We start from the raw sequence: 255,937 nt of genomic DNA on the forward strand, positions 1-255,937 counted from the left end.
TGTTCGGGGATGCGGAAGGGGTAATTACGGTGATTTAATTGTAAAAGAGCGTAACTATCAGTGCATCATACTATTGCACCCTCCTGCTCTGTTTGAGAGAAGAGGTAAAAAAAAAAAAGGTGCAGAAGATTGGTGCGTGGATTTCTTTTGCCTCAGGACAACACACCAGCACACAAAGCCCTCACAACACTGGAAACTCTGCAAAAATTGAAAAATAAATTGGTATAAAGAAATTTCTGTCATTCTGTATATGTTAGACTAGAAACTTTTTGACCCCCTCGTAAAGAGGCAGCAACTGCTGATGGTCTGGTGGTTACCGGTGCCTAAGGGTGACAATGTTGTACTGGCCTGCAAGACTCGCACTCCCCCTTGGCTGTCGAACTTATTTGGAGTTGCTTCGCTGATCATCTTTCAGGATAACCGGCTGCGGTATTCTGTTCAGCTTCTTCTCCGAAGAATAGATGCTACTTTGGAGGAATTTTCTATACTTTAAAATAACTCGGTACACTCGAGATTACTTTGAACACTGTATTTTCATAACACTCAGCAGTTTTCGTACACGAAACATTTCTCATAATATCAACACCTTCCGGACTGACCGACTCTATTACAATCGTTTTTCTATACATACTGTTTATAAATCTCTCCAAGTTTAACAAGACAACTGTCCAGACTTTGACAGTAAGTGAGAAAATGAATAAAAGTCTTTTCATTCAACACCCTTCAAATGTTTTATACCAACAATGTTTTATATTTCACAGTGTACGATGCGTTTACTCCATGGGCGGTATGTGTAACTTCTTAGGCAGGCCCGTTGACTACCTTGTCGCACCGAACATCCGTCCGATACACATCCTTCCTGTAGACACAATATTGTGGGGCAGTAGACATAGTTCTACTTCACCACCCTTATCTCTAAAATAATGTGTGTTCGAGCCGGTGAAAATACGAGTGTCTCTAGAATTTACTCCCAAATTCTCGAGGCACTACATATCCCCCTCCTTAGCTCGAACACACGATATTTTATACACATTCATTATGTACAATATTATGGACCTTTGGGTTAATTTAAACTATGTAAGGACAAGGATCTCTCTGTTCCCGTTCCAATCATAAATTCCGAATGTTCATTACCAATCATATGCTGCTATTTGCTGTTACTTCGCATACTACTTTCTCTGAGTATGGATTTACTCACTATTTATTACAATCTGGAGGAACCCTGAGTAAATAAAGGTGTTCTTCTCAACACATGTAACTTCACACGAACGTTACACTGCGAGTGGGAACAAGAATTCAAACTTATCAGAATAATCTCTACAAAATATGACTTTTGTCATGATACTGCCCTTTTCCTTTAGGCACAGTACTTATATCTTACCCAATGGTGAACACTATGAATGCACTACCTCCTTCCATTTTGGTAGGTACGCCATTTTAAACAAATTCCTAATATACTATGATACTGGTCAATCCCCTTCTTGGAGCCCCTGCCTGCACAGTATAGGTCAGACTTCCTTGGGTCTGCCTACCTGCCCTTTTCCATCCAGTCAACTCTGGGTATGCCCTCCTTGTCCTTCATGAGTAGGCTTCATTGTCCATGGCCTGACTTTATGTACACTATGATTCGAAACTACCTGGAAAAATTAATATCCTGCTTTATCCATCACACTCACTTCACAATACTTCCTTTACCCTTTTTGAGTCCTCCATTTCTCTTCCAGTACTAAGTTTCCAATAGACACCATACTTGGGAATATTATTTAAAGGCCTCTGTATATGTCTGCTTGTGTCTGTATGTGTGTGGATGGATATGTGTGTGTGTGCGAGTGTATACCCGTCCTTTTTTCCCCCTAAGGTAAGACTTTCCGCTCCCGGGATTGGGATGACTCCTTACCCTCTCCCTTAAAACCCAAATCCTTTCGTCTTTCCCTCTCCTTCCCTCTTTCCTGACGAGGCAACCGTTGGTTGCGAAAGCTAGAATTTTGTGTGTATGTTTGTGTTTGTTTGTGTGTCTATCGACGTACCAGCGCTTTCGTTTGATAAGTCAAATCATCTTTGTTTTTAGATATATATTTTTCCCATGTGGAATGTTTCCTTCTATTACATATATATATATATAAGCAGAGTATAAGTAGGAATATATATATATATATATATATATATATATATATATATATATATATATATATATATATATATATATATTCCTACTTATACTCTGCTTGTCCCATTATCCTACAATTCGTCAGAAGTGTCCATTTAAGTATATGCTGTAGCATAATGAACCACAAGACGTTTCTCCTTAGACTATGTACTCATATTAGTGTAATACCATCGTCATAACCATAAATACTGTTCTTACCTATATAAATATCCCTGTCCATGACCATGAATACTCTTCCGTACATACCTCTAAGTAACGTGGAACCATCAACTCACACAATCATGTGTGCATACCTATCACTACGTACACAATTTTCCCCCTCCAACACATGACAGTTCTTACATTAACTTAAACTGTATCCTTCCTGTTTGCGTCTTTGTATTCCACTGAGTGTATGTGTATGTGTAGTTGTGTAGCCTGATTCTTCGGCCAGCTTATGTAAAATAAGTTGAAGGTTATAGAAAACCATGGAAATTGAGGGGGACTTCAGCAACAGAGGTGTATGCATATGGACAGAGGGAAAGATATACTGGTACTCAAAAGAGAAGTAAGAAAGGAAAAAGTAGAAATGGTTGCTAAGATCGAAGAAGAGAAAGAAGATAACCTCAAAGACAGGAAACCCTTCCCACCCCTCTTCCCCAGGATCCCCACTTTGCCAGTACCTGAGTGAGGAGCCGGAGCCGGAGAAGGTATGATGTTAAACGTCTCCTGCAAACGAACATTCTCATCTTCACCTTTGAAGTCCCAGAAGAAACATCTTAGCAACTCCTATGGAACGGCAAATGGTGAAGAATCAGTGACACTTGTCTGTGAGGGTTCTGTGAAAGGTGTGGTGTGCATGTAGTGTTAACCTTATATACCTACACTACCCACCCCCCTTTCAAAATCGATACAAACCCTCCCCATTTATATCACATTTTGCAAAAGGTATAACTGTCATATTATCGAAAATAGGAATTATGTATATCATATCATGTTATATATCATATTATGTATCACATCATCACACCCTGTATCGTATCATCCACATCACTTTTACATCGAGACTAGAGCGGAGCATGGTGCTAATTCACTTTTACATTGATATGAAATTGGAGCATGCTGCCAATTCATATATTAGAATACATTACCTAGTGCTTCAGTCTTGACTCGGTATAAAACCTAATTCATCATGGTGAATATACAACGGGGAACTATAGTACCCGTAAACCAAGTAAAACTGAGTATAATGATAAGATCACTTATGGCTACCTCCAAAAGAAGGCATATGACCTTGATATCGGTGATTTGCTGCAACTCTTATTTGTTCGCCTCATTAAGACAAGTACTAAGGTCCATGACAGTATAATAGGACGAGAATAGAATAGAGGATAGTATAAGATTTGAAGAGAATTCGGTGTGGGAAAACGAATAAGGAAGTAACACCGAACCCAACTCGAGATCCGACAGTTGTCACTCCGTCCGTTAACACATAATGTTAACGTCCTTGGGGAACAGATGTGACTCCATCCAGATCCCATGGATCTGATATTAACCTCACTTGATTATTCACGGACCAATATTTCTCGTTAACTTTCGTGTGAAATTCTCCCCACAATGAAATACTTACCATTTTATTACATAACCCAACATTAGATAAAGTTATTCTGTTTTTCACTCTGCCATGGACAAGTTTGAATTCTATGTCCATAACCTTGCTAGATATCAATTAAGTTTGTAAAAATCAATAGTCGAAATGTTTCCGGAGATTACACTCTCGGAAATTTCTCGATCCATAATTATCTCAAAAGGTTCCACCACACTACTTACATTTGTAACGTCGAAGTCGACTATCTTTTCTTTAAAATTTTGTTCTACTGCATCTGCACGAGTGTTGACCCCTGCAATTTGCGATTCGACAATAGTGATCAGTTTGTCCTGTCTATCAATGGAATCATTTAAAGTATGTAATCTTTGCTTTACTGTGTCGAGTGTAACGTTATACACATTTTGAAATGATCCTAATTATTCATTAAACTCCGTAACTCTACACTACTACACTTGTCTTCAATGTCAAATTCTAGTTTCTTGGTAAAATTGCGTAATTGCTCCTCCTGTCTTTGGTTAAATTCAGTACATAATTAACATGAGAATTTAAAGAACTGGATAGTTTACTCTTTAAACCTACTTTCAGATTCTCGACTTTATTTTTCAGAGTATTAAATACAGTCTTTAGCAGACTTAAACTTGTTGCTTGATTGTTTAAGATTTACCTTTGGCTACTTAAAACCTCACTCTGAGCATCGAATTTACTATTTAATTGAATACTCTGAGCTTTAATTAAGTTTATTACTTTAGACAAATCTGGCGCTTCCCTAGTCACCCTGATGGCTGTGACCGGTTCTGCTAGTTGTTGCTCTTGATCCCGACTCATCTCGCTCTTAGCTCTCGTTAGCATTAAAAAATAAATCCCCTCTATAAATAATAACCACCTCAGCTCACATTCAAATAGTTATTATCTTGAGCTCACTCGGCATAAGATTTTAGGCTGCATTGGTGAGGTGTAAGAGCGGCACCAGTGAACTGTACGGGCGCCGGCAGCGTCACACGTTGGTCGCGTCAGCGTTGACGTCGGCGGACGCGAAGTCAGCAACTCAAACAGCAACCAGCAACGATGGAATTTTACTGTGGCTGTGTCGGTGTCGGCAGGTTACTGCGTTGGCTGGTTACTGCATGTGTGAGGATTTTTTCCTCCCCACAACCAAATATTCTTGATCGGATCTTGGAGACCATTTTCTTCTTTGCGTTATTAAGGGTTGCTGTCGCAACTCTCAACTTCTTCTTACCTCAATCCTCTTAAAAAAAAAACCTCCTTTTCGTGTCCTGCTCACTCTGGTCGCCACTTTCTGGCGGTTACGACTAAGGGTGGCAATGTGGTACTAGTGTGCAAGGCTCACAGTCCCCCTTGGCTGTCGAACTTACTTGCATTGGCGATCTTCTTTCAGGATAACCGGCTGCAGTACTCTGTTCCGCTTCTTCTCTGAAGAATAGATGCTATTCTGGAGGAATTTTCTATACCCTCCACACACTTTTCGATACACTCGAGATTACTTTGAACATACACTCGAAATTACTTTGACCACTGTATTTTCATACCATGCAGCAGTTTTCATACATTAAACATTTCTTGTAAGATCAACACCTTCTGGAGCGACAGACTCTATTACAACCATCTTTCTATACATACAGTTTATAAATCTCTCCAAGCTTAATAAGACAACTGTCCAGTCTTTATGACAGTAAGTGAGAGAATGAATAAAAGTCTTTTCTTTCAACACCCATCAAATGTTTTATAACAACAATGTTTTATATTTCACAGTGTACGATGCGTTTACTCCATGGGCGGTACGTGTGACTTCTTAGGCGAGCTCGTTGACTACCTGCTCGCGCCGATCGTCTGTCCGATATACGTCCATCCTGTACACACATAATTTTGGGGCAGTAGACATACACTCCTGGAAATGGAAAAAAGACCACATTGACACCGGTGTGTCAGACCCACCATACTTGCTCCGGACACTGCGAGAGGGCTGTACAAGCAATGATCACACGCACGGCACAGCGGACACACCAGGAACCGCGGTGTTGGCCGTCGAATGGCGCTAGCTGCGCAGCATTTGTGCACCGCCGCCGTCAGTGTCAGCCAGTTTGCCGTGGCATACGGAGCTCCATCGCAGTCTTTAACACTGGTAGCATGCCGCGACAGCGTGGACGTGAACCGTATGTCAGTTGACGGACTTTGAGCGAGGGCGTATAGTGGGCATGCGGGAGGCCGGGTGGACGTACCGCCGAATTGCTCAACACGTGGGGCGTGAGGTCTCCACAGTACATCGATGTTGTCGCCAGTGGTCAGCGGAAGGTGCACGTGCCCGTCGACCTGGGACCGGACCGCAGCGACGCACGGATGCACGCCAAGACCGTAGGATCCTACGCAGTGCCGTAGGGGACCGCACCGCCACTTCCCAGCAAATTAGGGACACTGTTGCTCCTGGGGTATCGGCGAGGACCATTCGCAACCGTCTCCATGAAGCTGGGCTACGGTCCCGCACACCGTTAGGCCGTCTTCCGCTCACGCCCCAACATCGTGCATCCCGCCTCCAGTGGTGTCGCGACAGGCGTGAATGGAGGGACGAATGGAGACGTGTCGTCTTCAGCGGTGAGAGTCGCTTCTGCCTTGGTGCCAATGATGGTCGTATGCGTGTTTGGCGCCGTGCAGGTGAGCGCCACAATCAGGACTGCATACGACCGAGGCACACAGGGCCAACACCCGGCATCATGGTGTGGGCAGCGATCTCCTACACTGGCCGTACACCACTGGTGATCGTCGAGGGGACACTGAATAGTGCACAGTACATCCAAACCGTCATCGAACCCATCGTTCTACCATTCCTAGACCGGCAAGGGAACTTGCTGTTCCAACAGGACAATGCACGTCCGCATGTATCCCGTGCCACCCAACGTGCTCTAGAAGGTGTAAGTCAACTACCCTGGCCAGCAAGATCTCTGGATCTGTCCCCCATTGAGCATGTTTTGGACTGGATGAAGCGTCGTCTCACGCGGTCTGCATGTCCAGCACGAACGCTGGTCCAACTGAGGCGCCAGGTGGAAATGTTCCACAGGACTACATCCAGCATCTCTACGATCGTCTCCATGGGAGAATAGCAGCCTGCATTGCTGCGAAAGGTGGATATACACTGTACTAGTGCCGACATTGTGCATGCTCTGTTGCCTGTGTCTATGTGCCTGTGGTTCTGTCAGTGTGATCATGTGATGTATCTGACCCCAGGAATGTGTCAATAAAGTTTCCCCTTCCTGGGACAATGAATTCACGGTGTTCTTATTTCAATTTCCAGGAGTGTAGTTCTACTTCACTTACCTTATGTCTAAAATAACGTGTGTTTGAGACGGTGAAAATACGAGTGTCTCTAGAATTTACCCTGAAATTCTTGAGGCACTACAATGGTCAGTGCTGTTTGCTACCAGAGAAGTATTGTCTTACTACTATATTTCACTGTCCGCCTTTTTGTGTTTTGTTGTATGCTGTTTATGGTCTCCCAGTTTCTTCTATTTTTTTTATGACAGCGACTGTGGCAGAAAAAGGTAGTTTAGTGGGCCATAGATGATTATGTCACACCCATGTTGCAAGCATGAAATAGATGAGAAAATCCCAGCATTGGCGATGTTTTAACAGAATTAAGTTAAATGCGTATTGTGATGGAAGAATACATTTCAGTATTTGCATCCACAGTGATATTATTAATAAACTACTGATACAGGAGTTTCTAACATACAGGTGTGGAGAAGGTAGCAGATACTATTCTGGACGTACCAGTACACCAAAGAGGTTAGAGAATGCAATATATTTCTGACACTAAGACCTCATAAATTCCATCACGTTTCTATTGTTGATCTACTTGCATTCGTGAAAATGTTTTTAGAATGTTGCAGTGCAACCCGTCCTGCACAGTTATTCTCAGAAGTGCAGAGTACTTAATGATTTGGTATGATCAATAAAGAGTGTGACACACTAAGACAGTAAACTGAAGGTGGTGCTAGACAGTCGCACTGAATTTTGCTGGATATCCAAACTCATAAAGCCATCACTTCTAACTTTGGTGTATTTTGGATGGTATATTGCTTGTTGAAAGTGTAATTATTACTTCCCTGACAATATGGCACCATCTATATGGTCATAGTTTTGTTGTTAAAAGAGAAGGGACAAAATAGCCACCGTAGTACGCCCAGTGTCTTTTGTTTCCACTGTTGTTTAGTTTATCTGGAAGTAAGGTTACTTATATTCAGCTTGCTGGTGTTGCTCTAGTATTCACTGTCACACCATGATGGTACTGTCTGTCCAGCAAAGGCTGAAGGTATCATTAAAAACAAAACTTTGTCATTAGTTGTGTCTTACCTTCTTGACGGTAACATGTGATTATTAAGAACAAGAGAGTAAAATTATGTCACATAGTCTACGTACATCAAAGTGAGAGTATCTGTAGCATGTACTGATGCTTTGTATGTTTATGTAGTATTATTTTTTTTACTTATTTATAGCAAAATCTGTGATCATCACTTGTTACATATTGCCTATTGCCCAAGTGTCAAAGTGTTCAGACTACAAATTGTTATGCTGTATGGTCTGTTGATTCTAACATGTGAGGTTCGCCTTATTGTTGTAACTGAAGCTCGATATTGGCTGTGGTTATAATCTTAAAGTGTTATGTTTGCCTTCTGTTTCATCAAAAGCTTTAGCCAGATCACAGAATTTTCCAAGTGGTAAAAGTGGTAATAACTTTTGATTTATTGATTCTAATATATCATCTGTGAAAATGAATATAGCTTGATCAGTTGACAATCCTTTCCGAAATCCAAACTGATTGCGAATAATAATATTTTTCTGTAGTAAGTGTTTATAAAGTCTATTGTATGTAATCCTTTCAAACACTTTTGAAAATATTGCCAATATTGAAATGGGACAGAAGTTTTCCACTGACGATTTGTGTCCTTTTTTGTGTAATGGTTTGACAACAGCATATTTAAGCCTATCTGGAAAAGTACCACTGTGGATGGTTTCATTACATAAGTAATTCAGTACATCACTAAGGAGCAACATTTAGTTATGGCAGTGCTGATTTCATCATAACCACTGAAACATTTGGTTTTAAGAGAGCTAATAATATTATAAATCTCTTTCGGTGAGGTAGGATATAGTTGAATTTTGTCAAAATTCTGTGGAAATGCATTTTTTAAATATTTTAAGCTGTCTTCTGAAGAAAGTATGCAAACCTAAGTTGTCTTCTACTGAAAGGAAAAAGTTATTGAAAGTGTCTGCAATTTTGGAGGTATCTCTAATCAACCCATTATTTACATTTAACATAACTTTCTCATTTGCCTGATTAGTTTCTCCTGTTCCACTTTTTACTATGTTCCATATAGTTTTTATATTGTTACTAGAGGCATTTATTTTCTCTTGAAAATAAATACATTATGAGGTTCTGATTACTTTGTTTAGAATTTTACAATATAATTTGTTATGTGATTTAGCTCTGTAGTAATCATTTTCCCTTGACATTAAGTACAGTCTTCTTTTTGTTTTGCAAGATACTTTAATTCCATTTGTAATCCAAGGTTTTGAAACATTTAATCCATTTACTTTGATTACTTTCTTAGGGCAGCAGTTTTCAAGGTGACCTTGGCCATATTGGAGAAACAGTTATATTTTTCATTTATCCCAGGTGAATTGTATGGATCTTTCCAGTCTGTATTCCTCAAACAGTTTTTTATACCTTCATTTCATGTTTCATTTGTTATTCGTATAGTTTCCCACTTCCTGTTATTAGTTGAATCAGACCCCACTATATTAAATGCAAGCAACTGGGCATATTGATCTGAAAGTCCATTAAATATTGGATTTATACTATCTCTTATAAGAGATCAGTGTGTTGGATGCTACTGCATGGTCCTGTTAGCAAGATAAGTATGCTGTGTTAATTAAAGGCACTAAGTAGATGGGAAAATTTGCTTGTAGACTCGTTTCAGCTACTACAAGGTCCTACCTTTAATTTGTAGTACTGAATCATATTCTGTGCCCTTATTTAGTGTCTGTGTCTTGAAGTTAAAATGAGGAAATACTGTAGATCATGTGAACCCATCATCTAGTGTAGATTAAGCAGTGTTTATTTCTAAAGTTTTATGGTCAGACGCAGAAGAAATGCCTCTATCTAGTTGTGTGCATCACACTTATGTATGTAGATGTAACCTGTATTAACTATTATACAGAACAGTTACAACACTAAATGCTAGCAGTGATGGTTACACATTGGGAAAGCAGTTCCAAGAACACCATACAATGGCTGTTCTACCAAGTGCGTAACATCATCTTTTCTGGATGCACATAGGTCTCCATATGGGGAGTTGCTGCTTTATTTGGGCTCTTTCATTCCTTTCTTTTCCCGATGTTAGTGTAAAGTCGCTATTTCTCCTCGCCTGTAACAATACGGTATAGGAATGGTCACTGTCATTCATGAGCCAATTAATGATGAGCTTTCTTGCAAGGTATTTTATGATGGACACAATGTGCGTTCACCACTTTGATCATGAGACAAAAGAACAGTCATGGCAATGGAAATATTATTCACCCCAAAAAAATTCTGGGTACAAAAATCGGCCGGTAAGATGATGGCATAGGTGTTCGGGGATGCGGAAGGGGTAATTACGGTGATTTAATTGTAAAAGAGCGTAACTATCAGTGCATCATACTATTGCACCCTCCTACTCTGTTTGAGAGAAGAGGTAAAAAAAAAAAAAGGTGCAGAAGATTGGTGCGTGGATTTCTTTTGCCTCAGGACAACACACCAGCACACAAAGCCCTCACAACACTGGAAACTCTGCAAAAATTGAAAAATAAATTGGTATAAAGAAATTTCTGTCATTCTGTATATGTTAGACTAGAAACTTTTTGACCCCCTCGTAAAGAGGCAGCAACTGCTGATGGTCTGGTGGTTACCGGTGCCTAAGGGTGACAATGTTGTACTGGCCTGCAAGACTCGCACTCCCCCTTGGCTGTCGAACTTATTTGGAGTTGCTTCGCTGATCATCTTTCAGGATAACCGGCTGCGGTATTCTGTTCAGCTTCTTCTCCGAAGAATAGATGCTACTTTGGAGGAATTTTCTATACTTTAAAATAACTCGGTACACTCGAGATTACTTTGAACACTGTATTTTCATAACACTCAGCAGTTTTCGTACACGAAACATTTCTCATAATATCAACACCTTCCGGACTGACCGACTCTATTACAATCGTTTTTCTATACATACTGTTTATAAATCTCTCCAAGTTTAACAAGACAACTGTCCAGACTTTGACAGTAAGTGAGAAAATGAATAAAAGTCTTTTCATTCAACACCCTTCAAATGTTTTATACCAACAATGTTTTATATTTCACAGTGTACGATGCGTTTACTCCATGGGCGGTATGTGTAACTTCTTAGGCAGGCCCGTTGACTACCTTGTCGCACCGAACATCCGTCCGATACACATCCTTCCTGTAGACACAATATTGTGGGGCAGTAGACATAGTTCTACTTCACCACCCTTATCTCTAAAATAATGTGTGTTCGAGCCGGTGAAAATACGAGTGTCTCTAGAATTTACTCCCAAATTCTCGAGGCACTACATATCCCCCTCCTTAGCTCGAACACACGATATTTTATACACATTCATTATGTACAATATTATGGACCTTTGGGTTAATTTAAACTATGTAAGGACAAGGATCTCTCTGTTCCCGTTCCAATCATAAATTCCGAATGTTCATTACCAATCATATGCTGCTATTTGCTGTTACTTCGCATACTACTTTCTCTGAGTATGGATTTACTCACTATTTATTACAATCTGGAGGAACCCTGAGTAAATAAAGGTGTTCTTCTCAACACATGTAACTTCACACGAACGTTACACTGCGAGTGGGAACAAGAATTCAAACTTATCAGAATAATCTCTACAAAATATGACTTTTGTCATGATACTGCCCTTTTCCTTTAGGCACAGTACTTATATCTTACCCAATGGTGAACACTATGAATGCACTACCTCCTTCCATTTTGGTAGGTACGCCATTTTAAACAAATTCCTAATATACTATGATACTGGTCAATCCCCTTCTTGGAGCCCCTGCCTGCACAGTATAGGTCAGACTTCCTTGGGTCTGCCTACCTGCCCTTTTCCATCCAGTCAACTCTGGGTATGCCCTCCTTGTCCTTCATGAGTAGGCTTCATTGTCCATGGCCTGACTTTATGTACACTATGATTCGAAACTACCTGGAAAAATTAATATCCTGCTTTATCCATCACACTCACTTCACAATACTTCCTTTACCCTTTTTGAGTCCTCCATTTCTCTTCCAGTACTAAGTTTCCAATAGACACCATACTTGGGAATATTATTTAAAGGCCTCTGTATATGTCTGCTTGTGTCTGTATGTGTGTGGATGGATATGTGTGTGTGTGCGAGTGTATACCCGTCCTTTTTTCCCCCTAAGGTAAGACTTTCCGCTCCCGGGATTGGGATGACTCCTTACCCTCTCCCTTAAAACCCAAATCCTTTCGTCTTTCCCTCTCCTTCCCTCTTTCCTGACGAGGCAACCGTTGGTTGCGAAAGCTAGAATTTTGTGTGTATGTTTGTGTTTGTTTGTGTGTCTATCGACGTACCAGCGCTTTCGTTTGATAAGTCAAATCATCTTTGTTTTTAGATATATATTTTTCCCATGTGGAATGTTTCCTTCTATTACATATATATATATATAAGCAGAGTATAAGTAGGAATATATATATATATATATATATATATATATATATATATATATATATATATATATATTCCTACTTATACTCTGCTTGTCCCATTATCCTACAATTCGTCAGAAGTGTCCATTTAAGTATATGCTGTAGCATAATGAACCACAAGACGTTTCTCCTTAGACTATGTACTCATATTAGTGTAATACCATCGTCATAACCATAAATACTGTTCTTACCTATATAAATATCCCTGTCCATGACCATGAATACTCTTCCGTACATACCTCTAAGTAACGTGGAACCATCAACTCACACAATCATGTGTGCATACCTATCACTACGTACACAATTTTCCCCCTCCAACACATGACAGTTCTTACATTAACTTAAACTGTATCCTTCCTGTTTGCGTCTTTGTATTCCACTGAGTGTATGTGTATGTGTAGTTGTGTAGCCTGATTCTTCGGCCAGCTTATGTAAAATAAGTTGAAGGTTATAGAAAACCATGGAAATTGAGGGGGACTTCAGCAACAGAGGTGTATGCATATGGACAGAGGGAAAGATATACTGGTACTCAAAAGAGAAGTAAGAAAGGAAAAAGTAGAAATGGTTGCTAAGATCGAAGAAGAGAAAGAAGATAACCTCAAAGACAGGAAACCCTTCCCACCCCTCTTCCCCAGGATCCCCACTTTGCCAGTACCTGAGTGAGGAGCCGGAGCCGGAGAAGGTATGATGTTAAACGTCTCCTGCAAACGAACATTCTCATCTTCACCTTTGAAGTCCCAGAAGAAACATCTTAGCAACTCCTATGGAACGGCAAATGGTGAAGAATCAGTGACACTTGTCTGTGAGGGTTCTGTGAAAGGTGTGGTGTGCATGTAGTGTTAACCTTATATACCTACACTACCCACCCCCCTTTCAAAATCGATACAAACCCTCCCCATTTATATCACATTTTGCAAAAGGTATAACTGTCATATTATCGAAAATAGGAATTATGTATATCATATCATGTTATATATCATATTATGTATCACATCATCACACCCTGTATCGTATCATCCACATCACTTTTACATCGAGCGGAGCATGGTGCTAATTCACTTTTACATTGATATGAAATTGGAGCATGCTGCCAATTCATATATTAGAATACATTACCTAGTGCTTCAGTCTTGACTCGGTATAAAACCTAATTCATCATGGTGAATATACAACGGGGAACTATAGTACCCGTAAACCAAGTAAAACTGAGTATAATGATAAAATCACTTAAGGCTACCTCCAAAAGAAGGCATATGACCTTGATATCAGTGATTTGCTGCAACTCTTGATTGTTCGCCTCGTTAAGACAAGTACTAAGGTCCATGACAGTATAATAGGACGAGAATAGAATACAGGATAGTATAAGATTTGAAGAGAATTCGGTGTGGGAAAATGAATAAGGAAGTAACACCGAACCCAACTCGAGATCCGACAGTCGTCACTCCGTCCGTTAACACAGAATGTTAACGTCCTTTGGGAACAGATGTGACTCCATCCAGATCCCATGGACCTGATATTAACCTCACTTGATTATTCACGGACCAATATTTCTCGTTAACTTTCGTGTGAAAGTCTCCCCACAATGAAATACTTACCATTTTATTACGTAACACAACATTAGGTAAAGTTATTCTGTTTTTCACTCTGCCATGGACAAGTTTGACTTCTATGTCCATAACCATGCTAGATATCAATTAAGTTTGTAAAAATCAATAGTCGAAATGTTTCCGGAGATTACACTCTCGGAAATTTCTCGATCCGTAATTATCTCAAAAGGTTCCACGACACTACTTACATTTGTAATGTCGAAGTCGACTATCTTTTCTTTAAAATTTTGTTCTACTGCATCTGCACGAGTGTTGACCCCTGCAATTTGCGATTCGACAATAGGGATCAGTTTGTCCTGTCTATCAATGGAATCATTTAAAGTATGTAATCTTTGTTTTACTGTGTCGAATGTAACGTTATACACATTTTGAAATGATCCTAATTATTCATTAAACTCCGTAACTCTACACTACTACACTTGTCTTCAATGTCAAATTCTAGTTTCTTGGTAAAATTGCGTAATTGCTCCTCCTGTCTTTGGTTAAATTCAGTACATAATTAACATGAGAATTTAAAGAACTGGATAGTTTACTCTTTAAACCTACTTTCAGATTCTCAACTTTATTTTTCAGAGTATTAAATACAGTCTTTAGCAGACTTAAACTTGTTGCTTGATTGTTTAAGATTTCCCTGAGCATCGAATTTACTATTTAATTGAATACTCTGAGCTTTAATTAAGTTTATTACTTTAGACAAATCTGGCGCTTCCCTAGTCACCCTGATGGCTGTGACCGGTTCTGCTAGTTGTTGCTCTTGATCCCGACTCATCTCGCTCTTAGCTCTCTTTAGCATTTAAAAAAAAATCCCCTCTATAAATAATAACCACCTCAGCTCACATTCAAATAGTTATTATCTTGAGCTCACCCGGCATAAGATTTTAGGCTGCGTTGGTGAGGTGTAAGAACGGCACCAGTGAACTGCACGGGCGCCGGCAGCATCACACATTGGTCGCGTCAGCGTTGGCGTCGGCGGACGCGAAGTCAGCAACTCAAACAGCAACCAGCAACGATGGAATGTTACTGTGACTGTGTCAGTGTTGGCAGGTTACTGCGTGTGTGAGGATTTTTTCCTCCCCACAACCAAATATTCTTCATCGGATCTTGGAGACCATTTTCTTCTTTGCGTTATTAAGGGTTACTGTCGCAACTGTCAACTTCTTCTTACCTCAATCTTCTTCTTCTTCTTCTTCTTAAAAAAAAAAAAAACTCCTTTTCATGTCCTGCTCACTCTGGTCGCCACTTTCTGGCGGTTACGACTAAGGGTGGCAATGTGGTACTAGTGTGCAAGGCTCATAGTCCCCCTTGGCTGTCGAACTTACTTGCTTTGGCGATCTTCTTTCAGGATAACCGGCTGCGGTTCTCTGTTCCGCTTCTTCTCTGAAGAATAGATGCTATTCTGGAGGAATTTTCTATTCCCTCCACACACTTTTCGATACACTCGAGATTACTTTGAACATACACTCGAAATTACTTTGACCACTGTATTTTCATACCATGCAGCAGTTTTCATACACTAAACATTTCTTGTAAGATCAACACCTTCTGGAGCGACAGACTCTATTACAACTATCTTTCTATACATACAGTTTATAAATCTCTCCAAGTTTAATAAGACAACTGTCCAGTCTTTATGCAGTAAGTGAGAGAATGAATAAAAGTCTTTTCTTTCAACACCCATCAAATGTTTTATAACAACAATGTTTCATATTTCACAGTGTACGATGCGTTTACTCCATGGGCGGTACGTGTGACTTCTTAGGCGAGCTCGTTGACTACCTGCTCGCGCCGATTGTCTGTCCGATATACGTCCATCCTGTACACACATAATTGTGGGGCAGTAGTCATACACTCCTGGAAATGGAAAAAAGAACACATTGACACCGGTGTGTCAGACCCACCATACTTGCTCCGGACACTGCGAGAGGGCTGTACAAGCAATGATCACACGCACGGCACAGCGGATACACCAGGAACCGCGGTGTTGGCCGTCGAATGGCGCTAGCTGCGCAGCATTTGTGCACCGCCGCCGTCAGTGTCAGCCAGTTTCCAGTGGCATACGGAGCTCCATCGCAGTCTTTAACACTGGTAGCATGCCGCGACAGTGTGGACGTGAACCGTATGTGCAGTTGACGGACTTTGAGCGAGGGCGTATAGTGGGCATGCGGGAGGCCGGGTGGACGTACCGCCGAATTGCTCAACACGTGGGGCGTGAGGTCTCCACAGTACATCGATGTTGTCGCCAGTGGTCGGCGGAAGGTGCACGTGCCCGTCGACCTGGGACCGGACCGCAGCGACGCACGGATGCACGCCAAGACCGTAGGATCCTACGCAGTGCCGTAGGGGACCGCACCGCCACTTCCCAGCAAATTAGGGACACTGTTGCTCCTGGGGTATCGGCAAGGACCATTCGCAACCGTCTCCATGAAGCTGGGCTACGGTCCCGCACACCGTTAGGCCGTCTTCCGCTCACGCCCCAACATCGTGCATCCCGCCTCCAGTGGTGTTGCGACAGGCGTGAATGGAGGGACGAATGGAGACGTATCGTCTTCAGCGGTGAGAGTCGCTTCTGCCTTGGTGCCAATGATGGTCGTATGCGTGTTTGGCGCCGTGCAGGTGAGCGCCACAATCAGGACTGCATACGACCGAGGCACACAGGGCCAACACCCGGCATCATGGTGTGGGCAGCGATCTCCTACACTGGCCGTACACCACTGGTGATCGTCGAGGGGACACTGAATAGTGCACAGTACATCCAAACCGTCATCGAACCCATCGTTCTACCATTCCTAGACCGGCAAGGGAACTTGCTGTTCCAACAGGACAATGCACGTCCGCATGTATCCCGTGCCACCCAACGTGCTCTAGAAGGTGTAAGTCAACTACCCTGGCCAGCAAGATCTCTGGATCTGTCCCCCATTGAGCATGTTTGGGACTGGATGAAGCGTCGTCTCACGCGGTCTGCACGTCCAGCACGAACGCTGGTCCAACTGAGGCGCCAGGTGGAAATGTTCCACAGGACTACATCCAGCATCTCTACGATCGTCTCCATGGGAGAATAGCAGCCTGCATTGCTGCGAAAGGTGGATATACACTGTACTAGTGCCGACATTGTGCATGCTCTGTTGCCTGTGTCTATGTGCCTGTGGTTCTGTCAGTGTGATCATGTGATGTATCTGACCCCAGGAATGTGTCAATAAAGTTTCCCCTTCCTGGGACAATGAATTCACGGTGTTCTTATTTCAATTTCCAGGAGTGTAGTTCTACTTCACTTACCTTATGTCTAAAATAACGTGTGTTTGAGACGGTGAAAATACGAGTGTCTCTAGAATTTACCCTGAAATTCTTGAGGCACTACAATGGTCAGTGCTGTTTGCTACCAGAGAAGTATTGTCTTACTACTATATTTCACTGTCCGCCTTTTTGTGTTTTGTTGTATGCTGTTTATGGTCTCCCAGTTTCTTCTATTTTTTTTATGACAGCGACTGTGGCAGAAAAAGGTAGTTTAGTGGGCCATAGATGATTATGTCACACCCATGTTGCAAGCATGAAATAGATGAGAAAATCCCAGCATTGGCGATGTTTTAACAGAATTAAGTTAAATGCGTATTGTGATGGAAGAATACATTTCAGTATTTGCATCCACAGTGATATTATTAATAAACTACTGATACAGGAGTTTCTAACATACAGGTGTGGAGAAGGTAGCAGATACTATTCTGGACGTACCAGTACACCAAAGAGGTTAGAGAATGCAATATATTTCTGACACTAAGACCTCATAAATTCCATCACGTTTCTATTGTTGATCTACTTGCATTCGTGAAAATGTTTTTAGAATGTTGCAGTGCAACCCGTCCTGCACAGTTATTCTCAGAAGTGCAGAGTACTTAATGATTTGGTATGATCAATAAAGAGTGTGACACACTAAGACAGTAAACTGAAGGTGGTGCTAGACAGTCGCACTGAATTTTGCTGGATATCCAAACTCATAAAGCCATCACTTCTAACTTTGGTGTATTTTGGATGGTATATTGCTTGTTGAAAGTGTAATTATTACTTCCCTGACAATATGGCACCATCTATATGGTCATAGTTTTGTTGTTAAAAGAGAAGGGACAAAATAGCCACCGTAGTAAGCCCAGTGTCTTTTGTTTCCACTGTTGTTTAGTTTATCTGGAAGTAAGGTTACTTATATTCAGCTTGCTGGTGTTGCTCTAGTATTCACTGTCACACCATGATGGTACTGTCTGTCCAGCAAAGGCTGAAGGTATCATTAAAAACAAAACTTTGTCATTAGTTGTGTCTTACCTTCTTGACAGTAACATGTGATTATTAAGAACAAGAGAGTAAAATTATGTCACATAGTCTACGTACATCAAAGTGAGAGTATCTGTAGCATGTACTGATGCTTTGTATGTTTATGTAGTATTATTTTTTTTACTTATTTATTGCAAAATCTGTGATCATCACTTGTTACATATTGCCTATTGCCCAAGTGTCAAAGTGTTCAGACTACAAATTGTTATGCTGTATGGTCTGTTGATTCTAACATGTGAGGTTCGCCTTATTGTTGTAACTGAAGCTCGATATTGGCTGTGGTTATAATCTTAAAGTGTTATGTTTGCCTTCTGTTTCATCAAAAGCTTTAGCCAGATCACAGAATTTTCCAAGTGGTAAAAGTGGTAATAACTTTTGATTTATTGATTCTAATATATCATCTGTGAAAATGAATATAGCTTGATCAGTTGACAATCCTTTCCGAAATCCAAACTGATTGCGAATAATAATATTTTTCTGTAGTAAGTGTTTATAAAGTCTATTGTATGTAATCCTTTCAAACACTTTTGAAAATATTGCCAATATTGAAATGGGACAGAAGTTTTCCACTGACGATTTGTGTCCTTTTTTGTGTAATGGTTTGACAACAGCATATTTAAGCCTATCTGGAAAAGTACCACTGTGGATGGTTTCATTACATAAGTAATTCAGTACATCACTAAGGAGCAACATTTAGTTATGGCAGTGCTGATTTCATCATAACCACTGAAACATTTGGTTTTAAGAGAGCTAATAATATTATAAATCTCTTTCGGTGAGGTAGGATATAGTTGAATTTTGTCAAAATTCTGTGGAAATGCATTTTTTAAATATTTTAAGCTGTCTTCTGAAGAAAGTATGCGAACCTAAGTTGTCTTCTACTGAAAGGAAAAAGTTATTGAAAGTGTCTGCAATTTTGGAGGTATCTCTAATCAACCCATTATTTACATTTAACATAACTTTCTCATTTGCCTGATTAGTTTCTCCTGTTCCACTTTTTACTATGTTCCATATAGTTTTTATATTGTTACTAGAGGCATTTATTTTCTCTTGAAAATAAATACATTATGAGGTTCTGATTACTTTGTTTAGAATTTTACAATATAATTTGTTATGTGATTTAGCTCTGTAGTAATCATTTTCCCTTGACATTAAGTACAGTCTTCTTTTTGTTTTGCAAGATACTTTAATTCCATTTGTAATCCAAGGTTTTGAAACATTTAATCCATTTACTTTGATTACTTTCTTAGGGCAGCAGTTTTCAAGGTGACCTTGGCCATATTAGAGAAACAGTTATATTTTTCATTTATCCCAGGTGAATTGTATGGATCTTTCCAGTCTGTATTCCTCAAACAGTTTTTTATACCTTCATTTCATGTTTCATTTGTTATTCGTATAGTTTCCCACTTCCTGTTATTAGTTGAATCAGACCCCACTATATTAAATGCAAGCAACTGGGCATCATGATCTGAAAGTCCATTAAATATTGGATTTATACTATCTCTTACAAGAGATCAGTGTGTTGGATGCTACTGCATGGTCCTGTTAGCAAGATAAGTATGCTGTGTTAATTAAAGGCACTAAGTAGATGGGAAAATTTGCTTGTAGACTCGTTTCAGCTACTACAAGGTCCTACCTTTAATTTGTAGTACTGAATCATATTCTGTGCCCTTATTTAGTGTCTGTGTCTTGAAGTTAAAATGAGGAAATACTGTAGATCATGTGAACCCATCATCTAGTGTAGATTAAGCAGTGTTTATTTCTAAAGTTTTATGGTCAGACGCAGAAGAAATTCCTCTATCTAGTTGTGTGCATCACACTTATGTATGTAGATGTAACCTGTATTAACTATTATACAGCCTGTTAATTCAGTACGGTCCAAGCTGAAACATCAATTTGATGCACCAGTAAGAACAGAATTTGCCTTACTATGGTATCCTGAGGATCTCATATTAAGATATTTTGCTTCTGACAAGTGTTTTGCTAAAAGTTTAGGCTTACTCGAGGTATGTGTCATCTCTCCTCTTCATACACTATATCTATGGAGGCAATGAAAACCTCGTAACTCCATTTTATTAAATTTTGCAGGTGAAGCAAAAATGGTTCCTTAAAAAATAATATAAAGTGATAGAGAAAGTTACTGAATATGTAACTATATAATAGAAACCTAGATATTGATAGATTGGAGAAATCCACGCACTTTCAAATCTCTCTTTGATTATGGAGTTACTGGTTACTGAAATTAAGAGTTTTCACAGATAGATGGAGTTTTGAGTGTTTCATTGCATACTAACGGTATGCTTGGTATGATCAGAACCACTCATATGCTACGCCACTTATTCCTAAAGCTTCTTGTTTATTTATTAGACTACTATAGTCAAAAGTATCAAAAGCCTTAGAAAGTTCTAGAAAGGTACCTGTGACACACTCATCTTCGTCAAGAGCGCAGAGTACTGCACAACTGAAGATATGTAGATGTAAAAAAACCACACATTAATTACATAACTTTATTTTTACGATGTTTTAGTGAAAACTTTATCACTATCCATCATGACTGTTCAGGAAAGACAGACATACGACCCTCACTAGATGTGAGATCTCACGTACACTATTGAGCCTTTTCTGCTCTTCATCTTATAACGGCACAGTCATATCAGTAGCAGTATTCACCAATGTGCACTTGCAAATGTATTTTCAGACAGTTTTGATGGGTACGGTGAGCAAAAATGACAATGATGAATGGTTTGTGGGGCACTCAACTGCATGTGCTCGTACACAGTCCAATTCTTTTTACACAGTCCACTCTAACTACTGTCACAAATGAATGTGATGAAAACAAAACAAACACTCAGTCCCTGGGCAGAGAAAATCCCCAACCTGGCCGGGAATAGAACCTGGGACTCCATGATTCAGAGGCAGCAACACTAGCCACTAGACCATGAGCTGCAGATGTGAGCAAAAATGAATGCTTCTACAGTCTGTGGCTCATCGCGAATCTTTATGAAAATACATAAGATGGGCATTACCTCATGAGAGAAACTATTCTCAGGTTGCTGCAATAACAGAAATCCTATTGACAAATGTTGCAACTTTGTGGTTTTCCACCAGTGTGCAGCAGCTGTGAGTGTTCCTTCAACTTGCTGATGCTCTTGAATCTCTTATGACACGCTTCACAGATTTAGCAGTTTTGTTACTGTGCAACCGTGAATGCCTCTTCAGCTGACTATTTCGCATGAATGTCTTGTTGCATACGCCACAGCTGTATGTGCATTCATCAATGTGTACCCGCAAATGCTCCTTCAGTTCAGTATTTTGGTTGAATGTCTTCTTGCAAACGACACAAATGTATGGGCGTTCACCAGTGTGCAACTGCAAATGCTGTGTCAGTTCACTATTTTGTATGAATGACTTGTGACAAACATCACACTTGTATGGGTATATGTCAGTATGCAACAGCAAATGCCGCTTCATGTCACTATTTTGTATGAATGACTTGCTGCAAACACTACAGACGTAGGGACGTTCACCAGAGTGTAGCCTCGAATGCAGTTTGAGATGATAACTTTGTGTAAATGTCTTGCTGCAAATCCCACAGACGTAAGGGCGTTCACCAGTGTGTAAGAGGAAGTGTCTCTTCAAACTGCTACTCATTGTGAATGTTTTGTGACAAACACCGCACAGATGTAGAAGTTCACGCCTCTCCACGTGAGCGTGCTTCTTCATTTCCTGCAACTGTGCGAACTTTTTGCAGATGCCACTTCTGTGGCCCACATGCACTGTATCACTCTTATTCCCAAAGGGTGTATCCTCCTTGGTGGTGCATTGTATCCTGTTGCCTGTTCCTGCACCCAGAGAAACGTTGGAAACCAAACTACTGCTGTCATCATTATGCTTGATGTTCTCCACGCCAACAGGGATAGCACTGTAGAAAATTGGAGAAAACTGTATTAGAAATTATTGTCGTAACACTGCAACTACAGAGTTAATTATACGGTGTGTTCAAAAAGTCTCTCTGCAGTGCCGTATGATTGAGAGCCGCGCGTGCGGTATGATTGTTCGCCTGCCTGGGTTACTTCCCTTCAAGTGGACTCTCCCAACATTCCACTGTTTCGTTTATCTCAGCCACCGTCAGTAGTATCGTTGGTATGTATTGTTACATGTTGACGTGACCGTTTAACTTTAGTTCCTTTGTTTCGTTTTTGTCATTGTTAAAATGCTAACCGTTGAAGAACGTGTGTTTTTAGTCGAACAGGTGGTCAAAGCTGGCGGTAAATACACAGTTTCAGTTCGTCAAACATTTAATTCAGTTTTCCCGGAGACAACACTCCCACACCGCAATACTGTGCAAGATTTGATTAACAAATTTCGAAGTACGGGTTCAGTGACAGATGCACCTAGAAGTGGTCGTCCTAGCGTTTTGTCTGAGGATAAACGATGCGATATTTCCGATAAAATGTTCACGAGTCCGAACAAGTCAGTAAGAAAACTCGTCCAGGAAATCGATGTTAGTGTCGGAACGGCCCACACAGCTGTAAGGAAAAAATTAGAACTTTTCCCATACAGAGTGACAGTCGTGCAAGAACTGAAAAATACTGATTGTGGCAAGAGACTGCATTATGGTCAATGGTTCAAAAATTTCGTTCAACAAAATGGAAGGGATAGTCTTAATGAAATGTATTTCACGGATGAGGCGTGGTTTCATTTATCCGGGTACATGAACTAGCAAAATTCTCGTATGTGGAGTACTGCAAATCCATTGTGTATTCATGAGAAATCACTTCATTCTGTGAAAATACGAGTTTGGATTGCAATTTCTAGACATCGGATTGTGGGTCCCATATTTTTCAACGAAACAATAAACGCACAACGATACTGCAGTGATATTCCGTACCCATTCATAGGAGAACTTGTGTTAAATGAAATACTGAACGGTTATTTTCAACACGATGGTGCAACCGCGCATACAGCTTGCGTTTCAATGTCACTGCTTGATGTTTTTGGTGATCGCATAATTTCACAGGGACTTGGGCCTGCACAATCGCTTTGACCTACCACCACCTGACTTTTTCTTCTGGGGTGCAGCGAAAGCAACTGTCCATAAAAACGGTCCAAAATCGGAAATTTCCAAGAACGATTGTCAATCGAAGTCGCGGGGTCCAAATGATACATATCGAACGTGCGATCGCAAATCGATCATCAGACTTAGGTGGTGAGTGTTATCAATTATTTGTGATCGTCATTTTTATCTGTTTTCCGTCGTTCCCTTAGTTGTTCTAAATTACATATCTCCGCGAATTGTTTATGAGTTGCTAAGGAAACCCAGACGATGTATGCCGTAAGTGAGTGGGGTGTCTGGTGTTCTTGACGTTTCTTCGGCGGATTCTCACACATAGAAAAATCTAATTCCATGTTTATCCAGCGTAGAAAATTGTTCGGCTTTTTGTCGCAAATATGGAGTACTACCGGACGAGGAAAGAAGGGACTGTGTAGATTGTGGTGGTGCGAAGTGTGTAAAACCTCGTATGAACAGTTTCGATGCTGAAATACCGTTACAATTTCATTGCGGACTGTGTGGAAAACGAACGTGTATCAGGAAGAATACATAATTCGACTCTTCCAAATTATCCATCCAAACCACCGTAATGGTCTTTCACATGACGAAAACACCGACGACGGGTAAGGTAAGTCGTCTCCTTTACAACTACAAGTATTTTTGTAACGCTCTTCTTTTGTCGTTGCTGTACTGACCAACGGTAACATACTCATAACGGCCGCCACCTCAGTCGCATGATCGATTTCCGATCGCACGTTCGATATGTATCCTTTGGACCCCACGACTTCGACAGGCAATCATTCTTGGATATTACCCGAAAATCCATCGATGAATTGAAAACTGCAATATCCACTTTCACTGCTTCTGTTACAGAAGAAATGTTATGGCTTGGATTTGGAAAAATGATTAGACGAATTGAATTGTGTATTCAACAACAGGGGGGACACTTTCAACACTTAATGTGAAAATTTGCGAGTAAAAATGAATATTCAATAAATTAAAAATTTGTATTTCACTGAGTTTCATATCAGTATTTTAACTTCGGCAAATGGCTGCGGAGAGACTTTTTGAACACCCCGTATTAATGAATACATGGTCACAAGAGGTCCTCTAAACTATGCTATAAATTAGTAGCACACTGCCTTGAATTAAAATAATCCTTAGGTTTTATTTAAGAGCAACAGAAAGGGAGAGTGGATGGGGCGTAGGGGGAGGGGATAGAGATAGAGATAGAGAGAGAGAGAGAGAGAGACGGAGGGGGGGGGGGGGGAGGGAGGGAGAGGGAGAGAAAGAGAAAGAGAGAGAGAGAGAGAGAGAGAGAGAATTTGGACTATCTAGTGGTAGTTGGATTACTGCAAAGTGAAACATCAGAATAACAGGAAAAAAAATTATTAGCCTACTCTTGTACTTGAAAAAAGTTAACTGATATGGAGTGCAAAATTCTTATCATACTGTGTGAACTACATCAGCATCAATACTCCCAAGGCCACTTATTTGTAAGCCTTGCAGATGCCTGGAAAAATGTATTTAAATGACAATGGGTGGTTAGAAAAAGTTCAATCTAGAAATTAGTCGAAAATTCGTGCTAGTACTCAACTTGAAGAAAATCAACAACTACAATGGCCTTACATGAAATTTATTCGCAAGTGCAAATACGGACAACCATCAGCTATATAATGGAATAACGACAATGAAAATTTGTGCCGGACCAGGGCTTGAACCCAGATTTCCTGGTTATCGCAAGCAGCCACCTTACCATTAGGCTATCCGTGCATGAGTCACGGCCAGACCCAAACTTCCTTATGTCATCAACCATGACTCTACAACCTGTACTCGTACATCCATCATATATATTCCAGTAAAGGCGAGACATAGGCCTATTACTTGAAAGTCACTAGACTGGCAACGGCGGATAAATACGGTATTGCAGTGGCTGTATTATTATGAATTACAGGCATTGCGGCGACTACAGCTGTTATGAAACACATGAAATTTATTTGCAATTGCCAATACGGGCAACCATCAGCGTGCAACACAAAAGGAACACATGGTACATGGTCAGAAGAACTTTCAATCGTCAGCACTAGGCCTATCTGTCATGTCAATCGTGCATTTCTGGAGACACATCTGTAGGAACTTTTTTCCTCCACTTTCAGTCAGGAACCCATCCTTGCAGTATCAGTTTTATTAATGTTCACCTTGTATAAGCACAGAGATGTAGGCGAGGGTTTGGTGTGGCACCCAAAGTCTTTCCACCGTGCGTGTGGTAAACATGGAAACAGGAACAGTGGCGATGTTATTAGCAAATGTGTCCAGACATGACCAACAAACTGTTATTCTTTTCTTGACAGCTGAAGGGCAATCACTGGTAGACATCTATCGGAGAATGAAGAATGAGAATGGGCCAGTATGTTTGGCGAAAACCACAGTTGTGGAATGGTGGGCCAAAGGGCGCTGTTGCTTCACGATACTGCATGTCCCCGATCGTAAGTGTCGTACTGCAGAAGTTATGCCAGTCCAAGTGGGAGACACTTGAGCGCACACCCTACAGTCCTGATCTTTTCCCATGCTATTATTAAGCCTTTAGTTTTCTAAAAATAGCCTTTTAAGGTTCGGCGATTCCTATGAGACGTGGATGTGCAGAGGCAGTTACGAATTTCTTCATGCAGCATGACATAGTGTTTTACCGAACGAGTATTTTAAACATGGTGTGTCAGCACGATAATTGTGTCACTCCTCAAGGCAAATTTGCCTGATTGGCATGCCGATTCTCGACCGTACGGCGTTAGAACAGAAACTTTTTGATCGCCCCTTACTGTAACTGATTCAGTAGCTGGAGAGGTCTCTCTCATAACCCATACATCAATGATCCCAGGGGGTTTATATCCAGTTTAGGCTATGTTAGCTAAAACTGACTGCAAAAAATAAAACAAAACCGCACCTTTTCATAGCACAGCACAACTATTACTGTCTCACAGTTGATTTTAACAGAAAACTTCTACATTATTGTTTACAAAATCTAATATATTACACGGTATGTTCATCTGCATGTTTATTAGAGTCTATTGTGTAAAAATTTTAAGTACACTGGTCAAGAGCTTTTTGACATTTCTGCTAACAATGTTCCCCATTATACATTAGTACTCATCTTAAAAAGTATATAGCCTATGTCTATCCGAATGTTTATTGGAGCATCACGTAAAAATTTGAGGTAAATTGAACAAGAGCATTTATAAATTTTTGAAACAACAATTGTCCTTTATCGTTTTTAATTTTCTGACCTAGTTCCAATCTCATTTATTCAAAATCTCTCCATATTTAACAATAATTTGAGGATTGATTTGTAATTCTTAGGCTCAAAGCACAATGCCCCAACCTTGGCAAATTTGGAACCAGAGGAAACCCAAACATTTTGTACCATGCTAAGTTCCTTCTGCTATGCACATCACAGTGGTTTCCAGAGTATCTATCTACATGTAAAAATGACGTTTCTCTGTAATTCTGATGGCCAAGAGGTCTCATGAAGTTGAGTCTGAGTCAACATGCTAGAACTATAGCTGACTACTGAGTGAAGCAGGTTTGTCTTGGTAATAGATGTAAATGTGTCTCTCCAATACTTAATCATTAATTAAATATTAATGTAGATCTTCTACTTGCTTTCTGAACATGGGTCATATGAAAAACTTGGTGAAGACATAATATTCAGCATTAGCGAAGGAGTTCATATCTGCTTCTCTATTATGATGAAATTGACTGCCTGTTATAAATACATGGGGTACCAGCTGCTGTGAATTTCTACATTTACATCTACGTCTATACTCTGCAAATCACTGTGAACTGCATGGCAGAGGGTAAGCCCCATTGTACCAGTTATTAGGATTTCTCCCCATTCCATTAACGTGTGGAGCAAGTGAAGAATGATTTTGTAAATGTCTCCATACTTGCTGTAATTAATGTAATCTTGCCCTCATGATCCCTACAGGAGCAGTACACAGGGGGTTGTAGTGTTTCTCCTTGCTATCAGCCATTTGCAGTACCGGCACAGCAATGTAGTTCTGATTGATGGCCAGATCACTCCATCATCCAGACTGTTGCCCTGAACTACTGAAAATGCTGCTACCCCTGTTCAGGAATCACAGGTTTGTCTACTTCTCAATAATCCCCATCTGTTGTGGTTGCATCAAACAGACACAAATTTATTTGCATCTAGATAGTGGGATGCATCTACAATACGAAGTATCCCACATTGCGGAGGCATGCACCATAGACTTTAATTATATATTGTGTCATACTGCATGACGTGACAAATGCCATGTTGGATAACACGATGCTATATATGACATGACGTCATGTATCATGGTACCTTACTTGACACAATGCACTATATTACGTCGTGTGTACTAATACTGACAAGTAAAAAAGCATGAATATGTCAAGATGTTTTGATTTAAATCTCCCTTCTTTCACATTGCTAAATCTGTCCAGGACATACAGACCTTTTTTTGTGCTACGATAGGAGCACTTTTCATTCTGGTTTAATATCTGTTCAGAGAATGTCTATCAATTATGTTGACGTATACACTCTTTCGAGGCATTACCGAGTATGTAGTGGCAGTACCAGAAAACATGACAGGCCGATGAAGTGCAAGCTCTAGATGGTGATTAATTCTTACAATAAATTACAGAAGTGAGCGATAAGCTACACAATTACATGGTGACGATGCCTACTGAAACAGTCGTCGCCCTATGTTGCAGGGGTGGGTCTGAAGATGGTGGATTTTATCCCATAAACTGGTTGCAATTAAACAAAACTAATAGAAACATCAACTAGTGTTATTGTTTTTGTTGCTGCTGCATGAGCTATAGCACGAAACTTATTCCACATATATACTCCTTCTTTAATGGAACACATTTGCAATTGTGTACTTTGCATAAATTAATTTTCGTCTGTTGTCCTGTTATCCATTACAAGATGGGCATAATGAAATTAGCTATAGTATGGCCATGATAAGTTCGCATCAGCCCATAAGTACTAATCATTAAAAGTTGGCACTATTCAGAGCTCATCATGTAGACTGTGGTCTTGTTTGGGATTGCTGTGAGCCTCAGTGATCTGACAGTTGTGACACTATAGTTGCAAGGTGAAATGTTGTCGGTCTCACTGTGTATGTGAATGATTTTGATTTATTATAGGACTTCTTTGTACTTTTATTTAAATGCGACATCTTCACAAAAGCTTGATAATGTTTTAAATGTCAGTTGCATTGCATTACAACAGCTTTAACTAATTCAATATTCCTTGCTACAAACAAGTACCGCATTTGAAGAAGACAACTGTAATGTGCATTCACAAATCCATATTATTTCCATGTCAAAATTCATACCGTTCCACACATACCACCTCTCACATCCTCTAACCTGGCAGTGGACAAGCTACTTATTCCTTTGACCCTGATGTAATAGGCCAAATTTATTTACCTCATGGTTGAATCCATCACCGTCAACTGAAATACAGCACATTTTAAATTATTACTCTCTCTGAAGATATTTTTGCTTGTTACTGAGCACGAAAACTACACTCTTAAGAAGCCTTTAGCAATAACTGATGTTTCTGGATTTGGGTGGTTCCTGCTACGTACAGTTATAAAATACGGCTGACAACAGTACACCACACATATATTTGATTAGGTCTGCACGCGGTCTGAGGGCTGCAGTTTTGACAACCACTCAATTAAGTCCAACCCAGGAAGGGGGGGGGGGGGAATTTGCTTTTGCTGTAAGTGTGTTCTGGAGCTCTTGAATCTGCGTAAAACTATATTGAGCTAATTTTTAATTACAATGTCAAACAAATGCAATTTTGAAACTTCCTGGCAGATTAAAACTTTGTGCCCGACCGAGACTCGAACTCGGGACCTTTGATTTCGCGGGCAAGTGCTCTACCAACTGAGCTACCGAAGCACGACTCACGCCCGGTACACACAGCATTACTTCTGCCAGTACCTCGTCTCCTACCTTCCAAACTTTACAGAAGCTCTCCTGCGAACCTTGCAGAACTAGCACTCCTGAAAGAAAGGATATTGCGGAGACATGGCTTAGCCACAGACTGGGGGATGTTTCCAGAATGAGATTTTCACTCTGCAGCGGAGTGTGCACTGATATGAAACTTCCTGGCAGATTAAAACTGTGTGCCCGACCGAGACTCGAACTCGGGACCTTTGCCTTTCGCGGGCAAGTGCTCTACCAACTGAGCTACCGAAGCACGACTCACGCCCGGTACACACAGCTTTACTTCTGCCAGTACCTCATGCTAGAGCACTTGCCCGCGAAAGGCAAAGGTCCCGAGTTCGAGTCTCGGTCGGGCACACAGTTTTAATCTGCCAGGAAGTTTCATATCAGCGCACACTCCACTGCAGAGTGAAAATCTCATTCTGGAAACATCCCCCAGGCTGTGGCTAAGCCATGTCTCCGCAATATCCTTTCTTTCAGGAGTGCTAGTTCTGCAAGGTTCGCAGGAGAGCTTCTGTATAGTTTGGAAGGTAGGAGACGAGGTACTGGCAGAAGTAAAGCTGTGTGTACCGGGCGTGAGTCGTGCTTCGGTAGCTCAGTTGGTAGAGCACTTGCCCGCGAAAGGCAAAGGTCCCGAGTTCGAGTCTCGGTCGGGCACACAGTTTTAATCTGCCAGGAAGTTTCATATCAGCGCACACTCCGCTGCAGAGTGAAAATCTCATTCTGGAAACATCCCCCAGGCTGTGGCTAAGCCATGTCTCCGCAATATCCTTTCTTTCAGGAGTGCTAGTTCTGCAAGGTTCGCAGGAGAGCTTCTGTAAAGTTTGGAAGGTAGGAGACGAGGTACTGGCAGAAGTAAAGCTGTGTGTACCGGGCGTGAGTCGTGCTTCGGTAGCTCAGTTGGTAGAGCACTTGCCCGCGAAAGGCAAAGGTCCCGAGTTCGAGTCTCGGTCGGGCACACAGTTTTAATCTGCCAGGAAGTTTCATATCAGCGCACACTCCGCTGCAGAGTGAAAATCTCATTCTGGAAACATCCCCCAGGCTGTGGCTAAGCCATGTCTCCGCAATATCCTTTCTTTCAGGAGTGCTAGTTCTGCAAGGTTCGCAGGAGAGCTTCTGTAAAGTTTGGAAGGTAGGAGACGAGGTACTGGCAGAAGTAAAGCTGTGTGTACCGGGCGTGAGTCGTGCTTCGGTAGCTCAGTTGGTAGAGCACTTGCCCGCGAAAGGCAAAGGTCCCGAGTTCGAGTCTCGGTCGGGCACACAGTTTTAATCTGCCAGGAAGTTTCATATCAGCGCACACTCCGCTGCAGAGTGAAAATCTCATTCTGGAAATGCAATTTTATTTTAATACAAATGTATTTTTATACATTTTTGTAGTAATAATTATACTACTACCAACCAGAAACATAAAAAAATTCACCATCCCTATTACAGGATTATTACTACCTGACACTTTGGTGCACTACATGCAAATGATACCAAAAATAAGGCGAGTGTGAGTCTAATGTTCTGGCTGTTACATCAATGCTGAAGGGATTCCTTCGTCCCCACAGTAGTTCCGCAAGTTTGACGACTGGGAACACTGTAGTGCCGCAGTCACTTCATAATGGATGACTCACTCTATCTTACTGAAGTATGATGGAGTGCAAGGCTACTCATGATTTAGTGTTATTCTAGTACGGGAGACGGGGACACATATTGCTGCTGTAAAGTAGCAGTGACAAGGTGAAATGTCCGATTGTCGGGACATGATGGCCTTTAAACAAAGTTGCATTTTGTAAGACTGTGAAAGGTGTTAGACGAAAATTAATTTTTGCAAAGTACACAATTGCAAATGTGTTCCATTAAAGAAGGAGTATGTATATGGAATAAGTTTCATGTTATAGCTCATGATTCAGACAAAAACCATACAAATATCATGTAACATAAAAATTAAAAAAAAAAGTATCGTTGTTCATTCAATCTCCACCACGAGAAAACATGTGCTGTGTCAAACAAAACTGGGCACAGAGTAAGATCACTTTTATATCTGTATGACAAAAATGTGTGCTGTACGGTGGGTTGTGTAACTCGTCACTCACATCTGTAATTTAGTTTAACAACTATTTGCCATTTAGAGATTGTTGCACTTCATTCTCCTGCCAAGTTTTTTGGTACTGTCGTTACATAATTGGTAATGTCTTGAAAGAGTATGTCAGTAGTGGCATGATGGCGCCTGAGGACACACTTGGCATCGAAATGAATTGCAAATTAATTAAACTGATTAATCAGTTGCCACCCCCTCATGACTTCATGTGTTTTCCACAGTTGGCACGTGCATCATCATCTGCTCCCCCCCCCCCCCCCCCCCCTCGCCCAACCACCCCACTGGTGGAAATTACAAATTTTATTGGGAATTTCGAATTTTGGCGGTAATTTTATTGTCCTGGGGCTGTACTGACGTCCCACCCCATCCACCCCTCCCCACCGCCCCCCCCCCCCCCCAACCCAGGAACTGACAGGAAATTAAAAATGGCTGTACTTCTGGATGGAAAGCCCATGTACATCCTGCAACACGGGGAAACTGTCCAGATGCAGGAGAGAAAGGTTAGGTTGGTGTACTTTATTTATTTTGGTTGGGTAAAGATCAGTCTTAACTACATAATTTATCATAAAGATCAGTCCTAATTACACAACTATATGCACAGCGCTAATAAAGGAGTGCCAAAATCGCAATACAGCTCAAAAATTGATGACTTACAACTGGCGTTATCCTGCTAGGAAAAAAAAATTTCACAATAGCACTCGAAACTAGTGGCAGACGTGCTAAAACTATACCCTTCACCTACAAGCTGGTGGGAAAAATGCTGCAGTGGAAAGTACTACCTTTATTTTTTGCCAAGAAATACATTCAACTCACTTACCTGTAAGCATACGGTTGAGGACTTTATCTATAGCAGTTTGATGTCAGAGTTCGCTACAGGTGCCTCCAATTGCATTGCTCGACAGTCATGCTACAACTGATGGAAAATGCTTCACTACTCTAATCAAAAATTCAAATAGTCGTGAAAAAACCAACACTCGTAGACGACTGCACATATGTTCTCCTCGATGTGCGGTCATGAACTATCGAACTTAAAGCCACTAATCCCTCCCTCTCCTCAATGTAGGTGGGTATACAGGCTTTTTCAAATGGCCAGTGCTACTACTTCTGTGCGGCGCATATGTTATCTGGTGGCATCCCTGAAGTTCAATCCAGTGGCTGTAAGTAAATTTTCATGCATGTGTGAATTACAAGGATTTTAGATATGTGAAATAACATTGCAGAATGCAGCCTTTTCACACCATTTGCTCACATCTCGGAAAAAATACAATCTTTTTTACATTCGACAGCAAGCTATAATTCAAGAGGACAATGTTTTGTACACTATGACAGGCCCTGTTTTACCAATGTGATGCTATATCGCACTGTTTATGAAACAAATCATGAGATTCTGTCTTGTACTAGAACCTCCTAAAGTTACCTAGCAGAGAACTGTACAAGATTCCTCCGATACATCATAAACAAATACTGTATGTGTGATGAAGTCTGACGCTTTTTGGTCCATAACTCGCATCTGCGAGCTGTGTATAAAGTTTCTGTCATCAGGCAGAAAATCATTAGCAATAGCAGCAGATTCCTGTGTTGTAGTTTTGTAAGCAATTTGGTCATTTCAGAACAGCCTATTTCATGTAATTTACTAACATGTCAGGAATAATACTATCATTTCTAGGTTCCATAATGAGCTATAATTCAAGTGGTGTCTACTTTATCATTAGAGGTAATGAAGTATGAAATAACACCTATTTTAAACACACAATCATGATGATGATGATGATGATGATAAAAACTTTCGTTATTCCATGAGAATAGATACAGATGATTAGTTTTACAAGCAAAATCGATGCAGTTTGAGAGCATTACATTAATTTCAGACATATGAGATACGGATACAGATTAGCATCTATACAGTCATTTATTACATTCGAGAGCAGTCCTCACCATTATTTGTAACATCGAGAATAGGTAAAGAACTATGAACTATCTGCATCCAAACTTAAACCACTCATAACTCTCCTTGTAATGGAACCTACTATAAGACTTTACCAGGTTTCTCTATTCCGATATGTCCAAAATAAATACCATATGCGTGTTGACATTGAGCATGTTACATATACACATATTGCTCCATTGGAGCAGGTGACCAGTGGTCGAGTTTGTTTGCACAGACCTGAGTAAAGTTTTGTTGCCTGCGATGGAGGAAGACCATATCCAACAGACTATCAAACATAACATAGAGTTCCTGTGTTGTTCTTTCATGAGCAGTTTAATACCATTGTTTTCGGCTGTAACACCTCCAAGCAGTGTATGACTACAGCTTTGTACCATGCCATAAATTCTGTTTTTCTACCATGACTTAAGAGACCTCTGTCAGGTGCTACACTGAAATTAACATGTTTCAATCCATTGGCTCAAGCTGAACCTTGCATGGTGCCAGCTATGCTGGTCCCACAACACGCAGGACGGTAGAAACAAAACACAGAGGTGATTTTTCTTACTGACAAAATTATGGAGGACGACATTGCAACAAATGGAAACCGGATCAGTTTGCTGCATTGTGGACCATTTCCAAACAGCTGTCTGAAGGTGGTGACCTGTACAACTAACCTCATCTTTTACAGTGCCAGGGTAATGGATGTCTAGTATTCCACCAAGACCTTTCTAGTGTTGTAAAACACAACTGTCTGGCACAGACACCAAACGAAACATGTACTGTACTCCTAGTCAAGTGCCTTACTACACCACAAAAACTAACTCCTAACCAGAGCAACATAACTGGCATTCAGATCACATGAATTTGATGATCGGGGAGCATTCATCAAACAATTGTGAGTTACATGATCAATGAGCAATGTGTGTGTGTGGGGGGGTTGATGGATATCTGAAATGCATTGAAAAGTGCTAAAGCACTGTTTACTAACTTCGACTGAAACAAGCATGGGCATTTACTGTACTGGTCTGACTGTCTCATTACAACACATGGCACTGCACTCCTAGTGAAAGTGGAGGAGTGAACTATTCAGAGTAAGGATGGTGCTATAACCTACGCTGAAGAGCCACTGAACGTCTTCAAACTGAATGAAGGACGGACGAGTCTTTCGAAATGGGATCTGATGGTTGCAATACTTTGGCATAATTTGTGATGGCAAAATGTGATTATATTCTCTCTCTGATTACAATTCAGGTCCGTTGTGAAGTGAACTAGCTATCTGTAAAAAAAACTCTATTACAATCCAAATACAGAGTATGCATGTTAATGTTGGTATAGCAGCTGAGAATGGCATCAAAGTTATAGTGCAAATTGAGAACGTATAGTAAGGTATGAAGGTGGGAATCGTTCAAATAGATTGGGAGAAGCCGCGCGGCAAAGTGACACAAATATCGAAGGCACTTGGCGGCTAAGTAAGACACATTCTGTCTCGGCATTCCCGTCGTCGGCACGCAGCAGTGTTAGTGAAGCATTTACTTACTGTGCTTGCTGTTGCCATGATGAAATTAACAGCTCATGATCCATTACATGATGTATTTCTAAAGGATCAAACACACACAGTTCGCAGTGGTGTACTTTGTTGTATGAGACTAGTGTTGTAGAGGATGCTAGGTATTTGAGAGAGAGGTCACAAAAAAATAAAAAAAAGCTTTTTCTATAAAAAATATAGTCCTTTTAATCTATTTTTACAACTTCATACAAACATTGTACTTCATTATCCTCCTCATCCTCAGGCACTAAGTACCACCTTGGTGGTTCCTGCGGCGGTGGTGGTGGTGGCGGCGACAACGACAGTGACAGTGACACCGGACTATCGGGTAACGCTTCTGTAAATAATAAAAATGAAATTAGCGCTCTCTCTCTCTCTCTCTCTCTCTCTCTCTCTCTCTCTCTCTCACACACACACACACACACACACACACACACACACACACACACACAAAGCATCAGCTATGTACTGAAATCCACCATGGATTTTCTGCGTATTAGCAAATACCACCATAGATACCTGGTCACAGGGAGTTAGACAATATAACTTTTTATGATAAATCTCACATATAGTGATTGGTACTCATAACAACAAAGAGCACTAACAAATACTGCATGTAAGTGCTATAAAAAAAAGGGGCATGCAGAAACAGGGGACACTGCTTGAGTGAAATACGGCATCGATGTTAACAAGAAGCAAGAGGGATTTATACATATCTAAAAGGCATTAAGTACATTACCAAGCCAGGAACTTGATGCAGGACATCGAATTTTCAACCAAAGGCTAAGGCCCCGAGTTCGAGTCTCGGTCCGGCACACAGTTTTAATCTGCCAGGAAGTTTCATATGAGCACACTCTGCTGTAGAGTGAAAATTCCATTCTAAAATGAAAGTAACTTGGGTATGTCATTAGTAAGCATAACACTGCAGGTAAGGTTATCTATCTCCATAAAAAATTTATATGATAGATCCAGCAGTAATGTAATTTTTTTTTCCTTAATTGACAATGTTGGTTTCAACTGGAAATGACAACGTATAACTTGATTGAATTTACTGCCAATAAGATGTATAGGGAATAGATACAGAACATTTTTTATTTAGGTAAAATAATGATAGTATCAGTTTAACTATCCAAACATGTTTAAAAGATCAAATCAAGGTTTTGTAAGGCATTAGATGGCTATCATAAAATTAATAAATGAAACTGATCACTTTAGTGCAGATTTTTAATATTAATTACACAAGGGAGCCAATGTTCTTATAGAATTTTAAACATACTTTGCCATAGATGTGCACGAAGAAAAAAATTGTGTGGGTATGTAGCTGTTAAAGAGTCGTAAGGAAGTATATGCATTCATATTCATAACTCTGATAATATCTTCTCTATGATGCATTAAAATCACCAGTACGTGAAAATTGGAAATTCCTCATATCTCACTTCGCTAATACTGGTACCAACACTGATCGGGTACTGTGGTTGAAATGACACGTGAACGTAACAACATTTCGTGAAATTGAAACCTTGGGACGTACATGTTTACTTGTTTCATGTGCAGTAGCATGTACATACAGGGCAGTTACAGTGTAAGATCTGTTAGGCAGATGAAGTTTCAGCACTGCAAATCAAAATATCATCGTAAAGAAGTCTGTAAGTAATGTTTTATGCTGCCGTCATGATTTCTATTACTTTTCTGTAGGAGTAACCTTGAGCCCATTTACTTCCATTACAAGAAAATTTAAAGTAAGTTCCTAATTTTGATTTCTTCATTTTGAATTTCTGTGACTTCCATCTTCCCTTATTATATGGAAAACATGGTTGTTTTAGACTATGCTTAGAAGGAGAACACTGACGGGCTGGAGCAAGAGACACAATTTTTTTGAGCAAAAAAAGTAGTACGAATGAGGACACTCACAGTTCTAATGCAGCTGTTTTAGTGGACAACCATAATATTAATAAGTGAAAATGAAAAATTCCTCTGTCTCTCACATTGCTGATATTGGGGCCAACACTGATCAGGTGCTGTGGTTGAAATGACACACAAAAGTAACAGCAGTCTGTGACAGTATGTAAGGACATTCATGTTTACTTGATTTATGTTCAGTAACACATGTGTATTGGGCAGTTACAATAAATGCACTGTTCATTAGAGTAATTTACACTTACTTTTCTTGTAGGAGTATGCTGCGCTAGCATTAGTCATAGGAAAGGGGAATTTTGTTAAAATTCAGTAAAGGCGCAGTTGGGCGATGAAGTCTGGGCCGCTGGCAATGTGTGGCAATAGCCGGCAGCCAGTAGGCCAGACAGAGTAAATATGGCTTGGAGCTGCAGTGTTGCTTTAAGTTATTGCGATGTATGAGGCGAGGCAGTGGGATAGAGCCAGGAGTGGCGATGTGTAAGTGGCTGACGTATGGGAATTTACCCCTGCCATAGTTTATGTCTCTCTCTGACACTACATCAGAAGCGAGGGGAAAAGCAGTATAAATGGTCAGGCACTTTTAGTTTGAGAGGTGTGTGCCAGGTCAGTCGAGAGTCGGGTCGGACCTGTGCTGGTCTACACTTATAGGGGCCAGTCTGGCAGCGATGTTGTAAATATAATGTGTATACCTGTACTTTATTTCTATGTACTTGTTCGGGCTGTATTCTGCCTCCGAGGACACAACACCAGGGCAGGACGGAACGGCTGCCGGGTACTTGGAGATTGCACGGTCTGCCTGAAGGAGGGCAATGACAGCGGTCTGCAGCAGGTCCAGGATGGGCCATGTTTGCTTCCCACCTGTCGTACCAGGGTCTGGGCGAGGTGTACGCTGCGGGAGGTGTGGCAGCCCAGCGGCAGCAGGTGTTGCCATCCGGCAAGCACCACTAGCGGCAAGTTGCAACATGGCGTCCAGGAGGGCACGGGTTTGAGTCCAGTCCTGTCCTGGGAGCAGCGGCGGCCCGAGGGCCACGGGTGACCAGTACATCCACCTTCATACCACGGTCGGACAGAGCAGGGCAGAGGGCGGTGGGGACCAGGGACTGTAACAGTCTCCGGAATCGCAGGCACCTACGCGGTACAAGATGCGACGTCTTGGCGGGCGGCGACCGGGGAGAGCGTGGTCAACTCCCAGCTGAGCGGCTTTGATGACGAAGCAGCGGCGTCAGCATACCAGTAGTTGCTGAGCCGGCTGGACTCCGGGGCAACGCTGTGGGCGGCATGCCGACACTACACTGCTCCCGTCGAAGTACTGTAAATAAAGCAATGCTACCGAATACTGCTGTATCACTCTGCACTGCCCCTCGACACTACTGAACTTGCTCAGCCTCCTGATGAGCAACAGTATGGTGGATGCCAGTTTCAGCTCGGCCATCTGGAGTCCTGGGTTCAACCATCGACAGGTAACTGTGCTCATTTACCTCCTTTACCATGAAATTTGAAGTAATTTCCCAATTTTCAATTCGTTTACTTTGAATAGCCATGACTTCCCTTGTTATACAGAAACTGTATTTGTTTTAGGTTATGCCTTGAAGAAGAACACTAACAAGGTGGACTGAAAGACAAGGACCTAAAGATGCACAACTTTTGTGTAGACAAAGTAACAGCAATAATGTGGATGTTGATAATAATAATGCTATTGTTGCAATGAAAGATAAATTTAAATGATCACCTCAACTAATTACAAATAATTTGTGGGCTATAACTGCTGTTTGATGAATTTACAGTTCAGGTCATGTAATGCATATAATTTTGCATCCGATGTTATTTTAAAGATTAAATGGCATTCACACTGCACTGTCATATGGGAAAGTTAAATTTGTCGAAATCAGATCCACTGAATCATTTGATCGAATGTCAACCGCAAGTGATACTACTCCCTGTTAATATGTGAAGCTTGGTGTTTCGTCCTAGAAATTTCTTTTGGACCTTTCATTACAGTCTGATAAACAAATCAATAGAGAGCTGGCAGCAGCTGCGTAACATTTTGTGCTGTGTATGCTGATAATGCCACTGGACAGGGAATGGTAAGAAAACGGAGTCTCATTTTCAGCATTACTGGCTCGTCAAGTTTTGATGAAGAATGTTTTAACCTATTAATCTATGGTCATATGTGTCAGGTTACTCGAGAACTAGCACATGTAATGAACTGTGGTCATTCCACTATCATAGAACATTCCCTAAGCACCTTGTGAAGTGGTCAAGAGCACAGGGACTGGGATCACTTCACAGATAGAGCTGAGTGCTGATGGTGATAGTTGTCAATTGTGCTGGTGGAGGACAGGGAAGATTTTACACATGAATTTCAAACTAACACCGTGGACAGTCGATTATATGGGTGATGGTTGGTGTGTGTGTGTGTGTGTGTGTGTGTGTGTGTGTGTATCTGCAACTCAAACATCTCTGCTTATGAACACTGTAGTGCACTTACCACCTCCATCTCCTCCTCCTCTTCCATCTCAAGCTCTTCAATTATGCTGTCAATCTCTGCTCCTCATCTGTGGATAACATCAAAACAATGTATAAATTGTTAAATTTATTGAAAAACTTGCACAATTCGAAATGCCTAGAAATATTTTCAACTACATGAAAAGCATGCAAGATCAAATTCTTTGGTATCAAACACTGTATTGGTAAGGTTAAGAGTGCAACGGGGATTCCACTGTCAAATACAGAGGAGAGAGCAGATAGGTGGAAAGAGTATACTGAAGCCCTCTATGAAGGGGAAGATCAGTCTGATGTGATATAAGAATAAACAGGAATTGATTTAGAAGAGATAGGGGATCCAGTATTAGAATCAGATTTTAAGAGAGCTTTGGAGGACTTAATGGCAACAAATCGACTATTCACTTTAGTGTGTACAATGTACGAGTCTGATGACATACCATCTGACTTTCGGAAAAATACCATCCACACACTTCTGAACACTGGAAGAGCTGACAAGTGCAAGAATAGGATATTTGACTGTTTTAGGAAATCATCTTAAATGGTTAATTATGTTGTTTTATGGTTGGAACATGTTTTTTTCCCTTCTGGAATATCAGTATTCTTTTATAAAAACGGAAATGAAATTCAAATAATTTGAAAGCCCACTAAAGTGTTCCATTCGAGTCATGTGATATTTGTGACATCACCGGCTAGCTCGCTGCTTCTACCATCATAAAGGTAATTCACAGTGATGTCTTGTTTTGGAATTTACATTTCAGAAAATGGATTACAAATGGCATGTTGTACCACACTGTACAAATACACCCATAAAAACTCTTGAAAAATTGTTTCCAATTGTTTCAGAGAATGAGAAGGTGCATAAAAATTGGTTGAACTGTACTGGCAAAATGCCACCACGTTGATGCTCTAGTTCTCTTACTTAATTAAAAATGTCTTGTGCTCTAAAGTTAACATTAATTACACAGATGGATAGTGTCAGTAAATGAAATTAAACTCTTATTAAAAATTATCACGATACCCATTTCTTTAATACGAGGGCAGTTCAATAAGTAATGCAACACATTTTTTTTTCTGAAACAGTGGTTGCTTTATTCAGCATTGAAATACACCAGGTTATTCCCCAATTTTTTAGCTACACAACACTATTTTTCCACGTAATCTCCATTCAATGCTACGGCCTTACGCCACCTTGAAATGAGGGCCTGTATGCCTTCACGGTACCATTCCACTGGTCGATGTCGGAGCCAACATCGTACTGCATCAATAACTTCTTCATCATCCGCGTAGTGCCTCCCACGGATTGTGTCCTTCATTGGGCCAAACATATGGAAATCTGACGGTGCGAGATCGGGGCTGTAGGGTGCATGAGGAAGAACAGTCCACTGAAGTTTTGTGAGCTCCTCTCGGGTGCGAAGACTTGTGTGAGGTCTTGCGTTGTCATGAAGGAGAAGTTCGTTCAGATTTTTGTGCCTACAAACACGCTGAAGTCTTTCTTCAGTTTCATCGCCTGTAACAATCTTTGACAAGAAATTGTCACCCTCAGCCACATGACGAGCAAGCAATTCCGCACAGATGGTTCTCCTTTGCTCTCTATGGTGTTCGGTTAGACAACGAGGGACCCAGCAGGAACAAACCTTTGAATATCCCAACTGGTGAACAATTGTGACAGCACTACCAACAGAGATGTCAAGTTGAGCACTGAGTTGTTTGATGGTGATCCGTCGATCATCTCGAACGAGTGTGTTCGCACGCTCCGCCATTGCAGGAGTCATAGCTGTGCACGGCCGGCCCGCACGCGGGAGATCAGACAGTCTTGCTTGACCTTGCGGCGATGATGACACACGCTTTGCCCAATGACTCACCGTGCTTTTGTCCACTGCCAGATCACCGTAGACATTCTGCAAGCGCCTATGAATATCTGAGATGCCCTGGTTTTCCGCCAAAAGAAACTCGATCACTGCCCGTTGTTTGCAACGCACATCCGTTACAGATGCCATTTTAACAGCTCCGTACAGCGCTGCCACCTGTCAGAAGTCAATGAAACTATACGAGACGAAGCGGGAATGTTTGAAAATATTCCACAAGAAATTTCTGGTTTTTTCAACCAAAATTGGCCGAGAAAAAAAATGTGTTGCATTACTTATTGAACTGCCCTCGTACTATTGGTAGCTCAGTTGGTAGTGTGGTGGACTGTTGAATATTGAAAGATGATATACGGAAGTCCCCGGCTCAAAACTACATAGCAACAATATTTTAATTTATTTATAAAATAAAGTGACAGTACTTTATATGAAAACTAAACCACAATTAGAAACCTTCACCGCACCGATTAAAAACAGAGTATTATTGTGTTTTCCTTAGCGTTTACATGCGCTTAAATTTGCTACAGTTGTTTTACACACGTCATGTTTAAAAAGATATTTTCTAGTTAATGTGACCACACACTTTTTACTTTATTAGAAGCAATTTTTTATCTTTGTACTGTCGAGCTAGGATCCTTATTACATAAGATGGAGTTAAGTCTACTTCAGACACTAACATGAGTTTACACTCACGAACAGCACAGCCCTTTCCTTTGTGTTACCTGCATGTTGCACAGGCTTTACATTGCTCCGTATGCATTTATCCCCATCTGTCCATTTCATAGACTAAGATTAATGTAAAGCTATATAGCTATATACAATACATCCCACTACAGAAACAACTGCTACAATGAGTTCTTGCTAATGCTCTTTTCATATTTCATGTAAACTTTCAAAAATTTAAGACCCTTGCAGGATTTGAACCTATGTTCCCCTTATCTGTAGTTACATGCACTATCTGTTGCACCAAAGTGCCAATGCTCCATTTCTGTCTCTGCTGAGTATCTTTTATAGCGGAAATCAGCACTACGATTTGCCAAGAAAAATTTTATTGTGTTTTGGGTCGTATTTCATGACTGATAGTCGACAATTTAGATATAAGATACAGATCCATTTGCAAATATTCTTCAATTCCTTGGTTTTGAGCGGTTGTAATGATGTTGCAAGGTGCATGGAAAACAATATCCATACTTGTACATATTTCTGCTATTAGTGGAGCATAAACACATCAATTTTTGTAAGGTTTCCACTATCAGCATTCACAAAATTTCTTTGCATTGTTACTTAAAAGTTGTAAAGCCATTTTCCATCACTAAATAGCTAAATTATTTGCAGAAAAAGTATGTAAAAACCTAGTAACTATGGCTAACACTCCTGTAACACACCATACCTTCAGCTTACTGCTAGTTTGTGATGTCACCAGAGCATCAGCTAATAAAAGAGCGTTTTCTATCATGTGGCATAATCTTTATATTTAATGATTGTTAAGCTTCGATTACAAAAAAAAAAAAAAAGATATATTTTGTAAGAATATAGACTGTAAAAGCAACTTGAATCTTATAATCATTCTGAATAACAACAATCCGAATCATATTTTTAACACAGGAAAATAGCCTATTATCAGACAATCAGCTTAACAGTTCATGCATCCAAGTTGCTAACAAGAATAATATACAGAAGAATGGAAAAGAAATTTGAAGATGTGTTAGATGACGATCAGCTCAGCTTTAGGAAAAGTAAATGAACCACAGAGGCACTTGTGACCTTGTGGCTGATAATGGAAGCATCATTAAAGTAAAATCAAGACACATTCATAGGATTTGTTGACCTGGAAAAAGTGTTCGGCAATATAAAATGGTGAAAGATGTCCGAAATTCTGAGAAAAATAGGGGTAAGCTATAGTGAGAGATGGGTAACATACAATATGTAGAAGCGCCAAGAGGGAACAATAAGAGTGGACAACCAAAAACGAAGGGCTCATATTAAAAAGGTTGTAAGATAGGGCTGTAGCCTTTTGCCCCAACTGTTCAGTATATACATCGAAGAAGCAATTAGGGAAATAAAAGTTCAGGGGCGGAATTAAAATTCTAGGTGAAAGTATATCACTGACACGATTCACTAGTGATATTGCTATCCTCAGTGAAAGTAAAGAAGAATTACATGATCTGCTGAATGGAATGGACAGTATAATGAGTACAGAATATGGACTGAAAGTAAATTGAAGAAAGATGAAAGTAATGAGAAGTAGCAGAAATGAGAACAGTGAGAAACCTAACAGCAGGATCGATGGTTACGAAATGGACGAAGTTGAGGAATCCTACTACCTAGGCAGCAAAACAGCCAACGACAGATGGAACAAGGAGGACATGAAAAACAGACTAGCATTGGCAGAGGTCTACTAGTATCAAACATAGGCCTTAATTTGAGGAAGAAATTTTGGAGAATGTGTGTTTGGAGCACAGTATTGTATAGTGGTGAGACTACAGGAAAACCTGAACAGAAGAGAATTGAAACATATGAGATATGGTGCTACAGATGAACGTTGAAAATTAGGTGGACTGATAAAATAAGGAATGAGGAGGTTCTGTGCAAAATCGGAGAGGAAAGGAATATGTGGAGAACACTGACAATATGAAGGGATAGGATGATAGGACACCTATTAAGACATAAGTGAATAACTTCCATAGTACTAGAGGGAGTTGTAGAGGACAAAAACTGTAGAGGAAGACAGAGAATGCAATACATGCAGCAAATAATTGAGGACATTGGTTGCAAATGCTACTTTGAGATGAAGAGGTTGGCACAGGAGACAAATTCATGGCAGGCTGCACAAACCTGTCAGAAGACTGACGACAAAAAAAAAAAAAAAAAAAAAAAGAATAATAATAATAATAATAATAATAAAAACGAGCTCACCATCAATCATGTCTCCCTCCATTTCGACTTCTTCCCCCTCTGCCTGATATAGGAGCTACCCCGCAGATAGCAACAAAAACACACGAAGTTACACTGCTGCATGTTATTTATTTGTAATTATCTATCAGCTGACTGAAGATACCACAACTAGGTTACTTACCTCCATTGAACTCCACAATGTCTGCTGTGGAGATTACATCCCCATCCTCCTTCTCCTCCTCCTCAGCTACACCCATCTCACCTCTTCTTCAGATTGGGCTGGAACAAGATGAAAAAATCACAACCGCTGTCTTTCGGACTACATACGTATGTAGATGAGTAAACACATGGAACTGATAATAATTAAGGAGAAAGAGGGACTTACAGCAAATCCTGGAGCTCACGATAAGCTCAATGATAACGCTGAGCACTGACTGAACCATGGTGATTGTTGATGAAAGAGAGCCACGGATGGCCGATTGGTGGGGTAGGTCGAATACATCCCTATTGGATGAGCTGCCTTGGGATTACACGACTAGCTGCATGTGGGCGTGTTTCATCTACCAGAATACATCAGAATGGTTAACTTATATCCTGTTGCAGTACAACAGATTTTATTCACCAAACCTTAAGTGATAATACTAAAAGACAATACATGGTGCAAATTCGATGTAATGAGAAGCGTGCAATCGGGATGCCAACATGTAGAACGAGAATCTGCAGTTAGGGGCTGCTGCAATTGCTCCTACTTAACTCAACATTAGAGCTACTTGTAATTGACAAGCACTCCATAACCACTTAATTCACTCAATCAGAATTCCTGTAATTTACAGAATCATTAAGAATAGTGTTGTGAACAGTGGAAATTGTATAATTCACTAGTTATGTAGTCTGATTACTTATATACTATCTAAAATGTTGCTGCGATGAATTTCCTTTAGTGTTAAAAATATGTATATAAGTGGAGGGTTTGGGTGGCTTACAGCCCCCCCCCCCTCCATCTCCCCCCCAAAACACACACACACACACACACACACACACACACACACACACACACACAGGGTCCTGCCAACTATTGACCACAGTAAGAAGCATCACTTTTACACATGTAGTTGCCAAATAAGAAACAATCAACACATAGCTGTTCTAGTCCACCAACAATGAGCCCAATGCTTTGCTCAAGGAAAACATTGTTTTGGGTCAGGTCATGGTAGAGAAGTCCACCTGTGATTCCTCACAGCTGACCAGAACAAATAGTCGTCATTCTGCTGCTCCCCCACAGAGCCATGTGTAGGGTGTAATGCAGGTACCTGTGGTGATAATTAACTCAGACAGGGAAATGCATTCGCTTCTCTCTGCGTCTACTGCCTGCCCATCATTTAATGCACAGTCCTCGGCAATCAAATTTCTGATTTGAATCCCAGTTATGCTGCTCTGATTGAGAGATAGTTTCTGTGGTATGGTAGTTACAGCACATGACTGGAAAGGCAGTGCACGTTTCGTTCAGTTCCGTATCATGTAGTGCCCAGACACTTGTGTTTCAGAACACTAGTTTGAGAAAGTCTTGGTGGAACACTAGACATGTGCTACCCTGTCACTGTGAAAGATGAGGTTAACTGTATGGTCACTGCTGTCAGAAAGCTCTTTGGAAACACTGCAAATTCTTCCAGTTTCCATAAGTTACAATGTCTTCTAAATTTTTGTGAATAAGAAACATAGCCTCTGTGTCTTACCATCCTGTGTGTTGTGGGAGCAGTACAGTTTACACCACGTGATGTTCAGCTTTCTGTGAGACCAATGGATCAAAATGTGATCACCTGACACAGACGTTGAAGTTATAGTAGAAAAACAAAATGTACGGTGGAGTATAAAGCTGTAGTCCTACACTGCTTGGAGGTGTTACAGCTGAAAAACAATGTATTAAACTGCTCATGAAAGAACAACACAGGAACTCTGTCGCGATTGGTAGTCTGTTGGATATGGCCTTCCTCCAGTACAGGCGACAAAACTTTACTCAAGTCTGTGCAGACAACTTTGACCACTGGTCACCTTCTCCAATGGAGCAATACGTGTATATGTAATAAGCTCTGCATCAACACGCACACGGTACTTGTTTTTCAATATATCAGAAGAGAGCAACCTTATAGTAGCTTTTATTACAAGGAGAGGTATGAGAGGTTGAAGTTTGGATGCAGATAGTTCATAGGGTTTTACCTATTCTTGATGTTATAAATACTGGTGAAGAGTGCTCTAAAATGTAATAAATGACTGTATAGGTACTGATCTGTATCAATATTTTATACGTCTGAAATGAATGTAATGACCTAATGCATAACAATTTGTAATCTGAACATGAAGAATGCCCTCAAACTACAACGATTTTGCTAAGTAATAGAAATCGATTGTTTCTGTTCTCGTGGAATCATTACCGCTTTTATTATTATCATCACGATTGCCTTTTTAAAAATAAGTGTTATTGCAAGTCTCATGTTATTTCATACTTCATAACCTCTAATTATAAAGAAGACACCACTTGAATTATAGCTTGTTGTGGAACCTAGAAATTATAGTGTTAGTCATGACATGTTAGTAAATTACGTGAAATAGGCTGTTCTGAAATGATCAAATTGCTTACAAAACTACAACACAAGAATCTGCTGCTATTGCTAATGATTTTCTGCCTGATGACAGAAACTTTACACACAGCTCGGCAGATACGAGTTATGGAGCAAAAAGTGTCAGATTTCATTACGCATATGGTATTTGTTTATGATGTATCGGAGGAATCTTGTAGGGTTCTATGCTAGGTGACTTTAGCAGGTTGCAGTACAAGGCAGAATCTCATGATTTGTTTCGTAAACACCAGTGCGATATAGCATCGCTTTGGTCAAACGGGACCTGTCATATTGTACAAAACAACACTGTCCTCTTGAATTACAGTTTTTTGTTGTTGCTGAACATAAAATGATTGTGTTTTTGCAGAGCTGCAAGCAAATGGCGTGAAAGGTTGCATTCTGCAATATTAGTTTACGTGTCTGAAATGTTTGTAATACACACACGCATAACAGTTTACTTACAGACACTGATTTGAATGAGAGGGATGATTTCAAGCTATGTAATTTGTCCGTTAACCTGAAATAAATTCCTTAACACAGACTTTTTCTTCAGAGTTTAAATTCTATATTTTTCTTTACTCTGATGATGATTTCAAAATAATGAGGACATTCTGCAGTGATTGGTAGCTTTTGCAGCTAAATAGTGGTAGTATCTTTCCTTTTTTTGTGATTTTATGCAGGGTGGAGATGTACTGCAGATGTGTAGCCCGACCTCTGCAGTTCGTAATCTGTAATTGGCGACATTTCTGTAGTTTTTTTTCCCCCACTTCATTGGATGTTGCAAAATAATAGGATGCAGGGGGAGAGGGAGATGCAAATTGTATCCTTCAGTTGAGCGTAGAAACTATACAGTTTTTGTTAATAAAAGTAAAACAAAATGGACTGCACCTATTTTGTTGAAAGATGGCATTTATTATTGTTGGGATTGTGTTGATGTTAAATAAAAGTGTTCTCTGTTGCAGAATGCCATGCAATTGTGGGTGGGAGACAGGTTGAGTCTGTGGTCACCCAAGGCAGCTGGGGGCTGTGCAGCTTGGCTGCATTTTATGCAAACAATTTGCTCTCAGAGTGGCCGTCATTTATCTCACTTTGTTCAGTGGTCATTATGGCCTTTTGTGTATGCTGGTATCGTTAAAACAGAGTGGCTGGTAGGACCATGCAGCCATGTGCACACCAAGGACAGATGAGAATGGGGAGGTCAACATAGGTGCCACGCAGAAGTGGTGATTTGAAAAAGGCTGTAGCCCCACCTATGGTGAGGAGAGGGAGGGAGGAGGGATGAGTGGCTTTTAAGTTCAGTAGTTTGTGACTGCACATCGCCAAGAACATACGGGTAGTTGCCACCTCTCTCTCCTGGTGCAATCTTTGGGACAACGATTTTCCTTAGGCCCCAGTACATGTGTTTCATTATGACTCCCCCCTCCCGGCACGACTATTTCAGTGTGTAATTTGAACAATGAAGCATTTTCTATCAGTTGCAGTAGAGTGTTGACTTTACTGAATTCCAATTACCTGAGCTGCAGGGTGATTGTCAAGCAATGCAGCGCAAGGCATCTGTAAGGAACTCTTGACATCAAACAGCAATACATACAGTCCTCAGCTGCATGTTTACAGGTAATACCCAAGACAATCATCTCGTCAGTTGAAGATATTTCCCGCCAAAAAATAAAGGTAGTATCTTCCACTCCAGCCTTTTCCCCACCAACTTCTAGGTGAAGGACAGAGTCTGAGTATGTCTGCCACTAGTTTTGAGTGCTATTGCAAAATTTTTCCCAGCAGGATAACACCAGTTGTATGGTATCTTCAATTTTTGAACTGTATTGCAATTTTAGGCACTCCTTGTGTAACAGTACGCATATAGTTGTGTAATTAGGAGTGTTCTTATGATTCATTACATAGTTAAGACCGATCTTTACCCAACCGAAGTAAATAAAGTACACTAACCTAACCTTCGTCTCCTACATCTGGACAGTTTCCACGTGTTTGGGGATTCACTTCGGCATTCCATCCAGAAGTATCAGAGTTCAAGTCCTTGAAAGCTCACTGCCATTGTTAATTTTCTGACAGTCCCTGAGTGGGAGTTGGAGTGGGACATCAGACTGTCCTGGGATAATGAAATACCTGCCAAAATTCTAAATTCCCACCAAAATTCGAAATTCTCACTGATAGGGTACGTGGGGGAGGAGAAGGTGGAGAGAGAGGTGGAGGGGGATGGGAAGGAGGGAGGGTTGGGAGCGGCTGGGGCCCCATGTGCCGGTTGGAGAAAACACAACATGTCATCTGGGGAAGGGGTGGTAATTAATTGGTCAATTTAATTAATTTGCATATGAATTTGATATCAATAGTTTCCTCATGCTGCCATCATCCCACTATTTATATCAACAGAATTGTTAGATGTACAATGCACAGATATTAAACCAAAATGAAAAATGCTCTTATTGCAGCACTAAAACATGTCCTGGGCACGTTTAGCAATGTGAAAGAATAACATACAGAAAAATGGAAAAGAATATTGAGGATATGTTAGACGAGGATCATTTTGGCTTTAGGAAAGGTAAAGGCACAAGAAAGGTGGTTCACAATGCAAGCAAGACTAAAGAAAAATCAAGACACATTCATAGGCTCTGTTGACCTGAAGAAAGTGTTTCACACTGTAAAATGGTGCAAGATGTTCGAAATTCTGAGAAATATAGGGGTAAGCTACAGGGAAAGATGAGGAATATACAATGTATATGAGAACCAAGAGGAACAATAAGAGTGGAAGACCAAATACGAAGTGCTCGGATTAAAAAGAGTGTAAGACAAGGATGTAGTCTCTCACCCCCTACTGTTCAATCTATACATCGAGGAAGCAATCACAGAAATAAAAGAAAAGTTCAGGAGTGGAATTAAAATTCAGGTGAAAGGATATCAATAAGATTCGCTGAACATTGCTACCCTCAGTGAAAGTGAACAATAATTACAGGATTTGCTTAATAGAAAGAACAGGCTAATGAGTACAGAATATGGATTGAGAGCAAATCAAAGAAAGACAAAAGTAATGACAAGTATCAGAAATGAGAACAATGAGAAACTAAACATGAGGGCTGGTGATCACAAAGTAGATGAAGTTAAGGAATCCTACTACCTAGGCAGCAAAATAATCCATGATAGATAGAGCAAGGAGAACATAAAAAGCTGACTAGCACTGTCAAAAAGGGCATTCCTGGGCAAGAGAAGTCTACTTGTAGCAAAGAAAGGCCTCAATCTGAGGAAGAAATTCCCGAGAAGGTACATTTGGCATACATCATTGTATGGTAGTGAGACATGGACTACAGGAAACCGGAAAAGAAGAGAATCGAAGAATTTGAGATGTGGTGCTACAGAAAAATGTTGAAAATCAGGTGGACTGATAAGGTAAGGAGTGAGGTGGTTCTCCACAGAATCGATGAGGAATGGAATATGTGGGAAACAGTGACGAGAAGAAGGGACAGGATGGCAGGACATCAGTTAAGACATCAGAGGATAACTTCCATGGTACTAGATGGAGCTGTAGAAGGTAAAAATTATAGAGGAAGACATAGACTGGAATAAACATAAAAAAGGCTAATGAAAGAGTAAGGGATATGTTTCAAAGAAAAGCAGGTATTACTTACCCCTGCCCCTAGCTTGCCGACCTTTCACTTTATGGTACTCAATGCAAGTAAAACCAAAACCAAAGGAGGTATAATGGGGCACTTCTCCTAACAGGATTGCAGCCATATGGAAGTTAATCTGGTGAAGAGTGTGAGAGATGTGGTGTGTGTTAGCAGTGCTTATCAAATATTGTTTGGCTCGTAAGCACATTTGCCCTAACAGTCTACAGTCAAATGAAATCTTAAATTTTTGTGTGAAATATATAATTTGTGTCTATCTAATTACTGAGTAGTAATATTACAGATTTTTTAGGATTAAAAATTGTACTCAAGTATATAATAAGTGACTAAATGTTGCAGAAAATATATCCAGGATATTACAATAAAAAAACTGTATATTGATCTCTCTTATTTGTGAAGAAAAGAATTTTATTTACGGGTAATGAGTTTTATTTATATGTAATGTACCCTCATGTTAATTTCTAATTCACAAAATGAAGATACATTCTTGCTATCAGTTTTTCAGCTGCTGCACCATCATAGGCCTATTATCAATTTCAAAATATCACAATGACTGTCAATTACAGTTTTCCAAATCATTGCGATAAGGTTATAAATTTCTTTGGTAAGGAGTAAGCAAAGTAATGAAGTTGTGTATAAACACTAGTGTATGTGTTTTTCCTCTTTGAAATCTGGTCAGACTACCCCTCTACATCTGTCGATGACTCCCCATCTGAGATAACCTGCTGTATCCTCCCTATCAAAAAACCATCAATTCACACAAATTTCATTCCTTACCCCATATGATCCCTCCATGAACCATGGACCTTGCCGTTGGTGGGGAGGCTTGCTTGCCTCAACGATACAGATGGCTGTACCGTAGGTGTAACCACAATGGAGGGGTATCTGTTGAGAGGCCAGAGAAATGTGTGGTTCCTGAAGAGGGGCAGCAGCCTTTTTAGTAGTTGCATGGGCAACAGTCTGGATGATTGACTGATCTGGTCCTGTAACACTAACCAAAATGGTCTTGCTGTGGTGGTACTGTGAATGGCTGAAAGCAAGGGGAAACTACAGCCGTAATTTTTCCTGAGGGCATGCAGCTTTACTGTATGATTAAATGATGATGGCGTCCTCTTGGGTAAAATATTCCAGAGGTAAAATAGTCCCCCATTCGGATCTCCGGGCGGGAACTACTCAAGAGGACGTTGGTATCAGGAGAAAGAAAACTGGCGCTCTACAGATGGGAGTGTGGAATGTCAGATCCCTTAATCGGGCAGGTAGGTTAGAGAATTTAAAAAGGGAAATGAATAGGTTAAAGTTCGATATAGTGGGAATTAGTGACGTTCGGTGGCAGGAGGAACAAAACTTTTGATCAGGTGAATACAGGGTTATAAATACAAAATCAAATAGGGGTAATGCAGGAGTAGGTTTAATAATGAATAAAAAATAGGAGTGCAGGTAAGCTACTACAAACAGCATAGTGAACGCATTATTGTGGCCAAGATAGACACGAAGCCCATGCCTACTACAGTGGTACAAGTTTATATGCCAACTAGCTCTGCTGATGATGAAGAAATTGATGAAATGTATGATGAGATAAAACAAATTATTCAGGTAGTGAAGGGAGATGAAAATTTAATAGTCATGGGTGACTGGAATTCAAGAGTAGGAAAAGGGAGAGAAGGAAACATAGTAGGTGAATATGGATTGGGATTAAGAAATTAAAGAGGTAGCCGCCTCGTAGCATTTTGCACAGAGCATAACTTAATCATAGCTAACACTTGGTTTAAGAATCATGAAAGAAGGTTGTATACATGGAAGAATCCTGGAGATATTAGAAGGTATTAGATAGATTATATAATGGTAAGACAGAGATTTAGGACCAGGTTTTAAATTGTAAGACATTTCCAGGGGCAGATGTGGACTCTGACCACAATCTATTGGTTATGAACTGTAGATTAAAACTGAAGAAACTGCAAAAAGGTGAGAATTTAAGGAGATGGGACCTGGATAAACTGACTAAACCAGAGGTTGTACAGAGTTTCAGAGAGAGCATAAGGGAACAATTGACAGGAATGGGGGAAAGAAATACAGTAGAAGAAGAATGGGTAGCTTTGAGGGATGAAATAGTGAAGGCAGCAGAGGATCAAATAGGTAAAAAGACGAGGGCTAGTAGAAACCCTTGGGTAACAGAAGAAATATTGAATTTAATTGATGAAAGGAGAAAATATAAAAATGCAGTAAATGAAGCAGGCAAAAAGGAATACAAACGTCTCAAAGATGATATTGACAGGCAGTGCAAAAGGGCTAAGCAGGGATGGCTAGAGGACAAGTGTAAGGATGTAGAGGCTTATCTCACTAGGGGAAAATTAAAGAGACCTCTGGAGAAAGGAGAACCACTTGCATGAATATCAAGAGCTTTGATGGAAACCCAGTTCTAAGCAAAGAATGGAAAGCAGAAATGTGGAAGGAGTATATAGAGGGTCTATACAAGGGTGATGTACTTGAGGACAATATTATGGAAATGGAAGATGATGTAGATGAAGATGAAATGGGAGATACGATACTGCGTGTAGAGTTTGACAGAGCACTGAAAGACCTGAGTCAAAACAAGGCCCCCGGAGTAGACAGCATTCCATTAGAACTACTGACAGCCTTAGGAGAGCCAGTCCTAACAAAACTCTACCATCTGGTGAGCAAGACGTATGAGACAGACAAAATACCCTCAGACTTCAAGAAGAATATAATAACTCCAATCCCAAAGGAAGCAGGTGTCGACAGATGTGAAAATTACCAAACTATCAGTTTAATAAGTCGCAGCTGCAAAATACTAACGCAAATTCTTTACAGACTAATGGAAAAACTGGTAGAAGCCGACCTCGGGGAAGATCAGTTTGGATTCCATAGAAATGTTGGAACACGTGAGGCAATACTGACCTTACGACTTATCTTAGAAGCTAGATTAAGGAATGGCAAACCTACGTTTCTAGCATTTGTAGACTTAGAGAAAGCTTTTGACAATGTTGACTGGAATACTCTTTCAAATTCTGAAGGTGGCCGGGGTAAAATACAGGGAGCGAAAGGCTATTTACAATCTGCACAGAAATCAGATGGCAGTTATAAGAGTCGAGGGGTATGAAAGGGACGCAGTGGTTGGGAAGGGAGTAAGACAGGGTTGTAGCCTATCCCCGATGTTATTCAATCTGTATATTGACCAAGCAATAAAGGAAACAAAAGAAAAGTTTGGAGTAGGTATTAAAATACATGGAGAAGAAATAAAAACTTTGAGGTTCGCCGATGACATTGTAATTCTGTCAGAGACAGCAAGGGACTTGGAAGAGCAGTTGAACGGAATGGACAGTGTCTTGAAAGGAGGGTATAAGATGAACATCAACAAAAGCAAAATGAGGATAATGGAATGTAGTCGAATTAAGTCTGGTGATGCTGAGAGAATTAGATTAGGAAATGAGACACTTAAAGTAGTAAAGGAGTTTTGCTATTTGGGGAGCAAAATAACTGATGGTGGTCGAAGTGGAGAGGATATAAGATGTAGACTGGCAATGGCAAGGACAGCGTTTCTGAAGAAGAGAAATTTGTTAACATCGAGTATAGATTTAAGTGTCAGGAAGTCGTTTCTGAAAGTATTTGTATGGAGTGTAGCCATGTATGGAAGTGAAACATGGACGATAAATAGTTTGGACAAGAAGAGAATAGAAGCTTTCGAAATGTGGTGCTACAGAAGAATGCTGAAGATTAGAGGGGTAGATCACATAACTAATGAGGAGGTATTGAATAGAATTGGGGAGGAGAGGAGCTTGTGGCACAACTTGACTAGAAGAAGGGATCGGTTGGTAGGACATGTTCTGAGACATCAAGGGATCACTAATTTAGTATTGGAGGGCAGCGTGGAGGGTAAAAATCGTAGAGGGATACCAAGAGATGAATACACTAAGCAGATTCAGAAGGGATGTAGGCTGCAGTAGGTACTGGGAGATGATGAAGCTTGCATAGGATAGAGTAGCATGGAGAGCTGCATCAAACCAGTCTCAGGACTGAAGACCACAACAACAACTCCATATGATAATACTTTCATGATGTACGTAGATGTGGTACCAAGTCAAATGCTTTTTGGAAATCTAGAACTATCTCACGTAGCTGACTGCCTCGATCGAAAGCTTTCAGTATACCATATGGGAAATATACAAGTTAGATTTCACACAATTAATGTTTTCGGAATCTATGTTATATGGCATGGAGGATGACATTCTGTTCAAGATACTCAATTATGTTTAACATCAGAACATGTGATAAGAGTCTATATCAAACTGATGTCAAGGATATTGAACGGTAGTTTTGTGGATCACTTCTACTATCCTTCTTATAAATGGATGCGGCTTGTGTACTGGACGAGTTCTTCCTGTAGACAGCCCTCACCAGTAATCAAATCAAATGTGCACTGTGTTCAAGTGTAATGGAGTCTGCACTAGAAGATGGAAACTTTCTGCTATATGGTACAGATCTGTATTAGTAAATGCAGGAGCACTGTGTCCCAGGGTGCTGCTAGTTTTACAGAGAACCAAGACACCCAAGAAAAAGAAGCATTCATCCTTTTCCAGCCACATAATGGATCTAAATCCTCCCATGAATGTAATTCGGATAGTCAAAAAGAACTGACGATGTTTCTCCTCACAGTGAGGCCACTCTACAACAGTGTCAACTGTGTGCCTTCAACAGATGCAGAGTCCAATATCTGCTCCTCACAAGGGAACCTCCCCATCGCACCCCCCTCAGATTTAGTTACAAGTTGGCACAGTGGATAGGCCTTGAAAAACTGAACACAGATCAACTGAGAAAACAGGAAGAAGTCGTGTGGAATTATGAAAAAATAAGCAAAATATACAAACTGAGTAGTCCATGCGCAAGATAATTAACATCAAGTACACTGTGAGCTCAGGAGCACCGTGGTTCCTGGGTTAGCGTGAGAAGCTGCGGAACGAGAGGTCACTGGTTTAAATCTCCCCTCGAGTGAAAAGTTTAATTTTTTATTTTCAGTTTATGAGACAAACTCTTTATGTTTTCATCACTTTTTTGGGAGTGATTATCACATCTGCAAGAAAACCTAAGTCAGGCAAGGTCGAAGAATCTTTTTACCCATTTGCCAAGTGTACAAGTTAGGTGGGTTGACGACATATTCCTGTCATTTGACGCACATGCCATTACCAGTGTTGTATAGAATATATTAGACGTGTTTTCCTGTGGAGGAATTGGTTGACCTATGACCTTGCGATCAAATGTTTTCGGTTTCCATTGGAGAGGCACGTCCTTTCGTCTACTAATCGCACGGTTTTGCGGTGCGCCCGCAAAACACAGACGCTAAACTTATTACAGTGAACAGAGACGTCAATGAACAGACAGACAGATCATAACTTTGTGAAAATAAAGAAAGTAAAATTTTCACTCGAAGAAAGACTTGAACCAATAACCTCTCATTCCGCAGCTGCTCACGCTAACCACGGGACCACAGTGCTCTTGAGCTCACATTATCCTTGATGTTGCATATCTTGCGCATGGACAACTCAGTTTGTATATTTTGCTTATTATTTCATAGTTCCACACTTCTTCCTGTTTTCTCGATCGATCTGTGTTCAGTTTTTCAAGGCCTATCCAACTTATAACTAAATCTGAGGGGGGTGCGATGGGGAGGTTCCCTTGTCAGAATCTTCATGAAGATTCAAAGCTTTAGCAGAAGTTTGTGTGACTAATTTTGAAATGGACATGCTACATGCTTCCGATGGTACAGGATTACACGGCTGAGCAGGTTACAGCAGATCACGAGTGTGAACATTATTGGAACTGGTCTCTAGCATTCAGTATTCCACGAGCCAAAACATTATGACCACCTGTTTAATAGCGTGTTGTTCCACCTTTGAAACACAGTACAACAGAGATTCTGCACTGCATGGATTCTACAAGTCCTTGACATGATTCCAGAAGTATGTGGCACCAGATGTCTATGCACAGGTCAAGCAATTCCCACAGTATTACAGGATGGCGATTTATGGACAAGAAGGTGACACCCCATACGTGTTTCAGTGTGTACAGATCAGGAACTTTTGCTGGCCAAGACATCAATGTGAATTCACTACAATGCCCCTCAAACAACTATAGCATGCTGCTGATCTTGCAACACGGACAGTTACCCTGCTGAAAGATGTCATGACCATAGGGGCAGATTTCAAGCATGAAGTGAGACATGTGGTCTGCAATAATGTTCACATTGTTCACTGCTGTCATGATACCTTCAATTAGCACTACAGATCTCGTGGAAGCCCAGCTTAGTTGTTGTTGTTGTTGTTGTTTGGGGTTTAAGGGACCAAACAGCAAGGTCATCAGTCCCTTGTTTCAAATGTGGTCCATTCCGCTAATGTGACATCTCAGGAAAGTCAGAACAATAAAAGGGAAAAGGCTAAAAATGTAAACGGGCAGTCATGTTGTCAATGGTAAAAACAAAGTGAGGGAAGTCAGCAAGAGAACGAACCCAACGCTATGCTGAAGCAGTATAGGCAATACCACCTGTGACTTAAAAGGTGCAACTGCTAGAATGTAGAAGTACATATGGGAAAGGAGACTAACCAATCCTTAAAAAAAAGGGGTAAAAACAGAGTAAAAGGGGAGGCAAAGAGGATCTCGGTCAGGGAGGTGAGTCGGGAATCTCCAAACACGGCTTACAGTGGGAGACACCCAAACACTCACCGCCCTGCCCCAACACCAGAGAGAGATTAAAAACCTTAAAACTGAGAATAAAAACCACTTTCCCGGAGGAAACCGAGAACCAGAGAGACCATCCGAGAATTGTCAGCCAACATCAAAGGTAAAGTGTGGGGGAGTCTGTATTTAGCACGCAGAGCCAAAAGAAGGGGGCAGTCAACCAAAATGTGGGCAACTGACTGAAAGGCTCCACAACCACAAAGTGAGGGTGGCTCATCACGCAAAAGAAAACCATGGGTCAGCCTGGTATGGCCAATGCCAGTGTGGTCGAGTCCTTTCAGGAGAGGCGAAACGAAGAACGCCACGGGCCTGGTGTCACCTTAATCGCACGAAGTTTATTAGACAGGGGAGTAGCCTCCCAAGAATTGGCCCATGACTGTGCAAAGTGGGATTTGATGTGAAGCCATAAATCTGCTGCAGGAGGGGTTACAGAAAACGGGGTAAGTGACTGCTCCCCCAGCCAAACGATCAGCGAGCTCATTACCCGGGATACCCACTGGCCAGGGACCCAAAGGAAGTCAATGGAACAATCAGCACTGTGAATATCAGCGAGATGGTCATGGAAGGCAGAGACCAAGGGATGGCGCCAAAAACACCGGTCAATAGCAAGAAGGCCACTCATCGAGTCCGTACATAACAAAACGTGGTTGTGTTGGGACTGCTGAATAAAGGTAAGGCCCTGGGAAATTGTCATCAATTCCGCAGTAAACACCCCACAAGTAGGTGGCAGCAGATGATTTTCCATTCCAACAGAGGACGTGAAGGCATACCCCACATGATCAGCAGATTTAGAGCCATCAGTGTAAAAAACAACAGCATCCCGAAACTTCCATAAAATTTGGCGGAAAAAGGAATGGAACACCATCAGGGGGATGGAATCTTTCGGACCTTGGCGGAGATCCATCCGAATTCGAGGCCGAGGAACTAACCAAGGGGGGGTGGAGGGGAGGCAGCAAGGAAGACAGGACAAAGAAGGAAGCTGAAAATCACGGCAAAGAGACGCAAGGCGGAGCCCAACCGGTAAACCTGCCCGAGGGCGGGAGTCGGGTAGGCGACGTCCATGGCCTGGGAACAGGATAGAATAGGAAGGATGAGTGGGAGAGGAACGGATAGCGAGTGCATAAGACACCAGAAGCTGGGACCGCCGAACAGAAAGGGGGGGGGGATCCCAGCTTCAACCAGGAGACTATCAACAGGGCTAGTAAGGAAGGCACCGGTGGCCAAACGGATACCACGATGGTGGACTGGATCCAGCACATGCAGTGTGGAAGGAGCAGCCGAACCATAAACTTGACAACCATAGTCCAAGCGAGACAGAACTAGAGCATGATAAAGACGGAGAAGGAGCGAACGCACCCCAAGAGGAGTGGGCAAGGAAGCGAAGGACATTGAGTTTATGGAAACATCCTACCTTCAGGAGTCTGATATGGGGCAGCCAAGTGAGCTTGTTGTCGAAAAGAAGACCCAGGAAACCAAACTGTGGGACCACAGGCAATCGTTGTGCATCGAGATAGAGCTCTGGATCAGGGTGGATTGTAGTACGGTGACAGAAGTGGACCACCCGCGATTTTGAAGGAGAGAATTGAAACCCGTGTGAGAGGGTCCACGCAGAGGCACGCCGTATAGCTCCCTGGAGCTGCTGTTCTGCAGATGCCATCGAGGAGGAACTAACCCAAATGCAGAAATCATCCACATACCGGGCAGGGGTGACCAAAGGACCGACAGAAGCCTCAAGTTCATCGATAGCAATGAGGAAAAGAAGGACACTCAAGACAGAACACTGTGGGATGCCCGTCTCCTGGGTCCGTGGAGAACTAAAAACAGTACCAACTCGAACTCTGAATGACCGATGGAACAGGAACTGGCAGATAAAAATCGGGATCGGGCCCCAAAGACCCCACTGATGAAGGGTAAGTAAGATGTGATGGCGCCAGGCCGTGTCATAGGCCTTGCGAAGGTCAAAAAATACTCAACCAAATGGCGGTGCTGGGAAAAAGCCTGCCGAACTGTGGATTCCAAGTGAAGTAAATGATCGATTGGAGACCGTCCCTCTCGGAAGCCACACTGGTAAGGGGACAATAGATCCCGAGATTCGAGGACCCAATTGAGCCGACAGGCTACCATCCGTTCAAGTAACTTACAAACAACATTGGTCAAACTAATTGGCCGATAGCTGTCAACAGATAGGGGTTCTTGCCAGGCTTAAGGACAGGAACCATGATGCTATCCCTCCACTGAGAAGAGAAGTCACCCTGGAGCCAGATACCGTTAAACACCCAAAGATGATGTTGCCATTGCGGAGCACTGAGATGTTGAAGCAGTTGGTTATGAATGGAATCTGAGCCAGGGGCCGTATCATGAGAAGAAGATAGAGCAGAAAGAAATTCCCATTCAGTAAAAGGTTCGTTGTAAGATTCTGACTCACAAGGGGTAAAACATAAGGTGGAAGCTTCAGCCCGCTGTTTCTGGCGAAGGAAAGCAGCTGGATAGGAGGCTGACGCTGATGCCACTGCAAAATGGGTCGCAAGATGTTCTGCAAGAACTAATGGGTCCGTACAGAGGCCATCTGGGAGGTGAAGGCCTGGGAGGGTGGACTGCCGATGGCAACCTTGGAGAGAGCGAAGTGTAGCCCATACCCGTGACAGAGGGACAGTAGAACCAAGGGAAGAAACGAATCGTTCCCAACATATCCGCTTGCTCTGTTTGATTAAATAACGGGCTTTAGTGCGGAGGCGTTTAAAGGTAGTAAGGCTGGCTACGGATGGGTGCCTCTTAAAGTGTTGCAAAGCTCTACGGTGATCACGGATGGCAATGGCCGTACTCCACCATGGGACTTGCCGGCGACAAAATGGTCCAGATGAGCGCGGGACAGCAAGGCTAGCAGCGCGAACAATCGCATCAGACACATCACGTAGGACGTCATCAATACAATCCGACAAAGAGGGAGAAAACACGACCTGTGCAGTGTATAGAGGCCAATCGGCACGTTGGAAAGACCAACGAGGTAACCTGTCCATCGGGGAGCGAGAAGGGAGTGAGATAATCAACGGGAAATGGTCACTATGACAAAGGTCGTCGTGTGGCGACCAGTGTAATGAAGGGAGGAGAGAGGGAGAAGAAAGAGAAAGATCAATGGCAGAAAAGGTACCATGACCGGCACTGAAATGAGCAAGGGAGCCATCATTAAGAAGGCACAAGTCATGGTCTGCAATAAACTGGTCTATGAGAAGACCTCGTCTAGATGGAAAGGCACTGCCCCATAAGGGATGATGAGCATTAAAATCCCCAAGGAGGAGGAAGGGAGGAGGAAGTTGCTGAAGAAGGGCAGTTAAGGCAGCAGGTGTAAGAGCCCTGTCAGGAGGGAGATAAAGATTGCAAACTGTGACCGCAGAGTCTAGGTGGACCCTAACAGCAACCGCTTCCAATGTAGTTTGAAGAGGAATCCACATGCTAGCAATGTCTGTACGGACCAACGTACAAACGCCACCAGAAGCCCGCAGGGGTCTGACCCGATTTCGATAGAAAACATGGGAACCCACGGAGGGTCGGTGAGTGAGCATCAGTAAAATGAGATTCCTGGAGAACCACACAAGCTGCAGAGTAAGATGAAAGAAGGGATTTCAATTCCGGAAGGTGACGATAGTATCCATTACAATTCCATTGGCAAACCACAGAAAGATGATTTAAATGGGGGCTGAACACGCTAAAGCCAGTCATACCACGGGGTCCCCACCCGTCACCGACAAGGAGGGGGCGCCATCCATGAACGACAGGTCAGAATCCGGTTGTGAAGTCGGGGATGGGACCTCTGGTGACACCAGAGGCTCTTTGTCCAGGGACTTATGTTTCTTCTTCTTTTCAGGCTGAGATCGAGGAGGGCTGTGAGGCATAAAGGAGCCAGCTGCAGCAAGATCAGGAACAGAAAGAGACCGGGCGACCTGGGTGCCGACAGACCGCGGCACTCGCGGTCGTCGTGCGGCAGCAGACCTTTGGCCTGGAAGGTGCCGGGAAGGGGCATCCCGGGAGAGGCGCCCTTGACCGGCAGACGCCAAAGGAGTGGGACACTTCTCTGGCTGGGGAGAAGGAGCAGCGCCCAGAGGAGAAGGTGTGGGAGCCACAGGGGAGGGAGGGAGGAGAGGGGTCCAGGATGGGGGTAAGGAAGGGGGAGAAAGGGGTGAAGATGTAACCAAGGCGTAACTAGATGTCATGGACACAGGGTGAAGATGTGTATACTTCTTACGGATCTCTGTGTAGGTTAAACGATCGAGGGACTTATACTCCTGTATCGTCTTTTCCTTCCTATATACTGGGCCATCTGGTGAATGTGGAGAATGACTACCATGACAATTTACACATGCAGGAGGGGGAACACAGGGACTCCCCTCATGGAGTGGACGTCCACAGAGAGGGGCCTGTGAACAGCGGGAAGACGTGTCCAAAACGCAAGCACTTAAAACACTTCATAGGAGGTGGGATGTACGGCTTCACATCACATCGATAAACCATAATCTTAACTTTCTCAGGGAGGGTATCCCCTTCAAAGACCACGATAAAGGCACCAGTATCAATGCGATTGTCTTTAGGACCCTTCTGAACACGCCGAACAAAGTGAACACCCTGCCGTCCGAGATTGTCTCGAAGTTCCTCATCAGTTTGAAGGATGAGGTCCCTGTGAAAAATCACACCTTGTACCATATTTAGAGACTAGTGGGGGGGGGGGGGGGGGGGGGGGTAATGGACACGGAAATTGTGCCAAGATGGGTACAGGCATGAAGGGCCGCAGATTGGGCAGCTGAAGCAGTTTTGATCAGCAACGAACCCGACCGCATCTTGCTCAGGGAGTCCACTTTGTCAAACTTGTCTTCAATGTGTTCCACAAAGAATAAAGGTTTGGTATTGGTGAAAGTATCTCCATCAGTCCTGGTGCAAACTAGATAACGGGGGAAAGGTTTCGCCCCTAGCCGACGGGCCTGACCCTCTTCCCACGGGGTAGCCATGGAAGGGAAGGCCGAAGGGGCAAGAGAAACAGCACTTGAAGAATCAGTTCCACGCAGAGAGACGGCCGCAGAAGAACGGCCAGAGTTCTGGACCCGTATGCGTTTCATTTGCATAGCGTCCGCCTTGATACCATCCACTCCGATCAGGGGCTCTCCTCACGGGCGCAACCCAGCCACAGCAAGGGCCGTCTGGCACGGCGGCCATTGCCGGGAGTTCCGATGCTCCAGGATGACGAGCAACCACTCCAAGGCATGCATGAGTAGGTCACAGCTCAGGTATCAGAAGTGTCATCCCTGTGTGTTCAGGGGGCTCAACCAAAAGGGTACATAGCGACCCCACCACACGGGCTGGCTACCGTGCTGGCTCTGCACCCTAGTATCAGACAACGACGTGAAAGGAAAGGTGGAATGGACCAGGAGGGCGCACGTCGGAGACACTAGGTAAGGTGCTCTTCCCCAAATGGCTCACACTACGGAGGAGAAATTTTGTAATGGAGATCAAACCCCAGAGGGGGACCAAGGAATGCCAAAAGGAGGAGATGATTACGCAACAAAGCTGAATTGTAAAACCAACAGAACCAGGAGGATAGCAGAGCCAACATAAGCAAGGACACCAAGAGAGGGAGAGGAGAGGGCGATGGGAAAGGAGCAAGGAGGGGCAAGGAGGGGAAAGGAGGGGAAGGGGAAGGAAATGCAGCCCTGGAGAGAAAGAAGGCTGCAATAGCTCGGGGCCCCGTGCTCGCCACGCACGTATCCACAAAAGAGTTGTGGATCCCCTGGAGGGGCCCAGCTTAGTCTACCCCATACCATAATTCTGCCCTCACCAGCCTGTATCTGTGGTGTGGTGCATGTTTTGTGCAGCCATTCGCCTGGATGACGGCGTTTAAGGACCAAACTATCGACCTGGTGTAACAAGAAATGTGATTCATTTGGCAGGTGACATATTTCTATTGATCTGTGGTGGAAACTCAGTGATACTGTGCCCACTGCAATCATAAATGACAATGTTGTTGGGTCAACATGCAAACACATAGGGGTCATGTGATATGAAGCTCCTCAACTTGCGCCATAGGGTGGTGGGGTTTCGGGTTCCGCTGGATAGGTCAGGAGTCCACTACATGCAGCAAGCGGCTACACAGGTAGCAGGGGTTGTGTGGCGTGGACTGGGCGGTTTTTTAGGTTAGATGGCCTCGGGCAAGTACAGAAAGAGCAACAGCCTCAAAGGGTGCGGGGCAAAGTCAGGACATGCGGGGACCAAGCAGCAATCGGTATTGTAATTGTAAACTGTCGAAGCTGCATTGGTAAAGTATCAGAACTTCAAGCGCTGATAGAAAGCACCGAAGCTGAAATCGTTATAGGTACAGAAAGCTGGCTGAAGCCAGAGATAAATTCTGCCGAAATTTTTACAAAGGCACAGACGGTGTTTAGAAAGGATAGATTGCATGCAACCGGTGGTGGCGTGTTTGTCGCTGTTAGTAGTAGTTTATCCTGTAGTGAAGTAGAAGTGGATAGTTCCTGTGAATTATTATGGGTGGAGGTTACACTCAACAACCGAGCTAGGTTAATAGTTGGCTCTTTTTACCAACCTCCCGACTCAGCAGCATTAGTGGCAAAACAACTGAGAGAAAATTTGGAATACATTTCACACAAATTTTTTCAGCATGTTATAGTCTTCGGTGGAGATTTCAATTTACCAGATATAGACTGGGACACTCAGATGTTTAGGATGAGTGGTAGGGACAGAGCATGGAGTGACATTATACTGAGTGCACTATCCGAAAATTACCTCGAGCAATTAAACAGAGAACCGACTCGTGGAGATAACATCTTGGACCTACTGATAACAAACAGACCCGAACTTTTCGACTCTTGTAAGTGCAGAACAGGGAATCAGTGATCATAAGGCCGTTGCAGCATCCCTGAATATGGAAGTTAATAGGAATATAAAAAAAGGGAGGAAGGTTTATCTGTTTAGCGAGAATAATAGAAGGCAGATTTCAGACTACCTGACAGATCAAAACAAAAATTTCTGTTCCGACACTGACAATGTTGAGTGTTTATGGAAAAAGTTCAAGGCAATCGTAAAATGCATTTTATAGACAGGTACGTGCTGAATAAAACTGTGAGGGACGGGAAAAACCCACTGTGGTTCAACAAGAAAGTTAGGAAACTACTGCGAAAGCAAAGAGAGCTTGACTCCAAGTTTAAACGCAGCCAAAACCTCTCAGACAAACAGAAGCTAAACGATGTCAAAGTTAGCGTAAGGAGGGCTACGCTCCCTGAAGCGTTCAGTGAATCGAAAGTAAAATTCTATGTACCGACTTGACAGAAAATCCTAGGAAGTTCTGGTCTTCATTAAATCAGTAAGTGGCTCGAAACAGCATATCCAGACACTCCGGGATGATGATCGCATTGAAACAGAGGATGACACGTGTAAAGCTGAAATACTAAACACCTTTTTCCAAAGCTGTTTCACAAAGGAAGACCGCACTGCAGTTCCTTCTCTAAATCCTCACACAAACGAAAAAATGGCCGACATCGAAATAAGTGTCCAAGAAATAGAAAAGCAACTGAAATCACTCAACAGAGGAAAGTCCACTGGACCTGACAGGATACCAATTCGATTCTACATAGAGTACGCGAAAGAACTTGCCCCCTTCTAACAGCCGTGTACCGCAAGTCTCTAGAGGAACGGAAGGTTCCAAATGATTGGAAAAGAGCACAGGTAGTCCCAGTCTTCAAGAAGGGTCGTTGAGCAGATGCAAAACTATAGACCTATATCTCTGACGTCGATCTGTTGTAGAATATTAGAACATATTTTTTGCTCACTTATCATGTGGTTTTTGAAAACCTAGAATCTACTCTGTAGGAATCAACATGGATTCCGGAAACAGCAATTGTGTGTGACCCAACTCGCTTTATTTGTTCATGAGACCCAGAAAATATTAGATACAGGCTCCCAGGTAGATGTTATTTTCGTTGACTTCCGGAAGGCGTTCGATACAGTTCTGCACTGTCGCCTGATAAACAAAGTAAGAGCCTACGGAATATCAGACCAGCTGTGTGGCTGGATTGAAGAGTTTTTAGCAAACAGAACACAGCATGTTGTTATCAAGGGAGAGACGTCTACAGACGTTAAGGTAACCTCTGGCGTGCCACAGGGGAGTGTTATGGGACCATTGCTTTTCACACTATATATAAATGACCTAGTAGATAGTGTCGGAAGTTCCATGCAGCTTTTCGCGGATAATGCTGTAGTATACAGAGAAGTTGCAGCATTAGAAAACTGTAGCGAAATGCAGGAAGATCTGCAGCGGATAGGCACTTGGTGCAGGGAGTGGCAACTGACCCTTAACATAGATAAATGTAATGTATTGCGAATACATAGAAAGAAGGATCCTTTATTGTATGATTATATGATAGCAGAACTGGTAGCAGTTACTTCTGTAAAATATCTGGGAGTATGCGTGCGGAACGATTTGAAGTGGAATGATCACATGAAATTAATTGTTGGTAAGACGGGTACCAGGTTGAGATTCATTGGGAGAGTCCTTAGAAAATGTAGTCCATCAACAAAGGAGGTGGATTACAAAACACTCGTTCGACCTATACTTGAGTATTGCTCATCAGTGTGGGATCCGTACCAGATCGGGTTGATGGAGGAGATAGAGAGGATCCAAAGCAAAGTGGCGCGTTTCGTCACAGGGTTATTTGGTAACTGTGATAGCGTTACGGAAATGTTTAGCAAACTCAAGTGGCAGACTCAGTAAGAGAGGCGCTCTGCATCGCGGTGTAGCTTGCTCGCCAGGTTTCGAGAGGGTGCGTTTCTGGATGAGGTATCGAATATATTGCTTCCCCCTACTTAAACCTCCCGAGGAGATCACGAATGTAAAATTAGAGAGATTCGAGCGCGCACGGAGGCTTTCAGACAGTCGTTCTTCCCGCGAACCATACGCGAGTGGAACAGAAAAGGGAGTTAATGGCAGTGGCATGTGAAGTGCTCTCCGCCACACACCGCTGGATGGCTTGCAGAGTATAAATGTAGATGTATATGTAGACATGTCCAACAATGACCTTTGAACAGTGTGCTCCAAAACACTTGCGCCTACAACAGACTTGCGCCTGCAACAAAATTGTGCTCTGTTGTCAGATCTGCCACAGATCGCTGCCTATCCTGGATTACACAGTGGGGGAACGTCCGACCTCTATGTTTTGTGATGAGATGTGGTTGTCCAATATCACTGGGCCTACTTGTTATTTCACATCCTTCAACCACTTTTCATAGTGCTCACAGCAGCCAACAGATGATCAATTATGCCATTTCAAAGATTCTTGTTTCCAGCCGCAACACCACAACAATGTCCCCTTTGTCAAAACTGCTTATACTTGTGGATTTCCACATTTGCGGCCAGTATCTTTGCTGTAATGACTGCCCATTCATCTCTCTTCTGCTTACATTCTTTCCTTACTGCATCATGCAAACAAGACCATCCGGAGGCATTCAACCTCCCGGTGGGCAATGGCCATAATGTTTTGACTCATCAGTATATGTCTAGCCTTACATTCTGGTGGACCACTTCATCAAACATGAAGCTCTGAAACAACCCACGCACAAATTGAAAAAGAAAAGAAACAAAAAACTGCACATTACCTTTCTTGTTCACTGTCACTACCAACTGACTCCACTTCATGTTTGACCACCTGAAACAAGGATTAAGAGCATCTATAATAATAATAATAATAATAATAATAATAATAGTAACTACACAGACCTAGAAGCACTCAATACACTTACATGATCACAATGCCACAAATATAGAATACATCACATACATTCAGCAACAGAAAGATTCACATTAAGCAGAAAGGAAGGAGGAAGGGGATTTATCGACATAAAAAACCTACATTATGGACAGGTTGACAATTTAAGAAAATTCTTTCTAGAACGAGCAGAAACTAGCAAACTACACAAAGCAATCACTCATATAAATACATTGGCTGCACCATTGCAATTTCATAACCACTTCTACAACCCTTTAGATCACATAACATCAACAGATACGAAGAAAGTAAATTGGAAAAAGAAAACACTACATGGCAAGCACCCGTATCATCTAATACAGCCACACATCGATCAAGACGCATCCAACACATGGCTAAGAAAAGGCAATACATTCAGTGAGACGGAAGGATTCATGATTGCAATACAGGATCAAACAATAAACACCAGATATTACAGCAAGCTTATTATTAAAGATCCCAATACCGCAACAGTAGAGCGCATCACAAGCGGATGTACAATACTAGCAAATACAGAATACCCCAGAAGACATGACAATGTAGCAAAAATAATACATCAACAACTTGCCATAAAACATAAACTAATAAAACAACACGTTCCCACATACAAGTATGCACCACAAAATGTACTGGAGAATTATGAATACAAATTATACTGGAACAGAACCATTATAACAGATTGGTTCAAATGGCTCTGAGCACTATGGGACTTAACATCTATGGTCATCAGTCCCCTAGAACTTAGAACTACTTAAACCTAACTAACCTAAGGACAGCACACAACACCCAGCCATCACGAGGCTTTCTGCTTAATGTGAATCTTTCTGTTGCTGAATGTATGTGATGTATTCTATATTTGTGGCATTGTGATCATGTAAGTGTATTGAGTGCACGACCACGAGATGCGGGCCATTATAACAGATAAAACAACACCACATAACAAACCTGACATCATACTCACCAATAAAAAGAAGAAATTAACACAACTAATCGAAATATCCATACCCAATACAACAAATATACAGAAGAAAATAGGAGAAAAAATTGAAAAATACACCCAACTGACTGAGGAAGTCAAGGACATGTGGCATCAGGATAAAGTTGACATCATACCAATTATACTATCAACTACAGGAGTCATACCACACAATATCCACCAGTACATCAACGCAATACAGCTACATCCAAACGTATATATACAACTACAGAAATCTGTAATTATTGATACATGTTCAATTACCCGAAAGTTCTTAAATGCGATGTAACATATACCGTACAGTTAAAAGGAAGTCATGCTCAATCAAGGTCCGCGTCACTTTCCATTTTTGACAAGACATAACATCTGAGAAGAGAAAGAAGAAATAATAATAATAATAATAATAATAATAATAATAATAATAATAATAATAATAATAATAATATCATCATCATCATCATCATCATCATCAACAACAACAACTATACGATGCCTTGTAAGAGCAGAGGGGAACTGAACTAGTCTACAGCCAGAAGAGGCATACTCCGAAAACACTCCTGAGCAACTTCCAGCAAGTGGCAAAGTGGTCAGTGTCTGATCATCAGAGGTATGGCTGGATTTCTTATTCTGGAAGTAACAATCCAGTCCTAAAAACTGGACTTCGATCCAATGCTTGAGATATCAAGCATCATGAGGCGTGGCAGCAAACAAACTTTTACACCAGGTGGTGACGTATCCACTACTGTCAAGAACACTACAATCAGAGCATTGGATCCTGGAGCACATGGACTGACACGCAAACAGAGTCAGTCCACAGTCCACTAGCCAACTTCAAACAAAAACCAAAATCTTTTTCAGCACACTAAATACAAATAGACTGTTATGAGCAGGACTATTGCATGAACTAGAACAAACCATAAATGGAAAAAAAAATACAAATACTGGCACTCTAAGAAACAAGACTGACTGGCCAATGGATTTTGGGAACCACAGACTTTTCAAAAGTAAAGCAGATAAATGAATACTGAAAAACACACCACTTTTAGGGGCCACTTTGGCAGTTGAGAAAGACACACTCACCTACACAACAAACTTAATGCCTGTAACATAGACTAATGAAAATAACTCTGAAGTATGGAAATAAAACACGTTAACCAATGCATACATTCCAATCAATGTTGAAAATAGAACCAATAGTGAAAAGGTAGACAAAGCATGGGAAATGTTACCAGAAACAATATCTAAAATTCCACAAAATCATGTCAGAATCTTACCAAGTGATATCAAAGCACAGCTAGCAAAAGAAGAAAGCACAGGAAAACAACCGGAAAATTCCCAGCACATAAATGGATCAACCAAAATGCACAAAGATTAGTTGAACTATGCACGATATTCACCCTTAAAATTGTATCAACACCCTTCAAAAGAAACCATCAAAACAGGTGACATGGAGATCACTGAACACACTCATCGCTAAATTCAAATTGACCATGTAACAGTCGTTTTTTGAAACCATAGAGAAATTATGAATGTCCACATCAGAAACAGTGCAAACATATACTATTAACTGACAAGAATAAAACTATATTTAAAACCTCGGAGGTTCACAAAAAAAAAAAAAAAAAGACATAGATCCCCAAATTTGAAATTAGCAGAATCTATCCACCTCTTACGGAAGAAATAGAGAAAAAGCAGTCAAACAATTGGCAATAACTCATAAGAAAACTGATAAAAAGCACCCAAACTTCAATTTCTCTGCGGAAAAGGAAAATGCACCCTTCATGGATTGAAGAATGTGAATGTGCACTTCAATCTCAACAGTATTCTTACAACAACTGGATTGGCAGTAAGACAGGAAACCACTACAAAACATTATTAATAGTGATGAAAGATACTGTGAAATTAATCAGAAAGGTGAAAGAAAATACGAAAACAGTCAGATAGTTGAAATGAAGAGAAACTTTGAAAAAAGCAGCACATGAAATTTTTGTAAGAACTTTATAGGATATCAACCACAAAGTCTCTGCTTCAAGAAAGAAAATGGGTAATTGGCTCTAAAGAATCAAGAAAAGTCTAAGGAACTTGCCAGGTATGCCAAAGAATTAGTTAACTGCCAAGAATCCACACAAATATATACTTGTGTACTCAGTGCAGGCTGCTTCATCTCTGAATAACTACTGCAACCTACATCCTTCTCAATCTGCTTTCTGTATAAATCCTTTGGTCTCCTCCTACAATTCTTACCCCCCCCCCCCCTCCCCAAACACACTTCCCTTCATTAACCAAAGTGATGATTCCTTGATGCCTCTCTGTTCTTAGTCAAGTTGAGCCATAAATTTCTTTTACCCACAGTTTTGAGTCAGTAGCTCTTCATCAATTACTCAATCTACCTAGCTAATCTTCAGATTTTTCTGTAGCACTCCATTTAGCTTCTATTCTGTTCTTACTTGAACTGCTTATAATCCACATTTCATGTTCAAACAAGACTGCACTCCAGACCAATAACTCCAGATAACACTTAAATTTTATATGAGATGTTAACAAATTCCACTTTTTCAGAAAATTTTGTCTGGGTATGGCCAGTCTCCCTTTTATACCTTCTCCTCTTTACTTTTGCCATTGTCAGTTTCTGTGCTGCCCAAACAGCAAAACTCATCAATGTCTAATTTCTTAATCTGATTCCCTCATCCTCACCTGATTTAATTCAACTACATTCCAGTGTCTCGGTTTTACTTTTGTTGATGTTCATCAGACAACCTCTTCTCAACAATACTATCCGTTCTGTTCAACTCTACTTCCAGGTCCTTTTGTGTATGTGAAAGAATTACAGTGTGAATGTGGCAAATCTCATAGTTTTTGATTCTTCTCCCTTAACTCTAATTCCCTTTCCAAATTTCTCCTCAGTTTTCTTTACTGGGGTTAGGTAGCAACCCTATCTCACTCCCTCTCCACTACTTCTTCCCTTCCCATGTCCTTCGACACTTATACTGTTGTTTGGTTTCAATATAAATTGTAAATAACCTTTCATATCCTGTGTTTTATGCATGCCAGCTTCTGAATTTTCAAAAGATGTATTCCACACAACAATGTTCAAAGTTTTCTGTAAAATCTACAAATGCTATAAATGTATAAGGGGTAGTCAAATGAAAACAAGACAGATGGAAAAAAGTAAATAAACTGTTTATTATTTCTAAAGTAACCACCTTAACTGTAAATACATTTATCCCACTGTGAGACCAGATGGAATTCATGGAAAAATGTTTTTTGTTGCCTAGGACACCATGATTGTACCCAGGTGTGCACCTCTTTGTCCAAAGCAAATCAGTGGCCACAAATGTCTTACTTCAGGGCTCCAAAAATATGGGAATGTATACGGAGATATCAATACTGTGTGGAGGACGTGTAAAGGCTTCTTGGCATGTCCACATGTTTCACAGCTTGTTTTGATGACAATGCATAAGTTTCGCTGGAAAGGTGTAACACACGACATCCTCTACGCAGTCCTAATCTCTCCACATGTGATTTCCATATTTCTGAAGTCCTGAAGAAAGACATTTGTTGCCCTCAATTTTCTTCAGATGACGAGATGCGTGCCTTGGTGCACTCATTGTTCTGTAGGCAAATGCAAACATTTTTTCACGAAGGCACTGACCACCTTGTCTCACAATACGATAAATGTAAAAGGGTTATTTTTAAAGTAAGAACCGATTTGTAATGAAGTAAGAGAAACTTTATTTACAAACATAAATTGTTTAACAAACTATGATATGCAAATTTTTCACTTTTTAATCTCCTCATCAAAACATTTGCTCCTCCAAATCTGGTGTGGAAACTGAGAGGAGACTACAGCAATTTCTTATCATTGTTGAAAATTATCACATGTCTGGAAGTCACTCAAAGAACCTGCCACACATTTTTTCAGATACAATGCAGTGTAGAAAATGTCACTCAACGTACACAAAATGCACCAGTTGGTTAACACAATTAGATAAACCATTGCAGAATACCATGTCCGCCATTTCCCACATCGAATAATAGGGTTCTATTTCACTTTTTACACTGTTCACATTCCACAGGTTCATTAATCTTATGCTGATGTCAATGGACTCTAATTTTGAAGGCAAGTGTAAGTGCTTCTGTCTGACAACAGTATTACGATCAGAGCACTGACAAGTGGACCTTATGGTCGGAACTTCTTTGATTGTGTTCATACCTATAGGCTTTATAGCTCAGTGCCAGTGCCTTAATTTCCTGTAGTAGTATGCCACAATTCTCAAATAAACTAAAAAAAATCTTTCAAAATTAGAAGGTTTCTGAATTTAAGTACAAAACACTTGTGATGTGTTAATTCAGTCATCAACAGTCAAGCACATAATGCAAATTATCATAACTGTACAGTTGGTGGTTCAAATCTCATTATTTTTAATTTTTTTACTCTTATTTAAATCTCATATTTATTAACAAGCACAAATATTTATGAACAAACACTGAATCATAATTTTTTAATAAAACTTTTTTTATTTTAAATTACTAATTGTAAGAAAATGCTAGTATTAATAAGCAATTGCAATTTTGTTCGAAAAATGAAAACATCAGGTGGAAAATAAAAAGCTTTTGTATTTATGGAGGCTGAAAAGTATTGTTGAAGTATAGAATAGTTTTTTCCATTTAAGAATATGGCATTTTGCATGTCTGTATCAAATTTAACTTATTTTCCGATGACCAGTAGTTAAATGTAATTACATGCTAGTTTTTCTTTAAAATGTTATTTAATACTTCATAATTAACATTTCTATTTGGTAACAAGTGAAGAATTTATTTAAAAATTAAAAAGTATTTGCTAGCAAGATTTGATCCAGCAACTCCACAATTTCTAGACTTGTACAGTATGCACTGAGCTACTGCTGATTATGTTAATCAATTATAGGTGTTTTATGCTTAACAGCACTCACAAATTTTCTAGTCTTTAAAGATGATTTTATTGGGTTATTTCAGTACTGCTTTGGGAAACATTTCTGGGCAATGAGCTTCAAATCTTACAAAAGTATGAAGCAAATTGAAAAGAGCCAATCTGCAAGGTGCCCTTTAAGTAAACAGACAGGCTAAACCAATAAGAAATGAGGAATGAACATCAAAAGGGGGAGCGCCTGCACCACCGAGTACTGACTGCTCCATGAGCAATGAACATCAAAAGGGGAGTGCTTGCACCACCGAGTACTGACTGCTCCAGGAACAAGTAAAACGGCTCATACTACAACAAGCATTTGTTTCCAGGCATAGCTTTATAGGACCTTTCCTTTCTAGTATAGATAGTATTATCTACTGTAAGAATATGGAAAATTATTTTTTTAAACAGTGTATACTTCTATATAAAGAGTATACGGCACTGGGTGGTGCACCTATTTGTTATTAAAAGTTCCTTCCAACTAGACTTTCTTCGCCTAAAGGTTCACAACAAGCGAATCTAACATTCTACATGGCATTAGTTGACCTTCATATGTTTTACATGGCAGTCAACAACACATCAGTGATCGACAGGCCACAGGCCAGACAACTCACCACAAAGTCATCCTCACTCATTGCCTCCTCATCTTCGTCATCCTCTGTCTTTCCAGTATCGAGTGGTCTAGGCCCGAGACAATCATCTGAAGGTGAACACGCCTGGAACAGTTTTGAAAAATGCCTCATAAGAAAAGATAGTAAAGCAAAAGTAATACAATGCAATATAATTATATCAGGTGACCCTGAGGGAATTAGATCAGGAAATAATGCAGGTTGTAGTAGAGAGAATGTAAAATGTAGGCTGGCTACAGCAAGAAAAACATTTCTGATTTCTTTCCTTCTCATCCCATCTGGTAATCCTCCCCTGATCTGGAGTTCTGAGTGACTTTTTCATAAGTCTTCCCATTTTCTAAACCTTGCCAGTCCTGTTCCTTCGTTCCCGTTCCTTCCCCTTCAACCCTTCTGCCATAAAAGGAGCCAATGACATTGAGAGCTTGCACATTTCTTTAAATGTGATGTGTGCTTTCTCCTGTCACCACTTGATGATTGGATTATTTATCAATTCAGTCTCTATATATAAAAGTTAATGTGCTGACACATCATTGCCCAGCCTAAACTGCTAAGGACAGTAACTTGACACTTGGAGAAGGTGTGGACTTGTACTGTAGGCGTTGTTTATGAAATTTTTCAAAATTCCAACCCTAAGAGGGTGCAATAGGGGATGAAGTGCTTTTTTGACAAATATCACTATTAAGGCAATTCTGATGCTAGACTAATGGAAATTGGTATTTGGTTTCTCAGTCGGAAATAAAGAAATAATTGAATTTTATCCATAGTGGATGCTGTTGAAGTCTGTGACTTTTCCTTTATAGGGTGTAGAAAAATTTCCGCTACCAGTCACAATAAAAGATTATTTCTTCGTCACACGACCGGTTTCAGGCTTGTGCCCATTCTCAGGTGTTTATACATTCCTTACATGTTTATATTGCAGGAGATCGATAAAGATGAAGCATCATTATTATAATTACGCTGTGGTGACAGTTTTTCCACTTGGTTGCACTTCTGTTATCATTTTCACATCCCTGTTTCAGTTTTATAAAGTTTAGCTGCATATTTCACTAGAACGACTTGCACTTGTGAAATACACTATTACGTACATGTATGTTTAAACACCTGAGGATGGGCATAAGCCCCGAACTGGTCGTGTGACGAATAAATAATCTTTTATTGTGACTGGTAGTGGAAATTTTTCTACACTCTATAAAGAAATAATTGTTTCAGCATTTTTGGAAATTTAACCCTATGGGGGTGAAATAGCAGGTAAAAGTTTTTTTTTCTTTTGGAAATATATAATTATTAAAGAGCTACTAAAACATTTTTAAAGCTGCATCTATGAACAGTGGTATCTATCTTATCAGTTACAAATAAAGAAAATGTGTGTTTCAATGTTTTTGGCAATTCAAACCCTATGGGGGTGAAACGGGTATGAAAGTTTTTATGGAAATACAGGGTGTTTGAAAAAGAACTCCCTAGTTTTAAGTATAAATTTAATGGGGAAATTCTCATGAAAGAGAATTCCTTCAAGTTTTATTTAATGTTAGTAGATGTCAACATGGGATCCATTTGTTGCCCTGCACACATTGAGATGATATTCCACTTCTCGCCACATACTAACAAACATTTCAGGTCTGACTGTCCGAATCGCCGCGACAAATCTTTCCCGTAAATGATTGATGTCTCTGATCTTTTCACTGCACACAACATTTTCTTATGTAGCCCCAAAAGAAAAAGTCCAGTGAGGTTAAGTCTGGGCTTTGTAGTGGCCAAGGTATTAGGCCAGCCCTGCCTACCCATCTTCTTGAAAAGCGTCAAGAGCTGCATGCACACTTCTACTGTAATGAGGTGGTGTGTGTGTGTGTGTGTGTGGCGGGGATGGGGGGACCTGTGCACGCATAGAGCCTACACAAGCAAAGCTGCTTGCGCTAAGCTAGTTCCATTATACTTCTAAACAAGAGGAATTTGTTGACACCTAATATAAAAGTAATTGTTACGACAATATTGTGAAAGAAAAGATTGCTACTCACCATACAGAGCAGATGACGAGTTGCACAGACGGGCTCAACAAAAAGACTGCTACACATTTAAGCTTTCTGCTAAATGACTTTCTTCTAAAGTAGAGACCACACACACGTTCTCACAAGCACTACTCATACACACATGACCGTTTTCTCTTGTCACTGAAGCCGGACTCCAAAGAAGGCCATTTGGCTGAAAGATTAAATGTATAGCAGTCTTTTTGTTGTGCCTGTCTGTGACTTAGCATCAGCTCTGTATGGCGAGTAGCAATCTATATTTTCACTATATTATTGTTGTTCCACCTTGGATTTTTCGAAAGTAATTGTTAGCAAGTCATTTCCAAGGGTATTTGTTGAAGTGTAGCCTGGTATGGAACTGGGACATGAACAATAAGCAGTTTATACAGGAAGAAGGCTGAAGCTTTTGAAATGTGGTGCTACAGAAGGATGTAGAAGATTAGGTGGATAGACCAAATAACTAATTAGGATGTTCTGAAATTATTTGGGGGAAAAAGTAATTTATGGTACAACTTGACTAGAAGAAGGGATCAGTAGATAGAATGTGTCCTGAGGCACCAAGGAATGGTCAACCTACTAATGAAGGGAATTGAAGGAAGGAACGAAGATTAGAATTTAACACTTGTTTACAGCATGATGGACGAGTGTTTACACATCAGAGATGGAGCAAAAGCTCAGATTATAAAATGATGGGGAATGAATTCAGCCCTGTTCTTATCAAAGGAACCATACCTGCATCCACATGGAGTGATTTAAAGAACTCACTGAAAATACAGTTTGAGTTTTAGGTTCTTTTCATTTTCCAATGCTTAAACCATGACCAGTTTCAGGTTCTTACATGCTCATCATCAGATGTGATACTGAAAATAAATAAGAGACTGAAGCTAATAATAATTGTTACATGCAGTAGTACATAAAAAAAGAGTTCCATGTAACATTTTCGAAAACTCCAGTCGAGCTATGTGCAGTAAAACATAAGTCAGTGGGAAAGCAACACCAGACAATACAACAAATGAATACTTGGGTAAAGAAATATTAAATACCAGGACACTTAAACTTTGTACTGTGACCCCAAGTGCCATGATGGACAAGTATAGGACACAGTGTACCACCAGCAAGAGCAGAGCATGGAGTAGCGTACACGAAGAAAGAAGAAAACTGGTTACCTGGACTGGCAAAGGTACTGCCATTTATTGGCGGGAAAAACAATGCGGGGCAAACTAGGACCGCTGTTCACAATTTGAATTAGTGACTTACATGAGAAAGGGAAGAAACATTACAAAAAAGTGTTAAAAAGTACATATGACAAGTAAAGGAACATATGGCACAGAAGCAGTACAGAACTGTAATAAAACTCTAACTAAAAGCCAGCAACTTAAAACTTATCTATAAAACCTAAAAAACAATTAAATATATTTTCTCCCCTTTTTGTGAGTGGCATGCAATTTTTTAATTTAGTGGAGATGCATATGGCAACCTGGAATAACGTGCCACTGTCATTAGTTAAAAGAGCACACAATTGTGCCAGTACTATTAAAACACATTTCGCTACAAAACAAAATGGAAGGTAGCTAAAACAGGAAAGTCGGTACTGTCAAAAAATCCTATACCAATAAATAGCTAACAGCAATAGCACAAAAGGGACACATTAAAAATAGGCGCAATTCAAAAACTGCTCACTAAAAGACGGCGACTCAAAAAGGCTTATATAAGATAAGATGTGACAGGCAAATTTTAATTTAGTGAGGACACAGATAATGACACACAATAATGCACCGTGGTCATAGGATAAAAACTTAAAAATATGTAAACTTCTAATAAAACATGACATTTTACAGCTATGTAAAACAGAAACTGGGTGGACCACGAAGTCCTCACTAAAAGATCACCAGTCATGATTGAAGCACTGGGGCATAAAAAGAACCTTACAACTGAGCAGTATTTTCAACCTCTGCTAAATCTTGCTGGGCTTACAGGGATCTAAGCTGTTGTTGCCCCAAATGTGAGTCCTATGTGCCAACCAGTGAGTCACCTCATTTGGTTATGGAGGGAAGTGGTAGGGGTAAAAATTGCACAAGAAACCTGAGACACGACTGCAGTAAGCAAGTCCAAATGGATGTGTGTTCCAGTAGCTGTGCAGAGATAAAGAGGCTCACACAGGATAGACTAGCATTCAGTCTTTGGACTCAAAACCACAACACACGACAAGGCTATAACAAACTTTCAGGTAAAGTCACAAATACTCTGCATGCTTCCTTCAATTTGCATCTGTATAACAAATTCCTTTCAGAAAGAGATTACAGCTGCCAATGTGGTGCTGTACAATCATGATAATGAACATTTTAATGAATATTAGGAAAATGGTCCTTCAGTTCGGATGTGCTAGAGTGCTGTACACTTGGAGAAAAGGTGGGCTTTGAACTAAGCAATCAATCACTGAAAGCAATTAGAAAAATTGGAAAGGTTGTTTTGGGAAAAGAACACATACCAAACATGGTTATAAACTAAATCACCTGAAGATAGAAAAAACTGCCAGACAATAAATGAGGATTTAAGAAAAAGAATTAAATCGGACATGAAAAAGATGTGGGAACTTAAATACATTCAAAAATACATTCAAACTGAAAGTTTAATATGTGGATCACAAACTACAGAAGTATGGAAGACAATTACAGGTAAGAAGAAAACACCATTGTACGAAGCAGAAAGTAGATATGACTGAAGAAAGTGTTTGAAATACAGCAATTATGTAGAGGAGGTGAACAGCATATTATCTAAAATGAAGAATGGTTGATCATCTGGTCTTGGAAACATTCCTGTGGAATTGCTGAAAGCTAGAGGATACCATTTGAAGCAAAGATAATACACCTTATGAAAAACTGTTGTCAACAGAGTGAAACATCATCAGAGTGGAACAGATCACATACGGTTTCCATTTTCAAGAAAAGGGATGGAAGACACACTAACTGCTACCCAGGCATTAGTGTGAACTGCACAATCAGTTGCTAATTTGGCAAAATTATGTATGAGAAAGTAAGGCATAAAGTTGGTCACCATACTGGGAAAGATCAGAGTGAGTGTAGACAGACTAGATCCCTTACAGATAACCTCTTTATTCTACAACAGCTAATGGATAAATTTGCAGCAGCAAGGAAGAAGTACACATGGCCTTTGTAAATTTAGAAAATGTTTATGACATGGTTCTCAGAACAAAACTGTTGGAGGCTCTGAAAGGTATGGATTACCGTCTTTTACAGATCAGAGCTGCTATGTACAGAGATGATAAGGTACAGGCTAAAAGAGGGACAAAGTTATCAAAACATGTTACTATCACAAATATGCTGAGACAAGACTGCAGTACGGCACCCATCTTGTCAATTTACACATAGAAGTAGCTCTCCAAAAATGAAAGAACAGCTGAGAAGGAATAGGAATCATTGTTAATGAAGTACAGGTAATTTCATTAAATTCTGCTGATGATCAACCCATTTTAGCCCAATGCAAATATGATCTCGAATTTATGATATTGTGCTTACATCACTAATGTGACAAATGTGGACTACAGATAAATCTAACAAAAACCAAATATCTCGTAATGAATAACGTCACTAGATTTGAACTACACATTGATGTTGGAGTATTTAGGAGATGTGTAGAAAAATTTAAATACAGGGACATTCACACATATTATAAAAATGTGTGTATGTTTTGTGTTGTATGTACATATGTATGTACTTTTATGTGTGTATGTACCTGTATAGTTGTATGTATGCTCCACACCATCTCCTAAACTGCTGGACCAATTTTAACCAAACATCATAAATATAGCATTTACTGTCTGGAAAGAATCACTGTAGGGGTAAGAATTGCCCAACTACCTAAGGAGTGGATGTGGGAGTGAAAAATCAGTGTAGCCCACAATGTGAGAATATCTGCATTTAGTTATCCAGTATTTGGGAATGAGAACACTTAGAGACCAGCAACAAACTTTACATATAATTTCAAATCTTTACGAAACCTTTTCTTGCCGACAACCCATACAAACCGATGAAAGAAAAAGGTTTGTAACTTACTAAATTTTCGCTGTTCATCCAGTAAAATTGCCATATGAAGCATGACATTTTAATTTTACTGCTTTACTACTAATGGTATTTGTCACACATTTTGCAGAAAGGTTTGATACACAACACTGAATTTACCAAAAAAATTACATCATTGTACATTACTTAGTTCACAAGATACGATGTCATAAACATTGAATTCGTGAAAAACTATCACATCACGCAAGACGTTTACATTTATTACTTTATTTCTATTAACTCTTTTTGCAACACTTTTTGCAGACAACATCCACATGTCACCGAATGTACCTACAAAAATATAACATTGTACGAAACATAGTTCAGAAAATATGATGTCAAATGTGTGAGAAACTGCCACACCCTGCACGACATTTAAATTTATTACTGCTTTGCTACTAACTCTGTTCATGACACATTTCTCTGGTGGCATCCGTATAAGTCACTGAATGTACCTAGAAAAATATCTCTTTATGACATACAGTTCTGGAGATATGACATCATCATAAACACTGAGACATGTCAGAACTGCCACATCAAGCGTGACATTTAGTTTATTACTTCTTTACTGCGGACTCTACTCACAACACATTTTGCAGATAGTAGGCACACGTAACCAACATTAGGCTGCATAAAAATTGAACTGCATGGTGAAATTCACTAGATGTATGGGTGAAAAGTGTGTACAAATATGTGTGAAATTAGTTAAATATGTGTGAAATATATTTGATATGTGCATATGCAGCAATGCCAGGGGTAAAATGTTCATCCTAAACCCCTGGAATGTTTCCAATCAAATTTGGTGCATATATTAGTTGAAATCTGGATAGAAATACTGTAAGGGCAAGAACCATCAGCCTCTTATAGAGGTGAGCATGATAATGTGGACAGAGAACGGCAAAGGAGGAGATGGGCTGAGTTAGGAGAAGGAAAAATGATCAGGGAGATGGGACAGGAAGAGCTGGACGGGGAAAGGAAAGCGGAGGAGATGGAAAGAGATGGGAGGAGAAAGAGACAGGCAGAGGCATGGGGAACGAGGAGGAAATTGACAGAGAAAGGGGGGAGGAGGAAATGGACAGAGAAAGGGAAGAGGAGGAAATGGACAGAGAAAGGGAAGAGGAGGAAATGGACAGAGAAAGGGAAGAGGAGGAAATGGACAGAGAAAGGGAAGAGGAGGAAATGGACAGAGAAAGGGAAGAGGAGGAAATGGACAGAGAAAGGGATAAGGAGGAAATGGACAGAGAAAGGGAAGAGGAGGAAATGGATAGAAAGATAGGAGAGGAGGAGACTGACAAAGAGAGGGGGTGAAGAGATGGAATTTAAGGGGGTGGAGATGGACAGAGAGGGGAGGAGGAGATGGACAGAGTGGGAAGGAGAAGATTGACAGAGAAGGGAGATGGACAGAGTGGGAAGGAGAAGATTGACAGAGGGGGCGGGAGGGAGATGGTCAGAGAGAGGGGCAGGAGCAGATTGATAAAGAGGGAGGGGTGGAGGTTATGGACAGGGACAGGGAGATGGATACAGAGAGGAAGGAGGAGAGGTGCATAAAGATAGAGATGGATAAAGAGAGAGGGGATAGGTAGAGAGGAGGAAGAAAGAAATGGATAGAGAGAGAGGAGATGGGTAGAGGGGGGGAGGGGAGAAGTGGATAGAGAGAGATTAGTTGGGTCGAGAGGGGAGGGGGAGAGGAAGAGGATAAAGAGAAGAGGAAGGAGGAGAGGGACAGGGATTTGGCGGAGGGTTGGAGTGGGGGGTGGAAGGAGGACATGGACAGAGAGAGGAGGAGATGGATTAACCCTAGGACGCCTAAGGGGGGGGGGGGGGGGGGGATTCGTTGAACCCACAATTTTTTTATGTCCCCTGCTTTTGCCCAAGTAACTTTCATACTATATATTCCCTTTGAGTTATTGTTTGTTGGCTATTTTATGAAACGTTAGTGTCAATATAATTTATAGAAAATTCCTGCTTTGTAAGAAAAAATAGATAAACTTTTTATGGGTCCAACAACCCCCCCCCCCAGGCTTCCATGCTATAGAAAATTTCCCTTAGTAGGATTTCGTATTTCTCATCTCTACAACAATGCAAGTTAGTTTCTTGTTGGTTGGTGTTCTTGATATTCACAACAATCGGTTTACTTTCAGAGGAACACCAAGCCTTTCCTAAAACCAAGTCACAAATTTTGGTGGGGTTAACTTCCTGTTAATAATTTACATGCATTACTACTTGCAAACGATCTCACCCAATCCGATTTAACATCAACAAAAGTAAAATATAAAAATATAATTATAGAATAATGCAAAAGTAAAGATATACTCACCTCTTTAACGATATTTAGTGGATCCTGTGTGCTAACGTGGCCATCAGGCACCTCCCAATCCTGAAAAGGAGTAAACGGAGTCACACTTTCGTGAGCATAAATGCTTAAGCCATAGTCATAACAGCCACCCAACATTCTGCCTCCCTTTCAACAATGTGCAGCAAATGATGCATGTACAGCCAGCTGTAGGTAATCTGGTGCCCTTTGCTATTACTACTTTGCTTAGGTGAGGCTGGGGGTTATCGAATGTATGGTTTCATGTTACGTTCCTTATACAGATAATATACTCATCTCTACCTCAACTAGAAGAAGAACTGAAGCTGTCTGAGCATGATGGCAAAGATACTTGCATTTTGTGGGTACCCGGTGGTAGTTAGACAAAAAACAGCATGTCACTCAAACATAAAAGAAAACTGCTACAGTTTAAATTTATATTATTATAAAAACTTCCATTAACTGCTTTACATCTATGATCTATATGTGTAAACAAACAAAAAATCATGTAACATTTCACGGGCCCACTGGAGATCCCTTACTAGAGAGAAATGTGCCTAGGAGAACAAATAAATTATATATTTACAAAAAAGTGCAGCAAGCGAAAGACATTTGTCTTTTAAATTGCTGTAGTTTATATACACCTCCTGTGAAAAGGACCAGTACAAGGAATTTATTGTAAAAGAAAATACTTTCAGATTCTGCACCCACATGTGCCTATTACATCAGATGTTTCAGAGTTCTGGTGAAGAACAAAACTAAGTGTTTTCAAAAATAGTGCAAAAAATAGTGTCGGTTCAGCTTCATGATTTCAAAACTAGTGTGTGACCCAGTGACATGCTGAACATAAAAAGCATTATACTTTATCTTCTCTTATGCTTTGCTAATTAATTCTACTGTCATGCAAAAACAATGCCATAGAATGCGATAGAAATATAGAAATTATATACTATAGGTATGTGAGATGTGCAACACATCCTCAGACATCAATAAGAACATAATAATTCCAATTCCAAAGACAGCAGGTGCTGATGGGTGTGGATACTATCAAACTATAAGCTTGATAAGCCATGGTTGCAAAATACCAACATGAGTTATTTGCAGAAGAATGGAAACAAGCCAACCTTATGGAAAATCAGTTTGAATTCTGGAGAAATGTAGGAACACACGATGCCATTATTACTGACCTTGTGACTTAGAAGACAGACTGAACAAGGGAAAACCTTCATTCAACAACATTTGTAGTTTTGAAGGAAACTTTTGGCAATGCTGATTGGAATACATTGTGTGAAATTCTAAAGGTAGCAGGGATAAAATTCAGGAAGCAAAAGGATATTTACAACTTGTACAGAAACCAGGAGTAGGACGACTTGAAAAGGAAGCAGTAATTGAGAAAGAGTGAGACTGGGGTGTCACCTATACCCAATATTATTCAGTCTGTACAATGAGCAAGCAGCAAAGGAAACCAAGGAGAAATTTGTAATGGGAATTAAAGTTCAGGGAGAGGATATATACTCCTAGGATTTACAATGACATTTTAATTTTTTTCAGTGACAGCAAAGAACTTCGTAGTGAAGCTGAATGGAATGGATAGTGCTTAGAAAAAGGTAATAAGATGAACATCAATAAAAGTAAACAAGGGTAATGGAATGCATACTAACTAAACAAGGAGATACTAAGGGAATTAGAGTCGGAAATGAGACTTTAAAAATAGAACATACGGAAAGGTATACAGGATATAAAATACAGACTGGCTACAGCTAGAAAATTGTTTCTGAAAAAGAGGAATTTGTTGATGTCTAATATAAAACTTAATGTCACAAAGTCTTTTTTGAAGACATTTGTCTGGAGTGTAGCTTTGTATGGAAGTGAAAAAGAGAATGGAGCTTTTCAAATCTGGTGCTACAGAAGAAAGCTTAAGATTAGATGGATAGACTGGGTACTGTAACAAATGAGGAGGTACTAAATCACACTGTGGAAAAAAGAAAATTTATCGAGCAATGTGACTAAAGGAAACATGACTAGAGGAAGGAATCATCTTTTTGGTAATGTAGGAGAGGAGAGGAAGGGGACAGAACGGGAGAGAGAGGAGTGGGGGGAGAGAGGAGGGGGCAGAGGGCGATGGAGAGGGGGGAGAGAGGAGGGGGACAGAGGGGGAGAGAGAGGAGGGGGCAGAGGGGGGAGGGGAGAGAGGGGGAGGGAGAGAGGGGGGAGAGGGAGAGGAGGGGGAGTGTAGGAGAGAGAGTTTTGGGACGAGGAGGGTTTCTCATACAGGGAGAGCAAGGGATGAATATAGTAAGCAGGTTCACACAGATGTAGGTTACAATAGTTTTTCAGAGATGAAGGAGCAATATAGAGTACAGTGGAGAGCTGCATCAAATCGGTCTTCAGACTGAAAGCCACATCAACCCTAACCAAACCATTCAGTACATGTAATCCATAAAATTAAGTGTGCCAAACAATGCAGAGGCCTCTTGAACAAAGCTGACATCATTTGCTCACACTTGTCACTACTGACGAAGAAAATGAATGACAAGTGAACCACATCAAGTCCTCCTTAAATGAAACCTGGTACTGGTATGATCAAGGTGCTCAATTCTCAGTCACATTAAAATACAGTTTTACACAGTTGATATTTGTAGTGATGCACTGACTACCAGCATTTATGTTGCCACTCATTGCCGTAAACAGCGTCAGCATCTGTGGTGGCATCAATGTAGGTGCTCTCTCTGCCCTTATCACCAGATCATTGTGTTTGCTTAGCATCATCTTACATAGACTCAATGCTGATTCCCATACCTTGCTACAGTTACAACCACAGTTCTGACTGATGACATTATCCCTGGTGCAAATTTTGGTCGCTTATGTAATTACACCGTCTCAGTATTTGAAGTCTGTGCTAAAATCCTGGTACCTTTGTATTCCATCGCATGATTCTCTAACAAATAGTGCTCTGCAGCCACTGACTTGTCAGGGTAAATTAGTCGAGTGTGCTGCTGGTGTTCTTGGCATCAATCTTTGACTGCGTGCACTGTTTGTCCAATATACGTCTTGCTACACTGACACAGAATCTGATACACCGTGACCTTCCACAAACCAAAGTCATCTTTGACAGTCCCCAGTAACACCTGCATTTTATTGGGTGTGTAAAAGGCAACTCTTACACAGTGCTTTCTCAATATGCACCCAACTTTTCTTGATAGTGCACCAGTGTATGATATGAACGCTGTGGCTTCATCTTCCTCCATGGTTTCTCCCATCTCTACATACTGTACTGTAGTTGTGGAGCGAAGAGTGCACTTAATCTGTCATTCAGAGTATCTGTTTTCTCAGAACATTTTTGAAGTGTTCCAGTTCCTGGGGTAGACCTCTGTGTCCAAGATGGTGTGCACCCTGTGTACTAGTGTTTTTATCACCCCATTGTGCATGGTAGTGGCAGCTATCAGCTTGCAAACACTGGTCAGTGTGCATTTTTTCTGTGCCAGTGTGGCAAGATACATATTCAATGAACAGTACTCACTATCGAACATCAATGCCAAGAACACCAGTGGCACACTCGACTAAAGTACCCCTACAAGTCGGTGGTCACAGAGCATTGTTTGTCTGAGAATCGTGTTGGAATACAAAGGCACCAGGATTTTAGCATAAACTTTCTAATACTGGGACAGTGTCATTAGAGAAGCCACTGAAATTTGCATTGGAGATAATCTTATCACTAGGGACTGCAGCTACAATCTCAGTAATGCTTGGGATTGAGCAGTGGGTCTAATTAAGAAGATGCTCAGCAAACAACAATCTGGTGACTAGGCCAGACAGAGCAACTGTATCAACGCTACCACAGGCAACAATGCAAGCATCTCCATGACTGCCGACATGCACCATAGAGGGTGGACCGTGGAGGGCACGGCCCACAGTGAGAGGGGATACAAGTAGGTTGCGCACCCTCACGAGTGAAGTCTGTTGGACAATATGGATTGGCAGCACACCAGTGGACTGTTCAATCAATAGATATGCTGGGAGAAGCTGAAGAATCATGTCAAAAATGTTTGTTTAAACCTGTTGGTAAATAAGAGCACAGAATTATATTGAAATTATAGGTGAAATCTTGTCAGATTATGAAAACCTTGGCTGTAACGTGTCTCTGAAAATACAATTTGTCCATGGCTACATCAACTTCCTGCTCGAAAACTGCGGAGCAGTTTGACAGACTTGATGTTCGATTTCATCAGTATATTGCAATAATAGAGATGAGGTGTGCAAAAAGTGAACTCCTGTTCTGGCATAATACTGCTGGACTGTTGCTAGGGTACTCCAAGTGCAACCTAAAAGCGACGAGCCAAGTGGAAACACACACCTCATTTATAGTTTGTTCAAAAATTCAATATGTCATGTCAGAAACAGCCAAGGTAAAAAGTATTCATATTACTAAATAAAATAGTACCTACTGGTATTTTCTGTATTCATTATAAATCATTGGAGTGCTTGTGTATGTTTAACAATTTCTATAAGAAACTGAAAAAAATCCTGGAAAATTCTTACATTCCTTTTGGTTTAATTTAGTAATTTGGTGAGTTAATGTTTATCAGATCTTATCAGTATGAGTGATTTCACATTCATCACCACCTCCAGGGATTCATAACCCAGAATTTCTTAAAATTTCTTATATTAAAGGTTTTGGGTTTATTGCTAATCAAATAAGTATCCAGGCAATTCCATTCAGAAGCAGAAGAGTAACATCTTCAAGTCAATCACAACAGATCTGATGCTGATGACAATATTTATAGTAACACTCTGGAGCAATGCAATATACTTTTTCAAAAATCTTGAAGGTGGCGTGTTTTGAGATATTCAAGTTCAAGGTCAATGATCTTGCAAGTGAAAATTCTTAAAATCCCGCCACCTTGCACGCCACTGTAGAGCTCTACTCTTCAGTTTTACAATGGTATATGTTACATTACTGTCTCTAGTTTGGAACCATAGTTATAGTCATTTGTATTGAGACAGATGAGCATAAATTTCTCACAGTTTCCAAACTTATCTGGCCTGTAACTTTCTTCAACAGCTATTTTTCCATGATATTATATCTAAATAAATGCAGAAATCCTAAATTTAAGTAATTCACAAATTTTCAGGGAAAATTTGTTCCACAGTGTAATCCACACTCACATACAGACTGATCAAAGCATTTTGCCTAATTGCTATATGGTGGACACTGCAGGTGACAGGAGTCTGCAGATGTGTGTGATGGTTCTATCTGCACTCTGAAACCATTATTCTCCATCCAAGTCAATGCAGCATAGAAACAATTGAGCAGTTATAATAACTTGTAAGATCTGATAACAAAAACAAGGAGGAACAGAACAATAGCAAAACAACAGACACTCAATTGTGGCAAGTCTAATAATAATAATTAATAATAATAATAATAATAATAATCTCTGCTTAGTGATATTAGACACTCTAAATTAGCATACTTTGGCTGTTTGCATTTTCTAATGTGTTTAAGATTAAGTTTCCGGGGCAGCATACCAATTACAAAGGAAACTGGACAGCCCAACACTATGACCACAACTTCTAAGTTCATATATTCTCTATGCAGTGAAGACATTAGATTTGCTTGCTACAGAAATTAATGTGCCCAACCAACAGTATCAGCATTTCTCTCACTGCAAGCGACATAATGGAAAGTGGAAAACATTACAAATACCAATAATTCCATATCTTCCATTTGCACATCCAGGAGATTACTGGAATATTCTAAGATGGGCCACACAAATGTTTTACAACCAATTTCCTTTGTAGGGTAGTTGTGCTTCCCTAATATTCTGCCAATAAAATGAAGTCTGCCACATGCTTCACCTATGACTGAACCTGTGTTACACCCAGGCATTTGTATGAGTCAATCAGTTCCAACTGTGACTCAATGATATTGTAATCATCTTCATTCTTAAAGTGAAAATTTTTACATTTCTAAACATTTAAAGCAAGTCGCCACTCTTTGCACCACTTTAAAATCTTGTCTGCAAAGAGTCATGTAACATCAGCAGTAAGGATCCGAACATACTTAACTGGGTCACAGCTGAAGCTGTTTCTACATTTGTTGATAACTCTCCATCAAAGATAGTATGCAGTGTTCTCCCTACCAAGAAATTGTCAGTCACATATTTCGTTTGTTACCCCTTTACGGGCGTCACGCACATGCTCTGGCAGGCATGAGGGTGGGTGGGTGGGTCTGTTGCTTACTTTTGACACAGGCCTTGTTGGACGAAAGATTATGGTGTGAAAGCTCTTTTGTTATGCCTATCTGCAACACTCCGCATCTCTGCTATATGGTGAGTAGCAACTATCCTTTTCATAATATTGTTGCATTCCAATCTGAATTTTCCACTGTTTTATTTACGCGAGGGCTGTCCAACCACACTGAAGCACAAAATTCAGCCACAGAAAACACAAAACTGAGCACCAAAGTTCAAAACATATCTGCTAATGCTCTCCAGTTAGTACTGCAGACTTTCTGGGTTAGGTTGTTTCATTTCCTTAATTTCCAAGACATTTTTTCAAGATGCTTCCTGAATATAGTGTCCTATCAAACGTAATTCCAAGATAATTAAGGTGACTGGTAGGGAAGTACTGTGTCATTCATATAGATCTCCAGTTTATTTGTTGTTTAAATTGATACTGCTGAGGGATGAACTCTTTGCACTGAATCGCAAGTACTAGATTGTCAGCACATTCAAACCTCTTTGCACCAGTTTCAGGTATGTCAGAAATATAAAGGTTGAAATGTATATGGAACAATACTGACCCCTGAAATAGTTTTATTTAATTTCCTTTCTTTGCTTGTGAATTTAGCTCGGACATCTTTAAGTACATGTTTGAGAGCATGTTCCAGATAAGTTCCAACGCGATTTGACAAGGGACGACTTCGATATACTATATGCCGAATATCCCATGAAATCTGTATCAATAAATCTAAGAATCAGTTATCAGGACAGAATGCAGAAATACTTATCACATGCCATGTACATTTGCTGCAGAGGCAGTGGAAATAAAAAAGCTAATAGCAGTGAAAGGCATATCTGCAACCATTTTACCCAAATTTCATCTGTGAATAGAATGAGAAGGAAAGCTCATGCATCACTATAAAAAAAAGCTCTGGTAGACTGTAAATACCTTAGGAGTAAAGGAGATACAAACCGAAAAGCAGAAATATGAAGTTGTTGACTGGGACACACAAAAAAGAAAGGAAACTTTCTACCTTTCAGAGTAATCCTTTTTTTTCTTTTTTTGTTCCCTCAGCCAGAGTGCACTCACTTTTGTCTTTCGCTGTGTCATTCCTAAAGTATTTAGATGTAGATATACAGATATTGTCCTTTCACACTTCTGTGGGTCTTGTGACAACTCACTATGAGTACTGTATGTCTTTCATTTCACAGTTGTCTACAGAGTATATATATAGATGACTTTTCAGTAGGTTCACAGATAACATACATTTTGCTTACTCAGCCATGGTTATATGCTGACCATTTACATGACTATCTTTTTTTATCTTAATCCACCATGAAATTTGAGAACTGTAAGCCAACCACATACAGACAATATCCATTCAGTTACCCATCTGTGGAGTGGACGAATTTGTAGGCAGAAATGATTTCAATTTGTTTATAAAGCTTTCATGAAATGTCAGTACCATTGATTCATAAGGGAAATAGTCAAATATTTTGCAGCTTTTGGTGCAAGAGAAAGGCTAAGTTGTCAATAATGGAGTTTATTTTTGTTCTTAGTGTTATATTTATGAATGCTGCTGTTATATCCAAATGGTGCCTCAGTGAACTTTGTGACAGATTAAAAGTATTAAGGCCTAATCTTTTAAACAGTTGCCTACATGAAGTTTGAGGATGGACACCAGATGACATCCTTACAGCAAATCTAAGTGTAATGAATACTTTGTATCTGTGCATGGAATTGCCACAAAGAGCTATTCCATTAGGAATCAGTGAATGAAAGTCTACAACATAAGCTAATTTTTTATTGTTTTCATCAGCAAATCAGCAATTACACACGGAGCAAATGTTTCTAATGCAAGTATTTGAGAAATTCATTTCACATGATCTCAAATACAAGTTCTGATCAATATGCAAACTCAGGAATATTTAAAAATTAGTTTCACATACTTGCTTTCCCACTGCACTGTTGATTAGCAAAGTTGCTAAATTTCAGGCAAAATCTTTTATTAGCCATAACTCTGAAACTAAACATTTGCAGACCTATGTTACATGAACTTTCTTCTTTAGTTTTACTTGTAGAATAACACATTAAACTATTTACATATCTTCCTGAATCACCCTATATAAAACTTACATCGTATTCTTCTTCACATTTCCTCATGTAGTGAAGCCTCGGGAAGTTCTTATTGCTACCCTTAATATTTCTCGATGAATGGAAAATCCAGGATGGAATAATGACAATGTTAGGAAAAGGATAGAGGAGATGTTGAGTCTTAGACAGACACGCCTGTCTGCAACTGGACATCTCTGTTATATGGTGAGTAGCAGTCTATCTTTTTCATAATATTGAATATTTCTCAGGTATTCAGTCTGGTGCCTTTAAGCTGCAATATTTCGGCAAGCCACTTTCTCACCACCTTCAGGCATCCCTGACGACTGATGGATGCTGCACCAGCAGAGATATGCATTCACCACCAGCCACAGCACAACTGTGGACCGTAGACAGACTTCTTAATGTCGCAGTTCCCCAAACCGATGTACCAGTTTCGCACCCGGAGGTGGCCGGCTGGAGGCTGTGGCGAAGGGAAAAGGATATACAAGCAGAACCCAGCAGATATCAATCTATTATCAGGAATGCTTGAAGATGGCAAGAAATCAGTCAGCAGAAATATCTGTCTTCTGGATAATGCCACCCAGATGAATATCCGCATGAATACATACACACATAAAAAATAAAGAAAGAAATAAAAAATAAAAAAAAAGTAAAAATTTGCGTCACATCATTTCCAAAAGTTCAAGAACTATACAGAAGATTGGAATAGAGATCAGCATAAACATCATTTCTGCCCTTTTTATCGTTCATGAAAACTACACATTGCATGTTGTACCACCATACAGCGAGACCTCCAGAGGTGGTGATCGAGACTGCTGTACACACCGGTACCTCTAATACCCAGCAGCACATCCTTTTTCACTGATGCATGCCTGTATTTGTCGTGGTGTACTGTCCACAAGTACATCAAGGCACTGCTGGTCCAGATTGTTCCAGTCCTCAACAGCGATTCGGCATAGATCCCTCAGGGTAGTTGGTGGGTCACGTCATCCATAAACAGCTGTTTTCAATCTATCACAGGCTTGTTCAATAGGGTTCATGTCTGGAGAACATGCTGGCCACTCTAGTCGAATGATGTCGTTATCCTGAAGGAAGTCATTCACAAGATGTGCACGATGGGGACGCGAATTGGTCGAAGGATGGCATTCATGTATCGTACAGCCATTACGGCGCCTTCCATGACCACCAGCTATGTACGTCAGCCCCACATAAAGCCACCCCAAAACAGCAGGGAACCTCCACCATGCTGCACTCACTGGACAGTGTGTCTAAGGTTTTCAGCCTGACCGGGTTACCTCCAAACACGTCTCCGACGATCGCCTGGTTGGCATATGAGACACTCATTGGTGAAGAGAATGTGATACCAATCCTGAGCGGTCCATTCAGCATGTTGTTGTGCCCATCTGTACCGCGCTGCATGGTGTCGTGGTTGCAAAGATGGATCTCGCCATGGACGTCGGGAGTGAAGTTGCGCATCATGCAGTCTATTGCATACAGTCTGAGTCCTGTGGCTGCATGAAAAGCATTATTCAACATGGTGGCGTTTCCGTCAGGGTTCCTCAGAGCCATAATCCGTAAGTAGTGGTCATGTCATTGACAGTTCCTGTCTCTGCGTATCTCCTTCATGTCGGAATATCACTCTGGTTTACACCGAGATGCCTGGAAACTTCCCTTGTTGATAGCCCTTCCTGGCACAAAGTAACAATGTGGATGTGATCGAATCACATTATTGACCGTCTATGCATGCTTGAACTACAGACAACATGAGCTGTGTGCCTCCTTCCTGGTGGAATGACTGGAACTGATCGTCTGGCAGACTCCCTCCGTCTAAGAGTCACTGCTCATGCATGGTTGTTTGCATCTTTGGATGGGTTTAGTGACATGTATGAACAGTCAAATGGACTTTGTCTGTGCTACAATATTCACTGTCAATGTCTATCTTCAGAAGTCCTGGGAACCGGGGTGATGCAAAACTTTTTTTGATGTGTGTGTATATTCAAGATTTTCTTATGGAGGGAAGGAAAACCTAAAACCACAATTCTTATAGCTATGTTTTCCCCCCTCCTTCTTTATACTTTTATTTTGTGATTGGAATAGCTAGCTGTTCCTGCAGCCCTCTCAAGCACAGCTTTTAATGAGATGTTTGCCTCTCCTGTCAGAAATTTAGTGGCACTGTATACAGTCACACATGCACAATAATCAAGAAACTGCATTGCTTGTGAATTTTATGAAGACTGAGTTGCAATGTTATAGTGAATAGAGATCAGTGAGATTGTTCAAAGTGTGGAAGTTGGCATCCGGCAGTCGACCCAGGCGGCCAAGCCTTCGCAACATAGGAATGCAACTGCTCAGTGCTCAGGACAAGTATGTGTTTCTGCACAGGAGCCAAGTCGTTCTGTACAGGTGAACTTTCGTACTTACCAAAGGTTCTTCCTTAACAGATAGAAGCTCCATCTCTTGCTTCGGAAATGTGAGTGGGACAGCCACCTGAAGAAAAGGACACAGTGAAGTACAAGTGCAACACAGAGTACGAGAAGTGCAGATTAAACTGGTCTACAGAACACAAATAATTACGTTGTGACAGTGGAATATCTATACACGTACTTCCTGCTTATCACGAGCATCCACCTTAATGTTAGGTTATCTGAGCTCAATGTCAGCTATCCCCCCTCCCAATGTTTTCTGAACACTATTACGAATAGAGATGGTGATGGATCTTGGCTTACCCCGTCCATCCAGTTTCATCTTTACAAAGAATTCTCTCACAGGTGATTTTTCTTGTCAAGATAACTCAAATATACAACCACATCGCAGGAATGAAGCCAATATTGTTAGAAAAATAGTAAAATATGATCTATGTGACTTCGACATGGGGCCGACTGTTGCAAGGTGATTGCCTTAAATTTGTAACTTGACACATTTTTCTGACTTTCTCTCTTATTTTTACCAGGTGCAAAACATCACTACAAATATCTTCACAGTTAAAACCTTAAACATGGCTCTAACTCAACAGCTGCAAGACAATGAACACTGAGAGGTTGAAAAGATGAGCCAATCAGTTACAAATAAGGGTTTATTGAAGCCTCCGACCTGGGTTTTGATAATTATAAAATTATCTTCTTCAGAGTGAGTAATGGTCCCTAAAATGTTCTACAGCATGTACATTTGGGCAGTTGATTCTCCTTATTTATCTTATGCATCCTATGAAATCCAGATGCCATCATTGTGATTTACTATATTTAAGTCAACTTTTACTTCAACAAAAGTCTTACATTAATGGACAATTACACTTGCAATATAACCTTCACACCTAAAATGCTATGGTGCTACAGTCTTAAGCTATGGCTTGTTATTATTTGTTCTTAACACGAGTGTCTCATACGACAAACCATTTGGCTTTATTCAATGTACTTTATCAGCGTGTGATATAACAAGTGAGTGTGCTTATTTTACAATTTGTTGTTTACATTCGTTTCTTCTTTGTTGTTTTTAAAACCTTTTATAAGCCTAATGTAATTTTCAGGGCCCATTACTCCTGAAGAAAATGTTATAATTTAAAAACCCGGGTTGAATGTTAAAATAAACCTTTGTTTGCAACTGGTTGGCTGATTTACTCAATCTTTCAACGTTTTCTTCGCAGTTAGCTTCTTCCATTCACATATCAACTTATACTGCATCCAGTATAATGTTTACACAACACAGCATTCTGATTAACTCTGGCAATTCCATAATGCTTCTCTTTCTTCTTCCTTCCTGTTCCCCTCGTGTGTGGAATGAGTGTAGCCCAATTGCCTGCGTGCACTGTTATTCACATGAAAATGGGTGAAAGTTTTCTAACTCTCTGTGAATCTTGCAGCTGACGTGGGACTTGGGTACCAGCCCGGTATTCCCTTAGTGGGATGTGGGAAACTTCCTAAAAGCCGCTCTCATCACAGCCAGCACACTAATCCTCATTGATAATCCTCCAGGTAAGATTTGATCTGAGACTGGTACACCTCCCCAGCCCACAAGTGGCACTTTAAGAGACATTGCTATGCATGCAAGTCTGACAATATTCCACAAAGTATGTCAATTAAATACCGCCAAACAGTTACATGGGTACGAGCTGCTTATAAAATTTTACAATAAGATAAAACCATGCTTAAACACAACTGAAGCTCATAATTTACAAAGATTTATCAACTTTATGCGGTATGTTAGAGTGAGTAAATCCCAATCTTACTGTTTGAAAATCCAACTGTTTGCAAATATTGAATAATAACTAATGAAATGGATAAAGGCTTGTTAACTACAGTGTCACATTTTAAAGTGGTAATTTTACATACATATTCATTTCAAAAATAACTATAAATGTTTCACATGGATTTTATGTCAGTCTTTACAATACTGTATAAATGAATTTTTAAATAACATTTTTATTTTCCCTGAAAGTTAATTTGAAAGCTATTGAAACAATGAGTGCCTGTTGATTACAAGCAACTGTTAACAGAGTCCAGAATTCCATAATACTTGATATTACATGCGGAACTCATTTAATTATGACTGGATGTGGTAAAATGAAACTTCTTTTATTACTAAATTAATGTAGGTATGAAAAAATAATTCTATATCACTACTCACTGTAAAGATGATACGCTGAGTTGAAAACCTGCATAATGAAAAGACTGTTGCACACTAATCTTTCAGCCAAAGCCTTCTTCAGAAAAGAAAACACACAAACATTCCCACAAGCAAGCATACCTCAAGCGTACACGACCACTCTCTGAGGCCACTGTGGCCAGAATGGACTGGTGTACTGCTGTGTGGAAGGAGATGGTATAGCAGGGTATGGGGTGTCAGAAAAAGGAGTCAGAGCAGCCTGACAAATTGCAGAGACTAGATGCTGGCGAGACAAGGCTGCCTGGCACGGTGTCAGGGGGTCTGCGGGGGAAGAAGTGGGGGGCGGAGAAAGGGAGTGCAAAAGGACAGCAGCAGAGGAGGGGAAACGACCAGTGACAATGGCAGAGAGTGAAGCACAATGAATATGGAGGATGTAAATTTGGAGGAGTTGATAGTACTGAAGGGGCAGAAGCGTTTGGGCTGAGCGTGTGGGGACAGCACATTACCTTAGGTTGAGGCTGGGATGATTTTGGGAGCAGAGAATGTGTTCTACGGAAAACTCCCATCAGTACTCTTCAGATATAAGCTGGTGGTGGAGAGGTGGATCGGGCTAGCCCAGGTTATGAAGCAGCCATTGATATCAGGCACGTTATGTCCAGCTCCATGCTGTGCTACAGGATGGTCCTCTTTGCTCTTGGTCACAGTTTGGTGGGGTCATTCATCGTGGCAGACAGCTGGTTGTAGTATACCAATATAAAAAAGCTGTGCAGTGATTGCAGCAGAGCCAGTATGTGACTTGGCTGCTTTCACATGTGGCCCAGCCTGGTGACAGGACTGGAATAGGATGTGCTGGGTGGGTGGATTGGGCAAATCTTGCATCTCAGTCTTCCACAGGGATATGATGCCTGAGGAAGGGGTTTGGGATTGGGAGTCACATTGGGATGGTTTATGATGCTGTGGAGGTTTGGTGGGTAACAGAACACCGCTTAAGGAGAGGTGGGATGTATCTCAGGTACGATGTCCCTCATTTCAGGGCACAATGATTAATATTCAAACCCCTGATGAAGGATGTGGTTCAGTTGTTCCAGTCCAGGGTAGTAATGGGTAATGAAAGGGGTGCTCCTTTGTAGCTGGCTCTTGGTGGTGGTGCAAGGATTGGGGTGTGTAGGGATATGGCATGGGAAACCTGTTTGCAGACCAAGTCGGGAGATAGGGCCAGTCTGTGAAAGCCTGTGTGAAACTTTCAGCGTACTGTGCAAGGGAATTCTTGTCATCGCATATACGTCATCCCCAGGTGGTCAGATTTTGTGTGAGGGATTTTTTTTTTTTTTTTTTTTTTTTTTTTGTGGTAGGTATGGCAGCTGTCGAAATGCAGGTGCAAAGGAGCACCTCCCTTGTTATCCAATATCATCATGGAATGGAACGACTGAACCAAATCCTTCATCAGTGTTTCCATTATTTATCATCGTGTTCTGAAATGAGGGACATCCAAACCCAAGATCCTACCCACTTCTCGAAAAGTAGTGTCTCCATCATCCACTCAATCTCCAGCTAGTCCAATACAATGCAATACACAAACATCAATAAAAATTTTTCATCACTTTGGTTCTAAGAGTTTCATAACCAGTACAGAAAATTGGAGTAGAGATCAAAACAAACAACATTTCCGCAGTTTTTAGTGCTCATGAAAACCACACATTGCTTGCCGTACCACCATACAGCGAGACCACAGGATTGTTGTACACACCCGTACCTCTAATACCCAGTAGCATGTCCTCTTGCATTGATGCATGCCTGTATTCGTTGTGGCATACTATCCCCAAGTTCATCAAGGCACTGTTGGTCCGGATTGTCCCACTCCTCAATGGCAATTCAGCGTAGATCCCTCAGAGTGGTTGGTGGGTCAAGTCATCCATAAACAGCCCTTTTCAATCTATCCAAGGGATGTTCAATAGGTTTCATGTCTGGAGAACCTGCTGGCAACTCCAGTCGAGTGAAGTCATTATCCTGAAGGAAGTCATTCACAAGATGTGCATGATGGGGACGCGAATTGTAGTCAATGAAGACAAATGCCTTGCCAATATGCTGCCGATATGGTTGCACTATCGATCGGAGAATGGCATTCATGCATTGTACAGCTGTTATGGCACCTTCGTCAGCCCCACATAATGCCACCCCAAAACAGCAGGAAACCTCCACCTTGCTGCACTCACTGGACAGTGTGTCTAAGGTGTTCTGTCTGACCGGGATGCCTCCAAACACGTCTCCGACGATTGTCTGTCTGAAGGCATATGCGACACTCATCGGTGAAGAGAACGTCATGCCAATCCTGAGCGGTCCATTCATCATGTTGTTGGGCCCATTTGTACCGTGCTGCATCGTGTCATGGTTGCAAAGATGGACCTCATCATGGATGTCAAGAGTGTAGTTGCGCATCATGCAGCCTATTGCACATAGTTTGAGTCGTAACACGACATTCTGTGGCTGCATGAAAAGCATTATTCAACATGGTGGCGTTGCTGTCAGGGTTCCTCCAAGCCATAATCCATAGGTAGCAGTCATCCACTGCATTAGTAGTCCTTTGGCGGCCTGATCAACACATGTCATCGACAGTTCATGTCTCTGCATCTCCTGCATGTCTGAACAACATCGCTTTGGTTCACTCCGAGATGCCTGGAAACTTCCCTTGTTGAGAGCCCTTCCTGGCACAAAGTAAACATGCGGATGCGATCGAACAGTGGTATTGACTGTCTAGGCACGGTTGAACTACAGACATTCCAGTTGTGTACCCCCTTCCTGGCGGAATGACAAATTGATCAGCTGTCGAACCCCCTCCATCTAATAGATGCTGCTCATGCAAGGTTGTTTATATGTTTGGGCGGGTTTAGTGACATCTCTGAACAGTTAAAGGGACTTTGTCTGTGATACAATATCCACAGTCAATGTCTATCTTCAGGAGTTCTGGGAACTGGGGTGATGCAAAACTTTTTTTGATGTGTGTAGGGAGATGCATTACATGTGACAAGGAACAGACACGAAACAAATTAAATGCACTGAAATTAAGTACACTAATCAATGGGAAGGAATTAATGCATCACATTGTAGGTCTGGCATTTGTCAATGGTTTTCATTTCATGTCACTGCATATCCGTGTATTGAATTAATTCCACATGAAGAATATACAGACAACTCCTGAAACATGGAACATGTTCAGTAGATGACTTACTCAGTGTTTTGCTGGAGAGTCATTGAATGTCTGGACTTTGATTGTACACAGTCTGACAGGGGACAGGTGGATTACAGAGATACTGCACAGCTCTACAAAAACAGAGGTGTGTGGTGTTCACACAGGGACACTACTGGACTGTCTGCCTCCCATTCAATCATACCGTATTAAGACAATCTTTGTGTCTATCCCATTCATTTTTTTTCATGCAGTTCTTCAAATGCCATTATCCGCATCAACTTGACAGCTGCTTCTGATCTTTCAAAAAGTATAAATTTTTCTCCCCATTCTACTAAACTACCACTCCAAAGAGAAATGTTTTTAGGGCGAGAGAGATTAACTGAAGAGTGTGATATCACTTTGCCAACTCAAGACTTTACTCCGTTTCAATCTATACACAGACCTCAGGCTATGCCACAGATAAATGGGCCAATACATCAAAGATTTTGTATTCACAGTCATTGGCTTTGACAAAACATAACCAAATTGGCACCATTGCACTAACCGGGGCCACAGGCTACATTACAGATGTCACCAAAATATGTATTGCAAATACTGATAAAGACACAAAAGAAAGAATGACTTATGTTTTGTTTCTATTTGTGTGCAAATGACATCACACACGACATCTTCATTATGTTACAGGATGTAACAAACCCTGGAATCAGAAGGTTCATTTGACATGGGGAGAACAGCACATCACATACCGCTTTCCAACTGCTGGAAGAACTTTCCATTCTTGAGCAGGTCTATAGTGAAGTGTACATAAAGAGGCCAGATGGCTGGCTAATGCACATTGTAAGGAGCAATGTACCATTTGATGTTCACCCCACTAGCATTATTCTGCTGCGTTTGTCTGTCGCTTGCGCTTCAGGGTCCATGTAGAACATTTAGCACTGATTTTTCCTGTTAGTTTAGATATCATGAGGTACTCCATCACCGTAGTGATCATCATGGGTTGCATACAGCTAAAAGGAGAAGCACTGCATTAAAGCCCTGTACAGACGACGACATCTTGTTCCACTAATGGTGCAACAGAACAGGATGGCACAACTTCCTATTTCAAGAGCTGATGATGATGATGATGATGATGATGATGATGATGATAATGATGATGATGATTGGTTTGTGGGGCACTCAACTGCCTGGTTATCAGCGCCCGTACAATCACCCAATCTTTGCTCAGTCCAATTTCGCCACTTTCCTGGATGATGATGAAATGATGAGGACAACACAAACACCCAGTCATCTCGAGGCAGGGAAAATCCCTGACCCCGCCGGGAATCGAACCCGGGACCCCATGCTCAGGAAGCGAGAACGCTACCACGAGACCACGAGCGGCAGACATGTCAAGAGCTGGCATGCCATCTGGTAGCTATGTTTGTACACACAATGAGTAGCTATTTTTGTATACATAAGGACTGCGGATGGAGCAACATTATTTTAGAAAATGGCTGATGAACTGAGAGTGGTAGCTTCTGTTTATGCAGTCATTACTGCAGTAATACTTTCACAATGTCAACAAAGAAATTTACATCGGCATAAAAGAAGATGGTGGAGTAGACCTTGGATTTTAAGACGTGATGACGGCAGTTGGGCATTGCACTGTCTATTACACAATGAACTGAGGTTGGAGGACAGGGAATCATACAAAATTTTCTGAGGATGGGCAACACGGAATTCTTAAAATTGCTCCATTTAGTAGGTACGAAAATAATGAGGCAAAACATAGTTATGTGAGACTGTATTTCATCTTCAAATACGTGAGTAGGTACCTTGAAATAAGCCTAATATTACTAAGCTGCTGGACATACAGCACATACTTGTAAGCTTGTCATTATTTTCATAATTTTATTTAGGTTAGTTCTAACACTGAGGCTCCTAGATACTGGAGAAAGCTACAGGAGCCTAATGTTTTCATACAGAACATTTATAAGCATGATTTCCTCAATTATGTCTGAAACCTGTGACAGAGTTTACCAGTGCTTGAAGCATTCATACATGAAGGTATGTTGATTTCATTATATTTCTTGAGAAACACAATAAGTGAACCATTATTGTTGAGAAGTATTACTCTTTGCAAGAAAAGTATTTCAGGGTGGGGGTGTATTCTCTGTGCCTCTGCCACAACCTTTTGCTGCAGTTTTATTTGTTTCATTTAATTAATTGTCAATCCCCTAGCATTCCCTTTATTCTGCTAAGTTTGTTAAAAATAGCAATGAATTCTTAAAAATGACATTCTTAACAATTTCCAAAAAGTATGTGGGGAAGGCTGTATCTCCAATCCAACCTTCAGCTATGCCTATGTGCAGGCATTATCACATATTTTTATAGTTTGGAAATTATATTCACATGTAGCTCCACATTGTAAAAGTTTATGTTAAGATTTGAACCTTATATTCATATGTAGCTCCACATTGTAAAAGTTTATGTTAAGATTTGAACCTTACAATTTATAGGCCCAAACTGTCCCTCCCCTACCTCAGAAAGTTTCAGACAAAATCAGTGCACTTCATAACTTACCATTTTCAATTCTTAGGGGAAAATATGTCTGATACACAGTGATTCCAAAGTTTTAAGTTCAACTGTGTATGAAAGTCCCCTCGACATATTCACATCATATTTTCTGTCCTTCAGATGGCCTCAACAGAAAGTGAATGGAAACATATAACTGTTCCAAAACATGTGGAACTTTCCAAACTGCCTTGGTGCTTTAGATGGGAAGCATGTGGAACTACGACCAAAAAAAATCTACGAGTTCACACTGTCACAATGACAAAAGAAGTATTGGCATTGTGTTACTGACACTTGACGCATATTATAAATTTACACCTATGGAAGTGGGTTGTAATGGGAGGGTTAATGATGGAGGAGTGTTCCATACCCAGTTCACACTGAAATTCTTACTGATGCTGAAAATTTAGTGAATATTCCTCAATCAGAGATGTTATCAGGAACTCAAACTGCAGTGCCTTATGAGAGATTATAATGCAGCAGCAGAAAATATTTAATTACTGTTTGAACAGGGCAAGAAGAACTTCTGAAAATTCTTTTGGAATACTGAGCAACAGGTTCAGAATTTTCCTTAAGAAAATGGAGCTACCAGTTAGAACTGTAGAGAAAATCACATTGTCTATTTGTGTGCTACATAGTTTTTTACTGGATACATGTGTGAAGAGTTATGTCGGACAATTGGAAAAGAAAGACGACACCAATCAGTGTATCATCATCCTGGGACAATGGCAGAAAAATAATCTGAGAGGCATAGGAAAATTACGTCATCAAGTCAGTTAAAGAAGCTAGGAAAGTGAGACACACTTTTCATTAATATTTCAACACTACAGTGTCAGTGGGAATCTGTAAAAAAATCTCAGTAGTGATACAGAACCAAATCTTGAAAATAATTAATGTAAATTATGACTGAAAAGTTAATATGGTATGCAGGAGAGAGTATGATACTCAAAGTTAACTCAATTGGTATTAGCAATAAATTTTGTAATTTGAATTTGCTGTAATTACATTTCACATTCAAGGTAATTCACTGCATCAATTAGTATTTACACACTTTATGAAATTAAATTTTAATGAAAAAAAAAAAAAAAAAAGAAAAACAGACTTGTTACCCAAAACAAAAAAAAAATAAATGATCTTGTGACTCATTGTTGCCCAAGTCTTTCTCCTGTACATTACAAAGTATGTTAAATATCCCTCTCTTAGCTTTCATCACCAGATATTTATTCTTTATTTGCTATAGAGTAGCAGTTACATATGAGTCAAATACTTCAACATCAGTTGGAGCAGTTTGTGGTTTATTTACGCTGATCAGTATATTGTCAGCTCTTTTCAAAATTGCATTTCCTTCTTCGTTGTAAGCACCCTTCCTTTTTGTCCCCTTGATCATACCACTTCCACATGGACTGCTTCACAATGATGATAACGATGCTGTTTGAAATGACTGGTCGTTTTGTGCAATGTCACATTCCTCTATAATTAATCCTCACTAACATCAATGGGAGAGTTTGGGATCTCATTGACAAGACAGTCATCCAAGAATATAATGAACAAGTGTACACACACACACACACACACACACACACACACACACACACACACACACACACACACTCTGTATATGACTTCCTGTAATGTATTTTGTGAGGTCTGCCAAGACAAGTTATCAGCTCCCCCCCCCCCCCCCCCCCCACCTACTTTACTAACTAGAGGGGAAACTGAAGTGTAAAAAATTACTTACTGTGACATCCATGCTTTCTTGTGCCAATAATAATGTCCAAATGATAACAAACAACATAAACTGCTTATATTAATATTACTCACTGGCTCATGTTTGATGACAGTCACACCACATACAGGACTTCGATGTTCTCCTTGTGCAGTCTTCTGGAACAAGAAAATGTGTAAGTGAAGACACACTACAGACAATAATCTGAAACTGAATCATGCACATTAAAAAAATAAAAAAAGAAAGTGTGTTAAGTTCTAGATTTGTGTATTTGGGAATTCCAATGTGTATTTGAAGGAGTATTTGTACTTCACTTGTCTGATGTTTCAACCAATTTATTATTGTTGAATGGAATATGAAATTAAGCCAGTCTTTGGAACTTTAATTTTCCTAAACAGACACACATTCTGACAGTAGGCGCTAAGCTTGAATTACTATTTTCTGACTGCAACAATCTGGGAGGTTTTTTATAATTTGTCCTTAGATGTAGGACTAGAAAATGAAAATCTTTCAGAAATTCAAATCAAAATGGAAAGGATATCTTACTGGCCATTCAGTATATAAATTATTCATCACTATCAGTACAAACCTGCATAGTGATGTTAGCATTGTAGCAAACAAAGTTCATTGGATGTAGCCTTTCATGGTACAGCATTAAATACCATCTTTCAGTCAACACAAATCATAATGGATATAGTACATGTAGTGTAGCAATTGAATAATCTAAGCAGGAGTCTTCTGTTAATAATGTTAAATGGTAGGCTGCCGCTTCATAAATGTAAATAGAGTATACAGCAAATGCTTCTAGATAATAAGAAAAGTTGTCCACCTATAGTTGTAGTTATTACCCCAATCAGCGGAAGCAGTTCTTCATAGCACCGTATTATAGGAAAGTATATTTTACTTGTTTACATCCTTATAGATTCTACACAATGAATGAGTCTTTAAGCATGATGTCTAAATGAACAGTTTTCTAGCTCTTCTGGTGTTCAATCTCACTGTAATTTTTATAGTTTTCCATGTGAAATGTTTCACTCAGTCCCACCACTTCATTGTGGAGTGTGTTTAACTCATGAGTGGTTGTGCTGTTTTTTATAACACAAGTGGATGTGTGGCATACTTTGCACAGATGTAAAGAATAGATGTCTTTATGTTATCAAGGTAAACATGTATGATCAATAAAATAAAGTTCAATCTTATTTTAATTAAAAAACAATAAAATAATCTAAATTACATCAGCTAAATCATCATTTAATTAAATAATAACAAGTGTTATGCCACAGTAATGACTGACTCGAAGTATCAAACAGTACAGTTGCATCAGACCCCAGCCAGCCACTTGTTTGATTGCTAATTGTCTAATAGACAATAGCCTCAAACTGGAATTGTGCTGTCGCCTTAGAATATGGATCATCTTCTTGCAAATGATAGTAATATTTTTTTTCAACTACTTTGCTGTTTATTTTATATTACTGATGCTCACTTGGACGTATAACAGTACAACTTATCTCTGTGTTAGCTGAAGTAATAATGAAGGAATAGGTAGGGGCTCACAATTACAAAACGACAATGGAATGGCACAAGAGAATGTCATTTATGGTTGGCGCACTTTATACATAGGTGCGTACACTCAAGGATTAAGGTCAACAGCCCATCTTATGTGTTGGTTTACCAAGAGCAACATTACTCCCTTTCCCATGGAACACAGTTGAAAATCGATTACACAAAGAAGTGGCCAGTTCAGTGTCAATAACCAATAGTTATTTTAGAACGAATACTGATTCTATAGGGGAAGAGTTGACATAACAGTTCAGCACTAAGAATGGAATGTATTCAAGAGCAGATTCTCCAAATACTGGGAAGTTGATCTTCTGGCTGTCAGAAGTTTCAGTTGTGAACAGAAATCTTTCGCTCCTAAACACAAACCACATTACAGCAACAAGGTACACACCATGTGTGTCCACCACTCTGAAGAAAATTTGAAGAACACAAGTAGGGAGTAAACACAGAAATAAATTATAGAGTCTAAAAACTGGAAACAAACACACACAGGAACTGAAAGTCAGCTGCAGAAGAAACTGTAAACGTGGAGTTTTTTACTTCTTGTAACTAAATCAGCTGAGATCATATAAACATTTCAGAGTCTTTCACAACAGTAGTTCACAGATGTATTTTCCATCCAAAATAAACTGCAGCTAGAGAGAATATGGAAGCTTTGTCAAGGAACAGCAAGTATTAAATGGCTGTCATCATTACCACATAAAACCAACAACCTAACTTAAAATTTAAAATGTCATGCCACTTTTCCTGATACAGATGTAAAATATCTTGTCAACCACAAATAAAACTGCCAAGGTGAGCATAAAAGACATATTATTGGGGGTTAGATCGGAATGGGCCTAATAATGAAGAAGAAAATATGGATATTAGTGAACTACTATAAACAGCCTAGTGAACAAATTATCGAAGCCAGGATATCTACATATCTACACCTACACTCTGTGAACCACCGTGAAATTCATGGCAGAGGGTATGTCCCATTTTACCAGTTATTGGGATTTCTCTCCATAGCATTCACGTATGAAGCGTGGGAGGAATAACTGTCTGAATGTGTCAGTGTGTGCATCAATTATTCTAAACTCATCCTCACCATCCCTGTGTGGGCTATGTTGGGGGTTGTTGTAGTGTATTCCTAGATTCATCATTTAAATCTGGTTCTTGAAACTTTGTCAGCAGAATTTCTCGGTATAGTTTACATCTACCTTCAAGAGCTGCCAGTTTTTTCGGAATCTCTATGACACTTTCCATGGATCAAACAAACCTGTGACCATTCATGCTGCCCTTCTCCATATGTGTTCAATATTTCCTGTTAGATCTATCTGGAACAGGTCCCACACACTTGAGCAACATTCTAGAACAGGTCAGACAACCAATTTGTAAGCAATCTCCTGTGTAAACTGATTGCACTTCCCCAGTGTTCTACCAATAAATCACAGTCTACCACCTGCTTTACCCACAACTGAGCCTATGCATGCATTCCACTTCATATCCCTACAAAGTATTACATCCAGGTATTTGTACAAGCCGGCCAATCCAAACAATGATTCACTGATATTATAGTCATAGGATACTGTATTTTTTTCATATTGTGAAGTACACATTTCTACATTTTTGAATATTTACAGAAAATTGCCAATCTTTGCACAACTTTGAAATCTTATCAAGAATTGACTGAATATTTACACAGCTTCTTTCAGACAGTACTTCATTTTAGATAACTACATCATCTGCAAAAAAAACCTGAGATTACTATCAATATCATCTGCAAGTTCATTAATATACAACACTAACAGTAAGGCCCTCGACAAACTTCACTGGGGAACTGTACAAATAAAAGTATATAAATCCCTCCTAGGTCTGCAAGTTATAAGAACAATGAAAAATAAATACAATGTGATAAACACACATTAAGAAAGACGGCAACTGAAAATTAAGCACAAATGTAAGATAATGGTGCCAGATGGGAAAATAGCCGGAGAAACTTGAACTAGAAGAAACAAATTAAATAGGACGCTACTTGCTAGAATTCTGTACTGAGTTCAATTTAAACATTGCAGATAACTCATTTTAGAGTAATGAGAGAATGCTGCATAGATGGAGAAGACATGAGAACATTGGAAAGTTTCAGACTGTCACTCTGTTACGCAAGATGAGATTTAAATATCAGGTTTCAACTGCAAAACTTCTACAGGAGCATGTATCAATTATTAAAGACAGACTAAAACTTGGCAAATTGCAACCGGGTACAAAATTAATGAGATGGGATCTGCATAAGTTGAAAAACAGATACTAGAATACATGGCAGAGGTCACACACAGGTGTGCTGTGGGCTGTGATGTCACCCAAAGTCCTCTTGCCATTGTGCACTCCACTGAAGCTTATAGGTGCACATAAGTTTAACTCAAATGCAGATATTAATGTAATTGAGATTTTCCATGTTTTAGTGTATTATTATTATTATTATTATTATTAAGGTATACATTAGACTGTTTTTTTTCTATGTTCGGTGAAATGCTACTGTAAATCCTCTGAAGGATGTCAACCTCTTTCACCATCTCAGACGGCACTGGGGTAGAGGCTCACACAGACTTAGACCACACAGATCTGTAGTATGGAGAAACCCCCTATAATGTCATTTTAAACTCTTTAACGGTATTAACAGATTTTCTTTTTCTATTCTGGAAAGTTATGTTTGTTACAACTTTCTTTCATTTTTTTGTCTTTCTTCACACTCAGTTCACTTACTACCTTTGAATCCTGATGAAAGTGTGTTTCCTTACAAAACACATTACAGCAAAGTCCTCCATTCCTGGACACCTCTCAATTATAATGTCTTTTAACATTACAAAATCTGTTGAATTACAATCAATGAAACTGTCATGGAAGTTTGAAATTCTCTTTCCACTGTCAAAGCAAATTCCATAAAACTTCCTCTTAAAATTGTTTGAAGCCAGTTCTTTCCTTACATGTTTATATGAACAGTTCATTTGCAGGAACTACCTGATAGGATTTCGCTCACATTACACCTCAAAATCAAAGAGTTAATATTTTGGGAGATGGTGGTAGGCAAAGAGTGGTCATAGAGTCTCCCTAGTTCTCTTATGTTGGAAAAGGAAGCAAATTATCAGTAGGTTTCTCCTCCTCCCCCCCTCTCTTTTCATTTTTTTTGGGGGGGGGGGGGGGGGGGGGGAGGTGGTGGATGGAAAGGGGGAGGTTCATTCTTCTCTCATTTTTTCTTTTTTTCTTTTGCTATAAGATAAATATACTGGTCTATTTTTTTGTTCTTTTTTCCTATCCTCCTCTTTTCTTCTTATTACTTTCACTGTGACAGTGACATCATACAGCTCTCGTAACCCATATCTTGTGGTAATTAACTTACACTTGCACTGTTTAATCTGAATCCATCAACAAGAGTTCTTGAGTTCAGTGCAACAAAGCCATTACTTATGGCTTTTACAGACTCATCAACATAACTGAACTCAACAAGGTTGTGACAAAGGCAGAAACCAGCTCAGCTGTTTTCCTTACATTTTTTCTTTCCTTACCAGCAACAAGCAAATGGTTCATGGTTACTTTATGAGAATATTGTATATCTATACCAGTGTTCTGAAGCTCAACGAATTTATGAATGGTTCTTTTGTGAACAAAATACCAGGTTTTAGTCAATAAACAATGTCATGTGGGTGATTCCATAACATTTTCAAACCGACCACCTCAGATTTCTTTCTAATTTCGTGCATCCAATTAACCAGATAAGAGCTGGATAAATACCAAATTGCAAATGTATCCAACAATAATGAAGAAAATTACAGGTCTACAAAGTTTGGAAACTGTGTGAAATTTACATGCGTCTGTCTCAACATAAACAACTATAATTTTGATTCTAATCCAGAGACAGCAAGAAAACTTATATCACTGAAAATCTAATGAGTCGAGCTTCACATTGACATGCAAAATGATGGGTTTCTCAGAATTTTCACATTCAAGATCACTAATTGTGTCCTTTGACTTTGAATGTCTCAAAACACACGTTTTCTCTCTCTCTCTCTCTTTTTTTTTTTTTTTGAAAAAAAAAAATTACTCTATTGCTCCAATATGTTACTATAAACATAGTAAACATAGTAAATATCAAGACGGCACACCAAAGGTATCATGCCCAAAAATTTTAGTTCTAAGCATCAGTACATCAGCACATAGCAGGAAGGAGCACATATACAGGGGCTGTTCAGAAAGTGACTCTTCAAATTGCACAGGCAACATACATTCAACTATTGAATTTTTTTTTGTTATGTTGGTACACATGTCCCGAACATATGTTCACAGTTCAAGTATTGTCTCTGACAGATGGAAAGGTTAGACATGTTTTAGTGTGCTTGGCGATTTTCGATTATTATAAAAAATTGAGTAAAGAATTTGCATCAAATTTTAAGTGAAAATTGGAATCAAAGCTCTAAAACACTTGAAATGTTGACATGGCATATAGTGAGTCAGCTCTAAAAAAAAAAAAAAAAAAAAAAAAAAAAAAAAAAAAAAAAAAAAAAAAAAAAAAAAAAGTTTATACAAGTGGTACAAGCTCTTCCAAGATGGCCAAGAAGATGCCAATGACGAAGCTCACTCTGGACAGCCCAGCTCATCAACAACAGATGATAATGACAAAGCTGTGAAGAAAATTGTTTTGGAAAATCATCGAATTACTGTAAGAGAAGTTAGAGAAGTTGCTGAGGATTTTGACATATCGGTCGGCTTATGTCATGCAATTTTTTGGATGTTTTGGGAATGAGACAGTTGTCAGCGAAGTTCGTTCCAAAACTTCTCAATTCTGATCAGAAGAATCATTGGATGAGCGTCACTCAGGAGCTCTTTAATGACATCAATGATGATCCTGATTTGCTCAAAAGGATCATAACTGGTGACGAAACATGGGTTTATGGTTATGACATCAAAACCAAAATGTAATCATACCAATGGAAGTATCTGGAGAGGCAAGACAGAAAACAGAATGCCGAGTTCGATCAAATGTAAAAGTTTTGTTCACTGTGTTTATCAATTACTGTGGCATAGTGCATCACGAATTTTTGCCTCAAGGTCATATGGTCAATAAGGAGTATTACCTTGATGTTATGCACTGTTTGCCAGAACAATACGCAAAAAATGTCCAGAATTGTGGAAAAAGAATTCAAGGCTTTTGCATCACAACAATCCACCTCCTCATTTATCATTGCTTGTGAGAGATATTTTTGGCCAAAAACGATGTGACAATCATGCCTCAGCCACCATATTCATCAGATTTGGCCCCCTGCGACTTTTTCCTGTTCCCAGAAATGAAGAGACCTATGAAAGGATGAAGATTTTCAACGAAGGAGGAAATAAAAACTGCATTGCTGGAAGTACTCGAGGCTGTACCAAAAAGTGCTTATGAGAAGTGCTTCGAGGAATGGAAGAAGCATTGGCAAAAGTGTATTGTATCTGACGCGTGAATACTTTGAAGGGGACATCAAGAATATTAATGAATAAATAAATATTTCTTCATAAAAATATAAAGTCATCTTACTTTTTGAACACACCTCATATATGAAACACAAATTATTAAATAGTGTGGTTCATACGAAAAGGTGCACAAAATATGGTTTATCTCACTGTAGTAGTATTATGAACCATTTTCTGTGTACTTCGACTGAAAAGGTAATAAAAAGTGGTTAAATCTCGTCTCATCAGATCTGATGCACGGAGAGTTTAAGTCCTTCCACTGGTATCATTGGATACAGCTCTGTGAGAATGTTACATATTCTGATAACACAAGTGCCCAGTTTGGCAGGAAACACAATAACAGAACTGATCCACGTGGATGCAAGAAGCTGACGTGCACTTCATAAATTTGCAAGACCAGTGGCTGCCATACATACTGACAACAAATCCATATATGTATGTTAACAACTTTTCAATCACCATAGCAATCACTGCCTCTACTCTGTTCACTACAGAACTGATCTTTTTTTTTGCTGCAAGTATTTGGGATCTTTCAGATTGGCCGCTTGGCAAAGGTATTAAAATCCCAGATCTCTGCTTTGTGTCCCAGGACTGCACAGGGCACCCAGTGCCTATATCCAGAGAAGTTACACCTAGCATAGTCCATATCGATTCAGGCAGGCTAAGAAAAAATCTTACCTTCATAGTCTTGGGTGTTACTGAATTTAGCATAAGTTAAAATGAAAGACTAAGTAAGGAACATGTATTTTTTTGCTTTCTCCAAAAAAATGTCTGCTCCGAGATACATCCCTCCAAAGATGACACTACTCATACCATATCGAAGATGTGAATTTTGGAAAAAAAATTTTGTTGGTTTCTTTTTAATGAAAGATAATTGCTTTATAATTACAAAGAAATTCTCCATTTGAACTTACCTGTCAAATTTCTTTTACTATAGTGTTCTGAACTTAAATTATAATAAAAATGCCAATCCATAATTTTTTTTTTTTTGGTTGATTAGCACCATATAGTTCTATATTCCCTGAAAAAGAGACCTTCCACTTTTAGGTCGAATAGGTTTTATAAACAACTGAAATTTTTGCCATACATAAAACCTGTTTTATCATCACATAATAGGCTCATAAAAATCAAAACCTAGCCTTATTTAACATAATTTTAATTTTGAATGATGAGCAAGAGACTCATTTTTGAAACATTTTAAATGGTTCCAAAATACATGTGAAAGGTCCAAAAACTTAAAAAGGTTTCAATTTATACAACTTCTGTTCACTCTTTTTTGCACTGAAATTAGCCAGTCAATGAACTAAAAATATATTCAACTGCTTCAGCATCTTCCTTTGATATAGAGTGATGCCTTCCTCTAGAACTAATAGGAAATGGAGCACTTACAATCTTCAAAACATTGTGAACAGGAAGTGAGCACTGATGATTGTTGCTGTCCTTCAGCTGGAAACCTATATCCAGCAGCTAGTCGATGTGGTAGCATTAAGTTCACTACAATTTCGTTTAACTCACAACTGGTTTCTATAATCTCTGCAATCCACCAGTCAATCACAGTCACACACACACACACACACACACACACACACACACACACACACACACGGCGCAAACATCCCGCTTCTCAGGTTGTGAGTCTGAATATTATCATGCTGTTTCAGACTTGTTGGCTGAACGAATGAAATTTCTTCTTTCTTGCTCTTTAAAGTGCTTGCAATATGAGTTCACCCCCCACCCCCACCCCTGGTAGCTGAGTGGTCAGCGCAGGTCCGCCCCCAGTAGCTGAGTGGTCAGCGCGACAGACTGTCAATCCTAAGGGTCCGGGTTCGATTTCCGACTGGGTCGGAGATTTCTCCGCTCAGGGACTGGGTGTTGTGTTGTCCTAATCATCATCATTTCATCCCCATCGACGCGCAAGTCCCCAAAGTGGCGTCAAATCCAAAGACTTGCACCAGGCGAGCGGTGTACCCGACGGGAGGCCCTTGTCACACGACATTATTATTATTACCCATCAATCTGAGTCCAAAAATGTGTCTTCTGAATTTCTTTCACAGTAGTAGTTTATTTGGACCATTCTTTTTTCTGCACACGGAATTCTTCGGTTTCTTCTTTGGACAAAAGAACAAGGACTGTGGATATGTAAGATTTCATGACTCAGTAAAATCTTCAGTATTCTGAATCACAGCAGTATTTGGTCTGGAAAGGTTATGTTTTGTAGCATGGTGCTTCAGCAGGCCTCCTACACCATCACAATGCCCCTTCCCATGACCAGTAGCACTGTATACTTAGTCAGCTGGCACAAGTGACTTACTCAATTCAAACAGTTGGTAATGATTTTTAAAAGGACTAGGAGCACCATCAGAAATAATGATAATCTTCTCTGCCCATGTTTGCAGTTGAAGAATTTTGCGCATTGCTAGCAAAGCATGTGCTGAGTCATGTCCGAGGTCATCACCTGTAACTGCAACACTTGTGGTCTTGTTTTGAAAATACATCACTCCTGTAAAAACTGAAAACTGGTCATTACTCTAATGATACCCTTGTACTTCTCGTGGGAGAATTACACACCAGTTCTCCGCAAAATCACAGGGAAGTACTAAACATAGTTCTTCAGCCTGTCCCCACACCCTTTCACTTCTGCAGTGTACTGTTGTTGCAATTTCTTCAGATTTTGGTGTGTTACTGCTTTCACTGATCATTTACCAAGTTCATCAATGAAACTGTCAAAGGCAACAGTTTTCTTAATTGGTTTATTTTCCTCCCATGTTGCATATGTCATTCCTGCAGAGTTATCTGCTACGTCTTCTAGATCAAGTGTCTGTAAAGGCAGTCCTCCCTTTCCAGGGCAGTCACCCCATTCTTGAAACAAACAACTCTCTCGCTTTACGTCACAGACTACTAATGACTTCACATGCCTCGCCAAGGTGTCATATGTCACATGCTCCAGCAAGTTCTTTAAAGCTGCCATGCAAAGTTCAAAATTCACGCATTGTACTCATAGAGACATCTCTAGGTGGGTGTGGAACTACCCAGTTTGGTTGTAGTGCATAAAATTTTGATCTTCCAATATTTCAAGTTGTATAGTTGCTCTTATAAACTGCAAAAGTTTCTTTAATACTGCTTTTGACCTTCAAGGTTATAGCGTCTTTTCTGTTGGTACTCTGGCAAGAACAGTCCCATTTATCTTCCAGATAAAATGACTGCACTATTTGAACTTGAGCTGCTTCAACAGGATGATCATAATAGTGATCTGGTCTTCCAAAGACTCCTTTTACAGACCTCACATTTCTTGATTTGTCTACCATGTATTTTGATACTGAAGGAACATGGTTCAAAATTATTTTCTTTGAAAACATATCTGGAATAATAGTTAAAACTTGCACATTTTCACTGAAGGATGCACAATATTCAACAGCTGAATTGATATTTGTGAAAAAATCCTGGCACAAGGTGCAATAGTGCTTTGGTAAATTTTCTTCTGAAGATGGAATTTTTACTTTGAAGAGTGTGGGCAATTTTGCTGTAATGTATTCATTCACAGCTTTAGTAATTTCTTTGCACTTTCTTGGTGCATAGAGTCTACGACTCTACTTCTCTGACCACGGTTTCTTAACAGGACTAACACCTACATATGTAGTTGATTGTTTCAGGGTATTTAATTCTTCCTCTATTGAAGCAAAATCTGCATCATCTGCACCATGGGAGGCTTCACCTTGGTCAGATACTACCACTGTTTTATTTCAAAACATTTAGAACACAAAATGTTGTAACTGGAATCATCTTCACTTTCAAACAGTCTTCAAATGAGAACACTTATTCCCAACCTGAACAGAGTTTGTTACAACTCTTTTATTGATATGCAAATAGTCAGCACACTTCGCTCTCCTGCAGCTCCCATCAGAAGACATTTCAAACAGTCCTTTTCACAAAACACACTGCAACTATGTCAACTGGTAAATACCTCATGAAAACAAAGAACTCACTGGATGGTCTTATATTCCTTAGAAGCCTCTTCAGTAAACAAATTAACACTGAACAACTACAATACAGAAACCTGCAATGAACAACCATGACAAAGAAACTGACAAGTAACTACAACAAAGTGTAAGAAATATCTGCAACAATGAAAGTGAAAAGAAATAACTGCAGCAAAGACAATAGAAATAAACATCATTACAAAGAAATTAGTAAGAAACAACTTCAGTGAAGACATACATTACCCTTGAAAGTAGAAAAAAATGATTTTTTAAAATAAAACCTGTCCAACTTAAAAGCGGAAGCTCTCCTTTACAGAGAATGTAGTATTACATGGTACTAGTCAACAGAAAAAAATTTAACTTTTCTGGATTGATATTTCTTTAAAAAAAGTTTTTTCTGTAAATTATAAAAAACATCCCAAAGGTGACAGTAAAAGAACTTTGACAGATATGTCCAAGCAGATGATACTATTGTAATCATAAAGCAATTATTTTCAAACAGAAAAAACTCTAGCAAAATGTCTAGGACTGTTATAGAGATACAGCATTTTAAAAATTTTTCTAAAATACGCATCTTTAGAATGGTGTTCGCAGCGTCATGTTTGGAGGCCTGTATCTTGGGGCAGGAATTTTTTTTTGGATAAAACAAAAAAATACGTGTTTCTTACTTACTCCTGAATTTTAACATTCAATAACATACGAGACTATGAAGGTAAACCCCCTGCCTGAAGTGATACGGATTATGCCACCTAATTTCCCACACAGCCAACATAGGCCAGTAATCCTCAATATGGGGCGCTCTGTCCAAATAGCGAGATCTGTACCACAACCCACATGGAATTTCCACATTGATGACTGGAGGAGCTTTGCCGACCACCTAGATAAGAGATAAATATTTCTGTTTTATTCCACCAGAAACTAAAAACTACTCTTGGGCCGTTCTTACTGCTGCTAAGAAATTCATCCCTCGCGGATACAGAAAGGAATATATACCAGGGTAGAATGTGCACGGCGAACCACTTTATGAAGAATATAGAAAAACTGGCGACAGCGATATTGCAGATGACTTACTCCAAGGTCTTGACACAGCTAGAAGAGCACGATGGTGAGAGACAGTAGAAAATGTAAATTTCAAACATTCAAGTAGAAAGGCACACAGACTTCTGTGTAAGGTTGGCAGAGCCTCCAATAAACTCATCACAAGCCTGGTAATTCATGCAACCAAACTGCTAACCATTTAGTTGAGACACCTACATCATTCTGCGACAGCCAACATACTTCCAAAATAAAATGCAAACTTACCTCTCTAATAGCTCAGTGACCAAATGAATCCAATTTCTCTTCACCATTGACACTGACTGAATTGGATGAGGCCTTGAAACAAACTGTACTTGGTAAAGCACCTGGTCAGGATGATATACACCCAGAATTTCTGATAAACACGGATATGTTTGCATTGGCACACAAGAGCAAGGTCATTAGTGCCTGCGCAAAAACGGACTGAGACGAGTGCCAGTATAATACAAAAAACACGAAGATAAAACAGCATGTAAAACACAGGTAACAAAAGTTGGAAAACTATGTGCATACCCACACAGAACCATGGAATGAAGTATTGCATCAGTAATAAAACATTAACAACACAGGAAGAAAGTGGTATAAGGAGCTAAAACAATATACCAGATGGATGTGGCTGGCTGACCACAAGAATAAAGAACAGAGAAGTCAACCACTCTGCAACACATTAAAACCTCCAGCCTAAAAGTTTAGGCCAGTGTACAAACACATCACAAAACTTTAAAACCTTAGTCACATTCGTCTCATCATCAGCTAAAATAGAGAGCAGATCCCAACCAATATTTGCTTCTCGCCTCAAATCACGATATAAAATGCACTCCGTTAAAATATGGTGGTTAGAGATGTGCCTGCCACAAGCATCACAAAACGGGGGATCCTCTCGCCATAGTAAAAAGCTATATGTGGGAGGGCGGTGCCCAAATCCAAGACATGTGAAGGTCACTTCATCCCGCCTGAGCAACTGGAGGGGGAATGCCACGGCCGGGTTATTGACTTCACCATCCACAGCTTATTGACTGTCACCGCCAGCCATTCCTCACCCCACAACTGCATGCACTTCCTGTATAGTGCAGAAATGACAGCCTGCAAGGGAGTAGGACACAGTGCCACATCCTGTCCTCTGCAGGCCTTGACAGCCCAAGTGGCCTGTTCATTTCCCCATATCCCTACATGCCCTGGCACCCAGAAGAATAACACCTGCTTACCCTGCCGTTGGAGCAAGTACAGTTGGTCACATATCAGCTGGACAACTCCTCAGCTGGGTACAGGTTCTGTACTGATTGTAAGGCACTAAGGGAATTGGAGCCAATGAGAAACCGTTTCCCCCAAATACGACACACCTGCTCCAGTGCCTTCTGAGAAAACAGTATACTTGTCAGGAAGGCGAATCCCTGTGACATGGCTGGGAACATGACAGAGCAGCCAAGGGAATTTCCTTGCTTGGAGCCATCAGTGCACACTATTTTGAAACTGTGATGCATATCTAAAACATTAAAAAACAGTTGAAATGTAAAATCTGACGTACAATCTTTTTTAAAATTCGTCAAGTCTAAAATAAGCATGGGTCTCTGGAGAAGCCAAGGTGGAAATCTGCTCCAATCGTGATGTAAAATGTGAAGACCGACCACACCCATCTCTAGAAGGCAATCCTGTGCACAAATCCCACAGGGCCTCATTGACTGCTGCCAGTTACGAAAAAGCCTTTCAAGTGGAGGCTGAGCAACGGTATGGTAGATGGGTGTGAACATTGTTTTATATGCCTGGCATACCATAAGTAGCCGTCGCCTGACATGAAGTGGCAGTTCACCAGCCTCTGCACAGAGGCTTGGTTTGGGGCTCGTTCTGAATGCCCCAGTGGCCAACCAAATACCTTCAAGGTGCACCATGTCCAACATCTTTAAATAAGAAGGCCTCACAGACCCATACACCGTGCACCCATAATTGAGCCGAGATCGCATAAATTCCCTGTAAAACTGGAACAGACAGGTCCTGTCTGCTGCCCATATAATATGGCTAAGACATTTTAAAATACTTAAAGCCTTAAGTGACCATTTTTTTCAGGCCCTTAAGATGTAACTATGTACGCTTAGAGTCAAATGTGAGGCCCAGGGACCTCACTGTGTCTTTAAAAGTAAGGACAGTGTTACTGATCCTCAACTCAGAAAGTTTAAAATGGAATGAGAATGGTTAAAAAGAACATACACAGACTTCTCGGTGGAAAACTTAAAACAACTCTTCTGCACCCAGTCATCCAAATGTTGAAGAGTTAATTGCAACTGACATGCTGTCATTGTGAGGCTTGAAGAAGGGCAAAACACAGGGAAGTCATCCACAAACAAAGAACACTGGACAGGAATTTGCACTATGGACGTAATGCTAGTAATGGCTATGGCAAAGACAGCCACACTTAAAACACTACCTTGAAGTACACTGTTCCCCTGCTCCAAGCAATAAGACAGGACGTCACCGACTTGATATCTAAAATATTGTGGTGAGAGGAAGGATTGAATAAAACTGAAAAGACAACCACAAAAACCCCGTTCAAGAAGCTGCTCAAAAATAAGATGCCTCCAAGTAGTATCATAGGCCTTCTCGATGTCAAAAAAATACCTAGAAGGTGATGCCGGTGTAGGAAAGCCTGTTGTATAGCAGCCTCCAGGAGGGCCAGGTTATCAAAGGTGGAGCGATACCTCCTGAATTCTCAGTCAAAGTGACTAAGGACTTGCCTGGATTTTAAGATCCACACAAGGCGACAGTTGACCATTCACTCCAAGGTCTTCCCCATGCAGCTAGTGAGGGCAACACTATGGTAACTACTTGGGCATGTATGGTCTTTTCCAGGGTTTAAAAGAGGAATTAAAACTGCCTCACACCACGAGTTGGGAAAGTGACCCGATGCCCAAATGGCATTAAAAAGTGTGAGGAGGATATCTTTGTTTTGCCTTGTGAAGTGCTGCAGCATACTGTAGTGGATCCTGTTACGTCCAGGGAATGTGTCACGAACAGCAGCTCCCACATGGAAAATGGGCAGTTGTAATCTTCTTCAGAGGTGGACCAGAAGTCCAAACTACACCTAACAACTGCTCTATGGTGCTGGAAACCCGGATCCTGACTGGCTGTTGCAGTAACTGTGATAAAATATGCTGCCATAGTCTGGGCAATGTCTCAGGGATTGATTTGGAAATTCTGCTGATGGTCCCTACACAATGGAACTTTTGGTGGAACCATTAATGGTGTTCAGGAACTGTTGCCACGACCTCTTCTTGCTCTCTTGAATAATTCGGCAACATTTTGGCCTCACCACCTTAAAGGCTGCAAGATTCTCTGCAGTTGGCTGACACGTAAACTTACGCAGAGCCACACACCTGGTCCTGATTTCAGAGCAGCATTCAGAACTCCACCAAGGGACAGGTTGCCTCTTCTGTTGTCCCGTGGACTGTGGTATGGATGCTGCAGCGGCATCGTGGATCAGTTTGAAATATGATCCACCCATTTCTCAACATTCACAGAATGTTCGAACTGGGCCAACTGGCTATAAAGTGTCCAATCGGCTCTACTGGGCACCCATTGCGGCACTTTGCTTTTGGGTTCCACCCCATCTGGCAGGCGAATCCAGATTGGGAAGTGATCACTTCCGTGCAAGTCATCGACCACTTCCCGTTGAGCAGCGTGAGCAAGAGCTGGAGAGCAATGCGAGAGATCAACGGCAGAGAACGATCCAGTTGCTGTGGAAAAGTAAGTGCTCTGTCACGCATTTAGCAAGTATACGCATGACGAGAAGCCTCTCAATTGCTCTGCCCCTGGGGCAGATAGTTGCAGAGCCCCAAAGCACATCGTGTGTATTAAAATCACCACAGAGGATGAAGGGGCAGGGGAGCTGTGTAATAAGATTCGTTATGGCCTCTTCATAAAGTGCATCTTGTGGGGGCAAGTAAAGGGAACATATTGTCAACGGATGACGCATGTACGCTGATACAACAACTGCTTGTAAAGTTGTCTCAAGTGAGAGAGGCGAGGAGTGGTAGGCGGTACTGACGAAAATACCTAGGCCTCCTCTAGCTCTCTCTCCACTCGGGTCTTCCTTTTTGTGGAGTACATAGCCTCGCAGTTCAGAGGTGTACAACTGATGGAAATGAGTCTCCTGGAGACTCAGACACAGTGTTCTACCCTGAGATAAGAGGCTGGGTTCCTCCCCATGTGTCCTGAGACCCTGCAAGTTGTACTGTAGGATGGAAGCCATTTCATTGATGTGGTTTAAATTTACCCCTATCTTTGCACTGCGGAGGTGAAGCACTTGTAGAGTGTGGGGGAGTGGAGGGGCTGCCTGGATCCAAGGCATCTAACTCCATGATGTCCTTCTCATCGGCCAGATGCGAAGAATGTTGTCTCACAGCACTGGGGATAGATTTTGACTCAAACATTATGAACCTATCCCTGCACCCTGTCCCTTCAAGGATGAGGGGGAAAGGGGACATTGAGAAGCACTCTGCTTGTTGTGTGTCTTCTTGACACTCACTACGGAACACTGTTGCTGGTCTCTCATGTGGTGGCTGCTTGGATTGCTTTATCCTCGCTCATTTTGCCTTGGCCTGTACACATGAAAGTACAGGTGCTGGTGGTGGATGGTTGTACACTGGACAATGTCTGCACTAAGGCGTCAACCTTAGGAACAGGTTTCTGCACCATGGAAGCACAATAAATGGACAAGACGGGAGCTTTCATCGCCTTATATTCCTTTTTGGCATCAGCGTAGGGGATCCGACTGCTGACTTACAGTTCCTGAATTTTTCATTCCTTTGCACAAACAGGGCAGTCTCGGCTCCAGACTGGGTGGCTCCCAGAGCAATCACCACATTCTTGAAACAAAAAAGTCTGTCATGTCACAGACTACTAATGACTTCACATTATGTGCTGTTGCAAAAACACGGCCATTCTGCTGTAACATCAAAATCCTCCTGAAAATATGAAAAATCCACGAAATGGTTTTTGTTTCAGTAATGAGTTACACATCCCCTGAAAAGTAATAAATGTGCTTTGTAGTTGGAAAGTGACATTTTAAGAAACTCATTAGTATTTGCATCTCTGTAATAAGATACAAATGGGCGAGTTCCAACCGTTGAACTATTCCAGTGAAATCTCTGTATTTCACCCAGAATGACAAAGAATTAATTCTGCCCAAATTGAAAAAAAAAATCATTAACTTACTTTGAATTCTTTTTTTAGTGAGCTTAAAGAACTGTAAGTACTGCTGGGTGATAAATAAATTGGTATCAGTAGTTGTAAACTTGATGCAAACACCTCAATGAAATGGTCGGCTCATCTTGTTACAGTCTCCTGACTGTTGGTAATCAATACTTACTAGTGATTTCATCAATGCGATTCATATCAGACAGTTCAAGCATGTAATCAGTCAGTCTTATCACACTTGGACAGTAAGGACATGCACCTAAGAAACTATCTGGAAGTGCAGAATTGCAAGCAACAAATGCTGCACAGTGTTTGTAGAATGGTGATGCCTGTTCACACTTTGTTTGTTCTTTCAGTTTACACCCTGCAACCATTAACTTAAATTTCTGGCGCACCTAGCACAGCTGAGGCAACATCTGCAAGCACCAATGGGTTTGGTGATATTTGTTTTCTACATTTGCTGCAAAATTTTCCACCTAGCAATACGTTAGGACCCATTTTTACAAACTACTACTAAATAGTACTTCACAGCACACATACACTGCAGTTTGAGTAAACACGCCAAACCCATGAATCAAGCTAACGATGATAGGTTGGCTGTTCACAGCAAGAAATTTTCATCAATTGGTCAGAATAATAGCAGCTACTATTTGCTGCTATGCTGGACAAAAAAATACATAAGTAAATAAATAAAAGTGGCTACATAGCTGCTTCACAGAATTTGTTAGTGCAGAAATTTAGATGACACAAATTTTTGGGCATGATGCCTTTGGTGTGCCACCTTGATATTAACCATTTTTATAGCAACAACATTACTTGCGAACTACAGTTTTTAATAATTTGCGTTCAATATTTATGCTCACTGCATTTTGATAGTGTATTGATGCTGGCAAAATAAATTTTTGGACATAATGCCTTCAGTGTGCCATCTTGATATCCGCCATTTCTATAGGAACAGATTGGAGCAATATAATCTTTTTTTTTTTATTCAAAAATATTAAAGGTGGCGTGTTTTGAGACATTCAAAGTCAAAGATTAAGGTTAATGGCCTCAAATGTGAAAACTGTTAGAAACCCACTATATTGCATGACAATGTAGAGTTCTACTCATACGTCTTTCAGTTATATAAGTTTTATTGCAATTTCTGGATTAGAGCCAGAATTACAGTCATTTATGTTGAGGCAGGCACATCTAAATTTCACACAATTTCCAAACTTTGCTGACCTGTAATTTTCTTCACAGCTGTCATAACCCTCTCCAAATTGGTATTTTTTCATCTCTTATCTGGATCATTGGATGCACCAAACTTGAAAGAAATCTGAGTAGGCTGGGCTTGGTGCTGCATAGAAATGATATGGAATTACGCTTTTATGGAATGAGGCACATTTAAAAAAAAAAAAAAAAACCGTACTTTCCTGTTTTGATTTTAATGATTTTCGAATTCTGGGTTATGCAACCTTTAGGTTCCCTGTAAGTTTCTATTTGATGGTCCCATATCATGCACAAATGATCTCACAACTAATTCAACATTTTCTATTACTTGAACCTTGTACTTCGTAATGGCTGTGTCGAAGTTACAATAAATGGGCCTACCAAACTTCTGATGATCGTAACTTGAGCATTTTGCGTGCTCCTCTGATAATCTCACCTGCCTGGTCAAAACATCAATTACTGTTTAATTTTACTTCATCAAAGGCAAGAACTACATCTCAAATTCTGCTAATAACTTTGATCAATATTTCAAAATACTAACGTGTTTGAACGCTAGATTGCTCGAGTCGTCTTCTAACAGTGACCTCACTAGGAAGAGAATATTTCAATACGTCCCTAACAAGTGATAACGCTTCATAAGATAGTCAATGTGAAGTCAAAGCTTCGCAATTCCTTCAGATGACCAGTTAGTACTCCTTTCATAACTATCTGTAGTTGACAATCAGAAAAAGAGCCCTTAATCATTTTTGAACATGTTATAATTCCAGTAACTGCATTTCTCTTATTTATATTTCCATAATTTCTAATGGTTGACATACGCAAACATTGTCGCATCCATAGTGGTGTTCGTTTTCACAGCTAACGTTTTAACCAATACTAATTTCTTCATTAGTTTTATTAATTTACCTGTACAATATCCTCTTGGCGGTAGCTTCGTTTTTGTGCCCGCACATCTCTCTCATCATTACGCTCATTACTAAACCCTATACCGGCACCGGAAGACGGTATATTTAGTGTTGGTACAGCATCAGTCTTCAGTTTGCGTTTCGAAGGAATGTTCAACAGTTCACTTTTCAAATCCCTTTCATAATCCAAATCAGTAAAATGTATTGAGCAGACACGAGCATTTTCAACGGAAAACGAATCTGCACGTTTACATGCATTTATCCATTTTTGTTTCGTCTCACTCTTTTTGGGAAATATATGAAACTTAATTCCCAACTTATTTACTTGTCTGCTATGGTTAGTACAACCGGCAATCGCGCAGCAAACCATTATTTTCCACTTAAAAACTTAATCTAAAAAAATCCATCCATACACTGAAAATTAAGGCGTAACTCTGTACTCAATCGCGTCACTAATAAACTTCACACTGACGTAAACAACATTGTTTTGGCTCATACGCAATTACCACACAATACGTCATAGCAATTGCTGGCTGGGCTACTGACAAGCGAGCGCTGGTTGGGTTCACTCTGACGTCAGCAGCGCAGCTTGCTACTGCGCCTACAGCTCGTGAATATTGTATATCCGTGAGCTGAAACAATCTAAGATAGTAAAATCATAAACAAGATAGATTGCGAGGCCAACGAGAAAGGCAGTCCGCGGCGCGTATGTCACGAAGGTAGGCCTTCGCTCGCTTACCTCAGCAGACAAACTACATTTCTCTACCTGTTACCTCGTAACTACGTGTGTACGTAACAAACGAGAATTGTATCTTCTACTCGAATCCGCTATTATGTAGTCTTACTGTTGTTAGTCCTACAATGATCGGATGTCTATAAGCCTACATATAATTTGTTACGGCTGTACTAGGGTACAATAAAATTAAAATCATGCCAAAATAATTATCAACTGCATAAGGCACCACTTGAACTGAGGACTGTTAAGCAGAAGATACTAAATGCTATAAACAAGCTGTTATACCATTTATGTCGAGCATTGATCTTGAATTAAATTTTGTTGTAGTACTGTTAATCAGTAAGACTTCATAACACCAGTTTCCAGTAGAAGATGCAATTCTCGTTAGTACGTATACGCCCAGCTGCGAATTAACAATTTTGCAACGCATTTTGTCTGCTGAGCCGAGCTACCATTGCGACGTACCGGTACGCGCCGGGGCCTGTCTTTCTCGTGGGCCTCTATTCCAGGCGTGACGTCATTAGACTGGAACCTGACTCGGGGGAGGAAGCCGTGTCTCTTGTTATTGCGAACCGAATGGAGTTGACAGTTACCGTTTTTGTTATTTATGGCTGAAATCAAGCATTTATTTTAACAAGAAAACAACGTGCCTTATTGCTGTTACACACGTAGTAGGGCAGTTAACCTGATTTCTGCGAAGTTCCTAATATTAATGTGATGATTACCGTTTTTACATGTGGCCTGAAGGCATTCTGACACTTCTGTTTACAAACTTACATACGTACAGACACTCATACTTGTTGGTTGGTTGGGGTAGAAGGGACCAAACAGCAAGGTCATCAGTCCCTTGTTTCAAATGTGGTCCATTCCGATAGTGTGACATCTCAGAAAAGTCAGAACAATAAAAGGGAAACGGCTAAAAAATGTAAAAGGGCAGTCATGTTGTCAATGGTAAAAACAAAATGAGGTAAGTCAGGAAGAGAGAGCGAACCCAACACTATGCTAGAGGCAGGAAATATCCCACTTCTGAAGCAGCAGAGGCAAGACCACCTGCGACTTAAAAGATGCAACCGCTAGAATGTAGAAGTACGTATGGAAAAAGGAGACTAACCAATCCTTAAAAAAAAAAAAAAAGATAAGAGCAGAGTAAAAGGGGAAGAAAAGAGGATCTCAGTCACAGAGGGGAGTCGGGAATCTCTAAACACGGCTTACAGTGGCTAATACTGTTCCATAGATCATGAATTTCTGGCATTTGTAGACTTAGAGAAAGCTTTTGACAATGTTGACTGGAATACTCTCTTTCAAATTCTGAAGGTGGCAGGGGTAAAATACAGGGAGCGAAAGGCTATTTACAATTTATCCAGAAAGCAAATGGCAGTTATAAGAGTCGAGGGACATGAAAGGGAAGCAGTGGTCGGGAAGGGAGTGAGACAGGGTTGTAGCCTCTCCCCGATGCTATTCACTCTGTATATTGAGCAAGCAATAAAGGAAACGAAAGAGACTGGCAATGACAAGGAAAGCGTTTCTGAGGAAGAGAAATTTGTTAAAATCGAGTATGGACGATAAATAGTTTAGACAAGAAGAGAATAGAAGCTTTCAAAACATGGTAATACAGAAGAATGCTGAAGATTAGATGGGTAGATCACATAACTAATGAGGATGTATTGAATAGAATTGGGTAGAAGAGGAGTTTGTGGCACAATATGACTAGAAGAAGGGATCAGTTGGTAGGACATGTTCTGAGGCATCAAGGGATCACCAATTTAGTACTGGAGGGCAACGTGGAGGGTAAAAATTGGAGAGGGAGACCAAGAGATGAATACACTAAACAGATTCAGAAGGATGTAGGCTGCAGTAGGTACTGGGAGATGAAGAGGCTTGCACAGGATAGAGTAGCATGGAGAGCTGCATCAAACCAGTCTCTGGACTGAAGACCACAACAACAACAACAGATCATGAATATGACATTTCGTAATGATGTGGAACAAAGTTACAGTTCTGCTTGAATACTTCCAGAATGAGATTTTCACTCTGCAGGGGAGTGTGCGCTGATATGAAACTTCCTGGCAGATTAAAATTGTGTGCTGGACTGAGACTTGAAGGAGATGAGCTACTGGCAGAAGTAAAGCTGTGAGGACGAGGAGTGAGCCGTGGTTGGGTAGCTCAGGCGGTAGAGCACTTGCCCGCGTAAGGCACAGATCCCGATTTCGAGTCCCGGTCCGGCACACAGTTTTAATCTGCCAGGAAATTTCAGTGAATACTTGTTTTTGTTGCACTGCGAGTCTTTTGGTCCACCGTTTCCACAGGAGTGGAACACAAAATATCAGTTTGGTAGGCAACATTACTTTTTTGACGATTCCTCAACAAAAAGGGTGAAATGTTTTGTTACGTTGTTGTTGTTGTTGTTGTTGTTGTTGTTGTTGTTGTTGTCGTCGTCTTCAGTTCAGAGACTGGTTTGATGCAGCTCTCCACACTACTTTATCCTGTACAAGCTTCTTCATCTCCAAGTACCTACTGCAATCGACATCCTTCTGAATCTGCTTAGTGTATTCCTCTCTTGGTCTCCCTCTATGATTTTTACTCTCCATGCTGCCCTCAAATAATAAACTGGTGATGCCTTGATACCTCAGAAAATGTCCTACCAACTGATCCCTTCTTGTAGTCAAGTTGTGCCGCAAATTCCTCTTCTCCCCAATTCTATTCAGTACCTCCTCATTAGTTATGTTATCTACCCATCTAATCTTCAGCATTCTTCTGTATCACCATATTTTGAAAGCTTCTATTCTCTTCTTGTTGAAACTATTTATCGTCCATGTTTCACTTTCATACATGACTACACTCCATACAAATAAATTCAGAAAAGACTTCCTGACACATCTATGCTTGATGTTAACAAACTTCTCTTCTTCAGAAATGCTGTTGTAAGGAATAAAATCACTTTATTACAATAAGATCTGCTTTTTATACAAAATATGTGTTTATATTTCATGACTTTTTCTGTAACATAAAGCAAGTAAAAGATTGCCAGTTTACATTAAAAGAATCTCCTGATGGAACTTAACTGGTTCACTCAATAAGAACAGATTTTATAGTTATTATGAGCAGTCTACATTCATCTTTAGTTGTGTATGACGCTGTCAGAAACAGATCTGCTCCACAAAGGACTTTTGCACTGGCAAATAAACTAACTCAAGACTTCTTGGAAGTGTTTTTTAATGCTGTGATAAGTTGTGGAGGGGCACAATATCAATCCAGCAGTCTGAAGCAGTTTCCAAGAGCGTTTTGGTACACATCAGATTGGCACATCTAATAGTGCTAATTGCTCTGCCACTGTAATAAATAACGACTATGATCACATACCCCATCGAGTTTCTTACACTTTGTATTTGGCTAGGAAAATGAACAAAAAGCTGGAGTGCCACATTTGGCAAATTTCACCATGTTCTAAAATTTCTAGTACAAACAGGAAAAACAGAGATGGCTTATCTATTAGTACCAATGATCATGTTTATTTGTGCAAAATGGACCAGAAAGTATTAAACAAATGTCCATTGTTTATGAGGAAAACCCTTTTAAAAATTTAGTTCCTCAGCTTTGCAGGACATAAGGAATCATGTTTTCCTTCAGTTGAACAAACATGTTTCAAGCTGTGCTCCACTTGGTAATCACATTCTTCTACTGAAAAAGGCTGTACTCATTGAGTATTGTAAAATAAGGCTACATGATGAAGTGAGACTCCACAGGAAGAAGCTACAGCATGTTCTGATTAGAAGTGGCCACACAAAAAGAGTTTTGCTTAACAATCAATGATTTTGTGATTGTTTTGAAAAAAAAAGAAGAAGAAAAGAAATACATTCACATGTGGTGGCACCTACAACTGCAGAAGTCAAGTCACCTACATCTAAATTGTAGTTTTGTGTTTGTTTGTGTGAAATAAATTAATGAATTTCAGTCCCATTCTGTAAACCTTCTTTGTATTTTTCTTAAACTCTTTTTCTGACAAGTGAGAAATATAATGCCTTATATATTTTTTGGTGTGTAATTCAGAATATCAGTCTCCACATTTCTTTGCCTTAAAGCTGTGTTGTCATCTTAATTTTTAAGATGACTGAACTATTTTTTTTCATCTTGCCCCTCATACAAAGTTTCTGCTGCAGCAAAAATTGGATTAAATAAAGTTGCTTCTAAAAGATCTGTGTTAAGTGATGCAATAATAAATTCTACAGTACAACAATATAAGTTTTGGGGATAATAGAAGCATCCAATCCCACCCATCTGCTTTGACCCACTATGTCATCAGCATGGTGGAAATGAACATTCTCAGCATCTTCAATATGGCGCCTATGACATCACTACATACACAACAACAAACAAACACGAAAATAAATATAAATACTACAATAACATCACCACCAACAAATTCTGGCACTACACACTAGGTTGGCCACTCCACCAACCCCAATCACAATCTCTCTCTCTCTCTCTCTCTCTCTCTCTCTCTCACACACACACAGCCCCACACCCCCCCCCCCCCACACACACACACACACAAAACACAAAAAAACCCTCACGGACCACACACAACCTACCAACCCCAATGCCGCCACCGCCGCGCCCCCCCCAAAAAAGAACATAAATATGCCAACAAATAAAAACCACAAAATAAACGAAACTCAATCACACATTAGAACTAAAAAAAAAAAACTGCAACAAAAAAGATCCTTGGCAACATAATTATAAAACAACCCCCCTCAAATCCACAATCATTACCCCCCCCCCCCTCCACATACCAAACACCCTCAACTAACCGCCCTTGGCCTGTACATCTTACTCACTGCCCTCAAAAGAATGCAAAAAATACAATAATCCCCAGGGACGCTCTGCCGCCAGCAATACTCATCTAAATGAGATTGCAGGTTAGGAGAGTGCCTCTTCCCCTTCCCTATGTCAGATTTAACCGCACCCCCAACACCCCCCCCCCCCCCTATTGTATTAGTACACACCCCAGTTTCTTAATTTTTAAACTCTAAACTATGGTTCATAACTAAATGATCATAACCCCTCTTCCCCAAACCCTGCATGACGAAAAGGCATCTGACACTACAGTACTCCCCTCCTCTACATACTCTTCAATTAACCCCACCAGTTCCCTCTTAGAAAGCTCCTCCAAAATCCTGAAAACACAATCAGCAGCATACCCCCCCTCCCAAAATAGCAGCCCCACCACACCCATAAACCAACCAGAGGCTTACCACTCCCATACTTCCTCTTCCCAAGCTGTGATTCGTCTATCTCAACCACCACCCCAGTCCACCCAACTTACCCCTAGACTTCACATACTCAGAACACACTTCCTTACAAAAAGAAAACCAATCTAACACCGTCCTCTCGCCCATTCCAGCCTCATGCACACACACACAAACTGATAGAGGACTGATAACAAAAATAGTAAGTTATCAAAACAATCTCTCTCATGGCCAACCTAGATTCCTCGAACCAGGTACCGCATGTAATGGAGTGCCAAAGGCTGTCCTTTTGATACTGCCACATGTACACATCCCTGGTTCGAGACACCTGAACTCTCGCCAACCTCATATTTGCTCTACAGACACAACATTTGACAATCTCTGCTATCAATCCAAACATCTGGAGAAACTTAATCAACGACATCATGTCCTCCCCAATCTCTGCACGCAATCTCGCGCTATTGAACTTCTTGGCCATATCCATACCTAACAAAAGAAGCCACACAATAAATTAAATGTCTTACCACACCACAAATAGCAAACCAATAACACCTACCAAGAGAGAGAGAGAGAGAGAGAGAGAGAGAGAGAGAGAGGAGAGAGATTGATAACTCACTGAAACCAATTTCAATCCTTCAGTCACAGACACTGCCAACAACTCCGCTCTACCAACACCAAAGCTCAAATGAACCCTATACACCACATAACACTCGGACCATACACATACAAACCACCAGAGGGCACCATCAACCACAAAAAGATGACATCTACAAACACAATCAACTCATAAACTAAACTCCATGCCGTAACACAACAGGACAACATCTACAAACACAATCAACTCATAAACTAATCTCCACATCATAATGACGTCACACACCATAACACCCTTACATTGCGGGTCAAAGCAGATGGATGGGATCGGACACCTCCATTGACCCAAGTTTTCAGTAAATGCTATATTTCTGTGATAAATCAAGTGTTTGTATTACTACCATCAGTACTTTCATTTTTCTTTTGCGTTAAATGCTGATTTTAGAATTCTGTCCAACTACTTGGCACTACGTGAGGAAGTGAAAATGTTGTCATCAGAAATGGACTCCCCCCTGACTTTACCAGAAAAAGCTGCAACCTTAACCCACATAATATAGCCTACTGCACACCCTACAGAAGTTACGAAACTGATAACGCTAAAAAAAGACTGTTTGCCTATTCTTCCCAGAGAGTAGGTCTTCTATAAGAAATATACAATAATATTAAAACAAACACAGTGGTATTAAGCTTGATTAATGTCTGTATAAAGTGTTTAGCATGTATATTACTTTCCATGCAAATGATGAACTTTTTGGGGGGTGGCGGGAGGGGGGGGGGGGAGGGGTGTTGGACATTGGTGTTGGTATATTTTCACTCTGCTGTAAATGACTCTTCTGGGGCATGACACTTTAACTAAATAGAGTGTTTGGGCATGTGTAGTAAATAGTGTCTATTAACCATAAGTGAGCAGCAAGATTATTGTGTAAATCAGATAACCACACATTATGCAGAATGCTTTTTAAGGCCCTTGGAATTCTTACTTCTCAACACTTGTACTCAATGGTTTTTCTTCTTGACAACAAAAAGAAGTTTCAGCTGAACTGTAATGTACTTAACACAATACAAGGCAATCAAACTAATTTTCTTGCCCACTGTTCCAAGAGAAGTAATGGATTCTGCTGCAGACATATGGTATTCAGCAGGTTTCCATCTAACAAAGCAACAAAATGTACATTTTTACTAATTCAAAAGAAAACACTCTTTTTATTACTTGAAGATCGACATTCAATAATTACAAAGTTCTGTTGTTACTTGGTATGTACAAATGTGTTTGTAAAGCTATATCTTGAATAGTAATCCACTGCAAGCAAGACTCAGTTTTTGCAGATATAAGTAACTATTTTGCTTCAAAAATTCAGATGTAATCAAGTTAGTATTAAGCTACCAGTGAAAGGCAAACAGCAAGTATTCAGTGTAAGTGTGGATGCAGCAACTTTTTTCAAAGCAGCAACTTTTTTCAAAGCAGCAACTTTCTTTGTACTTTAATTAACTGGCCACTGCAGGTATGAATATAACTACAGAGTGTAGAGATAGGTACATTAATGTTAATACAGCTTATCTAAAATATTCTTGTTGTTGCTGTAGATATTCACTCATTCCATATCCCTGAGGGTTCTCGATCTATGGAGTAGTTTTGTTACAGATCAAATTTTGTGCTTTGTATTAGCAGCATAATTAATGACCTTCATATATGCCCAGAGAAGTCTTCTTTTGACCCTACAGGCTTCGCAAATGCACGAAAATCTCAGTTTTGAAAGAGAACTATTTCAAAATTCTTGCGCAGATATTTCCATGAGTTGAAAGTTATGATGGATGTTGGTCCCTTGATGTAAAACTTGATGAATGACTAAGATTTTAATAGACGTATCATTCATATCTAGCTCACTACACAAGTATAATCAATGTTTTGTAATAGACTACGCTAGCTATTTTGATATTGTTTTGGTACCTGTACTGGATTAAGCAAAAGTCAGAAAATATGTGCGCTTACTTTGTGTAAATAGCTGACATTTTGTACATATATGAATTTCCTTTCTGACAAAAGCATATTACAACATTTCACTTATATTCTTGTGGAATCATTAGAAAACTAATAACTTACTGCATGCAAGATTGCTATTTTGACTTCCAGTCTTGTGGAAGCAATGAACTACAAGAATTCACAGTGGGGGGGGGGAAATCACTAAACAACAATCAAGCAGTAGAAAATCCAGGATGGAATGTAGCAATATTATGAGAAGGGAAGTTGCTACTCACCATATAATGGAGATGCTGAGTCGCAGATAGGCACGACAAAACGACTTCACAATTATAGCTTTCAGCCACTTCAACAACAACAACAACAACAACAACACACACCCACACACACAAACACAAATGCAACTTACACAGACGACTGCAGTCTCAGGCAACTGAAACCACATGATTCTGTCGCTTGTTAAAAAGAACTGTCAATACATTTCAACAGGACCACATGTAACAACCATAACCATTGCTTTATTATCAGAAACTAGGTTAACTGCACTGCTACATGTGTAACAGTTGTACCATAGTTCATTGAATTGTCAAAATCATTGCTTGATTTTCAGCTATAAATGAGAAAAACTGTAACTGTCAGCCCCACTTCACACGGTGGATAATGACAAGAACTTGACTTTCTGCCCTGAGTCATGTGACTTCGATGTTCGTTTCAGGCCTTAACACAGCAGAGAGATGGACATGCGCAGTCTATGTTGTATATGGTCTATGCTTAAGACCCTAAACAAGAGAATACAGAGATGACAGATGACTGAAACTGCGGAGGGAAAAAGAAGAAAAAAAAAAAAAAAAAAAAGAAAAAAGAAATTAAAATAGAAAAGGCCTGGTTTGCTTGGAGAGTGAAGTATGGAGGCTGTGGGGAAAAGGGAGGAGCCTACTGTTCCCAACCCTTTGGCTTAAGTCCAGTAAGTCACTGCCTAGTTTGTCACACTATCTTCAAAATCTCTGCCTTCTCCTCAGCTACGAACCATCAGACAGAAGGGGGGCGGAGGGTGGGGTGGGGGGGAAGCGGGTGGGTGGGTGGGCACAAGTAGTTTCATGAACAAAGATGCAGGTTATGAGCTCTGTTGCAACTCCACGAACAAGTCTGGCCTTCTCCATCTTATCTGGCAGTCACCAAAATGAAAATTTAACCTTGGAGCCCAGACGAGAGGCATGATTTGCTGCAATACACATCACACTCTGCAAGTGGTTGCATCTTGATCCCCAATGCCTTCGGAACAGCCTCTCAAGGCTTTTGAACAACCTTCCCTCCACGTATACACACTGGGTGCATAAAGTGATCCCTCATATCCCTTTCTGTCATTTCACTAAGGGTGTATCATTAGTTGCAATAGACCTACATTCAAACTGACAATAATTAACAGATTGCTACCCATTTGCACATCATTTTCCCCAATACAGCAGGTTTCCTAACATGTGAAGTTTGAAACATTTGCGCAGTTTTAGCATTGGGTATGACAACTCAGGGTATGGTGAAATACCCTGAATTGTCATTGGTCTCTGCCTCCCATGTACAGGCGCCTACACCTACCACAGACTAGAGTGGTTGTAATTTAACCCGAGCCGAAAAAACCTATGCGGTTAAAAAAAATTTTAATGCCAAAATACCCAACTACAGCTAATTATGAATATTTAATTAATGTGCAAATGAGCCATCATATTTATTGGAGGCAACTATTTACTGCACAAAGACTTTATTTTATTAATACTGTGTTTTAACATTTCATGCAAAATAAGAAACACAGCTAGGCCTACATAACAATTACACTTCCAGAAAAAAATTTAAATTTATAATGAACTGTAATGACTAAATAACAATTTACTATTTTTTGGAAGCATGCATAATTTTAACACCTAAATTATTTCTTCATTTTGATGAAATAAGCTTGTAGGTGGAGAAGATTCTCTCAACACATGCAGTGCTGGCAGGCGAAGAAAATAGGCATGAAGTGGTTAGTGTTTAGAATAAATTAGCCACAGGAATTTAAATTAAACTACTTCAATGTCAATATGAAAAAAATTTAAAAAACAATAAAACCCAGTTTTTTTTCCAAATATCCGGGTTTTTCTCAATCCCTGCCACAGACTCACCACACAGTCAAGTCAATGAAATGTGATGGGTAGTGTACTTCCTGGAGAGGAGACAGTATCTACGGGAGAGGATAAAAGTACCTCTGGCATGTCTTTGGTACTTCACCCAACACACCAATTCGCAGCACCTTCTATCACTTGACAGCAATCTAGACAATTCTAACAGTTTACAGTGTACAATGAACTCATCCCATGCCTGAGACCAGCAATCACAAAAGGGCTGTATCACGTATGTAAATATTTACTCTTTACTTTGTGAAATCAAGATTATAGAGACAGACTTGAACTGATGTAAAACTCGAGATTTTGGATAAATGGAATATTTATCTGATTGTAAGCTGGTGAAATCAACAAATGCAACATGGTAAGAATGCAACTAACAAATTCTGCTAAATCAAGCTTAGCCTACATAGCCTATTTCTCTTGAGGTGATTTTTCAGTATAAAATCTCACTATCTTCTTTAGCAATAAATATGCTCTGAAAATTGTGTATTGAGTAAAACTATTTTTTGTATTTTCCCCCTTGTCTCATAATCAGTGGAAAAGTCCATGTTCCAAATACAGTAAATAGCTTTGACATCATGTGAAAACTAGCAACCAAAAATTGCAAGTAACAAACTGCACTGGAGAAGATTGTGACATGAACAATAGAAAGTGCTGTTCAGTAAAAATAAGTGGGAGCCCACTGGTGGTGGTGTAACATCACCCACACATGTATGGGTGAAGATAAAATTTAAAACAAATGCTTTTTGTTCATCACAGGATATTCCTAGCATATATGAAATTTACAGAACTGCGCTAATACAAGATACCTTATTTTAACTAGCTTATAAAGTTCCACTTCGTGGGATATCAGTAGGGGTTCCCTACAAACATTCTCCAATTTAATGTACTGGTAGTATGATATTGTGTTCAGCAATTTTATTCCAATATTAAAATACATTAAATTTTATATGCGTCTCATTTTGCATACAACACTTCTTAAAAAAAGGGAAAGCTTAGGAAATTATTGCTCATTTAGTGACTACAATGCACACATACATGATCACGTAAGATATTATATTCTGGGGCAAATCTCCACCTGCCCTTAGCACTTTGAGAATCCAGAAGAGAGCCACGAGGATCATCGAAGGAAGCAAAACTAGAGCCTGAGGCAAAACCCATTTTCAGAAAACTGAAGACCCTAACACTGCCTTGATTACATATTTTCGAGACCATAAAAAATCATTAAAAAAACCACAGAGTGCTAACAGAATGTAGAATAAAGAAAAACGGTAAAAACAGCAAACAATACGCTTGAATAAATTCAAACCTGAAAGTTTTTGTGCTAATACACACCTCTGTCTAACGTGAGCCTAAAACTTCGGCCTTCACCGATTCAATATGTCACCCACAAATGCGATATAAAATCTACTGAAAACAATACAGAATTTTGTAAGGACATGAAGTCACTGGTCAGTGTTTGCACTGTAAAACAAATTGCAAAACAAATAACCTAATCGGCGAAGTAATTCTTATATACACCAGTTTCAATATATTGTAAACCATTAGTTATCAAATATAAATATTAGCAAAATTTGACCGACATGTGTAGCGCACTGTGTAATATCACATTGACTAAAAATAAATATAGACATGCAACCCGTATTGTTACGATAAAACTAACCATTTCCAGCGAGACTGCTCCGAGGTTCAGTTCGGATTATTTCTTTCATAAATGTTAAGCGACAACTAGATTACAAATCCGACTTAAAAGCGCGTTTGTTTGTAAACTGAAGATCAAACAGTAGATGTACGCTGTTGATAGCAATTAATCGATTAGTCGATAAATCAAATGTCAAGTTAATCGACTCAGGATATAGCGATTTTTCTTTCACGTCTGTGGCATCTTCTGTCATCGTCCAGCGCCGTGACATGCGCGGGTGTTTGCAAGTACAGTGCCGCGAAACTTCCCCGCTGAACGCCAGAGACGCTATACACAAGCGACATACCTCCATGGCGACATTTGTCCTGTGATTTAGTCTTTGATTGTGGTTTTCAGTTCCACGTTCGACTCCTTGACGTAAAGCGTGAATGCAAGTGTTAGATAGGGAATAATTTACCGTACTGAACTTTCCTCACGCCATCGCACGAGTTATTGATTGCAGTGTATTATTGTCTGTTCTGCCCGCAGGGCTGCGTTAATAAATTGTTACATCGAGCTGAGTCAAGTGTACTTCCCTTATTCAGTCTACAAGCATACGCAGATGCTAAACGGTCGATCGCGGTAATTCAAACCGGCACTGACAAGGTGGTGATCCCGACGTGATCTCCTGCGTGCACGCTAATTTACGAGAAGTCCTTGCAAGAAATTGAGATGGCGAATCCGCCAGAGCCGACAAATACTTCTGTGGCGCGTCTAGCGATGCGACCATCACCCTTCTGGTCGCACAATCCATCCCTGTGGTTTACGCAAGTTAAAGCAAATTTTTCCTACGCAGGTATCACGGTCGATGCCACAAATTTGCGCTGGTGGTCAGCCAACTAGATCATCAGTACGCCGCTGAGGTTCGAGACATCATAATTAGCCCGCCGGGGACGAATAGCTACGGCCGATTGAAAGCAGAACTAATTCGGCGCGTGTCCGCTTCGCAAGAAGAACGAATCCGGCAGGTGCTTACCCAAGAGGACATCGGCGATAAGAAACCTTCACAGTGCCTACGTCACCTGCAGAGTAAAGTAGACGCAGGTACAGTCCCGGACAGCTTACTGTGTACGATCTGGAGCAGCCGGTTACCACCACCAGTAAAGGCAATCGTGCTGTCGCAGACTGACGCGTCTTTAGATGCAGTGGCCGAATTAGCCGATAGGATCCAAGAGGGAATGACGCTGTCAATAGTTAGCTCCGCCACCGCGGCGTGCGCCTGCGCTGCGACAACTGTTTCACGAGCGGATTATCATATTCTCGCCAACAAAGTGGACTTGTTATCACGGCAAATCAGCGAGCAGTTACACTGCCGCGACACGGACAACAGGAGCCGACATCGATTCCATCGTCGCTCACGCAGCCGGTCATCGACAGCCTCGTCTACTACAGGGACAGAACAGTCTTTTGGTACCACCGCAAGTTTGGCGAGCAAGCACGTAAGTGTATGACGCCCTGCACCTACCCAAACGGCAGCGGCGATGGGAAGTGAGAGCCTCCTCCGGTTGCTGTCCGACATCCAGGCGCCTGTTTGTGAGTGACCGACGTTCCACCTGGAAGTACTTAGTAGACACTGGTTCCGATTTGTCAATCTTTCCTCGAGCCATGCTACGCCCGTTTGCCTCACAGCTGCTAATAACTCCCGGGTTACGACATATGGCACGATGTGCATGGACCCGACCTCGGGTTGCGGCGAGCTTTCGCGTCGGACTTTGTCACGGACGTCGCCGAACCAATCATCGGAGCCGACTTCCTCGCCCACTACAACCTACTGCCTGACATGAGGAACTCTCGCGTGGTCGGCGACACCACCAGCCTAACAACTTCCCAATTCTATCGAGATGCCGCTGTACGTACTGCCAAGGTAATCCAGGTAGTGGATGGCGAGTACGTGAAGCTGCTGCGAGGATTTCCAGCCCTGATGCGACCACCTGGAGCACCTAATGAGGTAAGACATGATACCGTCCATTATATTGAGACAACTGATGGACCCCCTACCTCTTGCAGGCCGCGACGTTTAGCCCCAGATAGCCTCAAAATTTGACTATGTTGCACGAAGGTGTAATCCGGCCTTCCAACAGCCCTTGGTCCTCACCATTACATCTAGCACCAAAGAAGGAAGGTGCATGGAGGCCGTGCGGCTATTATAGAGCCCTGAACGTCCAGACAATACCCAGTCGTTATCCCGTACCCTTGTTGCGAGATTACAATTACGCATTGAGTGGTTTAGTAGTGTTCACTGTGTTAGACTGTGCAAAGGCCTACACACAGATACCTGTAGCCGATCCTGACATTCCACTGACAGCCATCATCACTCCTTTTGGTTTATTCGAGAGCTTGTTCATGACTTTTGGACTGAGGAATGCCGCACAGGCATGGGAGCGTTTCATAGATTCTGTGCTACAGGCTTTACCTTTTGCGTTTGCATACCTGGACGACATTTTGGTTTTTTCGTTGTCACCTGAGGAACATCGTCACCATCTAACTGAAGTATTTAAGCGATTGGAACACTACGGAATAGTGCTCAGTACCTCAAAATGTGTCTTTGGCCAACCTGAAGTAGACTTTCTCGAATATAGAATTTCTGCGGCAGGATCGCTACCACTACCTGAGAAGGTGGAAGCCATTTCGCGCATTCCGAGGCCCGCTACAGCCAAGGAACTACGGCGTTTCCTCAGGACGTTAATTTTTTTCCGCCGCCATGTGCCACACTATGCTGAGCTACAGGAACCTTCAGTCACAGCGCTGACTGGTCTGAAAGCCAAGGGTAAGGCGTCCATAACTTGGACTCACGAAATAACTGTCGCATTTGATACGGCCAAGAAAAGCATCGCCGACGCAGCCCTGCTGGCACATCCAGATCCTACTGCCACGTTAGCACTGGTAGTCGATGCTAGCCAGACCGCAGTCGGCGCTGTGTTGCGACAACAATATAGTGACACCTGGCAGCCACTCGCATTTTTTTTCACGCAGGTTGGCAACCTCACAAAGACTTTGGAGCGCATACGACAGAGAACTTCTGGCCATTTACGAATCTGTCAAGTACTTCAGACCGCAACTAGAAGCACGTGACTTTGTTATCTTTATGGATCACAAGCCACTAACATATGCATACCGTCAGAACAACATGAACTGTTCCCCCAGACAACACAACCAGCTTATGTTTTTTTCTCAGTTTACCACTGATATAGTCATATGTCTGGGATCGATAATGTAGTGGCAGATTGTTTATCCAGAGTCGGCGCCATCACCAATATGATCGATTACCCCAACCTCGCTGCAGCACAGCAAGCTGATGCTGAATTACAAGCGATTCTGTCAAATGGTGAATCAGCGCTGGACCTGCAGCTGGTAGACATTCCTGGAGCGGCGTAAAGCTCTATTTGTGATATGTCCACATCGAAGCTGAGACCCTTCCTACCTCTGGAATTTCGGAAGGATGCTTTCCATTCACTGCACAACTTATGTCACCCAGGCATACGAGCTACGACACGTTTAGTAACAACGCATTGTGTGTGGCTTGGAATGCAAACGGACTGCCGCGAATGGGCGAGATGCTGCTTGAAATGCCAGCATAGCAAGATAAATCGCCACGTCGACTCACCGGTAGGAAGCTTTCCAAACATGACAGCATGATTTACGCATGTCTACCTTGACATTGTTAGCACACTGTCATCATCCGGTGGTCACTGTTACATACTTACGATGATTGATCGGTATACTCGATGGCCGGAATCTGCACCAGTGGACAGTGTTACGGCAGAAACTATCGCTTTCACCTTCATCACACACTGGGTGTCACGTTTTGGTTGCCTGCTGCACATAACGATGGGCAGGGGACGTCAATTCGAGTCCGATTTGTTTCGAGAGTTGACAAAATTTTGTGACACACTTCACCACCGGACGACGAGCTATCACCCTGCCAGAAATGGTTTAATAGAGTGATGGCACCGTACCTTAAAAGCTGCCCTAATGTGTCATGACACCGGATGGACCAAAGCACTTCCTCTGGAATTACTTGGACTCTGAAGCACATTCAAGCCAGACCTGGATGCTTCTTCAGCTGAATTGGTTTACAGCGAAGCATTATTCCTGCCTGGAGAATTCGTGGCTACCGACGCTCTGCCGACTCCTACGGGTGACCAACCGGAATTTCTCCGCCAACTGTGACAACATGTGGCTTGCCTCTGTCCATAGCAACCTCACCAACATGGGACTCCTACCACGTTTGTCCATCGTGACCTATCCTCCTGCGCACACGTCATGTTCCGAATGGAAGGTATAAACCCTCGCTCCAACCACCATATTCCAGCCCAAACCATGTCGTAACCAGAGAAGCAAGTCCGTGGACATCTTGATCAATGGGAAACCGACTACAATCTCCATTGACCGCGTGAAACCGGCATACGTCTTTCTCTAAGCAACGACGCCTGACCTACCACAACTTCCGCCTCACTCAGCAATCACTCCGTCAACGTCGTCGCTAACACAGACGCAGCCAGGGGCCGCAGTTGACCCACCACCACGCACCTCAAGATATGCGACACGTCGTCATAAAGACGAAAACCAAATTTGAGGTTTCCTTTTTCATTCTCGTGTTTACATGTTATGCTGAGTTCACAGACGCAACTGATGTGGCACCACATCTTGTGGCGATCTGAAATCGCACCCCGAGCTACTGCTCACATAGGACGCCACAAATTCTACGTTGTGTCGCAGCTTTTAATATGACGTCAGTTGCAATCATATGAGCGGGTGTGAATCTTATAGCGCATGTTGTGATATTAGAGCTGTGACAAGAGTTAAATACAAGGAAGACAAAATCCGAATGTTGGATTCGGAAACAGATTTCGCACAGCGATAAATCAGGGACCACGAACACATTTATAAAGGAAATAACACTTCGAGACAAAAATGCGGTCTGCAATGGCAAACTAACCGACAGCTGGCATGTGAATATCATCATGCCAGTCCTCCAAGACTTTAAGATATTATTGTATCTGTTGATATAGGCATTTTGAATAACTAATTTCTAGTTTAACACCTGCCACATGACACTCAGGAGCTATTTTCTGCATACAATCCATAATTTATACAATGCTTGGTGCCACACTTAACAAAGTTTATATGACTAACTTTTTTGGTTATGTATTTATTTTTTTATTTACTCGTCAAGTTCTGTAGGACCAAATTGAGGAGAAAATCTCCAAGGTCATGGAACGTGTCAGTACATGAAATTACAACATAAAAGTAATAACAGATAACAGATAAAAATAAATGTTTATGAACCCAAAAAAGTCAATCCATAAGTTTAAGTAAATGCAACCAACAATACAACAAGAATCAGCTTAATTTTTCAAGGAACTCCTTGACAGAAGAGAAGGAGTGACCCATGAGGAAACTTTTCAGTTTCGATTTGAAAGCGCATGAATTACTGCAAAGATTTTTTGAATTCGAGTGGTAGCTTATTGAAAATGGATGCAGCAGTATACTGCACACCTTTCTTCACAAGAGTTAAGGAAGTCCGATCCAAATGCAGGTTTGATTTCTGCAGAGTATTAACCGAGTGAAAGCTGCTTATTCTTGGGAATAAGCTAATATTGTTAACAAGAAATGACAGTAAGAAATATATATGTTGAGAGGCCAATGTCAAAATACCCAGACTCGTGAGCAGGGGTCGACAAGAGGTTCGTGAACTTACACCACTTCTTGCCTGAACCGCTCTTTTCTGAGCCAAAAATATCCTTTTAGAATGGGAGGAGTCACCCAAAAATATAATATCATACGACATAAGCGAATGAAAATAAGCAAAGTAGACCAATTTTCGTGTTAAACGATCACTCACTTCTGATACCGTTCGAACAGTAAAAATGGCAGAAATAAGTCTTTGAACAAGATCCTGAACATGGGCTTTCCACAACACCTTACTATCTATCTGAATACCTAGAAATTTGAACTGTTCAGTTTCACTAATCAAGTGCCCATTCTGTGAAACTAAAATGTCAGGTTTTATTGAATTGTGTGTTAGAAATTGTAAAAACTGAGTTTTACTGTGATTTAGTGTTAGTTTATTTTCTACAAGCCATGAACTTAGGTCATATACTGCGCTATTTGAAACCGAACCAGTGTTGCACACAACATCCTTTACTACCAAGCTGTCATCAGCAAACAGAAAGATTTTAGAGTTAGTGTTGCACACATCCTCCTTTACTACCAAGCTGTCATCAGCAAACAGAAATATTTTAGAGTTATCTGTAATACTAGAGGGAATATCATTTATATAAATAAGGAACAGGAGTGGCTCCAACACAGATCCCTGGGGCACCCCTCACTTGACAGTACGCCACATCACAGCTTTTTTCAACATTGTGAATAATGACCTTTTGCTGCCTGTTGCTAAAGTAAGAGGTGAACCAATTGTGAGGTACTCCTCGTATTCTGTAATGGTCCAACTCCTGGAGCTATATTTTGTGGTCAACACAATCAAACACATTAGCTAAATCAAAAAATATGCCAAGTGTTCGAAACCTTTTGTTTAACCCATCCAGTACCTCACATAGAAAAGAGAATATAGCATTTTTAGTTGTTAAACGACTTCTAAAGCTGAACTGCACGTTTGATAGCAAATCGTGTGATATAAAATGATCAATTATCTTCACATACACAGCCTTTTCAATAACTTTTGCAAACACTGATGGCATAGAAATAGGTCTAAAATTATCTACATTATCCCTCTCTCCCTTTTTATAAAGCGGCTTTACTAATGAGTACTTTAATTGCTCAGGAAACTGACCATTCCTAAAGGAAAACTTACAAATATGGCTAAATACATAGTTAACATGTGCAGCACAGTACTTTAATATTCTGCTAGACACTCCATCATAACCATGAGAGCCCTTAGTCTTCAGTGATCTAATTATTGACTCAATCTCCCTCTTATCTGTCTCACAGAGGAGTATTTCAGACATCAATCTTGGAAAGGCATTTGCCAAGAAAGTTGCATGATTTCCAGTAGAAACTAAATTTTTATTTAATTCACCAGCAATGCTCAAAAATGATTGTTAAATACTGTACATATATCTGATTTATCAGTAACATAAATATTTTTACTACGAGCTGACTTTATATTGTTGACCTTGTGCTTCCTTCACGAATGACCTGATGGTTTTAATTTTATCCTGTGAATTAGCTATTCTATTTGCATATCACATACTCTTTGCCTTCCTAATAACATTTTTAAGCACCTTACAATACTGTTTGTAATGGGCTACTGTAGCTTGATTGTCACTATTTCTAACATTTTGATGTAATTCTTGCTTTGTTCTACATGATACCCTTATCCCACTAGTCAGCCACCTAGGCTGCCTATTACTGCTTGTACCCCTCTTAGAACATTATAATGGAAAGCAATTCTCAAAGAGCATGAGAAATGTGTTAAGGAAAGCATTGTATTTATCATCTATGTTATCAGGACTATAAACATCCTGCCACTCTTGTTCCTTCACAGTGTTCAAGAAACTCTCTGTTGCTGTTGGATTAACTTCCCCACATAGTTTGTAATTAAATATGACATTTGTTTGAGTACAAAAGCCTTTTAGTGTTAAAATTTGTGCATCATGGTCTGAAAGTCCATTCACACTTTTACTAACCGAATGCCCATCTAGTAATGAAAAATGAATAAAAATATTGTCTAAGACTGTGCTACTGTTTCCCTGTACCCTAGTTAGATCATATGAATTTAAGAGCTCTATCAACATCCTTTATCTTGCACAGTCATATCCAAATTTAATATTGAAGTCACCACATATAACTAATTTCTGGTACTTCCTACAAAGTGAATCAAGAACCCTCTCTAGCTTGAGCAGAAATGCTCTGAAGTCGGAATTAGCTGATCTATAAACAACAACAGTTCCTTGCGGGGTGGGGGAGTGGCTATGTACATAAAAAACAGTGTTCCATTTGAGTCCATAGACATATCATGACACTGCACTGAAAAGATATTTGAGTGTTGTGCAGGGGCGGTTGAATTTAGTGAAACTAGACTTCTAATTGTTGTTGTTTATAGATCAGCTAATTCCGACTTCAGAGCATTTCTGCTCAAACATCCTTTATCTTGCACAGTCATATCCAAATTTAATATTGAAGTCACCACATATAACTAATTTCTGGTACTTCCTACAAAGTGAATCAAGAACCCTCTCTAGCTTGAGCAGAAATGCTCTGAAGTCGGAATTAGCTGATCTATAAACAACAACAATTAGAAGTCTAGTTTCACTAAATTCAACCGCCCCTGCACAACACTCAAATATCTTTTCAGTGCAGTGTCATGATATGTCTATGGACTCAAATGGAACACTGTTTTTTATGTACATAGCCACTCCCCCACCCCGCAAGGAACTCCTTGAGAAACAGCAAGCTAATCTGTATCCTGGTAAAGGAAGCCTCTGAATTGCCAATTGTGGTGCTCTGAAATACCAACAATTTCAAAGTCAACATATATAAGCAGTTCACTAACTTTAATACCTCTTATATTTTGATGAAATATGCCAATTCCTTCTCTTCTTGGAAATATTACGTCCTTGGAAGATGAGCCCTTAGTTAGAGGGACTTCCTTTAAGGAGGTATACCTATCAGCTGACTTCAATCTGTCCGCCCGCAGTAGCTGAGTAGTCAGCGCAAGAGAATATCAATCCTAAGGGCCCAGGTTCAATTCCTGGCTGGGTAGGAGATTTTCTCCACTCAGGGACTGGCTATTGTGTTGTCCTAATTATCATCATTTCATCCCCATCGACCCATAAGTCGCTGAAGTGGCGTCAAATCGAAAGACTTGGACACAGCGAACGCTCTACCCAATGGGAGGCCCTAGTCACACGACATTTACATTTGACTTCAATCTAAAGAAAGGTGCAGCTCTAACACCAACTACTACAGGAATTTTTCCATGAGTGACCCCACCGCAACCACCACCACCAACTACACTGTCACCTATAAGCTTAGCCAGCCTCTCCTTCCCGTACCTTTTGAGGTGCAGGCCATGCCTAGTTTATCCAAAAACTTTTTAAGAGTGTGGGATACATCACTGATTTGCACACACACACACACACACACACACACACACACACACTGCAGAAAACCAAACATAGGTTGCTGTTCTTGTTGTTCCAGGAGCTCCAAAAGTATACCTGCCTACCTCTGCTTTCACATTTTTTTGTAATAAAATGAAAACACACTAAAATCTAACGGAGCACGGGAGCAGTTATTCCACTATAAATGCGACATAATGCTAATGTTTCGAAATAATGCCAGCAGGGAGCATTGGTGGAAGGAAAGTGGCACAACAAAGTACAACCAAATTGAACTTTTTGTGGCGTGACGAAAATTGTCTCTCTTAAGTAGCGCCACTAAAATCTAGGAGTTCACACATGCAACTGCATTGCAACTGCAGTATGCTACCAGCTGTTGCAACAGTTTTGTTGCATGTGTGACTCCAACTTTAAGGTCTGATGCGGATGTGGTAGCCCAGTTAAATATGGCATCTGGAAAACAGCAGTTCCAGTTTCTGATTTAGTCAGCACAATCGCTGTTTCTCTTCACTTAATTATTAGAGACAGACAGCTTCATGCTCATTCTAATATTTCTGTTTTTCCTTCACTGCACAATAAGTCGCTCCATACATATTAGCACAATATTTTGAGAACAAGACGTAACCTAACAACCAAAGCACGTTCCAAAAACGGTTATACGTTTACATGAGAGCGAAAATCTCCGGTTTTGGGAGCCCCATGTAAATGGGGTGAGTGTTGACTTGCTGTCTGTATCTTCAGTGCTGGAAAAAGGCTGACTGTCCTGTGATACTCGTCGGGTGACGTAAAACGTAGCATTTAAATGTACATCTATATTCTGCAAACCACCGTGAAGTGGATGGCAGAGGATACATCCCATTGCACCTGTTATTAGGGTTTTTTCCCTTTCGATTCACATATGGAGTGCAGCAAGAATGATAGTCTGAATGCCTCTGTGCAGGCTATAATTATTATTACCGGATCCTCATCAAAGGGTAAGGATGTCGAGATGTATATCAACACTCCCTGCTACGAGACAATAAAAGTAATAAAACCACTGATGATGAAAAGGGAAACAGAAATAAAAAATCAAAGACGTTTAGTTACTAATTCCTTTTCCTTGTAGGAGAGGTGAAGTCATTCCAGCAACAAGAACCTGATGTGGAAATAATGTTGTTCAATCAAACCTGCTGGTTGAACTCCAGTGGTTGTGAGAACGTGTCAGTATGATGTTGTATCAGGACTTTCACCTGGTGGTAGTAACATTTATTCATGGATGAAAGTTCACTCTCCACTGCTGATACTGGACGATCATACAATCTCTGTATCACACTTTCTGGAACAGTTGAAATATTTAACAACAGAAAGTGTATACATTTACAGGAGAAGACTTTTAAGAGTTTAATGTATGCTAGCTCTGAAATAGAGCATGGGCTAGAGTGTCATCTAAGGTGGTACTCTTATATCCACCAATTCTATGAGAAATTGTGTAACAGTCTGCTGGAGCTAGCATTCCAAACTCTCCACACATCAGAAGAAACCATAGTGCAACTCTATGAGGCTCACTGTGCATTGATGTAGGTGGAGGTGTATAATTCAACTTCAGCAGATGTGGGAACAAAAGTATGATCTTATCTAAATTTGTTTATATACGCAGCTGTATGTAAGAGTCTATAAAATTTAAGAACCATATGAGTTATCACTATGCCTGAGTTGCCGAAACAACCTCACCATATGGGTCTCATAGTAAGCAATTGCTCCTGCAATGATGGTACTGAAAACCAGAAGAAATCAGTCATTGAGCTTCAGGTTGTGAAAAGACTAATCGTCTTCTAACACTGTTACCAAGTGGTGAGGGAGTCCACTTCGAGCATGTATACAATTCTTCAAAAACCCTGTTTCTGCCCAAATATTAGATTTGCAGGAGATTTTGCATGGCATTGAGGGAGTAATGCATGATACGTTTGGGGAAAGCAGCAATATTCAACTACCTTAAAAACTGAAACCAAATGGCGTATTTATATTCAGTGATGTCCCACTGGCAAATCTGGGTGAGATCTGGATATATTTCTGCTTTGGCCACCATATGAAAGTCATATATTTTATTTGAGCTAGATGTATTAAAGAATCCAAAAACAATTGGTCTGGCTTAAAGAAAACCTTATTTTCATTTTCAGACAGGATACTCTTATTTTAAAGCATATTTGCTAAGCACATGTAAGAACCAACATGTCATTCAATGAATTCGTTATCATATGTGGGGATTGCTGGAATAACTGGCAGTATGGGTTTCTGGTGTTAAACAAAACTAGGAAATCGAATGAGTGCTGATATAGACGAAATTTCAATGAGATTCTGTGTAAAAGTCGGTGTACTCAAATGTGAGTGTGTCAGTATACTCTAGAGCATGAAAAAATTTTGACTTGTGTTGCACATTCGTTTGGAGGTGGAATTGCACTGGGGGTGGCGGCGTGAATAGAATAACAAAATTTCCGAAGCTGTGAGGACGGTCGTTAGTCGTGCTTGGGTAGCTCAGTCGGTAGAGGACTTGCCCGCAAAAGGCACAGATCACAAGTTCGAGTCTCGGTCCGGCACACAGTTTTAATCTTTCAGGAAGTTTCATATCAGCAAACACTCCGCTGCAGAGTTAAAATTTGATTCTGACGAGCAATGATGTTTTACGTTGAAAGTGAGAGTCTGGACTTTGCTTTCTTTACCACTTGCATATTACCCTATTATTTATAGGAGCCTTTATCTGTTAGCAAATTCAGTGACTGATTCTGATTACCATATCCGATTTAGGTAAATTCTACAAATATTAACTCTCATTCTAGCTGACTTTTTCTGCGTCAACCTAGCACATTTAACGCAAATTCTACGATTCGTATAATTTTATTCGAACCTTTCAATATATGTCAATACAATTTTATCGAAGTAGGTGATCGAATGGCAGCAGCAAACTGAAACCCTATTGGATTCGGTTGACTGGTAGCCTCGTCATTAAACATTTGCTGTTCCCATTCGAAAGTCACTTCTTCAGTTGCTAATAGAGTAGTTGTGTAGAATCAGCTGTCATTTATAGGTACCTACCTTACACATTGCTGTTACAAACGGACGTTACGCCACGACACAGACACAAATTTGAATACAGCGAACAGTGAAAAAAAAAAGAAAAGATTTGCACGAGGTAGGTTTGAACACAGCTTTCTGTTTCCTTTTCTTCGCTAGAATATGAATCGTTTTCTCCTTGTAACATTTGTTAATTGCCTTAAAAATCTTTCTTATGTATTTCTGTGTACTACATTTTGTTAACTCTTTTAATTCTACAAATGCATCTTTTTCTTTATCGTAAACAGTAATTTTCACAGAACCATTTTTAAGTACAATTGTATTTTTCATCTAACAAACTATTTAATTTTTCCTTTTATCCTGGTAATGCATTTTATTCTTGTAAAATGGATCTATAATTGTAGCGTTTCTGTCTTCTTCCAGTTATTACTACACTTTTTCGTAAGTTGTAAAATCTATTTTGGGTTGAGTAATATTTATTTTTATTTTCCGACTTCCTTAATTTTCTACAGTCCCTACAAATTGATAGTATCTTTCCATGATTTTTTGCAAAGCAATCTAAATTATTTATAATATTAAATCAATTACATAGTTTCGACCTTTCACTATTACCGGTACTGCTGTTGTCCATACTATTCTACAGGTTATGATCTTGTTTGTTGTCTATATCCTTCTGATGTTTTCCATACTATTCTGAGTGTTACTCACTTTAATATAATATCTACTCATATGATCATTATTTAAGCACTTTTTGCAAATTGATTAAGGTTTACCTAATTGATTCCCATGTTCTGTTACACTTTTTACTGTATCACATTTAATGCAATTTTTTAATATCTGCTCCATATTATCGGTACTATTCAATATGTTACTGCTGTTATTGTTTTTGCTTGAATAATATCTACTAAGCTGATCCTTGTTTATACATTTTTTACAAATCATTGTAGCTTTATCTAACTTTATCTCATATTCTGCAATGTCTTTCAGTACACAACATTTAGTACATTTCTTTACTGTCTGCTGTATGTTGTCCATTTAACACATGTAAAAATTTCAAATTGTTATCTATTCCTTGTCCTCCATTTACTTCCACTTTGTCATTCATTTACTTTTTTCCACACATGTTGACCATTTTTTTGCTGTCCTTTCAATCTCCATTTACCTTGATTTTTCATCCATCTACTCATATGATCATTATTTAAGCACTTTTTGCAAATTGATTAAGGTTTACCTAATTGATTCCCATGTTCTGTTACACTTTTTACTGTATCACATTTAATGCAATTTTTTAATATCTGCTCCATATTATCGGTACTATTCAATATGTTACTGCTGTTATTGTTTTTGCTTGAATAATATCTACTAAGCTGATCCTTGTTTATACATTTTTTACAAATCATTGTAGCTTTATCTAACTTTATCTCATATTCTGCAATGTCTTTCAGTACACAACATTTAGTACATTTCTTTACTGTCTGCTGTATGTTGTCCATTTAACACATGTAAAAATTTCAAATTGTTATCTATTCCTTGTCCTCCATTTACTTCCACTTTGTCATTCATTTACTTTTTTCCACACATGTTGACCATTTTTTTGCTGTCCTTTCAATCTCCATTTACCTTGATTTTTCATCCATTCGTTTACTTTCTTTCATGTATGTTGTCCATTTTTTGTTGTCCTTTCACTCTATATTTACTTCCATTTTTTCATTCATTTACTTTCATTTATTTGCTTTCTTTCATGTATGTTGTCATGATTTATTGTACTTTGTCTCTATTTTCTTCCATTTTTGATTCATTTACTTTCATTCCTTTACTTTCTTTCACATATGTTGTCCATTTTTTTGCCCTTTCAATCTACATTTATTTCCATTTTTCATTTGTTCATTTACTTTCTTTCACATATGTTGTACATTTTTTTTGTCCTTTCAATGTTAAATCAATGTTAACCTACACATAAACATTAAATAGTAGCTGAAACTGGGCAGCTGAATGTGTAGTGATGTGATTTTTTTACCTATATAAAAAATTTAAGTTTTCAAAAATTAAGACATTTTATAAACCTTTGAAAAATGTTTAATTTCTGAAAATTTAAATTTTCTATATAAATAAATCAAAACAAAATGAACATGAATGGTAGCATTGAAAATCTAATAACTGAACTTAACAATGATAGTAATGATTATGCAGTAGTGTTCACTAAATTATAAGAGCCAAAAAACCTAAATCTTACATCATTTCAAAAGCTGAAACTATACCAAGTAAATGTGGTGAAAAAGCTTTATTACTTTTAGATGATAAATTTAAAATTCCTCTTTTATATCGTTATACCAAAATCTTTTGCCAAGACGGTGATAAATTAGAGAAAGTTATTGGATTACTTTTTATTTATCAAGGGGAAAAAAACTAAATGGCTAATTTATGTTATTGAATTTTAAATAAATTTTAGAATTTTTATTTGTTTTAAATTTAGTTTTTAGAATATTAAATTTAAATGAATAATCTATGTCTTAGTTAAATGAGAATATTGTTTTCTGGGTATAGATGAATTTTTGTCAGGGGGATACAATGAAAGTGAAATCTTGGTTTATATCCTCGAATTTTTAATCCAATATACTCTTTGAGCCTAAACTCTCATTTATATACTACTTACAAGCATTTAATATTTACAGCAGCTTAGCTCATGCATACATTAACTATGATCTTGGAATGTTTATCACTTAAATATGCTACCTAGACAAATGTATTCCAGAAATTTCATTACTGTATATTAATTATATTTTGGTGTCATGATTTTTTACCATCAATATATAAATTCCTTTAGGATACACAGGTCAAAAGTTTATTCAAAGTTGCTTAAAAGATTTTTATTGAGCATGTAATACAAGGGCATGCTGAAAAGTAATGGCTCCGAATTTTTTATCCTGGTCTGTTAAGTGATTGAGGCGTCATATGCCATGCATATTACTCGGTCGGCTTTCCTGCTTTGCTGATGCAAGTTGCAATCCTCTGTCGCTACAGGATTCTCAATTGTAACGTGTAACATGGCACTGCGTAGTGTTAACAAGGCCAGTGCACAAGAAACAGAGTGCTGTAATTGTGTTTCTAACCGTTCATACATGGTGCACCCTCTGTTTCTGTATTACAAAGTCAGACCACTCATGAGCCCTGTGACATCTGCAACAATCCAATGTCCGATGTGTCCCTGGCTGCAAATATATTTATTATAAAGGGGATATGTGCCATTTTTTCTTTTCCTTCCGATGAAGGAAAGAAGAAAACATGGACCAAAAAATTCCGAGGGAAAATCTGGTAATTACAAAGAGAGGCGCATCCTACGTTTTCCTGGAGATCAAATTATGCAGCAAATCAGAGCAACATTATCTGTTGGTAAGTAGTTATTAATAGCTTACAAAATTTCTAATGGGGTAGAATGAACAAGGATATTTGTATTATTAAAGGTAGGCTTATTCAATTTTAGGTTCTGTGCTAGCAGCCCCTCATAAAATGTTGGATTTATAAAGTGATACTGTCCTTTGCTTATTGCCAAATTTCCCTACATATTTTTCCTCTCTTGATGTTTCTCAGCGCACCCACACAGAAGTTCAAAGATAGGTCTAAGTATTTATTTGTATCAGTACATAGATACCATTACTGATCTGAAGTGTAGCTAACTGACGGAATCATGATGCATCTTGTCCTTTCTGTCACTCTCTATTAGCTCAAGACAGTTGCTACTCTGTTCATGTCATGTGTCTTTTGATTTTTGTCTACGTTAAAATACTATTCAGAAGTCGGTTGTTGTTCCGTACAGCTTACCTGAAATACGGAGAGAACACATGTTACAAAGATATACCGAATCCTGTTAGTAAGTTGCTAGTCATTCTGAATCAGTTTGTCATATAACGATATGAAAAAATGCTTTATTAGCCCTTCCTGAAAAACTGTGTTTTTGACTATCTCGCATTTTACCTGACGGTCTACAATTGTTAACCACTGTTCTATAAGTTGTGTACCATAGTTTGTCATTGCATTTTACCATTTATTTTTAATGTAAGCATGAAAATCTTATATGAGTGCAATATTAAATCTTATAGCAAAATGAATACTAACTATGAAGTATTGTGCTAAAATAATATACTTGTATTCTACATATGACAAACAGACCACGGGTTATAATGACTTTCATAGCATGTTTATGTTGCTAATTTCCAATGTTTAATCAATCATCAGCATTTCAAAACCCTGGGAATGCAAAACCGTTGAGTTTGGTTAATTTTATATTTTGTATTAGAAAAACCCAATAACATGAATCGATTTTGAGTTCCATCTGCATATGAATCTCCCTCCTCACTGCCCACTGAAAGTGTGAAGTCATCAAAGCAGTGCTAAGACATTGAGTTCTTGAAGGCAGTGGCTGTACTGCTGGCCAGCAGTGGTGCACTTGCATTGCTCAGTGCCTATTGTCTCTGGTGGAGGAGCAGCTGGGGAAAGATTACTCCACTGGGTCTTGGGCCAGAGGCAGAAGTAGCCATGCGTGGCCAGGTATACAGCAGGCACTAGAACAGAAGACAACAAGGTGCTCGGCATAGAACTGGAAGATAAGATCAAAGCACTCGTCGGTATGCTGATGATGATATGCTAGCTTCAGCTCGAAACCAAGCTTCTAGACAACAACAAATGAGGCAATCCATGCTGTTATAGAAAGGGCACAAAAGTGCTACAGTGCTCAGTCAGTCACAGCCAGGGTCTTAACAGATATTTCTACTGGCCGTAAGACAAATGCCAGATTTCCATCCCCTCATCTGCCATAGTCAAACGAGAATAACATAGGTAAAACACAAAAGTACAAGGTTCTCCCCTCTACCCCCAAAAAATCTGTCAAATGAAATACTCAAGACACTGTAAAGGTGAGTGAAACGTTTTTATTAGTATTTTACAGGTTTGGGTTGGAAAGGGGCACCCTCAGCTGGGGCCGGTATAGTCCGAGTCCTGCAAGCACTGCTCGGTCCAGTCGTCGATCTTCTGGAGCATGTCATCGGAGAAGCCGGTGAGGCCACCACCCAGGATGCCGGAGCGGATGAAGTGCTTCCCCAGAGAGGCGGCCGGCACCAGCCCGGCTTCCTTGCGCAGGTGCTCCACCATTGGCTGGTAGTTGGCGTTGGGGTTGGCGCGCATCTTCTCCACGCTTAGGTGGTCCAGCATGCGGGGCAGCTGTTCCTCTGGCACTGGTTTTCCCAGGAACGCGCCCAGTCTGAGGATCACAGACGTAAGATCCTGCAAAGAGATGTGAAAGGCCAGCTTAAATTCAAACCGTTAAAGAGAAAGCATCTGTTCGACGGCTGTGTACACATTTTTTCTGTCCGGTCCCGATACGAATGTGTAATCCATAACCAAAGTTGTTGAGTGCTTGGCATGAAATAAAAACCAGTTGTGGAAACTACAAAGTCAGTGTCCAAAGCAGTGTCATTACTGGAATAGCAGCAATGTGTGACTGATAGCAATTCGTGTAATGTACTTTATGAGACTGCAATATTGGATTCCTATGTGCAGAGATGTGCAAAATAGTTTTTTTAAAAGTATTTAAATTTAAAATACAGGTGCTTTTTTCTGCTTCATATGTAAATAAAAAATGGTTTTAAATAAAAATATTTAAATACAAAATGGAAATCACACATTTTCAAAGATACCTTTATTCAAATAAAATACCTCTAGTTAGTGAAAAATTTACATGCCATTTAATTCACTGATTGTAACACCAATAATAGCTCAAATATTTCAGTTTTCAAGTCCTGTTTATGTGGCCTTATTACTATTCCATCAAACGAAAGCAATGGTTCAACAGAAGCAGAACTTTGTAACACAGTTGGACATCTCTTCAAGGTGTCTAGACTATTGTCATTATCTTTTAAATATTGCATTGTTTCCAGATCTATTGTAGTGTTGCCACTATCACTAGTCTACAGAAGACTGAGAGTCCTCAACAAACATATAATAAGGATCAAAATATTTTTCTTTTTAAGTTTTTGCTAGTTCTTCCCATCTTCTTCTTCTTGTTTGATCTTCTGCACTTGTGAAATAAATAGTTCCTTGAAGTATACTCTGCTCGCCTTAGGTACCCATTTTTATTTGAAAAAAGAATAAGCTACAGATGCTAATATGCCATCCTTTGCGTTTTGTTCCATCAATTTACAGAATCTCTCAAAACGCCGATTAAGACTTCCTTTAATAACTTCAACAGCCACACCACAATGTATAGGTCTATCCTGTTGCAAGTTGCTTAGCATTCTTTCTATTCTCATTAGCTTAGGCAAAAGACATCCTGAGTAGGTATCTTATCCCTTCCTTTGATGCCATTAGCAATAGAGTTTGAACTATTTATGAATTTGTTAATAAACTGTATTTCCATTTCTTTAAAAGCTGCTGATCAGAGTTTCCTTAAAGTTTCATTTAGAGTATCCTTGACTGTGAGTAGATCTTGAACAGAATTATAGTATGAATTCCACATGTTAGACATATATACGAAGAGGATTTTTCAGGTGATCCCAAATATGTTTCATGGGCTTTAGGAAAACTTGAACACAGATTCCAAAGTGCTTGATATTTTGACATGGCTGCACTATAAACTTTTTTGTATGAATTACTTTGAGATCAGGCCTTATACATAGCTCTAAAGACTTCCGAATGTAATGTGTGTGACCTCATTCCCTCCTTCATTCAATTTTTTTGGCGTTATCGGTTGATTTCGGTACATTTTACATTAAACAAAGAATTTTGATAGACATATAATGTCTACTCAAGCCTTATTGCCTTTTCTAATCATTAGTGTCATGGTTATATTCACTTGACAGGTACACCTTCGGTGCAGATTGCGCCATCTGTATCTGTCGATGCACCATTTTTGTCTAAACAAATGGCTCATTAAATGAATGAAAATTCTGAAGTATGAAATAAAAAAAATTGAAGACTAGTATTTCGCACTCTACAAATACAAAATATCTCTATTTTAAGTACTTCATATGAAACAGAAAACGTTTTCGAAAAAAAGTATTTCAATTGCAATATAAAGTTTGCTATTTTGCATTTTGTATTTGTGTTTCAAATACATCTATTTCACATAGTTCACATCTCTGTCCTTGAGAGCAAATCGTCCGACAAGAAATGCTTTTTGTGCCCTTGAAAGCGACTGATAATTGCAAGATGCAGCACCTCTGAGCAGCTGATGGGGATACTACAACATCTACGCTCCTGAAGCGTAGATGGAGAAGGGTACTTTGGACATAACTATGTTTTTCCCATTTCCTGTTCCGTTCACGAGTAGTGCATATCAAATACGATTGTTCATAAAGTTCTGTGTGGTCATGATAATTTTATAAGACGTACGTTCCTCGTCACTTTCTGGAACGTAGTATATCGAAATTTCAACAGTAAAATTCACTATTATGTGCAGTGCTTCCATCTTAGTGTCTGACACTGGGGTTTGCTAATGATTTCACCAAAATCAAACGATAACGATTATTCCACAAGGAGGAAAAACACCTGGACAACATGACATACTCAACATTATCTAACTAGTGACCAAGATGAGCACTCCTATCTGGGCTACAGAGTATACCTCATGAACAAGACACAGCTACTGACAAAAGATGCTAAATATAGGCAAAAGCTTGCAAACTGTATCTCCGCAATGGAACAAATGAAAATATGAAATGGAAACGGCGAAGAACAAAAAGAAGGAAAAAGGAGAAAAATACACACATCAAAAAAAGTTCTGCATCACCTCGGTTCCGAGAGTTCCGGAACCCGTACAGAAAATTGGAATAGAGATCATCATAAACAGCGCTGTTGGATGTGAGGTCCGCCAGTTATGCAAAACACCGTTTTTCTCAGGCACTAGCGGACCTCACATCCAACAATTTTAACTGCAAACACGGCCAATACAAGGAGCTGCAAATCAAAATGTTGGATAAACATCATTTCCGCCTTTTTTATTGCTCATGAAAACCACACGTTGAATGTTTTACCACCATACAGCGAGACCTTCAGAGGTGGTGGTACAGATTGCTGTACACACCGGTACCTCTAATACCCAGCAGCACGTCCTCTTACATCGACGCAGGTTGGAGGGTCTCGGGAAAAGACAAAAAAGGCTTCAGTCACAAAGGGTACAGGCTGAACACGGGAAGAACGTAGATACAGGAACCATTGGTATAACAGTTGTGAATTATCGTAGCTGTGTTGGGAAAGTACTAGAGCTCCAAGCGCTAATAGAAAGCACTGATGCTCAAATCGTTATACGCACTGAAAGCTGGCTAAAGCCGGATATAAGCTCTGCCGAAATTTTTGCGAGGAACCTAACGGTGTTCCGAAAAGATAGGCTAAACACGGTTGGCGGTGGCGTATTTATTGCTTTTAGAAGTAGTTTAACTTGTTGCGAAATTGAAGTAGGTACTTCCTGTGAGTTAGTATGGGTTCAAATGGTTCAAATGGCTCTGAGCACTATGGGACTTAACATCTATGGTCATCAGTCCCCTAGAACTTAGAACTACTTAAACCTAACTAACCTAAGGACGTCACACAACACCCAGTCATCAGTTAGTATGGGCAAAGGTCATTGATGGCAACCGGAATAAAATAATAATTGGATCCTTTTACCGACCTCCCAATTCAGATGATATAGTTGTTGAAAGGTTCAAAGAAAACTTGAGTTTGATTTCAAACACGTACTCACTCATACGAAAATAGTTGGTGGTGACTTTAATTTACCCTCGATATGTTGACAAAAATACATGTTCAGTTCCGGAGGTACGCATAAAATATCATCCGAAATTGTGCTAAACGCATTCGCTGAAAACTATTTCGAGCAGTTAGTTCATGAGCCCACGCGAATAGTAAACGGTTGTGAAAACACACTTGACCTCTTAGTAACAAATAATCCTGAGTTAATAATGAGCATCAAAACCGATTCAGGGATTAGTGAACACAGGGTTGTTGTAGCGTGATTGAATATTGTAGTCCCCAAATCCCCCAAAAATAAGCGAAAAATATATCTATTCGATAAAGCAGTTAAAAATTCACTTGACGCCGTCCTGAGAGACAATCTCCACTCATTGCAAATTAATAATATAAGTGTAGACCAGATGTGGCTTAAATTCAAAGAAATAGAATCGGCAGCAATTGAGAGATTTATACCAAATAAATAAACAAACGACGGAGCTGATCCTCCTTGTTACACAAAATGGGTTAGAACACTGTTGCAGAAACAAGGAAAGAAACATGCCAAATTTAAACAGACACAAAATCCCCAAGATTGGCGATCTTTTACAGAAGCTCGAAATTTAGCGCGGACTTCAATGAGAGATGCTTATAACAGTTCCCACAACGAAACTTTGTCTCGGAACCTGGCAGAAAATCCAAAGGGATTCTGGTCGTATGTAAAGTATGTTAGCGGCAAGACACAATCAATGCCTTCACTGCGCGATAGCAATGGAGATACTATCGAAGACAGTGCTGAAAAAGGAGAGTTACTAAACACAGCCTTCCGAAATGCCTTCACAAAAGAAGACGAAGTAAATATTCCAGAATTCGAATCGAGAATAGCTGCCAATATGAGTAACGTAGAAGTAAATATCCTCGGAGTAGTGAAGCAACTTAAATCACTTAATAAAAGCAAGTCTTCTGGTCCAGACTGTATACCAATTAGGTTCCTTTCGGAGTATGCTGATGCATTAGCTCCATACTTAGCAATCATGTACAACCGTTCGCTCGACGAAAGACCCGTACACAAAGACTGGAAAGTTGCACAGGTCACACCAATATTCAAGAAAGGTACTAGGAGTAATCCTATAAATTACAGGCCCATATCGTTAACGTCGATATGCGGCAGGATTTTGGAACATATATTGTGTTCGAACATTATGAATTACCTCGAAGGAAACGGTCTATTGACACATAGTCAACATGGGTTTAGAAAACATCATTCCTGTGAAACACAACTAGCTCTTTATTCACATGAAGTGTAGAGTGCTATTGACAACGGATTTCAGACCGATTCCGTATTTCTGGATTTCCGGAAGGCTTTTGACACGGTACCACACAAGCGGCTCATAGTGAAATTGCGTGCTTATGGAATATCGTCTCAGTTATGTGACTGCATTTGTGATTTGATGGCAGAGATGTGACAGTTCGTAGCAATTGACGGAAAGTCATCGAATAAAACAGAAGTGACTTCTGGCGTTCCCCAAGGTAGTGTTATAGGCCCTTTGCTGTTCCTTTGGGGGACAATCTGAGCAGCCGTCTTCGTTTGTTTGCAGATGACGCGGTCGTTTATCGACTAATAAAGTCATCAGAAGATCAAAACAAACTTTAAAACCATTTAGAAAAGATACCTGAATGGTGCGAAAATTGGCAATTGATCCTAAATAAACGAAAAGTATGAGGTCATCCACACGAGTGCTTAAACGAATCAGTTGAACTTCGGTTACACGATAAATCAGTCAAATCTAAAGCCCGTAAATCCAACTAAATACCTAGGAATTACAATAACGAACAACTTAAATTGGAAAGAACACATAGAAAATGTTGTGGGGAAGGCTAACTAAAGGCTGCGTTTTATTGGCAGGACACTTAGAAAATCTAATAGACCTACTAAGGAGACTGCCTACACTACACTTGACCGTCCTCTTTTAGAATACTGCTGCGCGATGTGGGATCCTTACCAGGTAGGACTGACGGGGTACATCGAAAAAGTTCAAATAAGGACAGCACGTTTTGTATTATCGCGAAATATGGGAGAGAATGTCATAGAAATGATACAGGATTTGGGCTGGAAATCATTAAAAGAAAGGCGTTTTTCGTTGCGACGGAATCTTCTCACGAAATTCCAATCACCAACTTTCTCCTCTGAATGCGAAAATATTTTGTTGACACCGACCAACATAGGGAGGAACGACCACCTCGATAAAATAACGGAAATCAGGGCTCGTACAGAAAGATATAGGTGTTCATTCTTTCCGCGCGCTGTACGATATTGGAATAATAGAGAATTGTGAAAGTGGTTCGATGAACCCTCTGCCAGGCACTTGAATGTGATTTTCAGAGTCTCCATTGTAGATGTAGATGTAGTTAGATGCCCGTATTCGATGTGACCTACTATCCACAAGTTCAAGAAGGCACTGTTGGTCCAGATTGTCGCACTCCTCAATGGCTTCAAATGGTCCAAATTGCTCTAAGCACATCGGGACTTAACAGTTGAGGTCATCAATCCCCTAGACTTAGAACTACGTAAACCTAACTAACCTAAGGACATCACACACAACAATGCCTGAGGCAGGATTCGAACCTGCGACCGCAGCAGCATCGCTGTTCCGGACTGAAACGCCTAGAATCGCTCAACCACAGCGGCCGGCCAAGGGAAGTGTCCAGGCGTCTCGGAGTGAACCAAAGCGATGTTGTTCGGCCATCATGGAGATACAGAGAGACAGAAGACATGCATCTTTCAGGCCGCCCAAGGGCTACTACTGCAGTGGATGACCGCTACCTACGGATTATGGCTCTCTCTCTCTCTCTCTCTCTCTCTCTCTCTCACACACACACACACACATACACACAAAAACATTGTTTCTTAGTTTTGAGTACACTTACGGAAGAAATATAAAAACAAGTATGAGAGTTACTGATTTATGATGCTTAGTTTGCAGTCAGTTCTAAGTATTTTTGGCAACTACGCTCCAGTCCCTAAACCTAGTTACAGAAATGCGAATCAGACACATTACTTATTCCAGGTCGTGCCAGCCGCGTCTTTGAGATACCAGCTATGGTCACTTCCCAGCCCTCTGTAGGAACACATCGGTTCCTCTTCTTCCTCCTGGTACTGTAACTGAGATTTGGCTACAAGGCAAGGTATGATTGGCAACTCTGTGATTGACGAGTTACTTCCTGGTGTGCACGGAATTAGCCTGAAACTTCGCTTGAGTTTCCCTGTCATTTCCATTGAATAATCTGAGTTATTATACACTCCTGGAAATTGAAATAAGAACACCGTGAATTCATTGTCCCAGGAAGGGGAAACTTTATTGACACATTCCTGGGGTCAGATACATCACATGATCACACTGACAGAACCACAGGCACATAGACACAGGCAACAGAGCATGCACAATGTCGGCACTAGTACAGTGTATATCCACCTTTCGCAGCAATGCAGGCTGCTATTCTCCCATGGAGACGATCGTAGAGATGCTGGATGTAGTCCTGTGGAACGGCTTGCCATGCCATTTCCACCTGGCGCCTCAGTTGGACCAGCGTTCGTGCTGGACGTGCAGACCGCGTGAGACGACGCTTCATCCAGTCCCAAACATGCTCAATGGGGGACAGATCCGGAGATCTTGCTGGCCAGGGTAGTTGACTTACACCTTCTAGAGCACGTTGGGTGGCACGGGATACATGCGGACGTGCATTGTCCTGTTGGAACAGCAAGTTCCCTTGCCGGTCTAGGAATGGTAGAACGATGGGTTCGATGACGGTTTGGATGTACCGTGCACTATTCAGTGTCCCCTCGACGATCACCAGTGGTGTACGGCCAGTGTAGGAGATCGCTCCCCACACCATGATGCCGGGTGTTGGCCCTGTGTGCCTTGGTCGTATGCAGTCCTGATTGTGGCGCTCACCTGCACGGCGCCAAACACGCATACGACCATCATTGGCACCAAGGCAGAAGCGACTCTCATCGCTGAAGACGACACGTCTCCATTCGTCCCTCCATTCACGCCTGTCGCGACACCACTGGAGGCGGGCTGCACGATGTTGGGGCGTGAGTGGAAGACGGCCTAACGGTGTGCGGGACCGTAGCCCAGCTTCATGGAGACGGTTGCGAATGGTCCTCGCCGATACCCCAGGAGCAACAGTGTCCCTAATTTGCTGGGAAGTGGCGGTGCGGTCCCCTACGGCACTGCGTAGGATCCTACGGTCTTGGCGTGCATCCGTGCGTCGCTGCGGTCCGGTCCCAGGTCGACGAGCACGTGCACCTTCCGCCGACCACTGGCGGCAACATCGATGTACTGTGGAGACCTCACGCCCCACGTGTTGAGCAATTCGGCGGTACGTCCACCTGGCCTCCCGCATGCCCACTATACGCCCTCGCTCAAAGTCCGTCAACTGCACATACGGTTCAGGTCCACGCTGTCGCGGCATGCTACCAGTGTTAAAGACTGCGATGGAGCTCCGTATGCCACGGCAAACTGGCTGACACTGACGGCGGCGGTGCACAAATGCTGCGCAGCTAGCGCCATTCGACGGCCAACACCGCGGTTCCTGGTGTGTCCGCTGTGCCGTGCGTGTGATCATTGCTTGTACAGCCCTCTCGCAGTGTCCGGAGCAAGTATGGTGGGTCTGACACACCGGTGTCAATGTGTTCTTTTTTCCATTTCCAGGAGTGTAGTTTGAGGTGTAACAAAAAATTGTAAATTTACTGTTTTCAGCCCAGGAAAGTCGTTGCACGTGGAAATCGCAACTAATCTATTCCTTTAAATAGCGATTTACGAGTTCTAGCCACTATTGGCCTTGTAATAGGAATCCCAGACATAAACGTTTTCGCTAGTTCTGTGGTAACATGCTGACTTGAAAAAAATCGTCTGTTCGGGTTCGCGGCTCCAGTCACGCTATCTGCAACGTTTTTATCGCCTCTGTGAAAGAGTTACAAGCAGTCAGATCAAACTTCGATAAGGAAAACGCAAGAAAATACTTTCGGCTTATAGTGCAATGGTGAAAAACTTACAATGCTGCACAACAGGTAATGTCTCTTTCCATTGCAAGCAAATTTTGGGTTTCTAGGAGTACATTATTTATCAAATGCTACATTTGCATACCTCTTGAGTATGACACAGCATACCAATTAAACACAGACACAATCGAAATCTAAGTGAGGAGTATTTTACTAATTTGGTCTGATAGAGGCACGCTTGTGTACAGATACTCAGCTTTATTAAAACAGACTTTCGTTGTAAGGTTATCGTGGGTAGTTTTATTTCATTTCTTCTAATACAGTGCACAATTTTCGTAGGGTTTCTTTTAGTGTTGTTTGAACAATAGTAGACATGAGAGAGAAATTAATCATCAACATTATATGCGAATTCTCTGATGTTTTCTATTAACAGTCTGACAATGCACATGCAGTTTATTGATTACATGTAGAAAACTTGTTCTGAGTTAAAGCTGTCAAACAAGGTTTGAAGAAGAATAAAATGCCACTACCACACGACAGCTAATGTAGAAAATACTTTTCTGACGTATTTTGGCACTATGTGCTCTCCCCATACATAATACAAAAGTTTCGAGATGCATCTGCTGCCTGGTCGTCTATTAAACCTGAAAAGCACAAAATGCCGCAGTAGTTGTCCTCTTTCCACATGCGACTATTTTGGGTTGAGAAGTGAAGGGAATTATGTTCAAAGTTCCATTAGATTGATAACTTCAGCAGACAGCAGAATTGAGTTTTAAAAAATGTAGCAGTGAATGCATTCGAACTCGTGACGTTTTGTCTAGAGTGCACTACACTTACCGTTACACTAATAACTGAACCGTAGCTACAGCTGCTCCAGAAGTCAACAACAATTCCTCCAGAACTTCCGCATTCCACAGTGTTGTGAGATAATGCACAAGGCCGCACATAGACTTCTGAGAGACAGACGTTACAGCTTTTCTTTTGCACTGCACGGCATTTTCAACAAACAAATAGCGCAATAGAGTAGCTCAAGTGGAAAGGAACACTTCCTATTTAAATTTTCTTTTGCACTGCACGACATTTTCAACAAACAGGTAGTGCAATAGAGTAGCTCAAGTGGAAAGGAACACTTCCTATTTAAATTTCTGCATCCTACACTGTTCGCAGTTCTGTGTAGGTGGCAGTTACGTGATTTTATTTCGGTGATTACAAAATAGAGTCAAATGTATGCACTGGGTAGCCGAGGCAGCTATTTCATGGCGATTCGGTCAACCAAGTAAATGAATGTTCTGAACATGCTGCAAACCACTACAGGGGGCCTGTGTGTCAGAATTCTCATCCAGTGTGGCGCAACGGTATTGCAATAGAAAAGTGAGCAGCAGAGAAGAGGATTTGGTGGTCTGTTGGATTGGTGATAAATTCATGTACTCATGGTCTGGGTTCGATTTCAACTTCTGCCGATGATTTTTGATGGGGAGAGACAGATTCTATTCTCTTCTGGCTACGCCAAGTGAAGAAGGTATAATGGCATTGTGGTCTGAAATTCACGTTTAACATGATATTCCTTCTCTACCAAGTAGACTTTAGGTTGAACCACAATAAAGTCAGGAGTGGCGACATGTAGAATCTCTATCACCAAACCTTTCTTATACTAGTTATTTATTTCTAGTGACGAAACAAACGCTATGTATGGTCACAGGACACTTATTTCATCTTTTATCTGAGCTTCTGTATGTCGATAAAATTGGTTCTGAACTGGGAATGCAACTCAGACCGCCCTTAGCGCGGAATTTTATCCCTTCGTGACAATACAGCTCGACTACAATTTGTTGTTTGTTCAAAACTGCAGATTCCGCAACATCTCCACATATTGGGCGTGAGTGGGTTCGAATCCTGGCCCAGCACTAAAGTTTGCATTATGTATTATCAAGCTCTAGCATGAGAACACCTATCTGCTGGTGGACAATAATTTTGATTTTTAATGTATTTTCATTCGTTGTCAACACTAACGATATCTGACGTTTCTGACTCCCAGTGAGACACAGAACTATTTGCGAGATCACTGTAAGTTCAATGATGTTATTACGTGCTGCTGGTGGAGAAAAATTCGGTAGCTGACGTCTGTTTGTGTGTAGTCAACAACGATATTTGTGTGGTTCGATTACCAGTCAGCACTGAACTCTTCGTCATATTATTTCTAGTTCAAACATGCTCACATGTCGCTGCTGGTGTAACAAACCCATATTTAACGTTCGTTTTCTCTAGAATATAACAGCGATAGGGCTGGGTTGGAGTTGTGGGAAGGAAAAAATTAATGTTTCGTCTCGTCATTTCAGTTAAAACATCTTGCAACTGCCGAGAAAATCTGATATGTCACAGTTGATTGTGCGTCGATAACAATCCGATTAGGTTATGGGTTCGATCCCTGTCCAACACACAGCTTTACCTCACGGCATTTCAAGTAAGTTACTTGTGAAGAAGCAATATTTAAAATCTCTCGTAGTTCGTTAACAGGGACAATAGATGCTGAGTAGGAATTCGCGTCCGTTAAAAATGTTTACGTTATGTAATTTAAAGTTGATATTTCCTAACTGATACTGCCTAAATCGAGGTATATCACTCTCTGTATGCCTAGTCAGGAATGACTGTTAATTTCCGTCAGTCACAAAATCTTTGCTTAGTCTGCATGACATGGGTTTGAACTCATATGCAGAACGAGACGGTTCGTCGAGTCATTTGAAGTTCATACATATTCTCAACTAGCAGCTCGTGAATAACTTAAATTTTTAATGTCATTTTGTGTTAAATAATAAGTACGGTATGTTACCTTGATGAGGAAATCATGAATAGGACGAACTTACTACGTGCATTACTTATCTGACGTAATGATGAGAGCGGTAACATTTCAGGTATGTCATTTATTATAATAAATGTGAGCTTAGAAGCCTTAAGGACAGTCTTATCTGTGATAAGGTGTTCCCTGATATTTATCGTATCGTGGTATTACTTTACATCTTGAGCTATTGCGATACAGAGCAGTGTTTTCTAGTGGTGATTTGTTGGAACCATTTTCAATAGTCAAACCACTGTACCGAGGAGCGATTAGAGGACCTGCTAGACAGCTGCGTTATGAGGGTTGTATGCGATTCAGGCGAAATGCAATTCATGTCGCTCGGATGCTTGTGAGAACGACTGTACATGTCCATCACACCTACCGATTTCTGACCAGTTCGGATAATTCCTTCATGATGCATGTTTTGTTTTTTTGTTTTTTTTTCTTTTTTTGTCTTAGAGATTGGGTTGGGTTGTTTGGGGGAGGAGACCAGACAGCGAGGTCATCGTTCTCATCGGATTAGGGAAGGTCGGGGAAGGAAGCCGTCCGTGACCTTTCAAAAGAACCATCCCGGCATTGGCCTGAAGCGATTTAGGGAAATCACGGAAAATCTAAATCAGGATGGCCGGACGCGGGATTGAACCGTCGTCCTCCCGAGTGCGAGTCCAGTGTGCTAGCCACTGCGTCACCTCGCTCGGTTTTGTCTTAGAGTTTATATGGGCTACGCAATATATACATACCGACTTCATGTCTTCATAGCTGTAGAACAGGACATTCGGCTCATTTCTGATGTTCCAGAAGTCGAGGACGTGACTCCAGAAAGGGCAGTACATGGCTGAAAGTAGAGGATCACACTATAAAATAAGGCACATTGTTGCATGATCTTGTTAAATTACATGCAAAATATGTGTCACAACGCAAACAAGAGACTGGTGCAACTCATCCTATGTCGTTGCCTTGGTGTAAACAGGATAAATTATCGTTACAGTGAGATTTTTGTTTATAGGTTACAGATTGTTCACTGGGTGTGAAATGGAAAATCAGGTGCGTTATAGAGGTTTATTGGTGGAATTTTTGTTTGGCTAAAACCCACAATAAGCATCAAAAATATTGCGATGCAACTTATTTTGGATAATGTCAGACATTCTGAAATTTCAGTAAACGTCTGGGGCCTGATCTTTCGGACATGTCTGATACAACAGAAAATGTATATAGAGGGTAATTCACGAAGACATGCAATATTTTAGTATGTTATTCTACAAGTAAAACTAAAGAAAAAAGTTCATATAAACATAGGTCTGCAAATGTGTAGTTACAGAGTTACGGCTTATAAAAGATTTTGCTGAAATTTAGCAACTGCGCTAATATGAAGCTCTCGCAAAACTGTACCAGGTTACAGTAAAGCACGGTTTCCATTTATTTTGTTGTTATAGGTCTGATGAATCTAATAAAACATGTCCCAGACGTATATCTGCAGTAGTTTTCCAGTTTGCTCGGAATGCCACAGGCTGTGAGGTGGCGTTTGACGGTGTCTTTATATCGCAGGTGTTGGCCACCTTGCCGCCACTTTCCACACGAGAGCCCTGAGTAGAACATCGCTTTGGGAAGTCTACTGTCGTCCTTGCGTATGATATGGCCACTCCATCTCTGTTTCATTTAGAGAGCTTCAGTGCCATGCAGTTTCACGCGACGCAAAATCTCCGTGTTTGGAACACGGTCTTCCCATTCCATGCGGAGAATTGATCTCAGACAGCGAAGATGAAATGTGTCTAGCCTCCTAATGTCAGCTTTATAACAAAACCAGGTTTCCGAGGCGTTGAGTTAAGTTGGTAATATTATTGCTTTGTAAACCGCGATTTTAGTTTGTAGCCTGAGATCATGTGTTTCCCATACTCGGTGATTCAGTTTGCCGAAAACTGAGGCTGAATTGTCACTACGAGCTGCAATTTCTGTTGTCAGGCTGTTGTCGCCTCTAATTTGGCTACCTAGATGTTTAACGTGTTGACTCGAAGAGAGCGCAGTGGAATTTTGTTATTATACAAATAGCTTCGGGCAATCTACATTTCACTGTGTTGATCCTGCGATGTTCATGTGGCAAGTTCGAGTCTCGGTCCGGCACGCAGTTTTAATCTGCCAGGAAGTTTCATATCAGCGCACACTTCGCTGCAGAGTGAAAATCTCATTCAAGAGACATATGGCCGTACATATTTAATCACCACCATCATCATCATTGTCATCATTTAAGGAGTCATTCTTCTTGAGCTCTGTATATGAACTGACTGGGAAGAAAATAATAGTAGTATAATATGGACGAAAGTCTAGACGTAGCCATACGAGAAGTAATGGGCTATGTGCAACAGCGAGCTTACCTAAAATGTTCTAAGACACCGGGGATAAAAACGGCATTTTCTAGTGCTCATTCCACGGATTCTATTCGTTATGAAAAGGTAGGGCTGAGCTTTTGGATAGCTTTTGGGCTTGGGACCATTTGTATACCCAAAAGAAGGATAGTCTTAGCGTCACTATCCTACAGCAAAGGGTCAAAGTATGAATATTACACATTTCCTCCTCCTTAGGCAAATGAACCAAATCTGTTGGTCCTTTTTGTGTTTGATGTGATCTACAGTGGACTTGACTGGACTTATGGAGGTACCATTACTTCTTGGGTGGTTCCTCGGAAACCTCACAAAAAGGGTTTTTTACCTGCGGACCATAACCCAACCGAGGCAGACATACACAGCAAATGGCTGAAATTTCTACGACATGTTCTTAAGATCCAGACCTCGAGCATTCTTGAAAATTTTCTCTATCCGTTTCTAAGACATAGAGGTTCAAATTTACCCTAATTCTACACGTAAAGTTCGGTATGAGGTGACATCTAAATAATAAATAACGGCAGCAAATTGCTCAAATTTTAACGGTATGTTCTCTGAGTATTTATCTAGAAGAAACGTCTCATTTTCAAATACCTTTATCCGTTATCGAGACACAAAGTTTTTTTTTTTTTGGGGGGGGGGGGGGTGACATGAAAACCCAGCCGGAGGATTCCCAGAGGGCTATGCATAGAAAATAGGTGCAATTTATTCCTAATACCCAGATCTCGAACAATCTTGAAAATTTTCTTCATACCTTTATCCGTTTCCAAGATACAGAGGTTCAAAATTACCCTATTTATACATGTAAAATACGTACGCAAAATCCGGTATTAGGCGAAAACATAGTTTATAAAGTGACGTTGTACGGAGAAATATGCTACAAAGTGTCTCCGTTATCACCTGGGAACTCCATATTGTAGTACTGAGCGACATGCAATTTTTTTTGCGCGTAAATTTCATCTGAGCTGTAAAATTTGTTTTGTTATTTCAGTTGCACAAAAGTAAACTATCTAAATTTTACTGACCAATACATCTCTTTTTATGTGAGTCACATGACCTGCTGCTGCAGGGGAAAGAAAAGAACCAGCGGAAAAATGCTCCTAATAGACCACAAAAAATGCGAATACATTCCTGTTTATTTAAAAGATTCCGAATGAAAACTGAGGTATCAGCTGCCTCATTCTATCTTCAGCAGCATCTTTGAGGATTGTTCCAAAAATTTTGGCATGCGAACATATTCACACTTTCTATGTAGAGAGAGAAGAAGACAGTGGCAGTAGCAAAGAGACGTAAAAGTGATAAATAGTGGAAGATAGTAGACAGTGATTATAGAAAGAGTGAAAAAGACAATGACAGTGTGAGAGAAAGAGAGAGACGCAGTGGCAGTGCAAGCTACACTAGTGGCCATTACAATTACTACACCACGAAGATGACGTGCTACAGACGCGAAATTTAACCGACAGGAAGAAGATGCTGTGATATGCAAATGATTAGCTTTTCAGAGCATTCACACAAGGTTGGAGCCGGTGGCGACACCTACAACCTGCTGACATGAGGAAAGTTTCCAACCGACTTCTCATACACAAACAGCAGTTGACCGGCGTAGCCTGGTGAAGCGTTGTTGTGCTGCCTCGTGTAAGGAGGAGAAATGCGTACCATCACGTTTCCGACTTTGATAAAGGTCGGATTGTAGCCTATCGCGATTGCGGTTTATCCTATCGCGACATTGCTGCTCGCGTTGGTCAAGATCCAATGACTGTTTGCAGAATATGGAATCGGTGGGCACAGGAGGGTAATACGGGACGCCGTGCTGGATCCCAACGGCCTCGTGTCACTAGCAGTCGAGATGACAGGCATGTTATCCGCATGGCTGTAACGGATCGTGCAGCCACGTCTCGAACCCCGAGTCAACAGATGGGGACGTTTGCAAGACAACAACCATCTGCACGAGCAGTTCGACGAAGTTCGCAGCAGCATGGACTATCAGCTCGGAGACCACGGTTCCGGTTACCCTTGACGCTGCATCACAGACAGGAGCGCTTGCGATGGTGTACTCAGCGACGAACCTGGGTGCACGAATGGCAAAACGTCATTTTTTCGGATGAATCCAGGTTCTGTTTACAGCATCATGATGGTCGCATCTGTGTTTGGCGACATCGCGGTGAATGCACATTGGAAGCGTGTATTTGTCACCGCCATACTGGCGTTATCACCCGGCGTGTTGTATGGGGTGCCATTGGCTACACGTCTCGGTCACCTCTTGTTCGCATTGACGGCACTTTGAACAGTGGACGTCACATTTCAGATGTGTTACGACCCGTGGCTCTACCCTTCATTCGATCCTGCGAAACCCTACATTTCAGCAAGATAATGCACGACCGCATGTTGCAGGTCCTGTACGGGCCTTTCTGGAGACAGAAAACGTTCGACTGTTGCCCTGGCCAGCACATTCTCCAGATCTCTGACCAGTTGAAAACATCTGGTCAACGATGGCCAAGCAACTGGCTCGTTACAATACGCCAGTCACTACTCTTGATGAACTGTGGTATCATGTTGAAGCTGCATGGGCAGCTGTACCTGTACACGCTATCCAAGCTCTGTTTGACTCAATGCCCAGGCGTATCAAGGCCGTTATTACGGCCAGAGGTGGTTGTTCTGGGTACTGATTTCCCAGGATCTATGCACCCAAATTGCGGGAAAATGTAATCACATGTCAGTTCTAGTATAATAGTATAAAATATTTGTCCAATGAATACTCGTTTATCATCTGCATTTCTTCTTGGTGTAGCAATTTTATTGGTCAGTAGTGTAGTTGACAGGGACGGAACAATACTAGGAAAAGAGAGAAGGAGACAGGGCCAGCGGTGGAGGAATAAAGAGAAAAAGAAAGTGGAAGTGGTTAAGAGCAAGTGATAATGAGAGAGTATATGACAACAACAACGAGGAAGGAAGATATAGTGACAGTGAGAAGAGACAGCAGCAGTAGGAGGGAGTAATGAGACAGAAAGGGTAAGAGAGAGAAAGAGAGAGACACTGACATTGGCACTGAGAGGAGACTGTAGGAGTAGGACAGAACGAATAGGTCTGTGGCTGTAATGCAAGAGACAATCACAGAGAGACACAGAGAGATAGTGAGGATGAGTTGGGCTGAATGAGTGAGAGAGAAATCGCAAATGGGGGTGGAAGAGTACGAGCAAATTACGGCGATGGACTGGTGGCTGTGAAGAAGGGGAGCTGTGGAAGTTGAGGTGAGTTGCACGTTAAAAAAAGCGCGAATATGTTCGCATTCCAAAATTTTCGAGAAATTTTTAAAGATGCTAAAGAAGGTAGGATCAGGCAGCTGGTACCCTACCTTTCAGTCAGTCTCTTAAATAAGCAGTAACATATTCGCAATTTTTTTTTTTTTTTTGCTCTGATAGGAACATTTTTCGGATGGTAGTAATATATGGTAGAAATCTCAATCTGCTGTGCACTTATGAGAGTTGCTGTGGTAGCGGATTAAGAAATCTATTCTCTCAGTTATATGTACTGCTGTGCTGCCTGCACGAGTTCATGGACTGTAAGACCATGTCCGTGTTCTCTCATGTGGACCTCTGTGTTGGCTGGCTGTATGTCGGAAGCAACGCTCGGCTGTAGTTCTCAGGTTTGACCGCCAGGGCCAAATTACTTCTGAAGAGCTAATTACGTCTCCAAGCGTCCATACACAACTAAAGATTCCGTGCAACAGATTTGCTTACGTATGTTCTCGATGAAGTACTCGCCGAACTCGTCTAACGTCATCGTGACGTCACTGTAGAGATTGTGGTGGTGGTAGTAGGACACGATGACATCCTTCACGTTCCTCACCACGTAGATGATCTGGAACAAAAGAGGGACGCAAGTGGTGGCAGCATAGAGGTTCACTTAATCACATATTACGTTTCGAAATATTGTCAATGGATGATTAACGTGTTGCACTATTATACAGGAAAAGAAGTCAGTTTTACGTGTAAAGAAAAGTAGAAGTTATTTTATTTAGGAAGTTTTAAAAGTATGACTGCACTTTACAAATCCATACACATTCTAAAAAAGTATGTGTGTATTATATGTACTCGTATGTTCCACAACTTCTCCTAAACCATTGGACCTATTTCATCCAAACTTGGTACATGTTTCACTTACATCTGGAAGAATCGCTTTTGGGGTGAAAACCACCTGCCTATCAAAGGGATGGGGGTGAAAAATATATGTATCCTACGACGCGCAAATACTCAGGCTTTATTCATCCAGTATTTGAGAATGAGAACATTTAGTGATTCGGAACAAACTTTATACGTAATATTAATCCCTTACAAAAAATTTTCCCGCTGACAATCACCACAAAATGATGAAAGGGAAAAGGTTTGTCTCTTACTACATTTTTGCTCTTCAAGCAGCAAAACTGACACGTCAGGCATGACGTTTTGAGTTATTATTTCTTTAAGCTAAATCTGTTTGTAACACGTTTTGCACGTAATAGCCACATACATCACTGAATGTGCCTGCAAAACTGTATAATTTTTCAATTTGTAGTGCAGGAGATCATAAACACTGAGATGGGTGAAAAACTGCTGCATCTGGGAGCGAGGAGATGTGCCGGTCCCCGGCATGAATCCGCTCGGCGGATTAGTTCAAATGGTTCAAATGGCTCTAAGCACTATGGGTCTTAACATCGGAGGTCATCAGTCCCCTAGACTTAGAACTACTTAAACCTAACTTAACGTAAGGACATCACACACATCCATAGTCGAGGCAGGATTCGAACCTGCGACGGTAGCAGCAGCGCGGTTCCGGACTGAAGCGCCTAGAACCGCTCGGCCACATCGGCCGGCGGCGGATTAGTGTCGAGGTCCAGTGTGCCGGCCAGCCTGTGGATGGTTTTTAAGGCGGTTTTCCGTCTTCCCCTTATTCCGCCTCAGTTACACTATGTTGGCGATTGCTTTGCAAACAGTCTCCACGTTTGCGTATACCATAATCACTCTACCACGCAAACATTTGGGTTATACATGTCTGCTATGCGTCGTTCCTGGGGACGGGGGGGGGGGGGGGGGGGGGTGTCCACTGGGGGCCGAACCGAACAGCACAATAACCCTGGGTTCGGTGTGGGACGGCGGTGGAGTGGATGGACTGCTGTCAGCTGTTGTGAACCACTGAGGGCTACGGCAGGACGAAGCCTCTCCATCGTTTCTAGGTCCCCGGTTCAATAAACAATACACACAATCCACACATTCCACTGAATGTAACTACAAAATTATATTATCGTACGACGCATAGTTAAGGAGATACAGTGTCATAAACACTAAAAAGGGTGAAAACTGCCGAATAATGCATGAAGTTTAAATTTATTACTTCTTTGCTACTATCTCTAGACGCAACACATATCGCAGACAGTATCTACATACAACGCTGAATGTTTAATTATATAATTCTATGACTCCTAGTTCAGGAGATATGACGCCATAAACTTTGAGCTGCGTGAAAGCAGAATTAGATGGCGAAATTCGCTACAGATTCAGGTGAAATGTGTGAAATTGATTGAATAAATGTATGCGAAATATGTGTGAAATGTACAGGGTTATTACAAATGATTGAAGCGGTTTCGCAGCTCTACAATAACTTTATTATTTGAGATATTTTCACAATGCTTTGCACACACATACAAAAACTCAAAAAGTTTTTTTAGGCATTCACAAATGTTCGATATGTGCCCCTTTAGTGATTCGGCAGACATCAAGCCGATAATCAAGTTCCTCCCACACTCGGCGCAGCATGTCCCCATCAATGAGTTCGAAAGCATCGTTGATGCGAGCTCGCAGTTCTGGCACGTTTCTTGGTAGAGGAGGTTTAAACACTGAATCTTTCACGTAACCCCACAGAAAGAAATCGCATGGGGTTAAGTCGGGAGAGCGTGGAGGCCATGACATGAATTGCAGATCATGATCTCCACCACGACCGATCCATCGGTTTTCCTCCTGTTTCCTCCTGTTTAAGAAATGCCGAACATCATGGTGGAAGTGCGGTGGAGCACCATCCTGTTGACCGTCGGCTGTGGTACGCTTAGCTCCCTGCTTGCTTTATTCGTCGACTTCCGCGGGCTACGCGTGAAACTTGCCCGCACGCGTTCAACCGTTTCTTCGCTCACTGCAGGCCGACCCGTTGATTTCCCCTTACAGAGGCATCCAGAAGCTTTAAACTGCGCATACCATCGCCGAATGGAGTTAGCAGTTGGTGGATCTTTGTTGAACTTCGTCCTGAAGTGTCGTTGCACTATTATGACTGACTGATGTGAGTGCATTTCAAGCACGACATACGCTTTCTCGGCTCCTGTTGCCATTTTGTCTCACTGCGCTATCGAGCGCTCTGGCAGCAGAAACCTGAAGTGCGGCTTCAGCCGAACAAAACTTTATGAGTTTTTCTACGTATCTGTAGTGTGTCGTGACCATATGTCAATGAATGGAGCTACAGTGAATTTATGAAATCGCTTCAATCATTTGTAATAGCCCTGTACATATGTCTGCAGAGACAAGGGTAAAAAACTCCTCCTAAACCTCTGGACTAATTTCAACCAAACTTGGTACAAATATTACTTACTATCTGGAAAGCAATAGTGTAGTATGGAGGTAAAAACCAGAAGCCTCCTATTGTGGTGGGGGCGATAAGGTGGAGAGAGAATGAGGAGGAAGAGATGGACTGATAGAGAAGGGAAGCACATGGAAATACACTCCTGGAAATTGAAATAAGAACACCGTGAATTCATTGTCCCAGGAAGGGGAAACTTTATTGACACATTCCTGGGGTCAGATACATCACATGATCACACTGACAGAACCACAGGCACATAGACACAGGCAACAGAGCATGCACAATGTCGGCACTAGTACAGTGTATATCCACCTTTCGCAGCAATGCAGGCTGCTATTCTCCCATGGAGACGATCGTAGAGATGCTGGATGTAGTCTGTGGAACGGCTTGCCATGCCATTTCCACCTGGCGCCTCAGTTGGACCAGCGTTCGTGCTGCACGTGCAGACCGCGTGAGACGACGCTTCATCCAGTCCCAAACATGCTCAATGGGGGACAGATCCGGAGATCTTGCTGGCCAGGGTAGTTGACTTACACCTTCTAGAGCACGTTGGGTGGCACGGGATACATGCGGACGTGCATTGTCCTGTTGGAACAGCAAGTTCCCTTGCCGGTCTAGGAATGGTAGAACGATGGGTTCGATGACGGTTTGGATGTACCGTGCACTATTCAGTGTCCCCTCGACGATCACCAGTGGTGTACGGCCAGTGTAGGAGATCGCTCCCCACACCATGATGCCGCGTGTTGGCCCTGTGTGCCTTGGTCGTATGCAGTCCTGATTGTGGCGCTCACCTGCACGGCGCCAAACACGCATACGACCATCATTGGCACCAAGGCAGAAGCGACTCTCATCGCTGAAGACGACACGTCTCCATTCGTCCCTCCATTCACGCCTGTCGCGACACCACTGGAGGCGGGCTGCACGATGTTGGGGCGTGAGCGGAAGACGGCCTAACGGTGTGCGGGACCGTAGCCCAGCTTCATGGAGACGGTTGCGAATGGTCCTCGCCGATACCCCAGGAGCAACAGTGTCCCTAATTTGCTGGGAAGTGGCGGTGCGGTCCCCTACGGCACTGCGTAGGATCCTACGGTCTTGGCGTGCATCCGTGTGTCGCTGCGGTCCGGTCCCAGGTCGACGGGCACGTGCACCTTCCGCTGACCAATGGCGACAACATCGATGTACTGTGGAGACCTCACGCCCCACGTGTTGAGCAATTCGGCGGTACGTCCACCCGGCCTCCCGCATGCCCACTATACGCCCTCGCTCAAAGTCCGTCAACTGCACATACGGTTCACGTCCACGCTGTCGCGGCATGCTACCAGTGTTAAAGACTGCGATGGAGCTCCGTATGCCACGGCAAACTGGCTGACACTGACGGCGGCGGTGCACAAATGCTGCGCAGCTAGCGCCATTCGACGGCCAACACCGCGGTTCCTGGTGTGTCCGCTGTGCCGTGCGTGTGATCATTGCTTGTACAGCCCTCTCGCAGTGTCCGGAGCAAGTATGGTGGGTCTGACACACCGGTGTCAATGTGTTCTTTTTTCCATTTCCAGGAGTGTAGATATGGGAGAGGAAGAGAGGGACAGAGGGAACAGAGAGAGTCTGGGAGGGAGAAATAGACAGAGGAGGGGAAAAGGTGGAGATGAACAGAGAGACGAAGGAGGGAGAGGGACTGGGAGAGGTGGGGGGGGGGGTGAGATGGACAGAGGGCTGGGGAGGAGTAAATAGACCGAGATAGGAAAGAAAACATGGACAGAGAGAGAAGGAAGGAAGAGGGGGAGGAGCAGAGGAGGACAGAGAGGGGGTGAGGAGGATATAGAGGAGCAAGAGGAGATGGGCTCAGAGGGGGGAGGAGCAGATGGACACAGGGGGAAGAAGGAGACAGGGAGAAAAAGAGGGAGGGGAAACTGTGCAGGGAAAGGGGAGAAGGTGAAGAGAGAGGAAGAGTGGAGAAGATGGACAACAATAAAAGAAGGATAGCATATGGACATATAGAAGGGCAGAAAGAGATGGAAAAGTAATGGGGGCGGAGAAAGTGGATAGAGAGATGGGGAGAAGAAAATAGAGAGAAGAAGGAGATGGACAGAGAGGGGATGAGGAGCTAGAATAGTTGGAATAAATACACGCCCATGCAACGCCAATTCAAGTTATCGTTATCTAAAACTGTTTACAGGCTCGCTATTATAGTAATAATTGTCCGCTCCGATAGCTGAGTGGTCATCGTGACGCATTGCCGTCCTACAGGCCCGGGTTCGGTTTCAGGCTAGGTCGGGGATTTTCTCCGCCCAGGGACTGGCTGTTGTGCTGTATTCATCATCATTGCATCCCCATCCGGCGCGCAGGTCGCCCAAAGTGGCGTCGACAAAAATAAGACCTGCACCAAGGCGGTCGGACCTACCACGCAAGGGGCCTTCCAGCCAATGACGCCAAACGCTCATTTTCATTTCCATAGTAATAATTAATATTATTTTTAATTTCACCATTTTAAGGAAGAGAAATGAATAAATTCTTGGAGAACATAAATGCTTATACAAGATGTTTTAAAATTGTGAGACGTATTCTTACAGGAAGGCCTGCCGAGGTGGCCGAGCGGCTCTAGGCGCTACTGTCTGGAACTATGCGTCGGCTTCGGTCGCAGATTCGAATCCTGCCTCGGGCATGGATGTGTGTGATGTCCTTAGGTTAGTTAGGTTTAAGTAGTTCTAAGTTCTAGGGGACTGATGACCTCAGATGTTAAGTTCCATAGTGCTCAGAGCCATCTGGCTGGGAGAAATCGAGATGTAGGTTCAGCCAGCTAATCCCAGTGGGTTTTTTGGTTGGTTGGTTTGGGGAAGGAGACCAGACAGCGTGGTCATCGGTCTCATCGGATTAGGGAAGGATTGGGAAGGAAGTCGGCCGTGCCCTTTCAGAGGAACCATCCCGGCATTTGCCTGGAGTGATTTAGGGAAATCACGGAAAACCTAAATCAGGATGGCCGGACCCGGGATTGAACCGTCGTCCTCCCGAATGCGAGTCCAGTGTCTAACCACTGCGCCACCCCGCTCAGTCCAGTGGGTTTTTTTCCAATCCGTGCAGTGTCACCTGTTGGGAAGTGAATAAGACCTTCCGTTAACCACGCTGTGACTTTAGCAACGCGCTCTGTGTTCGGTCTGCGCCGCCAGATGGGTGTGATGGCGGGAGCAAGCGCCCCTTCATGTCTGGGGGTACCATTACTGTGTGACGTCATTTTCATTGCAAAGTCATTCGTAAGCGAAAATTTTTTATAGTAACTTTACTTGTGACTCTGTAGTTGCATACGCACAGAGAAAGGATAAATTTTGTTAAAAAAAGACGATAAAAATAGTTTTATAGTATGTTTTTGATGTATTTTATGTCAGGAAAGAAAAATACAAAGTCAAAATTTGGCTGAAACCTGAAATTTTTCATACGGTATGCTTCCTTTAGGTGTAAGTATGGAAGGCCAAGAACGAAACGCTCGAATTAGGGGCATGGGACAAGGATAGAAGCTTTCACTCCTTCTCTTCAACCTAAACATCGAAGAAGCAATGGTGGATTTAAAAGAAAAGTTAGGGATGGGAGTAAAATTCAGGGTGAAAGGTTACCAATGATGAGATGAGCTGGTGACGTTGCAATCCTTAGTAAAAGTGAGGAAGAGTTGCAGGACCTGTTGAATGAAATGAGCAGTAGTCTAATAGGTACACAATATGGATTGAGAGTAAACTGCAGAAAGATGAAAGCAATGAAGTGCAGCAGAAATGAAATTAGTGGTTAACTTGATTGTAAAATGGGAGACTACGAAGTAGAGGCAATGAAGAAAGCATGTGACGAACAAAGCAAGGAGGATATAAAAAGCTGACCAGCATCGAAAAGAGAGCATTCCTGGGTAAAACAAATTCGCGAACAGCTGTATGTGCTTTTGGCTACGGTCAATCGTCTTCAGGCTGCTGTCTTGGAGTGTAGCGGCAATGGAGAATCTGGTGCGTTGCATGAGGCACCTTAGGGGACGATTGTTTCGCCCACAGGCTCTGCTGCTGAGGCACTTCCCAGTGTACCCGACACGATGGATCAGCCCTCACAGGAAGGATGAATGGTGGGTGGTAATGTGTATGCGTCGCTCGAGGTGGAGGGCCATTGTGGAGGTTGGCCGTCTGAACTCGTCCATTCATCCTGGGAGTGGATAGGTGGCCGCGCCTTCAGCAGCGTCCAAGCAGGCACACGGGGAGAGGAAAGGGGGGAGGGTTACTACTCTATCGGGTGCTCCAAATTTAGGGGCGTTATGGAGCCCCTTCGGCAGACAGCGTTCAGGACTAGAAAGAAAGCCAATGTGCAGTCGGTACGTCTACCAGTGGGTCTCATTCGAGATGTGGAGGATCGTGTCGAGTGTGCAGGGTGCAGTCGTCTGCAAGTTGTGGCTCAGTTCGGCACCAACGACGCCTGTCTCTTGGGTTCTGAAGCCATCCTCTGTTCATACTGGCGGCTGGCGGAGGTGGTGAAGACTGCCGGTCTCAAGTTTGGGGTGCAAGCGGAGCTCCCAATTTGCAGAATTGTTTCCAGATTCGATAGGGGTCCTACAGTTTGGAGCCGAGTGGAGGGTCTCAACCAAAGGCTTCGTCGACTCTGTGGCGGTCTCGGCTGCTGCTGCGTTATCGTGTGGGGATTTGTGGGACTCCCCTTGGTAGGTCAATGTCGCACTACACAAAGGCAGCAGCTACTGGGGTAGCAGAGTATCTGCGGAGTGCACATGGGGGTTTTCCAGGCTATGCGTGTGGTTGAGGTTCTCTGACGAACACTCGCCAGACGACTCGCAGATAACGAAACCAGACCGTGTTCAGAGAAAAACACTTCGACCGTCAAAGGTTTGTCAGTAAATTGTCGAAGTATTCGTAACAAATTTCTCGAATTTACTGCCCCCTAGGAAACTTCTCGCGCTCAAATTATTCTCGGAAACGAGAGGTGGCTGAAACGTGAGGTACAAAGCTCTGAGACGTTTAATGATTGATGGAAGGTACATCGAAAAGACAGGTTAGATTTCGTAGGAGAGTGTGTGTTTATTGCAGTTGACGAAAATATTGTCTCTGATGAGGTGTGACAGTGGTTACCTGGTCGCGTGTAACAGGTCTAGATGAAATTGATTTGATTGTCATATGTCTACACCGGCCATCCGATTCCGCTGTGAAGGTTTCAGAGTCACTGACAGAAAGTCAAGCGCGGAAATACCCATATCATGCAATATTACATGGATATGACTATAACTTACAGGGTATAGTGTGGGACGTCTATGCAGGGGCACAGACAGACATTCTTGCGGAATTCTCTTTAACATATTTTCTGAAAACTGTCTTGAGCAGGTAGTTCGACAGCCCACAGGCAATGGAAATATTATTAGACCTCGTAGCATCGAGCAGGCCTGACTTAATCGACGACGTCAGTATAGAAACGGGGATTAGCGATTATGATTTGATCACAGTGACTTTGTTTACCGAAGTTAACTAATCACTCACTAGGAGAGTATTTTCGGTAGAAAGAGCAGGTAGATAGTTGTTAGGCCCCCAAATGGTTCAAATGGATCTGAGCACTATGGGACTTAACGTCTGAAGTCATCAATCCCCTAGAACTTAGAACTACTTAAACCTAACTAACCTAAGGATATCACACACATCCATGCCCGAGGCAGGATTCGAACCCGCGACCGTAGCAGCCGCGTGGTTCCGGACTGAAGCGCCTAGAACCGCTCGACAACAGCGGCCGGCTGTTAGGCCCCCACATTTTTTTTTGTCATCAGTCTACTGACTGGTTTGATGCGGCCCGCCCCGAATTCCTTTCCTGTGCTAACCTCTTCATCTCAGAGTACAACTTGCAACCTACGTCCTCAATTATTTGCTTGACGTATTTCAATCTCTGTCTTCCTCTACAGTTTTTGCCCTCTACAGCTCCCTCTAGTACCATGGAAGTCATTCCCTCATGTCTTAGCAGATGACCTATCATCCTGTCCCTTCTCCTTATCAGTGTTTTCCACATATTCCTTTCCTCTCCGATTCTGCGTAGAACCTCCTCATTCCTTACCTTATCAGTCCACCTAATTTTCAACATTCGTCTATAGCACCACATCTCAAATGCTTCGATTCTCTTCTGTTCCGGTTTTCCCACAGTCCATGTTTCACTACCATACAATGCTGTACTCCAGACGTACATCCTCAGAAATTTCTTCCTCAAATTAAGGCCGGTATTTGATATTAGTAGACTTCTCTTGGCCAGAAATGCCTTTTTTGCCGTAGCGAGTCTGCTTTTGATGTCCTCCTTGCTCCGTCCGTCATTGGTTATTTTACTGTCTAGGTAGCAGAATTCCTTAACTTCATTGACTTCGTGACCATCAATCCTCATGTTAAGTTTCTCGCTGTTCTCATTTCTACTACTTCTCAATACCTTCGTCTTTCTCCTATTTACTCTCAAACCGTACTGTGTACTCATTAGACTGTCCATTCCGTTCAGCAGATCATTTAATTCTTCTTCACTTTCACTCAGGATAGCAATGTCATCAGCGAATCATATCATTGACATCCTTTCACCTTGTATTTTAATTCCACTCCTGAACCTTTCTTTTATTTCCATCATTGCTTCCTCGATGTACAGATTGAAGAGTAGAGGCGAAAGGCTACAGCCTTGTCTTACACCCTTTTTAATACGAGCACTTCGTTCTTGATCGTCCACTCTTATTATTCCCTCTTGGTTCTTGTACATATTGTATATGACCCGTCTCTCCCTATAGTTTACCCCTACTTTTCAGAATCTCGAACAGCTTGCACCATTTTATATTGTCGAACGCTTTTTCCAGGTCGACAAATCCTATGAAAGTGTCTTGATTTTTCTTTAGCCTTGCTTCCATTATTAGCCGTAACGTCAGAATTGCCTCTCTCGTCCCTTTACTTTTCCTAAAGCCAAACTGATCGTCACCTAGCGCATTCTCAATTTTCTTTTCCATTCTTCTGTATATTATTCTTGTAAGCAGCTTCGATGCATGAGCTGTTAAGCTAATTGTGCGATAATTTTCGCACTTGTCAGCTCATGCCGTCTTCGGAATTGTGTGGATGATGTTTTTCCGAAAGTCAGATGGTATATCGCCCGACTCATATATTCTACACACCAACGTGAATAGTCGTTTTGTTGCCACTTCCCCCAATGATTTTAGAAATTCTGATGGAATGTTATCTATCCCTTCTGCCTTATTTGACTGTAAGTCCTCCAAAGCTCTTTTAAATTCCGATTCTAATACTGGACCCCCTATCTCTTCTAAATCGACTCCTGTTTCTTCTTCTATCACATCAGACAAATCTTCACTCTCATAGAGGCTTTCAATGTATTCTTTCCACCTATCTGCTCTCTCCTCTGCATTTAACAGTGGAATTCCCGTTGCACTCTTAAGGTTACCACCGTTGCTTTTAATGTCACCAAAGGTTGTTTTGGCTTTCCTGTATGCTGAGTCTGTCCTTCCGACAATCATATCTTTTTCGATGTCTTCACATTTTTCCTGCAGCCATTTCGCCTTAGCTTCCCTGCACTTCCTATTTATTTCATTCCACAGCGACTTGTATTTCTGTATTCCTGATTTTCCCGGAACATGTTTGTACTTCCTCCTTTCATCAATCAACTGAAGTATTTCTTCTGTTACCCATGGTTTCTTCGCAGCTACCTTCTTTGTACCTATGTTTTCCTTCCCAACTTCTGTGATGGCCATTTTTAGAGATGTCCATTCCTCTTCAACTGTACTGCCTACTGCGCTATTCTTTATTGCTGTATCTATAGCGTTAGAGAACTTCCTACGTATCTCGTCGTTCCTTAGTACTTCCGTATCCCACTTCTTTGCGTCTTGACTCTTCCTGACTAATGTCTTGAACTTCAGCCTACTCTTCATCACTACTATATTGTGATCTGAGTCTATATCTGCTCCTAGGTACGCCTTAAAATCCAGTATCTGATTTCGGAATCTCTGTCTGACATGATGTAATCTAATTGAAATCTTCCCGTATCTCCCGGCCTTTTCCAAGTATACCTCCTCCTCTTGTGATTCTTGAACAGGGTATTCGCTATTACTAGCTGAAACTTGTTACAGAACTCAATTAGTCTCTCTCCTCTTTCATTCCTTGTCCCAAGCCCATATTGTTCTGTAACCTTTTCTTCTACTCCTTCCCCTACAACTGCATTCCAGTCGTCCATGTTTATTAGATTTTCGTCCCCCTTTACATACTGCATTACTCTTTCAATATCCTCATACACTTTCTCTATCAGTTCATCTTCAGCTTGCGACGTCGGCATGTATACCTGAACTATCGTTGTCGGTGTTGGTCTGCTGTCGATTCTGTTTAGAACAACCCGGTCACTGAACTGTTCACAGTATACATCCTCTGCCCTACCCTCCTATTCATACGAATCCTACACCTGTTATACCATTTTCTGCTGCTGTTGATATCACGCGATACTCATCTGACCAGAAATCCTTGTCTTCCTTCCACTTCACTTCACTGACCCCTACTATATCTAGATTGAGCATTTGCATTTCCCTTTTCAGATTTTCTAGTTTCCCTACCACGTTCAAACTTCTGACATTCCACGCCCCGACTCGTAGAACGTTATCCTTTCGTAGATTATTCAGTCTTTTTCTCATGGTAACCTCCCCCTTGGCAGTCCCATCCCGGAGATCCGAATGGGGGACTATTCCGGAATCTTTTGCCAATGGAGAGATCATCATGACACTTCTTCAATTACAGGCCACATGTCCTGTGGATACACGTTACGTGTCTTTAATGCAGTGGTTTCCATTGCCTTCTGCATCCTCATGTCGTTGATCATAGCTGATTCTTCCGCCTTTAGGGGCAATTTCCCACCCCTAGGACAAGAGAGTGCCCTGAACCTCTATCCGCTCCTCCGCCCTCTTTGACAAGGCCGTTGGCAGAATGAGGCTGACTTCTTATGCCGGAAGTCTTCGGCCGCAAATGCTGATTATTTATCAAAATTTAGGCAGTGGTGGGGATCTAACCGGGGACCGAAGACGTTTTGATTACCCCTGGACCACGGTGACCCTCTAGGCCCCCACATAGTCAACGAAGTGACATCGTTTAGTTCCATTACGATAGGCGTGGAGGAATTATGGGCAAAGTTTAAATGGAATGTAATTCATATTCGGGAGAAGTATGTGGCTAGTAAGTGGAGTAAAGACGGAAACGACCGACCGTGCTTTAGCAGCGAAAGTCGAAAAATGCTGAGGGAGCAAAGGCTGTTGCACCCTCGATTCAAAAGAGAACACGCAAATGAAGACAGGCAAAAATTAATAGAAATTCGTGCGTCTGTTAAAAGATCGATGCGCGAAGCTTACAACAGTGATACATTAGCAATAGATCTTTCCCAGAATGCGAGAAAATTCTGCTCCTGCGAAAATCGCTAAGTGGTTCTAAGGCTTCCATACAGTCACTCGTTGACCAGTCTGGTGTGGCAACAGAAGACATCAGAACTAAGTTTTAAATTTCAGATTTAAGAAATTGTTATCGCAGGAGAATCGTACAAACGCACCATCGTCTGACCGTCATGCAGACCCCCATATGGAGCAGACAGTCAAAAATGGTTCAAATGGCCCTGAGCACTATGGGACTCAACATCTTAGGTCATAAGTCCCCTAGAACTTAGAACTACTTAAACCTAACTAACCTAAGGACATCACACACACCCATGCCCGAGGCAGGATTCGAACCTGCGACCGTAGCAGTCCCGCGGTTCCGGACTGCAGCGCCAGAACCGCTAGACCACCGCGGCCGGCGCGAGCAGACTGTCATAAGCGTCTCTGATGTAGAGAAACAACTGAAAGAATTGAAAGCAAGTAAGTCCGCAGGTCCTGGTGGAATCCAAATTCGGCTTTACAGTGAGTGCTCTACAGCACCTCATTCATCGCGAATCTTACGCCGAGCGCGAAGTCCAATCGCTCGATTGGAAGAAAGAGCTGATGACCTCGTTATGTAAGAAAGATAAATGAACGGACCCGCAAAATTACAGATCAATATCTTTAACAACGGTTTGCTGTAGAATCCTTGAAGATATTCTCAGTTCGAATATAATAAGTTTCCCTGGGAGGGAATAGCTTCTGTCCATAAATCAGAATGGTTTTAGAAATCATCGCTCGTGTGAAACTCAGATTCCCTTTTTCTCACATGATATTCTGCGAACCATGGATGAAGAGCAACAGGTGGATTCCATATTCCTAGATTTCCAAAAAAGCGTTTGACACGGCGCCACACTACTGACTGTTAATGAAGGTACGAGCATAGGAATAGGTTCCCGAATATCTGAGCGGCTCGAAGACTTGTAAAGTAACAGAACCCAGTATGTTGTTCTCGACGGTGAGTGTTCATCAGAGACAAGGGTATTGTCAGGAGTGCCCCAGAGAAGTTTGATAGGACCGCTGTTATTTTCTATACACATCAATGATCTGGCGGACAGGCTAAGCAACAGCCTGCAGCTGTTTGCTGATGATTCTGTGGTGTATGGGAAAGTGTCGCCGTTGAGTGACTGTAAGAGAATACAAGATAGACAATGTTTGTAGTTGCTATGGTGAATGGCAGCTAGCCCTTGATGTAGAAACATGTACGAGGGTCACTCCAAAAGAAACACACACTATTTTTGTAAAAATACAGTTTTCATTCTGCATGTGTGAAAGTTTTACAGTGAATAGCTACATCATTCCCTCTTGTTTTCAAACTTAGTTCAACCTGTTCCCGTGAGTGGCGCCGTCACAGCATGTCTTCAAGATGGCTGCTACACTTGACGTTCGTCAGAAGCAACAATTCCTGTGCTGTGAAAACGAAACAGTGGGAAACGTCCACAAGAGGTTGGAAAAGGTGTATGGAAATGCTGCTGTCGATCGCAGTACAGTTAGTCGGTGGGCAAGCAGGTCACGTGATGAAAGCGGGCACGGAAATATTGAGGATTGTCCTCGCAGTGGCAGGCCTCATACTGCACACACTCCAGACAATGTGAAGAGAGTTAACGAATTGGTGACTGCTGACAGACGCATCACAGTAAACGAATTGTCACGCTACGCTGGGATAGGGGAAGGAAGTGTCTGGAGAATACTGAAAGTGCTGGCGTTAAAAAAGGTTTGTGCCAGGTGGGTTCCCAGGATGCTGACAGTGGTTCACAAAGAAACAAGAAAAACGGTATGCAGCGAACTTTTGGAACAGTATGAGAATGATGGAGATGAATTTCTTGGAAGAATTGTGACAGGTGATGAAACATGGCTCCATCATTTTTCACCAGAGACGAAGAGGCAATCGATGGAGATGCATCATGCAAATTCACCCAAGAAAAAAAGTATTCAAAACCACACCTTCTGCTGGAAAAGTTATGGCTACGGTGTTTTTCGATTCCACGAATCTTCCTTGTGCCAAGTGAAACCACCATAAATTCTGATGCATATGTGACGACACCGAAGAAACTTGAAGTTCGATTGAGTCGTGTTCGACCACATCGGCAAAAACAGGATGTTTTGCTGTTGAACGACAACGCAGGGCCACATGTCAGTCAAAAGACCGTGGAAGCGATCACAAAACTCGGATGGACAACAGTGAAACACCCGCCATACAGTCCTGACCTGGCTCCATGTGACTATCATCCCTCTGGGAAACTGAAAGACTCTCTTCGTGGAACAAGGTTTGAAGATGATGACTCCCTTGTGCACGCTGCCAAACAGTGGCTCTAACAGGTTGGTCCAGAATTTTACCGTGCGAGTATACAGGCGCTGGTTCCAAGATGGCGCAAGGCGTTGAGAGGGATGGAAATTATGTGGAGAAATGAAAATATTGTTTATAAAGGATGTATCTACACACTGTAAAACTTTCAAACATGTGGAATAAAACATGGATTATAAAAACAGTGTAAATTTCTTTTGGAGTGACCCTCGCAAGTTAATGCAGATAAGAGGGAAAAACGAAGATAACGTTCTAGTAGAGCTCAAGTGGTCTGTTGCTTGACACAGCCTAGTCATAACATTGCAAAGCAATATGAAATGGAATTAGCAGGTAAGGATTGTAGTAGGGGAGGCGAATGGTCGACTGAGTCTCATAGGGAGAGTTTTAGGAAAGTGTGGTTCATCTGTAAAGTAGGACACTTACATGACACTGGTACGGCCCATTGTTGAGTACTGGTCGAGTGTCTGGTATCCGCACCAGGTCGGATTAAAGGTAGACATCGAAGCAGTTCAGAGGAGCGCTGCTAGATTTGTGACCGGTAGGTTCGAACAACACGCAAGTATTATGGAGATGCTTCGGGAACTCAGATGGGAATCACTGCAGAAAAGGCGACGATCTATCGAGGAACACTGCAGAGAAAATTTAGAGAACCGGCATTTGAAGCCGACTGCAGATCGATTCTGCTGCCGCCAAATTACATTTCCTCTAACGACAGCGAAGATAAGATTAGAGAGATTAGCGCTCGTACGGAGGAATATAGACAGTCGATTTTCCCTCTCTCTATTTGCGAGTTAGACAAGAAAGGAAGTTAGAATTTTATATTATTACTTTCAGCTGCTGACGGGCGTTGACATATATCAACGGAGACAGTTGAAAAGATGTGCCCTTACCGGCACTCGAACCCGGGATATCCTACTTACATGGAAGAGGCTCTATCCATCTGAGCCACCGAGGGCACAGAGGATAACACCACTGCAGGGACTACTTCGCGCACGCTTCTCGCGACACCCACATTCTCACATATGTCCACACACTACATTCGTAGTGTCCCTACTCATTAGTCGTGGAAGACATACTTACCAAGTCCTCTAAGAGTTCGGGTAATATGTGGATATGGATATGGTGTCTGTTCTTTCGGACATGTCCGAAAGAGCAAATGGTTCAAATGGCTCTGAGCACTATGGGACTTAACACCTGAGGTCATCAGTCCCCTAGAATGTAGAACTACTTAAACCTAACTAACCTAAGGACATCACACACATCCATGCCTGAAGCAGGATTCGAACCTGCAACCGTAGCGGTCGCGCGGTTCCAGACTGAAGCGCCTAGAACCGCTCGGCCACTCCGGCCAGCCCGAAAGAACAGACACCATATCCATCTAAGTATATAGTTGTGGCAAAACCGACAATGACCTTCCTCTTCTCTACGGATGCACACATATTACCCGAACTCTTACGGGACTTGGTAAGAATGTCTTCCACGAGTAATGAGTATGTTGAATAGGAACACTACGAATTTAGTTTGTGGACATACAAGGTGAGAATGTGGGTCTCACGGGAGACGTGCGCGAGATAGTCCCTGCAGTAGCATTATCCTCTGTGCCCTCGGTGGCGCAGATGGATAGAGCGTCTGCGATGTATGCCGGAGATCCCGGGTTCGAATCTCGGTCGGGGCACACATTTTCAGCTGTCCCCGTTTACATTTATCAACGCCCGTCAGCAGCAGGAGGTATTAATATAAAATTCTAATTTCGTTTTAGACGGCTGCAGGTCATCAATGATGTCTGTTCTTTCGGACATATCTGAAAGAACATACACCATATCCTTGTAAGTATAAAGAAAGGAAGTGACCAGTAGTGGTACAGGGTACTCTCCGCCACGCACCACACGGTGGCTTCCGAAACGTGTTTTTAGTTGTAGATGTACTGATACCAAACATACGCCTTAATTTGAGCAAGAAATTTCTGAGGTATATCTGAAGCACAGCGTTGTCTCAAAGTCATTTATAGATTCTGCGAAAACCGGAAAAGAAGAGAATATGAGCATTGAACATGTGTCACTATAGAGGGATGTTGAAAACTGGGTGGACTAATAAAGTAAGAAACGAGAAGATACTCCACAGAATAGTCGAGGAGAGGAACACGAAGAAAACATTGTCGTGAATAAATCACAGAATGATATGAAGTATGTTAAGACATCAGGAAATAACTTCTTTGCTTCTTGAGGAAGGTACGGAGGGTAAAAATTATGGGGATAGATAGAGAGTGGGATACATGCACCATATAATTGAGGATGAAGGGAGCCAGTGTTAATCTGAGGTGAAGAGGTTGACAGTGGAGAGGAATTCGTGGCTGGCTGCATCGAACCAGTTAAAACACTGACGACCGTTGAAAAGCAGGTTGCTTTTTCGTCATTTACAACGTCGAATGGGTAATTTTGGTAAAAATAATTCCAGGTAAAATTTAGTAAAATCTTTATAGATAACCTACGTATCGTTTTTAAATTAGAGTCTTGAATTTTTGATATATTGTAAAATCTGGGAATTAATTATGCGCTGTAGCTTTTGACAATTGTATCGTAAATATTTTAGCCACTGTGCGTATTTAAATGATCATCTCAGAACACACAGACGTTTGCATAACGTACTTCAAAAATTCTTTTTGTTTTATCTTGCAAGACAGGGTGATACATTTTATAACTTTTACTTAGGAAAAGATTGTCCTCCAATAGAGAATTATTAGACCCAAACTGGAAAGCAGTGATCAATTTTAATGGTCAGAATGGGTTTGGTTACCAGAGTCTGTTGAGGACAGTAGTTGGTCAGAACATGGTGGAGCCTACGCCGTCCGCGCCCCTGAACGATGCCGTGAAAGTCAGGTGAAGTAATCTATACATTGCTTCCCGAAATACCGTCCGCATTTGATACCAAGTGGAAAGTGGAGCTACTTACATTTAACGAACTGATTTGAGATTTTTGTGACAGTTTGACAAAATCTTCATAGTCAAACTCTGACACTACGGAGCACTGAATGACAATTGCCAGGTTATTTCTATTTCAAATAAACTATATCGGTTTTAAAAAATTTGGTCACCTTGATCGTAGCTAAATCATTTTCAGAATTTATCTAGTTTAAATAAAGACATAATCCAGAACGAGATTTTCACTCTGAAGCGGAGTGTACGCCGACATGAAACTTCCTGGCAGATTAAAACTGTCTGCCGGGCCAAGTCTCGAACTCGGGACCTTTGCCGTTCGCAGTCAAGTGCTCTACCAACTGAGCTTCCCAAGCACGACGCGCAATCCGTCCTTACAGCTTTACTTCTGCCAGTACCTCGTCTCCTACCTTCCAAACTTTACAAAACCTCTCCTGCGAACCTTGCAGAAATAGCACTCCTGAAAGAAAGGATATTGCGGAGACATGGCTTAGCCATAGACTGGGGGATGTTTCCAGAATGAGATTTTCACTCTGCAACGGAGTGTGCGAGATCGAGTCTCAGTCAGGCACACAGTTTTAATCTGCCATAAAGTTTCATTTTGTTGAAAGCTGTGTCGGTTCGTGGAGTTTTTTATAGTGGGTTCACTAGAAGACAGATAACAAAGTTCCAAGCAACTAACATAAAAGGACGAAAATGAATAACGTAATAAATACTATAGGGGTATACACCAACCTTGTATTGCATTGTATGTTAACCGGGGGCCTAGAAACGACGGACAGACTCCGTCCCCGCCGCAGCCACAGTGGTCCACAGCCCCACGACGGCTACCGCAATCTACTTGACCCATCCGCCGCCCCACACCAAACCCAGTGTTATTGTGCGGTTCGGCCCCCGTTGGCTGATACGCAGAATCTCGTATTTCGTAAAGGAGAGTTACTAATGTGAGCCAGGGAAGGAGGTCTCTTCAAACAGACAGCAGGAACTACCTCTTATTGTGTCCCAGTCAACAGTTCCACACAGCTTCAACAGTTTTACTGTATTATTGATGAAATGTCCGCCACCGGTAGCTGAGTGGTCAGCGCGACAGGATGTCAATCCTAAGGGCCTGGGGTCGATTCCCGGCTGGGTCGGAGATTTTCTCTGCTCAGGGACTGGGTGTTGTGTTGTCCTAATCATCATCATTTCATCCCCATCGACGCGCAAGTCCCCGAAGTGGCGTCTGTTGTGGATTGGCAAGAGAGCCAACCCGGTGTGAGAGGAAGCCGAAAGGCACGCGTTTTAGCTCACGCAGGCTGGCGTGAGGTCTGGAACAGGTCAAGGAAATTAGACTAGCAAAAAAGGACGTAGCTGTCGAATTCTTAACTTTAATCCATAAATGGTGAACATCGTTCTTGACGGTGCATGTTTTACAGTATCAATAGTAACTGGTAATGGCCTTTGCTAGGTCGTAGCAAATGACGTAGCTGAAGGCTATGCTAACTATCGTCTCGGCAAATGAGAGCGTATTTTGTCAGTGAACCATCGCTAGCAAAGTCGGCTATACAACTGGGGCGAGTGCTAGGACTTCTCTCTAGACCTGCCGTGTGGCGGCGCTCGGTCTGCAATCACTGATAGTGGTGACACGCGGGTCCGACGTATACTAACGGACCGCGGCCGATTTAAAGGCTACCACCTAGCAAGTGTGGTGTCTGGCGGTGACACCACAGCGTCCAATCGAAAGACTTGCGCCATGCGAACGGTCTACTCGACGGGAGGCCCTAGTCACTCGACATTTTTTTAATTGATGAAATTATGTACTACAACTTATGTACGACAGAGTAGGAGTTGCAATGTACTACGTCTGACAGTGTTCTGTAAGTCGTCAGGTGTGGCTCATGTGAGGAAGGGAGGAAGCAGCAAAGGAAGAAAAGGAACGGTCATTTACCTTAGGCTTCACTGTCCATAGTTGCTTCGGAAGTAGTTGCAAGGGAAGATGACTTTTGATGAGTCTCGGCGACTTAAGCTTCGCACAGGCGTCCATCGTATGGGTTCCCATATTCGTCAGTGTCTTCAGAAGTGAGGAAAATCTGCAAAGAAATTCTGGCTATACTCTGCGATAGGCAAAAAATACGTATAGTACAATATAACATGCGAAACATATATGTATACTGTACTGTGATAATCCAAAAACTATATTGAGGGTAAAAACAACATGCCATGTGCTATTATGTACGAGGGTTGTTCGGAAAGTAGGAAATGAGCGGTCGTGAAATGAAAACCACAGTGAAAATCAAAACTGTTTTCTTTGCACATTTAGCTACATCTTCCAGGTACTTTTCTATATAGTCACCGCTCCGACTTAGACATTTGCCGGAGCATTATACCAAATTTCCAACATCATCGTCATAGAAGGCTGTGCTTTCCGATGATTCCCTACGCTGGTATATAGCGCGTAGCCTGCGCCCAAGTGTTGTCTTCGGATCCAGCGTTTCACGTGAACAGATACGATACTCAGGACGAGCCAATTAGGGCTGTGTTGTGGGTGATCGAGCGCTTCCCGTAGGAAAGGCTGCGGGAGCGTCTTCACTGCCCCTGCAGAGTGCGGCTGAGAATTACCATGAAAAGAAGTGCGTGGCAGTCGTGTTAGGTGGGCTGCATCCATTAAGGCGAAGCCTCTCAGCTTCTACCTAGCGGGAGACATTGTTGTTCTAGGCACCTTTACTCGCTCACAGTGCGCTCACAACTGAAAGGGCGTCTTGATGCGATTGGCGGGCATACTAGAGACACTGCCCAAAACGTCTGTGAAAAGCCTCGTTGGATTTTCACAGTGGTTTCCATTTCGCGACAGATCGTTTCTCACTTTCCGAGTAGCCCTTCTACACTACTGGACATTAACATTGCTACACCACGAAGATGTGATACAGACCCGAAATTTAACCAACAGGAAGAAGATGCTGTGATATGCAAATGATTAGCTTTTCGGAGCATTCACACAAGGTTGGCGCTGGTGGCGACACCTACAATGTGCTGACATGAGGAAAGTCTCCAACCGATTTCTCATACACAAACAGCAGTTGACCGGCGTTTCCCGTTCCCCGGAACTATAAGTAGAAAGCCGCGACCGACGTGAAATATGAAAGGCCATTCCTTAGAATTCGTTCCTCGCTCCTTCCGTTCATCTTGGTGAACCGTTCCTTTGGACACGTTAGTTCGCGAACGACCCATCTCTAGAGCAGATGCGAATGCAGGCACGCTCGGCGCTATTGGAGAAATATCTTACATGGAAGACGCTCTATACACACGAGTGCCAGTCGGTATGGGACATCTGGCTGTGTGCTGCCAAACACGTCAACTACCGCCCGAGAAACATTGAAACATCATGATTTATCGCAGATTCGATTTTCGAAAATGTTTGAAACCCATTTTGAAAATGCTGCACATCGTGGGCGTCGGAGCTGCCTACCACGCAGAGACATCTGCCACCGGCAGCGACTATGGTGGTTAACCGTGAGTCGCGGGCGGCTAGGAAACACTGCTGGAACTGGAGGACTTCTAAGTCGTGGAGGGACTCGTGTACGGCGCCAGGATAGCAGATTTTCTGTCAGCATGAAAATTTTAACACAAATTTATTTCTAATCTGAGACAAATTTTAACTTCAAATGCGTATTTCTCGATACAGTGTTTTTCAAGCAGGACAAAATGGACAACGTACACACTAATAAGATGTTGTTGTTGTTGTGGTCTTCAGTCCAGAGACTGGTTTGATGCAGCTCTCCATGCTACTCTATCTTGTGCAAGCTTCTTCACCTCCCAGTACCTACTGCAAACTACATCCTTCTGAATCTGTTTAGTGTATTCATGTCTTGGTCTCCCTCTACGATTTTTACCCTCCACGCTGCCCTGCAATACTAAATTGGTGATCCCTTGATACGTCAGAACATGTCCTACCAACCGATCCCTTCTTCTATTCAAGTTGTGCCACAAATTTCTCTTCTCCCGAATCCTATTCAATACCTCCTCATTAGTTATGTGAACTACCCATCTAATCTTCAGCATTCTCCTGTAGCATCACATTTCGAAAACTTCAATTCTCTTCTTGTCTAAACTATTTCTCGTCCACGTTTAAGTTCCAAACATGGCTACACTCCATACAAATACTTTCAGAAACGGCTTCCTGACACTTAAATCTATACTCGATGTTAACAAAATTCTCTTCTTCAGAAACGCTTTCCTTGCCATTGCCCGTCTACATTTTATATCCTCGACCACCATCAGTTATTCTGGTCCCCAAATAGCAAAACTCCTTTACTACTTTAAGTGTCTCATCTCCTAATTCCCGCAGCATCACCCGACTTGTTCATCTTATATCCTCCTTTCAAAACACTGTCCATTCCATTCAACTACTCTTCCAAGTCCTTTGCTGTCTCTGATAGAATTACAATGTCATCGGCGAACCTCAAAGTTTTTGTTTCTTCTCCATGGAGTTTAATACCTACTCCAAATTTTTCTTTTGTTTCCTTTACTGCTTGCTCAATATACAGATTGAATAACATCGGGGAGATGCTACAACCCTGTCTCACTCCATTCCCAACCACTGCTTCCCTTTCATGCCCCTCGACACTTATAACTGCCGTCTGGTTTCTGTACAAATTGTAAATAGCCTTTGCTCCCTGTATTTTACCCCTGCCACCTTCAGAATTTGAAAGAGAGTATTCCAGTCAACATTGTCAAAAGCATTCTCTAAGTCTACAAATGCGAGAAACGTAGGTTTGACTTTCCTTAATCTATTTCCTAAGATAAGTCGTAGGGTCAGTATTGCCTCACGTGTTCCAACTTTTCTACGGAATCCAAACTGATCTTCTCCGAGGTCGGCTTCTACTATTTTTTCTATTCGTCTGTAAAGAATTCGTGTTAGTATTTTGCAGCCGTGGCTTACTAAACCGATAGTCCGGTAATTTTCACATCTGTCCACACCTGCTTTCTTTGGGATTGAAACTATTATATTCTTGTTCTGTCTCATACATCTTGCTCACTAGATGGTAGAGTTTTGTTAGGCCTCGCTCTCCCAAGGCTGTCAGTAGTTCTAATGGAATGTTGTCTACTCCCGGGGCCTTGTTTCGACTTAGGTCTTTCAGTGTTCTGTCAAACTCTTCACGCCGTATCGTACTCCTATTTCATCTTCATCTACATTCTCTTCCATTTCTATAATATTGTCCTCAAGGACATCGCCCTTGTATAGACTCTCTATATACTCCTTCCACCTTTCTGCTTTCCCTTCTTTGCTTAGAACTAATAAGATATCTCCAGAAATTTGGCTCAATTACTCGTCAAGATTGTCCGCAAGGAGTGATAGGCAATTTTTTAAAAAAATTATTCATTAGTCGTTGCAGAAAACCTAATCAAATAAGCACGATAAAACGGCATTTTTCTTTCACACGTCCTCCAGTTTATTAGCTTTTTAAATTTAGAAATGTGCCATTATGCCATGCACAGTATTCCAGAGACTAAGAAAATCGTTGATTTTTTGGCTTCATATAAGATTTTTAAGCTGCAGTACTTCCGTCACGGACACATCTCACTTTGGCCAGAGTAGTTTTAACTCGTCAGATGGGGGGGGGGGGGGGGCGCTTAACGATGATAGCTCTTTAAAAAAAATCAGAAAATGTTCTCCAAGAGTCAGTACATAATGCCCAAAAAGCTTCACATTGATTCCTTTGTTAGTTTAAAAATATCGCAAAAATCGCTTATTTTGTAGGTTGGCTGAGGTGACTCGACCCTTAAACTCACTGTTTTAGGAGCGACATCAATCGGGCTTACACTGCTCAACAGAATTAAAAGAACACTTTTTCGAAACCCCGTAATTGACCTGAAGAGATGTACCTGGACTAAATTAAACCGTATCAGAACGGTCCATGCAAGATGCAATGCATATAAGTACAAGTGGGGTCTATGCGACACACCAGCCTGTGACTGTGGAGCACCAGAACAGAACGCCCGCCATATTATTGAGGAATGTCCCTTAAGAAGATACGCCGGACCTGTCTCTGAGGCTATATATGTGAAAACCTCTGCGTTGGATTGGCTGTGCAATCTAGATAGTGAGCTATAAATATGTGAATGAGTTTCTAGTCAGGCTTGCCAAGCTTTTAACGTTTAGTTATTTTGTCTTGAGTGTTTGTACTTTATCCTTTTGTGCTATTGCTTGTTTTTTACACATGTACTATTTACACATTGTTTTGTTTTATACGTTTCGTTTACATAATGTTGTATTTATATAAAATATTGTCGCTGTATTGCCATACGCAAAATAAAATGAAATAGGTGTAAGAATTAACAAAATGGAAAGAGCATTGGTTTGACCAAAAATATTTACAACAAGAAATGTATATCTAGAAAAACAAAACTAAAACACTGCACCACAGTAGTTCCTTTGCTATTGGTACGTTAATCTTATTCTCACATATATCTCTGATAGTTGCCAAAAGTGTCTATACATTTATCTTGATGGCTATGTACAGGAATATGGTAATCTTATTAGGCGCAGACTCAATCTTGACTATAGGCTGGTACAGACAGACAGGTGCAGACTGGTACAGTCTGGTGCAAACAAATGCAGACTGACTAATCGGAGGTCTGTACACTCGTTATAATACCTCGCGCGTACATGTATCACTGAGCGAGTGTGATCTGCGAGGAGAAAAGGTTCTACGTTAGCAGTAATGTCATTGGCTGCGTTACATATTAATACGCGGATCGGTGGAAGCAGAATTTGGTCCGTCTCTGTGGCAGCGCCATTTCGTACTGCGGAGACGGACGAGCGCTGCGCCTGCGCTGTTGTGCTTAGCGGGGCGTACTCTAGTGGGAAAGTTGTGTACGCGCTGACTACGCGGAACTATGTACACAACAAACAGCAAAACGTTTTTGACGATCTTGACACCTGTGACATCCCCATGGAAGATTCATCCCGTCTCTGAGGACACTGTGGGGCTACAACCCCACCAAGAGTGATCACACTCCTGCAGAGCGACCGCTATTTTTGCTTTCGTGTACAGATTTTAACCACTAGGGACCGCTCAAAACAATTTGAACGTGATCCGAAGCAGCAGAGGTACGTATGCTTTTTCAGCCGCCCTGTTTTCCGTCCTCTTATTGCGTGATTACGCGGGAGTTCAGCCTTAACATGTGCGTGAATAAAACGGCAAAAGTACCCGCTGAGACACCTCAATTCGGCGCAACAAGCATGCTACCACCCACGCATCTTCGTTCAGCACGCTCGAAATTGTAATAAAACTGAGTATGGGCATATAAACGTACTAACCGATCTTGGATCATGTGAAACGACCGATACCATATTGAAAATACAAAAACCAAAAATCTACTACTGCATAGCTACGCGAAAATGTCTGAATGTCAACTTCTATAAACCTTTAACGTAATGACAAAGACGACTATAAACAATTATTTGTATTTTATGTATGATATGCAGGATCCTGGCCAGTCGTCTAATATAGGGTGCCTAGGAAAGCTGTTTTCTCGGATAGCTAGACAACAATTCAAGCAAATCTTATTCATGGAGTTTGTTACAGTAAAGTGAAATGTCAATACTTAACTTAGTGGATGTGCAATGAGGTGCCGCAAGCAATTTGCGACATGCAAATAATCAATGTCCTTCGATATATACGAGGGTCACTCCAAAAGAAACACACACTATTTTTGTAAAAATACAGTTTTCATTCTGCATGTGTGAAAGTTTTACAGTGTGTAGATACATCCTTCCCGCTTGTTCTCAAACTTAGTTCAACCTGTTCGCGTGAGTGGCGCCGTCACAGGATGTCTTCAAGATGGATGCTACACTTGACGTTCGTCAGAAGCAACGTGCCGTCATAGAATTTCTGTGCTGTGAAAACGAGAGTGGGAAACATCCACAAGAGGTTGGAAAAGGTGTATGGAAATGCTGCTGTCGATCGCAGTACAGTTAGTCGGTGGGCAAGCGGGTTACGTGATGAAAGGGGGCACGGCAATATTGAGGATTGTCCACGCAGCGGCAGGCCTCGTACTGCACACACTCCAGACAGTGTGCAGAGAGTTAACGAATTGGTGACCGCTGACAGGCGCATCACAGTGAACGAATTGTCACACTATGTTGGGATAGGGGAATGGAAGTATTTGCAGAATACTCAAAGTGTTGGCGTCAAAAAAGGTTTGTGCCAGGTGGATTCCCAGGATGTTGACAGTGGCTCACAAAGAAACAAGAAAAAACGGTATGCAGCAAACTTTTGGAACAGTACGAAAATGGTGGAGATGAATTTATTGGAAGAACTGTGACAGATGATGGAACATGGCTCCATCATTTTTCACCAGAGACGAAGAGGAAATCAACGGAGTGGCATCATGCAAATTCACACAAGGAAAAAAAAATTCAAAACCATACCTTCTGATGGAAAAGTTATGGCAATGGTGGTTTTCGATTCCGAAGAAATCTTGCTTGTGGACATCATGCCAAGTGGAACCACCATAAATTCTGATGCATATGTGACGACACTGAAGAAACTTCAAGTCGTGTTCGACCACATCGGCAAAAGCAGAATATTTTGATGTTGCACGACAATGCACGACCACATGCCAGTCAAAAACCGTGTAAGCGATCACAAAACTCCGATGGACAACAGTGAAACACCCGCCATACAGTCCTGACCTGGCTCCATGTGACTATCATCTCTTTGGGAAATTGAAAGACTCTCTTCGTGGAACAAGGTTTGAAGATGATGACTCCCTTGTGCACGCTGCCAAACAGTGGCTCCAACAGGTTGGTCCACAATTTTACCGTGCGGGTATACAGCCGCTGGTTCCAAGGCGGCGTAAGGCAGTCGAGAGGGATGGAAATTATGTGGAGAAATGAAAATATTGTTTTTAAAATATGTAACTACACACTGTAAAACTTTAAAACATGTAGAATAAAAGATGGATTTTTAAAAATAATAGTGTGCATTTCTTTTGGAGTGACCCTCGTACAATTTCCATGCAAGCAATTAATACAATGCACAATTTACGACTGAAGAGTTAGGATGGCGGCTCGTCTTCTAGAGAGGCTCTTCTAGTCCTGCCGAGGCTAGCTGGAGCGGCGCGTATATTCTCTTCGTGTAGGACCGAGCGAGGTGGCGCAGTGGTTAGCACACTGGACTCGCATTCGGGAGGACGACGGTTCAATCCCGTCTCCGGCCATCCTGATTTAGGTTTCCCGTGATTTCCCTAAATCGCTTCAGGCAAATGCCGGGATGGTTCCTTTGAAAGGGCACGACCGATTTCCTTCCCCATCCTTCCCTCACCCGAGCTTGCGCTGCGTCTCTAATGTGCTCGTTGTCGACTGGACGTTAAACACTAATCTCCTCCTCCTCCATGTCCTTCGTACAGGTGCCGCTCCTGTCGTGGTGTCGTCCTAGTCGGAGTACTTCTGGCTGACGTCGTCTCACAGCCCTCTCTACAGCAACGTCTCGGGCCGACGTGCTGACGCTCGATGTTACGCCGGGACATGAAACGTATTGTGTTGCAGAGGAGGCCGAAATGCACGCCTTTAAGATCACGCAGGCTGGCGTGAGGCCTGGAAAATGACAATGTAATTAATATAGCCAATAAGGTACGTTGCTGCTGGAATACTTAACTTTAATCCACGATTGGTGAACATCTCTCTTGACTGTACATGCTTCACAATCTCAATATTAACTGGTAATGGCGCCTTGCTAGGTCGTAGCAAATGACGTAGCTGAAGGCTATGCTAACTATCGTCTCGGCAAATGAGAGCGTATTTGTCAGTGTAACGTCGCTAGCAAAGTCTGCTGTACAACTGGGACGAGTGCTAGGACGTCTCTCTAGACCTGCCGTGTGGCGGCGCTCGGTCTGCAATCACTGACAGTGGCGACACGCGGGTCCGACGTATACTAGCGGACCGCGGCCGATTTAAAGGCTACCACACAGCAAGTGTGGTGTCTGGCGGTGACACCACAAAACGTATGTTCCAAAGATGATTTTGCAGATAGGCCGATGTTTGATAATAATTTCTTTGCTACATCTTGTTAGAGATAAACCATTTTTTTTTGTTCGGTTGGCCGTACAAGTTTGAAATGCGAGGATGGTGAACAGGTTACGTGTGTTTTATTGATTTGTATTGTGAAGTGAAATGACTGAAGATATATGTGTAGTTCCCCAAAAAGTCCACTAGTTTTCACATAATTTTTGTAGCAGCAACTCAGTCATCCTCTAGACGGCCGTAAAAAAGTTAAACCAACTCACAACAAAAAAGAGCAACAAAAAAGATGAGTATTATTAATAAAACTGGTTCTTTAATTCGACCGTCGCTATCTCTCGCTGCAGTGTGTCACTTTTCGAAAAAGTGATCTCTTAATTCTGTTGAGCAGTGTAAGCACAACTGATGTTGCTTCTGAAACAGTGCCTGCATCCGAGGGTCGATTCACCTCAGTCAGACTACAAAATAAGCGATTTTAACGATTTTTTTAACAAAGCACTCAATGTAAATCCTTTTGCGCATTATTTACTTATTCCTGGAGAAAGTTATCTGATTTTTTAAAGAGCTATCATCGTGAAGCCCCCATCTGACGAGTTAAAACTACTCTGGCCAAATTGAGATGTGTCCGTGATGGAAGTACTGCAGCTTGAAAATCTTATCTGAAGCTCAAAAACCAACAATTTTCTTATTCTATAGGACACTGTGCATGGGGTAATGGCGCAATTTTTAAATTTGAAAAACTAATAAATTGGAGGACGTGTGAAACAAAAATGCAGTTTTGTCGTGCTTATTTGGCCATGTTTCTTGCAACAACTAATGAATAAACTAAAATACGAAAAAATTGCCTATCACTCCTTGCGGACAATCCTGACGACTAATTGAATATAGTAGCTATGATGGGGATAGATTGTCCCATAATGCACAGTTTTAAGCGGGTGGGTGAGCACCATTTTGGACAGTTGGCTAAGAAGACACAGCCCATTACTGACATTTTTTTTACATACAGCGTTAATGTAGCTAATCCACCGGCGGTTTGAGTCCAGATGGACCCCTAGAAGTTTATACTGGTTTGCTTCCTCTCCCACTATGCCACATACCTCATTTACATATGAGTGGTGTGAGGTTAGCATATGGGATTTATTTACATTGACCTTTAAGCTTTGTGCATGGAAATAATTCTAGTATCCCATTACTTGCTGAAAATTCGAGTTCCTCACAATCTTTACCAAGAAATAAAACGGAGGTGTCATCAGCATAATTTACGATGTGCGAGTTAATAGAGTATACAACATCATTAATATATGCTAAAAAAGAGGAAATGTCCAAAAATTGAGCCTTGAGGGACTCCCTATGTCACTATTTCACTTGTGGATTTAAAAGTTACGATCTTATTGTCAATCTGATGTGTAAGTTTCGTACACTGCTTCCGATTCGCCAGATAAGTGGATAGAAGTTTCATTGATGCATCACTGATATTGTACACCCACAGTTTTTTTAAGAGAAGCTCATGGTTTACTGAGTCAAAAGCTTTGCTCAGGTCAAGGAATATTCTGGCTGTGTGCATACCCTGTCCTATATTGCTATATACTCCATGGAAGAAACTGGTAACATGCTTAGATCTTTCCTAAACCCATGCTGAGATTCAGTAAGTATTTTGTGTCTTGAGAAAAATGTTGTGTGTTGTGATAGGATAACTGTTTCAAATATTTTACTGAAGGTAGGGATTAGTGAAATCGGTATATAATTTGAAACTTCTTTTTTACTTCCCTTCTTATGGATTGGCTGAATTACACTTATTTTTAAGGCATTTGGGTATATGTTTTCATTAATACTACAGTTGATAAGATAGGTAATAGATTTAGTCATTTCATTGGAAAATTTCTTTAACACCACACTTGAGATACCATCCACCCGGATGAATGCTTGTGCTTTAGCTTTTGTATTGTGTTAAATACTTCCTGTTGATCACATCGATAAATTCGAGCTCAATACCATCCGTGACATCATTAGGTGTCATAGGGGCTGATGGTCAAAAGGAGAGATAAAATGCTTATTGAATAAATTACATACTTCATTTGGATCTTTCACTAGATGGCTCTCAGGTCTAATGCTAACTGGTTAACTCTGCCCATTGCTGGTGGCTTTATGATGTTTATTGGTTAGTCTCCAGAATGTCTTACCTATGTAGGCTGAACTCTCTATTGCATCATCGTTCATCTGTTTCCTCAAGTGTAAAAGGTCTGTCTTAAAAGTTTTTTTTGGCTTGATAGTACTTTTCCTTAAATATATGTAGCTTTGTTTCCTTATGTAAACAGTCAAGATCATATATATTCTGCCTTAACTTAATCAGCCTAGTACTACTTTCAAGGCGAGAGTTGGTTCGTACCCTGGTTATATCTTTGAGAGGGCTGCAGCAGTCGCAGTTCTTCAGCGCTCTCTTATAAAAAATTTTCCCATTTGTTTTCTGACCCTTTAGTTTGGTAAATAGTGTCCCATTTCTCCTCTGCTAACATAGTTTTGAAGACACTGATGTTGGCGGTATTCGGGCTCCGCTTCTTCTCAATTATCTTAGTTGCTGTTGGTACAGCAAACCTTAAATATTCTAACACCTGACAACAGCGATCTGAGTAATGAAAATAAACACTTTGAAATTTTACACTGTCTTTTACATTTTTGTTGACTATTACATAATCTATCTTACTGGAGCTTGAGTCTGTTACTCTAGTGTCAGAGTTCACTATACTTGTGAGATTATATGAGTTTAATGTATCTGTTATTTTCAAATTGGTTGTACTACAGGAGTTTGCATCAATATCTAAGTCTCCAACTATTCTAAGGTAAGTGGGACCTGTTTATCTAATTGCCCTGTTAAGTCTATCAAGACAGTACAACACATAGGTATTTGGTGGGCGGTACATACCAATAACTTTATGTTTAGCTAACCTGCTTGAATGAGCGTTTATGTGGACCACAACACCAGCCAATTCAATTGTTCCTTCTTTGCAGTATTGTTCAACAAGTGAGATTTTCTTAAAAGGAAGATGTTCATTTATAAATATTGCCACCCCACCCCCTTTGTGCTGTTTCCTGCAGTAACAATCTAATTTTTAATAATCAATTTCATTGTCTTTGAGTCCATATTCTGTAATTACTGACAGGTGTGGCGAATTCTCATCCGCAAATACTTGCAGTAAATTGAGTTTATTTCTAAGATACTGTAAGGTTAGATGCATTATCCTAAAAGGCACTGATACAACACCTTGTGACATGGAATTCTGAATTAGTCGAATTATTACACAAGTCTTTAACACTGCACTGTAATTACGATTTACTCACATCCAAGTCGGTTTGTTCAGCATATGAATAAGGTTCTTTCCAATCCAAGGGATATAGTTCAATAAAAAAAAAACTTATTGATCATAATCTAAGATGATCGGGTCCGTGGTATTCTGCAGCTTCTTACAAAGTTCCGTTATCTGGTTTACTAACATGAGTTTTCCATTTATGTTTAAGTTAAGTCCGTGCCCGGTATGTTCTTCACGTTTCAGTTTGCTTATGTCTAGCAAGTGCACATGTTTTAGTTTTTTACATAGTTTCTGCAGTTCCAAATTATAGCGCTCAATATCTGTATTTATACACGACTGCTGAGGGAGATTATGTCGCTCTGGTAGGTTTATTAGGGTAACATTTGTGTTGTACAGTTTTGGCGCGAGTGCTTACTTGTTCTCGTTTTTGTAAACATCGTTGGCGCCGCCAATGGTTACAAGGTGGTCGTCTTTTTTCAAATTGTTTGTTACTGATAAATTCTCAACTACAGCACTTAATGTAGCTCCGGGTTTAACTTTTGCGAATACTGAATATTCATTGTGTAAAGCTTCATGAAGGGAAGCTGAAAGGCTTTTTCCGTGGGTATCCGCATACAGTAATAAGAAGAAAGCAATGGATCGCAGTAAATGGAGAGGCAAAGGCTCTGCTAATGTAGTAGAAAACTGATGTGACACATTTTCAGTCTTCACCACTGTTTCCGCTTAATGTCCCGCTACAGATGATAGCAGTGATACCCCTTCAATTTACATATAGTGTTTCACAGCTGGTGGATCTGCGTGGTGTCTGTTTTTCCGAAAGAACTGACACTATGCAATCAAATAAAATAATGTATATACACTCCTGGAAATGGAAAAAAGAACACATTGACACCGGTGTGTCAGACCCGCCATACTTGCTCCGGACACTGCGAGAGGGCTGTACAAGCAATGATCACACGCACGGCACAGCGGACACACCAGGAACCGCGGTGTTGGCCGTCGAATAGCGCTAGCTGCGCAGCTTTTGTGCACCGCCGCCGTCAGTGTCAGCCAGTTTGCCGTGGCATACGGAGCTCCATCGCAGTCTTTGGTAGCATGCCGCGACAGCGTGGACGTGAACCGTAAGTGCAGTTGACGGACTTATAGTGGGCATGCGGGAGGCCGGGTGGACGTACCGCCGAATTGCTCAACACGTGGGGCGTGAGGTCTCCACAGTACATCGCAGTACATCGATGTTGTCGCCAATGGTCGGCGGAAGGTGCACGTGCCCGTCGACCTGGGATCGGACCGCAGCGACGCACGGATGCACGCCAAGACCGTAGGATCCTACGCAGTGCCGTAGGGGACCGCACCGCCACTTCCCAGCAAATTAGGGACACTGTTGCTCCTGGGGTATCGGCGAGGACCATTCGCAACCGTCTCCATGAAGCTGGGCTACGGTCCCGCACAACGTTAGGCCGTCTTCCGCTCACGCCCCAACATCGTGCAGCCCGCCTCCAGTGGTGTCGCGACAGGCGTGAATGGAGGGACGAATGGAGACGTGTCGTCTTCAGCGATGAGAGTCGCTTCTGCCTTGGTGCCAATGATGGTCGTATGCGTGTTTGGCGCCGTGCAGGTGAGCGCCACAACCAGGACTGCATACGACCGAGGCACACAGGGCCAACACCCGGCATCATGGTGTGGGGAGCGATCTCCTACACTGGCCGTACACCACTGGTGATCATCGAGGGGACACTGAATAGTGCACGGTACATCCAAACCGTCATCGAACCCATCGTTCTACCATTCCTAGACCGGCAAGGGAACTTGCTGTTCCAACAGGACAATGCACGTCCGCATGTATCCCGTGCCACCCAACGTGCTCTAGAAGGTGTAAGTCAACTACCCTGGCCAGCAAGATCTCCGGATCTGTCCCCCATTGAGCATGTTTGGGACTGGATGAAGCGTCGTCTCACGCGGTCTGCACGTCCAGCACGAACGCTGGTCCAACTGAGGCGCCAGGTGGAAATGGCATGGCAAGCCGTTCCACAGGACTACATCCAGCATCTCTACGATCGTCTCCATGGGAGAATAGCAGCCTGCATTGCTGCGAAAGGTGGATATACACTGTACTAGTGCCGACATTGTGCATGCTCTGTTGCCTGTGTCTATGTGCCTGTGGTTCTGTCAGTGTGATCATGTGATGTATCTGACCCCAGGAATGTGTCAATAAAGTTTCCCCTTCCTGGGACAATGAATTCACGGTGTTCTTAATTCAATTTCCAGGAGTGTATAAACAGAGTGGACAAACATGAAAATACTTCACCTTTGTATATACTTACTCCAGAAATGGAGTCCGTTCAAGCAGAGGAATTTTGTACGCTGTCTCATAATCGAAATTATTCATGATTAACCAGATCATCTCCTGGCACCAAGTCATACCTGTGGGCAGATAGTCATGGTTAGTGACAGAACTTATTTCAGCGCCTGTTGTTACAAATTTATGTTAATGATTAGGTCAGACAGTGCACTTCATTACAGGGACGTGGAAACAGGAATATGAAAGACACTTCCAAGCAGTCTTTATCTAACGAGAAGGAACAGACAAATATTCAGGAAACATTACGCTTACATAGAAGAAGCAAATGTGTTTGTTATACGGACACGTGTTATATGGACATGGGTTCAGAATAATTATGCGACCAAATGTATCAAGACACTTATCAGTGGATATTAATTTGGTGTGTCTCCATTATTGACGATTGTGACACCTTGAGATCTGCTGGGAACAGTAAGGTGTCTGAAAATCTGTCGAGGAATGACAACCCATTCTTCCACAAGAGTGCAAACCAGAGAAGGCAATGATTTTAGACACTAGGGTCTGGAGCGAATTGGCGTTGTAACTCATCCCAGAGGTGTTCCATTGGCTTTAGATACCGAATCTGAGCAGGCCAGTCCATTTGGGGAACGTTATTTTCCACAAGACGTTGCTTCACAGATGCTTACCTTATGAAGAGTGTATTGTTAAGATAATACCGACATCATCTCCAAACTGTATGTGCTACACAATGCTATAAAATCTTTCTTAGGCACAATAAGGAGATCAAACCCTAACCACAAAAACTACCCCCATACCCTAACAGCCGGCTGGTGTGGCCGAGCGGTTCTAGGCGCTTCAGTCTGGAACCGCGCGGCCGCTACGGTCGCAGATTCGAATCCTGCCTCGGGCATGGATGTGTGTGATGTCCTTAGGTTGGTTAGGTTTAAGTAGTTCTAAGTTCTAGGCGACTGATGACCTCAGACGTTAAGTCCCATAGTGCTCAGAGCCATTTGAAGCATTTGAACCATACCCTAACAACACTACTACTTACTGCACTATTGGCACTACACACGGTGGCAGATGACGCTCTCCAGGCATTCACCAAACCCAAACAGTTTAATCGGGTTGCCACAGGTTGAGTCATGACTACAAATCACCTGTTTCCAATCACCCTCTGTGCAGTGGCGTCGTTCTTCAGACCACCTCAAGAGTCACTCAGCACTGACTACAGATATGTATTTCTTGTAAGGAACAGCTCGCCCATTGTATCCACTATTTTTAACTTTCTGCGTACAGTAATTATGGAAGCAAAACTGCCAGTAGCATTATGGAACTCACGAGCTATTCTTCCAACTGATTTCATGCGAATTTATACAATCACTTTCTGCAATGTTTGAGAATCAGTATATGAGTTCTGCTTGGTCTTAGTTTAGTTGTACTTGTTAATTCGCGTTTCCACTTCTCAATCACACCACCAACAGTGGACTTGGGTAGCTTTATAGGGGTTCCAATGTCCCTGATGAACTCGTTCCTCAGAATCGCACCACCAAAAATTGACTTGGGCAGGTTTATAATGATTGAAATGTCGCTGATGTACACGTCAGTCATAATCACACCACAAAGACTTAATTTGCGCAGGTTTGTAAGGGTTGAAATGTCCCTGATGTACTTATTAGTCAGAATCACATCACCAACAGTTGACTGGGCAGGTTTATAAGGGTTGCAATATCCCTGATGCACTCGTTACTCAAAATCACCCCACCAACAGTTGAATTGGGCAGCGTTGTAAGGGTTGAAATGTTCCTGATGTACTCGTTACACAGAATCACACTACCAACAGTTGACTTGGATAGGTTTATAAGTGTTGAAATGTCCCTGATGTATTCGTTACACAGAATCACACCATTAACAGTTGACTTGGGCTGGTTTATAAGGGTTGAAATGTTCTTGATGTACGCGTTACTCACAATACCATCACCAACAGTTGCCTTGGGCAGGTTTATAATGGTTGAAATGTTCCTGATGTACTCGATACTTTGAAATAGTTGACTTGGGCAGATTTATAGGAGTTGAAATGTCCTTCATGTATGTTTACTCAGAATCACATCACTAGCATTGGACTAAGGCAGCTTTGTAAGGGTTGAAATGTCCCTGATGTATGCATTACTCACAATCACACCACAAACAGTTGAGTTGGAGAGGTATATAAGGGTTTAAATGTCCCTGAAGTACTCATTACTCAGAATCACATCACCAACACTGGACTGAGGCAGCTTTGTAAGGGTTGAAATGTCCCTGATGTACTCCTTACTCATAATCACACCACCAACAGTTGACTTGGGCAGGTTTATAATGGTTAACATGAGCCTGATGTACTTGTTACTCATAATCACATCACCAACAGTTGGCTCTTCCTGATTCGATTCGCCACGAATTCCTCTCACCTTAGAGAAGCAATTGCAACTTACGTCTTCAATTATAATTGCTAGATATATTCACGTATTCCATTCTGCTGAGAACTTCCTCATTCCTTAGCTTGTCAGTCCACCTAATTTTCAGCATTCTTCTGTAGCACCACCTCTGAAATGCTTCGATTCTCTTCTGTTCCGAATTTCTCAAAGGAAATTTGTGGTAAGGTCTTATGGAACCAAACTGCTAAGGTCATCGCTCCCTAACCTTGCACACTACTTAATCTAACTTTCACATTCCCGAGGGAGGACTCGAACCTCCTACGGGTGAGTGGGTGGGGGGGGGGGGGGGTTGGAGATCCGCTCGGACCGTGACAAGCGCCTCAGACCGCCGCACTGCCGGGTTTTCTCACAGTGCATTGTGATCAAAATGCCCAACGGGCGTGTGCTATGTATGCTGCTCGGTATCCTGGACGACATCATCCAAGTGTCCAGACCGTTCGCAGGACAGTTACATTATTTAAGGAAACACAAACTGTTCAGCCATATGTGAAACGTCAACCACGACCTGCAACAAATGATGATGCCCAAGTAGGTGTTTAAGCTGCTGTCGCGGCTAATTCGCACATCAGCAGCAGACAAATTGCGCGGGAATCGGTAATCTCAAAAACGTCGGTGTTGAGAAGGCTACATCAACATCGTTTGCACCCGTACCATATTTCTATGCACCAGGAATTGCAAGGCAACGACTTTGAACGTTGTGTACAGTTCTGCCACTGGGCACAAGAGAAATTACAGGACGATTACAGATTTTTTGCACGCGTTCTATTTAGCGACGATGCGTCATTCACCAACAGCGGAAACGTAAACCGGCATAATATACACTATTGGGCAACGGAAAATCCACGATGGCTGCGACAAGTGGAACATCAGTGACCCTGGCGGGTTAACGTATGATGCAGCATTATGGGAGGAAGGATAATTGGCCACCATTTTATCGATGGTAATCTAAATGGTGCAGTGTATGCTGATTTCCTACGTACTGTTCTATCGATGTTACTACAAGATGTTTCACTGCATGACAGAATGGCGATGTACTAGCAATTTGATGGATGTCCGGCACATAGCTCGCGTGCGGTTGAAACGGTATTGAATAGCATACTTCGTGACAGGTGGATTGGTCGTCGAAGCACCATACTACGGCCCGCACGTTCACCGGATCTGACGTCCCCAGCTTTGTTTCTGTGGGGAAAGTTGAATGATATTTGCTAACGCGATCCACCGACAACGCCTGACAACATGCGTCAGTGCATTGTCAACGCATGTGCGAACATTGCGGAAGGCGAACTACTCGCTCTTGAGAGGAATGTCGTTATACGTATTGCCAAATCCATTGACGTTGTCGGACATAATTTTGAGCATTTATTGCATTAATGTGGCATTTCCAGGTAATCACACTGTAACAGGATGCGTTCTGAGAAATGATAACTTCACAAAGGTACATGTATCACATTGGAACAACCGAAATAAAATATTGAAAAGTACCTACGTTTTGTATTTTAATTTAGAAAACCTACCTGTTACCAACGGTGCGTCTAAAATTGTGAGCCATATGTTTGTGACTATTACAGCGCCATCTATCGCAAAGCGAAAAAGTGGTCCAACTAAAACATTCATATTTCTTTACGTACGACACGAATATACAATAAAAAGCAGGGGTTCCTATTTAATAAAACGCAGTTGATATCCGTTTGACCTATGGCAGCGCCATCTAGCGGGCCAAATATAGCGCCATCTGGTTTCCCCCTTCAAGCTAGACAAGTTTCGTTCTTTGTAGTGTTTTCGTTTGACGCTTATTTCGTGAGATATTTGGCCCGGTCACGATCAGCTGACCACCCTGTATATGTTTGCAGCACAAGAATCGTCCGGCAGTCAGTTTCAGATGCCGGTTCTCTAAATTTTCTCAATAGTGTTGCCTTCCCTCCAGGGATTCCCATTTAAGTTCCCGAAGCATCTCTCTAAACACTTACGTGTTGTTCGAACCTAGCGGTAACAAATATAGCAGCCCGCCTCTGAATTGCTTCATTGTCTTCCTTCTATCCGACCTGGAACGGATCCCAAACTCTCGAGCAATACTCAAGAATAGGTTGCACCAGCGTCCTTTAAAGGTGAACCACTCTTTCTTAAAATTCTGCCGGCCGCTGTGGAGGAGCTGTTCTAGGCGCTTCAGTCAGGAACCACGAGGCTGCTACGGTCGCTGGTTCGAATCCTGCCTCGGGCATGGATGTTTGTGATGTCCTTAGGTTAGTTAGGTTTAAGTAGTTCTAAGTTCTAGGGGACTGACGACCTCAGAAGTTAATTCACATAGTGCTCAGAGCCATTTGAACCATTTTTGAAAGACTGGACAGGATGAAAGCTCAAAGAGTAGGAAGACCACACAGTGAAAGTAAAATTATGTTCTACTACACTTTCATAAGAACAACTTCAAATATTTACCGAAAATTGCGAAAAAATATAATGTAACATAAAAGTATCGGCATTTGACATTGGCAGTTCTCCATCTATATACTGAATACCGACTGGGGAAACATCGCCGACATATATCGTTATTTTTTTGAATAAATTATCGGAATATCGATGTATCTATATTTTATCAACAGCCTTTCCAGACATCACTTTCGCACGACTACAACAACATCTGACAGAAACCGGTAGGTTCGCGACTAAGAAGACCGACTGTGGTCGGGCACGGACACGCTCCAGGGTTTGTAAACAGTGCGTACGAAATCGGGCAACGCAGACACACCGCGTGCAATGAATAGCAGACAGACAGGTGGCTTGCGGAGTATGATGTAAATGTAGATGTAGAGGAGATGGGCACAGGTAGGTAGGAGACATAAATAGACAGGAGGAGATAGGAGGAGGAGTAGATGGACGGAGAGGGAGGAACAGATGGGCAGAGGAAGCATTGAGGAGAAGATGAATAGAAGGGTGGTGGACAGAGAGAGGAGGGGAGAGGTGATGGGTGGAGGAGGAGAGAAGAAGGTGGGCTAATAGAAGACTGGAATAAATACATACACAGGCGATGCTGGTACTTAGCTAGTGATGAAATAAAGAAGCATTCTTTCTAAACTTACAAGAAATGAAGGTGTTACAATAGGTTTAACCCTCTATAAGAAAGTAGGTCTGAAAATCAATTGTAATCCGACTACAACAATGAACAGTCAACGCATTGAAAAGAAAGTTGTACAATGACGAAGTCAAAGCGCCAATTGATGAAATTTTGTGTTTTGCGTCGCGGAACACAACGACTGAATGGATAAACACACGAGTAAAAATGACTGACATTGTTTTTGGTGATCTGTACGAAATTTTTAAAACTATGCTTGCAACGTAACTGAAACCTGTGTCTATGACCGGTGTGTACGATTTTACTTATAGCATTGAGACATGGAGTTTGAATGCGTAAACTGTTCGAAAATAAATGGACCAGCCAAGAAACAAGGCTGGCAAACGTGGCTTTGAGCGTTACGAGGGAACAGTAAGAATGCAAGATCCAGAACGAAATGCTCAGATTAAAAACGGTGTATGGCAGAAATGCAGCCTTTCGCCCTTACTGTTCTATCAGTGCATGGAAGAAGCAATGACGGGAATAAAAGGAAGGTTCGGGAGTGGGATTGACATTTATGGTGGGAGGTTAGCAATGATAAGATCCGCTGATGACACTGCCGTCGTAAGTGACAGCGAAGGGGCATTGCAGGACCTGTTGATGGAATGAGCGGTCTAACAAGAAAACTTTATGGATTGAGAGTAAACTGGAGAAAGACAAAAGTAAATACAAGGAGCTGAAATGAGATTAGCGGCAAACTTAACACGAAATGTGTGGACCACGAACTAGACGCACTGAAGCAAAACGGCACCTGACAGGCCGAGCATCGAGGACATAAAAGCAGACTACCATTTCTGACCATTAGAAATGTACTTGTGTGAGTCATTGACCTTAATTTGAAGGAGAAGTTTCTGAGCATACAGGGTCAATCACCTAAAACTTACACCACGAATATTGAGAAAATGGAAAGTGCTATTGATGTGGGTTTTCACAGAATAGATTCGTAGTCAAGGGCTCGTATTGGTAACCAATCAACAGACTGTAGTAACACTTAGAAAGTGTATTTTCAGTGCAGACATATACTTTTTAAAATATATGTTTGTTGATATTAACAAACTAAAAGTAGAGTAAATTAGAATGTCAAGTCGTGCAGTTTCCGAAATTCTCATGCCGAGCCTCCAGGCCATCAAAATCTACCCTCAGTTACCTCAGACAGATCGTGACTTCCCCATTGTACACACGAAAAGCCCGCCCACTAATACCACGTGCACCGTGCGTGTGTCTTACTAGCAGTCATTTCTCGCCAGTTGACACCGCTATCACCTGGACGGGTTTATAACGATAGAGGTCGGTGGTTATAATGTTCTGGCTGGCTGATCAGTGTAAGTTCCTTACCGAAGGCAAACTGTCATGAAATAAGACTCAACCACAAAAATCAAATAAATTATTCCGCTCAACAACGCATCTGACACTATTAAGCTTCATGTCGGTACTGAAGTTGCTGCCTATCTTCATGGTCTAACAACAAAAAACAATGTTACCAACTGATGGCCCAGTTCCCAGTTTCATCCCCATGTATGTATGTATGTATGTGTGTATTAAACCGGGGACCTAGAAACAACGGAGAGGCTTTGTCCCGCCGTAGCCCTCAGTGGTTCACAACCCCCACAACTGACCACAGCAGTCCACCCACCCCACAACTGACGACAGCAGTCCACCCGCCCCACCGCTGCCCCACACAGATCCCAGGGTTATTGTGTAGTCCAGCCCCCAGTGGACCCCCCACCCCCCCTGGGAACCTCTCATACTGGACGAGTGTAGCCCCAAATGTTTGCGTGGTAGAGTGATTATGGTGTATGCATACGTGGAAACTGTGTTTGCACAGCAATCGCCAACACAGTGTAACTGAGGTGGAATAAGAGGAACCAGCCCGCATCCGCCGAGGTAGATGGAAAACCGCCTTAAAAAGCATCCACAGGCTGGCCGGCACACCGGACCTCGACACTAACCCTCCGGGCGGACTCGTACCGGGGACCGTCACGCCTTCCCGCTCGGGAAGCAGCGTGTTAGACCGCGCGGCTAGCCGAGCGGGCTTCATCCCCATACGCGTTGTATCCAACTTCCCCTACATGAGGAATACTATTATAGCCCAGAGATACAGCGTGAGGCACTCTAACCACATGAAATTTGTCAGAGGCCCAGTAGGGTCAGACACCTCTTCAACAAGAGGAAAAAGAAAAAAAAAGAAAGAAAAAGAAAGAAGAAACAAAGAATTAATCAACTGTATTAAAATGGGACAGTTCATCGAAAGTTCACTGTATGTATTGCGCTTCTGGTTATCTGTGATGTGCAGCACGGATGAAACAGCGGTCGTAGTGGTTTGTGTAGGTGAAACTCACCGCACTTGGGGTACGCGATGAGCCACACGTCGTCCGGTCTGACCTCGAAGTCGAGCACCCTCTGGGCGACGTCCATGTAGAGCGTGGGCATGACGCAGCTGGAGGGCGACAGCCTGACGTAGTCCTGGTTGTAGGGGCCGGTGATCTTGGACAGGAACTCCCGCATCCGCGGCGAGTCCAGTGATTCCGCCAAAACCGACATCTGGTCAGGTGACGCCCCGTCCTCTGTAAGGAGGAAGCCGTTCAGAGCCGAAAACAACATCAAATCAGCCACTGGAGAAAGGATCTGCAAGGTCGCTGATAAGCAACCGTCTTTGGGTGACGTACGACTGTGGTGTGGGGACAAAAATCCAGAAGGAGTTCCCGCAGAAGGATCGAAAAAGCTACTGAATCGTTACGGAATGGCTGTGGGCTTGAGGTAGCTCTGGACGAATTTAAGTAGTTTTGTTTGGATATCCCGGTTCCGGCTACTAGTGATGTGAACTGGGCAAATGCTCAGTGAACAGGATATTTATAAATGGCCATTGGCCCAGGAATTTGCCCAAAGTAATTTTAAATGCCCGAAATCTGGGCATTTGAAAAAAGTACTTTTTAAAGTTTTTACTGCTAGAGCATATAATTTACCATTTAAAATAAGGGATGGAACGATACTGCAGGTATTACAAGTTATTAAATGCTTACGTTCAAACGTACGTATGTCATTATTTGCTTTCATTGCTAAGATTACTAAGAACGAAAGGAAAGAAGAGGGAATGATTTTTTTTTCTAGTAGCATCCCAGCTTGTTGCTCTTCCAAGGGAGGGTGCATGTTAACTGACACATGCTTGACATTTAGAATCACCTTTATATTTTTACCAGTTTTACTTTTCGATGCCGAGGACCTTGGAATCGTTTGATTCCGATAGTAGTCGATTCCTAGAAAATCGGCGATTCTTGGACTCGTGGAATCGGAATCAGAGCATGATTCAACCCTAATTAAAATCATTATGGATAAACTTTTTTAAATATTTTACGCTAGTATAGTATACGTAAGAAATGCTACCTACAGGTTACCTACTTAATATTGATTTTGAGAATTACTTTTAAACTTGAGTGTTGTTTTCGTTTTTTATTACGTATTACTCCAAGAATTAACTTCATTAAAAATGTATAATTAAGTTTGCAGTCCAATATATTTCCCCTAATAATATTATCTAACTCTCAAGCAGAAGTTTCAACTTTGTTACCCAACCAGCACAGAAGAAATTTTGGAAAACATCCTTTCCAATACAAAATATCAGTTTTAAATTTTTGTATAAGTGACACTTATCAATTAATCTTTAAAATGCATGATTTCCTGGGCATTTATCCATTTTGCGCTTTTCCCAGGAATTTATCCTGGGCATTTGCCCCAACTTATTAAAGCCCAGGCATTTTACATCACTATCTGCTATTCATGTTTTTGGGATTCTTTCACTCCTTCAGCTGTTTGACCTTTACGACAGGCAGGAAAGAACATAGCGGCTTTTTAAAAATACCGCTGTTACCCTACATTTACATGATTACTGTGCAATTCACAATTAAGTGTCTCGCAGAGGGTTAATCGAATCACCTTTAAGCTACCCCACTCTCGAACAGAGTGCGGGAAAAACGAATACTTAAATTTTTCCGTGTAAGCTCTGATTTCTCTTACATTATTATGCTGATCATTTCTCCCTATGTAGGCGGACGCCCACAATATATTTTCACACTCTGAGAAGAAAGTTGGTGACTGAAATATCTTGGGAAGGTCTTGCCGCAGTGAAAAACGCCTTTATTTTAATGACTGACACTTCACTTATCATATCCGAGGCACTCTCTCCCTTATACCGCGATCACAGAAAACCAGTTGCTGCTCTTTGAACTTTTTCGATGTTATCCTTCAGTCCTATCTGTTGCGGATCCTACGCCGCACAGCAGTACTACAGAAGAGGACGTACTAACGTGGTGTAAGCAGTCTCTTTAGTAGATCTGTTACGTTTTATAAGTGTTCTGCCAATAAATCGTAGTCTTTGGTTTGATTTCCTCACAACATTATCTATGTGATCGTTCCAATTTAAATTATTCGTAATTGTAATCCCTAAGTATTTAGTTGAGTTTATAGAATTATGTGATTAATCGTGTGACTGAAATTTAGCGGATTTCAAAAAAGGGTTCAAATGGCTCCGAGCACTATGGGACTTAACATCTGAGGTCATCAGTCCCCTAGAACTTAGAACTACTTATACCTAACTAACCTAAGGACATCACACACATCCACGCCCGAGGCAGGATTCGAACCTGCGACCGTAGCAGCAGTGCGGTTCCGGACTGAAGAGCCTAGAATCGCTCGGCCACCGCAGCCGGCTTAGCGTATTTCCTTTAGTGCTGATGTGGATGACTTCACACTTTTCATTATTTAATTAGCATTTATTGCACCATACAGACATCTTGTCTAAATCACTTCGCAATTCGTTTTGAGCGTCTGATAACTTTACATCACGGTAAATGACAGCGACATCTGCAAACAATCTAAGAGGGTTGCTCATATTGTCTCCTAAATCGTTTATGTACGCTCATGCTCATAAATTAAGGATAATGCTGATACATGGTGAAACAACGCTCTGGTGGGCGGTTTGCGGGTTTAAATCACCTCAGGGTATGACTATGCAGTGCATTTGACCTGCGGTCGTCGCACGGTGGCGCTGGCAGCAGTCCACATAGGCAGAGGTGTGGTGGTGCATGTCTGAGTACGGTGCAGCGAGTAAGTGTGCAGGCGTTTTCAGACGTGCTAATGGCGACTGTATTGATAATGGCTCAAAGAACACATATTGATGACGTTATGATGGGTTGAATACTAGGGCGACTGGAGGCTGGTCATACACAGCACGTCGTAGCACGGGCCCTCCGTGTACCATAATCTCAAGATTATGGCTACGATTCCAGCAGACAGGAAACTTGTCCAGACGCTACAGAACGGGATGTCCACAGTGTACAACACCACAAGAAGACCGGTATCTCACCATCAGTGCCCGCAGACGGCCACAGAGTACTGCAGGTAGCCTTGCTCGGGAGCTTACCGCAGCCACTGGAACAGTTGTCTCCAGATACACGGTCTACAGACGACTGAACAGACATGGTTTATTTGGCCGGAGACCAGAGACGGGCATTCCACTGACCCCTGGTCACAGGAAAGCCTGTAAAGCCCGGTGTCAAGAACACAGTACATGGTCATTGGAACAGTGGTCCCATGTCCACGGACGAGTCCAAGTATAGTCTGAACAGTGATTCTCGCCGGGTTTTCATCTGGCGTGAACCAGGAACCAGATACCAACCCCTTAATGTCCTTGAGAGTGACCTGTATTGAGGTCGTGGTTTGATGGTGTGGGCTGGGATTATGACTGGTGCACGTACATCCCTGCATGTCTTTGACAGAGGAACTGTAACAGGTCATGTGCATCGGAACGTCATTTTGCACCAGTATGACTGCCTTTACAGGAATACAGTGGTTCACACCTTCCTCCTGACAGATGATAACGCACGGCCCCACCGAGCTGCCATCATGGTGGAGTACCTTGAAACTGAAGATATCAGGCGAATGTAGTGGCCTGCCTGTTCTCCAGACCTAAACCCCACCGAGCACGTCTGGAATGCTCTCGGTCGACGTATCGCTGCACGTCTTCAAACCCCTACGACACTGCAGAAGCTCTGACAGGCACTGGTGCAAGAATGGGAGGCTATACCCCAGCAGCTGCTCGACCACCTGATCGAGAGTATGCCAACCCGTTGTGCGGCGTGTATATGTGTGCATGGTGATCATATCCCATATTGATGTCGGGGTATATGTGCAGGAAACAGTGGCGTTTTGTAGCACATGTGATCCGGGACGGTTTTCTCAACATCACCAATACCATGGACTTACAGATCTGTGTCGTGTGTGTTCCCTATATGCCTATGCTATTAGCGCCAGTTTTGTGTAGTGCCACGTTGTGTGGCACCACATTCTGCAATTATCCTTATTTATGAGCATGAGTGTAGATCAGGAACAACAGAGTGCCTACAGCACATCCTCGGGGAGCGCCAGATATTGGATGTGTTTTACTCGACGACTTTCCATCAATTACTATCAAACGTGACCTTACTGACAGGAGCTCACGAATCCAGTTGCACAACTGAGCCGATACTCCATAGGCACGAAATCTTATTAGAAGTCGCTTGTGAGGAACGGTTTCAAAAGTCTTGAAGAAATCTAAAAATATGGACTCAGTATGTTCTGCCTGAGTCGTGGTAAAAATTGCTGTTTTGAAGAGCGCGCCGCAGCGCGTAGTGTGAAGCAGTCGCCCTACGTTTCTGGTGCTGGCGCCGCTGTGGCAATCGCAGCTTTGGTGTCTCCCTCTGGTGGGAAAGGGGAAAGGTTGCCTGTTCACGTGCATTTAAGGGGCGCTATGAGCTCGCCAGTCGGTCAGTCTGGGTTCAGTCTCTCGTCCCCAGTTTGCTAGTCTGTATCTCGTCTGCATTTGTTAGGCAGTTCAACCTTTAAAGCCAGCAAAATGAGAGTCTTTCCACTCCGCCAGGAAGAGAACTCAGCGAGTGGTCACTCGGTCGGGGCTTAGTTCCTGCATCTGAGTCTGCGCGATAGGCTGCCAGTCTGCTCGAGTTTGCTCAGGCAATGGTCATGTCCAAATCTGTTCTCAAATCCTGTATCGATATGGACCAAATGTGGCACAAAAACAGCAGGCCTCATGAGTATCATTGTCTGTGGGGTTTATAATCTCCTAGCTCCAATAGCAGCAGAACAGGGGCAAAAATTCATTTTCTTCAGCCCCTGGTACACATGCTACCCTGCATGATAGGCAAGTTGTGAGGGAAGAGTATTGGCCTACCAAATCAATCTGCTTTGCAGGGTTGTCTACATATCAGGGGCAAGAAATGGTTTTCCAGGACCTGATATGCAGGCTGTCATGCATGAGAGGTGTCTTGCTTCGCATTATGGCCCATACATCAGGGGCAAATAAATGTTTTTCAAATAATGTGTTGCGTGCCATGCATGTCAGGGCTTCACTCAACTGTACTGGAGCTACATCTGCCAATGAGCTTGGCAGAGGGTGGACAGAAGGGAGGAGGCAGTGGACAAAGAGAGGGGAGGAGGAGAAATGCATGAAAATGAGGAGAGGGAGGTGGAGATGGAAAGAGAAATAGAAGGTGAGAGGCGGAGGGGCGGGGGGGGGGGGAGAAATGGTCAGATAGAGTGGTTGGTGGAAATGGACAAAGAGAGAGGGAGGAGGAGATGAAGAGGCAGAGACAGTGGTAGGCTGCAGATAGACAAATAAAGGTAGGAAGAAGAGGTGGACAGACAGAGGGAGAAAGAGGGGAAGGAGGAGGTGTGTGCAATATATGTGTTGAACTCATATGTGGACAAAGCCACAGCCAAAAAGCTAGTATAACAATAAATAGAAATTGTGAGGAAGGGGGCTTTAACTATGAGCACTAGCAGGAATGGCTGTGAACCCGTAGCTACTATGGATGTTGGCAAGAACACAGTTACTATGGAAGGGTCTCTCAGACTGCCCCTTTATTTTTTATGTATATAGCCTCTGTTTTGGTGAGTACATATTTTCATGACTTCCTGTTGTTCGATACACTTCGTGGAAACAGACGTTATGGAAATTTCCATTTTTTAAACAATACTGAATTTTAAATACTTTGAAAACTATAACACAACAAAATTTGCAGTTTATTTTTATTTTACGTATTACTAAAATAACAACACAGTTGCCTCTCTTCGTAACATCACTGTATGGAAAAACACATTTCAGTTATGACAAATTGTATTTGGAATCACCTTTGAGTTTACTACTCACTGTTTCAGCCTTATAGCGATTATTCCACCCCATAATTCTGCCAAGGAAGAAATTTTGTCATATTTCAGTTTAAAAATCAAGAAGTAAGTAATTTCCTTAGGTATTATTCTAAGGCAATGAATCAAATTTAAGTCGCTTTCACCTGTTCGCATTTCACGCAGGCCCTCCTACAATTCTTCAACCGAATCGGAACACCACAATGTTGACACCGATACCTTGTTTTCGACTTCAAACAAGGACAACAAAAGGCTGATGTGTTTCATTTTTCTAAATATTATTTCTGTGTTTGAGGGCCATATCTTCAAAACAGGAAGGTTTCTCCGAGACTGTTGCAGTCCATGCAGCTGCAACACAGTATTGAGTTGCCGTGTTCTTACGTTAGTTAGCGGCTTCTATTTCCTCGATCGGAAACATCTTTCTGTTCTTACCGAAGACATACGCTTCTCCATCGTCATCACCTGTCACATCTTCATCACTTTTCTTTTCCGAATAAGTATCGTCATCACTAAAAACTCGAAATCAGGGACATTATCACAGTCATCAAAGTCTTCATCTAGGAATTCATTGAGGCGCTGTTGAAGACTCATATCCGTCTTGCATAGAAGACGCTGCATAGAAGGTCTAGCTTTCCTCGACACGGAGAAACGTTAACGTTTGACAAATACACGAAGCGCAGACACTTGTGAGACTTCTCAAGGCCCAAAAATAAGAAACAAATGCAGCAACACTGCCGGATTTCTTCCTCCAATAGGAAGGTACACAGAAGAGTCTTCCTCACCTCACAAGGGTTTGTGAAATATCACACGACAAAAAATGTATCGGTCTGAGAGACCATCCATAGTAGTTAGATTAGCGTGAAGCGAGGAAATGATGCTTTAAGACTGCCTGCCCAAACGTTTGATGCAGCGACATGCATCAACCTCTGCAAGACTGGCAGATAGCTGTGCCATCGATGACCTTGACTTCGACGAGGCCTTGAAGCCCGGCGAAGCGAAGAGTTGATAGTCTCAGCAACGCCGCCTTTGAACAATCATGACCTTGATATCGAGCACAGCTACGATAAGGTTGCTGCTAATAGGGAGTCCTAGCAGTGAACAATCACATCCACTCAGAGAGATAAGGAGTATGGAGGACTAGCTACAGATAGCGTTCACAACTCAGCAACTGATATTTGGCTTCAGCGCTACGAATAACGCAAACACTCGTGCAGAGTGAGAAGCGCAGATCTTCAATTATTCTCAGAGAATGTAATGCTGGTCAGAGCACGGAAGATTATAACGTCTGACAGAATGCATGCAAACGATGTGAGGGTAGGGTGGTCCATATTTTTTCATGTTTCTTCACGCTCAACCCCTACTTTTGTTTCTTTGGTTTCAAGAAGAAATTTACGAGATATTTTGTTGAAACTGAAGTCGAAGACTCCACGCCGCAGTCGCCGAGAAGTTACGTCCTATCGCTAAGTGTTGCTCGACTGCTATCATACTTTAGGTTGAAACTTTGATTCTGTAGCGGAGTGTGCGCTGATATCAAACTTCCTGGCAGATTAAAACTGTGTGCCGGACCGAGACCTCAACTAAGAACTTTTGCCTTTCACGGGTAAGCGCTCTACCAACTGAGCTACCCAAGCACGACTCACGACCCGTTCTCACAGCTTTACTTCCATCAGTACCTCGTCTTCTACCTTCCAAACTTGACTGAAGTTCTCCGGCGGAACTAGAATCCCTGAAGAAAGGATATATGCTTAACTTTCTCCACATGTCCATACTCATGACTGAAGTAAACTCACCACTCCATTGCAGAGAGAAAATTTCAATATGGAAACATGACACACGCTTCGGCTAAGCCACGTCTCCGCAGTATCTTTTCTTCTAGAAATGCTGGTCCCGCAAGTTTCACAGGAGAACGTCTGCGAAGTCAGAAGGGTAGGAGACGAGGTACTGCTGGAAGTACGCTCAGGTGCGAAAACTCATGGGATAGCGATATGCAGATATACAGATGGCTGTAGTAATGCGAACACAAGGTATAAAAGGGCAGGGCATTGGCAGAGCTCTCATTTGTACTCAGCTGATTCATGTGAAAAGCTTACCGGCTTTATTATGGCCGCAAGACGGGAATTAACAGACTCTGAACGCGTTGTGGTATTTGGTACTAGATGCATGGAACATTGCATTTCGAAATCGTGTCCGCCCTCGGTAGCTGAGTGGTCAGCGCGACAGAATGTCAATCCTAAGGGCCCGGGTTCGATTTCCGGCTGGGTCGGAGATTTTCTCCGCTCAGGGACTGTGTGTTGTGCTGTCCTCATCATCATCATTTCATCCCCATCGACGCGAAATTCGGCGAAATGGCTTCAACTCGAAAGACTTGCACCAGGCGAACGGTCTACCCGACGAAAGGCCCTAGTCACACGACTTTTTTTTTTAAATTTAGAAATCGTTAAGGAATTCAATATCTTGAGAACCACAGTGTCAAGACTGTGCTGGGAATACCAAATTGCAGGCATTACCTACCACCATGGACAACGCAGTGGCCGACGGCCTTTACTTAACGACCGAGAGCAGCGGTGTTTGCAGCCATTTATGGACTTCATGTTCCCCAAGAAACGATGGAATTTTATGGATGACAAAGCGCCATGTCACTGGGACACAACTGATCGTGGTTGGTTTGAAGATCGTTCAGGACGATTCGAGCTAAGGGTTTAACCGCTCAGTTCGCTCGACATGTATCCCATCAAACATTTGTGGGAGGACAGTTCTTGCACAAAATTATGCATCGGGAACACTTTCACAATTACGGACGGCTATCGGGCCAAGATTTCTGCACAGGACATCCAACGACTTGTTGTCCGCCCCTGGTAGCTGAGTGGTCAGCGCGTCGGACTGTCATACCTAACGGCCCAGGTTCGATTCCCGGCTGGGCCGGAGATTTTCTCCGCTCAGGGACTGGGTGCTGTGTTGTCCTTATCATCATCGTTTCATCCCTATCGACGCGCAAGTCGCCGAAGTGGAGTCAAATCGAAAGACTTGCACCAGGCGACCGGTCTACCCGACGAGAGGCTCTACCCACATGGCATTTACGGTGGTCACTTCAAAAGAAATGCACACTATTTTCGTAAACATACAGTTTTCATTCTGCATGTGTGAAAGTTTTACAGTGCGTATATACATCCTTCCCGCTTGTTTTCAAACTTAGTTCAACCTGTTCCCGTGAGTGGCGCCGTCACAGAATGTCTTCAACATGGCTGCTACACTTGACGTTCGTCAGAAGCAACGTGCTGTCATAGAATTCCTGAGCTGTGAAAACGAGACAGCGGGAAACATCCACAAGAGGTTAAAAAGGTGTGTGGAGATGCTGCTGTCGATCGCAGTACAGTTAGTCGGTGGGCAAGCAGGTTACGTGATGAAAGCGGGCACGGGAATATTGAGAACTGTCGTCGTAGTGGCAGACCTCGTACTGCACACACTCCAGACAATGTGCAGAGAATTAACGAATTGGTGACTGCTGACAGACGCATCACAGTGAACGAATTGTCACGCTACGTTGGGATAGGGGAAGGAAGTGTTTGCAGAATACTGAAAGTGTTGGTGTTAAAAAAGGTTTGTGCCATGTGGGTTCCCAGGATATTGACAGTGGCTCACAAAGAAACAAGAAAAACGGTATGCAGCGAACTTTTGGAACAGTATGAGAATGGTGGAGATGAATTTCTTGGAAGAATTTTGACAGATGATGAAACCTGGCTCCATCATTTTTCACCAGAGACGAAGAAGCAATCAATGGAGTGGCGTCATGCAAATTCACCCAAGAAAAATATTCAAAGCCACACCTTCTGCTGGAAAAGTTATGGCTACGGTGGTTTTCGATTCCGAAGGACTCTTGCTTGTGGACATCATGCCAAGTGGAACCACCATAAATTCTGATGCATATGTGACGACACTGAAGAAACTTTAAGCTCGACCACATCGGCAAAAGCAGGATGTTTTGCTGTTGCACGAGAATGCACGGCCACATGTCAGTCAAAAAACCATGGAAGTGTTCACAAAACTCGGATGGACAACACTGAAACACCCGCCTTACAGTTCTGACCTGGCTCCATGTGACTGTAATCTCTTTGGGAAACTGAAAGACTCTCTTCTGGAACAAGGTTTGAAGATGATGGCTCCATTGTGCACGCTGCCAAACACTGGCTGCAACAGGTTGGTCCAGAATTTTACCGTGCGGGGTATACAGGCGCTGGTTTCAAGGTGGCGTAAGGCACTTGAGAGGGACGGAAATTATGTGGAGAAATGAAAATATTGTTCCTAAAGGATGTATCTACGCACTGTAAGACTTTCCAAAATGTAGAATAAAAGATGGATTTAAAAAATATAGTGTGCATTTCTTTTGGAGTGACCCTCGTACATTTTTAACGACTTGTTGAGTCCATGCCACGTCAGGTTGCTGCACTTTGGCGGGAAGAAGGAGGTCCGACACTGCAGTACAAGGTATCGCATGATCATCTCAATGTAGAACTTGAACGGTGAGGGTCCCAACACCCCACACTTCCCTGGAACACCGCAGAAGCTACTTCTACTGTCGGCAACTCTCCATCCGAGATAATATGCTACATCCTCCCAACCAACAATTTCTCAGTCTAGTCGCTAACCTTGTTCTGGTGGCAGCATAGCCTCTACGCGATACTTGGAGACTGGCTGATGTAGAAGGTGTTTGTAAGTGCCCTGTCTGACAACATGATCACAGAAGACTTGAGTACAGAGACCAACACGAGCAGTAAGAAAAGAGCATTGATCGTCCACACCACTAAGTGATAACCGTTCTCGACGCAGTTAAAAGGGCTGATGAAGCTTCCTAACCGATTAAAAGTGTGTGCCGGACCAAGATTCGAACTTGAGACGACTTTCGCAAGAAGTGCTCCACTGACCGAGGTACCCAAGCACCACTCACGACCCGTCCTAACAGCTTTACACTGACGTCACAAAAGTCATAGGTACGTTCTTTTGCCCGGCGTAGTGCAGCAATTCAACGTGGCACGGACTCAATAAAGTCGTTCGAAGTTCCCAGCCGAAATATTGAACCATGCTGCCTTTGCAGCCATCCATAGAGTTGCCGATGCAGGATTTTATGCACGAACTAATCTCTCGATTATGCCCCATAAATATTCGATGGGACTCATGTCGTGACATCTGGGTGGTCAAATAGTTTGCTCGAATGGTCCAGAGTGTTCTTCAAACCAATCGCAAACATTTGTGACCCAGTCTCACGACATTGTTCTTTGGGGACATGAAGCTGTGAATTGCTGCAAATGGTCTCCAAGTAGCCGAAAATAAACATAAGTGACAGGTTGAGTTGGATCAGAGGACCCAGTTAATTCTGTGTAAACACAGCACACACCATCATGGAGCCACCACCGGCTTGTCAACTAGGATCTATCTGTGGACCTCACGAATTTTTCCACCTCAGTGTATATTAATAACATTTCAGGCAATTATATTAGAACAAATAAGCCCTCGGTCACAAATATTAAGTCAAAATTGACCAGGTTTCGACGCTACTATGAGCGTCGTCTTCAGAAGTTTTGTTGCTACCCTTGTTCACTGAGGTACGAGCAGCCCTTAGCGGCTCGCCATCTTAACTTATTTGCAACTATTCACGATGTCGCCTTTCCGGCATAGGTTTTTTAAAATGTGACTTGCAAGTACTGCATCTCTTTCCAGTCAGTACACACTTTAATTTATTAATGTCAACAACAACAACAACATATATACCCATTATGTTTTAGAACAGTTAGTTTAATTCTGAAGACGACGCTCATAGTAGCGTCGAAACCTGGTCAATTTTGACTTAATATTTGTGACCGAGGGCTTATTTGTTCTAATATAATTCTGACACAGTCACTGAACCTTAGCAGCTATGTTCAAAGTTTTACATTTCAGGCAAAATTAATAGAAACCTCAGACTTCACAGATGATGCTGTTATTTGTTAACGATGTACTGTGCGTAGTTATTCATTCAGATCTTGATAAGATTTCCAAGTGATGCAAAGACTGATAACTTGCTTTAAACGTGCAGAAATGTAAACTTTTACACTAAACAAAACGGAGAAAACGTAGTATCAAATAACAGTATAATCAACGCGTCACAACTGGAATCGGCCAACTCATGCAAATACGAAGGTCGTCCAGAAAGTAACTTCCGATCAGTCGCGAAATGGACACCACAGTGAAAATCCGACGACGCTTTGCACAGATGTGTTGGGTAGTGTCTCTAGTATGACTGTAGATCGCATCAAGACGCTCTTTTCAGTTGTGAGCGCACTGTGAACGAGTGAAGGTGTCCAGAACAAGAATGTCTCCCGCCAAGAAGGAGCGCCCGCTGAGAGGCTTCGCCTTAATGAATACAGCACACCTAACACAACTGCCACGCACTTCCTCCTTCATGGTAATTCTCAGCCGCACTCTGCAGGGGCAGTGGAGACGCACAGCCCTAATTGGCTCGTCCTGAGTATCATCTCTGTTCACATGTAATGCTGGATACGAAGACAACACTTGGGCGCACGCTACGCACTATAGACCAGTGTATCGGAATGCACAGGCGGCTGCCTTGTATGACGATGGTGTTGGAAATTTGGTATAACGCTCCGACAAATGTCTAAGTCGAAGCGGTGACTATGTAGAGAAGTATCTGGAAAGTGTAGCTAACACTTGTAAATAAAATGTTTCTGTTTTTCACTGTGATTTCCATTTAGCGACCCACCGGAGCTTACTTTCTGGACAACAATCGTATTTGGGCCTAACACTTTCTTGCGATGTGAAACGTATCGTAACGGCTTACTCGTGAGTAGAGCAAGCTCCAGACAGCGCTGCGTTGGTAGAATACCAGGGAAATGGATGGAGCCTACAAAGGAGATTACTTACAAAAACTCTTGCGCACAACCTAGAATATTGTTCAAATGTTTGGGACTAATATCATGGGATGTTGAACGTATGCAGAGAAGGGCAGCACGAATTGTCACAGTTTTATTTTACCCGTGGGAGAGTGTAACAGAGACGCTGAAGAAACTGAACTGGCAGACTCTTGGAGTAAACTATCCCGAGAAAGGCTACTTACAGGAGCTTTATGTGGGGAATCTAGAAATGTGGTACAACCCTGTAAATTTTGCTCCCCTAGGGATCGTGAGGCCAAGATTATATTAGTTACAGCGCTCACAAAGACATTTAAGCAACAATTCCTGTTGCAATCCACTCGACAATGGAATGGGGAGACCCGCCAATGGCCTGTACATGTAAAAAGTTACTCTGACATACGACAATGTCTTCTGCGTGCTCCTGAATTATTCTCGGGCACTTTTTCAATAACGCTTCATTAAGGTTCCGTATCTCAACCCGCAGAAATGGAATCCTTGTGGGATTACTTAGTTCTCCGTTTGTGTCTCCAACTGTTATGGCTCCTTTTTGTCAGGACGGGGTTAGAAGCTGAAATTTTTGTCAAATACTAGGTCGTACGTTTCCTTGGCAACGTAAATAATTTATGCTTCTAAGTCAATGGAATCAAAAGATAAAACCTCTAGAGACACTTTATTTTGATACTCGCAAACTGGTTTCTTCATTTGTGGCGGTAAACGGTCGTCCGGCTCCTTCATCGGGAGTAACACTTGTGCGACCATTCCGGAATTTTTCAATCTATTCGTAGACACTCCGTCCTGGTAAAACACATTTCCCGTACTGTACCGAAAGTCTTCGATGAATTTCGGCCCCTGATACGCCTTCCGACCACAAAAAATTGATAACTGAACGTTGCTCTTCTTTGGTGCAAATAGACAGCGGAGCAGCCATGATTAGCAGCACGGCAGCGATAGCGAAACTAACCTAGCAGCTTGAAAAGTGCAAAGATATAACAACAAATAAACAAAGCATGCGTCATCAACGAAAAACGACAGTTATAACAAAATAAACAAAAATATAACTAAATTACGGGTAATAATTGACTCACTCTCGTATTTTACATATATTTCAACTTCATACTTCCACCTGTTTCTAAGAAAAAAGGGTCTTAACAAACTGACAGACGGACTATAAAGTAACCCAATAGAAGTGACGTTTTAATCGACTGAAATACGAAATCCTAATAAAACTGGAACTCCTGGAGTAATTTGACCTAATTTTTTTCGTATATGACTAGTCCGTAACACCATTAAAAGTGTGGATGCGAAGATGTGGCACTTGAAAGCAATAAAAAACGAACTATATTGATGTCTAATCCACAACACCAGTTTTTTGGAGTGATTCGTGATAGTCCATTTGGCATCTGCGGTAATCAGATACGGGGAAGAAGCATCACAATATATTGTCGTGATAACGCCGGTATCTCGGTCACACTTATCGCTGGTAAAAACCACTTTAAGTGTTGTCGTGTTGGCCTTTGCGTGAGGGGTATTTTGAGAGTTCCTCGGGGACCGACAGCTTTTATTTGATACAGATCGAAAGTAACTTACTCTACTCACTGGCAACTTTTATAGTTAGTACGTCAACATAGTGTAAAATAACTTCCCGAGTGGAATAACATATCAAATGTATCGACACTTAATTAGCTTCCAGAGTGGGCCTAATAAACTGCACATATAAATGGTGCCAAAATGGGGCATTGACAAAAGTATAAACACAAGTTATTGTCATATTTATGAGTGGATTAATCCCAAAGAGGCTGATTCTAATTCAGGTCCAAATTTTCAGCTGGTTCCGTAAATTTACCTGGTTGCATTAAAGTCAGCAAGCAGTAGTCTCTAGCAAGTAGTAGAAGACATTTATCACGCTGGAATAAATAGGTTCCAAAACAAATTGTGGCAAGGTGCTATTGCCTGAAATGAATTCATTAATGCCTCTCTCCAAATTACCATTGACCTCAGGTGATGACCTAAGCTCGTATGATAAAAAGAAGACTGGAACGGCAGACAGTGGTTGTTACCAGTTCTAGAAAGTAACTATAAAAACTGATAAAACTTTATGTCGTATTTAAACGAAGCAGGACCTCTGCAGAAATAAACAGCGAACAATATCAAAATATAATACCGACGGGATGCGAAAACATTTAATGAATTGGACACAAAAGAATCTGAAAAACTTTTGGTCCTACGAACAATCGGTGAATGGTACGGAGTAAAACACAATGGTAACGAAACTGATGATGGTCGAAGTAGAGAGGCTATAAAATGTAGACTGGAAATTGCAAGGAAAGCGTTTCTGAATAAGAGAAATTTGATAACACGGCGAATAGATTTAAGTGTCAGGTAGCCGTTTCTGAAAGTATTTGTATGGAGTGTAGCCATGTGTGGAAGTGAAACGTGGACGATAAACAGTTTAGACAAGAAGAGAATAGAAGCTTTCGAAATGTGGTGCCACAGGAGAATGCTGAAGATTAGATTGGTAGATCACATAACTAATGAGGAGGTATTGAATAGAATTGGAGAGAAGAGAAATTTGTGGCCCACCTTACTAGAAGAAGGGATCGATTGTTAGGGCATATTCTGAGGCATCAAGGGATCACCAATTTAGTATTGGAGGGCAGCGTGGAGGGTAAAAATCGTAGAGGGAGACCAAGAGATGAATACACTAAACAGATTCAGTAGGATGTAGGTTGCAGTAGGTACTGGGAGATGAAGAAGCGTGCACAAGATAGAGTAGCATGGAGAGCTGCATCAAACCAGTCTCAGGACTGAAGACCACAACAACAACAACGAAACGTAAGACCATATTATAAAACGAAGCTTGAACTGATAGCTTACGTCTTCCAAAACGCTTTCACGGTGGATCACAACACACTGATATGGGAAGGGATAGGTACAGAAATAAGAGAGCCTAGTACTGAAAATGAGATCAAGTCACTCGATAAATGATGCCCGTGAATTTCTGCATTCGCTATGTGAAAGAAATTGCCCTATTTGTAGCAACAGTATGTTATGGGGGAACGAAGCGGGCTGCGAGACACGAAAAAGACGCTGGTCGTCCTAATTTGCAACGACCGCCAGATATGTGCATGGTACTGTAAACTGATATCTCACACGCCGAAATGTTTAGAATTATGGGACATACAATGGGGTGCAAAACTTAGGAACGAAAGTAACTATACCGCATGATGTGTCACAGCTAAGTGACATAGCTCGATGAAACTTGCACTATACATGTAGAACGAACTTCTATGACACACTGAGGTGACAAGTAGCTCAATTATAAAAATTGGAGATAAATGTACATTACTTAGTTTAATCTTGGTTCGTTGGTAGTGCAGTAATATCCCATATGCCTGGCTAGGCATACATTTGATTAACTTCTCGTGGTTGGGATTCACAGTCATATAATGTTTCTTAAAAGGCATCATAGTGGCCGTTGACTGTATAAAATATTTATTGTTACTATTGCAATTTCGGCCTTTGGTCATTTTCAAAAGGCTGCATTTTGACGACGACATGTACTCATGTCAGATAGTTTTATCTCCAATTTTCTAGGCGCTTCAGTCTGGAACCGCACGACCGCTACGGTCTCTGGTTCGAATCCTGCCTCGGGCATGGATGTGTGTGATGTCCTTAGGTTAGTTATGTTTAAGTAGTTCTAAGTTGTAGGGGATTGATGACCTCAGATGTTAAGTCCCATAGTTCTCAGAGCCATTTGAACCATTTGTTATTGTGTGTGGAGGCATAATATTATGTGGCCTCACCTATTTCTGAATGTTTGAACACGCTTCACTCACCGGTCAAACTTACTGTATCATTGTGTTCTGTCCCCAGGTGTGGCTTATGACGGGTGCATTCAGCTCTGACCTCATTTCAATGGATGACAGTGTGCGACCACGTCGAAGTGAGCAGGTGAAGGAGTTGTTGGAAACGAGAGTACAGTGACTCCACAAAGTATTCGTCCGACCGTGGCACATAGACTATAATACGCACAGTCACAGAGATACAGCTGCGAAATGAATAGTAACTATTTCCTTAGATCGGTTGATTTCTACAGTTGGAAATAAAACGCTCTTTATCGTCCATACGTCGCTAAATATGTGACCAAATACACGCTATGTGAAATCACGGTGCAGGACGCGATCACGTACGCTCATCGTAGGTAAGATGATTGGCACACTTCGGCTCATTGGTAGAATACCAGGGAAATGCAAGCACTCTACAAACCCCGCAATATTGCTGAAGTATACGGGACCCGCACAAGTAAGACTGTTGTGGATATTAAATGCATACACAGAAGAGCAGCGTGAATGGTCATAGGTTTGTTTGACACGTGGGGGAGTGTCACAGAGATGCTGAAAAAACTGATGTGGCAGACTCTTGAGGAAGGCGCATACTGTCCCAGGAAAGTCTACTTTCAAAGTTTCAAGAACCATGAATCTATGAATCTAGGAATGTACTAGAAGCCTGTACACGAGGGTAAAATAAGACTGATTATTACACTAATGAACCGAGCGAGGTGGCGCAGTGGTTAGACACTGGACTCGCATTCGGCAGGACGACGGTTCAATCACGTGTCCGGCCATCCTGATTTAGGTTTTCCGTGATTTCCCTAAATCGCTCCAGGCAAATGCCGGGATGGTTCCTTTCAGAGGGCACGGCCGACTTCCTTCCCCGTCCTCCCCTAATCCGATGAGACCGATGACCTCGCTGTCTGGTCTCCTTCCCCGAAACACCAACCAACCTATTACACTAATGACTATTAAAATTGCTACACCAACAAGAAATGCAGATGATAAACCGGTATTCATTGGATAAATATATTATACTAGAACTGACATGTCATAACGTTTTCACGCAATTTGGGTGCATAGATCCTGAGAAATCAGACCCAGAACAACCACCTCTTTCCATAATAACGGCCTTGATACGCCTGGGCATGGAGTCAAACAGAGCTTGAATGGCGTGTACAGGTACAGCTGCCCATGCAGCTTCAACACGGTTCAAATGGTTCAAATGGTTCAAATGGCTCTGAGCACTATAGGACTCAACATCTTAGGTCATAAGTCCCCTAGAACTTAGAACTACTTAAACCTAACTAACCTAAGGACATCACATACACCCATGCCCGAGGCAGGATACGAACCTGCGACCGTAGCAGTCCCGCGGTTCCGGACTGCAGCGCCAGAACCGCTAGACCACCGCGGCCGGCTGCTTCAACTCGGTACCACAGTTCATCAAGAGTAGTGACTGGCGTATTGTGACGAGCCAGTTGCTCGGCCACCATTGACCAGACGTTTTCAATTGGTGAGAGATCTGGAGAATGTGCTGGCCAGGGCAGCAGTCGAACATTTTCTGTATTCAGAAAGGCCCGTACTGGACCTGGAACATGCGGTCGTGCATTATCCTGCTGAAATGTAGGGTTTCGCAGCGATCGAATGAAGGGTAGAGCTACGGGTCGTAACACATCTGAAATGTAACGTCCACTGTTCAAAGTGCCGTCAATGCGAACAAGAGGCGACCGAGACGTGTAACCAATGGCACCCCATACCATCACGCCGGGTGATAAGCCAGTATGGCGATGACGAATACACGCTTCCAATGTGCGTTCACGGCGATGTCGCCAAACACGGATGCGACCATCATGATGCTGTCAACAGAACCTTGATTCATCCGAAAAAATGACGTTTTGCCATTCGTGCTCCCAGGTTCGTCGTTGAGTACACCATCACAGGCGCTCCTATCTGTGATGCAACTTCAAGGGTAACCGCAGCCACGGTCTCCGAGCTGATAGTCCATGTTGCTGCAAACGTCGTCGTATTGTTCGTGCAGATGGTTGTTGTCTTGAAAACGTCCCCATCTGTTGACTCAGGGATCGAGACGTGGCTGCACGATCCGTTACAGCCATGCGGATAAGATGCCTGTCATCTCGACTGCTAGTGATTCGAGGCCGTTGGGATCCAGAACGGCGTTCCGTATTACCCTTCTGAACCCGCTGACTCCATACTCTGCTAACAGTCATTGGATCTCGACCAACTCGAGCAGCAATGTCGCAATACGATAAGCCGCAATCGCGATAGGCTACAATCCGACCTTTACCAAAGTCGGAAACGTGATGGTACGCATTTCTCCTCCTTACACGAGGCATCACAACAACGTTTCACCAGGCAACGCCGGTCAACTGCTGTTTGTGTATGAGAAATCGGTTGTAAACTTTCGTTATGTCAGAAAGTTGTAGGTGTCGACACCGGCGCCAACCTTGTGTGAATGCTCTGAAAAGCTAATCATTTGCATATCACAGCATCTTCTTCCTGTCGGTTAAATTTCGCGTCAGTAGCACGTCATCTGCGTGGTGTAGCAATTTTAATGGCCAGCAGTGTAGGTTCCCCGGTACGCGAGTGGCTGGATGACTTCTTAGGGAACAGAATTCAGTACGTTGTCCTCGACGGCGAGCTGTCATCGGTGTGTGATAAGACCGCTCTTTCTCTCTCTGTATATTTAAAGTACTGACAGGATGAGGAGCAATCTGCGGATGTTTTCTGGTGATGGTGTGGTGTATGGGAAGGTGTTGTCGTTGATTGGACGTAGGAGGTCAGAAGATGGTTGATACAGAATTTCTAGTTGATGCGATAAATCGCATCTGGCTCTCAACATAGAAAAAGTAAGTTAATGCAGGTGAGTACGAAAAAGACCCCAGTAATGTTCGAGCAGAGCGTTAGAAGTGTGCTGCTGGATACAGATACGTCGATTAAACATATAGTTGCAAACGTTGCAAACCGATATAGACTGGAACGAGCGTGTAACGATTGTAGTAGTGAAGGCGAATGATCGACTTCGCTTTAGTGTGGTTCATCTTGTGGAACTCTAGTTCGACCCATTCTCGGCTGTTGCTCGAGTGTTTTGGATCCACACCAAGTCGGATTAGAGGGAGATAGACAAGCAATTCAGAGGCGGTCTGCTAGATCCGTTACCGGGATGCACGATAAACAAGCGAGTATTACAGAGAAGCTTCGAGAACTCAAATGGTAACACTCGGCGGGATTCTTTCCGGTAAACGCTATTGAGAAAATTTAGAGAGCCTGTATTTCAAGTTGTCCTCAGAACCATTTTACTGCCGGCAATGTACATTTCACTTAAGGACCACGAAGATAAGAGAAGTTAGGGCTCATAGGAAGGCATATGAGATGCGACAATAAAGTAATGAGACTGAAGTGAAAAAAAAATGTTGCTTACCGTTTTATCAAGCTTAGTGTTGTGTCCTTCAAAGTAGTTCCCTTCTGATTGCACACACTTTTTCCAGCGCTTCTGCCGTTGATGGTAACATTTCTGGATCTCATCTTCTGTAATATCCTCCAAGACCCTCGTCACAGCTTTGTGTTGTTTGAAAATGGTGTCCCTTGAACGCCGTTTTGATTCTTGGAAACAGAAAAAAGTCGCACGGAGCGATATCTGGTGTATAAGATGGCTGGCTGCCAGCCGTGGTGGCCGAGTGGTTCTAGCCGCTTCAGTCTGGAAGCGCGCGCCTGTTACGGTCGTAGGTTCGAATCCTACCTCGGGCAGGGATGTGTGTGATGTCCTTAGGTTAGTTAGGTTTAAGTAGTTTCTAAGTCTAGGGGACTGATGCCCTCAGATGTTGTGTCGCATAGTGCTTAGAGCCATTTGAACCATTTTTGAATAAAGTGGCTATGGTAGTACTGAAATTTGTTTTGAAGTTAAAAATTGCTGTACTGACAGAGCAGTATGGGATGGCGCATTATCGTGATGCAGAATCCAATTATTATCAGACAAACCGTTTCTCAATTGATGTTCAGTTCTTGTGCAATCATTTTCACGGATAATCTTCGATCAGATCGTACGAGTTCACGCACCCTGGCCAAGTTGACCTCTGTCCGTGAGGTTAATGGTCATCCACTGCGGTGTTCATGTTCAACATTCGTTCTGCCTTCATAAAAATTTTCATGCCAACGAAAATTTGAGCTCTTGACATAACCTCCTCTCCAAAAGTCTTCTGAAGCTTACCGTAAGTTGTCGTCGCGTTTTCACCCAGTTTAACGCAAAAGGAAATGGCATACCTTCGCGCAATATTATACGGTCCCATTTCCGTGACGAGAGAAACAAACACCTGTTAACTTATTACAGCACAACTCACGACTGAGCAGTTGCATCGATGTGCTGCTTGGACTGGAAGCAGCTTATAGACCAAGGTCAAAGATACTGTGCCTATGCAAGCCTGCGAGCCTTGCAAAGAAAATCAGTCTCATTACTTTATTGTCGCACGTCGTATACACAGCTGCTTTCTCCCTCGCTCTATTTGCGAATGCACCAGGAAAGGAAATGATTAGTACTGGTACAAGGTACCCTCCACCATGCACCATGCGCTTGCTTGTAGATTGTGTATGTAGCTGCAGATGTAGATGTAATTCGAGCACTCACAGATGCGTTTAAGCTATCATTATTCAGGCGCTCCATATCTGAATGGGAGGAAGTCCTAATAACTAGTACAATGGGAAATGCGCGTCTGATAACCAATAGAAATGGAATGTGCACTCTTCCACCCACTTCGTTAATGTATAAGCGAGCTCGTTGGGAAGCAGTGGTCAAGCTATCCGTGGTTTCCCCAAATCGCTAGAGGCAAACGCCAAGATGGTTACTTAGTTTAAAAGGAGAAGTCCGATTTTCTATCCGATCCTGCCCCAAACGTGACCTCGTGAGCCGTGTATTATGTCTTCGCCATCGACGAGGTCATACACCCGATTCTTTCTTCAGTTAGAGAGCGTTGCAATACTCTACTCGTCGTGTTATCAGTAAATTCTCTCAACACGAAAAACGAATACAGGTGTTACATTCAAATTAACTGCTAGAATGAAGTGGAAGAAGTTAATGAAACGCTGCTCTGTGCGACTGGAGCAAAAGTTACAAAATAGTAACGTTCTGTATGACGACATTTTTCAAGGTTTTCAGATGAGTTGTTTCTTCCTAAATTGCTTATAAATTGTGTTGCTTGGATCTTCTTATACTGCAAAGAAAAAAATCATGAAGTTATATGCTTTCGATGTGTTATATGGACTGTATACAATTTCATCCCCCAGTCTTCCTTTTTGCTCCAATTTCTCGTAATGAATAGAACGCGTAATTTGTGTGATCAAAACACGCCACTGACACACAACACAGCAACTGCGCAGGTTGTAATGAGTAGTGAGACTTCACTGCTTACCTGTTAAGCGATCGGATGGACGACTAGGCCACCTTCCAGCTTGAACCATAGCTTTTAATCTGGCTGACGTATGAGGCGATAAGATAACTACATGAGTACCAAATGCAACACCATTTTATATTGGCCCCAAGGCCGGTGGCATCTTCAGCTCACGGTCGACGGTTAACTAATGCAATACGATTCACTAGCTACATATACATCTACATACAGACTCATAAAGCCACCGTAAAGTGCGTGGAGGAGCGTACCTTGCACCACTGCTAGACATTCCCTTTCCTGCTGCACTCGCAAAATGGAGTGGGGGGATAATGACTGTCAATACGCCTCCGTTCGAGCCATTTCTGCTGCCTGCCTATCGGGTTGTGAATGTTAAAATACGAGAGGTTGATCCAATTTAGCACCTGTCCAATCACGGTTAAAAGAAATGGTTCAAATGGCTCTGAGCACTATGGGACTATCTGAGGTCATCAGTCGCCTAGAACTACTTAAACCTATCTAACCTAAGGACATCACACGCATCCATGCCCGAGGCAGGATTCGAACCTGCGACCGTAGCGGTCGCGCGGTTCTAGACTGACACGCCTAGAACCGCTCGGCCACCGCGGCCGGCGTCCAACATGGATGCGCCAGAACTATTACGTTTGATCTAGGTGCAATGATCAGCGAAAGTAGCTCAAAATATATCGCATGGTCAGTTACGGTGTTGAAACTGATTAAAAATTTCATATGGCTGCGTAATACTGATAGTTTTTCGTCACTACCCGCGATCTAAAAATTCTCTAGTTCCACAGACATTATACAAAATACAAGGAATAATCATCTATCTCTTCTTAACGTAACTATTTTCGTCATTTTTCTGATTTCCGTCTATCTCTTATTGCTCTAAATTCCTAGAGGTATGTACCGTCTATGCAACTAACTGAAGGCAGTTTGTTTATTGCCATACGCGTTTCGCTTCTTTTATTTACGAGAATCATCAGTGGCCTGAAATACATGTTTCTATTTATACATACAATAAACCTATTATCAGGTAGATATAAGATGCTGCTGTATTAAATTTTGTCGGGTTTGCTCTCGTTGTTTTTTCTTATTTTTATGTTAGAACCAACTTTTGTAGCACAAATTCCGTAATCTGAACTTATCGTTAGGTGTTACTTACGACTTCCGGCGCTGTTAACTCGTGTGTGGTGTCCTGAAGATATATAAGTCAGTTTCCATTCTCCACACGGACGATTTCAGGCGTTCTTTCACCCACCTTTCTCAATCGCATATGTCACTTGCACATCCCATTTTGTGATCAATGTGGGTAAAAGAACGCCAGAAATCGGCCAGATGGAGAATAGAAACCGACGAATACATCTTCAGGACCACGCACATGAGTTAACAGCGCTGGAAATCGTAACACCTAACGATAAGTTCACGTTACGGAATTTGTGCTACAAAAGTTGGTTCTAACCTAAAAAAACAAGAGAAAAAAACAATTTAACAGCATATTATATGTACCACATAATACGTTTATTGTATGTGTAAAACGAAACATGTATTTCAGACCACTGATGATGCTTCCCAAATAAAAGAAGCGAAACGCGTATGGCAATAAACAAACTGCCTTCAATTAGTTGCATAGACGGTACATACGTCCATGTAACTCTTTTCACTCATTAAACCTCAAACCAGGACTTTCACAGTAGTTATTTCATCTTACTATCACCAAACTACAAATGACAACGTGAATAACTGCAATAAGGTAAGTTCAGTCATATTCTCCACATTACAAGGAAAGTGTCGTAATCTTCTCTGGCTAACTTTTCTTCAAAATTAATTATCTTTAATAGTAAATTATTAACTCAAAATACACTACTGGCCATTAAAATCGCTACACCAAGAAAAAATGCAGATGATAAACGGCTATTCATTGGACATATATATTATACTAGAACTGACATGTGATTACATTTCCACGAAATTTGGGAGCATACATCCTGAGAAATCAGTACCCAGAACAACCACCTGTGGCCGTAATAACGGCCTTGATACACCTGGCCATAGAGTCCAACAGAGCTTGGATAGCGTCTACAGGTACAACTGCCGATGCAGCTTCAACACGATACCACAGTTCATTAAGAGTAGTGACTGGCGTATTGTGACGAGCCAACTGATCGGCCACCATTGACCAGACGTTTTCAGTTGGTGAGAGATCTGGATAATGTGCTGGCCAGGGCAACAGTCGAACATTTTCTGTATCCAGAAAAGCCCGTACAGGACTTGCAATACGCAGTCGTGCATTATCCTGCTGAAATGTAGGGTTTCGCAGGGATTGAATGAAGGGTAGAGCCACTGGTCGTAACACATCTGAAATGTAACGTCCACTGTTCATCGAGCCGTCAGTGCGAACAAGAGGCGACCGAGACGTGTAACCAATGGCACCGCATACCAGCGCGTCGGGTGATACGCCAGTAAGGCGATGACGAATACACGCTTCCAATGTGGCGATACGATAAACCGCAATCGCGATAGGCTACAATCCGACCTGTATCAAAGTCTGAAACGTGATGGTACGCATTTCTCCTCCTTACACGAGGCATCACAACAACGTTTCACCAGGCAACCGCGGTCAACTGCTGTGTATGAGAAATCAATTGGAAACTTTCCTCATGTCAACACGTTGTAGGTGTCACCAACCTTGTGTGAATGCTCTGAAAAGTTAATCATTTGCATATCACAGCATCTTCTTCCTGTCGGTTAAATTTCGCGTCTGTAGCACGTCATCTTCGGGGTGTAGCAATTTTAATGGCCACTAGTTATACGTTTATTGTATGTATAAAAGGAAACATGTATTTTAGGCCACTGATGACGCTTCCCAAACAAAAGAAGCGAGACGCGTATGGCAATAAACAAACTGCCTTCAATTAGTTGCATAAACGGTACATATCTCCACGTAACTTTTTCACTCATTAAACTTGAAACCAGGACTTTCACAGTAGTTATTTGATCTTACAGTCACCTAACTACAAATGGCAACGTGAATATACTGCTGTAAGATAAGTTCAATCATATTCTCCACATTACAAGGAATGTGCTGTAATGTTCCCAGGCTAACTTCGGTACAGAAAGAAATGGCTCTGAGCACTATGGGACTTAACATCTGAGGTCATCAGTCCCCTAGAACTTAGAACTACTTAAACCTAACTAACCTAAGGACATCACACACATCCATGCCCGAGGCAGGATTCGAACCTGCGACCGTAGCGGTCGCGTGGTTCCTGACTGTAGAGCCTAGAACCGCTCGGCCACTCCGGCTGGCTTCGGTTCAGAATTAATTATCTTTAATATGAAGTTATTGACTCAAAATGTTATTTTGGTGCATTAGTTCGTAACGTTTTTGTTTTGCATGTTGGTATTTCGGTTCCTATGCGTTTATTTATCGTTGCTGTTTGAGTTTACATATTGTCATCTTGTCACGTGGAGATAGTGAGTCGAGCCTAGATGCTGTAAAATTGGGTGCCAAGTAGTGAAGAAGGAACTTTTTCCTGCATATTCTCCTGTTTGACCTCAATAGAGGGGTGACGGCTGTAGAGGCAGCCAGGAACATTAGCGCCTATATGGGGAAAATGCCGTTCGACAAAGCATGGCATGGATCTTTTCTACATTACTGACTGAATTTCAGGAAAACCCTCGAGTTTTGATGAAGTTCATTTAAGCGTCTTAATCCGCAATGACCCACGTCATTGTACTGAGAACTGGCAAATGTGACGATCTGTGATCATTCTATCATTGTGCGCATGCTGTAAACCAAATCACAAAATCAGCGGGTGGCCATGTGTACATCTCCGGTTGCTCGTCATCAATAGGCTCCCGAACAATACCGACAATTTTTATCCTGTATTGTTACTGGTGACGAGAAATTGTTTCTTTTTGATAACATAAGGAAAAGAAAGGAATTGTTGAGCCCAAACAGAGCAGCAACTTCCCATCCAAACCCTGCGTGGCATCCCCAACAGATAATGTTATGGATCTAGTGGGACAGCAACGATGTGGTGTTCTATGAATTGCTTCTACATCTACATTTAAACTCCGCAAGCCACCTAACGGTGTGTGGCGGAGGGCACTTTACGTGCCACTGTCATTACCTCCCTTTCCTGTTCTAGTCGCGTATGGTTCGCGGGAAAAATGACTGTCTGAAAGCCTTCGTGCGCGCTCTAATCTCTCTAATTTTACATTCGTGATCTCTTCGGGAGGTATAAGTAGGGGGAACCAATATATTCGATACCTCATCCAGAAACGCACCCGCTCGAAACCTGGACACCAAGCTACAGCGCGATGCAGAGCGCCTCTCTTGCAGAGTCTGCCACTTGACTTTGCTAAACATCTCCGTAACGCTATCACGCTTAGCGAATAACTCTGTGACGAAACGAGCCGCTCTTCTTTGGATCTTCTCTATCTCCTCTGTCAACCCGACCTGGTACGGATCCCACACTGATGAGCAATACTCAAGTATATGTCGAACGAGTGTTTTGTAAATCACCTCCTTTGTTGATCGACTACATTTTCTAAGGACTCTCCCAACGAATCTCAACCTGGTACCTGCCTTACCAACAATTAATTTTATATGACCATTCCACTTCAAATCGTTCCGCACGCATACTCCCAGATATTTTACAGAAGTAACTGCTACCAGTATTTGTTCTGCTATCATATAATCATACAATAAAGTCCTTCTTTCTATGTATTCGCAATACATTACATTTGTCTATGTTAAGGGTCAGTTGCCACTCCCTGCACCAAGTGCCTATCCGCTGCAGATCTTCCTGCATTTCGCTACAATTTTCTAATGCTGCAACTTCTCTGTATACTACAGCATCATCCGCGAAAAGCCGCATGGAACTTCCAACACTATCTACTAGGTCATTTATATATATTGTGAAAAGCAATGGTCCCATAACACTCCCCTGTGGCACGCCAGAGGTTACTTTAACGTCTGTAGACGTCTCTCCATTGATAACAACATGCTGTGTTCTGTTTGCTAAAAACTCTTCAATCCAGCCACAAAGCGGTCTGATATTCCGTAGGCTCTTACTTTGTTTATCAGGCGACAGTGCGGAACTGTATCGAACGCCTTCCGGAAGTCAAGGAAAATAGCATCTACCTGGGAGCCTGTATCTAATATTTTCTGAGTCTCATGAAAAAATAAAGCGAGTTGGGTCTCACACGATCGCTGTTTCCGGAATCCATGATGATTCCTACAGAGTAGATTCTGGGTTTCCAGAAACGACATGATACGTGAGCAAAAAACATGTTCAAAAATTCTACAACAGATCGACGTCAGAGATATAGGTCTAGTTTTGCGCATCTGCTCGACGACCCTTCTTGAAAACTGGAACTACCTGTGCTCTTTTCCAATCATTTGGAACCTTGCGTTCCTCTAGAGACTTGCGGTATACGGCTGTTAGAAGGGGAGCAAGTTCTTTCAAGTACTCTGTGTAGAATCGAATTGGTATCCCGTCAGGTCCAGTGGACTTCCCTCTGTTGAGTGATTCCAGTTGCTTTTCTATTCCTGATACTAATTTCGATTTCCCCAAGGTGTACCCACCACTGCTGAAATGGTTCACATGGCTCTGAGCACTATGGGACTTAACATTTATGGTCATCAGTCCCCTAGAACTTAGAACTACTTAAACCTAATTAACCTAAGGACATCACACAACACCCAGTCATCACGAGGCAGAGAAAATTCCTGACCCCGTCGGGAATCGAACCCGGGAACCACCACTGGTGACATTTATTGTGAACAACTGAGACGTCTTGCAAACGCAATCCTCTAACAACGGCCAGGAAGACTGCGTGAAGTAATGCTACTCCACGGTAAGGCCCGACCCTGTTCTGCTAGACTGACATAAAACACTATACTGTAGTTGGGGTGGGAATTCATCCCTCACACATCTTATTCGCCTGAACTACCCCTTAGATTTTCAGCTTTTCCACTCTGTATCGAACAGCCTTCGAGGAATTTCCTTTACGGATGAAAATGCGCTTCGAACATGGGTCGAGGAGTTCTTCGACTCAAAACCACCTGATTTCTACAGTCGCGGAATCGAAAAGTTACCCCAGTATTGGCAGACTGCTGTAAATAGTGGTGGATGGCTCTGAGCACTATGGGACTTAACATCTATGGTCATTAGTCCCCTAGAACTTAGAACTACTTAAACCTAACTAACCTAAGGACAGCACACAACACCCAGCCATCACGAGGCAGAGAAAATCCCTGACCCCGCCGGGAATCGAACCCGGGAACCCGGGCGTGGGAAGCGAAAACGCTACCGCACGACCACGAGATGCGGGCAAACAGTGGTGGAGAACTCTGTTATGTGTATCTGTTGTCTTCATTAAGCTTAGGAGAAAAAGCTAAGAATTTATGCACCAACCCAATAATTAAATTATTAAATTAAATTAGCTTCATTAAATCTAATTATCTTTATCAAATTAAACAATGTTAAATCAATTAAAATATGTTCAATACCGGTGCCTCGTGCAAAACTTTCGCAATTTTATAGTTTTAATTAGTGACAGTATTTGGAATGAGTGTAGTCGTTCGGGTAAGGGTATCTGTGGGAATGTGGAGAAAACATCTTTAAAAATGACCTGAACTAGGTAAAGTAATGATCATGAAATTATAATACATCCTTATACAGGGTGAGTCACCTAACGTTACCGCTGGATATATTTCGTAAACCACATCAAATACTGACGAACCGATTCCACAGACCGAACGTGAGGAGAGGGGCTAGTGTAATTGGTTAACACAAACCGTAAAAAAATGCACGGAAGTATGTTTTTTAATACAAACCTACGTTTTTTTAATGGAACCCCGTTAGTTTTGTTAGCACATCTGAACATATAAACAAATACGTAATCAGTGCCGTTTGTTGCATTGTAAAATGTTAATTCCATCCAGAGATATTGTGACCTAAAGTTGACGCTTGAGTACCACTCCTCCGCTGTTCGATCGTGTGTATCGGAGAGCACCGAATTACGTAGGGATCCAAAGGGATCGGTGATGGACCTTAGGTACAGAAGAGACTGGAACAGCACATTACGTCCATATGTTAACACCTTTTTATTGGTCTTTTTCACTGACGAACATGTACATTACCATGAGGGGTGAGGTACACGTACACACGTGGTTTCCGTTTTCAATTACGGAGTGGAATAGAGTGTGTCCCGACATGTCAGGCCAATAGATGTTCAATGTGGTGGCCATAATTTTTTGCACACAATTGCAATCTCTGGCGTAATGAATGTCGTACACGCCGCAGTACATCTGGTGTAATGTCGCAGCAGGCTGCCACAATACGTTGTTTCATATCCTCTGGGGTTGTAGGCACATCACGGTACACATTCTCCTTTAACGTACCCCACAGAAAGAAGTCCAGAGGTGTAAGACCAGGAGAACGGGCTGGCCAATTTATGCGTCCTCCACGTCCTATGAAACGCCCCTCGAACGTGTACCTCACCCCTCATGGTAATGTACATGTTCGTCAGTGAAAAAGACCAATAAAAAGGTGTTAGCATATGGACGTAATGTGCTGTTCCAGTCTCTTCTGTACCTAAGGTTCATCACCGATCCCTTTGGATCCCTACGTAATTCGGTGCTCTCCGATACACACGATCGAACAGCGGAGGAGTGGTACTCAAGCGTCAACTTTAGGTTACAATATCTCCGGATGGAATTAACATTTTACAATGCAACAAACGGCACTGATTACGTATTTGTTTATATGTTCAGATGTGCTAACAAAACTAACGGGGTTCCATTTAAAAAAAACGTAGGTTTGTGTTAAAAAACATACTTCCGTGCATTTTTTTATGGTTTGTATTAACCAATAACACTAGCCCCTCTCCTCACGTTAGGACTGTGGAATCGGTTCGTCAGTATTTGATGTGGTTTACGAAATATATCCAGCGTAATGTTAGGTGACTCACCCTGTATACACATTTCCACGTGCCCAAAAAAATGTTTTGCATTCCGAATGTTTTTGCCGGCCTGTACGTACTCGGGGCAGAGATCAGCATCTGTCAATATGACCACGGAACCTCTAACTTTAACTCGACAAACATTCTCAGTTACAGTAAGCACATATGGACGTAGTACCAAAGGTAAACCGTAATTCAAGGCGACGATGACAACTATGTTTAACTATATATGAAGGTAGTACCTGTTCCCGAAAGAACAGATACCATTGATGACCGTGCAGCTTCTCTAGAATGAAATGATGCGAGGGCAGTTCAATAAGCAATGCAACACATTTTTTTCTGAAACAGGGGTTGTTTTATTCAGCATTGAAATACACCAGGTTATTCCCCAATCTTTTAGCTACACAACACTATTTTTCAACGTAATCTCCATTCAATGCTACGGCCTTACGCCACCTTGAAATGAGGGCCTGTATGCCTGCACGGTACCATTCCACTGGTCGATGTCGGAGCCAACGTCGTACTGCATCAATAACTTCTTCATCATCCGCGTAGTGCCTCCCACGGATTGCGTCCTTCATTGGGCCAAACATATGGAAATCCGACGGTGCGAGATCGGGGCTGTAGGGTGCATGAGGAAGAACACTCCACTGAAGTTTTGTGAGCTCCTCTCGGGTGCGAAGACTTGTGTGAGGTCTTGCGTTGTCATGAAGAAGGAGAAGTTCGTTCAGATTTTTGTGCCTACGAACACGCTGAAGTCGTTTCTTCAATTTCTGAAGAGTAGCACAATACACTTCAGAGTTGATCGTTTGACCATGGGGAAGGACATCGAACAGAATAACCCCTTCAGCGTCCCAGAAGACTGTAACCGTGACTTTACCGGCTGAGGGTATAGCTTTAAACTTTTTCTTGGTAGGGGAGCGGGTGTGGCGCCACTCCATTGATTGCCGTTTTGTTTCAGGTTCGAAGTGATGAACCCATGTTTCATCGCCTGTAACAATCTTTGACAAGAAATTGTCACCCTCAGCCACGTGACGAGCAAGCAATTCCGCACAGATGGTTCTCCTTTGCTCTTTATGGTGTTCGTTTAGACAACGAGGGACCCAGCGGGAACAAACCTTTGAATATCCCAACTGGTGAACAATTGTGACAGCACTACCAACAGAGATGTCAAGTTGAGCACTGAGTTGTTTGATGGTGATCCGCCGATCACCTCGAACGAGTGTGTTCGCACGCTCCGCCATTGCAGGAGTCACAGCTGTGCACTGCCGGCCCGCACGCGGGAGATCAGACAGTCTCGCTTGACCTTGCGGCGATGATGACACACGCTTCTCCCAACGACTCACCGTGCTTTTGTCCACTGCCAGATCACCGTAGACATTCTGCAAGCGCCTATGAATATCTGAGATGCCCTGGTTTTCCGCCAAAAGAAACTCGATCACTGCCCGTTGTTTGCAACGCACATCCGTTACAGACGCCATTTTAACAGCTCCGTACAGCGCTGCCACCTGTCGGAAGTCAATGAAACTATACGAGACGAAGCGGGAATGTTTGAAAATATTCCACAAGAAATTTCCGGTTTTTTCAACCAAAATTGGCCGAGAAAAAAAATGTGTTGCATTACTTATTGAACTGCCCTCGTAATTAAATCGACACCCTAGCTGCAAACAGGCGTTGGTATACATCATGTGCCCTCGGTGGCTCAGATACCGGCACGGTAACTCAGCGTGTTCGGTCAGAGGGTTAGCTGCCCTCTGTAATAAAAAACTGAGTTAATGGATCAACGAATAACTGAAACGGGAGTCTTGCGACGTCCCCTACGAGCTGAACCAACGAACGCAAACGAACAAAATGAGATTTTTTTATGTAAGCAGGAGAGCCCGGGTTCGAGTCCCGGTCGGGGCACACATTTAAACATGTCCCCAATGATGTATACCAACGCCTGTTTGCAGATAGGGTGTCGATTTAATTATCATTTCATTCTAGAGAAGCTGCTCGGGCATCAATGGTATCTGTTCTTTCGGGGACAGACACTACCTTCATATATAGTTAAAATATGGCTACCCGGCCACTGACCTTCTTGTGCGAACGCACACGCTATGCCCCAATTCGCACGGGACTTGGCAGATTAATCTGCCACGAGTAATGAGTGTGATGGGCAAACATCTCTTAGGCGCTCTACGAATGTAGTGGTGTGGACATGTTGGGAATGTGGGTCTCACGGGGAGCGTGTAAGAGATGTCCCTGCAGCCATCCTATCCTCTGTGCCCTCGCTGGCTCAGATGGATAGAGCGTCTGCCATGTAAGCAGGAGATCCCGGGTTCGAGTGCCGGTCGCGGCGCACATTTTCAACATGTCCCCAATGATGTATACCACCGCCTGTTTGCAGCTAGGGTGTCGATTTAATTATCATTTCACAAATATGTTTGTCGTTTCACAAAGTATATTCGTTTAGAAAAGTCAACTTGTACGATGGGCAGAGATAATGGACTACTGCAGTGCTCACAGTTATTATCTATGGCAATGCTGTACACTAATTATGCAGTCAATAACTACTGAAAAACAAGCAAAATGGTATTAGTAATAAGATAATACTGAAAGAGAGTCTCTTATCCGTCATTAATAAGTTGGCTCCGTAAGATACATGTATGTATCTGAAAATATATCGTGCCCTTTTGCCTACGTTAATCAAAATTCTTTTTTATGTTAAAATTTTTCACAAATAGAAATTTTAGCGAAAAATCTGTATGTAATGTCAGATTCCGACAAAAAAATCGTTATAATTATTCCTCACTCATCCCTGTATGACTAATGTGTGTTGAGAAAGACGGCTGTTGACTTGAGAAGTAATATACAGGGTGGTCCACTGGTCGTGACCGGGCCAAATATATCACAAAATAAGCGTCAAACGAAGAAACTACAAAGAACGAAACTTGTTAGCTTGAAGGGGGAAATCAGATGGCACTATGGTTGGCCGGCTAGATGACGCTGCCATAGGTCAAACGGATATCAACTGCATTTTTTAAAATAGGAACCCCCATTTTTATTACATATTCGTGTAGTACGTAAAGAAATATGAATGTTTTAGTTGGACCACTTTTTTCGCTTTGTGATAGATGGCGCTGTAATAGTCACAAACATATGGCTCACAATTTTAGACGAACGGTTGGTAACAGGTGGGTTTTTATATTAAAATACAGAACGTAGGTACGTTTGAACATTTTATTTCGGTTGTTGCAATGTGATACATGTACCTTTGTGAACTTATCACTTCTGAGAACACATGCTGTTACAGCGTGATTACCTGTAAATACCACATTAATGCAATAAATGCTCAAAATGATGTCCGTCAACCTCAATGCATTTCGCAATACGTGTAATGCATTGATATTGCGCTGACGCATGTTGTTCAAATGGTTCAAATAGCTCTGAGCGCTCTGGGACTTAACTTCTGAGGTCATCAGTCCCCTAAAACTTAGAACTACTTAAACCTAAGGACATCACACACATCCATGCCCAAGGCAGGATTCGAACCTGCGACCGTAGCGGTCGCGCGGTTCCAGACTGTAGCGCCTAGAACCGCTCGGCCACTCCAGCCGGCCGACGCATGTTGTCAGGCGTTGCCGTTGGATCACGATAGCAAATATCCTTCAACTTTCCCCACAGAGAAAAATTCGGGGACGTCAGATCCGGTGAACGTGCGGACCACAGTACGGTGCTTCGACGACCAATCCACCTGTCATGAAATATGCTATTCAGTAGCGCTTCAACCGCACGCGTGCTATGTGCCGGATATGCATCATGTTGCAAGTACATCGTCATACTGTCATGCAGTGAAACATCTTGTAGTAACATCGGTAGAACATTACGAAAGAAATCAGCATACATTGCACCATTTAGATTGTCATCGATAAAATGGCGCCCAATTATCCTTCCTCCCATAACGCCGCACCATACATTAACCCGACAAGGTCGCTGATGTTCCACTTGTCGCAGCCATTGCGGATTTTCCGTTGCCCAATAGTGCGTATTATGCCGGTTTACGTTACCGCTGTTGGTGAATGACGCTTCGTCGCTAAATAGAACGCGTGCAAAAAATCTGTCATTGTCCCGTAATTTATCTTGTGCCCAGTGGCAGAACTGTACACGACGTTCAAAGTCGTCGCCATGCAATTCCTGGTGCATAGAAATATGGTACGGGTGCAATCGATGTTGATGTAGCATTCTCAACACCGACGTTTTTGAGATTCCCGATTCTCGCGCAATTTGTCTACTACTGACGTGCGGATTAGCCGCGACAGCAGCTAAAACACCTACTTGGGCATCATCATTTGTTGCAGGTCGTGGTTGACGTTTCTCATGTGGCTGAACACTTCCTGTTTCCTTAAATAACGTAACTATCCGGCGAACGGTCCGGACACTTGGATGATGTCGTCCAGGATACCGAGCAGCATACATAGCACACGCCCGTTGGGCATTTTGATCACATAGTGATACACGATATCGACTTTTTCCGCAAGTGGTAAAGGTCCATTTTAACACGGGTAATGTATCACGAAGCAAATACCGTCTTCACTGGCGGAATGTTACGTGATACCACGTACTTATACGTTCGTGACTATTACAGCGCCATCTATCACAAAGCGAAAAAAGTGGTCAAACTAAAACATTCATATTTCTTTACGTACTACACGAATAAGTAATAAAAAATGAGGGTTCCTATTAAAAAAAAAACGCAGTTGATATCCGTTTGGCCTATGGCAGCGCCATCTAGCGGGCCAACCGTAGCGCCATCTGGTTTCTCCCTTCAAGCTAGACGAGTTTCGTTCTTTGTAGTTTTTTCGTTTGATGCTTATTTCGTATTTGGCCCGGTCACGATCAATGGACCACCCTGTATACACTGAAGAGCCAAGGAAACTGGTACACCTGCCTAATATCGTATAGGACCCCGCGAACACACAGAAGCACCGCAACACGTCGAGGCATGGTCTCGACTACTGTCTGAAAGACTGTTGAAGTTGGAGGGAGTACGAGGGGAAGACAGCACCTTGCAAGACATCCCTGATACGCTCGATGATGTTCATGTCTGGGGAGTCCGGTGGCCAGCGGAAGTTTTTAAACTCAGAATATTGTTCCTGGAGTCATTCTCTAGCAATTCTGGACGTGTTCTGTGTCCCATTCTCCTGCCGGAATTGCCCGAGTCCGTCGGAATGCACAATTGACATGAACGGGTGCAGGTGATCGGAGGGAATACTTGTGTACGTGTCACTTGTCAGAGTCGTATCTAGACGTATCAGGGCTCCTATACCACTCAAACTGCACAAGCCCCACACCATTAGGAGTCTCCACCAGCTTGAACAGTCCCCTGGTGACATGACATGCAGGGTCCATGGATTCATGAGGTTGTCTCCATACCCGTACACGCCCATCCGCTCGATACAATCTGAAACGAGACTCATCCGAACAGGCAACATGCTTCCAGTCATCAACAGCTCAATGTCGATGTTGATGGGCCCAGGCAAGGCATAAAGCTTTGTGTCGTGCAGTCATCAAGGGTACACGAGTGGTCCTTCGGCTCTGAAAGCCCGTATCGATGACGTTTCGTTGAATGGTTCGGGCGCCGAAACTTGTTGATGGACTAGCATTGAAATTTGCAGCAATCTGCGGAATGGTTACACTTCTGTAACGCTGAACGATTCTCTTCAGTCATCGTTCTTCCCGTTTTTGCAGGATCTTTTTCCGACCACAGCGATGTCGGAGATTTGATGTTTTACCGGATTCCTGATCATCATGGTACACTCGTGAAATGGTCGTATGGTAAAACCCCCACTTCATCGGTACCTCAGAGATGCTGTGTCCCATCGCTTGTGCGCCTACTATAACACCACATCCAGACTCACTTAAATCCTGATAACCTGCCATTGTAGCAGCAGTAGCTGATCGAACAACTGCACCAGATACTTGATGTCTTATATAGCAGCGCCGTATTCTGCCTCATTACATATCCCATTGAATACGCATACCTGTACCAATTTCTTTGGCGCTTCGGTGTATACGATATTCAGTAATTAACAAGAGCCTTGGCCTGATGCATAGAAATAATACGTTGGTCGAGTACGAAATACAAACACAACAAATTAAGAATGGAAACACAAGACTGACTACATATTATTTTAAATTCTGTTTCATGAGGAATAGCGACGGCGCCCGGACATTTACTGACAGCAGGTGAATACGTCGATCGAGTACGAAATACAAACTCAACAAATTAAGAATGGAAACACAAGATGACTTCATATTATTTGAAACTGTGTTTCGTGAGGAGTAGCGACGGCACCCGGACATTTTCTGACATCGGGTGGATTTCCGCGCTGCTGTCGTTGCCCAGACACCACAGCGTCCACTACTTTCATCTCCACCAGCACATTGCGACACTCTGTGGCTCATTACAACCGCTTAATCCACTGCAACACATTCTTACTGTCGCTAGAAGAAGTACATTCCACCCTTCTAGTTCCTCCTGGTTGCTCAGCAATATTATGTGAAAAATCTCTTAACATTATACACATGGATAAAAATTTTTTGTACTGGTGGTCAATATAGGCGAACCGTCGCATTCTAATTTCTCTTATCGTGGCTTCACGGTGCTTATGCGAGATATACATTGGTGTCAATAGTATCATACTGCAGTCGATCGCAAATGTCTGTTCTAGAAACCGTCTTAATAGTGGTTCGCGAAAAGAACGTCTTTATCCATTCAAGGATTTTCATTTGCGTTCACGGAGGGTTTTTGTATTCTAGCCTGTTGATCGAACCTGTTGGTAACACGTCCAGCAAGACGCCTGTACATTGCATCAATGTCTGCCTTTAATTCGACCGAGGCAATTTTGTTCATCAGTTTCAGCAACTGTCTGTGAAGAATTATGATGTTTTTTGACGCGTCTGGTGTGCTATTTCTTCAGACTGGAAAGCATGTTATTCCATTCACACCGCCACCCCCCCCCCCCCCCCCCCCCCAGTGAAATAGGAGTTCTTTCTGCCATATATACTTGCTTCATACAGTCAAAGAGAAAGACTAGACATGATGAAAGCTCAAAAAGTTGTAAGACACCTTCACACAGTGAAAGTAAAACTCTGTTCTACTAAAGTTTCAAATATTTACCGAAAATTGTGAAAAAATGTAATTTGAAAAAAAAATCGGCACTCGATTTTGCCATTTTGCTATCGATATATCGTTATCGGTGGAAAATATGTAGCAGATATACAGGGTGGAGAAAAATTATGTTACGAAATTTTAACCCTGGGCAGCTGATGCCAGTAGGAATGAAAATTACTAATGTTGTGTAGATCGACAACGCAACATTTTTAAACTACGGAAACTTGGCGCCACGCGCTCCGATTGGCCGTGGGATTGCCCTGTTACCGTTCGTCGGTTGAGGGGCAGCGCTATGGTTGTCGGTTCACACATACCAAAGTCTCTCGCCCCGTTACTGTTCCAACGAATAGGTCTTGCTGTTTGTCTCCACCTCACCTCAGAGGCATTCACGCGTAAGCTTCGCTTCGGAGCACACACACGTCACCTGCCATTTAGTCATGGAGTATACATGGTGGCACAGTATCCTTTTGAAGAAGAACGAGATATGGCTTTTGATTATGGACTAGCTGACGGTAATGCGCATGGAGCTCGACGGTTGTATGAGGAACGGTACCCAGCAAGACGCCACCCACACCCGCAAACTTTTACAGTAGTTCACCGGCGACTCGGCGTAACAGACTCGTTAGAGAGATATTATGGTGATGCTGGAAGACCTCGAACACGACAGGATACTGCATTTGAAGAGACTGTTCTGGAGCGCTTCGAGGAAGCACCTACGACAAGTACTCGAGCGGTTGAACACGACATGGGGCTCACTCATCAGTTAGTCTGGAAGGTTTTGAGGGATGACGGCCAGCATCCATTTAGTTTCCACCCTGTCCAAGACATAAATACTGTGGCGGACTATGAACACAGGCTGGGGTTATGCCGGCGGTTTCTGCAAAGCGTTGCACGAGACCCCGACTTCCCCGCCATTGTATTGTTTACAGACTAGTGCGCATTCCATCGGGATGGCCTTTACAACACTCGAAACATTCATTACTGGGCAGGGGGAAATCCTGACGTCACGTACGTCCACAGACACCAGGAACCATGTTCGCTCCATATTTGGACAGTAGACTTGGCCACTGTTTCTATGTTTCGATACAGTGTATCGATACGTGGAACTGTTTCAGTGTTTCGGAACGGCTGTGGTTCACTGTTTCGAAACAGTAGTGTTTCATTCCGCCCCTGTCTCGGATAACCGGATCAGATTCGATCTCGAGCCAGACACAGAAACTGTATCGTTGTTTCAAAATAAGGCTGTTTCAGTCCACCTGTGCTTGGAACGGACTAATTGTATCGAAACAGTGATGTTTCATTCCACTCTGTGTCGGGAGAGATTCGGGATCGGCACAGGTACTGAAACACAACATACCACTTCGTGAAACACTTTCAAGAGTGTCGAAAGCTTTTTGACAAGCAATAGCATGAAGCTTAAGGTATCCGAAAATAAAGCTTCGTTTCTAGCTGATTGTCCTATGCCGAAATGGCGTAACATCTGCTTTATAAAAACTAACCAAACAATAAAACAACGCATACTATTCACATTCAAAATAATAAATAGGTGAAAATCATTCGGTTAAATTACACTTTTTTTATAACATACGCTTCTCTGTTCATGCACAGTAATCATATTAAGAAACGCAAGTAAGCCTACAACATTTCGAATAAAAAAAGGCGTAGAGTGACAGTTATTAGACATATACATAAATTTGATGTAGGTATAATTGCAAGCAATCTGTTTAACATATCACTGATAGTGTAATTGTGAACGGGAAGGGCTGGCAAGCATGGTGAATTTATAGTAACGGTTCGAAACACCTTGAAAGACAAAATTTTTTCTGTTATATTTTGTTATTTATTCGAATTATTTGGCATTATTTGTGAGACTATAGTCACTGTGCCTATTATCCACAATGATTCCCTTAGTGTGCATGGAAATTAGCAGGATGGGTATATTACCCACGCTAACGGAAAGTGGGAATCCCAGTAGCATATCCGTTGTGTCTGCAGTTTGCTCCCACCTCCAGTTCCGTTCGTGATGGTTCTTCTGTCTTAGGCTATGGCTGTCCTCAGCCAATTGAAAAGTATGAAAGTCACACGACACGAAACCAGCGCATTTGCTGCAGGAAATACGAAACTGCCAAGACGCCTAAGTGATAGTTTCATACTTTCTGCGATATGATTAGCGCTCTCGCACCTCATTTGTGTTTATATGGACAAACTTATACAGTAGACATTCAAGATGATAAAATGTGTAGGTTTATTAGATAACAAAACACAAACTGTTTCACTGTTTCGAAACAGCGTATCGAAACATTACATTGCACTGATTCATTTGTTTCGAAACAGTTACGCGTTTCAGTTTGCCCATCTCTATTGGGCAGGCATTTGGGTGACCATTTGATTGGGCGGTCCATCTTCCTCCTCGAATTACCGGGGCAAATTACCTTCACTTTTTGCAAGAAACTCTACCCCGCCTGCTGGAAGATTTTCCGCTGGACGAATGGCTACGCATGTAGTTGCAGCGTGATGGGACGCCCGCACATAACAGCTGTATATTTAAATGAACTCTCGACGGCCGGGTAATTGGCAGAGGTGGTCGTACAACATGGCCGCCAGGATCACCAGACCTCACGCCAGCCGGCCGTTGTGGCCGTGCGGTTCTAGGCGCTTCAGTCTGGAACCGCCTGACCGCTACGGTCGCAGGTTCGAATCCTGCCTCGGGCATGGATGTGCGTGATGTCCTTAGGTTAGTTAGGTTCTAAGTTCTAGAGGACTGATGATCACAGATGTTAAGTCCTATAGTGCTCAGAGCCATTTTTGAACCTCACGCCACTGGACCTTTTCCTGTGGAGATTCTTCAAGGTTCTCGTGCACCCACCCAGACGGGAACCACCTAGAAACGAAGATGAATTAGCGGATCACATTCAACATGCCGCCAGCCACATCAGGGCAATGCCAGGAATTTTGAAAGAGTTTGGAAATACACCATTCGACGTTACCAAGCTTGTGTCGCGTCAGATGGTCGCCAGTTCGAGCACTTGCTTTAAGTAAACAATGTCCTAGCTACAAGAAAGGCCCTTTCAGGGCCGACATAATCTGTAAAAGACTTTCTGTATACGAACTAACAGCTGTTGATGGGTTTGTTCCCGGTACGTCTTATGATGAAACTACAATGTGATGTGTCGGGGCCCCAGCGGATTCGCCCCCAGGCCCCCAGAGTGGAATGCTGGCGCGCTATCACTGAGCGTGCGGGCCGCCTTGAATGCATCGCGATCGCCGGCAGGCAAAAAATTCGAGGTCATGCGTTGTCCAGAGCATCCGGCAACAGGGAAATCCCGCGGCAATTGGATCTCGTGGCGCCAAGTTTACAAAGTTTCAAAATTGTGCGTTGTCGACCTACACAACGTTAGTAATTTTGGTTCCTACTGGCATCAGCTATCCAGGGTTAAGATTTTTCTCCACCCTGTATACCGATATTTTTTGGGGAAATATAGGTATAACAGGTTATGTGTAATTTACCGGCAGCCCCAGTTACAAGCCCAGCCTGGGAGGAGGCACCCAGGTGTCCACCCGGCAAGCAGAAGGTGGCAGCTTGCAGCTAATCGGCTGGACGCTTCACCAGGGGATGGCCCAAGAGGTCCCATCTTCTGTCGGCCACGGCTATGGCCAGTCGGCAGCGGCATCATGGGGCTGTGAAATGCAGCCACAGCCGACAGGCTACAGTCTCGTAGTTGAAGTCTTAAAAGAGGCAGCAAGCAGCACATCACGGTTTGACACCAGAGTTAACCTGTAACTAGAGAAACTGTCATTCTGTCGGGATAAGTGCTGCAGATGGCCGGCCGGTGTGGCTGCGTGGTTCTAGGCACTACAGTCTGGAACCGCGCGACCGCTTCGGTCGCAGGTTCGAATCCTACCTTTGGCATGGATGTGTGTGATGTTCTTAGGTTAGTTAGGTTAAAGTAGTTCTAAGTTCTAGGGGACTGATGACCTCAGAAGTTAAGTCCCATAGCGCTCAGAGCCACTTGAACCATTTGCTGCAGATGGAATGATCAGACCCTGAGGACGAAATGTCTGAAACAGGTGTATTCAAAGCCAGACTTCACGTCGTTGTGGTAGACAGGGCGGCCATTTGCCGTCGTTTGAAGGTAGATACCGACGAAATTTCGACACGGTCTCAAAAAAATTGCAGCAGGCTGAACAATTGTTTCATAACATATCCCAGCATGCTGAATTCATTGGGTAAGTCCTATTTGATAAATAAATTTTTTTCGTACTTTTTTATTTTTGAGTTTTGAAAAAATAATATTTTTTTCAAATCCTTACGTGGAGTTGTTCGTTGTATTCCAAAAAAAGTCTGAGCCAAAAATGTTTAAAATTGACGGAGGAGTAACATTTTCTTTATTGCAACGATCTTGATTTTTCAAAAAAGTTTGAAGTATAGTTAGTTTTCTGTCAGTAGGTATATACTGTGGAGAAATGTAACTGAAACATTAATTTTGTATGAATATGTCTGTATATGTGCACAATCTGTACGAACATCAGTAATCGTGTATGTATGTGTGCCTAATCTACATGTACATCCTAAATAAACGTAAATAAATACACACATCAAGAAAAGTTTTGCATCATTCCGGTCCCCAGAACTCCTGAAGATAGACATTGACTGTGGATATTGTATCACAGACACAGTCGCTTTGGGAGGACGGCGGTTCAATCCCGCGTCCGGCCATCCTGATTTAGGTTTTCCGTGATTTCCCTAAATCGCTCCAGGCAAATGCCGGAATGGTTCCTTTGAAAGGGCACGGCCGACTTCCTTCCCCATCCTTCCCTAATCCGATGAGACCGATGACCTCGCTGTCTGGTCTCCTTTCCCAAACAATCCAACCCAACACAGTCCCTTTGGCTGTTCAGGGATGTCCCTAAAGACGTAAACAAGCATGCATGTGCAGCGCCTATTAGACGGAGGGGGTCCGACAGCCGATCAGCTCCAGTCATTCCACCAGGAAGTAGGTAAACGGCTAGCGACCGCATTGTTTGTTGCTCCAGGAAGAGCTCTCAACAAGGAAAGTGGTCAGGCGTCTCGGAGTGAATCAAAGCGATGTTGTTTGGACATGGGGGAGATATAGAGAGATAGGAACTGTCGATGAGATGCCTCGCTCAGGCTGCCCAAGGGCTGCTACTGCAGTGGATGACAGCTGCCTACGGATTTTGACTCGGAGGAATCCTGACAGCATCGCCACCATGTTGAGTAATGCTTTTCGTGAAGCCACAGGACGTCGTGTGACGACCCAAACTGTGCTCAATAGGCTGCATGATGCGCAACTTCGCTCCTGATGTCCATGGCGAGGTCCATTTTGCAACCACGACACTATGCAGCGCGGTACAGATGGGGCCAACAACATGCCGAATGGACCGCTCTTCACCGATGAGTTTCGCATATGCTTTCAACCAATCATCTGAGACGTGTTTGGAGGCAACCCGGTCAGGCCTTAGACACACTGTCCAGCGAGTGCAGCAAGATGGGGGTTCCCTGATGTTTTGTGGTGGCATTATGTGGGGCCGACGTACGCCGCTGGTGGTCATTGAAGGCGCCGTAACGGCTGTACGATATGTGAATACCATTCTCCGGACGATAATGCAACCATATCGGCAGCATATTGACGAGGCATTTATCTTTATGGACAACGTTTCGCGCCCCATCGTGCACATCTTGTGAATAGCTTCCTCCAGGATAACGAGATCGCGCTACTAAAGTGGCCAGCATGTTCTCCAGACATGAACCCTATCGAACATGCCTGGGATAGACTGAAAAGGGCTGTTTATGGGCGACGTGACTCACCAACCTAGGGCGAGCAGTGAACGTGTTCCAGGTAGCTTCATAACTTCATTCATGTACGCGAAAGAACTTACCCCCCTACTAACAGCCGTGTACCGCAAGTCTCTAGAGGAACGGAAGGTTCCAAATGATTGGAAAAGAGCACAGGTAGTCCCAGTCTTCAAGAAGGGTCGTCGAGCAGATGCGCAGAACTATAGACCTATATCTCTGACGTCGATCTGTTGTAGAATTTTAGAACGGGTTTTTGCTCGAGTATCATGTCGTTTTTGGAAACCCAGAATCTACTATGCAGGAATCAACGTGGATTCCGGAAACAGCGATCGTGTGAGACCCAACTCGCTTCATTTGTTCATGAGACCCAGAAAATATTAGGTACAGGGTCCCAGGTAGATGCTATTTTTCTTGACTTCCGGAAGGCGTTCGATACAGTTCCGCACTGTCGCCTGATAAAGTAAGAGCCTACGGAATATCAGACCAGCTGTGTGGCTGGATTGAAGAGTTTTTAGCAAACAGAACACAGCATGTTGTTATCAATGGAGAGACGTCTACAGACGTTAAAGTAACCTCTGGCGTGCCACAGGGGAGTGTTATGGGACCATTGCTTTTCACAATATATATAAATGACCTAATAGATAGTGTCTGAAGTTCCATGCGGCTTTTCGCGGATGATGCTGTAATATACAGAGAAGTTGCAGCATTAGAAAATTGTAGCGAAATGCAGGAAGATCTGCAGCGGATAGGCACTTGGTGCAGGGAGTGGCAACTGACCCTTAACATAGACAAATGTAATGTATTGCGAATACATAGAAAGAAGGATCCTTTATTGTATGATTATATGATAGCGGAACAAACACTGGTAGCAGTTACTTGTGTAAAATATCTGAGAGTAGGCGTGCGGAACGATTTGAAGTGGAATGATCATATAAAATTAATTGTTGGTAAGGCGGGTACCAGGTTGAGATTCATTGGGAGAGTCCTTAGAAAATGTAGTCCATCAACAAAGGAGGTGGCTTACAAAACACTCGTTCGACCTATACTTGAGTATTGCTCACCAGATTGGGTTGACGGAGAAGATAGAGAAGATCCAAAGAAGAGCGGCGCGTTTCGTCACAGGGTTATTTGGTAACCGTGATAGCGTTACGGAGATGTTTAACAAACTTAAGTGGCAGATTGCAAGAGAGGCGCTCTGCATCGCGGTGTAGCTTGCTCGCCAGGTTTCGAGAGGGTGCGTTTCTGGATGAGGTATCGAATATTGCTTCCCCCTACTTATACCTCCCGAGGAGATCACGAATGTAAAATTAGAGAGATTAGAGCGTGCACGGAGGCTTTCAGACAGTCGTTTTTCCCGCGAACCATACGCGACTGGAACAGGAAAGGGAGGTAATGACAGTCGCACGTCAAGTGCCCTCCGCCACACACCGTTGGGTGGCTTGCGGAGTATAAATGTAGATGTAGATGTAGATGTACACAAATACACTCTAGCAGTCAACGCCCCTGGAGTCCACCAACTCCAACGCGACTGTGAAGCCCATCGATTGAAGACAGCACGACGCTTGGCAGTCACATAAGATCCATTTCTATTCCGCGTGGCCAGCTATACCCGCAGCCAACGACCCAGCCCTTGCGAACGCAACGGAGATATATTATGTGAACTGAAAATAAATAATACAATTTTCAAACGTATCAAACTGAGCTTTTTCATTTTTGGCACTAAACATGCCAGGTTTCAACAGAGGCACATAGACCGCATTTTGACATTAAACTGAGCTTTTTCATTTTTGGCACTAAACATGGATTTCATTTTCAGCCCACAAATAACCTCGTAAATTACACATGGCAGGATTTATACTAATTTTGTATACAGTTTACTTTCGTATCAGCTATATTTCATGTGTCTATTATCAATAAACGATACACATAAAGTAGTTAAATAAAACAATCTATTTTCGACCTATTTTTGTATCTGTATCGATATTTCTGTGTCAGTTTGTAGTGTTACTTATGTAGAGTGTTGTATCTATCATGTTCATCTGCGGTTTAATGTCGAAGCAAAACCACTGTGCCGTTCACCACTTCGCACAGTAACAAATTTTATGAAAGGTGAAAGACTTGAAAAGCGAGTATTAAAATCCCTGGACGACAATCTTACCCAAGACTTTCGGAATAATAGTCTTGAAAAAAGGTTTTGAAGAGTTCCCTTCCATCCCTGTAGCTCCGCATTAGACGTTCCACAAAAAAAAAAAAAAAAAAAAAAGCTTCAATAAGCTCAATCTTCTTGCTTGTGATGATATTTTACTGCCGGAACTTATCCTGCAGCGTCTACCAGACTGCTTGAATGCTTACGTAACTCTTCCAAAAACCAAAATCTCATCATGGTATGAGACGAGGGTCTTCTCGATGAAAAACAAATAACTTCTTCATGTAAGAAAAAAAAGTTTTTCGTGGAAAGAAAAACAAACAAATTTCATCTTCGAAAACTAATTTACTTAATGTAAACCTCTGTGTTAAAAAAATTTGAGCAACTTACTCTTCAGAGAAAAATCATTGGCAACTCTTCTCCATTGCGCCACAGAATCACACATCAGCGCAAATTCGGCTTTCACCACCCATGAACCTTATTACCGCGTCTTCTGCATCTACTTTCACACTCTGTAGATGACTGTGAAGAGCATGGAAGAGGGTATTTCCCAGTGTAACAGTCGTTAGGACATTTTGAATATGCTAGATACAGAATAACTACAATAAGTACAACAAAAAACCAGCCAAACTTGTAAATTTCACTTTCTTTGTTTACTAGACGACTAGTTTCGGGCCGAGACCTATTTTAAAATCCTCGTAACATATCGTCAAAATGTCTGTAACGATGATTTGAAAACGGGTCCCCGCCCGAAACTAGTCATCT

The 255,937-nt window shown here is 41.9% G+C and overlaps 2 protein-coding genes across 8 annotated transcripts; both read right to left on the reverse strand.

Moving 5' to 3' along the window:
• Nucleotides 1–21,252: 21,252 nt before the first annotated feature.
• Nucleotides 21,253–134,408, reverse strand: LOC126106658 (zinc finger protein 3 homolog). 7 transcript variants are annotated; one of them, XR_007523380.1, is made up of 8 exons: nucleotides 121,842–122,351; nucleotides 102,531–102,593; nucleotides 92,792–92,857; nucleotides 82,037–82,096; nucleotides 73,605–73,706; nucleotides 66,921–66,970; nucleotides 44,661–44,835; nucleotides 44,532–44,554 (listed from the first exon to the last, which is right to left on the reverse strand). XR_007523380.1 is itself a non-coding variant. In XM_049913023.1 (7 exons), the coding sequence occupies exons 1-7, from the start codon at nucleotides 134,214–134,216 to the stop codon at nucleotides 21,614–21,616; spliced, it is 1,131 nt and encodes a 376-aa protein (XP_049768980.1). In that variant the 5' UTR covers nucleotides 134,217–134,408; the 3' UTR covers nucleotides 21,253–21,613. The 7 variants fall into 7 exon arrangements, 6 of the variants coding, with proteins under 6 accessions (XP_049768980.1, XP_049768979.1, XP_049768978.1 ...); XM_049913023.1 differs by lacking the exons at nucleotides 44,532–44,554; nucleotides 44,661–44,835; nucleotides 121,842–122,351 and adding exons at nucleotides 21,253–22,403; nucleotides 134,214–134,408 and having other exon boundaries at nucleotides 102,531–102,590; XM_049913022.1 differs by lacking the exons at nucleotides 44,532–44,554; nucleotides 44,661–44,835; nucleotides 121,842–122,351 and adding exons at nucleotides 21,253–22,403; nucleotides 134,214–134,408.
• Nucleotides 134,409–151,285: 16,877 nt separating this feature from the next.
• LOC126106651 (luciferin sulfotransferase-like) lies at nucleotides 151,286–232,093 on the reverse strand. Its single transcript, XM_049913010.1, has 7 exons — nucleotides 232,085–232,093; nucleotides 210,076–210,300; nucleotides 202,182–202,281; nucleotides 188,480–188,621; nucleotides 169,028–169,148; nucleotides 163,656–163,750; nucleotides 151,286–151,639 (listed from the first exon to the last, which is right to left on the reverse strand). Exons 2-7 carry the CDS (start codon nucleotides 210,275–210,277, stop codon nucleotides 151,328–151,330), a joined length of 972 nt encoding a protein of 323 aa, XP_049768967.1. The 5' UTR covers nucleotides 210,278–210,300; nucleotides 232,085–232,093; the 3' UTR covers nucleotides 151,286–151,327.
• Between the last annotated feature and the right edge of the window lie 23,844 nt (nucleotides 232,094–255,937).

Source organism: Schistocerca cancellata, chromosome 10 (genome assembly GCF_023864275.1).
Source record: "Schistocerca cancellata isolate TAMUIC-IGC-003103 chromosome 10, iqSchCanc2.1, whole genome shotgun sequence".
NCBI classification, from domain to species: Eukaryota; Metazoa; Arthropoda; class Insecta; order Orthoptera; family Acrididae; genus Schistocerca; species Schistocerca cancellata.

What these genes read in the sequence shown, in the direction of transcription:
- LOC126106658 (XM_049913020.1), bottom strand. Translation starts at nt 122,210, where the DNA reads ATGGTTTGCTGCGCGATTGCCGGTTGTACTAACCATAGCAGACAAGTA. An exon ending in CTGTTAAGGAAGAACCTTTG is followed by an intron (nt 82,097 to 92,791) that starts GTAAGTACGAAA and finishes ACTCCTTTTCAG; the next exon opens with GATTGGGAGGTGCCTGATGG. An exon ending in CACTAAATATCGTTAAAGAG is followed by an intron (nt 73,707 to 82,036) that starts GTGAGTATATCT and finishes AAACTGTTCCAG; the next exon opens with GCGTGTTCACCTTCAGATGA.
- LOC126106651 (XM_049913010.1), bottom strand. Translation starts at nt 210,277, where the DNA reads ATGTCGGTTTTGGCGGAATCACTGGACTCGCCGCGGATGCGGGAGTTC. An exon ending in CATCGCGTACCCCAAGTGCG is followed by an intron (nt 202,282 to 210,075) that starts GTGAGTTTCACC and finishes ATCTGCCCACAG; the next exon opens with GTATGACTTGGTGCCAGGAG. An exon ending in GTACTTCATCGAGAACATAC is followed by an intron (nt 163,751 to 169,027) that starts GTAAGCAAATCT and finishes CTCTACTTTCAG; the next exon opens with CCATGTACTGCCCTTTCTGG.